This window comes from Pomacea canaliculata, linkage group LG5 (genome assembly GCF_003073045.1).
Source record: "Pomacea canaliculata isolate SZHN2017 linkage group LG5, ASM307304v1, whole genome shotgun sequence".
Taxonomy (NCBI): domain Eukaryota; kingdom Metazoa; phylum Mollusca; class Gastropoda; order Architaenioglossa; family Ampullariidae; genus Pomacea; species Pomacea canaliculata.
Genome location: NC_037594.1, coordinates 26,038,130 through 26,302,136, shown reverse-complemented (window position 1 = coordinate 26,302,136; position 264,007 = coordinate 26,038,130). Strand labels below are relative to the sequence as shown.

Below are 264,007 nucleotides of genomic sequence, written 5' to 3'. Positions count from 1 at the left end.
CCACCCTCATTCCTAGACAACAGTCCCACTCAAAATGTCCTTTTCTTAGGGTGGGTAGATCGAGTAAATAGTAAGATAAATACTACTTATTATCTTTGTTCATAATACATGTTGCCAATTAAAAAATGTCAACAGGACAGGAACTGCGGCCCTGCCCTCAGGGGAGGGATCTTCGGGGTGCCGACGTGGAAAGAGACGGGATGCTGTGCGAGTGCCCCAAGACGCTGTCAAGCATCCCAGGTGCCCCCTTCGATCGCTACACTACCGCCATCTGCACACTTCTGTAAAGACTGGTGCAGTCTACATGACCTCGTGACCCCTGTAAACCTCTTTGTCTGCCCTCCCACAAATTGAAGCGCTCAGTAGAACTGAATCGTGCCACAAAGAAACTGGCAAGTCATTCTTAGACTAGTTTGAATGGTTTGCAAAAATAGATAAATTAGTTTAAGTAAGCGGTCTCCTTAAAACTTACTACAATCGGTTACAGTTGTACTATAAGTGTGCTACAACCTGATACTGCATACAGAGAATTATAATTTTTCGATATAAAAGTTACAGACCTGAATCGTTCTTTGTCACATCATATCACTCATGGTTTGTGTTTCCTTTCTATCAAGATGAAAAATGTTCAAAAGTTTTGAAGAATGTTTCTTCCCAAATTTTCAAAACAATCATGTGGTTAATTAAAGGACACTGAAGGGTTCCTTCAGGAGAACTAATCTCAACTCCAGTGGTGCGAGGCGGCATGAGATGTGAGTGTCCTCCACAGGATTATGATCGAGCTTCTTCCCGGCATCCCCTCCCCTGAGCACACTACCGCCATCTGTTTGCCTGTCTTCATATAGTCGCCCTGCAAGGAATGGACTACAGCTTCAGACCTTGTTTAGCCTTCTTAAAAGAAAGAATTTTTAATTTATTTTATATAGCATAAAGATTTAAAAATTATAAAAGTCTGTCATAACGACTGTGAATGTCACTGATTCTTCATTCAAATTTAAAGCAACGGTTATAAAAATTCAAACGCTACCTGTAGGCCTATTACTTGACTTATCTTTGACGGTACCTAGGCTGATTGTACTACATCGGTTACGACTGTGTAAATAAAGTTACACACCTTAAATTTTCTATGTGTGTGTCTATCTTTACGTGCATGAAATGTGTGAGTTTATCTCTGTGAATTAAATTCATACTTATTCATGGTAAAAAAAATAACCCACTTCATGGAATTAATGTAAATTATATGACATTTCATCCTCTAGCCTGAGTGTTACAACAAGAGGAGATCCTGTTCTATTAAATAGCCAATGAGTTCGTGCACGCACTCTAAGTCTTTAGCCAATCCGCTCGTGCAGATGCCAAGCCCCTGACCTCTTTCGTCTCAGTTCTTATCTCCTTTTCTCACAGCCACCTGTTTGTCTCAGTCGCGCTTGTGGAACCTGACCGCACATTTAAATGCTGTTACTACAGAATTTACTTTAACTGAATGGAAAACCTACGACAAACTAACATCTGTTGACACCGAGCGGACGACATATCGCCGTCAGTAAATAAACATACCCGGGAGGAGCCAGCACGTCCATGTTCCGCCATTGAATTCTCATTCGTGTCGCGATTGCTGGGCACCGCGTTGACGCTGCATCCATCAGTTGGAGGGCAGCACAGATTACCCACACACCCACCGATCACCCAACCCTGTCCTGTTCCGTCTCACTGACACAGGGAAAGGCAAAAAGTGATGTTGGTCACAGTCTGACAGGAAGAGGTGTCGCCCACATGTGATTGTACTTACCATGGACTAAAACTGTATGTTACATGGACTGTCTACCTCCCCATGTGCGTGGACTATGTCACTAGAGACGGATGGCTGCTACACCTGTCCACCGGTGATGTTGATGAAACCTTCATCCAACACTCCATTAGAACAACAAAATTACTTATCTTACTATTTTAAAAACCAAATAGCATCACTTTTCAGCACGAAAATGCTTAGCTCTTTGCACAATAACGTGCGTAAAGACTTTTAAAATTCAACTTTACTTATAGATACGACGCAAAATGTCTTATGATTGAACAAAAGTCCTTTTTCAGCCTACGATATAGTTACATTGTTGACCATTCAATATATAATAGTTAATGGAAAGTTTCTAAATTTAATTCTAGCATGTTCCGGTTAATATATAGCACTAAGACAGAGTTAACTGAAATTGTTTATTTATATTTCAGGAGCAAAAACGTCGAATACCCTCAGAAGATAATCACGACCGTGGAACGAGAGAAATGAGGTCGAGTGTCCACACAGCTACTCCTTACCAGGTGTTCCTCTCGTCTACTCTACCGCTATTTGCACTCCCACCTCACCATCCCAGTGACAACAACAACAACCACACCAACGACGCCGTATTGGCTGTGTACTGATGATGGGACACATGCCATCTCGTCAGAGTTCACACCTTGGAGCCTGCCGCGATCTGCCGTATCGTGAGTGTGGACGGGAGGACTACATGCATTGTAACGGACTGCCTGGCTCCCATGGTGCTATTACGTCAATCCGGCTGCTGTTACAGGTTCCCAACGGTCAGTACAGACTAAATTTCTTCTCTTCACAACTCACCCAGTCCTTGTTAAAACATATGACTGATTTACGTACTAACTTGAACAGACAGACAGACTGACAGACTGACAGACTGACAGACTGACAGACAGACTGACTGACTGACTGACTGACTGACTGACAGACTGACAGACTGACTGACAGACTGACTGACTGAAAGTCACAAAGTAACTGAGTAACTTATTACATTACAGGACCAAACTGTCGACTTCCGTCAGGAGAGATAATCTCAGGTCCAGTGGAACGAGACGGCATGAGATGTGAGTGTCCTCCTCAGGACCGAGGCCTGCCCGGAGCTCCCTCAGCTTCGCACACTACCGCCATCTGTACACCCAGGACCACAATCCCTATTGTCGGATAGTCAACCTGCATGTAATAGATTAAAGTTAAGGGGTTTGTTTACCCTTATTAAAATTATATCTGGAGGGTACCGAAATTGAAACATTTAAAACCGTAAATGTTATTGATTCTTTATTTACAATTTAAACATTTATGCTTTACGAGCTTTTACTTTACCGATTTCTGTTAGAGACATGAAACAAGAATAAAGCTGCGTACTTTGGGTTGATTGTACAACAAACTGTACTCAATGATACCCATGAATAGAATTAAAATTCGCTATGATAAGGTTACAGACCTCAATGGCCCTTGTGTCCCTTTTCATTCACACATGGCTTGTGTTTGCTGCTGTCTGAATGGAAAAGTATATTTCGAACCAATCATGTGGTTAAGGACACTGTTCTTGTATAATAGTGAGCGATTGAATGAACCACACACACAAATTTTGTATTTACACACACCACACATATATATATATACACCACACATGTGTTCTGTAATCTTCATGAAATATTTTATCTGGAATGAAGGACATTCCTTATCTTTAGTATTATTTTTTATCAGCATACATGTTAGGGCCTCTGGTGAGCACTTTAACTTTCATTGCTCTACATTTACTGTCGAGTGAATAAGTCACGTGCTTTGGGAGTAGAGCCTAACACAGAAAGTAATGACCCGATGACAAGTATTATAATACACGTGTGAGATTATACAGAACAACATCATGATCAGCTGCCTGGCTTCCATGTACACGAAGTGATGACACAGCGACAATCATTATGGTATACATGTGTGATTCATACATTACAGCTTCAACATCACACAGGCGCGTGCACTGAGCGCTTGATACAAAAAACGTGTTAATGTGAAGTACATGAAAAACGATGAGATGAAAGTACAAAGACAGAGAAGACACGGAGATAACAGTCACGATGAAAAGTGAAAAAAAAAAAAAGAGAAAAGCTTACAAAAATGTCGGAATTTATAAACACATATGTAATTAAGACAAAACCCAGATAAATAAAAGCTTTCGTTTAGTGCCAGACACTTTACAGTCTATGTCTAGTGACAGACATGTTACAGTCTCTGGTGACAGACATGTTACAGTGACATCTAGTCACATTCATGTCACATACACGTTACAGTCTATGCCCGTGTCACTCTAAACTCCGCGTATTTACTAAACTGATACGATAAATCAATGACAGAAGACACTAGAAAGTAAATAAAAACAGTTTTCATTGAATTTGTCCAGTCGAATGACGACCTGGGGACGAGTGGTTCACTTTGTACACCACACATTACAGAAAGGTAGTAGCAGATGTCCTTTTGTGGTTCGAAGCAGTTCAAAGTCTGTAAAAGTGTAATAAAAGTAGTGGGTCGATTGACACCAAAATGTTCTGACAGAAATGCACCACATGTGACCAGGTGAGGGACATTACACACGGTTGTAACAATGAACACACACGGTCTTCTGTCCTTGTAGGGTTCAGCTTTCTCCTAAATGTCGAGAGTTTAACAGCAAAGTAATCATTGTGTTTCAAGCTGTTTTCTCATTCTTGTCTTCCAGACACTTTGAAGATTCAATGATCCTTCTCTTTAACTGACTTAAATTTCTCTAGAGTAGGACATTAAGAGACTGAAATATTCATAAATCACCGGAAGACTGTCTTATAAATTCCGGTCGCGCTCTGTGGGATTGTGTAGAGCACAACCCTGAGCTACAACAACAGCCACACTAGTTTCATTGCTACAAATCCAGTGGCAAGAAAAAACGACACTTTAGCTGATTTAGGACCTTCGCCATGAAACTCATTCCAGTCGTCGTTGTGCTCCTTGTGGCAGTCGTCTTACCTGTACAGCAAGACCCAGTAGCTCCCGCAAGAGACTCCACAAACGCCAGGTAATGCCAGCAAACCCACCGCCCACAATGGGGAATGCTACCCAGACAGGCGGGTGTGTCTCTCCCACAGGTGCATATGCCAGTGGGTAAGGAAATCACGCTACCTCAGCCAGGTATGTGCCACAAATGTAGATGTGAGAAGACGGGACTATTCTGCTTCAACGTTTACTGCATGGCTCCCATGTGTGTGGACTTCATCAGACCAGGCTGCTGTTACGAGTGTCCTAAAGGTCAGTATCGAAGACGTTTTTGTTTTTTTTTCACAATCCACCCAGTCCCTGACAGAAAAGTAGTGGTCATTGCTTTTTACACACACACACACACAAGCCATCTTCATAATTATGTCTAAATATTAAATAACATTATGTTATTATACTTCGATAGCAAGAAGATTGCACAAAAGTACTTTCAGTCGCAAAATACCTGAGTTCAATAGCCTTCTTACATTACAGGACAAAACTGTCAACTTCCTAGGAGAGATAATCTCATATCCGGTGGTGCGAGGCCATATGAGATGTGAGTGTCCTCAGCCGGATTACGACATTCCAGGCTATCCCGCCATCGAGGACATTACCGCCATCTGTTCGCCCCTCTACAAATAGTCGCCCTGCATGCAATGGACTAAAACTACGGACCTTGTTTAGCCTTCTTGAGATAATATTTTTCAAGTATAGAGATTTAAACATTATAAAAGTCTGTCATTTTAAATCTGTGAATTTTACTAATTCTTTGTTCAAAGCGTGAAGTAAACGTTGGTGTGCTACGAGGTCAGAAGCCAAAGGTCACACGAAGTAAGCGACTCTTCTGCGTACCTAGGCTTGATTGTACTACATCCGTTACAATTTGCTATAATAAAGTTACAGACCTGAATTGTCTTTGTGTCACATTTCATTAACGCATTGTTTGTGTTTGCTTTTGTATGGATGGAAAATTATCGATAGGCTTTTTAAGAATTATCTTCAAACATTGCGATTTATGTTTTTTTATAAGGACACTGACAGGTGTAAGATTGATATGTGCGTCTGTCACTATGGTTTGTTGTGGTCGTGTAAAAAAATTAAAAATAAATTGGACAAACACACTTCTCTCTCTCTCTCTCTCTCTCTTGTGTGCACATCCACAAATTTAGCGCTCAGTAGAACTGATCTGTGCAACAAACAACAGAGTCATTCACCAATCAGCCTCTTCGTGTTCTACACAATACTTCAAGATTTTTTCATTGTAAAGAAAAGAATAACTCTTTTTGTTAATATTTCCTTCTTTCGAAAAAAGCATCCATGTATTTGTCTGGCTTCAAATGTAACCACGGGATGAGCTCACAGATGTAGTCCGCCAGGCCAAAACAAGAGTAAAAGCATGAAGCACAAATGAGCCGTTACCATGACAACGAGCCTGCAGTAAAACTGACCACACCAACAGGTGAAACATGACTAAGGAAGACAATCCAAAACTAAGACTATCGGATAATCTGGTTTGTCTGGAGGACTCAACATGACATTTTGAAGAGAGAGCTGAGTACTTGCAGGACACACATACACAGCATTTTTATCTCACTGAATTTTTAACAACTTTTATTGATATTATTTTAGTGAACAAAGGAGAATTCGACCGCTGGCGTTTCATTTTTTTATTTTTTTTTTTTTTTTGTATGAGAATACTTTAAGTCACAAAGTAACTCAGTTAAATAGCATTGTTACATACAGGGAAAAAACTGTCGACTTCCGTCAGGAGAGATAATCTCAGCTTCCAGTGGAACGAGACGGCCATGAGATGTGAGTGTCCTCCTCAGGACCGAGGCCTGCCCGGAGCTCCATCAGCTTCGCACACTACCGCCATCTGTACACCCAGGACCACAATCCCTATTGTCGATTAGTCATAGTGACAGAGACTTACAGTCTACAGTCACAAATTGTCACATACATATTACAGTCTATGCCGTGTCATGTTAAACTCTGCGTGCTTCCTAGACTGATAACATATCAATGTCAGAAGACAGCAGAATAGGTAAATACAGTTTTCATTTATATTTGTCCAACCGCATGACGACCTGAAGACGAGTGGTTCACTTTGCTCACCTGTGGTGACAAATTTGTTCCAGTGATCAAACCTTGTCTAAGTTTCAAATATTTCACATCATAACGGGATCCACATATTACAGGAAGTTAGTAGCAGATGTGCTTTTGTAGTTCGGAGCAGTTCAAAGTCTGTAAAAGTAATAAAAGTAGTGGGGTCGATTGACACCAAATGTTCTGACAGAAATTGCACACATGTGACCAGGTGAGGGACATTACACACGGCTGTAACAATCAACACACGTGGGCTGGCCTTGTAGGGTTCAGCTTTCTCCTAAATGTCGAGGGTTTAACAGCAAAGTAATCATTGCGTCTCGAGCTGCTTTCTCATTCTTGTCTTACGGACACTTTGAAGATGCAGTGATCCTTCTCTTTAACAGACTTCATGTTGACCTCCTGTGCACAAGAGAGCAAGAGGATCAAAGACTGCCTGAAAATAGTAAACAGAAGAAAGTATATCGCTATCAATTAATAAGTTAAAACAAGTCGTTTGGCTTTTACAAATTGCTCTAGAGTAGGACATTAAGAGACTGAAATATTTATAAATCACAGGAAGACTGTCTTATAAATTCCGGTCCCGTTCTGTGTTATTGTGAAGAGCACAACCCTGGACGCTACAACAACAGCCACACTAGTTTCACTGCTACAAATCCAGTGGCAAGAAAAGACGACACTTTTTGAGAGCAAATAGGACCTTCGCCATGAAACTCCTCCCTGTCGTCGTTGTGCTCCTTTGGGCCGGATATGTAGATGTCGGCCAATGGGACTATTCTGCATGCGCACTGAGTGTCTAGTCCCCATGTGTGTGGACTTCATCAGACCAAACTGCTGTTACGAGTGTCCTAAAGGTCAGTATCGAAGACATTTCTCACACTTCACCTAGTCCCCTGACAGAAAAGTAGTGGTCATTGCTTTTACACACACACACACGCTCGCGCATTTTCATGAGTATTTCTCACTAAAAATTAAATACATTTTATACCTCAGTAACAAAAGAGATCCGACCACAGTCAGAATGAAAATACTTTAAGTCACAAAATAACTGAGTTCAATAGCCTTCTTACATTACAGGACAAAACTGTCAACTTCCGTCAGGAGAGATAATCTCATTCCGGTGGTGCGAGGCGGCATGAGATGCGAGTGTCCTCAGCCGGATTACGACATTCCCGGCATTCCCTCCCCTGATCTCACTACCGCCATCTGTACGCCTGTCTTCAATTAGTCACCCTGCATGGAATGGACTAAAACTACGGACCTTGTTTAGCCTTCTTGAGATATCATCTTCATAATATTGAGATTGAATCATTGTAAAAGTCTGTCATTTAAAACTGAATGTCGTTGATTCTCTGTTCAAAGCGTGAAGTAACCGTTCGTGTGTTACGAGGTCAGAAGCCAACGGTTACACGAAGTAGGCGACTCTTCTGCACACCTAGGCTTGATTGTACTACATCCATTACAATTTGCTATATTAAAGTTACAGACCTGAATTGTCTTTGTGTCACATTTCATTCACGCATCGTTTGTGTTTGCTTTTATCTGGATGGAAAATTATCTATAAGCTTTTTAAGAATTGTCTTCAAACATTGCGATTTTTTTAAGGACACTGAGAAGTATAAGACTTGATGTGTGCGTCTGTCACTATGGCTTGCTCTGTTAGTGTAGAAAAAAATAAAAAAATACACACACACACACTCTCACACGCAGTCTCGCTCTTTGACATTTTTAACACAAATGTTGAATATTACATGTAGTAAAACAAAGATCTTTACGACATTATTTTTTTTTTTTTTCTGATCAAATTGTTCGTCGGGAGAAGACTAATGGTCACAAAGTAAACGAGCTTAAAAAGTATTAAATTACAGGACAAAACTGCCGACCCTTGTCAAGGAAGATAATCTCAGATCCAGTGACAAGGGAGGGCATGAGATGCGAGTGCTTTCCTCCGAGTGCCGGTGTATAGAAAATTGTGAACAAATAAATGAACGCACGCGCGTCTTTATAATTTCCATGAATTATTTTAACTAGAGTGTAAAACTTTCCTTATCTTGGTTTTATTTTAACACCTGCGTGCCATTCACCCTAAGCCATCTGTTCATTTTAAAGCCTTTCACTGTAGATTTAGTGTAGTGTGAATGAGTGTCGAGCTTGGGGAGGACACCCTGGCATGGCAAGTAACGATACAGCACAACTACTACCATCAACAAACACACTTCCACCTAATTCTAGTCTAGACATGTCACAGACTGAGGTTTGCCTCGCATGGTTTACTATGCTGATACTATATCAATGACAGAAGACAGCGGATGAGAAAGACATTTTTCAACTATATTGATACACTATCATCTACGACAGATTCAAACTCCCTAAATACTAATTACTGTTCTACTGATAATGTATCAGTGACCGGAGACCCCCATTATTTTCAAAATTACACAATGTATAATAAAAGAGCCAGTGAACTTGCTAGAAACTCAGAGCTATTGATATTCTAATGACTAAGATATCAGAGCATAGGGCCGCACACACGCCGCCATCGGACAGCTGGCACATGTCTAGCCCAATTCTTGTCGCTTAGTTGTCCACCAGCCCACTTAAAATATACTCTAGGCTGGGCTCCAGGTGTTTTATAACCTCACCCGCCATGTCTCAGATCCATACAGAAGGACTGACACATTGGTGATTATAGATGCGGGATTCTTGGTGTGTACAAGTAAGCCTTCGCCTTCTGACATCGTCATCTGTAACTAAAATAAAATAATCTTGTATGTTGACTTGCAAAAGGCTGTCTTACAAGTTTGTCTGTGCTATCTCCTTCTTTTTCACACTTTTTCTCTCTTTTTTATACACCTGAATCCTCCTATCCTCGCTCAAAACAGCGCCTGTTTTTGGGGGTTTTGTTTTGTTTTTTGGTTGGCTTTCCTTACTACCATAAGACACTCGGCTGTAGTCTCACACACCTGCCAGGACAAGGTTCTTGCAAATAATCAGATAATCGGACATGGGGAAGTGCGAAAGATTCTGCAAAACATTTTGAGTTCTTTGACCGGGGCTAAGAGGTTTGTCCAATGTTGGGCTGGGTAGTGTCAAGCAAGATGTCAAGGGCTGGTCTGGTTACGTGCAATAAAGTTCGTGCACACAAAAAGTGTCTGACAGCAATAGGACCGCCTGCTACTAGATTGATACCATTGGACATAACACTCATGGTTGTGCTCTTGCATGGTTCGACCTACCCATAAATGTCGTAGATAGTAAATACGTAAATTAATAATTTGTTTAGACAGCATTTTATGTTGCCAGCTCTCTATAATACTCTGATGCAGCTCATCTATTGTATACAGCACTTAGACAGAGATAGCAGAGATGATATAACAGATGCTGACGGCGATGACAGCAACGAAGATCATTGTTTTATAGCATCAGTGGTCAGCTTGTCAAACTCTGTTACCTCCACTAAAAACATTTTGTTTAGCAAAGCAAGATAATCGTCTCAATGTTAAAGACAAACCCAAGTGCGAAAATGATCAAGCTAATCACACAGTTCAAAATCTGTCTAAACAGTCCGTTTGTTTGCGAGATACAAGGCCACGATACAGGCAACGGAGTCGGAGGGCAGATAAATCATACCACAATGGACGATTTAGCACATATAGTACAAGATACAAATATGCAGACTAAAAAAGTGTAAGGAAACATAGCTGATAATCATTGCTGGAAAAATCTATGATAATAAGTAATTGTTAACTTATGTCGGTCTTACAACATCAAGGTTTCTACCTGAGATTCGCAGTGGCTGACTGTAGCGAATAAAAGCAGCTTCTAATAAACTCAACCTGCCTACCTCATTTTCAGGTGCTCTAGGATAGGACTTTAAACAAATTAAATATCTATAAAATACTGCACAATCGTCTAATAAACTCAGGATGTCAGTCGTCTTCTCTTCTATTCCGCAGAACAGAATCTTGGAGACTACAACGGCAACCACGCTGCTGTAATTACTACGACCACAGCAGCCCAAAGAGAAGAGACAGATTTAATGTGAGTGGAGCACAAGTCAGAGCCCCGCCATGAAACACCTGTCATCCGCAATTCTTCTCCTTGTGGCAGTCTTCCTTACCTGTACTGAAGGACGATGCGGCTACAGGAACAGAATCCCCAAACGTCGCATAAACAATCAGTTAAAAGGACAAAGCGCAGAACTACGAAATGCCCAACCAAATATTACCACACCGCCAAAACCTACAGCAACGATTGTGCCAAACAGAGTGTATCTTACAGAACGGGAAACGGTTGAAGGTCGGCGAGAAGTACACCGAATCTTTTACAGGAGCTTGTGATGTCTACGAATGCAAACCTGAACGAGTGACAACAGAGACTGTGAAATGCCCACCTGCTATGTGTGTCGACTATGTCACGCTAGATGGCGCCTGTTGTCCTTCCTGTCCCACAGGTAAGTAAACATTCCAACATCCTTCTTCAAAAGGATTTTAATTGCACACTGATGATACAGCTTGTGAATGTACCTCTGCTGGCCTTTATAGGTTTTTGATACAGTCTAAAAGTCATGTACTAGCAAATTACTAGAAGTATTCATGAAGAGTAAGCCTCATCCTCCCTGCAGACACTTGCAAATATGGACACTAACACAAACAGTAGTCCTCGATCAAGTGCTTGAGGGACATTCTCCACATCTTGTACAGGGAACATAAATCCAATTACAACATTTACCATTCTCGTAGAACATTAGGAACCACTACTTCCAGAAGTCAAGCGGCTTAATTTGGTCTTGCTTGGCCGCATCACCTGACAGGACTCTCTGTCGAAGAATGTCCCTCAAGATACATTAGAAGAAGGTGGGCACCACGGTGACCAGAGGAAGAACTGACACGAACGCGAAGGGTCAGGGTTCAGCGCAGGACTTCTCATCATCGCCTATTCTTTATTCAGATCGACACTGATCTCGTTGTTTGACCTGCAGGTCAAAGTGTAACGGTTAGGCTTCCAGACGATATCTTATACTCACCTCTTGTAGCTATTGGTCGAAACAAACACGCTACGCTAACTGCCCTCCGCTGGCTTCTCGCCTTAAATACCAAGACTGATGGTTTTCATGTTAAGTGGTAAACTTTTAAATATGTCTGAACATAAGTAACTGACCAGTGACGAAACACTTCGATGAACTTCTACCGTGATCCGATAAAAGGCATTGTAGTGTCTCGTATCTCCCAAAGCCTTTATAATCTTCAGCACATCACAACACGGTCATTGGTTGGAAATCTGAAAACTGTTTTGATAATTGTTCTGGTGAGTAAGGGATGGGCTAGCAATTCAAAGCCACAATTGGCTGCTGCAGCCACTGCAACTTTACAGAATGAACGGGTGCATTATCAAGGAGCAAGAACGCCCCTGCCCTCGGGTTCCCTCTGCGTTTCAACTTGACTGCTTGATTCAGTTGTGTTAATTCTGATGCAAAGTACCGTTCATTAATAGTTTTTTCCTTTACAGGGTAGTCTATAATGATTACGCTTTCAGAATCCCCCAAAACAACAGCCATCAACTTGCCAAATGACTCTGCCTGCTTGAATTTTTTTCGGGGATGGAGAACCACGGTGTTTTCACTGTTTGCTTTGAATCTGATTTAAATTTGAAGGGATAAACCCAGGTATCATCATGAGTTACTAATCTGTGGTAGAAATTCTCAGGGTTAGCCAGGAAGCCAGTCAGAATTGTCCTGGAAATGTTAACCCTTTGCAGCTTCTGCTCTGGTGTCAGCAATCTTGGGACCCACCTTGCAGACAGCTTGCTCATCCCCAAGATTTCAGACTTAAGAGTGTGGACTGAACCTGAACTAATGCCTTTGGACTTAGACATCTGCTGAACAGCAAGATGCCTGTCATCCAAAACCATAATAGTGAAATGACATCAACTTGATCATCAGTGGTTGAGGTTTTTGGACGACCTGACCGATGGTCATCTTTTGTGCTGACCCTGCTCCGTGTCAATTTGGCAGCCCACTTCTTCACAGTTCTATAGGAAGCCAAGTCCTCAGCAAGTGTCTGTACCACATTCTCGTGGATTTCCTTGGGTGTCATACCTTTCTTTTGCATATAATTTATGACTGATCAGCCCTGTTTTTTCCGTTCTTACAATTGTGGCACTGAGCCTCACCTGCACACAAATTAAAACAGAATTCTGTGTAGGTTTTTCTAGTTTTATAATAGGTGTTAATGTGTTACCACAACTAAAATGTTCAGCTATAGCTCTACTTTCTGTGGGAGGGTTAGAAATGTTTGAACGACCTTCGTAACATATTTATTAAGGAGCGTAACTGTCACACTCATCCACCTTGCCATCGGATATTCTTTCACATAAAGATCTTAGTCAAAACCTTTCTTGTATATTAGTTACTAATTAACGATTCGTTTGTATGAAATGAATGCATTTTTTCAGGGAGTAACTGCCGACTACCGTCTGGAGAGATAATCACTCACCCTGTAGTGCAAAGTGGGATGAAATGCGAGTGCCCCACCAACCTCACGCATGCATTTGACTGGCCGTATGAGATCTACTATACTGCCATTTGTACACCGCTACATGACATGGCAAAATCAATTGGGAGAACTAAAGCAACTCCAAAGACTACTAGAACTACAACAAAAACTACAGCCCTTCAGACAACTACTACACCACCTTCAACGAATACTAAAACACCTCCAAAGACTACTAAAGCTACAACACCTCAAACTACCATTATAACTACAACAAGAACTACAACACCGCAAACGACTGTTAGAACTACATCTGCAACAACTATTAGAACAGCAACACCTCCAGCGATAATTAAATCTACAACACCTCCAACGACTAATAGAACTACAACGAAAATTACAAAACCTACAAGGGCTACTAAAACCACACCAAAATTACAAGACCTAAACTGACTACTAAAACTACAACAAAAATTACAACACCTCCAGCAACTAATAGAGCTACAATACCTCCAATGACAGCTAAATCTACAACACCTCCAGCAACTAATAGAACTACAACACCTCCAGCAACTAATAGAGCTACAATACCTCCAGCAACTAATAGAGCTACAATACCTCCAACGACAGCTAAATCTACAACACTTTCAATGACTAATGGAACTACAACAAAAACTACAATACCTCCAGCAACTAATAGAGCTACAACACCTCTAACTACAACTAAATTTACAACAACTCCAACGACTAACAGAACTACAACAAAAATTACAAAACCTACAAGGCCTACTAAAACCACTCCAAGAATTACAAGACCTGAAACGTCAACTAGAACTACAACAAAAATTACAACACCTCCAGCAACTAATAGAACTACAATATCTCCAGCAACTAATAGAGCTACAACACCTCCAGCAACTAATAGAGCTACAATACCTCCAGCAACCAATAGAGCTACAACACCTCCAGCAACCAATAGAGCTACAATACCTCCAGCAACCAATAGAGCTACAACACCTCCAGCAACTAATAGAACTACAACACCTCTAACTACAACTAAATCTACAACACCTCCAGCAACTAATAAAGCTACAATACCTCCAGCAACCAATAGAGCTACAACACCTCCAGCAACTAATAGAGCTACAATACCTCCAGCAACCAATAGAGCTACAACACCTCCAGCAACTAATAGAACTACAACACCTCTAACTACAACTAAATCTACAACACCTCCAGCAACCAATAGAGCTACAACACCTCCAGCAACTAATAGAACTACAACTAAATCTACAACACCTCCAGCAACCAATAGAGCTACAATACCTCCAGCAACCAATAGAACTGCAACATCTCTAGCAACTAATAGAGGCCTACTAAAACCACACCAAGAATTACAAGACCTGAAATGTCAACTAGAACTACAACATCTCCAGCAACTAATAGAGCTACAATACCTCCAACGACTAATAGAACTACAACACCTCCAGCAACTAATAGAACTACAACACCTCTAACTACAACTAAATCTACAACACCTCCAGCAACCAATAGAGCTACAACACCTCCAGCAACCGATAGAGCTACAACACCTCCAACAACTAATAAAACTACAACACCTCTAACTACAACTAAATCTACAACACCTCCAGCAACTAATAGAGCTACAACACCTTCAGCAACTAATAAAGCTACAATACCTCCAGCAACCAATAGAGCTACAACACCTTCAGCAACTAATAAAGCTACAATACCTCCAGCAACCAACAGAGCTACAACACCTCCAGCAACTTATAGAGCTACAATACCTCCAGCAACCAATAGAGCTACAACACCTTCAGCAACTAATAGAGCTACAACACCTCCAGCAACCAATAGAGCTACAACACCTCCAACGACTAATAGAACTGCAACACCTCTAGCAACTAATAGAACTACAACAAAAATTACAAAACCTACAAGGCCTACTAAAACCACACCAAGAATTACAAGACCTGAAATGTCAACTAGAACTACAACATCTCCAGCAACTAATAGAGCTACAATACCTCCAGCAACCAATAGAGCTACAACACCTCCAACAACTAATAAAACTACAACACCTCTAACTACAACTAAATCTACAACACCTCCAGCAACTAATAAAGCTACAATACCTCCAGCAACCAATAGAGCTACAACACCTCCAGCAACTAATAGAGCTACAATACCTCCAGCAACCAATAGAGCTACAACACCTCCAGCAACTAATAGAACTACAACACCTCTAACTACAACTAAATCTACAACACCTCCAGCAACCAATAGAACTGCAACATCTCTAGCAACTAATAGAACTACAACAAAAATTACAAAACCTACAAGGCCTACTAAAACCACACCAAGAATTACAAGACCTGAAACGTCAACTAGAACTACAACAAAAATTAGAACACCTCCAACGACTAATAGAACTACAACATCTCCAGCAACTAATAGAGCTACAACACCTCCAATGACAGCTAAATCTACAACACCTTCAATGACTAATAGAACTACAACACCTCCAGCAACTAATAGAACTACAACACCTCCAACTAAAACTAAATCTACAACACCTCCAATGACTAATAGAACTACAACATCTCCAGCAACTAATAAAGCTACAATACCTCCAGCAACCAATAGAGCTACAACACCTCCAACGACTAATAGAACTGCAACACCTCCAGCAACTAATAGAGCTACAACAAAAATTACAAAACCTACAAGGCCTACTAAAACCACACCAAGAATTACACGACCTGAAACGTCAACTAGAACTACAACAAAAATTACAACACCTCCAACGACTAATAGAACTACAACATCTCCAGCAACCAATAGAGCTACAACACCTCCAGCAACTAAGAGAGCTACAACACCTCCAGCAACCAATAGAGCTACAACACCTCCAGCAACTAATAAAACTACAACACCTCTAACTACAACTAAATCTACAACACTTCCAGCAACTAATAGAGCTACAACACCTCCAGCAACCAATAGAGCTACAACACCTCCAGCAACTAATAGAACTACAACACCTCCAGCAACCAATAGAGCTACAACACCTCCAGCAACTAATAGAACTACAACACCTCCAACTAAAACTAAATCTACAACACCTTCACTGACTATTAGAACAGCAAGACCTCAAGCAACTAATAGAACTACAACACCTCCAGCAACTAATAGAGCTACAATACCTCCAGCAACTAATAGAACTACAACACCTCCAATGACTAATAGAACTACAACATCTCCAGCAACTAATAGAGCTACAAAACCTCCAACAACTATAAGTACGACAATAAAAACTACAACTCAGACGACTAATAGAACTACAACAAAAATTACAACACCTCCAACGACTAATAGAACTACAACATCTCCAGCAACTAATAGAGCTACAACACCTCCAGCAACCAATAGAGCTACAACACCTCCAACGACTAATAAAACTACAACACCTCTAACTACAACTAAATCTACAATACCTCCAGCAACTAATAGAGCTACAACACCTTCAGCAACTAATAGAGCTACAACACCTCCAGCAACTAATAGAGCTACAATACCTCCAGCAACCAATAGAGCTACAATACCTCCAGCAACCAATAGAACTACAACACCTCCAGCAACTAATAGAGCTACAATACCTCCAGCAACCAATAGAACTACAACACCTCCAGCAACTAATAGAGCTACAATACCTAAAGCAACCAATAGAGCTACAACACCTCCAGCAACTAACAGAGCTACAATACCTCCAGCAACTAATAGAGCTACAACACCTCCAGCAAGCAATAGAGCTACAACACCTCCAACGACTAATAGAACTACAACACCTCCAGCAACTAATAGAGCTACAACAAAAATTACAAAACCTACAAGGCCTACTAAAACCACACCAAGAATTACAAGACCTGAAACGTCAACTAGAACTACAACAAAAATTACAACACCTCCAACGACTAATAGAACTACAACACCTCCAGCAACTAATAGAGCTACAACACCTCCAACGACAGCTAAATCTACAACACCTTCAATGACTATTAGAACTACAACACCTCCAGCAACTAATAGAGCTACAACAAAAATTACAACACCTCCAACAACTAATAGAGCTACAACACCTCCAACCACTACTACAACTACAACACCTGCAACGACAACTAAATCTACAGCACCTTCAATGACTAATAGAGCTACAACACCTCCAGCAACTAATAGAACTACAACACCTCCAACGACTAACAGAACTACAACAAAAATTACAAAATCTAGAACGGCTACTAAAACCACATCATTAATTACAAGACCTACAAAGACTACTAGAACTACAACAAAAACTACACCAGCTACTAGAAGCACAACACCACCAACCATTACAAAAGTTATAACACTTTCAACGACTACTAAAACTACAAAACCTACTACGACTACTTAAACTACAACACCTCCAATGACTACTAGAACTACAACACCAACAACTACTAAAACCATAACACCTAATATGACTACTAGAACTGCATGAAAAACTACAACTCCAATAACAACTAGAACTCCAACACCTACTACAACTACTAGAACTCATCAACAACAACAACAAAAAATGCTGGTCTGATGACGATGATGAAGATGACGACTAGACCCACATTACGTCCATCTACAAGAACCTCCACATGGCATTTAAGAAAGAACTGCTAGTAGTCCATCGACAAGAAGAACTACAACAACCACAACTCTACCCACAAGACCTCCCACACCTCCATTGATAACCTCTGATAAGAAGCATCCCTCTTTCCACAACAAGAACCGCCACATGTCTAGCCACAAGAACAATCAACACATGTCCAACCACAAGAACAATCAGAACCACACCTCCAGCGACAACTCCACATGAACGTTTTTAGTAATAAGAACCATCACATGTCCTCACCTGAAGAACGTCTACTAGGACAACCACAAGACCAACGTCAGTGTTTGCAACATTTAAGCAAAGCAGACAACTACTTTGACAACTACTTTATCCATCTGAAGAACTACCAGAGGTCCATGGGTGGATCCACATTTTTGAAGATTGAAGGCAACAGAACATTTTTTGCTTTTATGTTGGCTGTAAATATGAACGGGATGTCAATAAAGGGACTAAAATACTTGTTTTTTGAATCTCTTTCAATTTTCATGAAAGATTTGACAGATTAAACATCTGTAAATTGTAAATAGATAAAGAAGTAATTATTTAAATGGTAGAATAAACACAACTGAAATCATCAAATGTTTGGTTAGTACGTGTGTTATCGTTTAAAGGATGAATAAAAATGCATGACATTACCCAAAGGATAAATACTTTTGACCAGAACAGACAGAACCCAAAACATCTTCCCTGTAGGGGCTCGACGCTCGACTCTGTACAAAACCTAAGAACAAAATATCTTTAAAAGCCTTTACAAAATCGATTCTGTTCAGAGCTGTACCTCCCATTTGTGGTTCATGCTGAAACCTTGAGAACAACCACAGCCAGTATGTTCTGAAGCTTAAGAATGTATCACAGGAGATCGGTTCAAACACAAAGTAGGGAATCACTTGCCAGAGTTTTGGACTTAACAACATTTTACACGTCAAATCACTGATACTTTTCTGGTATTCTGGTTATTTGACCTGACCTTTGCTATCTGCCTCCTTTATCTATGGTACAAACTAAAACGTCTAATACTTTATAAATAATAATAATAGTATTAAAAAAATGCAAAATTTGTAAAGCGCATACTCCTAAGGAGCACATACTTAGTGCGTAAGGGCACGAACGAAACATGGACAGCATACGTGGGACAGGAAAACAAACAAATAGCATATGAGCTATAAAAGAATAACGAATCGTACTACAAATAAAATCAAACACAGAAAGCACAAAGAGGAAGTAAATAACAATAACAAGAGAGCTGAGAGTAACATGATATGGCAAAAGGAAGGATATAAAAAAAGGACTAGCATTGTGGAAAAGGTTTTTAAATAATAACAATAAGTGGGAATTTATAAAGAGCAATATCTCAGCTAAAGGCAAACTTATTGCGCTGAACAAGATAACAAAATAAGAACAAAGATGTAGAACACCTTAACAAAATTGTAACAAAGATGTAAAACAAGTTAACAAAATAATAACAAAGATGTTGAGCAAGTTAACAAAATAGTAGCAAAGATGTAGAACAAAATCACAAAATAGTAACAAATATGTAGAACTAGCTAACAAAAAATAACAAAGATGTAGAACTAGTTAACAAAAAATAACAAAGATGTAGAACTAGTTAACAAAACAATTACAAAGATGTAGAACTAGTTAACAAAACAATAACAAAGATGTAGAACAAGAAAACAAAACAATTATAAAGAGGAAGAACACTTCTCGCTGCGTGCCGACAGTAAAGGGAGATAACTGGAGATGTAACGGTAACGACTCCAGAGCAGACGGTTAGTAAAATCAGGAGAATATTGGGTAGATATTGAGTAATAGTGAAAATATGAAGAAATGTTATCATATGAAACTGCAAAAGGTTGATTATCACTTCAGCTTACTCACTGTACCTCCAGGTCGCTGTGGAAGCGAGTGAAGCGGGCGGAATGAAATCCAACCAATAGATCCAAACAGTTCGCACTTCAAAATAACATTATAGACATTATGTACATTATATACCAACCTGTTGCAAACCAGAAGAGGAAGAAAACGCAGCAGAAAGCACTTGTAAACATGAAGGTTCATCACTTTTATCCAAATCGAACCACAACAACAAAACATAAACAATATCAAGGAGAGCCGAGCCCCTCGTGCAGCCTGTTAGCCAAGGGACAGAACTCATTAATCTCAGCAATGTGCAGTTAGAGCGACGGATATTATTTTTATCCAGATATTATTACTGCCTTTCTCGACTTACAAAAGAGAGAATGAATGAGAGAAAATAAGAGAGACTGAAAGAAGAAAAATAACGCAGAAAAGGTCACCAGTTATACAAAAAGGTCAATTGGCGACACTATAAGCAAATTCAGGAACATTATTTTTATAATCAGAGAAATACCCAACTCAATGTTACATACATATTTTATTTCCCTACAAATTTAACGGATACCCTGCCTTGAAGAACAACATTAAAGTACTGTGACATAGCGAAAAGACTGTCACGGCTCAATGGGCTTTATAATTAAATTATACACATCAGCAAGTACATAACGCAAACATAGCAATATATATACATACACAAACATTATAATCAAACATGCAGTCCCTTATAGACATATGACTGTACAGCAAAACCAAAAAAATGTAATCAACTAGCAGGTGAGTGATTGCTGAAGGAGAAGTCAGATGAGAGAAGAAAGGATATGATTGTCTTGTAGAGGTCAACGACAATTGATGCCCAGTTGTCCATTCACCCTTTGTTGCTATTTACACAGCTCAGTATATCAGCACTCATCTAGTGATGGCATTACTAAATTGCATACAGATTCAGCGGACTATTTGTTTACTCCAAACCAACAGACAAGAAAAAATCATAAATAAAATTATAGTCTTTATATCAAAAGTGTAAAAGCAGCCACCACTTATACAACAAACGCAGCTCCCAAAGCAACAAGTCACACAGACACATCATAACTTGCTGTGCAAGGCAGACCAAACAAAGAAAGCAGCAAACATCAAAGGAAGCCACCCAGACAAAAGAGAACATCACATCCAGATATCCAGTTGTCTAACCATGGGCTTATGCATATGGTCATTACCCGAGATGTCACACAACAGACAAAACGTTTCACGCAAGGAAGTTTTATTTTAGGACAATCGAACCTATTTTCTTGTTAATAGGAAGAACTTTACTAACAAAATGATTACAGCAGAAATCTTACTTACCGGTCCTATGTCCACAAGGAGACATGTGACATGCGACAGGTGGCTAAGCACTGGTATGACCACAAGCTTCGTACAGACAGTTGGGATGGACATCACGTGACAGAAATGGGACCACGTGCAACCACCTCCAGGAGGTTGGATACCACAAAAGCAGGTACACTTGTCGGCTTGTGGTTCGACTTTTCTCTAAACGTCGCCGAAGGTTTGATGGTCAAGAACATTCAGCAATAAATGTTCACAAAACTCTTGATGTTGCGGTCGGCTCTCTCACTGATGTCGTACAGACACTTTGAAGACTTAATAAGTGAGTGTCACAGCCTTTTGTACAAAGGAATTAGAGGATAGCAGAGATTATACAATAGATGAAAGAAGTAAAACAACAAAATGTTCATTAACTAAGCAGATCAGTGCCTTTTAGCATCTGTGACCGGCGTGTCGAACGCAGTTACCTCCACTGAAAACATTTAAGACTTTAAGAAATACATAAAAATATTTCATTGTTAAAGACGATACTGAGTGAAAAGTTTTCAAAATAATCATAAGATACACATTCTAAATAATCTTGAAAAATAGCTTTCGCTCATGATACAAGGAAAATATACTAGTGAAATGAGGAAAAGCTATTCTTTCAATAATCGATGATACAGAAAATCGCTCTGGATTTAAAATAACAAAAACTACAAAATCATAATTACCACCAAATTGAACCTGAGTTATGTAGGATGGACATTACATCTTGGTGTGTTATCATAAAGTCAATTGAAGTGATGAACCAGCATCATGCAATAATAACTCTACTTTCAAAGAAAAGTGATTAGGTGTTGTTGCAAGCTTGCAAAAGGAAGATCTTAGATCATATGTTAAATGACATATCTGTGCACTGACATCCTGTGGACGGGGGAAGAGGATGAAAGAACATATGAATCTTGCAAACACAACCTTCTACCTTCTCATCTGAAGGTTAGAAAGTAGCTGTAGGGTCGGTCTTTAAGATTTTCAGATTTATCGTTGTATAAAATCGGCTTGTAGAACCATCGAAATCTCTTGAAGTGGGTAGAGTACAGCAGGAGGACGCTAGTGTATCTGCTACGACCACAGCAACTAGAAGCAAAGAGATTAATAGGATTTCAGACCAAGACGGGGCATCGCTATGAGACTCCTTGCAGTGACGACTGTCTTGCTGGTGGCTGTCTTTCTCACCTGCTCAGCAGACCGATGCGGCTACAGGAACAGAATCCGCAAACATAGCATCACACAAATATACATGAGGACACCTCCAACGACAACAACACTCATTACGAAGACAACGAGCACAAGCGATCTAAACATAGTACAACGACACCACCAACTAGAAAATATCACATCTCCACCAATGATAGTGCCCAAACAGAGAGTGCATCTTACAGAACGGGAAACGGTTGAAGGTCGGCGAGAAGTACACCAAATCTTTAACAGGAGCTTGTTATATCTACGAATGCAAACCTGAACGAGTGATTACTGAGACTGTGAAATGCCCACCTGCTATGTGTGTCGACTATGTCACATTAGATGGCGCCTGTTGTCCTTCCTGTCCCACAGGTAAGTAAACATTCTAACATCCTTCTACAAAGCATTTTGGTAGCACATTGATGATGCAGCTTGTGAATGTACCTCTGATGGCCTTTATGATTTTTTTTAAATACAGTCTGAAAGTCATGTACTAGCAAATTACTAGAAGTATTCATAAAGAATGGACCTCCTCCTCCCTGCAGACACATTGCTTGCAAATATGGACACTAACACAAAAAGTCCTCGATCATGTGTCTGATAGGGACTCTCCACATCTTGTACAGGGAACATAAATCCAATTACAACATTTAGCATTCTCGTAGAACATCAGGAACCACTACTTCCAGAAGTCAAGCGGCTTAATTTGGTCTTGCTTGGCCGCATCACCTAACACGACTCTCTGTCGAAGAATGTCCTTCAAGATACCTTAGATATTGAGGAATGTAACTGTCACCTTCATCGCCCTTGCCATCAAATATTCTTGACAAAAAAATCTTAGTCAAAAATTTTCTTTGCCTATTTTCTTCTTAATGACGATTTACTAGTATAAAATGAATTTTTTTTTCAGGGACTAACTGTAGACTGCCGTCAGGGAGGATAATTACCCACCCTGTAGTGTACAATGGGATGAAATGCGAGTGTCCCCCCAACCGCACGTCTGTCACTGGCTTGCCGCCTGCGATCTACTATACTGCCATCTGTACACCTCTACATCACATGACAAAAGCAACTATTACAAGTACAACAAAAACTACAACACCTCCAACGACTACTAGAACTACAACAAAATCTACAGAGTGTATCTTAAATTTTGGAGTAACGTTGAAAGTCGGCCAGAAGTACACGAAAGAATTTCCGGGAGGTTGTTATGTCTTGGAATGCACACCTGAACGAGTGATAGGTGCTATTGTTAGATGCACACCTCCTATGTGCGTCGATTATGTCAAACCAGTCGGCGCATGTTGTCCTTCCTGTCCCAGAGGTAAGTCAACATTCCAAGAATCTTGCAGCAAAAACATTTTTAGTAGCACATTGATGACACATGTACATGACACAACGTGTAGATGTTTCTTTTTCAATGGCTCTCTACAAGCCACGGTCACCACAATCGTAGGAGACCACTAACTACTACGGTGGCCAGAGGAATAACTGGTTGGACTGATTGTAACCCTCCCCCTCATCATCTTTATCATAGGATATTCTCTAACAAAAAGATCTTAGTTAAAATTTGTATCGGTGTATTTTTTGTTATTGACAATTTACTGGTAGAAAATAAATTTTTTTTTCAGGGAATAACTGCAGACTGCCGTCAGGAGAAATAATCACTCACCCTGTAGTGTACAATGGGATGAAATGCGAGTGTCCCACCAACCGCACGCTTGCCTTTGGCTTGCCGTCTGGGACCTACTATACTGCCATCTGTACACCGCTACATCACATGACAACAACAACTACTAGAAGTACAAAAATCACAACTTCAACTACAAGATCCTCAACTCCTTCAACGAGAAGAACAACACCACGTCTAACAACTGTTAGGACCACAACACGTCCCACGCCAAGAACAAGTACAATCCCCTCTACGAACACCACGCATCCATGTCCAACCACAAAACCTCCCACACCACACTGCGTCACGAAGACAGGAAAATGGCTGAACGTTGGACAGAAGTACATAAAAGCATTTCCGGGAATGTGTTACATACACGAGTGCACACCCGAGAAACTCGTGACTAAGACTGTCACGTGTCCACGTCCTATGTGCGTCAACTATATCACACCAGCTGGTGAATGTTGTCCTTCCTGTCCCAAAGGTAAGTAAAAATCCAAACTATTAGCAAAAGCACTAATTAATTAATGATCAAGAAAATTTGTAAATTTACCTTTGCGTATGGTTACTGGCGATGATAAAGATAACAACAACAACAATCATGAAGCAGGCAAAGCTGACTTGCAGTTGTGTTATCAATGACTAAAGCGTGTTTCAAATGTAACATTTTTCTATTTACTGACAGATAAAATAGCTAATGATTTATTATCAAATATATGCATATCGTTTAATATGTAATATTTGATATGTGATAGTGTGCTGAGGTCTCAAAACAAAATCTTTGAGATTGGAACGTTGCAAGTAGTGTAATGATGACAGTCAAAATGTTGTGATGCACGCGTTTTTGTGTGTGTGAGAGAGAGAGAGAGAGAGAGAGAGAGAGAGAGAGAGAGAATGTTAATAATTTACTGGGATATCATTTTTGTCTGAATGTTATCATAGCAGGCAGGAGCTGTAAGCTGCCGTCAGGTGAGATCATCAGCCACCCAGTGATACGAGACGGCAAGAAGTGCGAGTGCCCCACCAAACACAGGAAATATGGTTCACCTCCTTCAGTCCACAACAATGCCATCTGTCGACCCCTGATCTCTGGACGTTATTAAGATACCTTTACGAGACAGTCTTTTGATGTTCGGAACATAAAACCAAGTCTTTCTGCAGAAAATATATTCTTCTATGTGCAGTTCTACGATACTGATTCTCTCTAGTAAAATTCTAATATTTGTGTGGGTGTGTGGGGATTAGGGACTTTAATTTGAATTTTCATTGACATGTTTATGATTGATATGTACTTTTATTGGTCTGAAGAAACTAGTGTAGTTTGATGACGGTTATTACAACTGTAAAAGTAAAATTTTGTCTCACCAGCTCCCTCCCCTTGTGTTAGTCTTGAAAGCGGATTTATAATTTAAGATAGTCTAATTAAAGGGTGTATAAAAGAGCGCCCAGATATTTTATTTCTCTAGTTTATCGCTTACAGTCCAGAAATTTTCAAATGTTTACTCTTTAAAAAATAGTGAGCACGTGATATTCTGTTCTAGTGAAACCGTTTTGTTTGCCAAATGTTGTCACTGTGAGATATACTTCATTGATCATATCTGAAGTCAACAGAAAGCTCAAGCTTTATAGTCTGTTGTGATTTCATTTTATTGGTTCCAGTCTCAATATACTTGAGTATTTGTTAAAGCTGAAACACAATAAACAGTTTGGTCTTTGAATTATACAGTTCTTACACCTGTATGTACTTCAAGATGACAGTGGCTGTAACAGAGTTGTGTGTGTGTGTCAAGCATTACATGTGATGTGGTACAATACAGAATGCTTGATACCTTTTCAGGTGAAGAAAGACTACTTGTGTGCAAATGTGAAAGGGAGAGAGGAAAGAAAGAGTAATGTGTAATACTGAGTGCTGAGAATGTGTGTCGGCCTCGTTGCCATGACGATTTATTCTTCTCGAACAATAGTGAAGCAGACGAGTGGTGGGACTACAAAGAAGATAATTTAAAGTGAAGAGAACTAGTTGATAATAAAGTCAGTTGTTTGTACCTGTAAGAGTTACAATCGACACTTCCCACAGTGCATGCGACATCTGCCTCGTTGTCACTGACTCGTGGGTGTGACAGCTGCCCGGTCACGTCACAGCTGTGTGTTTACTACAGCTGTCTTGCCGACGATTGCCCTGACCCGACATCTTCCTCATATCGAAAGCACTTAATAAGATGTAAATAAGAAAATAACAAAAGTTGGGCTAAAATTTGATAGGTGGTGGGGACAGCGAGGAAAACGCATTCGTGTTATACAGCCATAGCAATGCTGGGCGGGAGTAAGGAAATGAAAATACGTTTATATTGCGCAAGTCACGTGATCTTTCTTGCTTAATTATTATCACAGATTTTGCATCAGTTAAAATTAGGTCCATGGGTTATAAAGTCACGTGACTAAATGTAAAATTCCGCGCAGTGAGGGTGTGGCCCATTGGTTGAATGGAGCGTCAACTACCACCACCTTCCCCTAATCAATTTGTTCCTAAACATGAAAGGAAAATTAAAAAAAATAAGAAACAAACAAATTAAAAGTAATAAAAGATAAAAAAAATAAAGAAAAAGATTTATTTCTTTAATTTTTGGTTGACTTTGCTCCTTCAAACCAATAAATTAAAAAAAATTAATTAAAAAAACAAAATTGACAATAAAAAATAAAGAAGGCACCAAAAATAAATAGTAAAATGGAAAAATAAAAAAAATGTAGTTCATGGACTGATACAAACTTTAACTTTTTATTTATTTTTCTCCTACAAATTGTGAATATTTTACGTTTCAATTACTTATGTTTGCATTCGCATGTACATATTCATAGCTCACACATTAAAACTTTAGTGTTAGCTTTCTTGTTGTGCAGTTCTTCTATAAATATATCTATCTGCAGTGGGAAACACAAGCTTTTAGAAAAACCACATGGGAGGTAATGAAGAATAAGTCGCTCAGTTCAAGATAGTGTCCCTTGTATTATAAATGCGGTCTAAACTACAAAAGTACATTCTCTCTTACTCTGTGCGTGCGTGTGTGCGCGTGTGTATGTGTGCGTGCGTGTTTGTGTGTTTTATTCCTGCCTTTTATTCTTCGTAACATTGCCCGTAAGGATCAGAAGTAGCGTCACACAAACTTTTAAAGGGAGAGAATCGTTAGAGTTTTATTATTTTTAGCAACAGGGTTATCTCCCGTCTAACTGAGTGCGCTTCTCTACATTTCGCTCCGGCTTACCCCTCCCCAAGTAATTCCCAATCCCCAGCAAGTAACCTGTTAAACAGTGAACTTACTAGACTTCATCTGACAACTGAAATTATCTTGAGTGTCCTTTAATTAATGATAGCAAACTTTAATTGTGAAATACTGACTTTAGTGTACAGATTCCAGGACAGGTGGAAATGAAAAACGAGTATAAAATTATAGCCACCCTCCCAACCCCCTACTCAACTACACATACAAGGACACCCACATATCTATATACCCCCCTCACCACACACACACACAGGTAATTAAAGCAGCTAACATGCAGTTGGGTAAGAATGGACAATATAATGAAGAACAGAATGATATGCACCATTTTGTAGAACAAATAAAAAAGTTCAAGTTTGTAAGGTGTTTGGACATCAGAGGAGTGGCTAAAAACATGTAAGTTACGATACATCTACAGTCATCGTTTTGCTGTTATTTGTTTTTATTCTCTTTCTCTCTCACCGTGTATAACAAGGTGCCCCTGATAAGCAACTGGTTTTGTTGTTGTTGAATATGTCTAGTCTTGTTTTCCTGTTTAAAAGTCAGAAAAACTTCCGTGAACACGTGGTGACAGCTGCAGAGTCTTGCACGAGTGCTGTTTCCTCCTCCCACCCTTTGTCGTGGGGGGTGGGTGTTCTAGTCCTACCCCACCACCACCACCCATAGTGCGAAATAACATTAAGGTGGATGCACTTTCCTACTAAATCAACCAACCCAACCCTTTGTCCAGTTCAGATCACCCTTGGCACGTCCGCTGGCCAGGCGGTGCCGGCTACTTGTTCACTCGCCAGAGGTCCACAGCCTCGCTTTGACGTCCAGGCTGGCCTGACCGACACCACATCTGTCAGTCTGACCTATCACACCTGTCAGACTGACCCTCTTCTCGACGTCATCGATGCCACTGCGCAGGTCTCGTGTTTGTAGAGGGAGGTAGGACTGCTGACACTAATGTACATCGCACGTTCAGCTCCCACTGAACCCACGCCAGCCTGGGTACTGGCGCCACTGTAAGCTCTCTTCTCCATCCACCCCAGCCACCCTGCCTACCCACTGCACATTGTACTCTTTCCTCCCCATGTCAGGAATTGAGCGTCTTACAAAATGGAGAGAAAGTGGAAGCAGGAAGAGATTATTAAAATCCAAAGCATCCTTCACATTTATTCGCTTGGAGTTAGGCGCTCTGATTTATTTTTGGATATTTAATACTCTGGGTGTAATTCTTCCCAGGTGATTTTTGTTTCATGCTACCCACGCTTTTAGACAGATTGACTAATGAAGGTAAGGACTACTGCAGGACGAGCAAATAGATAAAAAAAAATCATGTTGTGATTGACATTATTATCAAAGCAACGCTTTAAAATCCCTTCTTGGTGTCTTTCCACTGTTCCGCCGTTTCTGGATGTCAGTCACCAGCAGGATGCCTCACAATATTTGAGAGGTCCACTGAGACTCAGAAAGAATCTCTTCCTGTAAACAAACAACTTCTCCGATATCCAAACGCCAAAACATATAGGCTGACCATGGCAGCAGGTGCCGTTGGGAAAAGCCTGCAGGACAGTTGGTGAAGAGGTTGGCAGTCCAAACAAACCCCGTGTGGCCTCAAAACAAAGACCACCCGGCTAGGGATCTTAGCGGGGAGAGAACATCCTGTGACTCAAGCAGCTGCCTTGATCACATGACTTCCGCCTGCTACGAGATGTTGTTTTTGAACGTTTGTAATGTTTATAATTGTTTTTTCTTCTTTTTTTTTTAAGTTTGCAATGATTCTATCGGCATAGGGCTTACACAGCGGTACGTCTCCTGCTTTCTCCGGAATTGTTTTATCTATTTTTAGAAATGTTTCATATTTCGGTATTTAAAAGTATTACCAAGCAGTAATAATTAAAAAACAGCGAGGGACTGTATGCTTTGTGTCTCCTAGTCCTAGCTTCCTCTCCTGTCTCTAGACATCATTATGTAAGCTTTTCTCTCAGATGTACTTATCATGTCTTCCATCTTCCTGCCCACGGACACTCCCACCACCTCTTGACGCGGTCGACACAAAGCCAGGATTGTCTAGCTTCCACGGCTCTCATCTATGTAACTGGCTTGAGTCCTCTTGGATGCTTTGTAACCGTCGTCCTTGTAATGGACAGTGGAACGATGGCAAGATTCAGTCTGATAGCTCAACCACATGATCGACTTGACACTCTGTATCTTGAAAGGGGTGGATGCCGACGCGTACATGGGAAAGAACTGGCTGACAAGACTTGCTCACCCTCGTCCAAGACAGTGGCGGTCAGTGGTGGGACTTGTCAGATGCTAGACTCTCCCATCGAGGACCAGTGGAGCAACAAAACTATTTGTCATCTGCTACCAATCAAGGAATGAATGAATAACTGACTGCTTGAGTGACTGGATAAATAGACAAGTGCATGCTTGCACGTTAACGAAAAGGTATAAACGGATGAATTTTTGAGCCACTGCCTGCGGTGATGGAAACTCCAGACATTGCTTAATCCACAGGATTCGTCAACTGTGCTTTTTCATGTGGAAGGCAAGGTTGAACTTTAATGGCTCCAAGATAGTCTTACAGCGTTGACGACAAGATTTTGGCCCCGACAGAAGTGAAGAAAGAGTTTCAGCGCCCGAGGCCAAGTGTTGCCCTCGCGTCTAGCCGATAACGTAGCAAACGCCGAGGACGAGGCTTCACCCCTCGATGTAAAGGAGATGATGGGGTCACAGCGCTAACGTCAGGGGCACGTAATTTCACCGCACTTCATATATTCCGCCTGAAGGCGGGCGGTGAAATCGTGAGAAAATATCTTTCCCACTACAACTCGGCCTGTCACTTGCGAAACCACCCAGAACCATGTCACCCACAGGACAGGGAGTTAACTCTAGCCACTGATGCTATCGGGCGTGAAGACCTCGGTGTGTTTCGCTTGGCGGGGCGATAACTCGTCAGCGTGAGAGCAGCTGTCCGATGTGGAGAGGAGGGTGGGGAGAGGATGTGATGACAAGTTGAGGTGTATCAGGGACGAGTGTGAAGACATTCGGGTAAAGTGTTGTCTGTCAGTGTTGCCAAGCCCTGCGCCGACTGGAGACAGCGATGTCTGGCAACTCGAGCGGAAAACAAAATGGAGGATGAGATTAGGGATGTGTGTCCACAGCAGTAAATAAAGTTTTTTAAAGTTACACAACTTAATAATTGATTAATTTTGTTAAGAGGCAATTGTTTCTTTCTTCCAATCTTTCAGAAAGATAGTATAAATCATTCATAAATAATTTCTGTTCCTAATTTTTCCAGAGAAATTCGTTACAGGTGAGGTACACATGACATTATACACACAGTGGCGAGGGGACTAACGGTCATCCAGATTTGAAAATAAATCGATTTAAAAAAGATGGAAGTCGCATTGGATTGAACAGATTTGATTGCCGTGATCCCAAGATTGAACTGCAAAGGTGTCGGGGGATAAATTTGACCGAGAGCATCCCGAGTCTTGCAAGATTGGTGGAACTGTTTGTTGATGTCCTGGGCGGTGGAGTCACCGCCTCTCGTGTGCTTCCTGCCGACAAGGAGTCTGACATCTTATTTCTCTGTCATGGGTGATGAATGAGCTCGTGACTGCATTTACAGGTTTATTTGTTTTCTGTTTATATTTCTTGGAGTGGGTTTGTTTGGTAAAGCAGGTGAGATGTCTGGAAATGTATCTGCAGACATCAGCTAGAAGACTCTCGCATCAACATGTTTCAGATAAAAGCCAAGTCGTTTCAAGTGTTTAGTCTAAGTTCAACTTTCAGTTTTGATGCAAGGTTCATAGTTTAAAGTTTAAAGAGCATTCCATTCCTCTAGATTATAGTACTAAGGTAACACATCTTTAAGTTAAGGAACAGACAAACCAAGTTCTACTCATGTTTTCGTTCCAGCCTGCTGCGTCGTGTAGTTCACAGACACATAAGCAAACGGAGTTATCAGCTGTACGTATCTAAATTACATCACTCAGGGAGGAAACGACAACTGTTTTACCATGCCACCAACTGTCTCACGTCACAGTTTTCGGTTGGGTACCTGTGGGAATTTAAGCTCCTTCCGAAGACAGATTGGCCACGTTTTTGTAGGAGAGAAACCAATTATTACCTTGCAATCCTGCCTGAGTAGAAATTGAGAAACTGCCCACAACTTTCTATGTTCATCGGCCTCTGCCCCTGCCCTACCACCCTCCCTACCACCATCATCACCACCACCACCACCACCACCATCATTACCACCACCACCACCACCATACTCACTAACCTGCACCACTTGCCATACGAAGAGGGCAGCTCTGTTAGCCAAAATTCCATTTCCACAATCTTTGCTTATCTTCACTGATTTGTGACCGTTACGCTAACGAGACTGACCACTTCCACTCTTGGCACCGCTTATTACGTCATTTCCTGTCCTGGTCAGCGAGACTACCCCACGTGACTCATGGTAAGGGGACCGCAGTCCGCCTCTCAGACTCAGGTATCGGGCTACTGCACTCCAGAATAACATCAGACAGACTAATCAGCCACCGCAGACTTACCTGTTGCATCCTTTCGACGACTACCAGTCAAACAACAGGAGCTAACATTTGTTGCAGATGACTGGGCAGAGCAAACTATGCGATATTACATGTATTTGCCGAAAAGCTGGTTGACAAAAATCTGAATTTTCGAAATAAAGGTCTACAACTATCATCATGCACAGAAAGAGTTTTCCAAAAATTGTTTAAATTCATTTGACGTCAGAGACACTCAGGTATACACTACTGTAAACTCTGTGTCCAATGGGAGCGCTGGAAGTATGTCAATTAGGCCTCACCATGGACAGGTGGATTGCCGTCTGTCTGCCAAGACCAACGCTTAGCGAAGTTCTCCGCTGTTAGTCTCGGCGAGCCTAAACAAAGAATGTGAACAAACCGGAAGCTTTGTAGTCTCATGCCTCGTTTTAGTAGTTAACTAGAAAAAAAATCATGCGCCAGCAATGCAATAATACAAGTTCGTGGCCTAACAGTAACCCTCGTGACGTCACTAGGTTGAATTTTATTTTTGTACACGGAGACCTTTGCTGTGTTTTTCTCTCGAGAAGACGAGAGCAAAAAAAAAAAAGAATTCTACTTGATTTGAAAACAGTTTGACCTTTAAATGGACTAAGCCAACACCCAGGGGGCGATAGGGATGAGGACATAAACAAGGAGCTATGAGGTAGTTCCCAGACGACACCGGTCTCAAACATAAAACATTTTGTGAAGCAGACTGACGTCACGCTTGTACGATTACAACCCGCAAAACACGTGCATTGTTCTGTTAATTGACCACAAAGCTTTTTCCTAACCCCATACATAACACTTTTTTTTCTAATTGTATAACATTGTAAACCCTCCATCTTCCTGTGAGCTGAGGTTGGCGGTGAGGGAGGTAACAGACTGTTAAACGACTCACGAACAATGTGTCAAGAGTAATAAAACATTTGTAAGCAAGCCTCGTTGCGACACACAAAGATCTTTTGTGCTTTTCACCGTAACCTGAAGCGAACATCCGTTTCTTCAACATTTTATTCTCATTTTCATCGCGGAGTCGGCTGTAAACGAGAAAAAACGCGAGTAGCTGGATGGGGGCGCTGCGATCGTAATCTCGAAGATGGAAACGCTGTCTCTCATATACAAAGCTGTGAAACGGGTTTTTCCTCCCGACAAGTTAATTATCAGCCCTGACAGAGTGAGCTGTGAAGGAGGACTCTAGCCGGGGGATGGAGGCAGCGGCAGGGAAGGAGTGAGTGAGGGACAAGTGTCAGAAACATTCGCTGGAAACAAAGAAGGAGAGATAAAATGAGTGGAGAGAGAAAAGAAGAAGAAGTTCTGTACCTACACGAGTCAATGTTTGCGTTTTTTCTGTACCCACGTACATCTAAACGAACTTGTATTCATGGAATGAAGGGAGAGGAAGGGGAGATAAGTAATATAGAGAAAGTGCTCATCGGTCATACTAATGTGATCGCCATGACAGGAGAGTCGGCGGTGGAGAGCATTATTGGCAACCGTCGTGTTTACACGCCAGGTCTTGGAGCACAACGAATTCCACCCGGAGACCCACACCGGGGACTCGGTGAAGCAACCCTTTTGATTTCTGCCTTCCCTCTCTCCAGTCAACTCCCCTTCATTCTGGCTGCCGACATTTCTCACAGCCCTCCAGCATCTCCTCCGCTTAATTTTACTCTCACATCCTCCGTCGAAGAGGGAGACTAGTTGTTTGTTAATAAGCCGATGAGAGTGTGGTACTGAGGGTGAAGTGAGTGGTAAGGGTGGGGTTGAGAGGGTACAGATGGGGGTGGGACTGGGGAAGTATGTGTGAGAGAGAGAGTAGGGGTGGGAGGAGAAAGATGCGATCGGTTGTTGGACAGCGTGGATATAACCGTCCACACTAACAACACCTTAATGAGGGGAGGTGTGAACTCGGCTCATGCACACAAACACATCATTTGCCTCCGTGTGTGTGAGAGAGAGAGAAAGTGTGAGAAGGAGAGAGTGAGAGAAGGAGAGAGTGTATCAGTGAAGGTCCTGGTGCCGTGGAAAGTATACGAGCTGTGGTGCGGGTGCTGTCTGGTGTGTAACTTAACAATCATAAAGAAAGAAATGATGAGCAAGCATGCGTGTGAAAATTCCTGCTCTGATTACCGCCTCGCGTGACTGGCGACAGCCGAGATTGCGGACTGTGAGACTTCACCATCCATCCACCCCTACACACACCCTCCAGTCCCCACCCTGCGGACTGTAAGACTTCACCATCCATCCACCCCTACACACACCCTCCAATCCCCACCCTGCGGACTATCAGCTCCCCTCCACCCAGTCAGTTCCCTTCCACCCTGCGGACTTTGTTCCTCGCAGACCTGCCAGAGGTGCAAGCACACAGCTCCTGGTGAGGCTGGACCTACCCTACAAGCTCCGCAAACTTTTACAAACTTAACACAGGCCGCCAGCGTTTACTTATAGTATTTCTAGTATTTCACAGTTGATCTAAAATGTCATCCCCAACCCCAGTTCTCTGACACTACAGAGATGTCGCCCATCAATATTATTAACTCAAACAAACTTAAAATATTCACACTTCGGTTCATGCATGTAAAGGCACACGCGCGCACACAAACACACAAACAAATACACTAACAAACATTTCAGTCCTCTCTCACACCATGAGTCTTAATTAGTGAACTAATTAGTGTACATTTAGTTTGTTTTCTTCAGTCGATGTTAACCCAACCGCCGACAGGAAGTGACGACTAGCAAAGTCAGTTGCGGTCTTTCCTTCACATCGACTAGTGAGATGTTCTTGTCATTTCAAGTCGCGAGGTTCTCGAAATTTTACATTGTCATAACCCACCTAAGTATTGCTGTGTTTTGTTGTTGTTGTTTTGTTTTTTGTTTTTTGTTGTTGCTGTTTTTTTCTTTTTTTGGGTTTTTTGTTTGTTTGTTTTTTTGTTTTTTTTGGTTGCTGTTTGTTTCCTTTTTTTTTGTTTTTGTTTTTTTTGTTGTTGTTGTTTTTTGGTTGTTGTTTTGGCTGGTTTTTATTTATTTATTTTTGTTGTTGTAGGAAATGTCTTGTACAACTTGTCCTTTACTCAATAAGTAACACAAGTGTACCTGGCTCCGCAGATTAGTTCGTTATGGTGACAAGACTGCTGTGAGTATACCTGTGGGTACACGTGTAAGTTTGGTAAGTACAGGTGCTTTGTGTGTATTGCATCGCTGTGATGTATTATTTTTAGACTTATTGACATGATGTTTGTAAACACACACACACATCTATCCATCCACCCACTTACACACACTCAGGCTCACGTGCGCACATGAATACACACAAATAAGATTCAGTTTATGTATTGTTTCGCTCATCATATTATTATTTGTAGGTGAGCGGAAGTGGAATTGCTGTATTCCAACTTTTGATATATGTATTGTGACACCTTATGAAGTGCGATTGTTCTACCTGTTCTGTCTTCTCAGTCTTTCCTGCTTGCCTGCCAGTCTCTCTTCTTTGTTTGGTGTTGTTTTGTTTTTGTTTTTTGTTTTGTTTTTGTTTTTGTTGTTTTTTTTTTTGTCTTCTTCTTGATCACTTGACATGAGCGCTGTGTGAGCATCCTGGTGCGCGCGCATGCTGCCTTTTTCAGTCTCCGTCACCAAGCCAGTCTCCACCCACTTACACCGGCGTGTTTGTAAACACGGAAGTACGCCCGTGTCACGTGATCGCCGCACAGACCAATAGAAAATAAACACCGCCCGCGCATCAAAGCCGCGTCACCGGAAGTCCCCGACTGCCGCGACATCTCGACAAGGGGGCGTGCGAGGGGGGTTGGGGGGCTGGGGGGCTGAGCTGCTCGTGCTCCGCAAGATGGAAGCAATTGCGTGTGGGATTTTAGCGGCTGCCATCGAGGGCCGGCAAATCTAAACATTATTTTCTTAACATTTCAGCCACTGCACACCGCGCCGCGCTGAAGGTGAGGTCGGAGGAGGCGCGTGAAATGGTTGTCAGGTGCAAACTGTAAAGTTCACACCAGCCCTGCCCTACCTGGTGAGGATGCTGGTAAGGGAAGTTGGGGGGGCAGGGACTCTGCTGCGAGAACTCGAGTCTTGCTGATGCTTTTGGAAAGAAAACTTCATGGCTGACCCGCTGTCAGGTGGTTGAGGTGATTCTTTGTGGAACATTACAACCACCAGCAACCACTAGCATCAGTACAGCTTCAGCCATTTCGTTTATAAATAGCTACAGCGTGTGTGCGCGCGCATCTCTGCCGTGTATACATTATGCGTGTGATACTGAATATGCGTGTGCGTGCGTTTAACGCAAATGTCTGGCTATCCTTTCATGGGAGTCAAGATTCAAAATTCTTTATTCTGTCTCCCTCGAATGGGTATTGAGATATTTAAAATATATCCATACATGTTCATGCACATTCTTATTTTTTTAATAAATATTTATTATTAATATAAAGTAATTCACATACATTCACTGATTGCTTTATAACAGCTAATAAAAACAAACAACAAAAATAAAAGGGAAAAAATGGAAACAAACTATTTCTTTTCATCATTCACTCATTATCTGTTTGCTTATATTTATTCGCTGGTAAATGATTATTCAACGCTCTAAGTTTTATTAAAGGGAGACAATTTTTTGAGTTTTGTCAACCGAGCAACAGTGACGGACAACACTCTTCTCTTTTCTCTGATCACGGATTTTATTCCTCCAGTCACGGAATTCAACTTTGGTTTGAGTTTTGTCCCTTGTGTTGTAGCGGGAGAGAACTGAACGGATGCAGCAACTGGTTGTCCACACTGACCTTTGGTGAGCAGTGTCTAGAAGGTGCCTGGGTGTATTTTTGTTGGGCCTGGAAACCACTTAAAGGCCGGACAAGCCGCTGAGTGCAATAACCAACGATTCCTGTTGGTAGCTCCGAAAAATACCAGCAAAGTACCGCTGCTCTCCCTTGCTTTTAATGGCGGCTTGCTAGAAATGTCGGTAAGATGTGAATTATGAAAGACTTGTGTAGCTGATACGTGCCAACAAATCTGATGTTCGTGATCATTATCATCTTAAAAAAAAAACACTTGTCCCATTCACCACACACTAATCCTGTTCTCAGTCCATTCATCCCATTCCACACACAGAAAGTCCAATGTGCACGGACCTACCCCTAAAATCCCTAACAAATAATAAAATAAACATTTGGGGTTTTTTTTTCCTAATCTCATAACTAGTGGTAATGAAACTTTCATCTAATATAAACTCCTTTTTCTGTTGCTGATTATAGGGTCCATTGTTCGGGAATATATTCCCACAGTGAGACTGTCGGGCACTTGGGACTTTGTCCTGTTCAGGACAGTCTTTACAATCACGTGCGTGTGTGTGTGTTGGTGCACGCGCTCATACACATTCACACAGAGTTTCCAAGGGCCACATCGACTCCCCAGTCATCGCCTCGTTCTCCCTCGTGCCACTCACGGGTCACAGCACGCGCGGCGCGTGAGCCACGTCGGTGCAAAGGGCGGCGGCGGTGCATTGTGCAGGCGGGCAACACAATGAGGCAGCGCAGGGGGGTGGAGACAGACCGGGAGGGGGAGGAGAAGAGGAAAGAGCAAGGAGGCAGAGCGGAAGGGTGAATGAATGGGAAGACGAGAGAAGGAGAAAGAAAGAAAGTCGTAGACGCGGCAGACGACTGGCGTGGCTCGAGTTCCGTCACGGCAACACTCGCGTGCAGGCTGGCAAACTCTACCCGAGTATGTTAGTCTACCTCGCGGTTGGTGGTCCCTGTCACGTGATAGCGCACCTGTCACGACGACAAACCTTCGTAACATGGTATATGTAGAATTAAATACACTGACATTATACTAGTCTTGATTCTGTATAATTTCCTCTCTCTGTGTTATTCACTCAGCGCCAGCAGGACACCACCACCACTACAACAACAACAGCAACACACAACAGCCGCTGTATAAACCAGTGGTTCTCAAAGTTTTTCGGGCCGCGGACCACTTTACTTAAGTAAAAGCTATGGCGGACCACCAAGGCCTAAGTAAAAAATATGGCGGACCACCAAGGCCTAAACATTAGTCTGTACTATGAATTTCAAATATAAATTGTCGCATTTGTTTCATTTTAATTCAAAACTAAATGTTCTTCTGTGACAGTAGTATAGTAATAAGTTGACATAAAACTACATATACCTCGTTCTTTGTAATTAAAATGTTAATGCGAGGAATGCATCACTTTAAACATCACTTTGCTGACATATGACGACTGTCAGCCGCGGACCACCTGACCTATGCCTGCGGACCATTAGTGGTCCGCGGACCACACTTTGAGAACCACTGGTATAAACCATTAAGTCTACCGACAAACTGAACATAAGTGAAGACAAAACTGAGATCATTCGAAAATATACTAAATTTGTGCCATCCTCTGCCTCTGGAGTAGACATCTATCTTGTCCACATCGTCAGGAATGTCGGCGTTATGATCGATGATATCTAATTCACATCAATGTAGTCTGTTGTCTACAATCACATGTTCTGTGAGCTTCGCACGAACAGCCACACCCTGACTTATTCTATTGGTCTTCTCTATCGAAATACTCATGTCTACATTGGTGTTGACATGTGGGATTAGCGGAACTACACGTGGATGTCTGTAATACTCTACTGGACAAGTTTTAAAGGATTCAGAATCATTCTGCTCGTATTATCCTCCGTAATCAAAACCCGACCATACTACACCCCTTCTCCCCGAGCTTCGCTGGCTGTCAGTCCGAGATCACATTAATTGTTTTTATGGTTACCTGTCAGTTCATCGAACTCGCCTCAACACTGGGAAATAAATTATATGACTACCACCACTACACAACTGAGTATTTACTGATAAAACAACTCAATATTAGCTACAACTCAGTATGTCTCTGTATGACAGGTGCCTGTGGGTTTTCTCTCCATGATCACCCTACAGGTTCCCAGATTATCTATCTTGTCTTTTCCATAAGTGTCAGGTCATCGTTTCGTTGTTGCCTGCGAACGAACCTGATTTTCACCTGCAGATAATAGCAGAGGTCAGTAAGGTGAGATGGATTTCTCATCTTTCGTTTTCTGATCACAGGGGAAACGGGAGCGTGGTTTCTCATAAAGGCCATTTCGCAGAACCTGAAAAAAGACCTTCATAACCCTTTTTTGAAGAAGTTTTATGATTTGTGTGCAGTTATCTTTCCCAGCGTTCAAGCTTAGGGTGTTGTCCCAAGTGTTGGCCTTACTATTGCCTTTGAGGTCGTCCTCTTTGGCGTCTTCGTCCACGATGTCGTTGGCGGAACTTGTTTCTTTCTACTACTGTCAACACATCTACCATCTTTCTCAAAAAACTCTCAGAATTTGTGTATTTCTACGATTAAACAAAGTAGCCAGCATTGTCTGTTGTTTTTATAGATCACCAAAGAATAGCCACTGTAAAGTTTCTTCTGAAGGAAGTAGTCTCCGTCAGGACTTTCTCCAGAAAGGCCAAGGGACAGCCACCATCTTGTCTGTGTCCTTCTCCATTCTGTCCTCATTCATCTCAGGAGACAAAAACCGGAAGTTGTCTCGGAGGCTGCGCGACGTTTTGCTCAGTGAAACAAAGGCGACGATGAAAACATTTGCACGAGCGGTCAACTTTGACTTTTCTGTCGGCTTTGATGTTTTGGTCCGGGTACCCTTCTTGTATTTGCTTCTAGGGAAGCGTCGAGAAGGAGGACTAGGGATAAATATTTGTGGCTGTGGGTAAATTCCACAAACATTCTGTGAGATGACTGATGTGGCGATTAGGCGAGAACAGTGAGATGCTGCCGCTGCAGAGGCGGTCGTTGGCTCTGTTTTTACTGGAGAGGAAGCGAACCCTCGGTGCAAACTCATCGCTCTGCGTCCGCCCTCTCTTTGTCTGTGCATGTGCTTGTGTATGTATATTACTGTCGGCCTGTACCCTTCTCTGTCTCTTCTCTCTCTCTTTGTATTTATGTATCTTTGCCTGCCTCTCCCTTCGTTCTGTGTGTGTGTGTGCGGATGGGTGATCGCACCAAAGTGTCTTTGTTCTTTTATTCTCTCTCTCTCTCTGGTGACATTCCCAGAATTGAGAAAAAACTGCGACACGACTTTTTGCTGTTGTTTTGTTTGTTTGTTTTTGTAGAAGGAGACTACCACAATAGAGTCCAATGTGAGAGATGTTGCTTCTCACTGCATTCGATGATGTATGCGGTGTTCAGAAATTGGAGGGTAGTCGACCTGCCGTGGCCAGAGAAAACTGAGTGAAGAACACCAAGGACTGGATGGTCGTCCTGTTCAAAACCTGCTCACCATCGCTCAAGACCTTGTCACGTGACGCGTCTGTCCGGTGCTCCACCCACGACAGGTGCAGGTCAATGGACGGCTGACTGAATTCATCTAAATACTGTATCGGTCTTTTAATCAAAAGAAGTGTCAGGTAGCAAAGATTTTTGCTATCTTACCTGTGACAAAAAGTTACTTTGTTCAGGATGATCCGCTCCACGTCTTCCGTGAAAAGATCTCTGTGACGAATGGTGAGTGGTGTGCAGCTGTGGATGTATGGTTCATGCTTACACACCTGACCTTTGACACCGTGTGCATGAACAAACTTACAGACTGTCTTGTCCAAGCTAGTTGGAATGTGAAGGTGTTCAAATATTAATGAACAGAGATAACAAACAGCGACGACAGGAGAAATGAGAAACGGTTGCACAAGGCATCTGCACTCAAGTGTCAGACTGAACTCCGGGTGTCTTGCAATCTTGTCTACAGTCTATGCATTGTGTATATGTACAGTCTATATGTTGTGCACAGTGTGCTCTGTGTATAATGTATTGTATTGTGTATATTTGTTCTCGGGTACAATGTTGTGTCTCCAGTGTTCCGCGTGTGTATCGCATGTCCTGTCTACATATCGTGTGAACACCGCATTGTGTCTCGGCCAGTATCTTGTATATATAAACACATTAAACATTATTTTCTTTTATGCTGGGTGTTTATTACCCGCAAAGGCATTCTAGTCAGCTGTGTCATGTCCTTTGGCAACATAAATGATCGAGCGAGTGCGAGTGATAGGATCAGGCGGGGAAATTTCGCCATGCAAAATATGTTCTTCAGATCGGCGAGGCGAGATAGGCTCCACAGGTCATAAATGTAATTCCATTGGGTTCGCCTGCTCTGCCAGGTCGCCACCAAACTGTGTAATTAAATCTTCCTTTTATCGCCTTTCTCTGCTTTCAGAAAAGGTCAAAAGGCTCAAGAAACAATTTTTTTTCTGGCGGGCGAACTATTAACCTCGGAGGACTTCTCGCGGCTATCATGATCAACATTCACTCTCATCGGCGGGATCAGCTGAGGATTGTGTTTCTCCGTCTCAGCGACACAGTGGAGGAAAAAAACATGGAGACTAAACAGTTGAGTTGTAGCTTTGTCCTCTTTGCCGGTGGAATGTTGGAACAAATGTCCTGCCACATGGAGGCCAAGTCAACGAGCGACCATGCAGAACAACAAAATGAGGGTGTTAATTATCAGATGCGAATATTCTCGTGTTTGACTGAAAGGAAAACCAAATGTTCAGTTTGTTTCGCTGATATGTTCACAAGGTTTGTTCGGGAGGGATTGTCTGTTGAGCAAAATGGCTGCCAGGTCACGTGAGTAGTAAAGTTGCCCCCCACAGTGACACAGAGTAACACCAGGGACATTAGGGACATCAGAAACAAAACCATTCCAGAAAAATGATATGAAGGGAAACAATGGGCCTACTGAAGGGGTAAAAAAGTTCTGTCTCAAATTCATTGTAGGAACCAGAATTCAGTTCAGAAACTGTCGCCATTAGGTTCAACACCATGTGAACATGACGAAGAGTGATCTTTACACGTTGATAACAGGAATTGCATCCTTTGTAAATAAATACAACACTTCATACCCACCCGTAACTTAAAAATGTTAGGGTGTTCTTTTTTTTCTCGTAGTAAATATTAACGAGGGATGGGGAGGAGAAGGGGAAAGAGATCATTTGACCAGCAAAACATTTCATTGCACATGCGTGTCAAGAAGAAAATATTTCAGCTGTGTCATCAGCGGCTTCGCTTAATACTTTTAAAAATGTCTTCACTTGAAGAGAAAATTACGATAATAATAACAATAGCAAGACCACCTAGGAAGATGATCATCCCATCGACACCCAAGATCGTAAGAGAGCTTTAACTTTTGCGAAACACTGGTTGTAGAAATGCATTTTCTTGGCAATACAACTAGTTCTACACCCAGTTCTGATTTCATTCCTACGTGGGTTACTGGAAAGTTCTACCTTCGAAGTATATATTTCGCAGCATAGAGTAAATAGGGATGAAGTTAGGCGAGGAAACCCTCCGTTGAGAGACAATCAAGTAAGCCCCGAAACGGGATGTGAACCGAGGACTTCACGATCCTCACTAAAATAATCCGAGTGTTTTCTCTACCGGACCGCCAGGGTAACTTCTCCCTGTTACCCCGGGGGCATTTGTCATGGTGTGAGTGTGAGGCTGGGCTGTAACTAGCTCAACAGGCGTGCGAGACACGTGGTGCGAGAGTTAATGTGCTGCCAGACAGCTGTGCGGACAGCTGCCATCAGCAGACTCTTTACCACAAGTATATTCAACAACCTTTGCATTGTTCTCCCTTCGCTGGCATTCGGGCCTGAGTGTAACAGACTGTACAAATTACTAACTGGCTTAGGTTCATGACTAAGACGTACAGCCAGTCAGCCAACCAGCAGGAAAAACAAGCAAACAACAACAAGACGACTAGCGCAGTGGTAAAACATCAGTGTGGAGTGAGGCCCTTCGTCTTGGTTCGCATTTCGTCTCGGAGCACAGGAGTTCAAGAACTTTTTCTGGATCGGGGAGGAAGACGGCTTTGCTGGGACAGACTTTACTTAGCAATAAAAAAAATAATCTTCTTACAAAATCTTTGGTAAGCTAGGAGATAAGAAAGATCAGTTCATATTTCTTTTCAGTTTTCCCGACATTAAGTCATTTTAATGATGTTAGATATTTAAATACGAAAAGTCGAGTAAAAAACTCAAAATAAATATTATTTCAGATAAATAAACTGTTTGCTCGTGAGACTCGGTTTCACAAGAACACGGAGGTCGACGGCGAAAAGCGGTTGCGAAGAAAATGATGAAGTTGCGCAGGGGCAGAAGGTCAGGGGTCGTGGCCTGTGAGGCAAACAGAAACCTTTGGCGCGGAGGTCTGTTGGCGAGTGAGGCCGCCCAGATGCATGACGGGACTCTTGACACGTTACAGGAGACAGATAATCTGGTGGTGGTAGTTTAATCTTTACAACTAGGCTCTGTAACTTGAGTTTGACATGTAATATATTCATTTCTTTTTCACAGTTTCTAGGGTTACAAGTCGGATGTATAATTCAGAAAGAGAAAGAAGAAAGATGACGGTAGGAAGGTTGGAGGGGATGAAGATGGAGGAACTGAGAATGGCTGAGAAAAATTTTGTTTTACAATGAGAAAGGTAACGAAAGAGAATAAGTGATTCACCAGTAAATAAGGTTAATCACGGCGATGCAGTCCACCCTGCAAGCAGGTTCAACATAAAAGGTGCCGACACAAGACATGAACTCGGGACACCAAATCTTCGATGTATTAGTAACAATTGATAAGAGATGAAGATATATATAGAGAGAGAGAAGGAGAACAGGAAAGGATTGAAAGACATCTTTAGGAAATAAGGCACGACACGATGTAGATATGAAAGTTAATTAGAACTCACACAAATTACAATTATAAAAGTTCCACTGAAAACATCAGAACACAGACTGCAAACAATATTCAGAGACACAGCGCACGTGCATCTCACGACCACGGAGTTTCCCCAGGTAAATGTTTTATCTAATGAAAAAATTAGACTGTATATTATGGTACTACACATGCTTAAAATTGAATAATCACACATACACACAGAGAACACTGAGTGTCCAGAAAAGGCTGGAAGGGGATTATAGTCTAACCAGCTGCTCGCAGACCTACAACACAAAGAAACTTACAAAAGAAGAAGCAGAAATTGTGTTAATTTATTTTTCATATGCAAATTACTTTGTCCTGCAATCGCCGAGAAAGAGTAGGATGTGAAACATGATTGATGTTACATTGCAATCCCACAGTTATTAAGATGCGAGATAGTTGATAGTTACAGCTTCCTGTTGCTTGACAGTTTATTAGTCTACAAACGAGTAAATGAGAAATTATCTTTCATCCTCATTTACAAACATCATGATGTTTGATTTTACAGAATGGCCACAAATGAGAACCACAACAATCGTGGCTGATTATTTAAAGACGAGGTTCACTGCCATTACTAGAACCTGCATCAGACCTACTGACTGACAGACATGATGTTAGTCACCTGAAGCAGCAGCTATGGATGCTTTCTCGTCCCGAGTACTACCCCGTTATTTTTTTCAAGCAACAGCTTTTCTTAAAATTTCTTTTCAAAAGCTTTGACTGCTTGCAGAGACCTTCCATTCAATAAACAACCATTACTAGCAATGAAAATGTACACGACCCTAAGTACTTATTCACTAGTCAACAATCCCTGTGAGATTAGACAACAACCCTCATCTTTAGTAAATATTCTAATTTTTTTCTCTTTTATGCATTTGTTTTACAGCTAAGTAATGTTTCAGGTTTTTTTTTTTACCTCAGATGAATGTCTAGATGTAAAAAAAAATAACTTTGTTTCCTCTGTTACCCTCGTAAATAAAGATTTGTCATTTGTCATTCTTCTAGAAATCAGTTTAGTTAGATATTGATAATAGTTTCCGGAGAAATTATGACAACCGCTGGGGAACTGTAGAATGTGTACTGAGAGGTTTGCATACATCAGTATCCTGCTCCACTGCTTGGTGATTTGATTAAGAAATATTTAGTGAGTTCTATCTACTGATAGATAATAAACCTCCCGTTCCATACTGCACACAGGTGTGAGTAACTGTGGTGAGAGTGGTACACACCTACAGTGGTGACAGGTAGTTGATAATTCACTAACTGCCACTCAAAGAATAATATTCTGTAACAAAAATAATGACACTTCTAAAAATAACAAATACACGTATGTGTCAGACAATAAACTAGAAATATTAAGATTAAAATTGTTCCAGTTCCGCTATTTCTTGACCTCCAATTAACTTTTCCCACGACCATAATATTTATATTTTGGATGTAAAAATGTAGGAAGTATATCTTCAAGCTACACCGATTTATTACCTGTGTAAACCCAGACTGATTAAAAATGCTAATTACGGATATAGATTAATTGTCTTCTTAGGTTTCGAATTTTCCCAAAATTTTTTTTCTCTTTTTATCTGTAAGTTGTATGAGGAGGGAGGTTGTTATTGTTTATTGTAGCGGTGCCTAACAACTGTGATATCAGCAAACATGTAATCAAAATCTTTGTATTTAATGTACCCCGGGTGTAATCAAGTTCCTCATACGACTAACTTAATCGTAAGGGGTGCACCGTTCTCAACCCCGGACCCTCCTCTCAGCCTTTCATTTCCCTTTCTTCATCTGCCGCCTTCTTCCTAATAATGTCTTATTTATGTACCTCTGTCGTATTCGTCAGCTTTCACGTGCAGGGAGGCTGAATGAGGGAGGAAAAGAGGCGGGAGAAGGTGGAAGACGAGGATGTCTTTTCCCAGCAGTGGTCGCTTCCACTCCAGCTTCCCTTTCCTCCAGACCTCTCCTCCACCTTTACAAAGAGAAGCAGCCTCGCCCTCCCCTGCGATAGATGCTTGATTGACAGCTGATGCCAGGGCAACGCGCCGCGTGCGGATCGCCATTTGATTGGCTGCCATTAGCGGGGAGGGAGGACTGCGGAGGTGGGGCCCAGGTGATGGAGAGTTTTACTCGTCGAGTGTACAGCCTCTGGTCATTGCCACATCGCACGTGCACGCTGACCACTAAGGGGGGAGGGTAATTATGGGGAGGAGATCGCTCACATCACGCGCGTGCAGCCAGGCGCGGCCACCAAGCAAAGGCCCGTAACTCCCCGGACTTGAACGAAGTCGGAGGAGAGTTGCGTTTCTCCATCCTCCTCATCGGTATCGTCAGCCTCGGTCCACGAGTCTTGGCAGGCTGTCAGATCGCGGCGCCCACGAAGAAGTGTGACCCGGATTGTAAGGAGAAAGTCTGTCACACGCGCTACCCCCTCCACCCCGCGACCACCACCGGCATCCACCCAGCCGTCCACCCACCTCACTCGCGGCATCGCAGCCATCAGACCAAAGGCTCAGTCGCAGAGCTCGGCGCATTGCGGTTCCCTCCCAGGCGGGTCAGTGAAATGCGACTTCTCATTCCGACCGTCACATCTCTCACACCGTCCTGCCAGTCGTTTAACGGTAAGTATTCTTTCTCAACCTTGTCATTACTGATGCCCCAGCTTTCAAAGACTAGATTATTATAAGATTATATCTTTAGTACTTTCAATCTTGATTTCTTCACATTAAAAAAAAAAATTATTGAAATCGGTTAGTTCGGGTGTCGACTGAGTTCACGAGGTGGAGCGTTTTGTCGGTTAAGTGGGATACAACCTCGGGTAATTCGAGACCAATGGGGCACACTTTTTTTTTTTGGTCGCAGTCTGGATTATCTTTCATTCCACTCGTTTGAAATGTCTGCCCTCCTCCAATTGTCATATCACTGAGATCTGACCGTGGTTAAGTGTCGCAGGTTGTGGGAATGCAAGGATTTACAGACCGTGCACATCCTTGTGGCGAGGCGGTGTCCTTATCACAGGGAGATAATTAATAGCAAATTAGCACTGGGGGGGGGGGATGCTTGGTTCTGGGGGGAGAGCTGATGTTGTCTAGTGTCTCACAAGTTATTCTCATGTCTAACATCGATTCTCGTCATTTTCATTTCATCATTGCCTTCTCTTTAACCCTCGGCTAATTTCTAAAGACTGATTATTTGTATGTGTAATACAGCTTTCGCAAAGTACTGTTATAAAGTATATATATAAAGTACTGTTATAACATGATGTATTCTACAATATCATCGACATTGTACACAGTTATTATTAGTGCTCCGATCTGATTAATATCTCGAGTAAAACAAACAAACAGAGGGTCGGGGTGAGAAACTTCTTTTGTTCTGAAGATTAGGATTAATCAACAAGATTTACTGATAGCACCAAAGGAGCGAAGAAGGATGGAGTATTCGTCTTTTTATGCCTTTCAGGGGCTTGTGAGCACGAACTGTTGTCGGCCCTGTGTCGTGAGACAGATGTCGATGTGAGTCTGTGGTGGTGTTGGTGGTGGTAGTAGTAGTGGTAGTGGTGGAGGGGTCATTAAATAGCCTCGATGTAGGGGTGCATACAATGCAGACACTCATTTGTTTGGTGCACTCTCGGTTTATTTATTTCATTGTTCGTTGAGGACTAGATATGCCTTGCCATACATTACCTCACATTTTAGGAGAATAGAATGATTTAATAAGCTTTGAAAGTAAAAATACAGCACTCAGAAAAAAAGTGTTTGTCGTATATAATCATGCACGGATGCACGCGAGCACGTGTTCTCTCTTTTTCACACATACACACAAAAACTCGATTACCACTCTGGTAGGAGATATAATTTCTGCCATACTCATGATCCGTTTCTCATAGTATGACAAAACATTTTGTGTTTCCCACTCCCACCTCAAGTAGGTAGGTGCTACTATGTACAAACTGTGTATAGTGTGAGACAAACAGACCAATGCATGGACAGACAGAAACACGTGCACGTGCGAGAAATAGTCTTTATAGAAATGTAAGAGAGAGAAAAGGAAGAGAAAAATTTATATTCGATAAAAACATCTCTTCCTGCCAGGTGGTACAACATCATTCCCACAAAATATAATTATCTGTTCTAAAGACATTTTTTTCAAACTGTTCGTCTAACATAAAATTTTTTTGGTGTTACGTGTGTGATGTTTACGAGGAACGGACGCCCTCGACTGTTAACTACCAAGTAGTCAGTGTTGTTGGCGGGTGTTGCAGTGTAGTTGTCGTCGCCACCTCATCGTCGTGACGGCACATCGTCATGGTGCCTGAGCAGCAGGGGGTGGGTAAGCTGGACACCGACAGCCTGCTGAGACACAGTCACAGACCACTGCCAACCACTCAGGTCAAGCCAGACGCCATGATGAGGGACGAGGGATCAGAGTTCAGGGGGCTGTCTTCTCATCACCTGTATCACGAGCAGCAGTCTCCATGTGGTGAGGTGAGCTCATGCCTTCATGGCGCACGTAGTTTGTATGCATGTCAATCAAATCGTCATCATCATCATCATCATCATCAATCATCATCATCATCATTGTCGTCTTCGTCATCATCATCAGTCTCTAGACAATTGCCTTCGAGACACCATACGATACGAACACTTGCCAGCTTCCTCGGTTCCCTCCCTTGTGTAGGAAGCGATGAATGACTGTTCAGCCCTCTATTGAATGTTGTCTGCTCTTTTCTTCATCTCTTCTTTTATTTCTCTGAACTGGGGAAACGAGCTTTTGACACACCTTCTCTCCTCACGTGCCCCTCCGTCCGCTTTTCGTTTGTTTTTAAAATGATCAGAAGATGGCTGCTGCATAAAATATTCTCCACAAACTTCTTTTCTGTCAGTCGGCAATCTTACCCATGTTTAATTAATCACACACTGTCGAGAATCTGTTTGTATGATTTGTTTTAGACTGAGTTTTGCTTGCATTTATTTACAAAATTACTTATTAGAGACTAACGATGACCAGCAGTCTTTCTGGTAAAAAGTCCGTTCTTTGAAAATTACCATCACACCACATCCACGAGTCCCTCCCCTTATCTGTGTGTATCAAAGGTTCCAGCAATAGGCTATGGCACCTGTTAGAAGGGGAGATCAATCTAATTACCGGCACCTGCGCAGGGCGAAAAGGGGGCGTAATTTAAACATGGCGCTGCAACTGAGCCTCGCTTGCCCCCTCCATTAAATTTAGAGGGCATCGAAGATCAAACATGATCCCCGTTCATTTTATTTCTTTTTCTTTCTTTTCGAGCGATAATTACCGATCCTAACTCTCGGAACACCGTGATGCTGTCCCCTGGATGGCGTGGAAGGGTTGTCTCTCTCGCCTCTGGCTTCTTGTTTGCCGAACTCTGACGCGTGCAAGCGCGTGTATACATGTGTATGGTTCTTGTATTCATGTATATCTACGAACAAGAATCGGAAAGTTTTCAACTGAAATGGAAATATGCGTGCTCCATGTTTCATGGGAAGGCTGTCTGGACTGTTTAAATTGTTTTGACAGATGTCTGTCACACTGGTACTGAGGAAGGGGCCGTAAACAACAGCTGAGTAATACATTATTAAAAGGAATGATGACATACAAAAATCCAGTTTCTTATTCTCTATAGCAGTGATGCCCAACCTTTTTCGGCCTGCGGGCCATATCCATTTCCGACATGCGTGTCACGGGCCGCTTCACCGCAAAAATACAAAAACGAAAAAAAAAAAAAATAGAGCAGATACCATTTTTATTAGAAACAAGTTGTACTTACCATTAATTATGTACTAATAGTGGGATATTTGAAGTTGTTTTCCCCGAACCAACTTCTGAATGTCCGGCCTCATCGTAGAGACACCAAGTCGGAGCACTGAATCGAAATGTTCGTTCATCGAAAAAAGATTGAGAGACGCCCTACGTGGGGGAAATAATTTCTTCTTCCTTTTTTTTTTTTTAAGGTCTTCTTTAATTACTAACATGCCGATTTCCTGCACTGTGGGCAGAAGTTACGCGTGCCGGATGGCACCGCGTTGCGGGCCGGATATGGCCCGCGGGCCGTAGGTTGGGCATCCCTGCTCTATAGCAAAGTTTTGGTTGTGAATAGTTTCACATCGATGTAGAGACAAAGTGCATTTCAGAAGATTTGGGGAATGCCTAGTTTTAGAAATTTCACCTTAATCGTTTCGAATCTTCCTGTGGCTTTTTTAGTATGAATAAGTATTAGTACAACCTGAGTGAGGTGGTGACTGTTAGGAAGTAAGCGGTCATGTCAATCTTGTTTGATAAACTGATGACAGAATGATGACAGATGGGGCATTGTTACTACGCTCAGGAACAAAAACAAGACCAACATTGTCAAAGAATGTCTAGCGATCGTGTGATCACGTTCACGAAAATTCTTTCTCTGACACACTCTCACACACACTCCTCTCTCACTCACACCCACACACACACACCCTCACACACACACTCCCACACACTCTCTTTCACTCCCACACACACTCCATCACACTCTCTCTCACACATCTCTCTCTCTCTGACTCTGATAAACCAACAGAGAGAAGGAAATGTCTTTTGGCGATTGAGATATCAGCAATGAAAGTCTTCTTGCATCTCTTGGCTTTAGTATGTATTTTATTATTTTTACTATTATTATTTATTTCTGTTAAGATGGTTGAATGTGTGTGTAGGAGAATGACTTACTGTCTCAGGTGTAGCGATGTGTTATCCATGTATATATATAGCTTGAGGTCTTTGTTTCCAGGGTTACCTCTCCGCCAGTACTTCCGAGGACGGCGTAGACTGCGAGAGCGGCGGAAGCGGAAGTGGCAAGGATTACGTCGCCAGTCGCAAGCGAGGTCTGAAGTCGGACGGCGCTTCCGGCGGAAGTGGCAGCAAGAAGCCCAGACGGAAGCCGCAGACGCTGGAGGACTTGCAGTCGCAGCGCGTGCAGGCCAACGTGCGCGAGCGCCAACGGACCGAGTCGCTGAACGACGCCTTCTCGCAGCTGCGCAAGATCATCCCGACCCTGCCCTCGGACAAGCTCAGCAAGATCCAGACCCTCAAGCTGGCCACGCGCTACATCGACTTCCTGTACCAGGTGCTGCGCTCCGAGGACTTCGACCTCAAGCTTCCGGGCAGCTGCTCGTACATGGCGCACGAACGCTTGTCCTACGCCTTCTCGGTGTGGCGCATGGAGGGCGCCTGGCAAATGCACGAACATTGACCGGACTGACGTCAGGACGTGACAGCAACGTGATTTACGTCACTGACTGCTATCAGAACTTTTCGTAACGTGCCTTCAATTAACACTCCAGTTGTGAACCACTCTTTATAAGAATCGGGGGTTAGGGGTAGGGAGGAGAGAAATGTTTTCTCTGATGATGTAGGTGGTGGTGGTTGTGGCGGTGGTGGCGCTGGAAACCTCACGTGACGACGCTCGCTGTTGTTGTTGTTGACCTCTGCGTGAGGTTCGCCCCTTGCCTGCTGCGTTGATTGGCGGACGTGTCGTCTGCTTGGATCTCATGGTGGTGGTGCAGGGACCGCTGGCAGCGATGAAACACAAGACGATATGACTGAGCCTCTACGTGATAACGTGGTGCAACGTGCCATTGCGTGTGTGTGGGTTGGAGAAGGGGGCGATGGGATCGCCGCCAGGGGTTCATGGCGGAGACCTTGATCCTTGAGACTGATTGGAAAAAAAAACTTTTTCTCACAAACAGTATGGAGTGCTCATACGAAGCTACTCAGATATTATACCGCATGACTATTTCTATACTTAAATACTCTGACTTATATCTATATTTGAATGCAGAATTACCGCCCTTTAAACAAATGTTCCAGTATTATTTGTACGTTACACAGAAGGGAGATCACCTTCCGGTTACTTTATCAGCAAAGTTTTCGGTTTTACTGCATCTGTTGTTATGTAAACATGACACAAGAACAAGATCAACAGCAGACATTGGACACCATTGTTGTCAACTTTAATATGACCGAGGCCTTCAGGTGTGTCAACAAGTTTTGGTGTCAATCGTTGACCCAGGTCACGATGTACCGACAGAATATCATGCTACTACACCATGGTGCTATTATTTGTCACGTGTTTGTTGAATAAGCCAATGAAATGCATTTTACAGCCGTCCAGTCTTCTTGACAAGTTGCGGGTTATTAATTGTTTGTAAGTGTTGACAGGTGCCATTATACACGCTTCAAGTGCCAACTGGGACAACACGGAAAATAAATGATATTCAAGTGTATTGTTGCTTGTATTTTATACGCGCATGTCAATGTTATTGTTAAAAAGAAATAAATCCTTTTAGTAGTTATTATTATTATTTTTGTCATTAAAGAGTTTGACAAAAACAACGAAGAAAAATAACGTGTCGGCAACGAAGATAAAAATAACGAAAAGAAGGTAAAGGTTGTCCTGTATCCTAGTCGTTGGTAGGTGTGGGTGGCTGGGGACGTGTGAGACATCGCACTTTGTCTCCAAGGCAGCTTGACAATTATAAGAAAGTGCGGTAGACATCTTCTCCTTGCTGTGGACTTGCACACCAGGGGTAGGGAAATGAACCACGAGTGTGAGGCAGCTGACCAAAGGAAGTAGCTCCTTCATCCTCCAACAAACCCTCCAGGTAAGTTGCCGGGCCCTCCGACTCCATCACCTCTGGGACATCGCAAATATAAGAAGTCATGACAGGGCGTGTGTTCTCTCACTGTGCCTGAAGAGGTCTGTCAGTGTGTGGTGGGGTGGGGAGAAGGGATGAGGCGTGAGGAGGGGTGCTGACTGCCGGGTCCTCAAGTGGAAGGACAACGAAGCGCCAGGACCCATCTTCCTGCGTCCCGAGGCGCTCTGGCAAAGGGTGTGAGTGTGAAGGATGAAGGGTGAAGGGTGCTCACGCCGCTCTTCGGCTGGTCCGTGAAACACCTGCACGGCTCGAGGAGAGGTTCTGGGTGGAAGGGGTGGCTCGGGTGCTCACAAGCCCGAAAGAAAGCGAAAGTTTTAAAGGGATTCTAAAGGCAAACTAAAACTGCTTACAATGGCGTAAAGAGTAGGATACATTTGAATCTCGTCTATTTATATGTGTGTTCATGTGGAAAACGTTGAAGGTTTGTAGTAGAACGTTGTGTTTAATAAGAGAAATTACACTGGACTCTTTTTTTGCTTCCACGAAGTCTCGTTCTCCGTCACGTGACCCTATGACGTGTGGTTTCCATAGTGACAACCATGCCTCGAGAATGTGCTGCACCCGATTGCCACGAAAAGATGGAAAAGATTCAAAATTGTCTTTTCATCAGTTTCCGACAGACAGAGCCTTACAAGCCTTACACACAGAGTGCGTCATACGAATAAAAGACGTCAAATCTTCGCAATGACCTCAGACACTTCCTGTGCGTGTGACGTCATTGGAGACTGACGTCACAAGAAGACTCGTCTGCTTGAAATTCCTGAAATAAAGACTATGAACTTCGTCTTCTTGGTTTGAAAGACTATTATTAATTATTGTAGCTAATTAAAATTAATAATTATTATTTATATAGCGCAGTTAGCGCTCTGAACGAGAGGTGTCTGTCATTATTTTCATATAAAATGAGATGATTTCTAAATAACTGTCTTTGTCATTTTTTTCCATACAGGTATCGTTGACATGCAATACTACATCTTACGAATGCGACTTTTTCTTTGCACAAAATAGTTGATGGTTTAATAAATACCAGTTGCACTTGTAATAAGATCTTACAATATTTTGTTATTGGTTTCTCAGAATCAGAAAGCACTAGACTGCTTGCAGGAATCCGGTATCGTCTTGTAGTTTGTTCCCAATTGTCTGTAAAAGATTATAGAATACATTGTAGTTAATTCTCAGTGTTCCTGTGATTTTATCTTGAGGAGTTTCAATTGCCATACACTACATAGATTACTGTCTCCCGACCACTTGGCATTTTGATGTTAAGTATTTAGAAATGTACAAAAGAAACTTTATCTTGAAGCCATCTGCACCGTCTTTACGCGCACAAATAAACAAAATTGAGTTTGAAAGATCGCCTTCCATTTTGCAAACCTTATCTTTATGGGACGCATAAAGGTCCCTGCGGCTAAAGAAGGAAACAACAAACATGGACTCCAACATATGGCGGATCTAATTAACACTAATGGTTAGGAAGAATAAAGAGTTTGATGTAAGCAACAAAGAGAAAAGGAAGAAGTACTCGAGCCAACCGTGTACATTGGAAACATTTCTTGAGAGGGATTTCAAGATATTTATTGACACACTGTTAGGATGGAGTATTTTCAATGATAGGAACTAAAGTAACAAGGCTTAATTACTGAATAAAATTACTGTAACAGTATAGAAACAACTCTGAACAAAGATGATGATCTAGTGACTAGCAAGTAACATCACCAACGTGCGGCTGAGCAAAGGTCAGCTGGTCTGTGAACCCACACATCTTGATATCTTGTTTCCGACATCTAAATAGGGGAAAATATGGCAGGTGAGATGAGAAGTGAACACTGCATGATCCACACATCAGAATAAAGGTCTACAGGTGGAAAAGAAGGCAGGTACAACAGGTAAACAGCGAATCAGACCATGGAAGTCAGGGAACACCAACATGGACACAGATCCAAAGGACAGAAGACACTTGTGCAAGGAATAGCGAGTCCTTCTGTCAGTGTTATCACCAAAGTAGTAGTATACATTAAGTACAAAGTGGACAAGAAATCATTAAAATATAGACAAATATTAAGAGTATAACAGTGCACCAAAGCACGAATTAAACAACCTTCGCTTGATTACCTTGATTACTGTATATATCATTAAAACACATGTTGGACAGACTGTATGAAAGCACACTTCAGTTGGACAGAATGGAGGACATTCATACTTGAAGTGTGTATAACCCTCCAATGTCTAAATTAATTATCCCATTCGTCATTCACATTTAATCCTTGATAATTGACAACAGGGAGAAACTTGTCTTGTTTCTTGTCCACGTCTTGTGAGAGACACGAAGTCGAAATTTCTAGATAAATCCACAGCCTGCGCGGCTTACTCACAAACATAGAAACAACAAACAAAACTCTTTCCACGAAGACATTATGCCTTTCCGAATACTTGTTTGCGAATTTTTTTTTAACCAAGCCTTTCACGGGATTTTAAGGACCAATGACAAGAAATAGTTCAGGAAAGCTGAACCAGTGGTCTTTAAAGTCTCACTTTTTTTTGGCAGGCGATAAGGAGGGCCGGGTGGCGACCCTACCCTCTCCCCCAACCCCTCCTCATCGTCTCCTGCCATTGAGTTAAGCTCAGTAAGCATTCTAAGCACTTTTTGCACAAACACTGGCGTGCTTTGTTTGAGGACACGTCGGCATATTCGTTTTGTTGTCTCGTGTTTGTAAATAGTTTGAGGGAAAACGGACCCGGGAATCAAACTTGTGTTGCGCTACACACATAAATGTCAGGCGTAGAATGTGAAGTGTCTTTGAGGGAGCACAAGAGCCCAGCAGACGTGGGGGTGAGGGAAGGTAGTAGCCAGGAGAATTTATTTTCGGTAGAAACCTATTTGGCGCCACTATTCGTTTCCACTTCTTACTCTAGCCTTCCAGGCTACCTTGAATGCCAAGTGTCTAAGTGCCTCTCGTTTTCCGTCTTAAACGGTTCCTTCTCGACTGCATTTCACCTCTAGCTCTCAGACCATCACGAGGCTGCCCAACCTTCTCACCCCCCAATACCCTATCTCGTGTGTCCTACAGAGCGCGGCACACTGCAGTCTTTTTTTTTTTTTTTTTTTGCAATTTTTCTTGAGCGTGACATTTTGTTCCAGAAGCTGCTACTTTAATACAGGACTACACATCTATATATCAATAGATATAACACAAAGACACCCAGAAACACACACACACGTACAAACACTCAGATGCACAGGAATACAAACACTCAAGACGATACAATTTAGTGAGACAAAGGAATAGTGATGTCAGATTATTCTATTAAACTATTCTTATTTCAATATTTATTTAAAGACACCCAGAAACACACACACACGTACAAACACTCAGATGCACAGGAATACAAACACTCAAGACGATACAATTTAGTGAGACAAAGGAATAGTGATGTCAGATTATTCTATTAAACTATTCTTATTTCAATATTTATTTAAATCGCTTTTTATGTATGGCGATTATTGTCTGCATGGATCTTTAAAACGAAAGGCTGTTTTTTTAATCCAGACTTGATTAATTTTTTTTTTTCGATACACTGAGCCTTGTCATTAAAATATTTTTTACACTAATGTAGACTTTAAAAGAGTTAAGAATGTTTGTGTAACATCAAGGATCCTTGCTGGGTTTTTTTCAGGGTTCGAGCAGGTTTGTAACGGACTGTGGGCATAATGTCCATAATAATTTACACTTCACATGTAAAGTGAAACTTCAACTTTAAATCTCTGGAGGCTGGTGAGCTGTCAACCTGTAGACACACTGCCCATGCGCAGTGCTTGTGCGTGGAGGAGATGAAAGCGGAAGTAGATCATGCACCGCTGAAAATGTTCCGGCAAGTGTGATTTAGGTTTATTAATCAGTTAGAGGGACTCGTTAGTTTTGCCATGCAAGCGTTTCCTCTTTACATCCACTCAGTATGTTGCAAGAAACTGTTCTGGAAATCGACAAATATTTTTTTTTTTTTTAACTCTGAAGGAAAGAAGGATGCTTTTCAAAGATATTGTCAATACCGAGGGAAGTCTTCACTGCGAAGTGTCGTTATGTTCGTCGGCTCTTCAGACCCTTACCTTGCCTGAGCATCACTTGAGACACACAGAGAGACAGACAGGCAGGCAGACAAACAGACAGATGACGAGGAAGAGGATTTTGATGATGATGAGACGCCATCCAATTTCGTGAGCTCTTTCTTTTTTGTCTCTGTCTCTCGCTCTCGCCCCACTTCCCTCACTCGGTGGATTTAGAGACTTCAGCGCCATCTTATTGTTAGAGGCTACAGTTGTAAACAGTAAACCATAAATACAGCACAAAACAATCTAGACACAATGGCAGTAAATATTCATTAAAAAGATAGAAGAAACTCGAGGTTCATTACTTTAATGTCTTCAACTGGAACATAGAAGGGTTAGTGTCAATGGAAAAATACGTTGGTCTTATCTTTTATGTCTAAATGTGATTATTATGTATCTAAAAGAAACGTCCATAAATTTTTGTTCAAAGGATTTTTTTCCACACAAAACTTTAACAAACCAGATGTTAAATTACTGGAGTATAGAAGACTAACGGGATGAATAACCTCTGATTATAAATGAATTAGTACTTCGCGTATAACATGTTAAAAATTAGTTTTGATAAAATAAGTTGCTGTTAGAAAAGAGTTGTTGCGAACATAGAAGATGTTTTAGATATGTTTTCTACATATGTACATATGTGTCCCCCTAAAGGATCAGTCCTCTACATCGTTAGATAGCTATAAAGGTATTCCGTTACTTCAAGAATGTACAACTAATTATAATTACAAAAAGTTTATGAAGATGTACAAGTTCTGATTTCAGGACAATTAAAATCAAGAAGTGGGATATAGAATAGTCTATAGAATACCTTACATGATGTCTATTTATCAACTGATTTAGATGAAAAGAAGTATCTAGTTGAGAACTTTACTGACTTTTGACTACTTTTCAGGGAGCAGATATAGTAACACATCTTATTCTGTTGTCTTTAGTGAACTATTTTGTGTGAAGCCATCTGATTTTAACCCCTTTACAGAGGATTTTGTACCGCAAGGGACACTATGAGCAAACCATATCACCAACTTCTGCAAGTGAATCGTGAAAAATCTGTTGCTTGATTGAATAATTTCTTCATCCTGCAAAATTCTGAGAGCTTCCTTGACATGAGTTGTCACAAAATTGCTGTAAACTTTAGCTTCTCGCAGTCTTTTCCAGAGCTTGGGCTCGACTTGTCCCTCTCGTCCACGATGGCGGCCTCATCTCTCTCATCACATGACACTCGCAAAATGTATGTCGCCCTATACTTGGCTTGTTATGAATTAAACCTTCATTATGTATCCGTGTTTATCAGATTATTTAATTATTATAATTATAGGTTAGAGTATAAGTATAAGGTCTTCACAAAAATATTGAAAGGAAATTAAAAAATAGAACACAATCTGAGAGTGGGTTCACTTGCCATTAACATGATGCTATTCTGGAAGGTTATGCTTCCCATGTCTGAAAAAGTTGTAGTATGGTAAACCTATTACCGGTAAATTACTGATGTAAACATAAAATAAAAAGTTATCATTGAATCTTTGTTTTTATATTTAGATATACAGAAAAAAGAACGAATAATATTCGACGCTAAAATATGTTTTTGATCTCCTTTGCACTGAGTAATAATACACTTATCCTGTATCATGTTTACACCAATTGTTTTCAGTAAGCTCAAAGGCCAACCAAATAAACATTTCGTTCATTCTCTCACTCTCTGTGTTGGTTTCCAGCGCGTGCGTGCTGGCGGTGTATCCCTCCGCGTGGTGACAAAACAGATGTCAGGTTCACGGGACGTAAACCACAGTCGGCTATCAGCCGCTCGTTTGCTTCCAGACCTTCTCAGCAGGAAAAGGTATTAAGGCATTTTCATACTACTAACTTGCCCAGACCCCTGCCTCTGGGGAAAACATTTCCCTGCATCAATGGCATTACCACAGCCATCGGCAGCGCCTCCGTAACATGGAGGGACAAAAAGGTTTTTGTTTGCCGGCCTGTCCTCGCTGTGCTTGCTTGCAGTTGGTAGTAACTAAAGCCGGCGACTTCATTATTTCAGCTGTCGGCGCTGTTGCTTTTTATTAATAACTAAAGATGCTGAGCTTAGGCGTCTGCACACACTAGACTGGCATACAGAGAGAAAATACATGCACAAACACGCGCACACACACTTATAAATTTGAATCTCGACTATTTATATGTGTGTTCATGTGGAAAACGTTGAAGGTTTTTAGTAGAATGTTGTGTTTAATAAGAGAAATTACACGGGACTCTTTTTTTGCTTCCACGAAGTCTCGTCTCCGTCACGTGACCCTATGACGTGTGGTTTCATAGTGACAAACCATGCCCGAGAATGTGCTGCACCCGATTGCCACGAAAGATGAAAATATTCAAAATTTCTTTTCATCAGTTTACGACAGACAGAGCTTACAAGCCTTACACACAGAGTGCGTCATACGATAAAATGACGTCAAATCTTCACAATGACCTCAGACACTTCCTGTGTGTGTGACGTCACAAGGAGACTGATGTCACAAGGAGACTGACGTCACAACAAGACTCCTCTGCTTCACCATCTCGGGAAGCTATCGTGGTTACTCGGCGGAAGGACACAAAGGTCGATTTCACTGGATTTTTTCAATGTTTATAAACATCGGCAACCGACATGGTGCTAATAAGTGGTAATTAAGGGAGAAATGAATCCTTTATTTCTTCTATATTGTACTCGTACCCTGTAATTGTAACTAAATATAGTTTTGAAACGTTTGAACGTCGCCAGAGCCTTATCACAAGCCTTGAGTATCTCTTTAATTGTCTATTTATTGCGTACATAGGTACACCAACACTTATGTCTGTGTACATTGAGTGTTTATGTGTCTGGCTGTGGGTGTCAATCATCCTGAGTATGGAGAAAGGATTACTTGGGTAATCATCATAATCGAGGTCTGGTTTGACATCGCTGGCTGTTCTCCGGTACCTTGGGCATCTTTCGGACATTGTTGCAAGAGCTCCGTGGTATCTGAAGACTGAAGACAATGAGGTACCCTGCCAATCATCACTACCTACCCAACTCACAGGTGAGCAGTTGACGACTCCCTTTGCTATAGTCATTCATCGGAGGAAAAACAAAAGTGGGAGATGACCGACATCTATAGGCCATGGTTACCTTGATTTTGTCGCCCTGATGTGCATTTTGTGCCCTCCATGCTTGTGTGAGTTCTTGCTTCGGGATCTATGTCCATTGCTCAAATGATTATAGTTTCTTCAAATAATGGGATGTATCGAGGAAAAGGAGGAAATAAATATTCACACCCCTCACCCAACTATATTTGTCCCAACAACTCTCAAGTATAAAGCATACAACTGTTATCTGATTCTCACTTCACCGACCTTCGCCTCCCCCACAGCCTCATCTAGTCCTGATTTGTAAGAAAGTCACCCCAGTGCGAAGCAGGCTCCGCTAGTAGCCGACCTTTGACCTGCAAGTCGTTACCCGGGAGCGGCTTTTTGTGGAGTTTGTATTTGGCGGCGTGAAATGTAAGCTGGCGGGCCGTTTGAGAGAAAGCGGCCGACAAACTGGAGGAAAATGGGGAGCCACGGGGGCCGAACCCTTCACGCGGCACCTTCTATCGCCTCGGTGCGAACCCGAGTTGTCGTCCTCCCCTCGGGGATGAGGTAATCGCCCGCGGCGAGGTAAATGCAGCCCTGATCACAAAATTAAGTCCTCGCACTTTTGCCGCAGCACTTCATTTAGAGTTCTCTGACCTCGCTGCTGCGGAACTCTCCTGTCGGAGAAAGCAGATTTAGCATCGCGGGGCCCCCCGCCATGTTGCGGTCGCCAGGGGGCGCAGCCTCGGTCTTCCAACGGCTGATCCAAGTTTCAAAAAAGATGTTTGTTGATAAACCTGACGGAATTAAGCGATATCGTTTGATTTCCTGACAACAGCAGCCTTCATACTTTGTTTACTTGTTGAATCTGGGAATAGAGAAAAGCCGAGAATAGAATGACGGGGGTGTAAACAGGGTGAGTGCCTTGTCACAACAAGATATCAGCTGAAAGTCAATGTTGAACTGTCTCGGATTGCAGAAACTTCATTTACAAAGAAAGTTGAAGGATAAAACTTGTCACTTGTCGTCAACGTAGTTGTCAATCTTGACACAGGAGGGTCACCTCTTGGGATGCTGAAAAATAAGCATACAGACGGAAAGAGGGAGAGAGAATGAACATTTTCTTCATTCATGCTCAGAGTCTGTGGGTAAGACTAAACTCGACAAATCCAATTAGGTGGTAAATTGATATGAAACACAAAGCAGACGTTGTAATGCCGGTGAAGCACTGTAATCACGGCGAGACTTAAACAGATTTCACTGGGAATGAGGTGAGTAACCCCCTCGCCAACCCCCGGACTTTGACACCAGCTCCCACCCGCGGCCTCCTCAGTTCTTTTCCCCCCTTCTTTCCCCGAGATTCCATGTAACCTCTGGGATCACCTACCCTCTACCCTTTCCAAATGTTCACATTCTTTTGTGTGTGTGTTGACTTTAGTCACGCAACCAGCTCACGCACTGAGGTGGAACTTACTACAAGAACACGTGACACTTTGTTACGACCGTTAAAAACAAATATTACGAGATGTTCAATGCCGAAGAGGCAACCGTTTTATTTTTAAAATCATTCTGATCATGAAACAGTTACACGTAGTAAAACACCTTAAGTTTGTAGTCAGGTTGCCAAAAGTTGTCTGCCTCCGACACGTGATGTAAACAAGACTAGCCTACCATCAGACACTACACACCAGGTGTAAACAAGACTAGCCTCATGTCAGACACTATACACGTGATGTAAACAAGACTAGCCTCATGTCAGACACTAAACATGCGATGTAAACAAGACTACTCTCATGTCAGAAGCCAACAGTTGTCTGTCCCCCTGCTCAGTGCCGGAAGTGAGACCGGAAGTGTGGTGTAGCCATTGTGGTTGCACTGTGATTGCATTGTGCATATAGAGAAGGTGCTCGCGCCTCAACTGGGTTCGGAAAGCCAACACGTGTATATCTTCTCTATTTCTTTTCTGCGACGAAATGTAAACACCAGTTTCCGGTCTAGAGACAAGCTTGGGTCGCCGGAGGACAAATTAATGAAAAGAACTCACTTCTCAGCCCCTCTTTTCTGGAGAGCTGGATCCTAAGGGAATGGCGTCATTTCCTGGACCACTTACACCAGTCTAAAAATATATGTGTGTGTGCGTGCGTGTGTGTGTGTGATTTTCTGCTCACTCCTGAGTCTCGTTCAAAAAGCCGAGCATCTTCCTACACCACAACCCCGGCTACCCCTTTGCCGAAGAAATGCTTCGTGGGACTGTGGGGACGAAGATGATGACAACGACGACTTCCCTGTCACTTACCCATTAATCAAGAAATAAGATTTCTGGGTACAGGTGAGACTCGAACCGGCGACCTGCTGCCAAGTCCACAGTAGCTCCCTTCCCTGTCAAGGCGCTCTCATTGCATCCATGCATGTACAGTGACTCGGTCTAGGTGCACCGTGACTGACCCACCTGAAAATCATGTCCTTAAGAACCCTGTCAGGAAGTGGAGGGGCACTCCTCTCTGTCATATCATTACCTCTTTCATCCTCTACCCGGCCCATTCCTAATGCGATGGGCGGGGGATGGAGGCGGCGGCAGACGAGCAGTAATGAGACACAAAAGGTCGCGCGTGGGGGTCAAGCGAGCGAGAAGAATGCCAAGGCAGACATGGCTTGATCAGAAAATCATGTTAGACACACGAGGGGGATGTTTGTTTCTTTGGATTTACACCCGAGAGGAAAAATGATCTTGAGTCAGGTGATGGAGGAGGAGGAACAGCCCTTGGAGATGGACCGTGATCGTCAGTTTTTCTTTCATGAGCTGATGATGCTGACAGAACTCTGGGAAGGGTGGTCAAAGAAACTATAAAGACTATATCGCATCTATCCTCGAAATCTTCGGCAGGTCGCTCGAGACGGGGATTTCGGGGGTGTAATTCCCCATCAACTTCCCCTCCCCCCACCGAGCTTTTCAATTTGTCCATGTCCACCTGCTTTTCCTCCATGCCATCGCTGTCTTCCATCTCCAAGGGCTGTTCCTCCCGTCGGATTGCACAATTGTTGCTACCCGCTACCCACCCTCGGCCGGGTGCCACTTGAATGTCACGCACGGCACGTGCGGCGATGTGTTCAATGTTTGCTCAGAGCGCACGTGCGAAGAGCGGCGATGAGGGTTAGTTGGGGGAGCACGGGGTGGGGGAGAGCTTCCGCGGCAAAGTCAAGACCATGAGAGCCCTCAGCAAGCTTTTAAAGCTTAGGTGGCCTGTAGCTGATACTCCAGCCGCGACGGAAATACATCGCCAGCCAGGAGGCCAGCCAGCAGGCCAGCAGCGAGGGAAGCCAACGCTCAGCCTGTGGCGGTTGAAAGCTTTTAAAAGGCTTTCAATGAAATCCAGAAACGTAGGGTTTATGGCCTTCTTCTCTTTTTAAGATCCTCCACCTTCTGCTGACCTCATTCTATTTTTAGGAAACAAGGGCGTGGTCCCCGTGTTCTTCTGATAGGATGTCATCTCATTATTATTGTTCTTGTTGCTGGTGTTGTCATCGTGGATAAAGGATGTTCTCGGGGACTGGGCATCTGCCTGCAATAATTCTATGATTGCGAGCAGCAGTGGCAGGAGCATATGTAGAGAAGTACCAGGGTCAGCTAAAAGCTCAGATATAATAAAGGTCTGTGACAAAACACACTGGGTGACCGGGTGTACGGCTGAAGGGAGGTCGATACGTGGTTGAGAAGAGGTCGTGATGCTTCTCTTCTGTCATTAGCGAGGGCGATGTAATGTCAGTGCCAGTAGAGAGTTGTCTGAAGTCATGAGCAGCACCCATTTAAATTCTAATTATTTCTGATACAACAAAAAGTGATTTACCTTTTTTTTTGTCCGTATGCACCTTTCTCGTGATTCATCTATTTTCTGCCTTCATTGTTGTGGCAGAAGATTTTTCGTGAGATTTTCACGGTGACATACTTGAACAGTTTTCTTCAGTATTTCCAAAGGGACATGGCCGACTCTGAGCCACACGGTGAGAAAAGCTCGCCGCCATTTTTGATTCCCTGTTGAAGCAGATGGTCGTGGTTGGCCCTCGGGCCTTTCCGTCACCGTCCGGTAAAGTTCATTGCCTGTGAATGAGGGGAGAGGTAAGTCTAGCCGAGCCCCACTTCAACAAGCCGGATTTGGCCCCGAGGAAGCGGAACTACGAAGAAACCTGTATGTCTGTAAAAGTAAACTAAAGCTTTGCTGGAGTGACCCACTTGACTATACACTACGGAGGATGGAGAAGAAAGAGAAGAAGAAGGACCAGCCAGAGGAGGAAGACGATAGACTTCTGTTTTATTTTGGTTTGTTTTTATTTTTACCTGGATGAGTAGCTGATGCTGTCAAGATTTCTCACCTAAAGTTTAATGACTAATTTTTTTCTTTTATCGGGAAACTTAGGAATGGTCCTGTCTCCACGTTTGCTGTAGAGAAGCAATGGATCCCTCCCTCCAACAAAGCGACAGCGATGGTGAGGATGAGGCGAGAGGTAGAAGGAAGGAAAGGATGTTCAGAAACTGACAGGACTGGAAGGATGGGAGGCAGTCAGCATGCACCATCACTCTCTGGAAGCGGACCACTTGCGCATGCAGCACGTCAGCGCCATCTTTACATCTCTACATCTCGATATTCCCTCGGCGCAACGCCTCGCGCGCCCTCTGTCTCATTCTCTCTCTCCCTCCCCACCTCAGATGTGAAGGTAATCTAGATGCATTCTTTTATTTCTGCCAGTCTGTCACAGGGTGAAACAGAAAACCAGAAATGAAAGCTTATCTGCAATGCTATACAGACCATTCCTGTAGAGAAGACTGTGAGGCCTTGTGTTGCGTGCGAAACTAAAGATGACTATCTCAGTCCGATCTTCGCGACTGCGAAGCTTTCTAGATAAAAATTTTAAAAGAAAACGAGATAAAAATGAATGAAAACAAGAAAGAGGAAAACGAAAAAGATAGACAAAAGATAGCTGTTTTCTTTTTATCCATCCTAAGCTGCTTTCCAAACAAGCCGCATGCGTGGAGAAGAGGTTCAAGAGTCGTTAGTCGGGTCATGGCATCATAATTAAGTGTTTGTCAAGAACAGCTTACGATAAGGCAGAGGGTGTAAAACATTCCCAGAGACCCTTGCACTGATACCCGTCTGTTTGCGCTCGTCTTTTCTGACTGCTCGACCTTTTTCATGTCCTTGTCCCTGGCCTTTGACCTCGCGTGGCAGCGATGTTTACATATCATGTGAACACCATTACAGGGCCATGCTCAAGTTGGGACTTTCAAATATGCGTCGAAACGAATCTCTGATGTATGTGAGATTAGACATTTTATTTTCAGCTCCCGATGACAGAAAAATCGTTGTTCTCCGTTCTAAGAGGACGGCACCTGTCCTGTCGCAAAATGTTCCACGTGACATCTTAACTTCAATGGTCTGTAGAACCTTGAACTCATTATTCTCTTAACATCTAAGACAAATGTCAGCATACTCTACTCTGCAGAGACAATAGAACAACAAAGCAAAGAAATATAGAGAAAATATTGGCCTTTGTGCATATTTCACACATACCATGTGATATTTAACCTAACAGCAGAGAAGGATGCGAAAATCAGATGTCAGCAAATTTAATTGAAACTGCTTTTTTTTTGTTTTGTTGACGGAAAATCAAAGTAAACATTTTTTTTTTCTTTCACCAAACGTTTCTACTCACGATAATTTGAAGTTTGGATTATTTGCCCCTGACTTGAACTTTTTAAACTTTTAAACATCTCGTTAGAGTTTTCACGTCCCGCGTCTGGTTGCCCAGACCTCAAAGCTGCAATACAATAATTACAATGATGGTTAAAATAACAGTAACATTATGCATCCTCATGAAATATATCAATGCAACTAACTGCAAGACTCATGGTATAGATAAGTCACCAAATATATACACGCCTTATCATATATACTAGAGGGTGGGAAAAAATCATCATCATCATCATCTTCGTAGTCTTTATTATCATTATTTTCTTGTTTCTCTCTTTTACCACACGCAAAGTCGTCTTGGTTGGTTCCTGCCGCCATCTCTTCCAGTAGTGGTTATACTGACAAACTGATCTTTTGATTTATCTCTTCATATTATTTAAACTTATTCATTGACGATGCCAGTCTCGCGAAACATTGAATCCCTTTTGTGATCCTTCCCTATCTCGACAGGTTAACAGCTCATGTTTGGCAAGGGGGCGACCTTTTAGTGAAAGGGGAGATAAAACTTGCAGTGATGCCAGTCTAAGCCTCTCTGTATTTTATTACAGCCCGGGTGCACTGACTTGTTCCAATGAATTAATACCCGTTGTATTCTCGAGTATCAGGTCAACCGACACCAATAATTAAAGTCCTTGAAGGAACTACAAGAATAGTCCTGGCAAAATTAATAAGATTGAAATTTGCTTTGGTTTCAGCTTCCACAAGCCAACAATACGAACACACACATCGCCACACTCTATAAATTCATAAATTTTATCAACCCCGAATAAATTTATACGACGATCTTGTGGCGATTTTGGCAATGGTCTTCTGAAAGAAAGGTTAGACGGCAGTCACCTGAGCAGCATCACGATCCAGCAGGATCCTGTCTCCCTGGGTGGCTCAAGGCCCTCTGGCGGTTGACAGGAAAAGCAAAATGTCATGCAAACAATGTCGCGCCATGTTACTGAATCAACACAATCGCCGATCGCTTCCGTCCGGAGCCTCAACCGCTCGTCTGCAACCTCCGACCGCAAGGACCACAAGCAGGTAGAGAGAGGCCGGGAGGAACGAGGGGTGGTCAAGGGGAGAGCACTGGGAAAAGGTGGTCGCTCTTTGAAGCGAAAAGTCGGTTTATTTAGCCTCGTGCTGGCGGAGTTGCCACGTGACTTGTCGGTTGCGACTGCAGTAGATTGCGTCTGCCAACTCGGAGGTGGTGATTTAGAGGAGCGGGAGGAAAGGGAAGCGAGGAGATGCGAGTTTTAATTTCATCCAGCGGAATAATAGGATGGGACGTTTATTTTCGCTGGGTCGCAGACCGCGCTAATAACTGACAGCCGCCGCACATCAAAGGAGTAGCATCCCCTGTGGGAAAGGGCGTTGCTGGTCGCCGTTAGGGGGCGCCAGCGCGGCCGGACCTGGAGGTTGGGCAATTAATTTATCTTTCGGCAGTCACAAGTCATAACCATCCGCTGCCAGGGTGTTTGGCCTGCTGTGGCGTCTGTTGTACCTGGGGGGAGTGATGAAGGTGACGTCAGCTGACAGACACGGGTAACTGCATCGCCACGGTCAGGTGCGCCAGGTGCCAGCATGAGCCTGCACAAGGTCCACGGAGCAAACTGAGCAGTCTAGGGCTTGGTAGAAGCCATGTATGGTGTCTCCAGCAGTGTCTTCAAATTATCTCTGGATCGTGTTTTTAACAGCATTGCCATGGCAACAAGGCACTTGATGATCGAGATCTCAGTAGTGAGCAGCACAAAGATGTTGCGCCATTGAGAAATTGTGATCTCATCCAGATGGATTAAACTCTATTACAGACATTTCATTATCATCTCACGAAATAATTACCGAAAGCATAAAATATTCAATGATTGAGTTCAAAGCTGAGTCTAATCAAGGGTGATAAAGAGTTTCAGGTAAAGGAGTCTTCCGGTCACATGACAGTGCTGGGTTGTACATCACCTGCGAGCATGCTATGATGGTTGCTGTTGAAATCAGGGACTAGGGATAAACCTTTGATTCATTCCCGCTAAAAATGCCAGAGAAACAAAACTTCTCCACGGCTTGTGAGCGAAGACAGCGCCTATCATATACTCCTCGTATTTATGCCGAGGAAGGAATTGTAAAACAATTATGTAGCACTGATTGTCACGTGATCTGGGGATGACAATTATTTCTAGCAACAAATTAATACTGCAATGATTTAATTATCTTGCGGTTCTTCTTTAGAATTTTTTCCATTGAAAATGTGACAATAATGCTGGGGATGCAGTATAAAGATCATATTCTAGATATTTATTCACATAGCCTCTGTTTGGAGTTGGAAGAGAGTTTTCATACAAGAATCTCATTAGTTTCCTAGAGAGTATGAAAATGATATTTTGTCACAGCATATTATACTGGACTTTTTCCCCATAATATTTACTAATATATTATTTGCTGAAGTCACAATGGACTATTTCTCAGTCGTTAAGAAACCAGAGAAAGACAGTTAACAGTGTTGTGGTGTGAAAATCTCACTAGTAAGGAAGTTTGCATGGAGACAACCAGTTACATCGACAAAGAAGAGAGTGAGTGACGGAAAGAAAAAGAGAGGTGAAAGGTGACTTTGAGTCCCACCCCTTCATTTTTTTTTTTCGAGCAGTATAGCATTGCACGTGCACCCCGACTCCGCTTGCCCCGATTGTGAAGAGTAAAAAGCTGGCAGCCGGCGCCCTGTTTACCCACATGGTCATAGCGCAGGGCAGATAATGCGGCCCAGCCCCCGCCAATCGTCGCTCTCGGCCAAGTCTCACCCAAGTCTCGTATTGTTTGCGAGGCCCTCTTTCTCCACCCCCTACCCCCGGTCCCAGCGGGCATCGGTGACCAGAAACAAATGTTTCGATAGCGAGCAATATTGTTACTAATGTCTAGCATGTTTTGCTGCCTTCCGGCCGAGGTCCCTGCGAATACCTGTGTGGCAGTGTCAGCGTGGTTTGTGTAAACAGACGACAGGGGATAACCGTTGTGAATGATTCAAAGACTTCCAGCAAGATGAGGTCTGACGTAGATGCTGCAGCAAAACCGGATCGAGACTGACTGGGGTGGGAGGAGGTGGGGTCGACAAGTAGAGGCCATCACCAAGGGCTGACTGGCACATTGCTGTCGTCTGCTTGTCTTCCAGTCTCACCCTTGCTATCTGAGTCCTTGCCCTCGGTTGTTATCACTTACAGAATTTACTTTTTGTAACTCCATATTTTTCTTAGGATATGTTCTACGTATGCTGTGATTTAAGCCCTTGATGCTTGGGAATTTCACGCCTTGGTCTTCGTTGTACATCCACATCTATCTCAATTTTTTTTTTTTTTCTGTCGAATCAAGATGCTCAGATAAGGTCTCTTTACAATTTTCATTTGGGAAAAAAAATCGCTTTGTGGTCTAGGGCTGGGAAACCTCTTCTCGCCCACAAAACAGTTACTTCTCAGTAGTGGCCACCTGATTTATCAAGGGAGGTAATGGCCACCTGATTTATCAAGGAGGTAATGGCTAACTGATTTATCAAGGGAGGTAATGGCTACCTGATTTATCAAGGGAGGTAATGGCTACCTGATTTATCAAGGGAGGTAATGGCTACCTGATTTATCAAGGGAGGTAATGGCTACCTGATTTATCAAGGGAGGTAATGGCTACCTGATTTATCAAGGGAGGTAATGGCTAGCTGAATTATAAAGGGAGGTAATGGTGGTCAAGTCCCGCCTTTCACAAGTTGTGCTGCAGTCATCGTGAGTTACTTTCATTGCGCGGAGTGAATTTTACTGTGTGAATCTAGCTCTATGTCGGACGAAATACAGAGAGAGAGAGAGCACAGAAGTAAAAGAAAACAAAATACAAAGCTACAGATAAAAGGTTAGAAATGCAGCAAGGAATACAGACGTACTGGACTAGCCCTCGTACACTTTAATGAAGCTTCATGTGACGTACGTGAAATAAAGTACAAGTAACTGCCGAGTCTCTAGTTGCTCGCCATTGTGTGTCTGTGTCTGTGTGTGTTTGTGTGTCTGTGTGTGTGTGTGTGAGAGAGAGAGAGGAATAGAGATGGATGTGTATGTGTGTGTGAGCAATCTAGCTCAGGATGAGAAGCGCATGTGTGCGTTTGGGGGGAGGGCAATATAGATGGCTGTGTGTGTCGGACAAAAAGAAAATATGTATGACTGCGTGCATACGTTCATGTGTGTGTTTATTTGTGTGTTTTGCAATAAACCTTCTGGACCACCGGCTAGAAACAGCTGGGAACCTCCCATACTTTTATCCCGGTGTGTTCGAAACCAAATAAGGTGAGACTTGCACTGACTCACCAGGGGCTCCATCAGGACTGGTCAGTCGGTGGAAGGAACACCAACCCTGCGCATGCCAAAATGTACCCGGACATTAAAAATAAAATTTAAAAAAAGCACGAGCGCCCAGCTACACCTTGCACAGCTAAGGAAGCAACTACAGTTAGCGTTGCTAGGAGCACAGGTAAGCATCCTCCTCCCCTACCCCTCCCTGCCCACTCCTCCCTCCATCACTGTTTTCTCTTGTTGTCTAGACAATGGCTTACCTCGAGTTCACCGCACCAGCGCCACGGAAGCTATGCCTCCTCATGTAGGGACAACTCTCTCAGCTATGCGGCGCTGCGCGGAATCCCGTGTCACGGAACGTCACTGCTTCTCGCATCGGCACGTCACTCTTTTCCGCGCGGAACGTCACACCTCGTGCACGAGCGCATTCCCGCCCAGCTGACATTTTGAGGGTCTCGGGGCCGGGTGGGCGGCCATGATTGAGCCCAGGCTGCGCACAGGCAGGAATTAGTGGACCCGACCAAGGGCCGGCAGCCCCTGGCAATCCCACGCTCGGGTCCTCGTCACGGGCTGTTTTCTCAGGTGCGAGAAGGGGGTCAGAGTTCAGCGCCAGGTAGAGGCGCGAGGAAGGAAGAGAGCGTTATCCTTCGATTCCCTCGACTTTGTAAATACCTACAGGACCGTTAGCACCTCGGGGTTGTCGCGACATGTCTGCAACACCTGTAGGACTAATCGTGAATACCTGCATAGTATGTAAGAGTTGTCGATCTGGAAGGACCTCGGCTATACCTGGGAAATTTCTGCACTATCCTCGGCTTTAACTCATCAACACCTGCAGGACTTTGTTTTATTCTATTTGATTGCATCATAATATCAACACCCATGGTCCTATACCGTGTAAAAGTTTGCATTTGTTTCTATCAAAGTGTTTCCCCTCTCTGTCCCCTCCTTTCTCTCTTTCTCGCCCTCTCTCGCATCTCTCTCTTTTCCTTCAGCTGCCTTCACTTGAGAAAGGTGGATTTCTCACACCACTAACATGCAACAGTTCAAGACCAAGTGCATTTTAATTCGCACTGCACGGCGACTGATTCATGTTGCCCCCCATGCTCAGTGTACCTCCTCATCGCACGCAGCGGCTTTCTCAGGACCTCTCTGTGTCCGTGTCCCCCTCTGCACGCACGGGAGATAACCTATACAATTACCTCTCTTGATTCCCTGCTTCCTATGGCGAAGGCAGTCATGGAGATTGTGAGATTTTATTAGCAGGGTGAATGATGAGGACACAACAGCAACACACTCTTCTTCTCCTGCCTCCCCATCCTCCACCTCCACTCACTTCTCGTTCTCCGAGATGCAGGCGCAGTTGGAGAGACTGAAAGTATCAGTGAATGCCTCGCTGCTCACATTGCCAACAGCAAGAAGCATCTTTCAGTACCCGGCACGCTTCCTCATCTCCCTCCCTCATCTCCCACCACCATCCCTTCACAGGGGATCTTCGTGGTAAAGGAGACACCGACCAGAGGCGAGTGGCTTCCAACGGTTCTTTTGTAACCAGGAATCTGTTGCCATTCCGGTCGTGGCTCACGGAACATCTATAATCCAATCAGATGTTTTCATGTCTCCACCTTCCCTGTCCCCCTTCTCCCCTCGTTTTTTTTTTTTTATTTTTTTTTCCTCTCTCTCTCTCCTCGGTTGTCGTTTCTTCTTCTGGAACTCGACCGTGTCGTGTTACCGCAGGAAAGAGTTCTCTACCTTGAGGAGGGACTGGCAGGCCAAGGGGAAGGAGGGAAGAAAGGAGGGTCCGTTCTCACGTTCATGTTTTCGCAAGGGGTCGCGCACAGCTCTCTATCAAATCAGCAAAAACCGTTATGGTGTGTGTCATTCGTGTGCCTGTGATCCAGACAACTGTCTCGCTGACCTCCCTTGTCACCTCTCGGTGTAGGGGAGAGAACTTTCCCACGCTGGAGCGGGTTACCTGTGTAATGTGTAGCGTAACCGACACTTGTAATGTTGAGTGACCCCGTGATAGGCACATGCCTCCTCTCTGTCTCTCTCTCACTCTCTCTCACACACTCACGCACACACACACTCGCACGCGCATGCGCCAGCAATCACGACTGTCACAGCCAAGACTAAAGTTCTCCGAGACCGTGAGACTTCATTTCTCCTTTCGCCTCTCTTTCCTTCTCTTTTTCTGTCTCTCCGTCCCTCTGTGTGCTTGTAAGTGGGGTGAGGGATTTTATTTGTTTAGTTTAAACAAGTTAGTCTGTAGCAGAACATTTTTATGATGTGTTAGGTTCACTTTTTAAATCCCAGAATGATTTGCTCTGTTTCTCACTCATTAATTGTTCTCGGTCGGTGCACAAAGTGCGGTCTGTGCAAAAAGTAAACATTGGCACTAGTTGGCCTGCTTTGTTTTGGTTTGGCTTTTTTATTTATTTATTTTTTTACAACGGATGGTCTGACTGGATTTCTTGAGGTTGTTCACAGAGCACTCAGCAAAGGGAGGTGGTTGAAAAAAAATGATTTCTTTCCTTTCTTTACATTAAAATGCCAAAATAATGTTGAAAGTGCTTCACTACCTCCTGCCAATACACGACAGAGCTGGAACAGACATGAACACCGCTGGAATCTCGAACTGAAAGTCTGTCATGCGTGACCTGCTGACGTCAGTTATGCTCGTGCAAACTTGTCCAGTGACGTAAGCAAATGGCAGCTTGCACTGACTGGACAACAGGGAGGATACATTTCAAACTGGACTATGGAGTGTGGAGGAGACTTCCGGGTGAAGGGTCATGGCCTTTCTCGCGCCTGGAAAGTTCCACAACTGGTTCCCATCCTGATGCCACAGGCAACGTCCACTTCAAAGGTGCCGCTCCTTTTGGACTCTAGAGGGTCAAGTGGCAAAAGAAAGTAGTTTGCGGAGGTCAAGGACAAGGCTGAGGTCACATGAAATGTTACCGTTACACCGTGAAATACCGAACCTTTAGACAGACCTTGTTTGATGTGATATTACAGTTGTGCATATTAATTTCTTCATGTTCTTTATAGTCATCTCTGACCACCTTAAAACAAGAGCGTTGTGAGAAAATAAATGTTGATAATGTAACATGGTCGAGGTTAGAACAAAGGTCGTGTAGTAGAAAGTTAGTCATGTAGTAGTTCTGTTAGGGGAAAAAACTGCATTCAAAAATGGCGGAACGCTTGGCTGACTTTCTCCAAGACCGTCAGCCGGTGCCACAATAAACCCATGTCGCCCTTTCTGCCCTCACCATCTATGACAGCCGTTGCAGATCCGATAACGGTTTCCTCCAAAACTTTGCCCGACTGACTGCACCCTGTGGATGCTCGGCAACTAACATTTGTGAACAGTCGCCGCCAACATCAAACTTTGTGACCTTGTCCCCGCTCCTCACCATCCACCCCAAGACGAGAAGAATGGAAGGAAATATTATAATAAGAGATTTCAGGAGACGGGGTCAGTGAGGTCGCCGTGCACGTCTCGTTGGAGATAAGTGAGAGTGTCAGGAGTATGTGTCCAATGCCACAGGAATGATGCCAGACTCGTCTTGCACGCGCAGGCCTATCGCACGTCCAGCATGGCGCCCAGACCCACAGTCCGGAATCTCCCTTTCACTCACTCTTGTCAGTTTTTATCCTCGTTTTCCACTCTCACCCTTTGCCTCAAAATACGAAGGGAGATCATTTATTTACTGACAGTCTCTTTGACGTTTGAAGAAAACGATGTTTACAAGACTTGAGATCGATGTGCACCTTGGTCAGGAGGGGCAGAAGACCTCTTTTCTTTTGACAGAAAAGTCTCCCTCTCTCTCTCTCTCCTTTATCTTTCGAGCGATTTTTACTCATGTTGCGGTGTGCGCAGTATGTAGGTGTAGACAGACAGGTACATCTGCCTGGAGATAAAGACTTGACAGTTGTGAATGCAAGGAGCAAATCCGCGCAATTTGTGACTGAAGGGAGTGATAGTGCGAACAGAAGAGAACAGAAAAAGAATAGAAGAGACTGAGCAGCGGGAATGGACGAACAAGAATGATGCCAACAGCTCATCCAGAGCCTCCAGAACGAACACTGAGCACTGAGCAGTGACGAGACCAGCTGAGATGAGTGAGCTTCAAGTCTTCTCATCCCCGTCACACACCAGCAGCAACGCACTGGCGTGGAACCATCACCAAAAAAAAAAAACCAAATTAATCGAAGGGGAGGTAAGCAGCTACATCTGCGTAACGAAGCGTGAATGAGATATTCAAAGTGGCTGAATGTAATAAATGAAAATGTCAAAAACACTTGCAACAACAAGACATTAACAAACTGTGACACGTGTTGCACCGCTTCCACAGTTCACGAAATATCAGACAGTCTGCGAAATAATATCAGGCAGTTGCCGAAATGTGTTTATTTGTTGATTAGAAGTTTAGCTCCCGCCATCTCACATTCTGTATCCAGTAACCCTGGCAACGACTGGCGACCTTCCGCCTGAGCTCGCTCCGACGAGGGTTGGCTAACAGAGGGCGCAGTGAACATCGAGAAGTGGTGCATCGTGCAAGTCAGGGTACGGTATCAACATCAGCACGATGTACATCAGCACAGCATCAACATCTACACTGGCATCTAGAGAAAGAAATAGTGGAACAGCACATCCACACACACACATCTCACATGCACGAACACGAACGCACGCGTACGCATGCGCACACATACACACGTGCGTGATATTGCCAGGATGTAAAAGTCAACATGGCGGCCGTGGCCCTGTCGATACACCTCTGACGGGAAACACCTGAGTGGCACAGGGACGATCGCTCTCGCCGAGCGGTGGTGGCAGGGAGGCCACGGACCCGGGGTTTGGCGAAAATGTCAAGAAAACAGCTCGGAGTTGCCGAACCTTTCCGCGCTCCGACCGTCACCCTCCGAGACTCGACAGTGGCGCCACTGTGTCCAGAGCGCCGTGGTTTCCTCCCTCCCCCAGCTTCATCTCCCTCCTTTTTCTTTCTCCCTTCTCTCTCCACCTCTCTATCTCTCTTCCTTCTCTCTCTCCCATCTCTTTCTTTCTTCTCTCATTCTACCTTTTTTTTTCTTCCTTCTCTCTCTCAACCTTCTCTCTCACCTCGCTGAAGCGGAGACATTCTCGATGCTGTCGGTGTTGCTCATGATGGTTACAGACACAGGTAGGCCAGCAGACAAGTCACTAGTATTACCTACACCTTCAGGGTTCAAAATGTTGTTGATTCATGTTGTCAAAAGAACGCACGGAAATGATAATAAATAATAGTAGCGATTGACAATTTATAATTAAAAGCGCAAAAAATGTAAATAACATAAAAATAAATTCAAACCTACAATACTATATACATCTTGAAAAAAAATTCTCCAACTCCAGTCGTCTTAGTCATCCCAGCCATTTGACACTGTTGACCACTTTCACGACTTTCAACTGAAGACCTGCTGATGCTGTCGGTTGTCTCGTGCTCTCGCCATCTTTACTTCTTTCTTTCTCTCTCTCTCTACCTTCCTTGATCTTCTTGGCTGCAAATTGTGCGACTGGATTTGTTTTTCATCCTGCTCTAGTGCTCAAGCGTGCTGCTGATGATGACGATGATGACAATGATCATGATGAGGAGGAGGAAGAGGAGGAGGATTGAATGTTAGTTATTTTTGCGAGCTCTTCACACTGAGGGAACTGAGAATCGAAAACGCCAAACAAACAACCCTGGAAATGTACGATACAAAATATTATGTGTTGCAAAGTGACTTTTGAGAAATCCGACACATTCTAGAAATTTATTCACACGCATGCATATTATACATGAATATATCCACATATATACGAATAATACGACGATGTTGCTCTCATGGGCTCGTAATTTGATTCTAGTCCCCCACAGTTTGACAAACTGGAATAAAAATAAAGATAGGCAAAAACTAGCTTCTCCTGCGCCATTCCAAGTCTGAGTTTAAAAATTAACAACAAAATAACCGCCACGGCCTGATTCCACTCTTTATTTCTATGCTCCTTGGTGATATGTCTAATGTCTACATATAATACATCTAACATTGGCTAGTCTAACCTAGCGAAGATTATTATGAATATATATATAAAACATTTATAACAGCTAAATCAAATGTATTACAGGAGCATCTAATATTGTAGCTTCAACATACGAGAGATATTTCTAATAGTTATAGCTACCTTCATGATATCATGATAGACATGTTCACGGTAGAAACCGAAGTTATTTTATACAGCTACAGCTTATAATATAAACCCAACATGTTAGATACGGTTATCATGTACATCTTCATAATCTCGATCCCTTCCTCCTGTCGTCGTGTGTTCTTTCTCTTCTTTCATGTATTTAGTATTCAGCTGATGAAGAGCCCCGCATGCAATGATTTATCTAAATTATCTGATACTTTGTTGGATCACACACACATACAAGCAGTATACACTGTAAGACAAGGAGTTTAGAGGAGAGGTCCCACCACCACAACCACCACCACAACCACCCAGCCACACCAACAGGCGCGTGGTGTAAGCACGTGTACAGATGGATATAAAGAAAGGGAGAGTAGCAGTGTGTGAGGAGGAGGGAGTGGGAAGGAGACTTGTATACAGGCCATCAACACGTCCGTACTTTTGTTGGTTTATGTTTCTGTGCTATCACAAATCTCGCCCATTGTTTTACAAAATATCCCTATTTTTCCCACGCACGTGGCGCGAGAGCTCGGGGGTGGGCGAGGGGAGGGTAGGAGCAAGACAAGCTGTAGAGGGCTGGCGAAAACTCGGTGTTGTAGATTGTAATCTGTTTGTTAGTAAACCCCATTGTCCCATATCCAATCTCACTTTAAAGCTCACAGCATTGTTTCGCTGTCAGACTGAGTAAGTAATTACTGTTTAGCGGACCCTTTCCCCACCCCCCTTTTCTCTCTCTCTTTGTCGGGTGTGCGTGTAATGTCGAAAAGAATGTTAAACCATTGTAGGTGGCGTTCGTGATGCTGATGTGTGGATGATAATGGCGATGTGGTCTGAAAAAGCTGACATCATTGTGGGGTTGGTTTGGTTTTTTTTTGTCTTTGGTCACGTGATACTGTCGGCCCTGAACGACGACTTGGATGACTGTGGAGCGCACTGTGTCACGTGGTCACCATCAAGAGGCTGCTGGTACATGGGTACACTGTGGTGGTGATGCTGGTACTCTGTGATGTTCCAGAGGGTTTGCTGGTAAACATTTGGTGATGATCAATGTTTACAAGCAGACTGTTTGTGTTAATGTTGTGAGAAATTCTGGGTGAACATTTTAAACTAAAAAAAAATTAATCATGTCTTCATTACAGACCACCTATGTTATTCTTTAACACTTCTACCTACAGGATGTATGGGTCTCGAGGTATAGTTTTAATAGTTCATGAGTCACTCTAACAGAAAGAAAGTAGATTGGAGGAATGAACTCCTTCCTCCCTTTTCTTTCCATTTCTTCCTCCTTCCATCCCACCCCTCTTTCCGAGTCTCCGGAAAAAAATACAGAAAGGAGAGACACAGAGAGCACAGGCCCCTCCAGGCACTCTGTGAAGGACTCAAAAATTGCAAGTGGCAGAAAATGAAATCGGAATATTGCGAGCAACAATCAGAAGGTGCAGACAAGTCCAACTTCTTGAGCCAGGCACCCGAGCCAAGTGGCAGCTTCACCTCGTTGTCCCTCCTGCCTTCTGTGCTTCCTTTGAACTGACGAGGACTATCTTCACTTTGAAATCATGTACGCGTGTTTATTTGTCATTGACGGCGATGGAGTCACGTGGTCGCTAGGGGGAACGAGCAATTGTTTACAGCTCCGCCACACACGCACAAAGGGAGGTAACAAAAGGGCTGCTGCCCCTGCGGTGGCATCCAATGCACCAGACAATCACCAGAGACTGTTTTCCGGAGACAGGAAAAGGAAATGCATTGAAACTGCACCTCGTGACCTGGACTGAGGGGAGGCCGGTGCAGGGGAAACGCAGGTTTACAAGTATCAATCATTCGCAGTTGTGCACACATACACCAGGGGGCGCCACCGAGTGGAAGCTGGACTGGGCAGACAACCCGCGAAAGGTCGAGAAGGGGGCGGCGTGAAAGACCCACCTGAGCAGGTTGTATTTTTGTAAGATATAGATAGATATTAGAGACGAGACTTGACAGATATCAGCGAAAGATAAGTAGTCTGTAAATTAATTGTAGAGAATTATTGTGAGTAATGTAACTACAGAGTGAATAATTGTAGATAATTGTTGTAGCGAGTGTTTATATAGAATAAAAATATATTGTGACAATAATATGAAAGGCGCTGACAATATTGTTTTTTTTTATTGTTTAAAGTGCATTTTTAGTCATTTATCTAAAAGCTTGTTATGGAGCAATCCACTGTTAATGAGACACACAAAGAAACAGCAGTAAGACAAACATTATTTAGAGGTGACACAGGACCGTCAGACATACACGAAGACAGTCACATGACCGTCATGACGACATCAGTCAGCGCTGGCCAGGTTCTCATGAGGAGCCAGTGCTCGGCGATTGACCTTTAACCTTTGAAGTATGGTCTCAAAGACTCGCTGACAAGATTAAAGGAATCGAAGTCAGTCTCTCATCAACACAGAAAAAAACGATTCCGATCGCACTACCTGTCCTGTCTATCTGTATGTGAGTGTGTACAGAGTGCCCATACATAATCGGAAAGCTAGATAGAATATGTTCGTCGTTCCAGTGATGCAGCATGTACAGAATACTTTGTAGTTTGTGTCTTATGAAATGGGGTTGGTTAGCTGTCTTTCGGTAGTTTTTCATTTCTTTTCCATAGAAATAGTGTGCTTCCTCCCCTTCCTCCTCCTCCTCCTCACCCCCACACCCTAGACGCAGACTCGCAGGTGGAGGGATGTTTACTTCTTTTTTTAATATGGAGCACCTTGGCAGTGCTGTGTAATTATGTCGGCTTCTCTCTTTGCTGCTGTTTAGAAGGAACGGAAACATCAGCAACTTTTGCCAAACACACATACACACTCACACACTCACACACACACACACCTTTTCATGCAAGCAATTATGCAAGTAGTCATTTATGAAATTCCAAAAGATAGATAGGGAAAGCTGTACATCAAAGAAGAGATTCACTGTCAGACAAACAAACCAACACACATGCACAGTGAACATTGCCAGGAACAGGAAAGAATGTGGAGAAGAGAAGATGAAGAAGTAACAGTTGTGAGTTATTCTGAGCTGCAATCACACACAATCACACACACACAATCACACACACACACACCTCTTCTACCCAGAACAACACCCCTCTACCCTTTGTCCAGAAACTGACTGTTTTCAACTCAAAAGAAAAAAGTCAACCAAAAGGTTTGTTAGTGCACAGTGGATCCACTTAGCAGCTGCTAAATGGACTGGAACTGAGAATCGGCAGCAACCTATTTCAGTTATTTATCTATTTATTTATTTTGATGAATGCATTAGTGTGATTTAATAAATACTGCCATAGCCTTAAGACCAGATGTACATTTGACTACCAGTCAGATCCGTTTCCAACTGCAACACACTCAAGGAGACTTTTGTTTTTAAAATTTCTGAATTTTCTTTCCTTTTAACCAGATCATAGGTGGAACCTATTGACCATACTTTCGGTATTATAAGTATTTAGTCACAATCCAGTTTTATAGACGAGTCCACTGAACATAGTCAAAATATGTCACTGACATCTCTCTTATAATTCTGATGACTGTAGTCATCACAATGTCAACATTAAATACTGTATCACCCTGTTCAGTATTTGAACCAACCTGTTTTGAAAATCACTCAATGATATCTCGATAAATGTTTGTCTTTTATATATATACACAACAACCAACTTAATCAACACTTCATCAGCACTAAATGTAGCAGAAGAAGAAAATGTAGTTTCGATTTCCCAAAATACTTTTAGAAAGTCCAAAAAAATGCTAAATCTGACAACAGTCAGCACTAACGAGGGTAAACCTGACAGCAGTCAGTCAAGCAACACAAAGTCACTCACCCATTGTGGTAGTTCCGCCATGATTTTTCTGCCTCACTTTTAAGAGAGGTCGGTCGATTTTTCTGTTGAATTACTAGAACGAATTTGAGGGTTGAGAGTAACTAACCTCAGTATAACACGAATTTGATTCCACAGAGGTTCTACTGCCCTGCAAAGAAATTAATACAGACCTTCCATCATACTTATCCTACTTCACAAGTCTACTTCTCTACTGCACGCAAATTAACACAAATCAACTTTCCACGTGCATGTTACACACGGACTCCGCCTGATCGCAACTGTAAACAGGAAATGTCTATTTGACTTTCTCCAGTTTTTTTAGTTTTTTTAACAGATGGTGAAATGCGAGGAAATAAGTGAGATAGAGAGAAGAGGAGAGAGACGGAGAAGGTGGGAAGGGAGAGAAAGAAAATCTTGATGTGAAGACAATGAGAGGGAGGGAATTAGCCTCCTCCTGTCTGCTGGCTGTCTTTGTGGCTGTTTGCAGTGATGCCGTCATGCTGGGGGCTGGGAGGCCGGCCAAGCAAAATTAGCAAGTCTCGCCTGATGCAAGGCGATTTGGTTTCTGCCCACAGCTGCCGCAGCCGAGTGTTGAGAAGCTTCGTAAAAAAAAAAAAAATTAATAGACAAATGTGTTTGTGTGTGTGCACGCGCGTGTGTGTGTATGAGAAAGTATTTTTTAGCCTTTATGATAGATATTTGTGCGTGTGTGCGTGCGTTCAGTGGAGTGGAATGGTGCGGTGCTCGCTTCTATGCTCTGACTGCCAACGAAATGTAAGAAGAAAAAAAAAAAAAAAACCTGGGTTGCCCTCGAACACACTCCTCAGCACTCGATCATCTCCGTGGATGTTTGCCTGAGCACTTTTCATCTCTAACCTCCAAACCTTTCGTTTCTAGTCTGACAGTTGTGCCACGTCAACAGGACGAGCACTTATCATCTCATTTCTGTTCCTGAATTAATTTCCATTTTCTGACATCTGAGTCACTATGGTCATGTCTTTGTCCGTCAGGGGCAAGAGATTCTGTAAAACTCGAGATCGAAACCCAGAGGAGACTATCTGAATTTTTTTTTTTTTTTTTTTTTTTTTGCTTGTTTGATGTTATACAGAAAAGTTCAGAGAGGCATGCCATGGGCTGGCACTGGCTCATGTCAGTAAGAAATCCAGTGTGTAACCTCAGATTGCAAGAGTCAGAAGACAGCGCAGCAAATACAAATATTTTGCTGTAAGAAAATAAGCCATATTAAGAGGCCGCCATACAGGGGAAGGCAGGAAAAGGCGGTGAACATGAAGGCAGAGGAAGGTGAGTAACCTGATCATTGGGTGAGCAAACTGGCCTCAAAGACAAAGTTAGGATAACAGGATACTTAGTAGAAAGTGGCAGCAAGAAGTCGAGCACAAGCCAAGACCGGGTAGAATGAGGTTAGTAAAACAGCAAGATCCAGATGGCGCTGAAGAAAGTTCTAAACTTATGTCAGATTATAACAGCAGATGTTATGGGACAAAAGCACAAAGAATATTATTAAGAAATAATACACCAGAGAGGGTGAAAAGGTTGTACCTAAAAAAAAAATATTTAAAAGTTTATGGGATGAAAAGGAGAAAAAAGTAATTCTGAGCAGGACTTTCTCTAACACCAGGCAATGAGTTGAAAGAAAATTTAACAACACAGTGAGAGCAACGTATAAATAACAGACATGTTAGAAAATGTGAAAACAATAACAAACTGTAATAATTTACCGGCAACATTTAACAACCTGGAACGTTCCAAGTTCTTTAACGAGTGTAAATAAAAATTAAAAAAAAAAACAACGAAAAAAACGAAAAAGAATGCAAAACACAGAGAGAGGGAGAGAAGAGAGTGTGAGATTCAGTGTCCTATAAAGAACGATAAAAGTTTATTTAAAGTCGAGGAGACCTAAAGAGTGCACTGATCCCATGAAAGCAAAGTATTAAGATGAAAGCGGAAGTGGTTTTCGTCAGAGTAATGTGAGCAATAAACTGAGCTGATGTCACAGTTTATGCTCAGTTCAAAGGTCGGTGCCGCCGTTTATGAGACTTACGATGGTGGGGTGGGTGAGCAAGTAGGAGGTGAGGCACAGTCATCGGCACTCGTTTTCTTTCACCTCATAGTCTGTCTGACTGTCTGTCTATCTGTCCGTCCGTCCGTCCGTTTGTCTAAGGATGGAGAGTCATCATCTTTCTCTGACAAACTTTCATCTATAAATACATGCCATGTATGTTCTTTGTGTCATTGCAACCTTCTGGTTCATTATTTTGTCTCCTCGCTCATCTTTATCTGGTGAACTTGTCTCATCACTCATTGTCAGCTGGTTTATCTCATCGTTTATATTTGGTTAGCTAATCACTCATATTGTTACTTAGTTTGTCTCCTAGCGTATATGTGATTAGCTAGTCTTACTCGTGCACATAAGTATTCGTATTAATGTGTTTATTTTTCTCGCACGTTCGAAGGTTGATCTGTCGAGTTTGTTCTCTTATTCAAGTGAAGACAACTACAACTATCACACCTTTGCTTAGGAAGACCATCGTTACCTGAGCAAACTCATTTTGTTTTTGTACTTGACTAAGAATTTAATGAAAACAAAATAATCCTACAATTATGACATCCACCCCTATCAGGGAATTTGTTTTATAATAGAATCCGATTCTAATTAAAGGGATACTCAAGGCTTGTGATAAGGCTGTGGCGACGGTCAAACGTTTCAAAACTATATTTAGTTACAATTACAGAGCACGAGAGCAATACAGGAGAAATAAAGGATTCGTTTCTCACTTAATTACCACTTATTAGCACTATTTCGGTTGCCGATGTTTATAAAAATTGAAAAAATCCAGTGAAATCGACCTTTGTGTCCTTCCGCCGAGTAACCACGATAGCTTCCAGAGATGGTCAAGCAGACGAGTCTTATTGTGACGTCAGTCTTATTGTGACGTCAGTCTCCTTATGACGTCACACGCACAGGAAGTGTCTGTCGTCATTGCGAAGATTTGACGTCATTTTATCGTATGACGCACACTGTGTGTCAGGCTTGTAAGGCTCTGTCTGTCGGAAACTGATGAAAAGACAATTTTGAATCTTTTCCATCTTTTCGTGGCAGTCGGGTGCAGCACATTCTCGAGGCATGGTTGTCACCATGGAAACCACACGTCATAGGGTCACGTGACGGAGAAATGAACAAAAATATCGGGAAAAGAAAAAGAAAGCAGAAACGAGACAACTGGAATGGGAAGAAAACAACGATGATAACATTGATAAAGCCAATGAAACTGCCGGACAGGATGAGGTAGCTTCAATAGTAGACATAGACGAAAATAGATAAAAGGGATAAAAGCAAGTGCCAACTGTATTGCTTGACTGCTAAATAGCTTCTTGTTCTTGAATTTTGACTAAGGGAGGCTACTTCGTGACAACAGCTCATCGCCCGAAACTGTTGCCGCAGGTGACAAGGGGGAGATGCAGCGGCGGATGTCGGTTGTGCCGGTGTCTTGATTTCACAGGTGGAGAGGTGTTTTGAAGTATGAGGTGCCTGCTGACAGACCTGTTTTCTCTGGAAACTCAGACCCAAACATCGGAACTCCACGGCAGTGGTCTCGGTTAGACACGAGGGAAGCCGCCCTGCGAGGATTGACGAAGACGCTGCAGCCTCGTCACAGATCGTCCTGAAGGACTTGAAGAATAAGCTGCGGCAAGGGACAAGAAACCATGGCAAAATTTACTTGCATTTTAGAGATTTTTCTTTTAACCTTTGGTGTTCTCAAACTGTACCAATTTTCCACTATTGTAATAATGATAATACATTAATTAGGTAACTAATTTGTAGTGGATTATCTAATAGTCTTTACTCGGAAGCGGGTTTGTTTGTATCCATTTTGTAAAGTATTTCTTAATCAGTTATGCATGTTAATTGAAAATTCAAAGCTAAGAAAGACTGAGGTGGTAGTGAAAATTATTGCATGCCTTCATACAAAAATAATCAACCGAGGCTCAATAGTATTGGTTGTAAGCAAACGTGGATGTTAATAACACAAATTCATCTCTTCAATGTGAACTATATTGTATGATGACAGTTCGGGAAAAAAGTTCGGAAATGTAATCTAAATATGTTTTGGTCAAGGAGATGAGCAGCTGACAGCAGGTCAACTTCAGGCTCCTGGAGGATGGAGACAAGATAAACAAACACACACAGCACTCCCCATGATACCCACAGCAGGACATCCTCCCCTCACCACGCGCCAGGACCTTCTCAGACCTCCCACACTCTTGCTCCTCCACTAAAGCGAGCTGACAACAAGGGGGAGCTTACTGTTCTCGCTAAAACCCTCGACATATAAATTACTGCAGTTGTCCTCCTTTACACCATCGATATATGATATAAGATATATGACAAAATATAACAATTTGTATGTAGGAGGAACAAGAGACGGATGTAGGAGACACAAGATAAGATGGAGAAGAAGATAAAGAGATATCATTGACCTCTGGTTGTTGCCGATGAGTATGTAGATGAAGACATTAATTTCCAGAACCATCGTCAGCTACGCAGGACTCACTGGATCTCCCAAACCTAAAATCAGAACACATGATTGTCTAGCCTAAATCCAGTCTTGTTCAAGTGCGCAGATGAATAAATAAGCACATGCAGGGTCGTCCCCACGCCAGCTTGTAACGAGGGCTTAAAAGGTCTGCGCTTGTGAATCCGGCTGAGAGACTACCCGACATTTTTTTTTTTTTATTTTCAGCCCATCTCGTGCCTCCCTCACTCACTCTTTCTTCTTCCTCAGGTTGTTCGGTGCCTTCGGGGGGATCGTAGGCGTGAGAAATGGCGTGAAGGGACTGGGAAATCGTTTTCGTATCGTTTTCTTGTAAACAAACATCGCTAGCATTCACAATGTACTGTGATGGGGCGTGCAGGCTGTGACGTCACCTACCCCACGTGACATGGTGGTGTACAGACCTTGTCGATGGCTGGACCTTCGTGCAACAGATGCAAGAGTTCAGGTACACTTGTATCCCAGCAGGCCTTGCCTCCCCCTCCCCACCTTTGCACGAGTGCGCATGCTCGCTGACAGAAATCTCGATCAAAGCTGTCACTGTACTTCCGGCCAATAATCTTCGCTCACACAGACACACAGAGAGAGAGGAGATCCGGCAGAAAGTTAATGTTTCATCCTTGAAGTTTTTGCAGGTGTCGAGGAGTAAGTATGTCTATCCACAGTTTCTCGGCAACTACATTATTCACAGGTTGGGGAGGGGGAGCAGAGGAGTAGGTGAGGGAGAGAGGTGAAGACAGTGAACAATGATCAAGTACAAAAGAGGGAAGGTGGGGAGAGAGAAGGAGGGTTCACTAGCCATGACAACCTCTCAGAGACCAATGGGAAGGGGATAGGGGGAGAAACAGGGGAGAGAAATGAGGTAAGAGCGCTTAGGTGTGCTTTCCAATCCACCCTCACCCCACCTCCAACGTCTGAGGCTGTGTTTACTTCCACCCAAAGAGTCGGTGAGAGACGACTGTTCACAGGAAATTAGCGCCCACGCCCATCGTTGGGGTCACCTGACCTCGTGAGTCGATGGCAGTCCCCTTGCTCAACCCTTGATGATTTGTCAGTTGTACATGCGCGTGGGTGCGTGATGCTGTAGGTGTGTCTTCAAGATTGTAAGATTGTATTTGTTTACTATGACACATCACTCGGCTTATCCTTATATGTAGCTAGCTCTTGTTTTCTCTGTTTATAACTTGTGTAACACACTTTGTGAGTTATAACTGCTCACTGAGATCAATAAAGTCGCTCATTTGTCAAAGTTTGAAGCGCGAGAAAAACCGGAAGAAAGGATAAAATCAATTATCCTATCCACCGATCGGTCAACCAGTCAATAAAAATATCCAGAAAATACCCTAACCTAAGATTTTTGTAATCTCGTAAATTTACGGTTGTGGTAGTGTTCGATTCCACACTGATCTTGGGACTAACTAAAGCAATTTTTTTTATTTTTAAATAAAATAAATAAAAATAAAAAATAAATAAAACTTGTTCGTTATACAATGTTAGGGAACGGAGACCATGTTAGGCCGAGGTCAGGTTTAATGAGCATCAACTCGATAATAAGACTTGTTTCCAGCAGCTCCACATGAATCAATGTGAATATTATGGTTAATAACACGGACGATAATAAACTATTTCGTTCGTTCGTTCGTTTGTTCGCTCGCTCGCTCGCTCGTTCTTTTCATTTCATCTGTGTGTGTTCGTGTGTGTGTGTGTGCACGCAGAGCACGGTTTGTGAGGGGTGAGGGCTGCAGGGAGAAGTGTTTAACTGCACGTGCTGTGATAAAACAAAAGCGAGGCCTGCAGCCTAAACAGTTAGCCGCGGATCATCCGGCTTCTCGCTGTTTCACGGGCGGAACGGGAAGACAAGAGAAGTGGGCGTGGCCAGCGAAGATGAGCGGCGGAGGATGGAGTGAGGACTGCACGTGCAGCTAAGTACAACATCCAGGAGAATGTGCGCGCGTGTATGTATGTTGGTGTGTTTGTGTGCGTGTGTCTGTGAATGTATTTTTACGGAGGTGTGAATGCTCCTATGGCTACCCGACCTCGACCCTTGCCTTGTGACCTAAACTTTATGACATGACATGTGAGAGTCGGGTCAAAGGTTGGCACAAGACTGATGAATGAATGGATGGACAAAACAAGGTTTTATGTATATTTGAAGTATACTGTGAAATGTCAAAACATAACGAAATATAACAAAGCATGTGATTTCACTATTTTTACAATTTCAGAGATTCTTGACAGGCATTAAGTCTTGTTTGAAATTATAAATAATGGGTGTTCACACCCCGGAAATAAAAATTTACATGTTGATACATATCTTTATATTTATATAATTATACAGAGAAAAAGATTTTGACAGATAGATAATTGTCTAATGACACTTCCTGTCACCATAAAGTACATTTGCAAAACGGGCGCACATACCTTTTTCCTTCCACATAAATAGGCATACAGGAATTATTTATTTATATGTATAGATAATACATACACAACTATATACGTATCTGTTTGTGCAAATGTATTCATTTATTAGTATTTTCTACATCTTGTAGAAGTATGGAAGTAGAAGAACAAGTCACTCTCTACCCATCAGACGAAAGATCTGGAGTCAGTAAGCTTACTGATGACGTGTGAATGACTAGACTGACGGATAGAGGACAGACTAGCGAACAGAAAGGTGTGGGTAATTAAGGTAGAAACTGTTAATGATGTGTAAACATGTTGATTACATGTGAACGGCCTCGTAATCTCACATCAATTACTAAGGTCCGTAGAGAAGTTTCAAAGTTCTTCTGAAAATAAACAAATGTTGTTGGCGATGGACGGAATGTATCGCTGCACTTCATTCTGTGTCAAGAGACTTCAGAACTGTGATGTTCCTGTCGACAGAGATTAATAATGAAGTCGGCCTGCAGCACTTCCGGTATGTTGCTTACAAGGCTAGGCATGCGCTGTGTGGAAGTGTTGCTGGCCAGGAGAAGACCCATCTGTCGACCATGGCTGCTTCTTGTAGCTCGGCGTGCTCGTGCTGTGAAACGAAACACTCAGCACATGCTGTTTGCCCCCAATATTTGGGAGGTACCTTCAGCATGACAGCCTCTGCAAACAGCCCTCCACAAAATATTGTGCTCACCGCCGGCCTCAGGTTGCTGCTGCTGGGGAAACAGGCGACGGCCTTCACCATGAGACATGATGAACAGGACCTTCGTCTGTCTGTCTGTCGCTGGGTTTACTTCATCCCTCCGTAACTTGTTTCCTTCTTTACAGATCGATGTCTGGATGACAACTTCATGTGTGTCCGATGTCATAAATAGATATTTAAGAAGAAGAAGGGGAATGATGGATAATTAATGAGCATTTCATGACAGTTAGCAATGGGTTGGTTGGTTGGTTGGTTGGTTGGTTGGTTGGTTGGTTGGTTGGTTGGTTCGTTTGTTTGTTTGTTTGTTGATTGCTTGGTTGGTTCGTTTGTTTGTTGGTTGGTTGGTTCTTTGGTTGGTTTGTTGGTTTGTTGGTTTGTTGGTTATTTGGTTGGTTGGTTGGTTGGTTGGTTGGTTGGTTGGTTGGTTGGTTGGTTCGTTCGTTCGTTTGTTCGTTCGTTCGTTCGTTTTTTTTGTTTGTTTGTTTGTTTGTTCGTTGATTGTTTGGTTTGTTTGTTTGTTTGTTCGTTTGTTGGTTGGTTGGTTCTTTGGTTGGTTGGTTCGTTCGTTCGTTCGTTCGTTGGTTCGTTCGTTCGTTCGTTTGTTTTTTTGTTTGTTTGTTTGTTTGTTTGTTCGTTGATTGCTTGGTTGGTTGGTTTGTTTGTTCGTTGGTTGGTTGGTTGGTTGGTCATTCGTTCGTTTGTTTGTTCGTTTGTTGGTTGGTTGGTTGGTTGGTTGGTTCGTTCGTTTGTTCGTTCGTTCGTTTGTTCGTTCGTTTAGTAGGAAAGTGTTATCGCCTTAAGATGATTTTGTTCTATGAGGGGGAAGGGAGAGAAAAAAAAAAAACCCGACACCCAGCCCTCTAAACAATTATCACATAAGGAGCGTGTCCCGAGACGAGATGTGAACCCGAGCCTCTCACTACTTTGCCAACTACTGTACATGCTTCTGTATGATGATGTCAAAAGCCGTGAAGTATTTTTACATAAGTAAAGTTATGTGAACATTCAGTCTTAGCCGTATATCTCATATGTAATAACGAAAAAGTGCGGGTAGGGGGTCTCTGCTAGTTTCTAAAGAAGAAAAAGAAAGAAAAAAAAAAACAAGCTAGAAAAGCTGGCTCATCTTCACTTCCCCACAAGTACCAACGCTCAGGGGAGACAAGCTAGAGTCGAAACACGATTGCTGCCCCTTGTCGGGCCGGACACTCCTCTCAGCCCAGTAAGCAACTGCTCGATCACCTGGGCTTTGCGCACTGGGTGTTTGTGTAAACAAGGCAGAGAGTGGAGATTATCGTGTCAATTGTCGAGGGTGTTGTAAGCTGTTTGTGATCGGTTGCCGCCGGTGCACGAGCTTCACGTGCTTTGCCCGGTCTCCTCGCATTAAAATTCTAGTCTCGCCTCCCACTGCAGACTTGGTGCTGCTGTGCCAGCCTCACTTCCCTCCTCCACAGGGAGGATCTCGCCGAGTTAAGCCCACTGAGTACAAGTTGGCAAGATCATGGTTGTGGCTAGAATAGGATCAGCGGCAAAGCTTCCGAACTACACACGGCTAAACTTAAGCTTGGTTAGAAGAAACAAACAAATAAAAGACAAAGAATGCATGGATGTGCTGCAAAGTTTCAGGACGAAAACAGAGCTAAGTCTGTGATTTTGTAAAACAATTTTCATGGCTGGACGGGCATCCTCATTCTTGCTGAACGATTTCATAACCTGCTGAAGACTGCTGTCTCTCTTCACCCTGTTCCTGATTTCTTCTTCTTTCGTTCCGTTTGTTCCTTCCTTTGTGCGTTTATTTATGTGTCATATAGTTTGTTCATTTTTTTTGTTTGGTTTACTTCATTTATGTGCATGTCATCCATTTGTTTGTTCTACCGTTTGTTTATTTGTTTGTGTGTTCTATACGTTGTTTCTTTGTTTGTTTGTTTGTTTGTTTGTTTGTTTGTTTGTTTGTTCTGTCAGGGTTAGGGTTAGGATACGTTGCTTCTTTGTTTGTTTGTTTGTTTGTTTGTTTGTTTGTTTGTTTGTTTGTTTGTTTATTCTGTCAGGGTTAGGGTTAGGATACGTTGCTTCTTTGTTTGTTTGTTTGTTTGTTTGTTTGTTTTGTCAGGGTTAGGGTACGTTGCTTCTTTGTTTGTTTGTTTGTTTGTTTGTTTGTTTGTTTGTTCTGTCAGGGTTAGGGTTAGGGTACGTTTCTTTTTGTTTGTTTGTTTGTTTGTTTGTTTGTTTGTTTGTTTGTCTGGGTGTTGCATAATTGGTCATTTCCTCTGAGATGTCCACCTCTTCTACAGTGAAACACTTTCTCTAAAATGCCGTCTCGATCCTTGAGTAACGAGCGCCCAATGAGTAGCATTTGTTTGTTTATTTGCATGAAATCATTTATCGACGGCAGAAGTCCCCTCCTCCACCCCATCCCCACCCCTAACTTGCGACAAACGGCCGTCAATCACTGGCCCTATCTCACTCCGTGTATTAACGTAACAACTGTCATCGACCCTCGCCGCGCCCTCCCGTGCCCTCCCGCTCACTTGACTCCCCAGCCTTGCGCCAATCCTACAGATTCAGCCCCCCGACTTTTTTTTTTTTTTAACCCCCGTCGGTGGTTATCTGCCCGTTATCGGCTCGATTACCGCCCATCAAAGGGACGCAGCTCCTTCTTGTCGACGGGTCTTCCGCAAGGCCTTTCGTTTCGACAGCGGGTATAGGGCTCCCCCTCCGATGGAAGAGTATTTTTCCACAAAATTTACCGTTACTGCTAGTTTCCCTGCTCCTTGTTTTCCTTGCAGCGGCGCGATAACATGGCGCGGGGTGGAGTTAATGGCGGGCTAAGTATCTCGCTACCATTGGCTTTCTGTCCTCGCCCACCCCTCGTCCGCCTCGGTCGGCGCTTGGGATGTCGTCCCTCTGTCTGTAGTCACAGCTTAGTAAGTCACAATGTATACTAGTTTGTTGTTGTCTCCGCCATCTTACCTGCAGCACGTGCAGTGTTTTGTCTCTCCGACAGGAAGGTAGACGCAGCGCTCATCAGCGGACGAGCATCTGAAACTTGAGTAAAGACTTGTACTCTCGGGTATGTGTGAAGGGGTGGGTAGGTGGATAAATGTGTGTGTGGGTGTGGGTGTGTTGATAGGTAAATATCTTTAACTTATATTCATCACATTTTATCAGACTGAATAAGCATCTTTAATCCAGCAGTGACGTGAATCATCATCATTGTCGTCGTCATCATCGTGATGCTAGATGAAGAAAAATCTACGTATACAAAGATTGAGGACTTTTTGGTGTGGGTAGACAGGTAGATAGAACTTATCTTGTGGGTAGACAGGTAGACAGAAACATGTCAGGTCGGCAATGCTTAATCAATGTCTACAGCTCTCAGAAGAGAAGACTTCATACCTCTCTGCCCTACAAAGGTGTAAAGGAAAAGTTTTTTTTCTTTGACTGAAGTGCGTCTGATGGCTGAAGTGCAGGACAGACGACAACAGTGGGAGGAGTTGAGTGACTGTGCTGACAGATAACTGAATCTCGCTTCCTCCGATGGTATTCACAGTGAAGTGTGCCTTTTGTTTGGTTGTTTGTTTTTATTTCTTCTTCTCGGTAAGTGGATGGATTCTTCTTCTTCTTCTTCTTCTTCTTCTTTCTTTCTTTCTTCTTTCTTACTTTCTTCTTTCTTCTTTTTTATTTCTTCTTTTTTCTTCTTCTTCTTCATAGTGGTGGTGGTGGTGGTGGTGGCGGTGGTGCTGGTGGTGTGGAGCTCATGAACTGTTGGCGTCTCACTCTCGATAAGCAGCTAACGGCTCATCAACCAACCATCGTTAAACTTCGCTTTGTTTGAAAGACACCCCGACACCCCATTCCCTGTTCTGCTCGATGTCTCAGCTGTAGTCAGGCAGTTCAGTTCTGCCTCAACCCCCCGCCACATCTCTCTCTTTCTCTCTCTCCCTCCTTCACCGTCAAGCTGGTGTAAGCCTGTGAGTTCCGAGTCCCTTGCCACGTGAGCGCGTGCTTTGCGCGTCCGTGTGGAGCGCTCGCCTTGTATATACGTACTCGCGTGAGCTCACGTCCACTTAGTGTATCCTCCTGCTGCTGCCACGGCCCGCCTGCAAGTCTGTGGCTGCCTCACTGCCGAGTGAGAGATGAGCGGACTTGTGGAGTGACTGCCATCAGCTGTTGGTCGTCCGTTAACCCCTCGCCTCGCGGCCCGTCCACATTCTTGGCCAGAAGCCTTCCAGTGACCAAGGAGTGGCTCGTGCTCGCGTTCTCTCGGCTTGTTGTGTGCGTGCAGCAGCAGGTCTGTGTGTCTGTGTGCATCTTGTTTACCCGGGGAGGGAGACAGAATGCTGGGCTGAAGCCGATGTTGTGGTCGTCGTGCTGGAAGGTGGAGACCTGGAGTGGCAATGGTTGTGGCTTGAAGCAGACAGGACCGTTGGACGAGGCTGTGTCGGGACTCTGGGACCCTCGACGGTTTCAGGAGGACGAGCAAGAACTGATGTAAGTGTTGTGAGCAGGTGAGACTGTCGCCGTCTACAGTGTGTATGTGGGTGTGTACGTGCGCTCGCGGGAATTAGTGCGTCTTTTGTTGTCATGTACGTCACCAGTGTGTGCTGTGACGTGGTGTTGAGATGGTGAGGATGTTGTGACATGTCTGTGAAGTAAGCTTGGAGGTCGTGACATGTCTGTTTGTGAAGTGAGTTTGGATGTCGTGAAGTGCTTTTGAAAGTAGTGAATTCCGATGCCATCCCTGTTCTTCACTATCAAACTCTTGGCAGTGCCAGGTGAGAATTTACCGTTGTTGTCAAGGGCTTACTTATCCATCACGTGACCTACCTGTGTCCATAACAGTGATGTGATTTATAGTTCCTTCAAGATGTTGCTAAACTTTAAACAATGCATGCTACGAAACTAGACTTTCTTCCAATTAACATCTGTAAAATCAGTTTATTCTGAGAGTCAAACAAAGAGCTGAACTATATTTTTCAAATGTAGGAAATAAAATTCTAGTTTATGTAGTTTACAGTGTAAATGAATAAACATTGCTGTATCACGCACAATCTTCATACGATGTATAGTAAATCCTGTTCAGACGATGATGTTTATGTTATCAACAGCTTAAATGAGGCTAAGTATTGTGTAACCATAGCAACAGCTGTTACCACGGATTTTTTAAAATGTTTACTTAAACAGTATTTATGTTGATCTTCTGTAAACATCCAATGAGGTTTATATTTGTGCGCCATGCTGGTTGTTTTAATGAACTTTTAATGAAGAGCATTGAGGTGACTGGTGTTGTGTAATACAGACAACAATCAGTGTATTCTAGATAATAACACAGGTGTTCATAGACCTTGTGCATCCTAACTCAGAAACTTTTCACAGGTAGGTACCAAACTCTCCCTCAGATGAACTTTTATTTTTGTTAACACTCACGAGTTTATTGTAGAAGAGAGAGGTGCCTTACAGAAACCCAGGACCAGTACCGATGTAGACTAGAAAAACATTCATGTACTAGAAACTGTAAACTAGTTGACTCATATCCTCCTGGGAATTTTCGTTAATGATTTTGTCACTTTTGTGGCCCTACATTTTTTTTCTAAGAAAATATGTCTACATTTATTTCTATATAATGAGCCATTCACATTTAATGTATTTTTCAAGGATAATTTAACCGTCAAACAGTTCAACGGAAAAACAACAATAGGTCACCAGGTGCACAGTCTGGGATGGTCTGTGTGTATTGTTTAACATCCACACGAGCTCACTTATGACAGGTGACTGGTTTGTAAGTAGAGATGTTTACTTCATAGAGGTCCATGACAGATTGTCGTGGTATCTACCTTTGTGCTTTATTTTTATGCGTGCAAAAAACGAAAACATTACAGCCTGCTATCAGCATGTGACAGAAAGAGATACAAACAAACAGATAGATAAAAGTAAGCTGTCTGTCAACAAAGAGGTCAGACACTGAGGTCAGTGCCAATGATCAGTCATCATGGGAATTCCCGATGGTTTCCCATTTTTCTGTTCATATAGAAGTAGAAATCGTAGATATCTTTCAGATGAGGATGGATGATGATGATGATGATTGCCAAGAAGGATTTGGCAACGACACAAAGCGCGCGCAAGCAGACCGGACGGCAGGTGATGGGTGTGTTGTGAGAAACCTGATGACGAGGAAGGCAGGTGTCTCTACCGTCAGCCAGAAAAAAAAATGACAAAGTTAACTCTGTATCTTACCTCAGTAGCTCCACGTACAGGAGGCCCTAGTCTACCTTGTACTGTTTGGCCACAAGAGTACAAAAACATTAGCAATCATGTCCAACGAACACGGATCTGTCCTACAGGTGCGAAAAGGTGGAGGTTGCGACATCCCTGTCCTACCAGACACAGTGCTTAACATATCATCTAAACTGAACACATTAATCTAATCGAGCAAACCAAAAAAAAATTATTGACAATAAAGATTTTTTTAATTAATTTACAATCATAAACTTTCCAGTACATAAGACAGGTATCGTAAATTTGAGAACTCTTTCTTGTTCAGCCTTTTTGTCATTGTGAAATAAACACTTTCTATATATGAAAATTTATTCAGAGTATATATCCTTTCTTGTCTTTCCTGCCGAAATTGCTATTTTATATGGAAGAGGGAATCTTGACATAAAGCATCAATGGAACCTTATATGTGTGCCTGCAGGATACCTATAAGAGATGCTGAAAGAAAGAGTACAACAAAAAATTTAATGAAGTAGCTTTGTTCGTCACCAGATGGAGAGGAAAAAAAAAAAAAAAAAGTTCGTCTTCAGTGACAGAGGTGATGTCAAACAATCCTGAAGGTGTGGCAGTGGGAAGAAAGGTTCTTATCGCCACTAAGTCCCGATGAGGTCAGCGTGGGCGAGCTGACGGGGCGAGTCGTTCTGTCGGTTGGACTCGGGCCCCGCCTGAGACACAAACAATCCAAAGACACTCAAGGAAACGCTGTCTGAGTTGAGCTTGTCTACTTTTCTCCAGATGTGGCATTACAGAGGTTTATGATCCTGCTACACCAGGATACACACGAAAAAAAAATGAAGCAGGGAGGAAAAAAAAACCCATAATGTCTCATTCCAACCGGAAGTCAAAACATTTTATCGCCTGCAACGAAGACCATCATCATTACCATCATCATCATCGCCGCGCAGTCCACTCTAACTCTCAAATTTTCTAACAGTGTGGTCTGTTTATTTTAAAATGACAGAAGTAAATTTATGTTTATTTCCCTGTGGAGGTTTTTTTTCCTGTGACTACCATAACAGGTGCACACTTCCAGAACGAGGCCGTAAATAAAGGGCCGGGACCCTCCTCCCCCGTGGCATCCTCCGAAGGCGCGAGTCCCGCAGTCAGTGCTGGAGCCATTTCAGTCGAACTCTTTGAGAAGTCGGGTCACTGTCTCCTGGTTTCCTCCCTCTCACCCTCCTTCTCCTCCTTCTTTCTTCCTCCCTCCGTCCTTCGCTCACTTCCGCGCGCTGTTTTAACCCCGCTTGCCCGCCGACTGCGCCAGTGCGTACAAAGTTTATGAGGGTTCGGAGGAAACACGACAGGATGTCTTGAAGGAAGAAGAAAAAAAAAACCCTCGCCCTCCACTCCTTTTAGTCCACCAAAGTGGAATGCTCGTGCACTGAGCATCGCTACACACCCGCCAGCCTCCTCGCTCGCTCCTCTCACCAGAATTTCTCATTTCCTTTCGCTGGGTTTACCTCCAGGGTAGCTTTCCTTGTATTCTTGTTGACTTTATTGTGTATTTCTGTTTTTTAATCTCTTTTTTTATATACCGCTTTGTTTTCCTTTGTTTAGTTTTATTTTCTTTGAAATGTTAAGTGCGGGTGGTTTCTGGACAATGAACACCGCTAACATTTCCTAGGAGAGAAAGGTTTTTTTTTTTTCTCTCTCCCTTCTGTCCCCTTTTTCTTCCTTGCCCACAATCCCCTCTTACCTTCTACCTTACCTTTTATCTTATCTGAAGAGGGTTTTGTGTTCTTTCAATATTCTTGTTGCCAGTGTTTACCTGTTGTCATTGGATGTTTGACTGAATAAGGAAACAGTTCCTTTGCTCATTTCCTCCATCTTTGTCTTCTGTTTATTCGCGCGTTCATCTGTATATGTGTGTGTGATCGTGTGTGTGTATGTGTGTGATGAATTGTTACTGACTTCGAATCAAGGAGAGAAAAGTGAGAAAGTTGTCAGCACCTTGTTGGTGTAGAGGCATGAGCTGTCAGGTGATGACAGTGTCGAGGACAGAACTATAAAGGTTGTCAACTTACTTCCCTCGCCGCCCTCTCTTACTCAACTGAGCCCCAGACTGATGATCTGCTCATACTACCTCATACCTGGTTGCCTGGCAACCAACTATACCACTCACTGACTACCTGATATACCTAGTTACTGTACCACTTACCAGCTTAATCTACCTGGCAACTGAATTACCTGTTACCTGATACACCTGGTAACTGAAGTACCTGTCCTGCGTCTTTACTTTGTTAGTCAACATGTTTATGCCAATGATGTCTTTTTACTACTTTATTTCTGGTAATAAATTGCCTATATTTTAACTCAAATAATTATTATTGTTGTTACTTTTTTTCCTTTTTAGTTTCTCTCTGGAAAGGTCACTAAGATTGTATTTTTCTGCCTCCTCAAAAGGAACCTTGAAGTCGTGTGAACATAAACTCACTTGGTTTTGTTTGTTTTTCTTTCTTTGTTTTGTTTGTATTTGCTAACAATCATGTAGAAGCAGCAGCCCTGTAACACTACCCTGTCGTTGTCCTCTACAGCAGACGATTCGCCTGACCTGGACCGTGTCACGTGACCATGGTACCAGAGACGCAGGGTGCACTGGGCAGTGACGGTTCTCATGCTACCACCGACACCGACAGCAACCACAGTTCAGACCACAGCGAGTCGTTTAACTTCAGCCACCACCCCCACCATCTCCATCACCACCACCATCACACAATTCAACACAGCCAGCGCTACAACCACCACCACCACCACCACCATCACCACCATCATCAAAACAGCGGTGGTAACAACAACAACAGCAACAACAACGCAGACGCCTCCCGCCTGGAGATTGATGTGAAAGTCGAGGAATCTGACAGCGAAGACGACACCCAACTGGCCGGGGCGCCAATGACAGGACAGCAGCACTCTCACCTCCACCACCACCAGCAGCACCAACACCAAGCCACGCCGCCAAGCAGCAGGAAGCGACCTCTGGCCGTCATCGGCTCCGACGACGACGACGACGAGTGCCAGGACTCCAGCAGCCAGGGCAGCTCCTGCGGCGAGGGCAGCAGCAGCGCCAACAACGGATCGTGCAGCGCGGACGGCTCCACCAACGGCAGCGGGGGGATCAAAGAAGGAGGGGCGGCGACGACAGGCAAGAAGAAGACGAAAAAGTTGCAGAGCTTCCAGGACCTGCAGAACCAGCGGGTCATGGCCAACGTCCGCGAGCGCCAGCGCACGCAGTCCCTGAACGAGGCTTTCGCGCAGCTGCGGCAGATCATCCCGACCCTGCCCTCGGACAAGCTCAGCAAGATCCAGACCCTGAAGCTGGCCACGCGCTACATCGACTTCCTGTACCAGGTGCTGCGCTCCGACCAGCCGGACGGCAAGCTGGGCAGCTCGTGCAGCTACGTGGCCAGCGAACGTCTGTCCTACGCCTTCTCCGTGTGGCGCATGGAGGGCGCCTGGACCTCCATGGCTGGACACTGACCATTCGCCCCACTCCCCCCCGTGCCATGACCTGGTGCCTCTAGCGGACTGAGGAGGACCTCTGACCCTAAGGTGAGTGCGAGTGAGACTGCGGCGAGAGGTGACATTTGGCTGCAGATATTTCTGTAAACTATTCTGGAATCGGGGATTCAATGTCCGATGTCTTGTGTAGGGGACGACATACTGCCGTATGTGTACGACATACTGATATATATTATATATATTAACGACATACTGCTATATGTTTACGACATACTGCCGTATGTTTACATTCTGCCGTATGTTTACGACATATCACCGCCAACTATACTCGCACACAGAAAAAGTTGGGCGAGGACAGTATTTTGTCCTCATTTGTTACAATTTCGCTATTAAGATTATTTTTTCGTCGGTCGTGAATATTTCTAAGTATTAAACATCATTCTTTTAATCACCTCATTGTTAATTAAATAATAAACATCACTATCATTACTACAGGGAGGCAGTATAGCATTAGGTTTCTCACACTTCTAGGAGCTTTAATGATTAGTTCGTCCTTTTCTATTCATGTTTAAAGAGGCCCATTCAAGACACCGGGATTTTATTTGTTTTTGTTGTTACTCACGAGGTCTACTTCAGGGCCTGGCACTTATTTTCTGGTTCTTGAGGCTTCAGACGTCGAAGAAGTGGTTATTTCTAGCGCCCTCTACCCTGGAGAGAGGGAAATAGGGATTGTGGGATAATTAATTGCATCCAATTAGCCACCGATTACAATCTCTACATTTCCGTTTCTAGCGATTTATGATCACATGCATTATCATTACTATTTTTACTATTCACTAATCTTGATCAACATACATGCATACGTATGAATTTTCTCAACAAATACATTTTAGGACAGACACATTGATCTTTTGAATTGCAGCGATGAGTAAACAAGTGTTTATGAAGAGGACAAACAGCAAAGGCATCCTCGTTCAAAGTCTTTAAAGAGAGAAATTTTTTTTTAACAGTTATTGCAAGTAAACCTGAAAAATTCCTGAAGGCATTAAATGTTACACACCGTCAGAACATTTCATGTACACCACTTATTATTATTATTATTATTATTATTATTATTATTATTATTATTATTATTATTATTATTATTCGTGCACTTGTATCGTGCAGCATCACGACGAAGATATGTCACACTTTCTGCACTGACCAGTAATGACAAAAATTAAACATTTAAACATTCGATGACAGACAATGGATGTGATAAGTGATAAGAGGCCTTAATTGTCACAGAAAATAATGAGACTCGCTTATTCTAGGACAGAGTATCAAATTAGACAAATTTCAGTTTGCAGAAACACACGCACGAACACCATACTGAAAGTTCGTTTTTGAAATTTTGTCGTTCAAACTCTTTTGTCTTGAAGAAATATCTCCCCGAGCAACAGCTGCTAAATGAAGTGCTTCACAACTACCTCCTACCTTCCCTCCAAACCCACCAAACTTGTATAAATCGTCTCAAATCGTTTTTTTCAGGGCGAGAAAATGTGTCTGTAGCCATTGAGCTAAACTCCTCTCCCTCCCTCTCTCCCTCTCTCCCTCTCTCCATCCCCTCCATCCCCTCCTCCCACAATCGTTGCCGAGCAGCAGACGACACTTGCCGTAAAATACGGATTTGTGGTGAAATCGCCGGTTTGGTATTTTCCATTTCCTTCCCTGCCGAGCCGCCATTTCCACGAGGCTGGAAGTGAGGGAGTGGAGGAGGAGGAGGAGAGCGGAGGATGGTTTTGCCGATGATTGATAGGCTTGTCTACCTCAGGTTCGTGTGCAACGCACGCGCGTCACGTGGTGCGGTCCGGCAGTCGCCGGTGTCGTCGTGGAATTAAAACTGCGCGCGAGGCATGATGGATGGCTTGACAGTTGTGCCCGCTGTACCACTCACTATGGCTTCTCTTGTGTCGTGGCGACCGGTCTGAGACATCCAGCTGACAGCGGGTAGCTCCTCCTGCTTCTTACTCCCACCCCAGAAAATAACACGCGTCCTACCCTCCCCTCCTTTCCACCCCTATGTGCGTGTGTGAGTGTGTGAGGTGTATGTGTGTGTGAAAGAGAGAGAGAAGGAGGGAATGTTCACAAAAGCATAGTCTGGAATTCTCATATACCTTCAGGAGGACTGACCAGGTTGCATCCTCCCAATAGGCTGACCAGTCTACCTCTAAAGGCAAAAATTTGTTTTTCTCTTCTTTTTTTTCTTTCTCTCTCTCTCTGTGCTATCTTGTGTCGACCTGAAGGCTCCATTCTGAGCATCCTACAACCAGCCGAGATGGTCTACCTATGCTCCAGAGCTCTCATCCGGAAAATCTGGGAAGCAGACTTGGTCTATTGAAGCCGGTTCCGCATGAGTGCCAAGCATTCCGATCGTAAAATGTGTTTCGGGTGGCAGTCGCCTGCCGCTTGATTTTACCTCCAACCTTCATGACCCTAACGGCCTAACCCATCATTTTATTTCTATTTCTTTAGTTTTGTTGCTGGAATACCAGCATGACTAATCGTTGGTGAATTGCTTGTGGAGTTAGTTTTCAGTTCGAACTCCTGTCGCTATGGCAACGAAACACAGATGTGGCATCCATCATCTACCATCAGCCCAGGGAGGCCGAGTGTAGAAGTAAGGGAGAGAGAGTTGTTTTATTCAGTTTTGTGAGTGATGCACTCAGTAAATGAAGGGTAATGAATGATATTCTTTTTGGTTTTAGCAGGTAGGAGTGAACAGACATAATTTTAAACAATCTGTTGATTGTACAAACATACAGGTTGGCATCAACCTAACACTCCAAGATAGTCCAAGATGGTTCAACCAGAAAGTTTTTACCATCACAAAATATTTTTAATGTCAAGATGTCTACTCTGGTGTCCATTGTGTTAAATACAAGTAAACATGCGATTAAACTATCGAAAATTTTGTTGTATATTTTAAAAAATGTTTTGTCAGAAAAGACATTCTTTCTGGTGCTTGATGAAAGGTCCTAGAACTCGAATAATGAATTTTGAAAGTTCAGGTCATGTTGTGTTTAAAGCTGAGGTCACGCTGCCCCATAGAGGTGTTGCCATGTTGTCTTTAGTGTTGTGGTCAAGCTGTGTGAAGACTTGTAGAATGCTGTAGTAAACTCCGTGTTTATCACATGTAACAGTAATAGAAGCTTGTGGAGGGAAATGTCAGATTTCTGATTATTTGTTGGCATTCGTAGCGAGAATGGGGAGATGATTGATCGGGAGAGATAAAAACAGAGCCAGACTCTGTCTTCCTAGACACGGTGAACCACTTCCAGTACGACGACAAGACTGCGAGACTCTTTACCTGTGGTCTTGGTACAAACCACCCACTGTCTTTGGCTGAAACACATTATCGTTTAGCTGTACAACAATGTAAATAGTAAATAAACATGTCACTTGCAGACAACCGACATATATAGAACAATGTAAACTGTAGATAAACAGGTTACTTGTAGACAACAGTCATCTACACAACAATGTAAGCACTAGATAAACAGGTTACTTGTAGACAATCGGCATCTACACAACAATGTAAATATTAAATAAGCATGTTACTTGTAGATAACAGGCATCTATACAACAGTGTAAATACTAGATGAACATGTTACTTGTAGACAACCGGCATCTACATGCACAGCAACTGCTCGGGAGGAGACAAGTAGACAAGGAACCTTACTAGACACTGTATATACAGCGGTAGATGAGGCAGACAGTGAGACGATGTACCAGTCACAGTGTGAAGGTGTTTTGTGAGATGAACAGTGAGATGATGTACCACTGTGAAGGTGTGTGAGATGAGCTCACCCACCCCCAGACTACACACAGCCCTGTGGTGACCGCGTAGAGGTGTGTAGAGGCGTGTAGAGGTGTGTAGAGGTGTGTAGAGGTGTGTAGAGGTGTGTAGAGGCAGGGAGCGGCCTTGTTACACCAAAGGGCCTTCAAGAGCCGCAGTGCCATCGTCAAGTAGGCAGAGGAGGGGGAGAGGCCCAGGGAAGGGGGAGAGAGCCGGGAGGGGGAGGCGCCGACTCTTTCAGGCGGATGTCGAGGAGCGCCCTCGTTTAGTTTGCCACTCGGGGTAACTCGGGGTAGAGGGGTACCGGGATGGCGGTGGAGAGAAAGACAGCGCTAAAAGAGAGTTGCAGTCTTATTTATTTATGGAAGTGTAGGATTTTTCACAAAATCTTTTCTTATTATTTTTTTTTTTTTGTTCGTCGCTAAGAGATGTGACTGTCGTCTGTGTAGGAGACAGTTCTGAGACTGTTTCTTAAACAAAATAAGCCGCGTGTCTTTTTAGAATATTCATGTGAAGTTTCTTTTTCTCACTAACAAAATTATTTAGTCCACGTTTGAAAGCAATGCAGCGCTGTTAAGACTAGGGTGGCCGTATGACAGGACATCACACCTACATTCACACATGCACAGTGAACATCGTAAAGAAAATGAAGGAAGAAAAGAGGAGAATGTAACTGTAAGGGTAGACCGAAGTGCTATTTCCAAACAAAGTATATAAGTTTAAAGTCGGAGAGCATACAATCAACTCCGTGTTCGTTAAAATACTGGTCAGTTGTGGGAGTGACCACGTGCTGATAGCACATGACTACATCCGGGGTACAATTCACTAGAAAAGCGCTGGCTAAATCTAGGATGAGGGAGTAGAGAAAGAAAGGAGAGGTGGAAGCAAGAGAGAGAGAAAAAAGCTTAAAAGTGTCGAATCGAAGAGCACAGCTAATCGTCCCATAAACCACCAAGTGCAGACAGGAAGCGCCATACAGCGAAACGCAGTACGGCGCATGCGCGAAGAATACATCATCATCAGGCCGGGTGCACGGGCCGGCCACAGGCCACGCCCACCTGCACCCCGTGGCGCGCGTTTGGCAGCAGCGTGGAGGGGGTCAGCGCCGGGGGCCCGTTGGTCCGCCGACGTCAGCCAGCGAACACTGCGACCTGCGCGCGACCCAGAAACGGGGTCACATGTCACGGGGGTCACCATAAGTCGCAGGGGTCAGTTTCTGGCAGATGACATCGTCTTGGAGAAAAGACCACTCTCTCTCTCCCACCCTGAAAACGATTAGAGACTTGGGGGTGGATCCATGAAGCACGGTTACCCAGCATGCCTTGCTATCCATCCGGGTAAGTCAGCTTCTTGTAGACAACGATCGAAAACTCTTGTTCACGTGGTAGGCCTTCGCAAAACTCTCCTCCACCCTATAATTTATTGGAGGGATCCCCCAAAACTTTACCCCTATGTAGACTATGAATGGTTTAGTTCGAAAAAAGCGACCAGAATCGTTTCCTAGCAACGCTCGTGCAAGTAGACTGACTCCACTCGTTGGGTTGGAGTTTGTCCTCCCTATCCTCTCTCTCCACCTCCGTGGCGCGCAAATTAGTTTCCTTCGCTGAAAACTGGGAGAAAGAGAATCTGACTCACCATCGGAGGTTGGTTTTTTTTCCCCCATCTTCGCAAAGGGAAGCGCGAGCGGTGACGTCAGATGCTGGACTCGGTGAAGTAAACGGATTTCGAACCACAGGAAATAGCGATGTAGGGAGGCAGGGCAACTCAGTGTCACGTGACAGCAAGGATGGAGACAGTTTGTTCTGCCTGGTGTGTCACACAAGGTAGTTCAGACAACACTCGTGGCTGTAGGAAGGGTGAAGACCCTCCCATGACACTGACGGAGATTTTTGCAGGGTTGAGAAAGAAAATAACTGCCAGAGGTGGTTTAGAAACAACTACAGTCCAATCCTGAGCGTGTCGGCAACTCCTTCCATCATCTATGTTGCCATCGTGATGTCTTGAATGGAGTGTGACTTTTGACCTCCGAGGATAGGATGTAATCTTGGCGGCCACGTTGTACTCGGGTGTGGTCAGTGTGGTGACTCCTGTACATCAAGTTTTATCTTTAATGTCATGCTAAGCACTGGATGTGACTGCTTTAACTGTTCTACAGGTAGATAATTAATGTAATACGATTTAAAAATATAAAAAAAGACCTCGCTGGAAATTTCCAGCCACTCATACCGGTGATCTGTCGATGAATCAGAAACAACTCTCGTCACCCTTTAGTCTGCTCACCCCTGCTCACCCGACTCTCCAAACACAGACCCACACATCCAATATTCATGCATACTTGTCCAGCTAACCACACATACCTAAGATCTTCAGGACAAAGTAAATAATTTAAAGTATAAATTCACCGAGGATTAAACCCAGGATGTTATCTCACAGACTATCTCTCGTTGGTTTCCTGTTGCTCTTCAGACACGCGATGTTCTAGTCAACAATTAATTTGTTTAATTGTCTAGCCACCCAAACTTAAATTATAAAAACACAGAAGCTTGTGCGTGCTCCTCTCCCACCCCACCCTCTGGTTACTGGCGGCTATTTTAGGCACAGCGGGTAGCACACTCGGGTGGAGCTGAGAGCGAGGGGAGTGGCGATAGGAGGTTGGGGTGGATGTGGGAGAATGGGGTGCTTGGCCCATCGTCAGGTGTTTGCAGTGGGCTTCAGAGACTCATTCACCCGTGGGAAAAAAAAAAGGTGGAGAAACGCGAGGCTTGTTCCTTTCTCTCGGACTGAATCCTGCAAGTCGGGGTGTGAGGCTTTGACAGATAAAGTGATTAGAAGAAAAGGAAACGGGAGGTACAGGTTAAAAGTCAGGGCGCCAATATTTTTTTTTTCTCACGACAGCTAACCACTGACGGCCAGTATTGTCGTGAGAACCCTGCCAGTGAGTCTGCAAGCGTGTGTTCGTGCGTGCGTGTGCGTGTGTAACTGCTCTTTGGTGAGCGCCACGTGTGCGTGAGTGCGTGTGTGTGGGTGAGCTCGCTCGCGGAAAAAGAAATTCTGAGATTTGGAGGTTATCTCTCCTCCCCCTCTCATCGCCAGCACGATGTCTGGCTATAAACCCGCTCACAAACCTGCCACTTCCTGTTCGCAAGTCTCGGCCCTGTCATTGGCTTGACTCGTGTTTTGATCTCACCAGCGCCTTCTGGCGGTGGCGGCAGCCCGGGCTCCGTGTTTAACCCTCAATTATCCCCCAAGTCCTCGGTTTCGCCGACACCAGCGTCTGGCTGCAGGTAACTGCGCCTCGAGTGCCTCCTGCTTCACATTGTCGGCGCTCGGGTTATTAATGTTGGTACTTGTTGATGCTGTGTCGAGCTGTTGGCCAGAAGCAACTGTGAAGAACCCTGACATCGGATGCTTTAGTTAAACACTGACTCTCTTACCTCCCTTGGATTTGAAATTACCTCCCCTACCGACAGACAGAACAAAGCAAATAACTGAAGTGGGACTGATGGTGCTGTTTCGTATTGTTTCATCTTGTTTCTTGCTTCTTGATACTGCTTCGTAGTGTTTTTATTTTGTTTTGCTGCTTCTTGATACTGCTTCATTGTGTTTTTATTTTGTTTGTTGCTTCTTGATGCTGCTTCATTGTGTTTTTATTTTGTTTGTTGCTTCTTGATACTGCTTCATTGTGTTTTTATTTTGTTTGTTGCTTCTTGATGCTGCTTCATTGTGTTTTTATTTTGTTTGCTGCTTCTTGATACTGCTTCGTAAGTGTTTTTATTTTGTTTGTTGCTTCTTGATGCTGCTTCATTGTGTTTTCATCTTGTTTGTTTTTGATGCTGCTTCGAAGTGTTTTTATTTTATTTGTTGCTTCTTGATGCTGTTTCATTGTATTTTCATATGTTCATGAATTCTGCTTGATGCTGAAGGGCTGTTTTATGCTGTCCCACAAGAATTCCTACAAAAAAGTGCTGATAAAAATTTTATAAATGATATTTCAGCTTGATCACACTTTCTTACATTTCCTCTACCACGTTTGTATTCAAGGAAACATGGAGACTTGTTGCGACCTTTTCAGAGTCGGTTTCTGAATACTTTTCAAATTCAAATAACGGTTTAACTTACTGTTTTCTTGTCTTTTGGAAATTCGCATTAACACAGAGAGAAATAATATAAAACAAGCGCGAAAATATACACACGTTCACACACAGAGATAGACGATCATCCACACCGATATATCTGTAGGTACACACCCACATGCACATAAAAATATGAATTTTTTCTGTGTATCTGTGTGTTTGTTCGTTCGTTTTGGGTGTGTTTATGATGTGATTATGCCAGAGATGGTTCGTTTGCTTAAAAGCTTTTCTTACTTGTGTTTTTATCCTTCAGTGTATCGTAAGTAACCCTAAGGGGCAGACTGAGAACACTCGCACCTCTAACCACTCGTACAACACACACACACGCCAGGTGGAGTGAGTGAGGGGAGAAGGGAGGAAATGTTTTCCGCTGTTAGTGGTCTTCAGTGCGCGTGCCACACTTAATCGCTTTCTCGCCTTTCCTTCTGACTGAGTCTGGCAGCTCAACCTCCAGCGCCGAGTGTTACCATTTTTTTATTCTTTCTATGGTTATTTTGCTTTTTTAACCAAACATAAACACAAAAGAACATACGGGTAAGCGGGCGTGTACCCGCGCCATGGTGCTGGCTGACATCTGTAACAAAGACATGGCCAGGACTTGCTGGGTCTCGAACCCAACCTACCGCAGCAACCGCTGTGTGTATCGCTTCACTGGACTTGTCAAAACTTGTCAACAACAGATCCCCCGCCATCGCCGCCTGCTTAGCCTCCCTCCCACGGCTACAACAACTGAGAGATAATCTCTCCTCGACAACCGTCTCTCTCACACGAAAAAAAAAAGGATGGCGGGAGGGAGCTGGGTCCCTGGGTGAGATGGTGAGCTGTAGTGGCAAGAAATATGATTGCATCCGGGGTAAGTAAACACAGTGGAGACGATACATTTCCTCGACATTGGCATCAAAAAGGAAACATTATTATCATAGCACGAGCTGACCTTTGTCCAACTCTGAGGTCGAGGTGTGTTCGATACGCTAGACTGACTTTTAACATACCTTGCTCTTAAGTCCTTTTTATTTTTATTTACTTACAGTAATACCTCAGTGTCAGCATGGTGTATATATATACAAATATAAAGTTCTCGGGGTCAGTGTGTGTCTAGTGTACGGGGGAATACACGAGTGGCATGGTGAGCTCTGGTTGAACTCCTGTAGACGAGTGTTTATTGTGATGTTTGTGACGATGCTGAGGGCGATGTGTTCTTGCACTGCTGTTACTGTCTGATGTTCTCGTTCTGCTCTTGTTGTCTGAACTCAGCTGTTTTCGTTCTTTTGTAATTCAATTTAGAGGGTTAGACTGTCAATAAAATGTAATGGCATTATTTTTAATGGTTTTAACTGGAGAGAAGCTAAAATATGGGAGTGAGATGAGCGGCGCAAGCTTTGGACTTTCACAGACGCAGGTGTGTGTGTGTGTTTGTGTTTGTGTTTGTGTTTGTGTTTGATTTGTGTTTGTGTTTGTGTTTGTGTTTGTGTTTGTGTTTGTGTTTGTGTTTGTGTTTGTGTTTGTGTTTGTGTTTGTGTTTGTGTTTGTGTTTGTGTTTGTGTTTGTGTTTGTGTTTGTGCTTGTGTTTGTGTTTGTGTTTGTGTTCGTGTTCTTGTGTTTGTGTTTGTGTTTGTGTCGTGTTTGTGTTTGTGTTCGTGTTCGTGTTTTGGGTTTGTGTTCGTGTTTGTGAGTGAGTGTGTGAGTGTGAGAGAGAGCTAAATGTCCAAACAAATTAAAACTGTTTTTTACTTTTCATATTTTTAAACATAGAAAACCCGATGTTCCAGTTATTAAACCGGTTTTTGTTTGTTCTTTTTATTCTTCTTTATCATCGTCGTCCTCTTCGTCTTTTATGCTTTTTGTCATTAAAAAGACAATCAAAGCTTGAAGCTTGTCACAGGGAAGCCTAGCGAAATTAGGTTACTCTTTTCTTCTTCGTGTAACAAGATATTTACAGTCTGCGACAAGATTGTTATCGCTTGTTACCACATCTTACAGACTCCGACAAGATATTTACAGTTTGTGACATGTTTGTTTGTTTTTAGTGCAAATAATCAAGACTGTTAATGTAGAACTCATTAACCAAAATTCATATTTGGTCTTGCTCGGCAGCAACACTTCACGAATGTCAGCTTTTTAATCATCGAAAAACTTTGCGAGGATGCGAACCCTACACTCTATGATGATTCGTACGAGGAGTTTCTTCTGAGCAAGTTTGTTGAGGAGCTGCGAAACCCTTCCCCATCTCCACGTGACCCCCTTGTGACCTCTTCAAGTTGCTTTCTTGTTTGCTTCCGGCAGTCAGCAACTGGGGCAGACAACTTGGCTAATTAAGTTAGGGCTGAGGGCGCTTCCGTCGACTCGTTTGTCTTCATCGTCCGTCTGTCTGAGGATGTGCTGTAAGCTTGCGAGCCACGACTGACTCATTCCTTGTTTCATCCCACATCACCATCAGGTCTGACACTAATCCTCAAATGAGGAGGCGAGTTGTCAGGTACCTCTGTACCCCGGGTGCCCCGCCAGGTATTCGTCGTCCAGTCTGTTAACCTCACGAGTAAGAAAATGTGATGTCTCTCTTGTGTGTCGCCTACTGTTAGGTATAGATAGACAGATGGGTGGAGGTATGGGGAGGGTGGCTGTGAGTAACGAGTAAGGAAGAGTTATTTTCTAACATTTCAGGACTAGAATGTCTTTGAAGCAGAAGTCTTCGGTAGAAGGGTGAGATGTCGGAAAGGAGCTCTCGTTTTTGCGGTAGTAAAACTAACGAGGGCTAAAGTTTACTCATAAATCACAGACCTGCTAATGAACCACCGCCGCCATCACATTTACCAAAAATGTTTCTTGGCTGAAGTCTGACTTAAACATCACCTCTTGACATCTCCACATCGCATGCTCTGTCCTCTTTCAGACTCGTGTTTACACTTTCTGTCTTCTGGGCTTTCACTGTACAGAAACACACACAGGGAGAGAGAGAGAGGGAAGGAATGGTCCTGGCGGGTACATAAATTCACGCACGATGAAATAGGGAAGGGAGGAAGAACATTTCGGTGTTTCTTTGATTGGAGGAGGCGAAGCATGTCTCGTGGGCTGACGGGACAGCGGTTGTGAGCTGGGTGCCGGGCGATAGCATCAGCAGCATACATAAATATGTGCCAGGCTTTTCATCATCAAATCTGACTTCATCATTCTTGCTTGACAAGCCCCATGCCGCGCAATTATTTTAACCCTCTGGCGGCCATCGCGGTTTATCTGACAAACCTCGGGGGCTACGAGAGGGGTACGCGGCACTCGGTGTATGTGTGCGCCGGGGTTTGATGTTCACGGAGGATAAGCCTGAGCAAGCGAGGAACCATAATTGTCCAGATGCCGGAGTGGAATTCTCTGCGAGCCGTCACATGTGGAGGGTGACCACCGTCCCCCAACCTCGACATCCCACAGCTACCCAGCCCTTGAGATCTCGAGATGGAGCGACCCGAAACATTTGTATCTGTTTGTGGCAGGGCAGTAGACAGTAAGGTCAAGGCCCTTCCAGATCACGTGGGCCTCTGCACGTGATCAAAGATGAAGTATGTGACGTCACTGACAGGCTCTCGATGGGATAGTTAGTGACATGTCAACTGAGCAGCTGTTCCTGTAGGTGTTGGACTCTGAGAAAATAATGTCATTGTCATCATGACCATTTCCTTCTCGCCCTCCTGACATTTCCTCACATCGTCATCGTTATTGACATCCGACCTAAACTGACATTTTTTTTCTCTCTATCACTGACCACCAGCCTCATCTGACTTTTCTTTGCTTCTCTCGTTTCACTTGCACTTTCGTCTAATCTTACTTCTGTTTAAACTTGGGGAGGAGGGTTGGTTCAGTGTGTAAAACATGGATTTTAGTCTTATTGACCTCGGCAGCAACATATTTCAGAAAGACTTGTCTAGAACCAATCTGTTGCTATTAGTGATGGACACACCGCGATTCATATTCTGCTTTGGTTAGCTCCTGGGCACTGTTACCATTTTTCTGTCTCTAGGCAACGCTTTCCTTACTCACTTTACATTACATGACCCCTACTATACCTGTACTAAGTATTATTCTGAATGTTAATAGCATGGACTAGTATCGTCTGTGTACTGTAAGTAAGGATGCTATCACAGTGTGTGTTTATCAAAGTGTTTGAAGCCCGCGAGGGAAATTTATCAAAATCACTTTGTCTTGTTACAGATGTTACCTGCCTGCTGCTGAAACGATTCCCTACACATCATCTGGCATCTACTACACATAGTGAATAAATGTGACTTTTTGTGACTTTGACTAAGTGATCAGCTCCATCATTTAAAATAATATTAACTGAGCGAGGACACAACATTGTGGATGATGGACAAAGACTGTAGCAACACAACCGTCAACACAGATGTCAACAGTCGTGTAGGTATACCAGGTGCCTTGGTGCCAACAGACCTTCTTGGATGTTATACACCAGAGAAAAGATGTTTTTGTTCTTCAATGTTTCTCAAACTTGTTGAAAGTGATTCTTGAAGATCGACTCTGCGAGACTTGTGGTGATGTGTCTACGACAGCCACAACAGCTGTACATCTGGACTGACAGACGCCAGATGTACAGTCTCAAACAAAAATTTAATTATATTTTTTTTTATTTTGGCGATATTCGAAGAAACAAGCTTTTAACTGTGTCTCCAAGATCAGGAGGGGCACGAAACATTTCATCATCCGAGTTGTGTTTGTTGTTCCCTCGTCTCCCCACGTGACCTTTGCCCCGATGTGTACCCGTGTCCGAGCCAAACACTGAGTGAGACTAGTGTTCACTCCATCGTTCATTTTGTGCAGTGATCTTCTAACGACCAGTGTGTGTGTTTTTAGTGTGGATTTTGTGTGTGCCTTGTGAGTGGAGTTGCAAACATCTACCTTCTGTTGTTTGGAGTGAAACACGGCAACAAAAGTTTCGTTTGTCTTGATTTGCGGTTCTTTAGTCAACATTTACTTTCTGTGCCTTTATTTTGTAAACATAGTTTGAATCTGTTATACAGTTTACAGGAGAGATGCTTCAATCCGTCCATACTATTTTATGTTCATCACTCAATCACATGATCCGTTCCCTCTCTCTCTCTTTCTTTCTGTGTGAAGATTGAAGTTCTCGGTATTTCTGTTATCCGGATGTTTGTATAGAATGTTCTGCATTTTTTTAAACTGGTTATGAGTGAGCAATCTGTTCTCAAGATTTTTTAAAAACCCTGAAAGGGAAAAAAGAACATATAATATTATGCTGTGTAAAATAGTCCCGATGTCAGAAAACAAGATGACAGGTGGGTGTGTGTGGTTTTATGTTTGTTAGTTTGTGTGTATGTATGCTTGGGTTTGTTTTTTTTTTTGTTTGTTTGTATTTTCTTCTCACTGTTTACAGTGACCGCTGTTTCTAGAAAATCGAAAATTTAGGGTTAAAGAAAGGATGGGCAGAAGCCGAGAATCAGATGAAAGACGAAGCTGGGGTTGAGGATGGGTTTGTTTTTGTTTTTGGTTGTTGGTTTGTTGTTTTTTTTTGTTGTTATTTTGTTTTGTTTTTTTGTTTTTTTTGTTTTTGTTTTATTTTTTTTGGAGAATGAATTTGAAAGTGAAATGCCAAACAGAGAAACTGCAATGAGGACATATCAGAATAATTTGTAATGAATGTGTGTCGTGCTTTTATCACCTTTGATTTAACCTTTGATTACATGCGATCTGAGAAATACTTTTCCGCCTGTTTCAAGAAGCTTCAGAAGTGGACATTGCAATAATTGTTGGAATTCACGCTGACAATGTTTAGCACCAAGAAAACTATATATCCTAGTAAATATTATGGTTATGTAAGGTGTCGATCTTAGAAATCGCTGGAAAAAATCATCATGCAGCGGAAACGCAAATTTTCTTTGACATGGAAAATACTGGAAAATGAACATGGAATTATTTCAAGCCCTTTTGTGTGCAGACACGTTTAGAAGTCCTGATAGTTTTCACCAGGAATGTGTATACTAGTAATAATAATAAGCCAGTCAAAAGGCTCTAAATACTCGTAACAAACCCAAGTAAAAGTGACGCTGAAAAAAAGATTTATTATTTCATATTATTATTTCAGTGCATTACAGGCATGTCAATCAATCAGGAAACCCTGAATATTTTTCAGCTAGATTATGTACCAGCAAAGCTGTATGCAGATGAATGTTCAAACCTACGACTAGGTCCCAATACTATCTTGATATGATGTCAGGTCCTTAAGGGTAGGTTTCTATTTTGAGGTAGAACCTGGTAAACTAGTCCCTCCTCTTAGTGACCAGTGGTCACTGACATACCTGTTTGGAAGTATTCTCTACAGGTGAACCAAGTGAGTTGTTAAATATTATATACATTGTATACAGGGAAGCTATTCTATAACTTAAGAGAAGAAAGGGTTCTATAAAAAATAAAATAGACAAGTCCTTGTTTTTTTCTGGAACTGTTGACGGACAAACTAACGGTTATAATGACCCCAAAAATACAACTCATATTCAAAATATTTTTCAAAAAGTTTTCAAGTTTTAAAAAATCATTACTGACAATGAAATGAATATATTAAACTCCCTTATATTCTAATTTTTTCTGTACAGGTATGAGATCCTGTAAGACATCGATTTGAAGTCAAATAATTTTCGCTTCAGATTTTTTACCGCTCTTGAATATTTATTTGTAATCATGAGTTTATTCATGGAAAAATGCAAATAAGAAAGATTTAAACTGGTAAGGGTGTACTTTGTAGGAATGTTAACTTGGATATAAGTTTTTACTCGGCATCGTCTGGGTGGAAACATTCTCGCGGTCAGTGTTGTCACAGGCAAGACTTCACACAAAAGACATTTTCGCACAAGGAAGGTTTACAACCGCGAGGGTTGAATAATTAAATGCCAGACAGACACTTCCCGTCTCCAAGGCAAACGAGTTCGAGGGAGAAAAGGGACATAAACAAAATGCATATCGGGACCACCAGAAGACATGTATAGTAAAAGCCTAGTAGGGGCTTCAAGGGCCGTAATTAACGGCGACAGTTACTTCCTCTTGGGAAGCTGCAGGATGAGGGAAGAGGGGGATGAGGGCGAAAGGGCTGCAGGAAAGTTGGGAACTGCTCGCTAGAAAAAAAAAGGATGTTAAATGAAGACAGTACAAAGGAAGATGTAAACCTTGTACAACGAAGGTCTGGAACCGTGTGCAACGGATTTCATTCACAGAAGGAAGAAAGAGTTTGATGCCACACATGATCCTTGTCTCATATTACAATCAAGCTGTGTACGGACTAACAAACTATTCAATATATAATAATATTATTATCTAAGACATTTTCAACCCTTTAGTGGCTTATTAAAAATAAATTAAGTCGTGTTTACATTTCATCAACTTATTAAAAGCATAATCAAGTATTTTTTTAACATGAGCGGCTTTTTAAATACTCACATCAAATGGTTTTCTTTTCACCGACAGAAAGTAGAGTTTGTTATACAGGACATTAAAGATGGTTTTGGGGGAAAATCGGTTTGTAGGTTCAAAAAAGTGAATTACCGACAGAAATGTTCAGATAATGACTAGGTTCATTCGTGCTTGAGATTACAAGCATGCGCATGATTCTGTGTCTGTGTGTGTGTGAGCCTGTGTGTGTGTGAGAGAGCCTGTGGGTGTGTGTGTGTGAGACTGGGTGTGACTGTGAGCCTGGGTGTGTGTGTGACTGTGCAAGCACACACCAAGGGGGGTGTGGGTGGAGAGGGTTAGACAGAAATCCCTGTCCGGAAGTGTGTCTGCATGTCAAGCCTCTTGGTGAAAGCATAATAAACATCATGTTTACTCCTGACAAACCGACGCTTCCTTGTGACAAACGTGTGTTTACGCACGACAAAAGTGTGTTTTCTTTATGACAAAAGTATGTTTACGCATGACAATCCCGTGTTTCCTCTGTAAATAAACACTCGTGTTTGGTGCAGTGAAGAGGGGAGAGTGCCTTCGTGCTGCCACATCAACAGGAGAGAGTATTTCACGGAGCATCCCTCCGCCAGTCTCCACAAACCGTTGCTGCTCGCCGTGGTGTGTGTGTGTCTGTCCTCTCACCTACTCTCTTCTGACAATCCTGTTCGCCTTACTGTTCATGCACACTGTCTGCCTTCTGTCTTGTTGTAAATATGGAAACTTGCCTTGGAGACAAGCACGGCATGCCCACACCTAACAACATGTCGCGTTTATTTTTGTATTCCATTTCTTGTACCTGGATTTCGAGATCTGAACTTGAATAAAGATTTATTTTGAAAGTAACTGGAAGATTTTGGTTTTGAGTGAGTGGAGCTAAGCATTATTACTGGTTATTCTCAATGTGGACAGGGGTTGAAACAGGGTGACGATGTTCTCTGCTCGCCTGCCTTGCATCTCTTTGTGAAACACACTCACATCTTAATTACATCTATTAATTACTTACGGCAGTTTGTAGAACATACTGAGGTAGGTCTACATTCATTTCTATAATCCCCATCAGTATGAGGCCATTTCATCTTGTTTCTCACTCCCGCAGCCATCTGCTGTCTGGCCAGCCAGGACTAATTGGTTTCAAGCAAAGATTGTGTTGGGAAAAATAGATATTGTTTGTATTTATGTGACTGCTGCAGCTCGGTTATTGAAAGCCGACAGATTGCAGCGATTGAAGTGCAGGCTGCCTCTCTACTCGGTGAGAGGAATAATCACTTTCTGTGCGGATGTAGAGGGGAGGGACATAGAGGTGGTTGGAGCAGCTGTATGTGCACTGGTTTTTTTTTTCTTTTTCCTTCTTAGGATGTCACTTCATCAAGCTATTTCTTTATTTATTTTGTTTATTTGTTTGTTTGTTTGTTTGTTTGTTTGTCCGTTCTTTTCTTTATTTTTTTCTGTCCTACTCATTTACTCAACACACCCACACTCGCTCACTTTGAATAATGTTATTTATCCGGTGATCCTGTTTAAATGATTTCAAAGGGTGATTGTGTTTAGTATTGCTTGTCAGTTAACCCTGTAAAATAGATTATAAATGTGTGTATTTTTAGTAACTTCTTTATCATTTTATCCTATTTAATTGTGTGTGAGCGTCTCCTAACATTTTATGGTCTTCTATGCCCTCACGTATTGTCATCGTCAACATCATCGAAAACGTCGTCGCTCCTACGTTGTCGTCCTTTGTACACTAAAGAAAACCTCAACACCATTGCTTGCCGCCCACCCGTGCTCACGACAGACACTCACTGCACACACTGCACCACTCACTGAATTCAGCTTTATTGACATTCTGACAGAACAGATTGAACGAAGAGTTAGGATACAACAGAGCTAACAGCGCCACCTAGCATAAGGCTTTAGAGCCATTTGTCGAGTGTATCTTGGCTCTCTGCTGGGTTGAGGTTGGGACTATCTTGGCTCTCTGCTGGGTTGAGGTTGCGTCTAGCTGGACGACTGTTGTATTAGTGTTGACCCTATCTTTTCTTGCTTGTGAAAGAAAAAAAAATGATGGTGGAAGATTGTCGGAGAAAGAAGAAAGAGTCTAAAGGCGTCTTCGACTACATCCATAAATCCTGTTCCTTGTTCAGGTCAAACATTGCATTTCTTCTGGCACCACTCTGTAGAAAGACGACAGAAGGGTTGAGTACCTTACGTACCTCAAGTATACCTCACTTTCCTCGTGTGATGATTTACAAAATGTAATCAAAATTTACAAAATGTTGACATGTTTTGGAACTGTCTCCCTCCCCCAACACACACACACACACACACATAAATATTCACGCACAATTTTATTACATAAAGATGGATATAAATACTTTCATATGCATTCCTAGATACTTATCTGCACACCCATACCTCAAGTTCAGATCACCTGTGAACAAGATGAAAGCAAAGCTCACTCACCGTTACACACACACGTAGCAGCAGTTGCCTGGCGGCCTGACGGGGGAGGAGCAGTCTGGGGGCAGGCATCGGACGCTCGCACATTCATCGGTTTCAGAAGAGAGGGACTCGGATGAACTTGATTCTTCTTCTAACATCACAAGACATGAGATAAAATGACAAAGCTAACTGAACCGCTGGGTGACAACTATTTTCACAGGTGACTGCTCACAGTGACAAAAAAACATGATCATGAAGCCTTTACTCGGTAAAATAAAAAGAACGAAGAACAACAAAAGTTTAAATGATTAACAAAGTTTTTAATGCGGTGATTTTACTTTCATATATTCAATTGGAGTGTATTTTTGTAAATACGTGAAGCTTTATCCGAACTCAGAAGGTGAAAGGTGTTATTTTTAATTATTTTTATTTATTTTGCTCTGGAGTTGTCTCCCAGGGGCATGAACCACAAAAACACATTCCTGCGATTGTCGGCACATTCCAGCATCACAGGACATTTGTTTTATAAGAGTCAAGAAAAATTTTTGGTTTTTTCTGTAATGTATCAGTGAGAAAAAAAATCAGGTAACAGCTAGTAGTTTTGTGTTTTAGTTGAAGATCAAATGGTTTACAAACATCTAGCCGTCGGGTGTTTTCCCCTTTTTTTTTCCCCCGACAGGGAGAAATCGCTTGAAGTTAGAAGCACTTTCTTACTTAACCAATCAACAAAACCATCTTCTCAATAAAACAGATTGGGGTGATCTTCTGTTTGTGTGTGAGAGGCTCTGACAAAGATTTATCCATAATTACACCGTTTCTACCAGTTTTAAGGATATGCTCCCTTCACTCGAAAGTCCATGCCACCGTCTATAAAACTATTAGAAATGAGACATCAAGAGTACATCGGATGAACAAGTACAAGGCTCGATGTATCGATACCCCGACTCACTCATGTCAGTTACGTGAATGGAACAACTTTAAACAGTGTGGCAGCTCAAAAGCTGACAATAAAGTCAGTCAAGGAAAAATCACCTCAGATGAAAAAAGCTTGACTAGTGAATGGCCGGCCAATGGAATAACACCAATCAAGTCACGTGAGACATTTATCGAAAGCTCAGAAATATTTTAATAATTTGTTTGCGAAGGCCGCTAACTTACTGTGTTTCATGCAGACTGGACAACACACTTCCGGCAGGGTCACGGAAAATTCGCAGTCCACGTCTGGGGGGCATCCTCCTCTGCACTTGTTCATGCCATGCATGTGGTGCACCTCCTCGTCCAGCTCCTCGTGCTCCTTCTCCTCGGCCTCCTCGTCGTGCTCCTGGTGATTCGCAGGCGCCGAGTCACAGCACCGAGCAGCTGCCAGCAGCAGCAACAGCATTGCAGCAACATTCATCTGCAACATGGTGCCAGACACCAGCGGCAGCAGGCAGTCACAGAGGGAAAAATCTTTCTTCAGATGTTGGGATGAGATGCTTGTCTTACTGTCCTCTTCCTGTGTGTTTGGAGTGCTGTCTCCCTGTCCCTTCAGATCGTCTGCTTTTTGAACGAGCCACGCAGTTCACTTCAGGAAATCCTTCAGAAAAATTGTAATCGCGAGTATTGTTTGCGCATGCGTACAAACAGGCTGCGTGGCAGATTGTTGACCAGACGTCGATACTTAGTTAAAGGCTTACAAAAGTGGATTTTTAAATCCATGGTTTGTGCTCATATATAAGCATACAGCCATCAGAATGCACAAAAGATTTAACCCTGAGATGTTAGGGATTGTCTTATTAGCATACGATCCCAGATTTGCCAGCTGTGACCTTTGTTTCGTCACTTCCTGTGCGAGGGGAGAGTGTTTGTTGTTAGTGATAATGTCTGTTGGTTTGTATCTCGAGAACAGAGTGAGATTATTCACTCAGATTTTTTAAAAATAATTTCACTATAGTATTCCTTTAAATTTGCCTTGTTACAAGATATTGGCTGCTTTTGCGAGTCTGTCATTGGGATGAAATTTAGTTGATGGAGAATGAGAGAAAAAATACGCAAAAGTTTAAGTGATAATTGTGTGATGCATTCAGCAACTCACAGTTTTGTACGAAAAAGAGAAAAAGAATGTATGAGAAATGGAAACATAGAGAGTACAGTCGGAAAAGCTGGACAAAAACTCTTACAAAAAAATAAAAATAAAATAAAAAAGTGGAAAGAAGGGGGCGCCATTTTGCGTAAACGGCGATAGAAGCTTTTTAATTATTTACAAATGGCGATGTGCGCTTTAGGTTCCCTTAACATGAGAAGCTGTAAACATTGCTATTCTGGCCTCGAATTCGCTTAATGCTCCTGCAAATTCTTTAGATGTCCTCTCCTTTTTATATACGAGTGCGAGTCATATGTTTTATACATCAGTCGCTTCACTTTCCTGCTGGTCACTGGGTGCGAGTTGAGATAATGTATCTACATGTTCTTTTTGTATATGTCCGTATATACCCGCACATCTGTCTGTGAATGTGTGTGGATGTGTGAGAATGACCCATCTGCTTTCAGTCGATCTCACCTCACCTCACCTCACCTCACCCACCTCATCACGTGCTTCCCAACGGGAGACAACTGCCGTGGACAAAAGGTAAGACCTGGAGTGTCGAATCTCTTTAGTCACAGGACCTAATCCATGGCAGCAACAGCAGGCATTTCAATTTGACATGGGAAAAAAACTTGGCAACGTAGAAAGTTTACAAAGGGATTTAAACGAAAATAACAAATCCTAACGGGGATCACAAGTACACGTGGAATCAATATCATGAGAGTCTGGTCACACTGACGTGTCGGTAAGATACAGACATTGGACTTTTGTCCATTTTGTCACCAACACCAACAGGTTGTAAACTTAATAAGAAGTGAAGGGCGGGTATCGAGGATTAAAAAGAACATTGTATTCACTAAGATCGGGAATTAGAAAATCTTTGCTCTAACGAGTGCTCGGAGGTCGAGGGTTGTACTTGTGAGACGTTATCGCCACAGCTTCTGAATCGCACCTCGTCAGCCCAGGTAAAAACTTTTTGTATTTTCTCTTAATTCGGATGAATGAGAATCGGGAATGGTTATCCAATAAGGTTGTGTTTGTCATCCACACCCAGACGATATCACCTTCGGTGACTACAAAGTGCCGGTCACATCTGACATCGTAACCTTTTGAACCCAGCGTGAGCCTCGCTTTTCCTTATGACGTCACAGAGGTTTCACTCTATTTTTCTGCTTTCTTAGTGGCCAGTGAGAATGCTGTTGTTTGAAGATTTAAAAAATAGTCATATTTGGGAAATTATTATTTTAAAGTCAACTTCACCCGATTATGTAGAAAGCATGTTGCACTCGTTAACCTTTTGTTAAGAAAATGTTCACACTCGGGTGGGTCTTTAACAGTTTATAGTCACGTGACACGAATACGCGACAAACAGGAGCTCTAACAACCAGTAGGCGGGTTACAAGTGCATAAAGACAAACAAATAGATGTTACTAATGTAAGACTTTACCGAAAGACCAAAACTAGTCACAGTTGTGAATATGTCAGCAGGATAGTAACAAGTAGTCATTCATTGCATCAGAGATGATGAACACAACATCTTACCAGTTACTCGTCAAAAAAGAAACTAAATTGGCCGTTACTCAAATAGCAGTTGTTCAAACATCAAAAGAGGTCTCGAGATACAAAAAAAAATTTAAAAAATATAAAAAACAAACAGCAAATACGTGGTTTAAAAAAAATAAACTGACTACATATACTGATAGGGAATCTCTAGAGACAGTTCTTAACTAATTAATTCTACGGACATCAGCCACAGCGTCTTCAGTGTCATGATGTTACACCTGCCCAGGTACCTCACACATCATCATCACAACAAGTCACAACATTTCATCGGCCTTCTTCGTCACAAAGTTCTTAAGATAATCAGCAGCAGGACATCAGCAATATTGAAACTGGTTTGTCTTTTGTACTGCTTACTACCTCTGTTGCTCGCGTGTTTGGAACCAACATCCTAATTCCCTCTCTGAAGATTTTCACTCCTAAATGACATGTTCGTGAACTCGGCCAGCTATCAAAATATAAAGTCTGCTCTCGCCAGTGTGTCAAGTCGTAGAAGAAACAGTTTACCCTAAATACTTGTCGCTCTTTCATTACCACTGTTCAGTTACCCTAATTATTCGTCAACCTTGCACCCAGGATGGAAGAAACAGTCTTCCTCCGATTATCCGTTGGCTTTGTTGACAAACTTGATGCCGACACGTGCTGCACGCACACGGCGGTGTAGTGTTGTCGCTGTCGCACGCCGTACATGTTCTTGTCGTTCTGCTGGGGACAGAAGCAGGTCTTGCCATCCTGGTCCACATTGTCCCCGGCGTACAGCACAGCCCCTGAGGGCAGCAAGCAGTTGTTTCCTGAAATGAGGACAGGTAAATATCAATTATTTATATCCTTGTGACGTCAGTCTCTTTATGACGTCACACGCACAGGAAGTGTCTGAGGTTATTGCGAAGATTTGACGTCATTTTATCGTATGACGCACTCTGTGTGTAAGGCTTGTAAGGCTCTGTCTGTCGGAAACTGATGAAAAGACAATTTTGAATCTTTTCCATCTTTTCGTGGCAATCGGGTGCAGCACGTTCTCGAGGCATGGTTGTCACTATGGAAACCACACGTCATAGGGTCACGTGACGGAGAACGAGACTACGTGGAAGCAAAAAAAGAGTCCCGTGTAATTTCTCTTATTAAACACAACATTCTACTAAAAACCTTCAACGTTTTCCACATGAACACACATATAAATAGACGAGATTCACATTTATCCTACTCTTTACGTATTTGATTTTATTCTTCCTTAGTTTTCCTCACCCCCCCAAAAGGCAGTAAATGTGTTTTTTTCTCTGACTTACCCAAGGGGCAGCTCCAGCAGCACTTGTGCCCCATGGTGACGTAGGGACCCACACACATCGGCGTGACACAGTTCTGCTTGTGACACATCAGATCCCCGGTGATGTAACAACGACACACGTCACACGGGCCTCCTGGAACGTCACTGGACACGTAGGCAGTCTCATCTGCAATATTCATACTGAATTTCTAAGTCGTTGTAACTAAAACTTTCGAGAACTATCTGTGTTTGAAACATTATTTTAATTTTGTAATCTGATATTTTAAACAGAAACGATTCGCAACGAACTGAAGCTTAATTTTCCATTTTACTTGACTTTCTCTTTTTTAAAAAAAAAAAAACGGATTAATGACACAGGTGTGTTTTAAAAGTAAGGAGGGCAACAGGTGAGTCTCTTCAACGTACGTGTCAGAACTTCATAATGTCGGAAAAAAACATGGCGAAACCACATGCGAACAAATGATTTCCTTGACTCGACAGATGATGTAACTCGTCATGACAGCGAGCGTGACTTGAAATGACAAGTGACACACGCTAACGTGACAGCTGGAGAAGGTGGCGTGACAGCGGAGTGCAACTGCTCAAGCTTTGTTCAGTTTTATACAGATAGGTTTTGTGATAAAGAAGGTTGTCTTACACTGAGCAACGGTTGGAAGGTTCTATAAACTAGTGAGTGTTAGAGATAAGTGCAAAGTAGAGTCTAACCCTCTTCCTTTGTCACCTTTGCCTTGTACCCCAGATACCCATCAATGGTGGACAAAGGAACCAACGAACATCTACTCCGAAGCTTATCTGGCACTAACTCCCAGGGTACGAGTCTTACCCTGTAGACATCTAGTCTGATTATCTTGGGCCAAAGGGTAATTTGAGAGACTGAACTGCACTCACCTGGGCTGAGACGTTTTCCATCTTTCGTGACACAATATTTGGAGGACACAGACTTGGGTGTGACTGGAGCTGTGTGCATGAGAACCAAGTATGTCATCAACAGAGACGCAGACCTGGCTCCCAGCCCTTGGTCCACGCCGGAGAGAGCGAACATTCTCAAACACACTTCTTTAGAAGAGGTTACTATGAAGATCAAACAATGACTCTTGACAAACGAGTTGTTGAGAAAGAAAAATCCAACGCGGGTTACGAACGTCTTTCCCCCAGTTCGTGCGTTCTGGCCAGGATGTTGTCTGTCCACGCTGTGGCCGTTTCTCGAATCCCTGCTACGAGACTAAAACTGCTTTCAACATATTTTGTGCTTGATTTTATGCACTGCACGTGTCAGCCCAGATGTGTCGACCCCGGCCCACCAGCCAGAAGCTGTAAACTGTAAATTAACGCCCTCTTCACGACCTCCATAATTGACCCTCGACCCTTCTGACGAGCTGACGCACTGTTAGACTCAATTTGGACTTGACCTGTCATACTTTTGCCTTTTGTTCTGCCAGTGTGATGAATTAGAGCCACGCTGCATCTGCACCCTCCGCAGCTTTCTGACATATCAAAAAAATGTCAAAATGTGTCTCACCTTTGACGCCATCCAAATGTCAGATCAGGCTTCTCTGTAACCAGCAGTTTGATCCCACGGCTAGAGCTCGTCCCTAGGGAACTCAGACATTTTGGTTGACGCCTGCTGGAGGTTGCAACATCCCCCATGCTGCTGACATGTGTGAAAATAGCAGCTTTGAAGTAGTGTTTGTATGTGTATGTTATGTATGTTACATGTGAGAGGTTTTCAGCGTCTCGTGTCTGTGAGAGAGAGAGAACGTCTTTACTATTCTATGCGCATGTGTCTGTGTGTCTGTCTGTGTGTGTGTTTGTGTGAAAGAGAAAGAACTCTCAACCATTATGTGTGTATGTTTTGTGTGTGTGTGCGCCTCTCTCACCTCCCCAATAGTAAGTACATATGTGTGTGTAAAGGAACGTATCCCCGTACATCTATTTTTGCTGTTCTTTCTGTCTTTCTTTTATCTGTGTGTGTGTTCATTCATTCCATGGAGGTCTCACCCATAACTGAATGGGAGAACCAGGTTTTCTTCTTTGTCATCGTGTTCAGTCTCGATCAAAGTTCCTGACCAGAATGTTCCAACAGTTTATTCTGTTCACCTCTTGATGTCGGACATCCGAGTTTTGTGAGTTTGCATTCAAACTATTGTTCGCTTCGTCGTACATCGTGTGGTGTAAAATAAGCATATTTTGATGAATTAGGCCATAAAACTGTAGCTGAATAAATGTTTAAATATTAGGAGCAATTCTTCTGTGCTGGTTACTTTTATTTTCTTCTCACAATGGAGCTCCGGATCTCACTGGCCATCTGATGTCTGTGGAGAGCTCCACGTCTGACGGCGGAGCCTTGAACGAGGACATAATTATTTATTTCTTAATTCTGATTTTGTTGGTGTTTTATGTCGTCTGAAATCAGCTGTGGAACAGGCGTGTGATAATGTGTCTTGAAGCGACCTAAACCCGATGAACTTCAATTAAAACAATACTCAGTTGTTAGAAGGGAGTCACAGGTGATAATCCGGTTCATTCACGATTAATCGAAATTTATTCCTTTTAAGGACAGTCTTAGTTAATCCGGGTACCAGACATCTAAAGGTTTTGGCCCTGAAAGAAATCATCGAGGAGGCAACTGTCGTCATGGCGAGAGGGTCAACACACTCACACACACACATGTAAACATTTTGAGACAACAATCAAACATTTCAGTTGCTTTCATTTAATCTCAACAGCCCTCAGACCCTGATGCACAAATATATTTATGTTTAGAAACTTCATCTGAAGGCAAAATACTAATCTCTCTTGCCCAACAGGCCCCAACAAAATTCAAGCCCAGTCTTCTGTTTGGCTATTCAACATTTTAGAGAATGTACATATTTTATATTATCTAAAATAATAAAGTCGCTCCAATGAAGCTTTAATTATGCATACTTATCAATTATATATATATGTAATTATATTTGTCTCACAATCTCCAATGCACTAAATATTTAAATATATTGCTCATGCTAAATACAACTCTCAAGTGCATCAAGTTTTTATTGTCTAGAGATCCAATGTAGTAAACTCCAGGGTAAGCAACTTCCAGCTAACTCCAGTACCCCAAGTGTCTAAGTCTCCATCGTTGTGAACCTCCGGTGTCTAAACCTCCACTAACTCATGGTCCTCCTCATTTACCTCTAGAATATTGTAAGATAATAAGCGGCTGTAACAAAAACAATTTTACTGTCTGTTGTATGAGTTGTACATTCGATTTCTATTTTATTTACCAATACTTTCGGGAGATCAGTAGAGGGTTCTCTACCGTTCGTGGGGGAGGTCAGGGGAGTGCTGAGTCTTTGGGTCTGGGACTAGACTGCGGGTGTGGATGTGTCTGCAGGTGTCCAGGATTCCAAGGAAGTTGAGTCAGTTCCGTCTGTGGATGTCCAGGGCTCCGAGGGAGAGGGGGATTCATCCTCTGGTGGCGGAGAAGTAGTTGTGGTCTCAGGTGTAGTTGTGGTCTCAGGTGTAGTTGTGGTCTCAGGCGTAGTTGTGGTCTCAGGTGTAGTTGTGGTCTCAGGCGTAGTGTCGGAGGGAACACAAATGGCCGTGTAATGCTCTGGTGAAGGGTAACCAATATTATAGTCCTGCTCCGGACACCAGCAACGCCCACCGTCTCGTTCCACTGGATCCGTTATGATCTCCCCTGTCTGCTCAATGCGGCAGTTTTGACCTGCAACGACCAAACGAGGTTCATCATGTCTGCTTACCTCCCCTGCTTACCTCCCTTGGCTAACAACGCCTGTCTTACCTCCCCTGGTTTAACAAGCCTGGATTACCTCCCCTGGCACAAAAAACTCCTTGCCTTACCTCTCCTGACTCACAAAGCCTGCCTTACCTCCCCTGCTTACCTCCCATATCTAACAACCCCTGCCTTACCTCCCCTGGCTCACAACGCCGAAATCCTAGCTGCTCTTGACGTGGCAAAACTCAAAACTCAAAACTGACAGAGTACATGCATGCTTAGCCTTATATTCATGCAAATAGACAGACATTGTGAGCTGAAACGACTAGTAAATATCAAAATATGTTTCTAATGCTTGAGTAGAAGTCAGTGCACGATACTGTTTCCCCAAATCTGAATTATCCCCAATGCTGTTCTGGAGATGCACACCTGTAAACATATCCGTGCAAATCAGGCTTCCAGACAGCTTCTTGATTCGTTTGTGTTGTCATTGCCTCAGCCAATGGGAAAACGGAGAAAATATGTTCATTGGACGGCATGATGTTTACCTTTGCGTGGAAACGTTTGTAGGCGTATATCTGAAGACCGGTAAAATTATGTTCACCCAGTTTTGGGGTCTAGTATTTGACACTGAGCTTTACCCACTTAGCGAAAAGTTGTTTACAGTACTAGCCCTTTATAAGCAAATCACTGACCGTTCGGACATTGGGGACAACAACTGCCATTCGGCGTGAAGAAGTCGACGCACATAGGTGGCAGGCAGTCGCCATAGACACACTGTAAACCCTCCCTTGGGTCGCACTCACAATACTTGCAGGATCCCCAGCCTGAGTACATGACCTGTTGACCGGGCTCCAGCACCTCGCCATTGTCACCGACACACGGCGGTGGTGGCGTGGGTGGTGTTGTGGGTGGTGGAGGTGGAGACGTAGTGAGCGGTTCGCATACAGCGATTGGACCCTCGTCGGAGAAAAAGTCGAAAAAGTACTCCCACGGGTTTGGGCACCAACACATCCGGCCGTCAACCTCCACTGACTCTGAGATGATCTGGCCTGTCTCCTGGATACGGCAATTTTCACCTGTCACGAGAGAAACTGAGGAACCTGACCTTTTCTGTGTTTCATCAAACTAATTTTTATTGGGGGAGAGGGTCAAACCTTCAGTTTCTGTACCGCGGACCGCAACGCACGCGCCTGTCATAAACTTGACAGTCAGTCGACCCTCGGTGTAACATGTCCAAGGGGGAGTACATGTTACAGAACTCATGAGAGGTACCTAGGTGACAGGCCTGTTAGCAGGCTACAGAATCTAGCACATGTTGCTGTAGCAAAAGCCTCATTGAAAAATACAACTCATGATTTCTTTTACTACTTTAAACAGCTCATTCCTCATAACGGACAACACTGGGCATATCATGACATTCAACATATCAAAGAATGTGTCAAACATTATCGTGATATAACATCCACAAACTATTTGTGTATCTTCGCCTATCTTTCAGCCCCACGATCCTTCGTTTGTAAGTCCCTATCGTATTGATACTGATGTAATGTAGAATATATATATATGCTGTGTAATGAAAGGACTGACCGTTGGGACAGGTTCCACAGCAGGTGTTGTTGGGCTTGACGTAGTCGACGCACATGCGGATCATACAGTCAATGTAATAACATTGAGCACCATCAGGGAAGCAAGTGCATACCCTGCACCCACCCGCATATTTGACCTCTTGTCCCACTTGCAGCTGCTCACCATTGTCACCCACACACAGAGGGGTAGTGGTCTCGGGGGTAGTGGTCTCGGGGGTCGTGGTCTCGGGGGTCGTGGTGATGGTGGTGGATGGTGTTGAGGAGGGGAGTGCTTTTTTCCGCGATGGTTTGGGTGTCGGAATTATGCGTTTCCTGTGTTTTTCCGGGTTCCGGGTACCCGACTGTTTCCGGGTAGGGTGTCTGGGTCTGCTGGTGACGGTCTGAAGCAAGACCAGCAAGAGAAGGACAGCAGCAAGGTTAAGAGTGGCGACTTCATCCTGGTTCACTGCAATGTCGATCTTCTGAAACATTTGAGAAGCGAAACATTTTGTCGGAGTTGATGAGTTTGTTGTCTGTCCTAATTCTTGCTATGGTGGGACAGGCTCACTAACACTGATGGTTTTCCTGAGGCTGGTCATGGTCGTCATTGTTTGTGTGAAGTTCACATGACCGTTAAATTACTGTAAAAACTTTCAATATCATATGTACAATTGATAGTGGTGGACATTTCTTTGTCTCGTGGGTGGATGTCAGTGTGTGAGAATTTTCTGGATTGTCAAAGAGATGATTCATTTATACATTCTTCAGTCTGTGTTCCTACGTGTGTAATGTTGATGTGTTTGGTCTCCGGTAGTATGGTCCGTGTAGTCGTGTGATACTTGCAACACCTTTCTTTCAATAAGAATATTGAGCTTGAACAGATGTTGTTTTAAAAGTAAAAAAAAATGGCGGTAGCTTATCATAAATCCTTGAAAGCCCATCGACAGATCTTTTGCTTTCTTGTTTATGAACATGTGACGTGCATGTCGCAAGCTCACCGTCTGTTGCTCGAAGAAACTTCTTCCTGGATGACAGTCGTCAAGACCAGACTGGCTGTTAGTCGTTTTCTTTGCTTTTCTCGTTGTTTCTGTATGCCATTATCGTTGTCATTGTCGCCGTCGACAAATTCTCTTTTCGTCGTCATCATCATCATCATCAATCATCATCACCACCACCACCATCACCATCATTACCATCAACGCACGTTTATAACATTTCAACATTTCAGGAGAGCCGCATTCAGAATACTGTTAGCACAAAATTTCAATTCACTCTTAAGACTTTGAAAGTAGGAAAAATAATCATGTTCCATCAAACCTCTTTCAAAAACCCTAAAAGTGCCAATAAGTCCCTTTCCAGAACTTGTGGTCTATACTGAAGCAATAAATTAACATCCAGCAAAGAAAGAAAGCAGTTGACAGTACTTACCCTTTCCTTCTCTCCGACTCTCACCTTACTCACCTCGCTTCGCTTTAATAGACCACTTAAAGGCTTACCCGAATGCAAATTCTTTTTTTTTTTCAAAGTAGTGGTAAAGTTCTTTACTAGGCTTTAATATACTAATAAGAATAAGCGAGAGACAGACCTTTAAACACCACAAAATCTCCTTCTTGTGACGTCACTAAAGTACACAGCACCTAACATGGCGGTCTGAGATTCAACTTCCAAGCTTGTATGCGGGGCCTTCATTCACGATTATGCCAGTCAGTCCACGATATGTTTATTTTTTCAAACAAAATTTTAAAAATTTAAAAAAAATCCATAAATAGTTTTGTGACTAAATAGTGTTGGCGGCAGATTCACAGCTGACAACAACCTCGAGCTTTATGTTTGACCCTGGTGGGCCTTTAACACCTGATGCGTGTGAAAGTCAATACAGCAACAACAGGTAAAGAAAAGTGTGTCGTCAGCTCAATATTGCGACTCGATTTCAATTGATTTGATTTCTATAAGTTGTGTACACACGTGGTCAACCAGTCGCTCGTGAGTGAACCCGGGATGGGTGGGAATGATCCGGTGTCCAAATCCTCCAAGGGTGGCGCTGCACCTGACTCTGGGTTTTCTGTCCGGGTTTGGAAGCTGGTCCGTGAAGATCAGCACAGACATTCCCTTCTCTTAACTAGGAAGAATCGGATGCTTCAAAGTCCAGAACACAATCACATCAGGGTGGAAAAAAACTCTTGTCAGGTGTATGAAATGCGGAGGTGGATCGCTTCACCGGCGGCTGAGAGGCGAAAAAAAGTTTGATTGATTTTAAGTAAGAACAAACTTGTGACTGAACCACGCTCAGATTTGGAAGGAAAGCTTAATATAGGATATAAGTAAGATAAGTTAAGGTAGGCTTAAGCAAGCTCTGGCTGGTATTAGTAATACCAGACTGGCATGACTAATATCTAACTGAAATGAGAAATACCAGACTGGTATGAGTAATGAATGACTCGTGTGAGTAATGTCTTACTGGTATGAGTAAGGTCAGACTGGTACGATAAATTGCTGACTATGATGAGTAATATCGTGTATAATATTGTGAGTAATATTGTGAGTGTGTGTAATATTGTCTGTAAGCTATATCTGGCGTTGTATCATGCTTTAACAGACAACCATTTCCAAAGATCTAATCTCGTCTATTTATATGTGTGTTCATTTGGAAAACGTTGAAGGTTTTTAGTAGAATGTTGTGTTTAATAAGAGAAATGACACGGGACTCTTTTTTTGCTTCCACGAAGTCTCGTTCTCCGTCACGTGACCCTATGACGTGTGGTTTCCATGGTGACAACCATGCCTCGAGAATGTGCTGCACCCGATTGCCACGAAAAGATGGAAAAGATTCAAAATTGTCTTTTCATCAGTTTCCGACAGACAGAGCCTTACAAGCCTGACACACAGAGTGCGTCATACAATAAAATGACGTCAAATCTTCGCAATGACCTCACATTTCCTGTGCGTGTGACGTCATAAGGAGACTGACGTCACAATAAGACTCGTCTGCTTGATCACTAAATATATTAAATATGGCTTGTAATGGACTTCACACTGTAGTCTTGGTATGGTAGTGTTTCCGTTTTCTGGCTGTAGTGGTTTTGGTGGGTTAGCATCATTACAGTCTTAGTGTTGTGGACACAAAGACATTATTAGTGTTCTTGGCAATTAAAGCTCTTACAACTATCCCACTGTAAAATTGTATACAAATGGTGTCAATACAAACACCTTAGAAGACAGTTGTCACACACTTTGAGAAATATTAACCCCCGAGAAAAAAATAATCTTACGCACTAGTTTAAAATAGAATGGTCTTACTGCAACTTTAAAGGCGAAGTAGATCATTGTCAATAAAAGTATGTAAACAACATGGCACCCCTAATATCAGGTGAATAGGAAATCAATTTTAGTTAGGAGTGTTTTCTCTTACTTCTGTTACAGAGACCATAAAGGTGTCGACATTCTTGTGAACCACCGTGGAGGTATCAGATGTTGAGCTCATCAAAACCTACACTGACGACAGCGGCAACATATTGCGGTGTAGTCATTAACTCAAAGCAACTGTTACTTTATTTCTATTGATGGGTGGATGCAATTACCTGCCCACACACACCCACGCAGAGGTATGGTCGTACAGACTCCTTTCTTCATACAAGCAGTTACCTACTAGTCTCTCCCTCTCTCCCTCTCTCCCTCTCTCCCTCTCTCCCTCTCTCCTTTCTATATTTTTCTCCCTCCAGGCGTAGGTGTATGTCAAAGCAATCTTTAACCACATCAGCAGTTATAAAAACCATTGTATGTTGGTGTCACACTACTTGATTTCATCAATAATATTTTTAGAAAACCGAAACAAAAGCAGTTTGGGAAGTCCAGAAACTGGAGTAGCCAGGCCGTCTGAGAAATGATTTTTATAGTTTGAGTAATCATGATTACAATTTGTGACATGAATATTCATGCGAGAGTCGATCATGGGGACGACTGTCCAGATTTTCTGCGTGTTTTATTTTAATGTTTGAGGAAGCAGCTGAGAAGAAATGGAGATATTTGATCGTTGAATGCTAGCTTAGCCATGACATCTCTCTCACTGGCGAACCATGAAGTTAACTGAACAGTTTTCTGAATGCTATATGTTATTTATTTATTTTTATATTTGAATGTGAAGCCTTTTGATGACGTATGCAAGAGGCAAGTGAGCTGATCACGTTGATGCCACGTATGCTGGTCACGTTCACATCACGTTGGGTGTAACGCTGGTCGTCACGTGGGACATCAAGACGGGGTGATCCTGAAGGTTGTTTCTGGGGTCGTGTCAGAGGTCGTCGATGTAGTTGTGTTGGGTAATGGCGTGCAGATAGCTACTGGACCTCCTTCTAACAGTAAGTCAGGCAGAGGATCGTTGTCCGCGGGACACACGCACTGCGACCCGTTCCACATCACTGATGATGAGATTATCTGCCCCGTTTGCTTGATGCGGCAGTTCCTGCCTACAGAAGGAAAAAACAATTAGTGAGAAAAATATTTTGAGACGTTTAACGTTCTCTCAACGTTTAGAGCAATGGAAAATAATTTTTTGTTAAGAAATACAGATTTCTGAGCGTAACTACCTTCTTCTAGCAACCTTCATCCCTACACACCCTCCCTCTCATGAGATAGGAGACAGGCAGGTAAGACATGGTCCTTCTGACAGCAAAGGTGTGATCTGATTATCATGAAACTTTAAGTGTACACAACATTGTCTGGTTTATGGACATTGACCATTGACCGCTAGTATTGATGCAGACATACAAAGACAAGTGTCAGATCCACCCACTGACCGTTCGGACAGATGTAGCAGCCTCCCGGTGCAGTGGAATAGTCGACACACCTGGGGGCCTCACAGCGCAGGCGGGTATAACTAAGAGAGTCCTGTATGATGCACGGGCACTCGTCGGGGTTGACTGTCATACAGCCCTCTCTCTGGAAACCTTTATGCATCACATTTTCTTTAGTTGAGATGATCTTCCCTGTTTCCTCAATAATACAGTTATTGCCTGCAATATGACAGTTAGTGCTTTAATATGACAGTGGGCCCTGCAATAGGACAGTTAGTGACTATGATTACCAGACTAAATGATCGTAAATGATGAACTCGCATCGGATGTACACATTTCAAGTTCTTTTCAGGGAAGATTATTTTTAGATGTTTATATATTTACGTTTTATGTAATATTCAATTGTGTACCGTTTGCTGACACAACAATGTCCTGTGCAGAATAAACAAAGATGTTGTGTATGTGTGTATACTAGTTGCTCGTTTTGTCCAAGACACTGACCGTTAGGACACAAGAGACAACATCCGTCCTGTCCCCTGACGGAGTCCACGCACATGGGTGTCGGGCAGTGGACCTGATCGCAGACGAGGCCGGAGGGTGTAGTGGATGAGTCTTGGGTCGACTCAGTTGTTGTGGATGAGTCTAGAGGTGTTTGGGGTGAAGAGGCTGTCTTTACAGTTGTATCATGCTCGGTCTGTTGTTTATTGGTATTAGGGTTTGGCAGGGAATGGTCTTGGTGTTGTCCTTGGAAACTCGAGGAGTCTGGACGTTTGTCCGAAGTGTCAGTAGGCATGCTGGTGACAGTGCCAAGACAGACCAGCAAGAGCCCAGCGGTCAATGTCAACAATGACCAGATCATCTTCAAGTCTCGGTGTTCTGAAACATTTCCAGAGAAAATTGGTTAATCTGGGTTCGTGAATTCGTACGTCCTCTAATTGCATAGTGGATTGTTTTGTTTGTTTGTTTGTTTGTTTGTTTGTTTGTTTGTTTGTTTGTTTGTTTGTTTGTTTGTTTGTTTGTTTGTTTGTTTGTTTGTGTTTTTTGTTTGTTTGTTTGTTTGTTTGGTTGTTTGTTTGGTTGTTTGTTTGTTTGGGTTTTTTCTTTGTTTGTGTGTGTGTGTATAATGTCAATGCCCCCATACCTTTCAAGCGGTGAATGAATAACTTTAATGGCTAATGACTATTCTCTAAATAACTGACTTATGGTTTCCACAGTTGTAGTATCGCTTCGCCAAAACTAAAGTGATTGGTATATGTTCATAAATCTTGTAATTTAGTTATGGCTGAAAATATTTTTATTCTCTTCTCTAATTTGAACATCAAAACCAGTCTTGAGGTTTTCTTTTGCTTCAAAAGAAAATTTTCTTGTATTAAGGGCTGTTGCTGTGTGCTGGCCTTTATCATGTCAAAATATAAAGTTATGGAGTAAAACTGTTCTCCAGTGTTTTACAATATAAAGGTAACTTTTTTTAATTAGGACAGAAACCAGAAATAGCACTTTGTTCAATGTGATTTAAATCAAACAACTAATAATACTACATCTTCCACCTTTTTTACAGAAACAGCATGTCAAGCACTAAAAACTCTGGGTGAAGCAACATACCTTCGCCTTTTCCAGAACCTTTAGGGCGAGTGGATCCGGGGTGTCCTGTAGGTGAGTATCTGAAGGGGAGTACCCGCTAGAACAAACAGATCGACCAACAACTCCTCAATGTCTCGTCTTTGTGGGTGCCAGTATTTATTTCAAATGATCAAGGTCGTCAGGGTGTTCAGCCAATGAGGGCGCGCATTAAGAGATTTAGAGATTGTGCGAATTATTTTTCTGAGTGAGGTGAGGATCGATCCCGGAACGCTTCCACACCTAACAGCAACTTACCTGTCCTTTCAACTCTCTGCACTGAGAATTGTTTATGCTTGGGTTTTGTTTGTTTATTTGTTTTGACTTGTTTGTTTTGTTTCTGGACAAATATTCTCACAAAGTGTCTTGGATGTCAATGAGCACTGCATGTGTTTGGAGAAGAATAAAGCCATTAAGAATATGAATGGAAAAAAAAAGACATGAGTGACTGACCGCACAACCATCATGTTGACATTGTCGCCAGAGTTCCTTAACATTGTCAACTGTCTGGTTTTTCACTTATTGGATACTGCAGTCATCATAGTACAATAATCTTGACATTGTTGTTAGTGTAGTCTAGTTACTTGTGGTATACTCACTACTCAGCCGGCTGTTGACACAGACCTATTCTTGACAACTGTTGCCTTTGGCTTGGGACAAGGGGGAAAGTCCCAAATTTATTTTACAATCAATTAAGTCAGGAGAGATTTTATTTTCCAAGTGAATACCACCCAACACGACTAGTTACAAGCTGTGACACTTCGTTAGAATCACGACAATACTCACAAGGCTCACAGACAATTATGTGACGAAAACGAGCGAACGAACGCACACACACACACACAAACAAACAAACACACACACACACACAGATACACACACTCACACACACCACTCCCCGTCCTTCTTTACTCTCGTTTTCTTTCATTCCTTTCATGTCTTTCTTCTCTTTCTTTATGAGTCCTTTGTGACAGAAAATTTACAACAAAAGCATATTCTTTTATAAAATACTAAGATGTCCCCTACAGTCTGTTCGCTATTTACCACAAACAATACACGAATGTCCCTCAAACTAAACATACATTCAAAGAACTGACCGAGTTCAACACACATTCAAAGAACTGACCGACTTCACTCCAGCCTGAAACAAGGAGCGTGCTGTGGCCTCCCTGCTTATCTCCGACAGTCGAACTTTCTGATAAAGATTTGTCATTTTACAGTATGGTTTTTTTTATTTGGATGGAAAAGGTAAAATAAACTGGGTAACAAAGTGATTGTCTCTCGGGTTTGGCTTTATATGAATGAATCAGATGGTACAAAATGTCAGTTTATTTACAGGCAAATTAAAAGAACGACAAGTTTGGTGTGTATATCAGGAATGGGACGATCCCATTAATAATAATGAGAGGTTTTCTTTTTATTCTACATACGGGATCTCAGGAACTGATAACAAATATTTGTAATGAATTTAGAGTTTATTTGCTGACAGTTTTGGCGAAATTTAGAGTAGGTGTTTCCAATATTGCAGTTCACGTGACCTGCTCTGTCCATTTTGTAGAATAAATGAGGAAGATGAAGCTCACTTTGTTCTCGGTTGTGAAGCCCTATATTTCAGAGTACGATACATACAAATAGAACGGTACATAAAACCAAACAGTTTTTAACTGAGTTTATTATTGGCTTCAACAAATGAAAAATTGTTAAGAATTTGGAATTATGTCTCTTTATGCTTTTCAATTAAGAAAGTGTACAGTGGAAGATTAATCTATGTTTCTAAGTGGTGTTGTTGTTGTTGTTGTTGTTGTTGTTGTTGTTGTTGTTGTTGTTGTTGTTGTTGTTGTTGTTGTTGTTGTTGTTGTTGTTGTTGTTGAGGAGGAACCATGAATAGCTTGCGCCGGACTTCAGTTAGCACTCTCTTAACTTTCTGATGCTCGCACACATACCCAGGGACAAAGCAGGGTACCCTGCAGATGTTTCTTCTAATTCAGGGCCTGGGGGATAATTTAAGCGAAATATCGCGAGATAACCTCCACGCGAGACTTTTACAAGGGGCAGACAACTCAACGCTTCAAGTGAGCAGAATTAATGGAGGATCCCCAGGATGGGAGGAAGGAAGGGGAAATCATCTGTTATGCCTATTTAGATAAGACACTGCAGCACGATCTATCAGGCTTCTCGCAAACTGTGCTTTCCACCTACAAGCTCCAGTTCATAGGAAGTCGCCTGCTGTTTGTCTGCGTGTCCATGCGTGCATGCAGACATACGCACAGACATCCATGCATGCATATATACAAACAAGTGATAAGGAAAAGTGCGTTGATAAGCCACTCTCTTGTAACACTAACCAGGTTGTGAGTGCTCACCATTATGTAAATATTAATGCAGACAGACAGACAGACAGACAGACAGACAGACAGACAGACAGACAGACAGACAGACAGACAGACAGCCGTCCTGTTTTAATGTCGGCAGCTGTTGTTGTTTTCCTCACTGTTTACTGTTCCATATTGACAGTGGCTGTTGCTGTAACAACCATTATCACTCGTTTAACATGTCGGGTGACAGCTGGAGCCGGGAAAATACAAATCGAAGTGAAGGAGAGAAGCTGTTACACTGGTTACTGAGCTGGGCGTGGACTTGCGAGTGAGGGGCGGAGGATGTTATTGTTGTTGTTTACTCCATGGAAGGTTGAAAAGTGTGAGGCACACCTACTTAATCAGTGTAAAATGTTATAAAGAGGCTGTACACATCATCAGAAAACAAGAAGACAAGATCTTGTTTGTTCTCAATGTTGACTATCGTTGTTAATTCTTGAGCTCTTGTTCTGAATTTTTTTTTTTTTTTTTTTTTTTTGCTGTTGTTGTTCTTGTTTTTAATTATGGAGGTTCATTACATATTTTATTATGAACATAGATGAAAAATCATTTTAATTTACGTATAATTCGATAAGTATTAAGACTGGTACAAAACAAAACAGTATAAAAAGAAGAGTTTAGAAAAGTTCTGATCAAAAAGCCTCTTTGTTTGCTTGTTTATCTTTCCATCAAGAACCGACGCCTGTCCTGGAGGCTGTGAATGCGGACTGAGGTATACAGCTGTTTGCTTGTTGACATCAGATCAGATGTCGTCCATTCGTGGCCGGATGACTTGTAAACAGTTCAGGTAGCAGATGACATTGGTGATACAGTTGTGAGACATCAGACGATGGACAGATAAACTGATGGACAGATAATGCTCCAGTCGATGTCCACGTAGATGATGGCTGCTGCTCTACCGTCGGACCGTCACGAGGACGTGTCAACGTGCCGACCACGAGGTTAGAGAACTTAATTGTCTGTTTACAAACTTCTTATACGTTGTGTAGTTATGTTGTTGGTTTTTTTTTGTTTTGTTTTGTTTTTTTTTTTTTTTTTGTTTTTTTTTTGTGTTTTTTTTTTTTGTTGGTTTTTTTTTTTTTTGGAGAAAAAAAGGACAAAATACAAAATTACTAGTGTCATGTGATTAAATTATATCTTTGGCTGGATGAGACCTTCCACCCTGATTCATGTTTCAGATATTTGTTAATGCACGGACAAAATCAGTCTGTGGTTTGTATGTAACTCCAATGGTTGTCACATGACTATATTACAAGAGAGACAAACAAATTATTGTTTCACGAGAACCATTGTCGGGCCTCGATGGTTCACTACAGGTGTGTTTTATTTCTTTTTGTCCTCACTTCGTCGGTCAAATAAGCAGTAACGGGTGACATGTCAAAGGACAGTCGATGTCAGCTGTGCCCCGGTGTTATGCAGTCCACCATGTTTATTATCTTTTCTACCTGAGTTCGCCATTTTTCACTGTTTCCAATGATTTAAAAGCCATAGACACTTTTAGTCAAAAACAAGGCGGTGTAGCCATTTATTTTCGCCACGTGCTGACTTTATTGTTAAATCTCTTGCTCCGCTAACTTTTTATGGCAATACATTGGTTATGCTGCACTTTAATCGGTCTCGCTGGTTCAAAACCCACTGTGGCAAAAACAACACCTGTTCCTATCACTACCATGGACAGCAGACTAAATTACAATACAAAAAGCAAAACATTTCTTTAAAACATCAAACAAATATCACTTTGAAACCTTCCGAGCGAGAGGCATCGTAAAGTCTTCTCACCAAACAGTCAAGATCGGATGCACCGGTTCGTATCCCGCTTTGATCATTGAAGAGACGGTTAAGTTATCCGGTCAGAGGCAAAAAAACTTGTTCTTGTTTATGATAGTTCATAGGTCAGGGTTAGTGCTTTATGCTTTGAAAACTTACTTCTCAAACATTTTTTCTGTCATATCTCGTGACTGTTACATAAAGCAACAAAAATGTTCGTCCCAACCACGTAAGAGTCACGAGATTTAAAAAATAAAATTACCGTTGAACCTTTTCTAAATCTTTTGCCACGTCAGTGAAATGCCCCGCCTCCTCCTCATCCTCATCCTCATCCTCCTCCCTTAGTCAACCGATCGTGACACTCCCCCCAAGCAGCAGCTTGAAGGAGCCACTTGGTCCTCTGCCGGTCGCCATGACAGTTGCTGGAGGAGAAGCGCCCTCCCTGCGCAGTGACACCTCGGGGGACTGCGTCTGCTGCGCCGGAAGTTGGACTAACGAGGGATGATGCATTGCTGAGTGCCCTGAGAACAACAACTTCCTGGTTCCTGGGCAGGAGACAGGCAAGAAACGACTCACAGGCGAGGGCAGAAATTTATTGTTGCGATTAGACCATCTCTGCTGGCGCTCAGCATCCAGAAGCGGGTCTGGCCGCGGGTTTAATGATGTATTTTCTCTCGGATGTTTGCACACGACACTCCAGTGGCTAGACTTCCTCTGGAGATCGACAGGAAAAAGCGGGGAATAATTTTATAACCCTAAGATATCGCCAACATAGCATTTCATGTTTATGATATACAGTGAATGTAAAATGAAAAAATGTCTCGCGGCGAAAAATATTCTCAGGGGCAGAGAAAGGAAGTGTCTGGGGAGGGGCGTGTGCAAGGACCGGGGGATGGAGGAGAAAATAAACTTTGTTTGGTGGTGTGACTGAGCTTCTGGCTCATTCTATTTCTTGTTTATAATCTGAAAGACTCGTCTTCCTATTCCACAAGTATCCATATGTCTTCCTATTTAAAGCAGTCACGTGACAGCGTTTTCACAGACCTTACTGAGCTACAAGAAGTGGAATATTTACCGACTCATGAAGACATTCAGCCTTTTTTGCTCATTCCTTGACCTCCGCCATTGCCTTTCGGAGAGGGGAGAGGCTGAATGGACAAGTTGCAAACAAAACCAAATAAGCACGAGGAGCATTGTGATGGCAGATGTCATTGTCTTTAACGAGGGCGTGCCGCGAGAATTTATTTGCGGTTTGTTCCCGCAGCCTGCTGGTTAGCATCGTCTCCTGCACTTCCGGTTGCTGGGGTACACAGTCGCTCACAAGCGAGACAAGCGCCGACTCCTGGCGATGGAGTCCCCCAGCAGGGGCAGGACAGGAGACGTACAAACAGGTTAACTGAGATGGTGGTTTGAAGGGTGCAAACAGGTTAACTGAACTAACGACTTGTGAGAGAGAGAAAGTGGAGGCAAGGATTTTTATCTCCATGCTGGAACGGTGTTTTTTTGTTTGTTTGTTTTTTGTTGTTGTTGTTGTTGTTTTGTTGTTGTTGTTGTTGTTGTTGTTGTTTTGGGGTTTTTTGTTTGTTTGTTTTTTTTGTTTGTTTGTTTTTTTTCTGGTGAGCTGCGTTCAGGCACACAGCTGTACACGTGACTACCTCTTACATCTATGAAGTTTCCAACAATTTTTTTTTTTTTTTTGTCACCGAGAAATCTCGTCAGTTCTTTCGTCTGCGAGACGATCTGTCATGGCTGCTTGCAGCAGACTGTTTTCATTGCGAAGTGATTCTCCCACTCGCTAACTGCTTGCACTACTTCTTGTTGCCGCGGAGCAATTACAACAAACCAGGTTTTGTCGCCCACGGACTACCGCGGTGGTGAGCCTAGAAGAAGGATCTGCCACGAGGGTTGTAATTCCTTTTTCCCGTGTCTAGCTTGAGCAGATGTAATCCCGGGACACTGTATTACGGGCTGAACGGCTTGCCTGCCCCACTGCAAATGAACGCGCAGAATGTTGATTGGCGCGTGCTAATGAGAAGCCGGGATTAAAGGTTGGTGGAGGAGGGGGAGAGGGCGTTTGTGGCTTGGTGGCTGGCAGTTGCTTGCTGGTACTTTGCGAGATGGAGAGTGGGGTAGCCCTGAGTTTTTCTAACCATCCAGGTGCTGAGAAAGCTTGGAAGAGAAAGAACATCTCGTGGCTTTTATGTGGGTCATAGGTCGCAACCTTGTTACTTCAAACCAGAAGCCAACAGGTCACCAACACATTGTTTGACTTTGCGAATGTAATCACTAGTTTTATTTATATTTCGACAAGCTTTGTGTGAACGTCGCACGTGTGGGTGGTGTAGACAAGAGAATGAAAAGAAGGCGGGAAAGAATGAGGGGAAAAACAATGCTGACAAGAAAGGGTGAGGAGAAATAATGAGGGAAATAATGGTGGTGAGAAGACGAGGGGAGCAGTCTACACAAGTGTGACGGTCATGCTGCTCCTCTTGTTCTTTAGGGTGAGTGAAAAGTTTGTTGGGGTTTTTTTGTTTGTTTGTTTTTGGTTTTGTTTTCCTGTTTTGTTTTTGGTTTCTTTTTTTTGGTTTGGTTTTTTTGTTATTTTGTTTTTTTTTTTTTTTTTTTTTGTTTTTTTTTTTTTTTTTTTGCTGTGCCATCAACTAAGGCCCCCTCAAGGCGAGACCACTCTGTACAAAATGTACAAAATTTAAAGTAAGAACACTATGCCCGAGACTAGATATGAACCCGAGACACCCAGCCTCACTGCACTAGTGCCAAGCGTCTCAACCATTGCGATACGACTGACATAAAATGAAGTTTTCCAAGGAGGAGAGACTGTTGTATCGGATCTGTGGATCAAGTAGATGGCGCTGTTGACAAGTTTCCGTTTGCCCTTTACGCATGCGCATATGTCCCATCCAATAGCTACGCGTTGGCTGGCGAGTGAGCTGAGATCGGCACCGGTGTGACTTTGATCTTCTGGCTGCAAGCACGTAACGGTTGGTTTCCCGCACACGCCAAATGTCAGATTCATCATTTTCACGTGACATCGTCTTGCCGGATGTACCTTGCCTACGTGACTGACCCGGGAGTTCGTGCCCTCCCTATGACGTCAGAGGCAACGAGGGTTTTTACCCACCCACAATCTGACGCACAACTATGGACTTGTATATGTAAGAGGAGTTGATAATGCAGTTGATAACAACAAATGACATTTGGACACTTGTCAGACGAGAGCTTACATCAAGAAAAATGCGTTAACTGAGCGAGGGTTTCGAGGACACACATCCCCAAAATCCCGAAATCAGTTGTGTGACGTATCTCACACTGATCCAAAAGGGGGAGAGGACGGGGGAGGATTTAAGACCAACGACGGTGCCAACAGTCACTGTCTTCAACATTCCCGAGGTCAGTGGAAGCATCTCCAAGATGGCGATCAGTGACAACATGAAATCCTCTTGGACAGGAGCAACCTTTTTAGTCGCCCTGCAAAAGGTGACCTGGCGCAGCCTGCGTGTAAAATAATTTACCTGCGCTTTTAAACGGTGGAAAAACCCAGAAGGTAAGGTGGAAGCGAGCCGTGGGCTTGCACGCACCATTTGTGAAAAAAAAAATGAAGAAAGTGGAGTGCAACTACCGACTCCTTTTTAAAATGGCGACTGGCATATTCCCTTTCAAATTCTGCCATCTTGTGCAAGTGTTATTGCGTCTCAACCGAACTCGATGCTGGTAACGTAGAGAATTATTGTTGCCATGTAGTTGAGCTTTGAATTATTCAGTAACATGTGAGGTGAACAAGTGAACGCACTTATAGGCCATCTCCCTTTTCAGTTGTGGGCGGAAGCATGATTGTAGCGACTTTTAAAAACATTGTCTCTTCCCCTCTTCCCGCCCTTTAGCCCCCTCCTCCAGCAAACGACACTGCAAGCCTCCACCACTCCACCCCCAGGCGCCACGAATTTCGTTCAATTCCCCCCAACTCCCTCAGGACGGGGATGGCTCTCGCCATTCATGCGGCTCAGCTGCCCGACATTCCCAAAGCTCATTTTCCTTTTTCTCTCTCTCTTTCTCTCATTCCCATCGTTCTCCGACACGAGACCTACCCCCACCTTCGCCCTCGGTCTAGCTGCCGAGATCCAGGTGGCTGTCTGGTCGGGAGCCTCGAAAATTGTTGTCGTTCCTCACCCCCACCCCGCGACCTATCAACGTGCCGCACGTGGCGGGGATGACGACGCCGCTGATGACGTGGAGGCATTGCTGACGTCATGCTGCTCACGTAAATGGCTGAACGTTTTGTAACCAGAAGTCAGTCGCCATGAGATGCCAGCAGCCGGCATTCCCCTGAGGTCATAACAGGAAGTGTGCGCAGGGAGGAGAGGGAGGAGAGGGGATGGGACTGGTGGTGGCTAAATTAAGACACCAGTGACGTCGCCCTCGAAGACACCAGTGACGTCACCCTCGAAGACACCAGTGACGTCGCCCTCGAAGACACCAGTGAACTATTTTTTTAGAACTAGCAAACCTCTGATGTCACCCTTCAGCTCACTAACTCCCAGGCTACAGAGTTTTCCCTCGTGATCGAAGATTCCAGAGAAAAAAAGTGATTTTCGGTGCCGGTCAAGGGGAGACAATCGTCTCGTTGCATGCATGGTTGAGTCCCCGCCGTCGACTTGCAAGACAGGAGGAAAATTAAAATGTCATATTTCATGAGGAGAAGCTTTCAAAAGATGGTTTTAACAGGTGTGTAACTCTAGTCGACTCCTTCCCACCCACCTCGAAACCTTAACCACACAAAAAGCGAGGAATTTCAAAAACTTCTTTCAACGTTTGGGGGTTGGGGGTTGGGGTCAAAAGATATGTCAACAGAGTTTATTGCCCGCACACCAGTGGGTATGGGTATCCATGACATGAGTGAGTGAAGGTCCTCTAGTAATCAGCACATTTTTCACACTCACAATTTCAATACGTCACTGACATAGGAGTAAGGGAGCATGATGTTTGTGGGGTCACGAGGGGTCACAACGTAAGCTAGCACGTGAAAGAATGCCCTCCTCGTCTCATGGTGATCACGTGACGGGAGGTTTTCAGCCTGGAGTAAACTCGCTTCATGCTGTCCCCGGAGAAGTTTGTTGTCTACCAAGGCGCATGTGCTACACGGGTAACGGGGTGGGGTAGGGGCGGGGTAGGTATGGGGTAATTACGTGCCCTTATCCATCTGTGTGTTCTCGCCTTCAATGGCAGAGGTTCGGGTTTCGAGCCTCTGTAGTAAACTGACTGGCCTTGTATCAGATGAACGATACTTTGAAGACAAAGAGCGAAAGATCCCGAAATAGATGAGTGTCGAGTTTTGTTTGGTTTTTTAAAATTTAATTCGGTGTTCTCGTGCAGCCATATCTGTAATAGTCAGTAGTTATCAGATTGGTTTTATCACTTTGTCTATATTAAGCTGTCATTTTGCACGAGGCCGTCTACATCTGTATCTTTACCTGTCTTCCAGAGAATAGATAATCTAGTGGTGAAGAAAATCTTAATTTTGTCATTTCTGCGTGATGGTGTCAAGCTGGAGACACGGCTGATGAACACAGATATCTGTTCTCTCTAGGGACAGATTTAGCTTCATCTTTGAAATTAATCTTTGAATTTTCTGTGCAACTTTTAGAAGGGTGGTGTCTTGGGGAAACTGCTTCAAAAGTTGACTGGCAAATAAATGTTTAATATTTACACTTTGTGACAACGAGCACAGTGAATGTCCAGAAAAAAATTATGTTTTCTTATATGCATAGATGAGAATTTTTTATCCTAGAACAAATGTTAAAACCATTTCCTAAGAAGAGAATTAATCACAGAAAAAGTTGAAGCAAATGTGACTCTGCAATTAATTCACCACAATGACAGGTATATCTGCAGAATCTTCAAAGACTATGACACCGGTCACACCACCCGCACGAGACACACGGAAGGCTGACACAGACCGATGACTGATGACCGATAAGAAGAAAGCCAACTGGCAACATGATCTTGAAGCACTGTGACGAGTAGGTTCTTATCACCGGATATATATCTCTCTGGTAATCAAAGGGGTTGAATACTGCACCTTAACAAGTTATGCGGTGTTTCTTGCTAATCTTCATCTGTCTGCAACCTAGCATCATGGAATTTCTGACTCTTGATAAATTATTCTACATGCATGAGTTCCTGTGGGACAGCGTATGTAGTTAATATAACAAGATTTTAGTAATTCCTTCTCCCTAAAAAAAAAAAAAAAATCCAGAAAGCAGATCTTAGTCGCGAGCACTTTTTCTTTGAAAAAACTTGTTAAATCGATGACCACACAAGCAAATAATTGATATTCACTTGTACATTCTTCAACAAACTTCAGCCCTGTGAAGATGTCAAAGTCTCGTTTAACTGAGAAGAAACTGCAGCCTTGTGAACTAGGTATGTCAAAGGTATGATGGGGAGGTGGCATTACGTTTACCCTCCCCTCCACCGTTCACGGATTAGTTGCGCACGTGTGCCCGCGTGCAAATCATGCCCAAAGCAGAACATTGGCACCTGATCATCAAAAGCGCGGTAATTAGTGTAGGGGTTCATTAGTGCCGCGAGCGCTGTAAGCACGTGCATCATCAGTATTCTTTGATTGTGGTAACGGCGCGGCCTTGCCTCGCACCCGCACAGACAGTAGCGGCGGCGTCCTGCCCATCCTCCCTACTTCCTCCAGTTCTTCCTTCTCGCCAGAACACACAGGAGTGCGCGTGTTGTTCCTCCCGCCTCAACAGTCGTGTCCCTTCACTGGAGTCTAGGTGGCGCTGTTGTCCGCGGTTACTATTGAGGTTCAATTAACTTTTAGCGCTTGTGGCACGTGCCTCGAGTCTGTTTATGTGCGCGAGAGTACGTATGCATTTGTCTGTTTGTAAAAATGCAAGCGGGTGTACTTGGTGGACTGGGTGGACTTAGATGCCAACATATATCAATTCAGATTCCAAACTGACTCTTACAGTACGTGGGCGAATCGTTTGTTCGCATTCTGTTATCGAGGAGATTGTCTGTCAATTTATTTCACTAGCCCCTCACTCATCAAAATAATTAGAGTAGGAGTTCATGAGTGTTGCGTGTGTACTTCAGCATCATGACAAATAAATGTTCACATATACTTCAAATTTATTATACGATTTTTGGGCTGTTTGTCCACATGTCCAGGGAAAGATTAGACTTTCTTTCTCACAGTTCTCTAATCTTCCTTTCATTCCATTGTGAATCCCGATTCTCTAATCTTGATTCAGATTTACAGGAAGAAGAGATAAAAGTTTAATTTTTAAAAAGCGTGGTCATGTCCGCTTAGTTTTGGGAAATTTCCCTCCGTGTGGCCCATGCATAGTTTGGAAGACCTCTCCGGGCGGAAGACAGAGCAGCCAGTGCAGACGACCTCATACCGGTGCGGAAAGGGCAGGCGATTGTAACCTGGCTGTAAGCCCGCAGAAGGCAGGTGAATTACGGGCCAGCTTAATAAGCGCGCTAATCATCACCAGCATTTCGAATAAAGACTTTAATCACACACCTGCGCCAGTCAGAAAGCAGGTGATAGCGCCTCCACCCTAACACCTGTCAGACCTGCCTGTATGACTGCCGAGCGTTCCTCACACATCGCAGACAGCGAGCTGGTCCGGCACCTGGTCTCTCAACTCACCAGCTCTTTGTTGTACAAGCGCTCTATTTTTTTTCCTCTCTCTCTCTCTCTTTTTCTCTCACGTGTATTTGTATTTTCACTGTTACTATGCAATTGTTACCATTTCATTTCTTCGTTCGCTTGCTTAAAAACAAGATGAAATTCGATGACCAATATTTATTATCGAGACACTTTGCGGAACTTGGCGATAAAAAAGCCGATAGTGTCAGAATTACAGTCTCTGGTGGCAATTCGAGATAAGCGGCTTGGGTCAAACCGTTGCACCAGGCGACAGTTTGCAGCTGACAATGACGAGTGGGCGAGGCCGCATCCTCCCAAGTGAGGGGTCTGACATCAGAAAGCAAACATAAAGAAGAAACCGGAGACAAATCAAACGATAAAGCAACATGCTTCATCTTAAATTATTCCTACACAAAAACCGACAATTCTACGAGAAAATACTGTCATAGTTTTAAGAGTTACTGACCACACACACACACATGGGAGTGAGAGAAATAGAAAATGATGTCTGTATGATTAAAAGTCGTTACCTGCTCTTCAAGGACAAGTGCTGGAAAATTGTCCAGTACCCAAGCTACCTGATCTTCATTCTCTTCCACAGGTAACGAACAAGTGCTGTACACAAGAGTTCCACCCTCACGCACTAGATGCACCGCCTGCAATACATGCTTATTGTACTCACAGGCGGTCTTGAACTTTGATAAAGTTTAAACTGATACAGAACTGTTTTTCAGTGCATAAAGAAATAAAACTGCTGCCCTATACCAAAATCCTAGACTCCAGCAGATATGTTTATCGTACGTTAAGAATATTTAACTTGTAAAATGTTAACCTCATCTTGTTAAATATGACCTGATGCTGTTCAACATGTTAATAGTATCGTGTTTGTTACCTGTTTTTATGATACAAGCTGTCTTTTATGAAATACATTCACCAATGGTTGCTATACTTGCATATTAGAAATCATGTCAGACACCTCAGCACGGTAGGAATCATAATACTCGCTGGGTGGGGGGACGGATTTGTGCGAGGGGGTGAAGTCAAGACGCTGGTCTTCATTTTAGGAATGTTTTCATATTTTAGAACGTATTCATATTCACGAACGTATGTAAACACGTGAGCGTAGACATGCAATGTACAAGAGCGAACTCACCGCGCGCGTGCACGGACTTACCGCGGTCAGCAGCATGCGTTGTAGTTTGGGGAAGGAGGCCATACAGCCGGCTGTCATCTTGTTACGGACTGCGGGGCGCTGACCCAACGCACTGCACGGACCGTCCAGCAGCACGCGGTCAAACGTGGCCGGCGGGTAGGGCGGCTCTCCAACCTCATCTGCAATATTACACATGTAGCAGGTGTAGAGCCCTTCTTGGCGAGCAGTCCAAGAAAGGCAACCGCGCAAACAACAAACCACCTTAGTTGTCTCCCCTTTAAATTATGTCGACTCTCGCCCCAAACCCTTTCCCACGTCCTCTGCAAAATATTTAAGTTTCGTTGACGTTTGTCTTCTTTCTCATTTTCTTCTTCGTGTTTAGCGACATCTTAATCATTCACACACTATCTCTCTCACACACACACACTGTCTCTCCTCTCTACAGGGTTAGAGTGGAAAACTTCATATTTAAAATATTCGATAACTTTATTTATAATTGATTGTAGTGGAACGTTTTAACCCACGTTTGGACCCACAGTCTGGAATTCCCTGCCAATGCACTCACATACACAGACACATGGAACTTTCAAAAAATTCCTAAAGTACATTATTTTTCCATAAAGTACTTCAAAGATTGACTCCTTTGTGTGCGCGTGCGTGTGTGCGTATGTGAGTGAGGGAGGGTGTCTATACGCAGTAAGAAGTTTCTAGAGAGAATCAGGTTCAATATCAGAATCATTATTTTTAAGAAATAAAGTTGGGTGATGATTTTTTTTTCTGCCTTATTTGTGGTGATTTCGGAAATTATAGCAAAATCACATAGACTTCACCATGTCATGGACACGGTGGAACAAGAGAGTTGGGCTGAATACATGCTGTCTCCTGGACTGAAACCGCTGTACACTTTCGAATCACAGAGCTACATCCCTCTGCTCATTCTAGAAGGCACTGTGAGATGATTATCTTCAGGGTGCACCGAGAATATACAGACACCCGATGTTGGTCAGAAAGTAGAGAAAGTAGAAGCTACTGCTTGCACTCAATGTCAGCTACATCAGGAACAATACAGAAGAGAGGAACGAAGTCACTGCATGCAGCAATTTAATGTTCTTTCAGCTTTATTTTATTTCTTCCTGCGTTAATAAGGGCTCAGTTTGGCAAGCCCCTTGCACTTATGTCAAGTGCACTTTCTCCCCTTGGGTAGGTGGCGCTGAGTGTTTTCCATGGTCTATGTAAGGAATTCTTTCCATCCCACTTTACACCTCTTTTCTATCTAGATTGAAGATCTCTGTTGTAGCAAAACGTATTAAGATTGTCTCTTGATGTTTTAAGAAAGTTTCTTCTGGTGCTAAAGCAAGTGAACGAAGTGACGATTACATCTGATGTGTCAAATGTCATGCAAGGAAGGACGAACAGCCATCAGAACTTCAATCTTAATTAAGAAAAATGTGGGAAAGCAGATACAGCACTAAAGCCAAAGGCAAGTTATGGTGGTTACCCCTTTGGAAGTCTTTTTCACAATACGGTCCATATTTTGTAACAACTTAAAACAAGCTGATCCGATAATGTACTAACACAAAAACACTTTCTGAACTCAGTTTAACTGCGTGTATCTTAATATACTCATGCCAAACTTAATGTCTATGCCTACCGGTCACTTATGCAAAGCTTCTAGTACAGAAGTCAAGGTACCAACGATTAGGCTTATGTTGTTTGTCTTTAACTACTCTGGAGATTAACTGTAATTTTTAATTATCCAGCAGGTTATCATGAGTTTCCTTTTTTTTTAGGGATCTACCTTGATTCAGGAACAAGTGAGGAAAGAGAGACCTTGAACTTGAAGAAAAGGAAGGAGTCACACAAACTTGTGAAATAACAAATCACACACAAAACACACATGCATGCACCAACCTGAGTCCTTGCTGCAAGCTTTCCTTGCATCAAACACGTATGATTCTACACATGTGAGGCAAAAGTTTTCCAGGTTACTTCTGATTTTGGCAACTTTGTCTGCTGTCTTGTCCAATGCCACTACTCTGCCCTTACAAAAATAAACTGTATATAATAATACTATTCTTTCAATGATCAATGAATTTTTATTTCATCTTTTGCTTTTAAAGATGGCATATATTTTTAACAGAGTATGTTGTAATAACATAAATTATTTAGGTAATATTAAATACTTTCCAACTATAACTTTATAAAGGTATAACACTTAGCTCCCTATGTGGTTTGCATTTTTATGAAATCAGCATTTTATAACTGCTTTCTTAATAAAAGTTTTGACAAGTGTAAAACCCATTTGATATATTATTTTTCTTTTGTGGCACCTAGAGAGTTTCTGTTGTAAAGCTGACTTTCTGATGGTGAAATAAAACTGCATGATCATTTTCAAACAGAAGACAATGACATCTTCTCCTCCTGACCTACTGGATGGAAGTGTGTCTGCCTTGTCTTTATACAAGTTTCTTATAGAGTCCATTAAAAGGAAAATATCATCTAAATATCATTTTAAAATGTTACTTTGTCACAAATTGCAGTAAGTATATAATGGATACACTTTCAAAATGAAATTGAAGTGACTTACCTCGTTGTTCATAAGTGCAGCTATATGACTTGTTTTTCCACCTTCAGAACAAAAACAAAAATCATGCTATGTACACATGATCACATATTCATTGCACACACATATATATATATACACACATATATACATGCACACAATAATTACCTGGTGCTGCACACATATCCAGGATGGTTTCACCAGGCCTAGGCCCCAAAACATGGCCACAGATGATAGATGGAAGATTTTGTGGAAATACAATCTTTGGTAGAAAATCTGATAAAGATGGTGAATGGTACAAGGCTTCTGACATCTGTACACCAACACCTCTATGAATGGTAAAAGTTTTATGTCTTTAAATAACTCATCATCTCATTCTCTTGGAGGTTATGTCTACATCCACACACACATGCTCTCTCTGTGTCTTTCTTTCTCTCTTAAACACAGAGAGAGAAATACATACATATACAAAAAAAAAAAAAAAACCACACACACACTGCTGGTTTTTTCTTATTTTTTGTCTAAATGTAAGGAACTTATTCAAGCACATGCAATTAAAAAAAAACAAACACTGGTTTAAGATTGCTAATTAGATTTTGCCTGATCCACTGTTGTATTTTCCTTCCGCGTTTCATACTTTAATACTAGAACAAAAAAAACAACCTATGTTTATTACATCCATAACAATGACAAAGTCTTTTAGTCTGCTAACAAGGATAGCCTTTAAGTATGCATGGGTGGGGTGGATGACTAGTCCAGCTGGTCAGCTGGCTTAAAGGGTGCTGACACTACTGATGGTACCTGTTTATTTTTAAAGAAACAAATTCAAGCTTTTTAAGGCACACAGGCCACAGTTATCTTGCTAATACAACCTTGACACTGCTGACGTGCAGAAGAGCTCATCTCTGTCTACCAGAGCCACACCTGTCCCCACATACATTTTGCTCCCCTGGTACACGCGGCTGAAACCTCGAAGACATCTTGCATCTAAGTCAGCCATAACTCTCACCCTTTCACCACATTTCATTGCTGAATATTTACATGTATGTGTGCATGCACACATAAACACACACACATGGACCCACATATGCACACGCAAGCATCCACACACACACAAAGCATAAGTGTACTATGCACATGTGAATCAAATCCAAAGTCATTAGAATAGCTGTTAACCAGATATAATCTCTTTAGAAGATTGTGGACTGCCTCTGGAAGTAATTTACCTTGTGATATTTTATGATCAACTGATAAAAATGTGAAATAAAAATACCAAATGAAGGAATCCTTACTCCCTCACACCTTAACCCCACCCCATCCCCCAAAAAAATTAATTAAAAACTACTAAATTTGCAATCATGTACAAGAAATCTCTGAAATAACTGAAACCAAACTGTGTCAACAAAGCTCCATAAAAGTAAGAGGTAAAAGAAGAGAAAGAACTATATTTTCATAAAAGTATAAGATTTTATTTTAAATTATAAAAAGTTCCCCCACTCACATGAATGTGTTTCAGCCATGAGACAACCCATATAAAAACAGATTGGAAATAAATTTACTGAGTAGCTAAGACATCTGCATCTACTTTCTGTACAAACATTTGATACAAACGTTCTACACAATCAGTGACCATGAACTTGATCAACTAAATGGAAGACGGGGCGTTTTATGTATAGAAAACTGAAATAATTACATATGTAATGCAGACCTTGTACATGCATTTGATTCTGCTTTATTATAAGTATTACTCACACAAAGGAGCTCCAACAATGCCTTGTTTGAAGACATCTGCACCTCGAAGAACTGCCATGCCACAGGCATGATCAACAATCACCTCCTTCTCTGCCTTAAACATGAATTTAAAAAAGCCACAATGAAAGTTTCCAAAGCTGCTATCATCCCTCATATATTAAAAATGCCTTCAAATGTCCTATTGCTAGCCACAAATTTTTTAGCACAAACTATGTTGATTTTCAGAAACTTAACCCTTATAGCACGATGAGCCATGATTGTGGCTTTGCCAGGGAAGCACGGGGAAGGCAATTTTCCTTACTTTTATTGCAAAGTTCAAGCTTTCTCCTTTCCAAAAAATGTACAGGAGTCTTGGTCTAATGCTTACCTGAGAGCAGTAATAATAAAAACAAACTTCAACCACTGTCATCTTCACAGTCTTCAGTTATTAGCAATTGTCTTTGTAATACTTATATATGCAGTGCTATAAACAATCCATCATACATGCATAACATGCAAAACAATGAATAACTGTCACTAGAATTTTTGTGCATTTATGCATGTGTATTTTTATATGTATTTGCATGATCGTGCACACATCATCATCATCATACAGCATAATTACATAGTACAATGTCATTAAACATGCTAAAGGCACTTTACAATGATAAAATGAGCATGATGTCAAACACAACCAAACAGCATTCAAAAACCCTTACCCTAACCCTTACATATGAAACATAGTAACAGCCCACTTAAAATCAACAAATCTCATACACTGTAGCTATCACACAGCACACCAACAACACACACACAAGTTATCAACACAATAAGGTTCCACAGACAATTAATTCTTATCAAAAATCTTCCAGAACTGATGACTTTTCTAAGCTGAATGAAAAAGCACACTGACCAGACTATTCCTAATGATAACAACAATGTAGCGAAGGACACAGGGCCATTAAATCTGGAACTGATAAACTATTAGTAATCAAGAATAAGCATGTCAAGAATGTATGTTAATATGTGTCCTTATGGCAAAATGACAAAGCAACATAGTTGTCTTTGTTTTGTTACACACAATGATGACAATGTGATCGCAGCAACAATCGTGCTCATGATAAATGAATGTTTCACCACTACACTGCCAGACCACTCGTGTTTTATACCAAGCCAACAACTAACGTTTTATGAGCGCAAAGTACAGAGAATGTGCAACAAGTCCAAGAAGAGACCTATGCCCAAGATGCCTAATCCTCCTTTACTGGTGACAAGCACCTTTGCACCAACCAGCTGCCTACATAAATTACAGGTACAGCATGGTTTATTGGGTAATTGGTTTGACAAAAAAACAGTATTTCCTCCTCTTTGGGTTTTAAAAAATAGAGGAAGGAGTGATGAAAGGAAAGGAAAAAAAATCATTTGATGGACAGGTGTCACATATGCCTAGACTCAAAATATGAACACAGCACCTTAAGATGCTGGCTATAGTGGTAAGTGGATGTTTTACCACTATTCTAAAAAATTGTCCTACATAAGAGGAGAACCTTAGCAGTACATTTCAATCAGAGTACAACACTGTTACAAAGTGGAGGCAAAGCGAAAAAACAACAAAGTCTGACATACCTGTTGCTGAGGAAGGTGTGGACCAGTATTGTGTACAAGTAGACAGTCAAAGAGAGTTGGGTGTATTTCCACTCTCAATTCAGGTTTTCCTTGCAAATTACATGTCTTAAAAAATGGAAAAAAGAAGACACAATGACTAAACAAAATAAAAATAGGATATGAAACTGCATGGCCATGTCTATAAATGTGATCCCCAGTAACCACATAACCATGAAATTGTTTCTCTAACCGTAAAATAGTTATACCAAAACAATATCAATGTGTTTCCTCTAGGTATTCCTCCACTCTGTGTTCTGCATTGTGTGTGTGTTTTTATGTAATGATCTTTGAGCCTGGTTTCAGGGATATGGTACTTAGACAATGCATCAGTTTCTGTATGTTATTATTTGTGTGTATTTTACTCTCCAATCTTCCACACCATTCATAACTTTACAAAGCATCACCTGCTTAGCATTTTCAGATGATGTAGTTTCTAAAGGCATACTGGTAAATAAGTCTAAAAGACCTCAGCAGCACCCAGTGAAATAACTTGTCACTGGACTCCATACAGACTTCCTCTTTCAAACAAAGACTGACACAGTCATGCTTATTAGATTGAGAAAATGGCTAGAGGATGCAATGACACCTATCCCTCAATAAAATGTATATAAACTGCAGAATTTTTCTCTTGAAATGTGTTGCAATATGTGTGCTCCTCTACCTCTTTAAGTTGCTTCACAACTTGCATCAAAGCTTCACTACTGGATACAACAAAAGTATTGACTCGCAGAGTGCTGAATGCTGGAGGCACTGCTAACCATTCCAGGAGGTCTTTAAGACTGCCTGATGCACATTCTGAACTTTTGCCATCAGATACCTGATGAAATCAAAATGAGGAAGATATGAAAACCCTTCAGATTTAAATAGATAATACTTTTATTAAATTTCTGTTGTGTCATTATTTACAGAATGAATGAGAATACAAATGCATGCGTATTGTTACCTACCAAAAGAAGTTGGGTGGGGGAAGAGAGAGAGATTGCCGTTTTACCCAGAGCCGTTATAACTATCATCGCAACACTATCAAAAGAACAAAAATCAGAAGTCAATTAGCCCCTAAACAATGTGGACATGATTCAAATTGATCTACAAATACAATGTAATCTACTCCGCTTGTTCTTTTAATGCAATTTTTAAAAGAGGGTATACTCATTGACGTTAGTGAACGAAAGGTTTGTCTAGTGAAGCACGTATTGTAGCGTCGTGAAAATAACACTTCATGCGGAGGAAAAAAAAGACAATTTCATGTTACATTGAGCGCTGAGCATTTACTTCTGGCCACTTAAGTCTGTAAACTTGAAGTTAGTATCCCGATTGTAAAACATCAATTAAAGATTATTTGTCCATTCTTTGAATCAGGCCAAGAACATAAATCTTACCTCTTCAGGATATGATTTACTTAATTTTGTCAATACTGCAGAATCTAAAGTTAAAGAAAGATTCGCCATTTCACACAGGGATAAGAAAAACAGATCTTATAATTTAAAAATTTCTGTATATCCATCAACTGACGTTCACAACATTCACAAGAGCAGACGCATGCCTTTGCAAGGGAGGCTACTCTCTTTTCTTTATGAGAGTAGCTTTCTCTTTACTTGATGTTGACGGATGTGATGGTGTTGTGTTTCAAAACATATTTTTTCAATGGGGCGCGTCATTTTATTGACTTCCCTTGCAGTTTGTATTCTCTCTCTAGCATTTAAATTGAATTTGTTAACACCGTTTTATTACAAACTTGGACAGTTTGTTCCTGACTGCATGAAAGATGCCGTGTCACGAATGCCCGTTTTTTCTGGATGGTTTCCGCATCCATCTCGATCCGAACGTCTGATGACACAAGAGGAACTTTCAAAATATACCGGAGAAGATGGAACGGATGTGTATTTGTCCATTTTAGGACATATTTATGATGTAACTAGGGGGCGAAAACATTACGGACCAGGTGGAGGCTATAGTTTTTTTGCCGGCCGAGATGCCTCCCGTGCTTTCGTTTCTGGAGATTTCGAAAATGGTTTGACAGACGATCTCAGTGAATTGACCAATGATAACATCCTGTCTCTTGAGGATTGGAAAAAGTTTTACGACAAAGACTACATTTACATTGGGAAGCTGATTGGCACATTTTATACTGCGGAGGGAAAAGCAACTAAAGTGATAGAGGAGTACCAGAACAGTTTACTGCGGGCATTGGACGACAAAAAACGCCAAGAAGATATTGACAGGCAATTTCCACCTTGTAACTCAGAATGGAGTCAAGGTGGACATACCCGTGTTTGGTGCTCAAACCTTAGTGGTGGTATACAGAGATCCTGGGTTGGTGTACCAAGGCAGTTTAACCAGCCAGGGATGCCGAACAGCAGACCCCGATGTGTTTGTGTTAGAAACATTGGTCCACCATCCAATGAGATGAACAGCATGCTTCATACCAACAATGGTGACCTAGACAACCCCAATCTGAAACCTTATCCATTATGTGATACTCAGGCAGACTCTTGTGTTATCATTAATACCTGATCAATAGATAAAAGTTTATAAACTTTGTATAGTTCAAATTACTAAGTTTTCACCTTTCATTTTTTTTTCCTAGGATCATTTATTTTGGTTTTGATGCAAATATTTATTAATTTTAAAGGTGATGACCTATATTCCCTCAAAACATGTACAGTTATACACATCCATAGTTTTACTGTGAGCATCAGTCATGGACATAGCATTTCTAAGCGAAAAGAAGTTCCAAATGGACAAAATCCCATATTCAGCTACATGGTGTTGGCGAAGTGACAGCTATTTTACATGGAGAACAGCAGATAGCGTGAAACAGCAAAACCAAAATAGCAATCAAACCTGTACAAGACAGCCACTTACAGCAAGTGTTGGTTGCTTACATCAGCCAGGAAATGTTCCTGCTAAAATGCTAATTTAAGTTCCTGCATCCATAAAACAGATTTTTTTTTACCATGTTTATATATAGAGTTGTCTTCCAATGTTACTTTTGAATGTGTTGCAGGGTGAGTAAATTGTATTTATTAGTTTTTCCCAGAGCTAAGATACTAAGAATCCATTCTCTTGAGCCTTCATTTCTGATCAAAGAGTGAGAGTATTTTTCGTGTCCTTGAAGGGGAATGCACAGTGTGCACAAAACAGCACCTTGTTTGTTCTATTAATAGGATAAGTGTTTCTGGACATCAAAAGTTGGGGTGCCCCATCTGCATCGAACAGAATTCAGAGCGTAAACAGGAGGACCTATCTTGAACACTAGGAATGTGACTTTGCTTCACCACATCTCTGTGAAACAATTCCGTATATGCAAGAAAAAGACGGACACATTTCTGGTGAGGGAGTGAGGAAGCAAGTGTGTAATGATTAGTTTTATTGGTGAGTGGGTGCTTGTGGGAAGTTTTTTAATTATTTTTTGTTATTAAATGCTGACAGGGCCTGTAAAGGCAAAGCTGTCTTGTATTTTGTGGAAGAGCCTATAGATACCAGCACATGCACGAGAGTGAACATCAGATGCACGACTTGTCTAGTGTATTATCGACAGTAAAAACCATCATATTTCCAAATGCTTCATTATCTAGTGATTCTATCATCTATAGTCAGACTGATATTAACATCAGAGACAATGAAAAAGGCAATTTTCCACTCACATAATAAATAGTAGTAAATTTTATTGTAAAGGTTTGTTTCCATACATCCATATACATGTAAATGCTTTCTACCTTTCCCCAAAATTTAAAGGAATGGTCAGGAATACAAATTGAATATCTTATGCACCACAGTTAAATCTTTTTTTTTAAGGATAACATGAATATATTAATAGACTTGCATTAATTACATGACTGCAATACCTCTAATGCAAGAAGCTTTGACAAGACCCAATTGTCCCACTATTTATTGCCGTTATAGTAGACAACAGCACAAATAACAACACATGTATCAACTAAAATTTCTTGTGGTATCTAGGAAAAATAAATCTCCCTAGATGAACAATAGGTATGAGCACCAAAGCACACAGTTGATTTCATACTGTTGAACACTTTTAAAAGCTTGTCAGGAAGATATTGCAGCAGACACAGTGGTAGTAAGCACTAGAATAGCGCTTGTCTGGATATATCAAAAATATAAAGGAAAATTTTGATTTTAATACCATATAAAAATGAATATTGAAAGCTTATGAATATTTTTTAAAAAAACACACCTTACCATAATGTAAATAATGAACACAATCATATATTAGCAATTATTATGACACTTGTGAAATGTAAACATGATTTAAAACCTTCATAACTGTCTGGTGCAAATTCTTAAGATTATTATTGTGTATTTAGGATGTCAGTAAACTGTTTCCAGGTCTAGAGCTGATGACATATCAGTAGTCACGGAACACTGCCACAGTCATTGTAGACCCAGAAGCAGTTTTGCACAAAGCATAAACTGTCATGGTGTTGGGATTTTCCTAACTGCAGTGTTACAATCTGCAAATGGAATCTAGTGCCCTTGTGAAAAACTTGTATATAATCCACTGGTCAAAGTGATTGTACAGTGTCACCGGTAGGATATAGCATTTTGGAATCATGGCATAATGCAGCAAAACAAGCCTTTTTTCAGATTTCCCCCCATTCAATAGCAAGTCCATACATGTGAAAAGTGTTTGCCAATATAAAAAAATCTAATTCAATAACTGTATATAAATATGTGTAAGTAAAATATTTTTAATTATGTAAAGCTTTACTACAACTTTAATAAAAGCTGTTACTGACTAGAAAGTAAAATGCTTCAATGACTTAAACCAGTCTGCTTGTCAAAACTGTTTCTTCAAACAGTTTTGCATCCACAATGCCCTTAAATTATGACTACATTAATGTATACATACACTGCTCCCTTCCTTCCACATGGAGGAACAAGCACATGAATACACTCAACAACATTTTCTGATGGATCATGGCTTCTGAAAAATGTCACGTTTTAGAACCCATCACTAAAATCTGGTCTCAGTTTTGATTATGATGTAATTTTCATAAATCTTTAACCCAGTTTCTGAACATTTTCATCTGCATAAAAATGGAAAGTCTAGGAAGACTGCCTCTTTGTGATATTTATAAACTGAGCTTACTTGCATGATAACATACCATCTCAAAATGCATTTTGCTACAAAGTCTAAACATAAGGAATGTCTTTGCACTGAAAAAAGTTTTGGCATTCTCTTCTTTCATCTTTGGCAGTTACTTGCATGAAGATATACAATAAGTCTTCAAGTTGGAAGTTGTTCAGCTATTAAATTATTTGTATAAGCAACAAACTGATACACATCAATTTCACCCAGTTTTACTGGTCCAGCTTCATACATTACCAAGCACAAAAAAGAAAATAAGCAAAATCTTGCTGCCTGTTTATATACAGTGAAAGCCAAAGCACCTTTTTTTTCTCCAGTCTTCCAAACCTAAAATGCATATCGTTTTTATATTACGTTGTCAGTATGGTACTGATGGTGGAGGAAATTAGGTGACCAGCTTGAGTAAAGTTTTCAGTCGCACTTTGACTTGCATTGCATGAGGTTTGATGATCCCATGGGGGCTCTACAACCAGCAACCCTATAGGAAAAAAAGAAAATGATCAAGACTAGTGACTGCATCCATTCTTTGCATTCATAAAGTCTTATGCACAGAGCAGCGAGGGCTTTGATTGTTTCATCCCCACTAGATCTTTAAAGTTTGATTACAATCCTTTACAAGATTTTCATCTCTTAAATCTCAAGACTATGCGTAACCTTTTAAATGCTTGTTTTGAGCTAAAACACTTTGTTATCAAAGCAAAATGTGTCCTTACCAGCAATGGAGGCCGTAATCAAGCAGACAACAACTCCCCCACAAAGGGCTCTGAATACAATCTGTGCCATGTCCTTCACCCTGTCTGGTGCCATTGGTCCAAGACCCCCCAGCATGATGCCAATGGAACTCAGGTTGGCAAATCCACACAATGCATAAGTAGCTATGGTCACTGATCGTTGCTGTATAAAAATATTGTTTGAGAAGGTTTTGATGTCTGGATAATAATTCTTTCAAACATTTCATACTGCATACAAGGGTGGTTTAAAAGGTTCTAAGCCTCACCCAAAAGGAGTAGCAGAAACAAGACATTTACACAATTTTTCTATGTAATCCCCCTTGACATTAATGTACTTAGTCTAATGGTGCTTAAATATTGCAATCCCATCACTGAGGATGGTAGTGTCTTGGTCCATGAAAAACTCCTCCATATGACTTCATCATTATTTCCAAAATGGCAACCACATACATGGGATTTGAGTTTAGGAAACAGGTAGAAGTCTGGTGAGTAAAAGGGCTGGGGTATTAACTGGAACCCTCAGGGGAAGAGGAGAGTTGGGAGACCAAAGTAGACTTGGAAAGGAACAGCAGAGAGCGAGGCAAAGGACATCGAAACCACATGGGCCCAACTGAAGGGGGCTGCCCAAAACCAGGTCCGCTGGCGAGGTGTTGTTACGGCCCTATGATCCTCAAAGGAGCAACAAGGAATAAAATACTAAAGCGGCTGGGGTAGCAATTCAAAGCCACAGTTGGCTGTTTCAGCAGCTGCAATCTGAGCAGAGTGAACAGGCGCTTTATTCTGGAGCTGCCCTCTGTATTTTGAATTAATTGCTTCCTTCAGTGGTGTTAATTCTAAGGCATAGTACTATCCATTGATAGCTTTTCCCTTTTCCATGTAGTCTATCATGATTACGCCTTCTGTCATGAACCACGCTGGTTCAAGGCCAGAATAACAGGGCAGAGGCCAGGTAGGTAATTATAGGTGGGCAGCGGAACATCAATAACATCTATTTGCTTAGTTTATCTTATAATCTTTTCCTTCCACTATCCAAATAACAAGCAAATCACCAATACTTAATTACTAAATTCCATACTGCACCCACTCTCATGCATTGACTTGCACTCAAACTCTAACCCTTGCACCATGTGTCTCTTGTGATACAGAGGGCCTTCTGATGCTTTTATAATAAAGTCATCAAAGTGGGCAGATCGGTCCCTGGACCTTTAAGGTATAACTTGTCAGAGCTACTTGGCATCTGTAAAAATACCTTACCAACTCTGAGGTTATTTAAAGCTCAGCTTTTTGAGGATCAAAGTTTTATGCAAACACATTAATCTTAATGCAGTAAAATCAACAGCTAAACCATGTCATCCGCTACACTATTGGCTAAAAAGCATGCAGAAAGCACTCACAGAGAGAAAGGGTTGGTCAGGAATGCACTCTTTTTTAGCCTTGATGAGCTCAGCCAGCTTCTTATATGCAACAAACTCATTCAGAAACGTTTTGAGGCCAACCATCTCAGCCACCTCTCCAGCATCTTCCCACCGAACACCCATCAGATAAACAACGGGCATCAGCAGATAGCGGCATATTTTCTGAAACAGGAATTGCATTAACATCACTCAAGGATAATGACAGATAAAGGAGACAAGAACCAGAAATATCAATTCAGATTTCAGTGGAACTCACCTGAAAAGACAAGTCAGGATAACAGATAAATGCACCAAACCATCCCATGGCAGCATTAACAAATGCCAGCAGAGCAATGAATGCAATGAGGTTGGCTGCAACATTTGCCACCAAGGCTATGGACAGTGAAGCACCTGCAGCAGCAGCTTCTAACAGGTTCCTGTACTCTCTGCAGAGAACATGTTAAAACAAGCTCTTCTTAAGTTCCTGACATCATGATCTTGCTCACATAGGTCAGACTAAAGAAGTACAAATCTTTATATTTCTATACAATAAATGGCAAAGTATTTTATGAAAATTTGTATATTCACTATAAAAGTAATCCCAACACAGTGCAAATTTATATTCTACAAGAATGTGTCCAACTATCATGACAAGAAGCATTCCCAACACATGCAAATGAACTCTTTATTTTTCCCTTTTTTCCCTTGATTTTTACCTTTGAGCTTGAAGATTCTAAACATGAATAAATGTAGATGAACTGAAAAGATAAAATATTACCTCTTAGTTTGTACTATAACATTCACTTGTGAGATTTTACTCTTCTTTGTTTCTGGATACAACAGCTTGGAAACAGCCAGGGCGCAGGGTGCATTCATGACCGAGGCACATAACAGATGTTCTGGTGGAATCTTAAGAATTAAACATATCTTATTTAACTCTATGGTGCAGAAAGTGAAAGAGTTAAAGGTGATCATAAAAGATTTGTATTCTATATGACCTGAAAAATACTTAATACTACATTTTCCAATTATTATCATAACTTTAAAAGTTCATGGCATTTCTTGTTAGCCAGCATCATACAGATTTTATGCTACTCCTCCTAAAAAAATGGCCACAATAATCAAGATAGATGCTGATTACCTAGTGCACACCAAGTTAATATATTTGTATACACTATCCATAAGCCATGTTAAGTAAATATACTTTTGAATGCAATGTTGCATCTAATTAATATGTGCAATCTACAAGTTACAAAGACCTGTGCAAAAACAAATGGCCATCTACAATGAAAGAGCAGAGTGGAAATAGGAACTGGTACCTAACCTTTTAAATGTTCCCTCACAATTATCATATTTTAGTGTTTTATAATTGCATTTCAAGACAGTTTCAATAAACAACATAAAACTGCTCTTACAATTTTAGGCCAAGCACAAGAATATAATGAAAAATGTCTCACAAAAAATCCAGCTGACAAAGTTTATAAAGACTATTTTTATTAGCCAAGCTACATTAAGTGATCAATATGCATCAAATTGTATTACATACATATATATATATACACCCAATTTTTTTTTTCTTTCATAAGGAAAACATGAATAGCTTAATTATTGGCTGGTAAAGTCAAGTGATAATGGTCCAATTTTCAGAAAGGCTTACAAGTCTCAACCGCAGAAGTTTAGAAAACTCACTCCAAACTGGATATATGCTGCCAGAACACCCCCTGCAATGGTGGCAAACCCTCCAACCATGACAGTATGGAGTTCAGACTTGGTCATTAGTGGCAAGAAGGGTCTGATCATGATAGGTGCTTCTGTCTGGAATCAAACATTAACATTAAGTAACATTAATGTTTCCAAATCGTTATATGGAAGACGTAAAAAATATAAGCTGTTTGTGGTAACATTTAACATGAACTGCAACTCATTTCTGTGAAATATCAAAATTTCTGTGTTTAGCCTCTACAAACTGGGACTTCACGATTCCCTCCTCCATGTTAATTCACCTACATCCCACAAATATCCTAAGTTAGAATCTTACTAATATGGCCTGCTAAGTTTTTTAAAAGAAAAAGGTATTAACTCTTAATATCCTGGTGATATGTGAGATGAATAGAGTACAACATTAAGAAACCAAAGCCCAAATGTCTACTTCCTTTATCCCTGCTAATTGATCTTTGGACCACAGAAGTTTTCCAGCCATTGGTCTAAGAGTGATTTGAACTCATGACCTGCTTTGAGATCAAGACCACTAACCATGCAACTATAATTTGTGACACTAAAAGTAGTCAAACTTACAAATGTCTATAACTTATTAGGTTAGTTGCTGCACCAAGTTCATTAAACTTACTGTACAGTGAACTGAAATTTAAATATTATTTCTGGGTGAAAAGGTATTTTTACCAGACCAACAAAAATGTTGGCAGCTGCGCAAAGAGACTCCGCTGCTGTTGTGCCCAGTGTGAAATGCATGACAAATGCCATTTTGCTGATGATGGCTTGCATGATGCCCAAGTGATACAATATTGTAGTGACACAGCTGAAGAACACCATAACAGGCAACACCTGCCAAAAGACAAATGAAACCTTTGCAAGAACCTTCAGTGACTAAAAATAGAAGAGATTGTGGTGTGTGTTGCTTCCATTTAATTGTTCGAACACAATCATGATCGATGCTTTGGAAGTCCAAGAAGAGTGTATAATATTTACCAATATTCTGTAGCTTTGCTTACAGAAATTTTGAAACTTTTTACTCTAATCGATCATTTAAGAAACTCTTGCATTCACATGCAGAATCTATTGTCTATGGAGCCAGAGTTCCTTTAGTCTCTGAATTTTGTTCCTTAAAATATTTTACTAGCTGTGAAGGGAGTAGGGGAGAACAGGCAAGCTGTGTTATTTCATACAGTTCTCAGTCAAAATGAGGCTAAAATTCTTCACTGGACTAAAGACTGATGATAAAATAGATACATCATGATAGCATGAAAACAACAGTCAATCTGTCACCTAAAATGCAATAATTAGCATGAAACCAATATGTAAATGGCAATGTGTTTAGTTGTATGTTCATATAAGAAGTATGGGATGCCTATATCTGAAGTAATGTGTTGGTTTACACTTCCCCTGAACAATACAACATCATATACTGTGAATTAGATATAATTAAAAATGAAATAAACTATTGATCTGAAGCAGGAGCAAGCCTTTTCTGCCTTAAAAATGTCTAGAGGACAAACAAAAATCTCTGTGGTTAAACTGCTGGCAACCAAGGCATGCGCACTGACTGGTTTAAAAATTATATGTGGCACAGTGTAATAACACTGAGACAAGTGTAGTCTCAAATAACTTACTCTCAAAAAGCTTACAGATTACATGTTACACAAAGATTACAGGACTACTTTTTTTACAAAAATATTTCTTGCAACATAAGTGAAAACAGTCAAACCTGCATTACAAAGAAGTGATCACGATATTTTTCCCCAAAGACAAAAACTGATCCGCTATCTGTGTATGACAGAAACTTCTGTGCTCCTTCACCAATGGTTTTGAACACCTTGTAGCCCACATCCCACTTGAGAATCAGAGTAGCAAAGTAGAACTGCAGAATGAAGCCACCGATCACTGGCCGCCAGTTCACCTAAAAGCATGTAATAGAAGCATGACCATATTAACTGTTTTTGCACTCTCTCTTCTCCCTCAGGGGTTTCTCACACAAAAATTTTCAGTAATTCTTGTACATATACTCCTTCTTCTTGTTTTATTGTGCCTTTTTTTCTAGTCACATTGAGATTTTGGTTTCTTTTTTGCATGGGGTTCGAGGGCTAGATGTAAAAAAGCATATTTGTTTATTCTATTACCCTCTGCAATAAAGTCTTACTTATTCTCTTTCACTGTTTTAAAACAAGATATAAAAACGACAAGCAAAATTTTTTCGCTCCTGTAAATAGTATTACATAGCTGGAAAAAATGCAAAGGGAAAAAGTCAAAAGCTGATTAAACAGGTTGCGAAAGTTAAGAAATATTTAAACACTTTGAACAATCTCACCTTGCTTGGAAAGGCAGAAGATATGAGAAGCAAAGAAATGAAAATGGCTAGACCAGCTAAGGACAGGAGGTTCTCTGGGTTCTTGTACACGGTGCTAATGATGATGACAACAATACCTGCTACAGGCAGCAGGACTGCAACCCTTAAAGGGATTGTAAAGGCAAAAAATAAAACTGCTTAGAATCTCGTAAAGAGTAGGATCAGCTTGAATCTTGTCTATTTTCATGTCTGTTTATGTAGAAAAAGTTGAATGTTTTACATGATGTTGTGTTTAATATGATAAATTACACAGAACTTTCATTTGTTGCAACAAGTCTCGTCCTCCAATGACGTCAACTTGATCCCAGTGTGAGCTGATGAAATGATATGGTTGAACATTGTTCACAGCGATCTTGATTGGTATCATGCACTAATCCAGCTAACAGTACACCACCGATCACTTGAGTTTAAATCCTAACAATGACCGACACTTCCTCTCCCTTGCTGACATTACATTAGTACAACCTCTTTCACTCATTCTCCCATCAGTTGTCTCACCTGGTCATCCACCACAGGTTCAGCTAAAAGCTGCTAACTTCTTGTTTAAAGATCCACCTATATGCAACATTTTTCAACTGAATTTGCTTAGATGATTTTTTTTAATTTTAATTTAAAAAGCATAAAAGTCCATAGCGTAGTGGCTATTTAGTAGCAAACTAAAAGAGCCAGTCAAATGAAACATAAAGGATGCTGGGCTCATATTTGAGATATTGAGAATGTTATTTAGGATTATCTATGTTGAATGTGTCTTTGAAGTCTGTGCATGTATTTGCATATATGGAAGGAGTCATTTTTGGGGAGTAAATATAATAGTGCGAGTAGTGGGTGGGCGTGTGTGGTTGACATCTGCCAAGCAGGTATATAGCAGCCATCATCAAGACATGTTCCTTGTGCAATGTTACTTAGGAAATAAATGAATTCTTTTTCTTCGTAATCATTCTAACAACAAAGGTACATCTTAAACAAGTTACATATGATTACAACTTACCACCGCAGAATTTCCCAGTGATTGTTGACAGCTTGGTGAATGGGTTTCACCACTTTTGATAAAAATTTGTTGCCGAAGTGGGTCCACATGAATGACACTGACACCAAAAAAAGAGCTGCACATGTTAATGCAACTAGCGGTGTCAAATTAGGCCTCTGAAGACAATGATAAATTTGGTGAAACACAATAGCAGTGATGAAGTATGCTGCATATATTCCCACCACCATACCTAGAAACACCTGAAAATAAACGTCATAACATTTAATTAAAAGATATAGCAAACAGGATATTCTGTATTACTTGAACTATTTCAATATTGTACTTTAAAAAAATCAGTAGTATAGAAATTATGTCAAACCAAACTCATCAACTTGTGTCTGTTGTAATATTTACATGTCTGCATTATCTCTTCCACTCAGCATAAGGAACAAGTCTTTGAATAAGGATGTCTCGGATATGTTGTTTATCTCTCTTTTGAGCTCAGTTAGAAGTGTCTTGAAAATGAGTGTTTCTATCAAAGAGTCTGATTTCCTTTGCTCTCTACACAGATATTCCTGTCTTAGTCAAAAGTGCTTTCTGCAAAATAGCTTAAAGTTTGTGGTTAGTGCCTCTTACACATCACATGGGAGACTGTGGTCTCTTTTTGCACTTATCTGCAAAGTAATCTCATATAGCTGCACTTTCAAGTTTCCTATTCATGTCAAGTTCATTCTAGGATGGGTATTCTCAAAATCCACTGATGGTCAGTGAACATTATCAGTTATTACTACCACTTACAGATTTTGCACTCCATATTAAATTACAATGCTGGATAAATCTAAGCTTTTAGGTAATACTAGGCATATTTAATTCTTTTGCTAGATATTAACATATCCATGATATTCTGACAGTTTTTAATTCCAGTTAAAGCCATGAATGTCACCAAGCAATTTTCCTTCAGTAATATTTACAAAAGATTACAATTTTTATAGTCTTCATTGAATTGGTGATAAAGTTCAGCTTCCTAGGTTGGTATGACGGTCCATGTCAGAAACAACTAGGTGCTCAGTAAGCTGGTTAATGTGTGTAGAAAGGCAATCAACATTCAGGAAAAAGTTTCTTTCCATTTAATGGCAAGGAGTTACCCGCTCCTTACATCAGGTTGTAGACTGTCAAGTGGCAGGGAAAAAAAGAAAAGTTCATTTCTTCACATGTGTGTGTGCATCCATGATGATGTATGTGAGAGATTGAGTGTGTCTAGATGTACAAAGGTTAAGTATGAATTTATAATTATGATTAATGTTGATACATTTTAATTTTAATGTTATATGTTATAACCAGTTCTTCTATCCACATATAGTGAACAAAAAATGAACACTGGAAATTATATTTCATTTTTCCATGGTTATCATTTTTTGCCTTTTTTTTTACTTGTACATGTTCTGTAGCAAAATACATGTGTATTCTTCTCACTAAACATGTATTTTGTGTGAGACAGAGTGTGCATATATATGTATGTGGTATATGCATGTGTGAATATGGGAGAGAGTGTTCATCTCCATGCAAACATACTACTATGAAAAGCAAACCTCACCATCTTTAAGATCGATGAATTTTTTGAGACAAAGTCAGTAACAGCAGAGTGAATGGAATCGATACAGGAGTTGGAACTTGTCCTTCCTGCATCTTCATCATCTGATTCTGATTCCCCTAACAAAAACAAACTGCTTTCAATGAGTCTGGCATATCCTGAAATTTTTGGGTAAAATGTAATACATCTTATATTTTCTCTCTAAACACCTTTCCTTTCAGAGCCAGTGCTATGGGGGTTGGGGAGCAATGGTAACTGACCAAGGCCCCACACTTGATGGGGGCCCTGCACTAAGTGCACCGTCGGGATGAGAGTCCGTAATTTTGTATTGCCCTGCTACGTATGTTGTGCTGGCTTCCAAAGGCCCCACAATTTTATTTGCTCAAGGCCTTGCTACCCCTTAGCACCAGTTCTGTTTCCTTTCATAATACAGACTTGTTTCTTTTTGATCCCTCTCTTCTGCTCTTACAAGCTTTGTATTTATGTAGATTTTAATTATTTCTGAATTTTTTTCATGGATTGTGCTGGACTGGCAGCTTCCATCGAATGTAAAAAACAATCTTATCCCAGGCAAAACTTTCACAAGTATATCTCTATTTAGGTCTCACAGCTAAGCAAAAAACACACACACACACAAAAGTAAGGAGCAAAGGGTGTAGGTTAATGAAAAAACAGGTATGTCCAAGTGTTTTAACAAAAATGTCTCATATTAAATCTACCACTAATTACATTAAAACTTCTCAAAATACAAAGACTCTAATAAATGTCACTCACCTCCTAATATAATTCTAACATGATTGATTTCACCATCAGGGGTGTCTCCATTTTTTGATTCCAACAAGTTCTCACTCTCTGGCTTCACCTTATCAAGTTCTATATTGGCTACAGGATCTTCAGGAGCGACAGACCCTAGGGCTGGCGTTCTTCGTGTCAGCGACATCATTTAATCTAAAGAGACAGATAGCACAAGTGAAAAAAAAATTAAATAGTGTAAATGCTTAAATGGAGAGCATGTGATACAACAGAAATGACAGTTTAAACATAAAAAAAAGAAACTGACAACCTTCTGATTCTCTCTCCTTCCAAGAAAGAACACTTTGTAGTGTAAGATATGCCTTGTGATATGACATGCCTTAAGATAAGACAAAAACTGTATACAGCTCACAACTGCTCAATAAATGTACACCCCCTTATCTCCATCCCCCTTCCCATCATCCATGCATAAGAACTCTGTGGCAGAACATCAATTTAAATAGGTCAAGATAATCTCTGATGACTAACCTCTTACCCCTTAAAATAAAATTTCCAAATACCTTTTCATAATGCAGACAGATATAGTAGAAGGCTGCCTTTTTAAAACGTGAAGTGATTAACTACACTTCTTTAAAACAGCAGTAAACTCTGTAAAGTGACTCTGGCCTGGCAAAGAGCTAAGAAACTGACTTTTGGATACATCAATACCCTCAAGAAGGTGAAAGGCCTTCTTTTTATGCTTACTTATATCTATTGCTTATACCTTCATGTTTACACTTTCATAGCAAATTCACAATATGAAATCATATATTAAACTTTATGACATGTTTACTAGTATCTGCACTAGTTATTTTGATACCTTAGCATTTCCTCGTGAATTTGAATTTATGGTGGGACAAAAATAATTGAGACAAGAAGTGCTATTACACTAATCTCTGTAGTTATGTGCAGTTTTGCACTTGTATTCTTCCTAAGCATGCACGCCTTGCCGTATACAAAATAATGGCGTCCAAGATCACTTCTTTAGTTTTAATGTCAATCTGTGCGTCTGTATGTGAGCTATGATTGTGTGTGTGTGTGTACATGCAAGTGTGTCTATTTTCTGAATATTTCTGCACGTGCTGTCCGTGATCAGGACAAGAATAAATTAAATGACCAAAGGCCGGGCCATCAGACAGATGCATTATCTGCAACTGCAACTGCATCCAACACCTTGAGATTGGTACATCACGAACTTACACGTCCATGGTTACATTTTATCCTGCAGGGAATCTTGTTATCTTCTATTGGCACTGTGCATTATGCGTGTTGATGCTGTCGCAATCTCGCATTCACAAAGATAACAAAGCAGGCTAATAATACAATTACCTTTTTTTGTATTATGAGAACCAGTTCTGAAATTAAGTACCAGTCTGATCAGAGCTGAATGAGTTTGTCTGCACCCACGTGTTACCCACGTGAGGTAACAGCTTGACAAGCATGTTGCATTAGAGGTCAGCATCCCAACCTACTTGCGTCTACATGCAGCACCCTCACTTCTTCCCCTATGGTTGTTTGGATCACGTGGTAACCCCGCTCATACGTAAAATCGTCCTACATGTTTTGCTACATCTGGGTCGCAAAAGAAAGTGTATTTTATCAACAGCATACAGCTATAAATGTCCTCTGCCTGCAATGCCCCATCATATAGTATACGGTTTCTAATTAAAAAGCTTGAAAATCTGTTACAGTGCGTGTTGCAGTTAAATGTCGGATTTCCACAGGTCATAGTGACACCAATGTGACCGACTCAGCCAATCAGAAGCCAGGTTGAAGTGCATCTGTCACATGACTGGGAAATATGATCGAGGGCTTGAGATAATTAATGTAGATGATTTTGATGAGCATCAAACTTCATTGTTCATTAGGATAAAGAAAACATTGATAATTTTTACTACCATCACAGTATAGGTACCAATCGAGGGATTATGTATACACTAGGTATGTAGAAGTTACAGAAAGAGAGAAAGGAGGGAAGCAATGTCAGCAACAGACCTACAGAGAGTGAAAGGAAAAGAGGGAGAAGTAAACCTACAAAAAATATTGAAGGGGAAATGGCAAAGCAAGTGAGATAACTGCACCGTGAATGAAACCAGAGATATTTTATCGCCCTCTTCACTCAAAACTTCGCCTGAAGAGCATCAAGATCAATCTGAGCAAACACAGCAACCCCAATAAATGCATTTTAAATATTAGAATCCACCACAAACGAATACATTCCTTTATTATAACATGTAGTCTTATAGCACCATATATGCAGACAAGTTGTTGGTTTTATTTACAAATAAAAGTTCTGATTGATTGGATAATAGTACGTGTCACGTCACGCGCACCAGCACTCTCACGCACGCGCTGACGTCTACGTGCTCTTTTCACTCCACAAAATAAACGACAGTCCTGTCAACATTAAATAACAAGATACACCAGTAAAACTTAAACTAACACTGCACGCTCTCTTTCGTGCTACCTCACGAGCAACTGTGTCCGTCTTGTCCGATGTTAAACTTTGACTACTGTGCGGCTTGAAATACCGTGATGCTCTTCAATCATGACTAGACGGCTTGTTCAGCTTTATTGCTGGCCTTCCCTTTGTAGGAACATGTATGTCTTGTGTGTCAAAGGCTTTGCCTGCTGGAGAAGTATGTTCTACTTCTGTGCATTGCATACCCTTGGCAACCTTTAGGGCATCATTTAAACGCTCAGAAACAAAGTGGATGATTTCAAGGTCCGATGCAGTGTTTAGAAGACCAACCAACTCCTCTATTTTTGCCAAGGCAGCTGTACGCATTTTTTCAATATCACTGTTCTCTGTGGCTCTAGAGGTGCCCTGACAGTTAAGAGATGAAAAGAAATTTGGGTCATCTGTCTCATTCTGGTCTGGATCTGCATCTGAATAAAGATCAGACAAACCTACAAGCATGTGCACTGCATGAATATGCTTACATGGGACAGTGCGCATAAGATAATCTGGACATGTGCATGTATACATATGAATACAGACATTACATGAACTGCACAGTAATTTACACTGACAATCACTGACTTTTTTCACACTGTACTGATGCCCACTTATGATCTGACAAGGTATACACCATTCTCCACCAATAACAGTACTATCCACTATTCCAGTCAAATTTTTAGCATCTTTGTGCTGGTTTCTGATTTCTGTTAAGAAATTATTCACACTTCCCCTTTCTAAATTTACCAGCTTTTCCACCTCTTTGTCTCGAGCCAGTTTTAGAAGCACAATAAGTAAATGATCAACCCGTCTGTTCTGCTTTTTGTTGAAGTTGATGTCCCTTAAGACATGCCAAAACGCATCCCTAAACGTGTTAGCATTTGCACAAGAATTAGTCTGAAAACACCCAGCCCACAGAGAAATTCTGTCATCAAGCCCATAATTTGAGGAGAAGTATTCTAAATACTCTGGAGCTTTTTCTGTCAGGTATTTCAAAAAGTCCTGGACCATTTTCTGAAATATTGACTTTTTTGTTTCCTTCTGCATGATCTTTAAAAAGGCATATATTTCTAACATAATTTCCTTAGAAGGAATAACCTCATATAGTTTCCTTCGCCATCTCTTGTCAATAAGCCAAGAGCAACAAAGTCTTTTCTGTGGTTTTGAGAACACTTCACACCAGGCACTGTACAAGTTACTTTCTAAGTCACTCAAAAAAACATCAGTTGGAAAATCTTGGTCACAGGATGCTTTTAATGCAGTCAAAAAGACTTGAATTATTTCTGTATCCTTACGATTTGATATAGCCCACGCTACTGGTACAGCCTCCTCAGCACTATCAAGAACAAAAACTGTAGTGAGAAGGAGTTCGTCTTCTGCACTGCTGTAGGTGCAATCCATGAAAATGATTTTTGTACTAAATTTTTTCATTGTCTCTTTTTGGAAAGGAGTCTGCAGACAAAGGAGGAAATCACTGTCATGTAGGATGCCATGGGAAGCACCCTGTGCTTTATAAAATATCACAGGATTATTAGAGCTTTCCTTCAATTTGTGCACCCATAACTCCACACTCTGGCTGTCGTTTGCATGTTGCTGTGTATATAAAATGTTATACTGACTACTGATGTTATTAATGTCTCTTCCTGTCACCAAAGTGTCTTGGTCCTCATTTGAGATGCTGGTGCTAATATCATCTAGAATGTTATCTATCTTGTCTCCCTGAGTAAGCTTAGCAGCTATCATATTTCTCAAGTCATCTGGTATCTTTAAATACCCAAGCTGTACTCTGTGAGGTACATGGTCAAGGCAGTACTCAACATCAACTTTTCCATTACGTAGTCTTCTGCGAACTACCAGATATGAAGTGCACCTTCCACCAATTTTGCTTGAACCCTGGGCCTTTGTGGCTCGTTTTCGATTAGTAACAGCTCTATAAACACCTGAGCGACTGCAGTAGTAGTATGTAACTGTACATTTTATTTGTTTCTTATGTCCTGTCCCTTGGACATACTTTACTGAGTATGATCTTTCAGTTTCTTTTTTCCATTCATCAAAATCCTTCTCTGTTTTGAAAGTTCTGTATAACACTCTTTTCTCTTCATGATGAAATGACCGACAGTGCATAATCAGCTCTCGAACTTTTGTGTATTTAAAGTTTGGACACCTATCGCAATGGAATAAGTGAGAAGTTTCTGCTTTGTATCCTGGATGGCGAGTCTGCTTGTGCTGGTATAAGGACTGTCTGCAAGACAACTGTTTATGACAGCATGGACAGATATAACTTTTGGCTGGTTTTGGTTTTTTTGATTCAAATTCTGAATTCAGCTCACTCAAGCCTGGCAGTTGCTGGTCTGATGAGTTTATCTCTGGCTCACTGCATTTTCTTTTATTGGTATATGATGATGGCAATGCGTACATATGGTCAAAATCCTGTGAGCTTGTACCATGACTATTGTAAGTGGTTGATACTGGTTCTGGCTCTGGAGGAATGTGGGAATCAAGCAGGAGACTGGAGAGAACTTCAACTGGACGAGGAAAGTCATCTGGAAACCATCCTCTTTCATCGTCATATTCTTCTGAGTTCTGTGGTCTATTGGCAGGAGGATCCTCTGCAATAGAAAGATAAGAAGATGCAGACAGGCATGGCATAGCCTATAACGCTAACCATTTACATCCACTGCCTCTATGTCTCCAAAACACTCTACCTTATTTACTTTAATATACCTAAACATCAGTTGCTGAAGATGTAGATGAAACCAAGGACACATACCTCTGGACTGTCTGCAGATGAGTTTTTTTGTTTGTTTTTTTTTCATTAACTTCTATGCCGATTTCCCCATTTAACTATCTACATGAAGAGCAGCTTTGTAGTGTGTTAAGCTAATTGTTTATCTCCTCTAAATCGTGAGAAGTGGTGGCGACTGAACTTTACCAAAAATGAAAAAAAAGTTATCGAACACATACTGTGACTGTGATGTCACAAACATATATTGTCTTTAAAATAAATTAATATTTTTGCAAGTCAATGGTAAGTTAATATAATATTTTATATCATATGATATCACACCCTAGTACTACTACAACTATACACGATGTATTTTCTCTTATTCGAATTTCTTTTACTTTCTTCGATTGTTCAGAATACCTGCTCGGGGTATTTTGCTTCAAAAGACCAAAGAATGGGGTATCATCACCTCCCCGCCCATCATTTCTGGGATTCTTTTATTTAAAACAAAAATTAATTGCAATCAAATTCAATTCTGAAATAAAAGTTCTGCTTCGCTGCACTTCATTTGTGTGTGTGTAAGTCTCATGCAGTTATATTCTAGCGACTTGGAAAAAAACTATAAGACGCAGAAGTCCTATAGCATCGCTAGAACAAATGCATAAGAACCAACTCAATAAAGAAATGATATGTGTAATGCACAAATGACTGGAATAGGACAATTCAAACAAAGATAAGACAGACTGAAAAAAACTCACCTGAAGGTTGATTCATCACCAAGTAAAGATTAGTAAACCGAGTGGAATAAGGTGAAGCTATGTAGCGAAAACAACGTTACGTGCAGACCAGTCATCGAAAGCGCATACTAGGAACAGAGCTTGTACTTCCGTTTCCGTTTTGTATGCGCGCGCACACATATTATTCTGCTTACTTCAACTGTCGTCTGCTCGTGGTATCTCACTGCTACGCTAACTAAAGACCTTTGACAAAAAGATATCATTGAAATCAATGTTACAAACCGTCATTTTACATAAAAAAGGGTAAAGGTCATCCCATAACCTCTCCAGGTCTTCTAACCCTTTCTCGTGGCCAGCTTTACGTGAGGGTGGTGCCCTTCTCTCCCTTGCTGTCTTACCTTTACCAACCCTTGTACATAAGGTAAGATGAAAAGGTGGAGATTGTGCCACCAATCAACAGTTTTAAGAAAAGATTAGTTAATATTCATCAATTTGTTTTAGCTCGCGTTCTTAGAGTTCAGCGCGTGGGAACATTCGACTTCTTATTGAGGACAACGCACGACATTGATGTACGATTGTGTTTAACAATTAAGTTACCGAGATCGAAGTAGTACTGTTGCACAGCAATTTAGATTGCTACCAAGTGTTCCGAATGTTGTTGTCAATCAAGGCAGAAGTTGTGTGTCTTGACCTCTCTCCTTTTCCTATCATTTTTAAATTTGTCACAATTATCCCTTTTGTTCAACAAGAATTAATTTTGTTTCACTGCATGTGGAGGTGATCGAGTCAACAATTAATGTTAAAACAAATTCACATTGTCACTTTTGAACGCAGTACGAATGGAATAAAATGCCCCATTTTGCCACCAGAGTTTGCAAAGAAGATCAAACGAGCTTGACACAAAACTACTTTTAAAACAAGGCAAGTGAACACTAGCAGACGACGTATATTATGCGTTCCTTTATATATATATATGTTGCCAGGTCACCAGGCCGTCTTCCAAAGTCAATTCTGATCGAATTCTTTCTGTAACCATGGTTTCTTTTTTCCTTCCTGCCTTCCTTTCTTTTCCTTTCTTTCGTCTCGTGGAATATAATTATACATATATATAGAGAGAGTGTATAATTATAACATAACAAAACGTTTAATACAGTTCTTACCTTTGTAGATATATTTAAAAATAAGTACTTTTGAAATCGCTATAGCAGTCCCATCCAGTCTAACCCTGCGGATGTTAGTGAAGTGTGTCTATGTCACGCTGACCAGTAAAGGCTAGTACACAAGGACTGCAGTATATTGTCTAGCTGGACACTTTGACTGGTCCCTCCTCCCCCTTCTCTTTCCCAGCAATATAACGACAATTCATCACAGTGTATATCTTTAGCCTGACACTGGCGAGGAAAATGACATTAAAAGGAACATGCACAAATGTACTCACGTGACTCTGAAGTACCAATATCAATGTTTTCTTGGCGGTGGAAAAGGTCCTTAAATGCATATGATGGAGCCTCGTTTTTGCTCGATGTGAGTGCCACATCTGGCTCCAGTGACGTCATTGTCTAGCTCGGTATATGATTCAACAAGGGGTCATTGTACTTTCCTCTTTTTTTTTTTTTTTATCCAATCAGAGGAATTAAGCACTCTCAGCACTCTCAAGAGAGTGTGTGTGTGGAGCTGGAGGGAGGGGAGAGGAGAGTAGAATCACATTGGTGCGCATCCTGTTCACAATTTGGGACAAAAGACACGCACCACACAGTTATTAAACTTGCAGTCACTTTCACACTTAGAGTGTCATAGACGAGTGTGCGGCACATAGTAAAATTAATAACTAACAATTAACTAACAGTTATAACTTTTCCAGTTTTCTACATGTGAGAAAGTCAGTTGTCAACAATGGGAGCTGTGAGGGTTTTTTGGTTGTTGTTGTTTTTGTTGTTTTTTTTGCGTGTGTAATATTTTTCTTTGCATACTTTCACGAGACGTAAGTGCGGTGGTTTAAAGCACGAACTAAGTCATGATTTCATACACCAACATCTGGTTTGGAGGAGGCAATTACTGGTATATCCCATGGCCTTAGTAGGGGGTAAGGGAATTTTGTGGAAAATTATTGATATTATTATATAATTATTTTATAATATATAATAATCTAAATAATTTTCCACAAAAACTTCCTTATCCCTACTTTTGATTTCAACAAATTAAAAAATTAACAGCAGTTATTAGATTAGTCCTTGATAGTCACATTTGGTTTCTACAAAATGGTGGATAGGGGGTGGGGTGGACTTGGTAAGCGCATTTACCGGTGAACGGCATTACAGCAGCGAAAATAAATCCTTTCGCTGCAAATAGTCTGATGATGTTATTTTTAATGTGATTTGAATAGTGCTGACAAAACATCGCACTGGCTTACTTGTCGTCGTGTAACATTGCTGATGCAAGTTCTTCCTGTCGTGTTGCGAGGACAAAGACAACATTGAAACATATTTATGCAAATTCAAACGGTTTGCGAGGATGCTGAATTCAGGTCCCAGCCAGTCGGTGGTAAGGCTCTCTGTGTCACCGAAACAACAGCATATGGTCAACAGCTTTATAGCTACTGTGAAGTAAAATGGTGTGGCTGTCTCCCCTTCCATATCCGCCATTTACCTAGTATCAAATCTTTTAAACATATAATAAAAATACATCTCTTCTACCAGCACTACTTTCTCTCACTTCTAATGACTTCTCTGCCTCCCCCTCTCCCTCTGCAGATGAATGTAGCTCACTCTGTCGTTACTGCATTGTTTGCTACCCAATTCTTTGTCTTCTATGTTTGTCCTTTAGTCCTTAGTACTGTTGTTCATCCTAAATATCCCGTTGATGTTTTTGTCTCATGTGTTTTACCATGATCACGTGCTCTATAAATACGTTTAGTATTATTATTATTAGTGGTAATAGTGTAACAGGGCCGCCCTGTTCAGATATAGCGGGAGCTACGTCATGATAGGATTGACAGATGAGAGTAGAAAGAAGGGAGAGATGAAAGAAAAAGGAGCAACAGAAGGAAAATAGAGACATATATCTCACGAGTAATATCCAAAATACTTTAATAAATATCGATACTTAACATATAGAATCCCACCTAGCTATGCCAATAACAAGCACGTATAAAACCCCAACAAACCTGACAAGTTCCCTGTTTCTCCCTCTCTCTCTGCCCACCGACTAAAATCTTCTAGAACTTTGTTTGTCTGTTATTGTAAATATTTTTGTCACTCATGTTTTAAGTTATAATTTAAGTTATAATTAGGACGTCTGAGCATTTAAATGAAGTCTTTGAGTGGCTGATAATCACAGCAAAATATTTCATTAAGGTTTTCCCACAAAAAATACTTCTTTATTGTTTTTCATATCAGCAGTTACACTTGTTTGGCAAATGACACTAATTCAACATTTGAGCGCTGCCTATTTCACATAAACCTCAGTTTCTCTTAAATTAGGCCGTGATATATATTAGCTTAGGGAGAAAAGTGGTTCACGGTATGTTTCTAGGAAACTGGCCTTCGGCTTCAGGAACTGAACTCTCATTTCCGCCAACGGAAGTGGGCGTACAGATAAAATGGTGTAATCTAAGTACTGTTCTCAAATATGAAATATTGTTGTTGTTGTTGGATGGAAAGGGTTTCGCGCAAAGATTTGTGACACCTCGATCTCCACTCACACATTCCTCTTCCTCTCCCGTCTGCTGAGGTAGCGTCGTAGCGGTCATCAAAATATAACTCGTCTTGACCTGCCCGTGACCTCAGTATATTAGTCTGCGTTTACGTGACTCGGTCACAGATTTAAGAATTGCATGTTTACCTGTCGTCTGACCCATCATGTCCAGAAGTGTCGAGGTCTGGCAGATCTGAAAGTCACTGAAACAGCAAGCAGCGGCCCTTTGATTTTTATATTTCTACTGACATGGAATAGCTGCACTTGTTATGCTCCTTCTCAAACTGGTTGAGGTGGACAGCTCATCTTTCTCTCGTCAATAACGCGCACCTTAATTTAGTGATTATATATATACTATTTTGTCTATTTATGGCACAATCTAGGGAAATAACCCACAATAGAACCCTGCACACACCACAAAAAAAAACAAACAAAACAAAACTTGCATTCACACGCCCCAACACTGCAATATTGTAATATTGCCAGTTTGATGTTCATCGGATAACGGGCAACGTGCATACCATGCTTCGAGCGAAGGGGAGATACACATTGTGGTGATGTACAGGGTGATACCCGTGACTCTGTGCGCCCGCGGACAGGTGGAGGGGTACAGATAGATATTGCGGAGGTGCTTGCTCCCTCCAAGGACATGCATCTTTGATATATAGGTATGTGCTCCCCCTTCCCTATTTTGGAAAATCTTAAATTACATCATTGTTAAAATTTCCTCTAAGGTAGTAGATTATATTCATTTGTATCTACTGGTAACATATTATAGTGGGTAAAACGAACACTGAAATAAACATATATACCAATCAAATAAGTTTATAATCTTTTTTTTTCCTTAGAGGAAAAGGAGTACTGCAAAGTGTGAGTTGGACAGATCAAACTAATGGCTGTGCATATAATTACAGAGACACACTCGCGCTACTGAATGCTAGTCAGCTAAACTTTTTTTCTTTTAATTTTAGATTGCTACAAGACGTTAGCAGTAATGTAACAGATTGACACCCAAGGACAAGTCATCACGATGTGCTCGTGCACTCTGCTCGATTTGTATTTTATAAGATGTGATATCGACATCAACCCCAGCGTAGTCACGGAATTCAAATTATTTCTCTCAGCCATTACTAACCCCGTCACTCTAATACTTTAGCATACTCCAGCCTCTAGCTGCCCTTCCCGCCATGCTGCATCTGTTATCACACCCGAAACCACTTATAGTGTCTAGACTGGCACACTCTTCACTCACAGCTTATAATTCATCGAAACAAGTTTATAAGGGCGGTAAAGTAATGGCACTGGATCCGCTAAAGGCAAGAGGCTAAAACCCCGAGCCAAGTGTATTAATATCTACTAAATACTGTTACGATCAGGTTTCACTTCACCCAAGCACAAATTAATTAATACACGAACAAGCGCCTCTCTGTAACTGTACTAACAAAAGCTTGAGATGGAAGCAGAACCACACAGCGCATGTTGATCTTTGCTGTAAGTGTCCGTCAGTCCTTGCAGTGGTTGTCGCTGTCGTCTTACTCGTCGGTGTATTCCCCCCTCCCATCCTCCATTGCTTCCGGTGGTGTTGACATTACTACAGCAGCAGAGATATTTCACATGGATGCAAACAAATGTTTCTGACCTATCGCTTTGGTCCCCATTCTTAGTACAGTCATATCTTTGACACAGGGTTCATGGCTTCTTCCCCAGATGTAACAATTTTTTTTTTTTGGTTTTATTTTAACAAATGAGAACAGTGGGCAGTGTCAGTTTCTACACATTTCCGTTACAAGGCCATGGTGACACCAGATTACGTAGTTACGAAACTACATTTTCCTTCTAAGCAACATTATTGACAAATAAATACACAAAAAATCAGCACAAAAAGTAATGAAAATTAATATGTACTTAAATTCAAGATCAGAAGTACTGTTCAGGGTTCTTAACAATTTTTCATCTTAAAGACTATAACCATGATAAAAACCAAATGATTATTATAGAAAGAAATATCAATCTGTCATAAAGCTGTAAATTCAATCTAGAAACCTCTGGACAGTCAAAGATAAGTTTATAAGCCAATGGACACACATCCAATAGGAACAAAAAAACAAACAGAAAACAGCAGCAGTAAGAAACAGCCTCTTTTTAGGACAATAAGTAAATGCTGTCTAATAAAGTCAGCAAGCAAACAAAAAAATAAAATAAAACCAGCAAAATAATCAAATGGCACACAAATGCGGTGTACTTTGAAGAATAAGACACCATAAAATACTCAAAAGAAACAATAGGGTGTGTACTAAACTTAAAATCCATTGATGGTCTTCATGTTTAATTTAGGGAACAATAATGTATTGATAAATAAAACATGCAATATTGCTATCTCGCCACTTCTCCAGCCCCTAAAGAAATCCAACTGCTGTCATAAAATGCTTAAATAGCAGAAGCAGCACAAATTTATTTCTACTTACAAATCCAAAACAAGAATAAATAAAATTTTTAATTTATAAATAGAAATCCCTCACTAAGCTAAGGGCATATGATAAAATATATTATTGATTTTGAATATTACACGGTGTTGGCACCTATTGTTTCAGTTATTGGTACTTTGCCCTGGTACACATGACCTATAACTTCCTGTGCATCCTCAGTATATGTGGAATGTTCATTGCAAGCACATTCTTTTTTTCAGTCTTGGATATGTTAATGGGTAGAATATGTGTTAAAATTTGACCAAACTGCCATTACAACTACACCTTCTACCTTCAAGCAAAGAAACCAATATTGCATTTTTTCATATGGCTGTGCTGAGGTTGTAAAATGTTAGTACATAATGCTGCCATTGAGACCATTGAGGAGCTGTATATTTTAGGCTCCCCATGCAATTTTGTGGATTCTATTATTGACAAGATAAATAACCATCTGCAGGTTCAAACATTGCACATAAAGTATATTACCTTTGGTATATTATGAGCACATATGGTGGGATACCTTCACAAAAGTAGCAAGTTAATTCTTTATGTTAAACTAACTTGCACCATGTAGACTGATATTTCTTTGCACATCTACATTTTATATTATGCATGCAAGTCAGCACAAAACACAATGAGCCTGTCTAAAGAGTTGAACAGTTTTGTCCCTGTTCTCTACACCGGGTAAAAGTGAGAAACTATGGAAGCCATTAATTTACAGGTTTACCATCAGATAAAGACACAAACATTTAGTACATTCTTTAAAGGTCAGTTCAAGTGAAAATTATCTTCAAATACCAGACCAGGGCTCACCTCAAAATACTATTTCCCCAAATCTGAGCAAATAACTTGTGAGATACAAGTCTTTGAACACTGTTATTCATCTTCCCTTTGAACAGTAGGTCAAAACTTTAATTCTCAAGATGTCACAATAGTAGGTTTGCTGTATGGCACATCTTCAAAAGCAGGTGCTCTAAGCTCTTGTAGAGGCTGAAATTTTAAGTGACGTCAAAAGAATTTAGGTTGATTTATGTGTACCTTTATTAAAAATTATTTTCAATGCCTTGTTGTCAAAGTAACATTCAGACCAGGACCTATTACATCGCCAACAAGTCTGGGCTTACTCTTTCAACTGGTTACTTGGAAAACATGGAATTTCTTATGAATGACACCTTTTTTTTAATTGCAGATTTTAATTACCCAACTTGACCTTGTCTCATTTAGAAATGAATGTTTCACACAATTTATAGGAAATGCATCACCAACAAAAAGTTGGAACTTCTGGTGCATGGCAGTGGTAAAACTGAGTTTAGTGAAAATCTGAGCATTCATTCTGTGAAACACCTCTCTGTGGCTCAATAAATTTGAACAGTGGTTCATTTTAACATCCCATAAATAATGCCAGAATGTGAAAATAGCACCAGCAATTCAACTGCTAACCTAGTGATATGTGTTGCAACCAATGTCACTCCCTTGTTTAAAAAAAAAAAATCACATACAAACAATGTCAGTGATACAGAAAACATGCATCCTTTTCTGGCATAACTCTCCTTATTTCCTACATTTCATGCTGCTTTTGCCTCTTTTTCATGCAAAAGCCCCAATATTGATTGTAGTAAGCCCCAGTGTAACATCAGTGACATTGTCTTGAAAGACTTGACTTGTTAGGGTTTCATTTCTCATAGCAGACATACAAGCCTCAAGATCTAATGATGCCTCGGGGACCAGCAACCCTGTAACAAAAATCAGAAGATATCTGAATAGTTTATTCTACAAAAATGTTAGAGTCACCAGATCAGCAACTGTTTTAAATAAAATCTTCCAGATTTGAAATAATAAAAACAAGAAACTTAAATATGAGATTATTCAGGGAAAAGAAAAGGCCAGCACACTTCTAAAGTACAAGCAGCTGATTGTATTTTACCTGAAGTGCATGCTGTGATTAAGCAAACAATGACTCCACCAAAGAGCGCCCTCACAACAACATGTGCCATGTCCCTAGTTCGGTCAGGTGCCATGGGTCCGAGACCACCCAGCATTATTCCAATGGAACTCAGGTTGGAAAAGCCGCACAAGGCATATGTGGCAATGGTCACTGATCGTGGCTGTATACACACACACACACACAAAATTTGTTTCTATGCAAATCTAGTATGCTTATTACATAAGTTATATAAATGTTTTGATACAAACATCTGATAAATCATAGTTTTACTAGAAACTTAAATACAGCTTGTCGTCAATCATTTATGTATTTGTGTCTAAAAGCATAACACCTTCTGTCAAGGAGTTTTCAACTCATTCTGGCCCATGCAAGTTTCACTTGTAAATCAGGTGCACTAACCACAAAGCAACAAAGTTTCCACTGTGAATTAAATGCAGTAATTGTCTTTGCTGACCACCAAACTGGTAACGTTAAAGGTCATGTGCCACTCCTCAATCTTAGTTTTTGATTTGTTGTCTTTCTTAGTACAATACCACACACTTTATGGATCACTGTCACATGCAGTATCAGAAAAATATCTTGCAGCTGCTCCTGTTCTTTCTCTAACCTCCAGGGTCCCAGATGAAATAACTCTTATGCTTTACATACTGACCACACAAAACCAGCTACTGCTCTTTTTTTCATTATTTAAAACAGTGCTACTTATCTGTTTCTCAGGCTGCTCTTTTGTTCAAGTACATTGAACTCTCTATTAAAAAATGTTATTGTGATTATTGTTACTGAAAGTGCCTAATCTTCTTTTTAGACACATTAATGCACTGGTTCCAAGAACATTGATAATTCTATTAGTTCACGACACTTACTGACAAAATGTGGTAGTCAAGGTTGCACTCATTCCTTGCCTTGATGAACACAGACAACTTCTCATATGCAACAAATTCGTTAAGGAATGTCTTCACGGCAATTAGCTCTGCCACCTGACCAGCATCCTCCCACCGGACACCCATCAGGTAGACCAAGGGCATTAACAGGTAGTGACAGATTTTCTGAAAAGATAAAACTTCATGATTTTATGGCATACATTTACAGGTGAAATCACACTTTGCATGTGTGAAATTTAACACAGCATAGATGCATCAGTTTGTTGAAGATTGTGATGTGCCTGGATGCAGCTGATGCACCCAACAAATGTTAAATGTTATTCTTTTCATTTTAATTGTTCTTCTTTTCATTGAATACTAAGGGAAATTTATATAGCGCATTTCCAGATTTAATAGACGCCTCAATGCCCTTTACATGAGAAAGGGTAAAAAATGTTCAAAACACACACATATGGACACAGTCTAATATATGTCAGCAAATAACAACAAAATAAAAACTCAAAGGAAAGACTATAATTTAGCTGTGCTGTTGCTGACGTCAAAAATATTTGTGAGCGGTTAAAGCTATAAAGAAGTAAAAAAAGTTGCATTGGAAAACTGAATTTTTTTCTCTACTTAATATTTCAATCAGCTTATATTTGTCTTTTTCAAATTTATTCTTTTGTGGTGAATGAAACAGCTCAACATAATGGCAATGGTAAAGCAGATATCTGCATGAACAGTGTACAGCTCCAATAAGTAAGCAGCTTTAAGTATTATGTTGCCACCCTTTCCAAAGGAAGGCAAAGGAGTGAGGTGGTGATTCCGTGCAGGACCTGTTCCCCAGGCCCAGTCAAGGTATAAATGAGTCATAATTGAATGAATATGTTTTCTGACAGTGAGGTACAGCAAAGTCAGAATTAATATGTACCTTGTAATTGCCTCATTCTGCATTATCTTGATTCACAAAGATAATTTTAGTTATCAAGTGATGAAATTAATAACAAGTTTTATTGGGTTTTTTTTAGTCTTTTTTCTTTATTTATATTACATATGTACCAAGCACCAACTGTCGCTCTTTTTTGAATAGTTTTAAGTATGCTGATATGTATAAATTTTTTGCAAAAATAAAACTTTTTATGAATTCAATGTCTACTTATTCTAATAATGAAAACACATTTGAAATTATAATTTTGATGAAAAGTCATTAATATAACTCTTCCATTATCCTTTATAGTCAGGTTATAAAAGATATCTGATGACAGAAAATACTGACCATTCCTGTGAGATTAAAAAATAAAGCTAAATTCAGTATGAAGAAACTATAGTTTGTATGTGATTATGGGTACATCAGACATTTCTTTTCAAGAGTTTTCAATTTTCTTGTGGAGAGCTGAGAAAAAAAATGCTGCAAGCAAAGAGAATCAAATCACTGGTTTTCAAGTTTGTGAGAACATTCGCTCCCAAACGTCTGGCAGAAATGAACAGTCTTTAAATTTACCTAATATCATGACATATTTGCTTAAAAATTAAAATGATGCGGACAGTCTAATAGCAGACTAGATGCACTCAAGTAATATAATTTGATTTATAAAGTTTACCCAATACCCCAGGATAAACTTGTTTGAAGACAGTGGCCAGCATGGGATACAAATGGACATGCAAAAATAAAAGTGCTCACCTCAAAGGAAAGGTCAGGGAGGCAGACAAACCCACCAAGCCATGCAATGACAGCATTGGCAAATGCCAACAAAGCAATGAATGCAATTAGGTTGGCTGCAATGTTCGCCACCAATGCTATGGACTGTGATGCGCCTGCTGCCGCTGCCTCCAGCAAGTTTGAGTACTTCCTGCTTCGACATAAACAAGCAGATGTGACATGCTGAAATGAAATGCAGTAAACTGCATTTTTAATTTTTGGTTGTTTGTAATGTAACTGATAACAGCTGCCTACAAATAATATAAAATTTCTACTTTGCATTTCAAGAAAATAAATTGTTTGCATTCTTCTGTAAGGTATCAATGGCCTATATGAACAAGGTCATACCCTTTTGTCTTCACCACAGCATTCACATTTGAGATCTTGCTCTTTTCTGTCTCTGGATATAATAGTTTTGACACAGCCAGGGAACAGGGTGCATTCATGACAGATGCACATAGCAGATGCTCTGCAGGAATCTTTAAGAACAAAATCCAAATAAAACTACTTGTAGAAAATAGATGACTGAATTATCTACTAAATAACCTAGAGAACTGAATCTTTTGCATGTCACCTTAAGTAAAACAATAAGCTGAAGGATAAATGACGGAAAATATGTTTTCAAAAATTGATATGACTGATTATATGACTGGAAATACAGAACACAAATCATCAAATCTTTCAGAATATCGTCATATCTTTATGAAATTATTTATAAACAATATCCCAAATAAATAACTGGAAAATTCTACACAGTTGCAACAATTCACCAAGATTTGGAGCTTTTTTTACTTTTCTCTTTACTGCTTGATAGCACATTAAAATGAGGTAAGTAAATAGCTCATGACAACTTTATAAAATATGTCACAGCAGTTAACTTACTCCAAACTTAATATATGCTGCCAGAACACCCCCTGCAATGGTGGCAAATCCACCAACCATAACAGCATGGAGCTCAGACTTGGTCATCAGTGACAAGAAGGGTCTGATCATGATAGGTGCTTCCGTCTGCAGCAATATCATAAGCGGAGATGGATGAGAATAAAACAATAACAAACTTTCCAAAGCTTAATGAGTTTTGTAAGTTTAATAAGGCAAGAAAATAAATTTTGACTCTGAAATTAATTATTTCCAAGTTAACAAATGATGACACAAAAACATTGTAATAATCTAGATCTTACTGGCATTGATACTTTCTAACCTAACCTAACCCACATGAAGCAAAAAAATAATCACTGAGTTTTATCGGACAGAAATATTGCACAAAAAACATAAGAGGGCTCAAGATCTCAAGAAAATTGCCACTGAGGTCTGAAAATGTTTAAGAGTTAAGATGGAAGTGTCATTGAATACGACATTTAGAATTAATAAAAAGACATGAATGCTAATGTTATGACATTGTTATCAAATGTCAATGACACATTATTTGATGCAGAAAACATGACACTAATAATTCAAGCAATTTTCTGGTTACAGAAATCTAGATCATGATAATATTGACACATGCACATTGTTATGTACTCTCTTCAGTGACAAGCCAATAAGACTTCTAATTTATTTTTATCAGATCTAAACCAATCCAATCATTATAAGTGGGTGTCTCTAAAAATCCCTTCATTTTATGATTAACACTAAGACAGATTTCTATAACTAATGCACAGATATTATCTAGGACTGGCAAACTTCACTAACACAAGAGCTTATCCTAACCTGGCCGACAAAAATGTTGCCTGCTGCACAGAGTGATTCTGCTGCGGTGGTACCCAGTGTACAGCGCATGACTAGTGCAATCTTGCCGATGATGGCCTGCATGATGCCTAGGTGATACAACATTGTAATAACACAGCTGAAAAACATGACGACAGGCAACACCTGCAATAGAAGCAACAGCTTTTGATTCACAGGGTGATGGACAGGAAAGAAAAAAGTGAAGAAGGTAAGAAGGAAAAAATGAAGGGACATTAGTCATTGAAATACTGACTAGTCACCAAATCTCTATTTCTTTAAATTAAAATATGTGTATATTGCTCTCCCTACAGTTGAACTTTCATATTTTAAAAAAAAGTGGATGCAGAGGTGTGCAAAAATGTAAAATGACATAAAAAGGGTGCAAAAAACAAAACACAGCAACCCAAAATTATATACACTTTCCACACACAAAAATCATTCATACATGCAATACAGAAGATTTGTAGTGGACGTATTATCTGCCAACATACTTGCATCACGAAGATGTGGTCTGTGAATTTATCACCAAAGACAAATCTGGATCCAATATCAGTGAATGCAAGAAATTTACGAGCTTCCTCTCCCATGAAACGGAACATATTGTAGCCCATTTCCCACTTGAGAATCAGAGCAGCGAAGTAAAACTGCAGAATGAAGCCACCAATCACAGGACGCCAGTTCACCTGAAAGCCACCAAACCCATTAAACTGATTTACACATTCTACCAATTTCTCACTCACTCTCCATCTCACACACAGGTGCCATTCAAATTGTTTATAGAAAAGTACTTCAAAAAGAAGAGCAGGATAGGAGAAATAAAAACAAAAATCAAGGGATTTACATTTATGGAGGGTGAGATGTAAAGGGAGCTAATTTTAGGAAGAAAAGCAAGATTAATACATGGCTATCAATTTCATAGTGGGAGGATTCCAGTCAGGATTGGTAAAGCCACCTCTATGCTACAACAAACATAGGTTAATCACACTTACTACTGATAGGCTAATCCAACTTTAACTTACTCTTGTTGGATGTGCAGAGAAGATGAAGAGTAAAAGAAAGAAGGTGGCCAAGCCTGCGAGAGACAGGAGGTTCCTTGGATGGTTGTAGACAGTGCCAATGATAATGGCAACAATGCCTGCCAGAGGCACAACCACCACCACCCTGAAACAGAACATGCACCTAATTAAATTTCTTGTCACTGGCTTTTAAAAACCTTTTGCTCAATGATTGCCATGCAAAAAGGTATACTATACGGCTTTAATACTTTCAATGACTGAATGATTGTGGAAGCTGCTGCATCTTCCTTTAGCACACTCTACTACTTTCCACATATGGTCTTATAATAAGCTAATCAGCTTATGAACCCAACTGTTTCCCCCTTAACCCTTTGTGCCAAAGCTAGTTCCTTGCTCTATCACTCAAGCAGTCTTTCTTATTCTCACCATTTCAGAAAATTCCAATGACGTCTGATGACCGTATGTACAGGCACCAGCACTTTCTGCTGAATGTCATGACCAAAGTGGGAAGACATGAATGTCATGACACCCAAAAACAGACCCACACAGGTCACAGCAACAAGAGGTGTTATGTCACGACGCTCTGGGCAGAAGTCAATGATGTGGAACACAATGGATGCAGCAAAGTAAGCGAAGCACAAAGCAACCACTACAGCTACAAACACCTGGCAAAAATAATAAAACCAAAACTTTCATAGTCAGATTTGATATTTTTTAATAATCTTGTCAAATTGCATCACAGGCATGGATTCGATAGTTTTCAGTAACAGATCTATGGAGAAAAAAAAAAAAAAATGCCTCTCTTTTTCTCACACACCAACAATTACAGACACACTAGCAAATATAGTCTTCATTTCCAAATTGATAGGTACAAAAGAATATTTCACTGACTAAATTTAAAAAAAAAAAAAAAAACCCTCACCTTTTTTAGCATAGAAGACTTGTCTAAAAAGAAGCTTGAAATAGAGGAGTGGATGGAAATTAACCATGATGCAGTGCTGGTGATATCTGATTCTTCTGTCTCTGCTGAGAAGAAATGATCAATTCACAAAATAAAACTAAACAAAAATGAATTTAAAAAAAAAAAAAAAAAAAAAAAAAAGAAGCGTACAAAAAGATTACCGAGGACAATGTTTGAAGTCATGAAGACATTTTAAATTAACTATGTGCCAGAATAGGTGGCAAGAATATAATACTACTCTCTCTTGAAACATAAGTAAGGCAGGTTGGTTGTGATTCTTACTTATTATGGTGTTGCTGTTATCATTATCTAACATTTTTTCACACTCTGCTGCTGTCTCATTAAGCTCAATGATGACTCCAGAATCATCTGGCACCATAGGCCTTTTGACTTGTGAGCTTGTGAATTCTGTAAGTAATAAATTTTTTTAAAAACACACACACAAAATATAAGAATCACTTTAAAAAATACAAGCAATAAAATCAACAAAACTGATAATTTTCTGAGACAGTATGTTCATAAACATTAATATGGAGAGTATATAAACATAAACCCGTGCAAGGACCTCACCATCATCAAGAGTGATGCTGGTTGTTTGAGTGCAGTTGTCACCACCTTCAGCACTCAGCATATTCTCATGCTCTGCTGTTTCATCAAGCTCGATGCTGACTCTAGAGTCATCAGAAGTTCCATGCTTTTTGGCTGGTGTGCTTGTGGCAAATGGCATCCTTGACAAAAATTATTGCCCTGTTTCACAAAAAAAAAATGAGTTGTGATCAAATCACTTTTCAGTTTGTTGTCTTTCACAAAAAATCTATTGCATGGATAGGAGTATCCTGGCAGGGCAGGAATTTCATACCAGCAAATTCTGTTTCCACTTGCTCTCTTTTGTCATCTTTATCATTATCATCAGTATTATGTCACCCATCAGGCAGGTGTGAAAAAAATACTATGTACAAACCTGTCTGGGGCTTGGAAATGGAGACAAAGGGCTTTATAATCTCTATATAGTTGTGATCAAGATGCTGCTAACAACAACAAAATTGTTGTTAAGTCTGTTGATGTTTCTAAAGTAAGCGCAATTGTTAAAGTTATTTAATGCTCTAGATAAAGTATAGCAACAATTTACACTACCCCACACAGACACAACATGGATTTTAAAAAATGGCTATTCCAATAATGACATCTTTATTTTACTGCTGTCGTTGCTGCTAAAGGTTTTAACTGATCGTTCTATGTCCTGCTATTTTCTTTAAAATGCTGTCAGAAAATAATTCTTTTAGTCTGTGATGACTAATTTGCCTAAGACTGTGCTTCGCGATGTTGAACGCTACAGCGAGCACGCCAATCGGCTCAAAGCATTCGAGTGTCTGGCAGCTGAAAATCTGCGATCTCACAAAACGACAAAATCACGGCTTTATCTATCAAACACCACAGGTCACTCATCAAAATACCCCATCACCATTTTATGCTGTTTCCCCAACAAATCCATTGAAAAACTGCCACACCATAACTCACCTTTCAAATCAGATCGAACCTTTTTAGTCTTTTAGAACCGACAATATCGTTTCCTCTCAACTGATGTCGACTTGCCTGCTAAGCAGGCTAAAAGGGAAATGAAAGGTAGATGAATTTTAAAACAAATCTCAGCCGATCTTAGAATGCACCGGCTTATAAAGCCCTCGAGTTGCTTGCCTGACATGTGCGCCAGACTGATGACGCAAGGCTGCGGAGCGGGGGTGGCAGAATCGGGGTTGAAAGAGAAAAAAAAAAAACAACAACCCACCCGGCACAGCAGCCATCACCCTATTATAGCCTCCGAAGATTTTGTACCGTACGTTTATAAAGCTTACATTTAATTAATCAACAACTGTCTCCTGGGACTAATAATTTTTACTTTCGTTAGGACCGATTCTCGAAATGAGCAAGAAAATCGAAGTGTGAAAGCACGGATCGAGTTCCGAGGTGAAAGGGTGCGGCAGTCGGCATGCACGTGTCGACACAAGCGCGCGTGTACACGCTGGATTGCTGTACACAAAATCATTACAAGAAAGCGTTGCTCACGGAAAGTTTCAAAATACATTTAACTCTTTCAAATCATTGTAATTATTTTCTCACTGGCAATCATGCAAGTGTGTCATGTCATGATCTTATTTTTTAGTTTAAATACAGAATGGCACTAAATATACAACTGCCTCAACCCACCTATGTCAATGACAAAGACAATTCTTTATTTACGAGAGGTAAAATAATAATTTTTTTTTTTATTTAGCCCTCATCCTTTAAAGGGAAGAAAATTAACTACCTAAATGAAGTCATTAAGAATTGTAGAATAAATTGTAGTAAACATAAAGGAAGGTGGATATGTACAAAAGTGGTGGTTAAGAAAAAAAAAATGTATAAATTTAAAAGGTTTCCTGGAGTTCTGAGGAATCTCTAGAAGCCTCATCTACATGTCTTGAAAGTATTTAGAAAGCAGTTCAGGGAGGTCGATTTGGAGAGGAATTATAAGGCTGTTCCATAGCACGCTTCCTGAGTATTTCAGACTTGATTTTAAAAGGTCTAGTCTAGGAATGGGAATATTCAGTTTTCGAGAGGTTCTAGAGTTACTGGAGGAAAATAGTAGATATCGAGTCTTTGCGATAGTTTTTACCCGTCAGTATTTTATGCATGAAATATCTACCCTCTCTGATATAACTACCTATACAGAAGTTTTTTCAAAATCTAGAATAAAACAACACATATATGGTACAAAGGCCAATTATATATACAGTTCACCGCTACGGCGGACTTGACAGCTTTCTAAGCAGTAATAGCAAGCGGTGGCAGCAGGAAAAGAGGGCACCAGCATAGTATACCACGAACTCAAGCTTGGACGGCCTCACAGATTAAAACTTTGAGAAACTGTTCACCACCAAAACTTGACAAACTTCCTAAACACCAACAACAAATGAGAGCACAAACAAGCCTAGACAACACCACAAAACTGCGAAGATCACTCAACGGTATCGCCGATTGTGTTGCCTGCATACATTACTTTCGTAACAAAATTATGTTTATCTTGCTGTACAATTCAAACAAATAAAGTCAACATTCACCAAAAGCAGCAGCACGCTTTAAGTCGCTGTAATGGTGAGAACGGAACAGTGCAATTCAATCATAATGAACTGTATGTCGATCGAGGAAACATTAAAAGCCAATCGAGATGGAAATCTCTTTACCTGTAGTATATGTTTAGGTATAAAAGTGAACGGAAATCAATTTATATGACAGCAGCATAATCAAAATTACATTCATCGGTCACAATTAGTGTAAACCGCCAAAAAGATACCTAACTCGACGCGGTGGTCAATACTCTTTTCGTTTCTCTTGATCGTCGTGGTTACACTAAATAAGCTTTAGTACGCTCCAAAAAACAAATATCCCTATCTTTCGTCATATTTTAGGTGCCACATGCACCGTATCAAAATAATTATTTTAGAATAACGGTAAAAATGTACTTACAATTTAATTATAACCAAATTAAGAGTGTTTGATCAAGTCCTGCTGCTTTACGCGCTCAAATACACGCGCCTTTTTTCTGTAAGCCTCGGTTTCGTAACACTACGCACTTGTGTTACACAGCCTCTACACATCCATGGTAACGCTATAAATAGTACTCGGCACTCATGGTGCATAGCGTGCACCAGTTATTAAGACAAATAATCAAAATACACCTGTTCTGGGGCAGCTTTCTATAGGCTGATCTAAGACCGCATGTAGACTTAAATACAAATATTTTTAAAGTTGTTTGGGTGAGGTTTTTTTTTCCTAATGAAAGAGGATCGAGGGTTTTTTGTGTACATTATTGTTAGGATAACCCTGTCCACAATTAAGCATAGAACCTTGTAGATTTAGGAGTAGATTTAATTTATTTGTTGTTGGGATGAGACATGATATGTGAGTAAAATAAAAAAATTAAATTCATTTTTAAAACTATGGCACCTAACGCTGCACAAATTATTATAATGGGAATACTTTTTTAAAATTTTTTCACCAGTATTCTGGTAAGTCGAACTTAAGTGAAAGTGTGTTTTAAGCTACTGCGTAAAGATTGGGAGTGAGGAGGACTGATGCATGTGAGGTACAAGAGAATTCCAAATTTTAGGTGCCTTATACTGAAAGGACATTATGCCAAAGATTTGACAAATATATATACTGAAAGGACATTATGCCAAAGATTTGACAAATACAAGGAACAATGACAGCCTTTTCCAAACTTGACATCAAACTTCTAGGAAAATCACAGGCTGTACAAGAGTGACAAGTACAAAAGAAGGCTAGCTTGAAAATGACAAAATACAAACATCGCTAGTTTTTACTTAATCCTTTGCTTAACAATTAACCAGTGCAGCTGTTTTATTGGTGATAACATATAAGCCATTTCTTCTTAGAGCACACCAGGTGGCAACCTTCTCAGTCACAAATGTCCAGATAATGATAAGTTATTCAGTTCCAGACAAGGTGTCTGACAGAGGTGGGAAATAAGCTAGTTTAATGGAAAGTTTGAAATCTCTGATGGAGGAGATTTAAATGATACTAAGGTGTGAGATTTTCATGAAAGTTCAGGAAATTAGCAAGAAATAATGGTGAAAATATACTAAATAAAACTAAAACTCTATTATCATACATTGCTTTAACAGCTCTCATTAATTTACCCTTTACTCTATTTTTTAACAAAATAGCCAACGACAAATTCCTTTTAATTGAATCAAAAACCATTTTATAGTCAATGAATGCCCAATACATTTACAGTTCATTGCAAATTGCTTTTGTATACATACCAACAGTGTAAACATGTGATCAACAGTTGAATACCTCCTTTAAATCCTGCTTGACATTTTCCAATATTATTTTCTTCTACCCACTGTTTTAACTACTATTTAATACATATATATCCACACACCTTACTACCAAATTCACACAGTTGAATTTCTCTATAATTACTAGGGTTGCTTCTGTCACCTTTTTTTTTTTTTTTTTGTTAAGTGGTAGAATAATTGATTCAATCCATTTTTCAGGACATGCATCTTTATCCCATCTGGTCCAGTAGCTTTTTTATTCTTTAATTTTCTAAAATCTAGTGCAATTTATTATTTTGAAATTGGGCGGTTAAAAGCTTTCTCCCTATCATCTACCACACTTCTTCATATAGTTATCTACCTCCTTGTCAAACACCTTAGTCAAGTGCTGGAACCAAATATCAACTGAAATATCATTTTTATAAGTATTTAACTTTGAAGAGATTTTCTTCAAATTATCCAAGAAAGTATACTGATCATGAATAGATGCTGTCAATTTATGGATAATACCATCATTAAAATTCTTTCTTCTTTGTTCTGAGAAGTTTTTTTCTATTCATTGCTGGGCTTACAGTATGTCTGTCTCCAACATGTGATCTCCAAACATGATTTATCAAACTATTGGAGGGCCTATAAAACCAAGGACGTGTCTAGGATATTAGTTCGTGATAAAACAAACCTCCAACCATTTAGCAGTACTTTTGATTCACTCACAGAGTATTCAGCAACTTTGATTCAAGTAGATGGCAGTGAAAAACTGAAAATATCGAAAATTTGATCCTTTCCTTTAAATTTTATTGATTGAAAGCATTTTATGAGAAAACCCGAATAGACAAATGGTTTGAAAGACGAACACAATGCCTTTCTTCTGCAACGCAGCAAGGATCTTTATATAATCTGACCGTACGATGGTCAAGCAGGAATTAAGAACAAAAACCCGAGGAGTTCATCGCAAGCTTTCAGACGTGTGCTCGCCTTCAAGGGAGGTAGTAATGCAATGCTGTCCATCTTCTCGCTATGAAACCAGGAAAGTCAACTTCCGTGGCGCTCGCGCGAGGGGAAACAGTTTTCCATGATATCTTAACGACAATTTTTTCCCCAATGTTGAAATCATTTTCAAACAGGATACGCTCTCTCTGGCATAATCAACCTCATGAAGAGCAGCAGAGTTCAGAAAGAAAGCGGAAAAGATCGGCAGACAATCCGTGAGTATGAAAACAGTTTTAGAGTGAGAACATGTCACGGATACTTTTCGAAAAAAAAGGGACCTTGTTATGCACGCTGAACTATTTACGATTTTATATATGTATATTGCACTAGTCCCTGGGCAGTTATCTGTCAGCAAGTTACGTTTGTGTGCATGCTGAAATCTTAAGTTTGAGAATTTTTGCGTATGCTTATCACAAAACATTGGCCAGTCACAACACATTCAACCGAAGATGGACACGATTTGTGAGATATTTAAAAAGTGCCGAAAATTGTAAGTAAAATATTTGGCCCATTCTAGTTGCATTGTTTGCTGCGTATCTCTTTTGTATTTCTTTGAAACACAAAATGAAACAACAAACGCCAATCAAGCTATTCACACTTAATTCATTTTCTTACCACACAGACTAGTAAATCGACGTCATCTCACAATTTATTTCGTTCCATTTCATCTATCTTATTCAGAAACAAAATATTTATTATTTGAATGTAACATGTGTCATTTTTTATTTTAAACAGTTATTTGTCCAGATTTGTTTTGTGTATGCGTGAAACAATAATATATTATTTACTGATTACTTTCTTATCTTTGTTTCTATCCAGCTCCAAAGTGCTTTAGGCAAAACAAACTTATTAATCTTAGACAAGCATCAGCTAAGTAGCTATCTACCTGTAATAAATAAATACAAGACATTGTACCTCACAGTGATAACGTAAATAAACACAGATTAAAAAACATATATGCATTGCTGTACTTTGGCTTAAACCCCATGCAATAAGGTTTATTCAAAAAAATAGTTTCACCTTGTTTCAGGTTCTTTATTTCTGGCATAAGTCAGTCATTTTAGAATCTTGATTTTGTGTGATAACTGAAAATCAACAGTATTCTGCATCAGAGAAAAGGTGAATAATAGCAACAGTTGAATTAAGGTGAATTTCCCCTGTGGAAGCAAAAGGCGGTCCAGTGGCCAAACAGTTAATGCCTGTCACTAATATAGTGAAGGCTGGCTGTCCTGGGTTCAGCTCTCATCTTGGGCACGTCATTCTTTCTCTGCAAGTGGAATCTGTTTACAGGGCTGGCTGCCTTGCTGTGATATAGCCTTCGTTGCTGGCTTGGCGCTAAACACCAACCCCCCCCCCCCTCCCAACCCTCTGTGGAAGCAAGCTTATAATATTATGCTCACAAGATGACAAATGAAATGGCAGTTGCACATACAATACAAAAAAGTGATGAAGCACAGTGGACAAATAACACAAACATTGGCAAACACTGACGGTGTGTGGATCAATATTTGAATTGAGGAGTGAGCAAAAGACTGAGTGGATTTTAAAAGACGTTTATAAAAAGGTGGGTTTTGAGACCAGACCTGAAGACTTTCAAATTAGTTTGAAGAAAAAGGGGCAGAGAATTACAAACCTAGGGGGCAGAGAATTACAAACTTTGGGGCTGGAGAAGAAACAGTTGGGGAATCGGTTTATGAAAAAGGACTGATTTGTGATCATCAACTGATTAAGCTCTGCAAAGTACATTTTTTGTACAAACAAAGCACAGATATTTGATGTATTTTTTTGGTGTTGTTTGTTTCATAGTGATGACGACGACTCTGATGTGGAAATAATATCAGTAAAGAGACCTAAAGAAGATATAAGCTCCTCTCAAAGCTGTGAGTCTACTTTTGTGCATGAATACTTTCTTTTTCTTTTCTTTTTTTTTGCAGCTTTTTTCAAGTACAGGGTTATTTCAACCTATTTAGCCATCTATTAAATATATTATGGTTTCATTTGTTTTAAAGTGCAGCCTAAAGTCTTCTTTAAAGTTTGTGCCATAAATAAAGGACTCAAACTTTGCTGAACAGTTCTTAGAGTGGTCATTATGATGGTGGAACTTTTCTAGATAATGATTGGTAAAATATAATTTATAATTATATGCATTATTGTATCATGTAAAAGTACTATGTTTAATGACTTACTATTTTATTACTGATAGTTGCTAATGTACTTCATGAAATGCTTAAGGCCTTTACTGTCTTAAGAATGTGTTGAGAGCAGATTTAATTTTTGATTTTTAGCTAATGTGACTGTACTTTCTAGTTTGTGAATTGTTTGGTTTCTTCTTTTTTTTCATATGCACTCAAGCAGTTTTCTCCTTCATCACTCTTCCAATGAGTAAGATGTCAGAATGGGTACGGAAGAAAACAATGCCTCAAGATAATTACTACTCACATCCCATACAGCAGCACAGTCGATGGAGCAGAGGTGGCCAACACTCTTCAAGTCAGTGGGATCGAGAGAGGGAGAAGCAGAGACTCGTTGGCCAAAGTAGCAGTACTACCAGCACTGCTACAAATGGAAACTCTCCACATTCACACTCAAGAGTATGTTTGAAAATTTGCCTGCTCTTAGTTGCTGAATGTTCATGTTGTGGTCAACCAGTAGAAACAATGTGGTTATCTGACTAGAGTCCTAAATAGAAGTTTAGTAATGTTGTTTTAGGTGTAACACAAAAGCCATAGCCCTAAACAAACAGCCCTAAAATGTAGTAGCTGCTTTATTGGATGATGGTGGCTGAAAGTGTGTGGTTATGTAAGAGACTGCTCATTAGACAACTATACAGTTATCTTTTAGAAATGGTTTTAATTATGCAGTGAAAAATTATGGCGTAGAAGTGTTTTTAATTATGATGGATTGCATTAGGAAATTATCTGGTATTCGGTACTTCTGCAATCATGATTTACATTAAGGCTGGATGCATTGTGATCCTGTAATTATTGCATGCAGATTGAAAATGTTGATTTAAGGACGTGACATTTTGTTAGTAAAAATGTTTCAATTTGCTACTGTAAATTTTACTTGTTCAATTTGCAGAATCTGGACCGTTTGGGAAGGACACCTATCTGTAGTCAGAATGGAGCTGGTAAGTTGTTGAGTCGTTTTAATATGTTTGACATTAGTGAATTAATGACAAAAGTTTGTTTTCATTCTTCTTCACAACCATATTGACATTTGGGAGTGATGGTGCATTCCAAGTGTAGTGTAAAATATAAAATGAAGTTCCTAGTGAATATAATTTTGCTAGACATGGATATTAGTTTTTAAAACAAAAAAAAAAAAAACCAAGCAAGAGGGAATGTATTTTTAGAAAGAAAGCGTGCTTTATTATTTCTATGTTATGACATGTCCACACACTTATGAAAATTGTGCATTCTTTCAATAAATCACAAAGATTGCCTTGGACTATACAGGTCTTATTATATTCTGGAGTTGGGTTTTTTGTTTTTTTTCTTAACACGTTCAGACAACAAATTAGGTAATAGGGTAATTCCAAATTATAACTTCACCTTACATTAAGCATCAACCACATCCAAACATGAATACTATTTTCCACATAGCATCTTTACTGTAAATTAAATATCATAAATTTATTAAATTAGTCCAACATTGAAACCCAAACGGCATTACAGGCAATTCAGCAAGTCACTGCGCTGCAGAAGGTCAGGTTCAAACCTGAGTGTCCTTCATCACTGCTAGAATGACTGTAATATTGCTCACAATGCTGTAGTTAGATGTCTAGGCTATGTCAGGTTATGGAGTATCATAGGACAAGCAAGTCATAGTTTGCTCAGACTTTTTTTTTTTTGTCTGGTGCTGTTGACAAACAGACGATCTTGTGTAGTCAGTAAGGCTTTGTCAAACTCTATGGGGCCACCACAGCAAGTTTCCCTAGGCTGCTGCCATGTACCTGGGGAGATCCAGCAGCCACCTTGGCAGGAGACCATCACAGGTCTGCAGCTTTACTGTAGGGATGAGCAAGTCAGCCCTCTTCTCTGTAAAGCTTGAAAAATGTACCACCTGGGTCTTGTAAGAACAGCCTTTACATAAACCTGCCAAGTGGAAGAACCTGCTTCTCTTGTACTTTTGTGGGCTGTACATTAAGGTTGCATCAATGCAGAAATATTAAGGTTCGTTGGTTTATTGTGGTAAGCACTAAACCATTGGAAATAGGTACATAAGCAAACATTTGGTAGTTTTATACTTTTTACCATTTATCACCATAACACATAAATTTACATATCATAAACTGCTTTCACTTCTAGTTGTCATTCATCCTTTTAAATAATTTTTAAAAAAATACAAAGTGCTACCTCAGTTTAATGACATTTGGGTATAATCCCGGGACTGTGGCAATAAACACATCTTATTTGTACGCCGCTTGATTCCCCACAACCCCCAATGCTCAGCAATACCACAGCCCTTTCTCACATTTTAGTGGATACCTAATCACCCACTTGATCTAGAATGTTCCTCAAACTTCTGGTATATGTGATCATCCTTATGTGCAAGGATCTCCCTTTCATACACACTAAGGCTTTGATGCATCCGTGACAAACTGCCAGGCATGAATGATGCTAGCAACACCATATGCCCATTTTAAATGCTATACTGAATGTTTTGCTTTTTAATAATAATGTAATAATTATAAATGTGTGATTTATATAGCACATAATCACACTCAAGAGGTGAGCATGATCTCTGTACTTAAGTAGGAGACAGAATCCAAAGGATGAAAGGAAAAACAGCTATACAGGCAAGTAATAAAAGACAAACATAGAAGACACAAAGAGGAATCAGGAAACAGACAATAAGGATAGAGAGTGCCATAAATCTGCAGAGAAAGATTAGCAGCACAGACTAGTCAGTTGACTATAATCACAACTATTGACAACTATGTTGATTGGTATAAGGAGCGATGCTCATGGGGCAGATGTTTTTTGCAGATATTAATCAATGTTAGCATTATGTAGATATATATTCTGTGTTCTGCAGTCATTTATGAAATGTCTGTTTTCAAAGTCTATATTTTGTACCTGTAATCAATGCTAGGTGGAAACTCCAACATGCAAAAGCATGCCATGTCCCTATAGTGTTATGGCAGCTGCTGTGGCCTATAATAAGATTCCAGCAGACAATTTTTGCTTTTTGTCCTCCACAGTATAGTAATCGAAAATATTTCTGAAATATGGTTTGAGAAACTGCAGCTTCTCAGTGAGCAGATGACAGAACAGACTAGTCGACTCACCAACTACAGAGGGATTTTGCTTTTAGTCAAGTGCTGTGGGAGATTGTATCTGATTAGATGTTGAAACAAAGCTAAGTAGTTTTTTCAGGAGTTAACATATTAGGTCACATAAATTGTTTTTCAAGCTGTATATATTACATATCGCTTTTATGTCTGTAAAGCTGCATCCAGCATTAAAATCTAATGTGTCTTTGGACCTTGAGTTTGCACTTCTGCTATGATTTTATTTTGTTGAACCTAATAATAATATATATTAACAGTGCATTTATTGAACATTCTTATTGCACTTCACAATACTAAAACAGGTATTAACATAGTACCAGGTACATCACATGGCTATCTAAGACATACAAGCCTTAAGAATGTAACAGACATATAGCTTCAGCCCACACAATTAGCATGTCATAAATTACAACCATACAAACAGCATACACACATGCTTTCTCTCTTTCATTCTCTCTCATACACACACCCCAAACGTAAGATTTTTCAGGAACAATCCTGATTGAAAAAAACATCTAGGAAAGATTTTTATTGTGATTCTGTAATGACATATTTCTTTCAACTAGACATGAACGGCGACCTGTACATAGTAGAGAGACCCAGCATTACAGACAGTTCAGCACAGTCATCACGACGATCATCCTTTTCATCCTCTAGAGCTGGGCATTCTGGCAAGAAGACTACTGTTGAACAAGTAAGCTTATGAAAATGGAATACCACTCTTCAATCAGTTTTCTGTATATGTGTGCATGTATTTATGAGAAAGATTTCCAAATACAACTTTAACGTTCCTTCTTTTTGTATTAACACCTTAAGCATTCTGGGCTTTCACCTTCTGACAGTTTTAAATATGCAGAAAAGGTGTCATGCATGTGTAAAGGTCACTTGTCTGTATTGTAATGTGTGCTTGCTGATCCTCAAGTATGAAGATGCATATTATGACCGGGAAGGGGTGAGGTTTCATTCCCTCAGTGCTGGAAATAACTACTTTGATCTGGTTTCCAGTGTTTCAAGCTGAAGGAGCGTGAACAGTATCTTAAGTTACTACAGCAGCACACCACAGTCGACTTGGGTTATCACAATAACCACAGTGTGATTTCCCCCAGTCATCTGGTGTCAGTTAACAATGAACATCAGGCGCACAGGTAATCAAAAGCATTTTCATCATCCTAGCAATCAATGCTAATAATTCTCAAAATTTCAGAGCATTTAACAAAGTATTTTAAGATAATGAATTATTAGAAGATTCTTGTTCTGTCATGTTTTTACTATATACAAATGTGTTTTTAACAAAAATAGATATTGTCTATAAAATGACTGTGAGTTCCTTTATGATTCTATCAACTGCTGTAATTTGTTACTATTATTGTTAAATGTTTGACATCAGTCTCTTGATTTAATACAAAAATTTCTATTTCAGAACTCTTGAGACACTGCAGCCAGAAACTCCCAAAGGTCATTCTAATGTGTTGAGTGTTGTAAAGTCCGATAAAACACAGACATCACGGTATCGTGCTGCACCTAGCAGAGTGCTGCAAGCAACATCTGTTCTTGAAACTGTAGATGATTCAGCATTGTCTTCTAAGTCAAGGAGCATGCATGACATTTTTATAGTGCCAAGAGTACCAGGGAAAACAATGCCAATCCATTCAACTCCTCTGCCCCGCAAAGGACAGCAGTATCAGAATTGCCCACAAGGTATTAACATCACATTGTCAGTAGTAACATTGTTTTAACATCGTAGATATAGGAATGAACAAGCTTTACTTAAAAGGGGGTTCTATGCCAAGGTAATTTATACTTTAATATTCACTTGTATTTACTAAATAATGCTTAATTAGTATATTTCTTTTGCTACTATTATAATACTATTACAACTAACTAAAGCAAACATACTATTGACTTCTTAAAAATGCTATAGAAGAAACATTGTTGTCAAAGTAGAAGACAGTACATGGATGATATTTTTAAACGCTCTAGAATCTAGATAATATTATCATATAACTATTCACATCATCATCTGTAGAATCTGTTTCAAGACAATTGATGCTTTTAGATTTTAAATTATTAAAGTTGCTTTCTATCAAATCTATATCATCTCCAAAGTGTAGGTTGCAAATAATCTTTCCACTAATAATGAACATTCATGTAGTGCTTTTCCAACAACTTTCTGAAAGTGTTTGGCAGAAATGATATAAGACTGGGATAAAAGTTCGACTCCTAAAATGGGTCAAGGGGGGTGGTTTCTGACTATATTTGTTGAAACTATGTGTCATGAAAATAAATGTGCATCTGGTTCTTATGCAATTACATTTTTAGTGTGGTGTCCGATGGGAGCTTAGTGCCAGGTGACTTTCCTCCCTTTAGACTGCATACCACTCTTTCAATCTTTTTCCATAGGATTGGTAGGTCTGCAGGTTCCCAGGTTCTAGTCTGGTTGTTTTTATGTTAATGTCTGTATTTAGCTGGAAGTTGTACAGGTTTTTTTCTTTACTCAAATATTCTGTTCATTGGTTGAGTACAGAAGTTCATTGCTCGCTTCAGTGACTGAGGTCTTGGGTGGGTCTTTAGTAGGTCACCTGTCACGACACCGCTAGTGTCTCTAGTTTATACTCTTTCCAGCACACCAGCAGGTCCGACAATAACGCGCTCTTTCACTCTAATAAAAAAAAAATGATTCTTTCTTTAATGCCCTAGCACTTCCTTGACTGTTGACAGTAGCACCTGTTTGATGTTTCCAGTAAGGGTGTCTACATCACAGTCCACCAACAGAACAGCTTATTTACCTCCCACTTTGCTCTTGAAGATTTCTGCAAGGTTTAGGTCGCAGAATTTCCAATGAAAGCCAATTTGGGGGATGTTTGAGTGGCATTTCATCCTTGACTTCACCTTAAGTCATAAGACATTATCATGGTCGCTGGTCATGTCAAAACCTGGGTATGGCTTTGTTGCTGGATTTGAAGCACTAGGCAGTGGGATGTCAGTTCTGCTGTGGCCCATTCCTTCTGGTGAGTGCCAGGTTGCCATCCTCCTTTTTTTTTGGGGGGAGATGTAGGGTATTGGCTGAGTTGATGGCTCTGTGCAAACTCTAGAAGTCTGAGGTAGTTTTGCCATGGCCAAATTTACCTACTGTTCCTGCCAATTGCTGGTAGGTGTTTTAGCTGACTTTGGTGTTCTAATCAGTAAGTAGAACAAAGATCTTTTTTGGTACTGCCTTTATTGCCTTCATGCACGGAGGCTGGAACATATACTTTAACAATGAGACCTGTGAATGGAGATCAGCATGCCGGCTATGATATACAGCTGGTGATAGCTCTGACTACTCCCCTTTGTACAGGGAAACCAATGTCATGCTTGTTTCTAGTGTACTTCCCACAGTACCAAAGTTTATGGCTCTTGTCGGTTGGTATCTCCTCAAATCCTAGCCACTCTTACGATGTCCCACTGCTATCATTCTAGCAGATCGGTTGAGTTGTTTCACTTTGCTGCACTAGTGTAATGTGCAAACATTCCACTTAACAGTGGATGTTCCTTCTCTCATCTTTATATCTGTTTTGGTTCTAGTATCATTTTTTTTTTTTTTTTTTTTTTTGCTATCCCCACCCTGGAGGCTGCCAATAGGATGTACAGTCATCATTGATCCAGGCCTCAACCAATCTGGCTCCCTTACCATGATATAGCCTTAGTTGCTGGCTCCGTGTAAAACACTAGTCCCCAACCCACCCCCATCTCTTGACATACATTTATCTATTTCCATAGTCCTGCCTCTGGGCTTATGCACTTAGTGGTGCCCATCTTCCTCTCCAAGTGATCCACAGCTGATAGGTTAGCCTCATTGCAAACACATAGGCACTGAGCCATGACCAGTACATTTCTGTTTCATAGATTTGGTTTTATTTCTAAGCTTATGATTTTTTTATTACATAAATAGGAGAATAGTCATTACTCCTTACCACTTTACCACACCTTAACCAAGAGAGAATGGTCCCACTACCTTATGAGCAATCTTCAGAAAAATATAGGCTTGGAGTATGCCCCCGCTGAAAATCATGTTGAACGCATTTGAATCTTGTGTAAAAGCTAGAAACTATGGCTGCTTTTATTTTCTTTTACACTAAATTTTTTTAATATGCTGTACGTATTGTATAAATATATAAGTATAAATATACTTTGAGCATTCTCGCTTGTATTATCAATCATTCTTAGGCAATAGAATTTGAAATCATGTCATCAGTATAGTTTCATTATGTCAAACTGTTGACATCCATAATCATTTGCTTAAACTGCTTTTTTTTCTGTTAATTTTATTGTTTGCTGGGAGTTTTAGTACATTGATTTTAGAGACAGCATATTTGAACTCGGGTGTGATAAAATCTGTTTGCAGCTATTTCAAAGGAAAAGGCCATACAAAGACCTGAAAGTGACAGACCCTTGAATAAATCAAATACTGGGTTTGTTTACATCTTTTGTATTTAAAGCATTTAAAGTATTTAAGTGCTCATGACGAGTGCTTTATTGACATCTGCATACATCTTTGTAACTCCAGGGAAGAAAAGTAGATAGCAGCATTTGTGATAGGTAGTCTGTATTTTTATCTTGAATTTTGTTGCCAGATTGTTACCATGAAACTACTTTTAAAATAAAATATTTACAGAAGGGGAACAGAATATTTACAGCAGGGTAACAGGATGGCTTATTCTTTGATCTTCCCATTTACTGTGTATAAAGTAAAGCACACTCGTTGGCTATACACTGAAGGATCTATACATTTCAGATTTCATTGTACAACAAGCAGATCTTGAGAACAAAAATCTCTTTCAGCTCTGGCCTAATTATCCAAAGTTAATTACAAACTTACTAGCGGTTTGAACAGAGAAAGTGTGGGAACTTTACAGTTCAAGGTTAGTTAAGCGTTGCAAGCTAAGCAACTCGATCTGAAGGGCTGTGGTCAAAGAATGATCAAAGAAAAAAGTCTGCTTGTGATTACAGCAAGCATTGTATCGCAAGGTACTATTTGTGATCATGAAATCTGTTAAATCCTGTCTAAAATTTAAACATCACTAAAATAGTTTAAGTGTATGGGGGTGGGGTGGGGTAGGGTAGCTAATGTATTTGCCTTAGTTTTTCTTGCAATATTTTGATAAATTAGATTAACAGTTGATGAAATAAGATAGCTTGTTGCAAGTCATAAAAATTACAGCTGCGCAATATATATTTGTAACTGCATAGTTTTCATGTCATTTTGTGCAGACAAACATCCAGACCACCCGTCTCCCTTGATTTTAAGTCCTCAGAATATTTGAATGGTGACTGGCTTTCTAAAATGTAAGTATACAAGCTTATTGAAATTTCTTGACAAGTCAGATTTTTACGGGGTTTTCTTGGGCATAGAAAACCTGATGTTGATCACAAGATGAGATAAAAAAAAAAAAAACCAGATAAGACTGAAGACCATGGTGTGATGAAACGAGGCGGCTGCAGAGGGATGGTGTTACCACCCGAGGGAAATGGGGTCTCTTTAGCTGGCTCGCTCCGCCCACTTTCACCCTCACACTCAGTCACCCGCCTGTTCACACATCCGCACGCGTTTGTTTGTTTGTTTTTTTGGTGTTTTATGCCATGCCAGCAACTAAGGCTATATCATGGCAAGTCCGCACGCGTGATGACTAACAGCCACTCTCACCCATGTGCGCAAACACAACTGACAAGACAGTTGTACAGATTATATCATTATAATTAAACAAAATAAAAGCAAATTAGGTTGACGTGAAAACAGTTACAGAATAATGGATTTAGGAGATAATTTGGTCTTACGTCAGTATCTGCACATATGTCCGGACACGCGGTCCGCCTCTGACCCACAGTTCACAGTCTTAGAATATAGTAGGTCCTCCTCGAACACGAACTGTCCTGTTCGTTGGCACTGATAGTACCGCTCAGCTACCTCGCCCTTTGTTTCTTGAAGATGAGTGCAGCTTTATGCACCTTGTCTTCTAGATGATTTCTTGCCACTGCTCCACCACAGTTGCCCCAGGCAATGGGATGCAGTGATGATGCTCGTAGTAGAGATGACTTGTATGCTGTTCTGTAGATGACCACAACTAGACCGGTGGCACGGTGGGGGTCTACCAGCCGCGGCCTCGCACGTCTTGCTGCCGGACACAGTTAACTCCCTCGCTTGTCGTTTCGGAGAATCAGCCTCTTGGTTACAGCACACACCCTCCTCTCTTCTACAACCAGATCACAAGTGCCAGCAGGTAGTGATACTTTCTAAACGGAACGGGCTTCCCTGTCTCGGACCTGCTGCCTGCGACTGAATATCACTCAGAGAGCGACGTCTCTGCTGAAACACAAGGGAAAAAGCCCCGACTTTGTTGTTGTTGTTGTTATTGTTCTTGAAAGGGAGAGTGCTTCCACCTCAAGGCGATTTCGCACTATGTGGGGGGGCCCAGGGATTTTCAGGAAAGGGGAAGGCTTTGGAGAGGGTAGGTGACGGTGGTAAGGAGGGGAAGGGAGCAAACCCCGACTACACATCTACACTTGACTATATACTAAGAGGGCACGTGACTACTTGCCCACCAATCTGCCTGGTTCTGACGCTATCGCTCTAATACTAAGGCAGCTGGTGACCACTGCGCTATTCCACTACTACTCCATCTTGGCAACTGCTGACCACTGCGCTATTCCACTACTACTCCATCTTACACCCCTTACTCTTGGCCTCCATCGCCTCCATCAGTCTAGTTCTCACCCCGGGGCCGTGACCGTCCGTCAATCAAACCGGCCTGTCGTCCGTTTTCCCCCGATCGGCGCACCCTCGTCGCTCACCTGTTGTTTCGACTTAATTGTCCTGGCTTGAACCAAGCGGGTTCATGACACATGGTTTTGGCTGTGATGGCAGTTCTTAATTTAGCTGACATCATTTTGTGGTGGGAGCTTTTCCTTGCCTGTGAGGCTTTCAAAATTAGTGAGTTTTTGCTGCATGTATGCTAAACATGATTCCCTTATAAATTAATGCACATTGTATACACTGCAGGGAGTTGATCTGTTGTATGGTTTGGTGCTAAGTAGATTGATATGTGGGTGGATGTATGTTGAGAAAATCAGGATTTATACCCAAGGTTTAAAGTCATGTACTTAAGTGTCTATGAAATGTGTGTTGTATTTAAAGCCTGCTTGCACCAGTGATTGAAAAACCTTAACCACTCAGCAAATGATTTTATGTCAGAAGCTTAAACAGAATGTGTGCGGTCCTTATAAATATATTGGTGGATAAAATAAGGCCTTAAAAGTGCTTATTTTTAGCAACAAGGACCTTATAAGTTGCAGTCAGGTCTTTATTTTTTTTTAAAAAGAAGCTGCGTATTAGTGCTTATTTGTGTAAAGTGTGTTTACATTATTCAAGTGACCTTAAAAACTTGTCACAGTTAGAAGCTAGGAGACGTACTTATTGCTGTTTTTAAAGACCAGATTTGTACCGTCTTGCATAAAAGAGTGGTTCCAGGGGAGTTACTATTTAGGTAACTGGTTCCGCGTGTGTGAAAAAACAGGAGAAACTGGACGGTAAGATTGATGAACTACAGGAAGACACTTTCAACAATCGTAGTAGCGCAAGCGGCAACTGTTTGGTCTCACCATCCAGAACAGGAATGTCATGAAGTTAGGGCTATAAAATTCTTTGAAGTTCTGCCTATTGATCTCCAGTGTTTCGGGAGGCTCACTTTTGACCGGAAGGGGAGATCAAAAGCTCGCACCGACCGCTGGAGGGCTGAGAGGGTTGAGATTTTTTGCTATATTTTAGCTAAAAAACTTGAGAACATTTTTCAGTGCAACTGGCAAGAAAGTGAACAAAGTCATCTTGCCTGGAAAGTTGAAATCTGCAGTTTCTAACATGGTTAAAAGAAAAAGTTTGCAAAGACTGGATATTGTAGTAAAAGGCAACAAAAAGCAAAGCACTGTGTGTATTTTGCAATGTATCTTGAATATTGCTTCCATGACTGAAGCTGGTTCAAAAGCACACCTGAAAACACAAAGACACAGGAAGAATGAGAAGCACCTTAGAGCTGAAACTTATCTCTTCCGCCCTGATAAGAAAATGACTAATACAGTAGTACCCCAGGTTATAGCTTCTTTTTTTATAAATCTAATGAAATTTGAGTGACAGATGGTCTGTAGTTAGTTATGTTTGCGCATTATGAAGACATCCTTGAATGGTTTTTATAATGTCCTTATTTTCAGTGTAGTCAGACCTGTGTGAACCCTGTTACACTTTTTAAAGTTTTAATGCTGACTTTGTTGACAGGAGTAGTAAATATGAAGAAGCAGAAAGGGAAAGAAAACGGCTAATCAAAGAAGCAGAAGCAAAGAAAAAACTCCTCGAAGAAAGGGTAATAAACAGATTATTGCTTTTATGAGAGAAGGAGGATTGAAGGAATGGATATTAAGCATATTGCTTTCATGAGAGAAAGGAGTTAAAGTATACATGAGACCTAGGTAATGGGTTATGTTGGATGGAATGACCATTGCTTTAACATTTTAAAGTACACATAGATATTAATGCTCACACAATTTACAGATGATTGCTCTGAAGTGCCAGGTCAAAACGAGCAATAGTCTCCACCATTAGGCATGAAGAAACATAGGGTGTGGTTGCTTTGAATGACACTCAACAACCATCTTGTAATATTTCTTAAAAAATATTAATAATGTAATAATATACATTTGTTTCAGAGAGAAAGCAGACTTGGTAATCTGGACAAAAAGGTATGATTTTCCACCATGATCTTTCAAGTTAATATATTTTTATTCGTTCTTTCTGTTGACTGCAGGCAATGTTGTGAATGGTGTACCAACATGACGTAGTACACTGTTAACAACGCTTTATGATGGCAGGTGCAAATCGTAGTGGATAATTAATGGATAGGTTTCGAGAGCTGAAATTAGGGTAGGTTTATATCACCTATATCTACCGATTTATGCAAAAAATGCAAACTGTTCAGGTTGGTCTTTAAGTTAGCTCTGTTGATGTTGCAAGCATTGTCAGCATAGTCTCACAGAGGTCTTTAGAGTGCTGTATCAGTTGTACGCTTGTCTACGAGCTGAAGATGTTCTTTGACATTTTTGCTGAAACTGTTAATAGAATTTACTTAATAGTTAAAGGGTTTTTTCCAGCTACGAGAACAAATGCGCCTCTTTGACGAGGAACAAGAAGTCATTGAAGAAACACCTTTGCCAAAACTTGAGGAAGAAACAAAGTTACCAGGCAAGTTATTGCCTTGGTTTTTATCAGCGAGGAGACAATATGGTGTAACATGCTTTGAACCAGATGTGCTTGATTAGCTTTTTTTGTTGCTGAAGAGTTTATAATGTTTAAACAAGACTCCAACCAAAAATGCTTTAACTGTTATAATAATAATAAATGCAAAATTTATAAAGTGCATACTCACACTCCTAAGAAGTATGCTTTTAGTGCTTAAGAACAAGAATGAAACATGGGTAGCATACGAGGGACAGGAAAACAAACAAATAACATATGAACTATAAAGGAATAAACAACAGTACTAACGAAGAATAAAATCAAATCCAGAAAACATAAAGAGGAACCAATTAACAAGAACAAGAGCTGAGAGTAACGTGATATTGCAAAAGGAAGGTTGTGAAAAAGGGCTAATATTATGGGGAAGATTGTAATAATAATGATTTATATAGCACCTTTCCAAAGATTTGCTCATAGCACTTTACATAAATCATACATAGACTAAATCATCAACAAAGTTATTAAAGGTATATGCCAACAAGATTCTAAAAATTAAATGTTTGATAAATTTGCATATTTAATAATGGTCTGTTTAACTGTATAAAATTAGTTAAAATATTTTAATGTTTATACCCTTCATAACAAATCATTAGCATGTGAGGAACAGCATCTAATTAACAGAAAAGCTCAAAATTTAGTTCCCTGTAAGACCTGTGCCTTACAAGTTGTAATATTTCAGAACTTACAGAAGAAATGGAACGAGTGATTAATAAAGCCTTTGATGGAGGCCCACCAACACAGATTCTCTCGGAGGCATTCCGTCTTCAAATCAGACGATCTGATATCGCTACACTCCATGGTCTTAATTGGCTTAATGATGAAGTAAGTAAATGTACTCTATGTAAAGCACATAAAATATCTCTGGGCAGTGAGATGCTGTTCCATCAATTTCAAGCAGCTTTCCAGAGATGAAGTTAAATATTTTGTAAAGTATGTTTCTGTAGTAGCTGCTTGAGAGCTTTGAAAGATTTACCAATGAAAATTCATGTTTGTATGCACAAGAGCAAGTTTGTGAATATTCTCAAAAGTGCTTATAAAATTTGTTTTCATTTTCTCCTGGTCATTATCATTGCCACTGTCGCTCAAGTAGTGACAAGTGCTGATTGTAGGTGAAGAGTGTGAAGCAGCTGCTGATGTAAAATTTACAGTTACCATATGGCTGTAAAATGCTGAACTGTTTTGTTGACTGTTTTCACTAGGTCATTAACTTCTACATGAATCTGTTAATGGAACGAGGCCAGCAGCAAGGCTTCCCCAAGGTGTATGCCTTTAACACCTTCTTCTACCCCAAGCTTACAAGTGGTGGTCATGCAGCTGTCAAGAGATGGACTCGCAGAATAGACATTTTTTCTCATCACTACTTGATAATGCCAGTCCACCTGGGAGTCCACTGGTGCCTCTGTGTAAGCAGCTTCAGTAATATTCCCGACCCTTTTCTCTCAGTCCTCCTTTTTCCACTGTGCGTGTTTTGCATCTATTGTCTACGACTGTATCAGACATAATAATGCTTCTGCTTTAGGTGACTTGAGTTTTTGTTATTGACTGTTATCACCACCTTTTCTGTAAGTGCCTGATTCAATCATCGTCTCAAGAGAAATGACCAAAGAACACATTATTGACTGTAATTGTTTACAGTCGTAAGTTTTGGAAGAAGAGGCAGGAAATATAGCTTGGGTGTGAGAAATTCAGTCTTTTTTATAGTGTGTTGTGTTGTACTATATTTAGTAAGTGATAGTTGTGAGTGTTTTCATATTTTGACCTCTTTTAAGAGGAGTGAACATACATACAGTTTAAAATTACATGGTTTGATCCTCCTTTAAACCTGCTCAAAGTCCTGGTTTTCACTGGACAAATAAGTCTAAGTCACTGTTCTTTGCAATCCAGATTTGTGTCGATTGCAGAATGACATCTTGCATATTATGTTGTATAAAACTTATACACATCATATAATATTATATACAACCTAAACCAATTTAACACATTCCATCTAGGGCATTTACTTTGTAATATTGACAGCTTTTGCATCAACAAACAAAAAGCAAAGGTCACACATCCATTGTAGTCATTAACTGGAACAAGCATGATCCTCAAGTTTTAATCATGAGATGAAGAAAGTTATAGATCCATAGGCTTTTGCCAGTGCTGTAAACAGAGATTATTACACATAAATAATCTGCCCGCTCTCTCTTCCAGAAAAATGTAAATTTTCTCTTTAAGAATGTTTGTAACATTGGAATTTGTTCTTTGCATGAATTTTGAAAATACTTTAGATTATAAATTATTGCCTGCCATGTGTCATCAACCATTTTGTTTCCAGGTTGTGTTCATGAAAGATAAAAAAATTTGCTACTATGACTCCATGGGGGGCAACAACGATCAGTGCCTAAATGCTGTTAGGTAAGTACTTTTATTCCTTATTAGTGCTAGATGCTGTTCGATGAGAGGTGTTTACTAATCACAACATTCATTCATAGGAAAAGAGTGTGCAAAAGCAGCTGTGTTGAGAATAGGAATTGCTATGGTGTAGTGGGGCCATAGATGCTTTCATTATTTTAACCTGATAAATAGCTTTGACCATAAAAAATGTTTTTTGTAAATATAATTATTCTACATCTGAATGTTTATGCCTTAATTTGCTGCAGGCAATATTTATATGATGAGAGCAAGGAAAAGAGAAATGTGGAGCTTGACCTTTCTGAGTGGACGACAGAAATCATAAAGGTTTGCTTGTGGCTCTCTTGATTGACTGAAGATTTTAAAAACTATTTTACTAACATTGGTTTGAACTTAAGAAAGATAAGTGCTAACTACAGCTTTGTTATATGAAAGGACTTGTAGGAGGACTTTTTGCTTTATGTAAATTGAGTGTAAAGAGATTATATTATGTTCAGAACATTGTAGAACAAATAAATGGAAGTGACTAGTATCTTTGCATGTATCATGAGAGTATAATGAGATTATATTTTTCACAGGACATTCCACAGCAAATGAATGGAAGTGACTGTGGCATGTTCTCATGTATGTATGCTGAATGCATCACTCGAGGTGCCAAAATCACTTTCTCTCAGGTAAGGGTCAGAGAACAGCAATTCTGGTTTAAAAGAATACCACTTTAACAGTAAGCTACTGTTATTGTCTGTTTGGGGTTTTTTGGTACAGATTTGCACCTGTCACCTGACAACACAACCCTGACATTCATACAGGCACATAACAAAGCATCAATCATTTTTTTTTAAAAATCAATAGACTGGAAATGATGCAAAAACATCTTTAGACCTCTAGAATTCAGAATATACAGAAATTGCCTGTTCTTACCTTAATTCACCACTTGAATTTTGAAAAAGTGTTTTCCCTGCCAAGAACCTCTTTATAAACAAATTGTTTCGTTCAGTCCTTTCCCATCAGAGTTTTCACTCATTTAGGGGCTTATTGTTTTAAGTCTTCAAAGCTGTGAAGGTATACATTAATTGTTGATACATGTCACCATTGTTTTCTAAAAGATAAGGATATCCAAAGAAAAGTGATATCTTCAAATGAACTTATTTCTGTTCCCAGAAGAGATTCAACTTTACTAAGAAGTGATTTATGTAATAAAATGTCATTTCATCCTTTTTTGCTTGTATATAAATGAATTTATGTAAATTATTCTCATATATTCATATTTATGAATTTAATGCTCATTTCCATGCCACGGTTTATTGTTGAAAAGAGTGCACATCTATGCAACACAATGAGTTTTGTTTTTTTGTTTTTTTTTTTTTTTTTTTGCCATTTGCTGTCTCATTGTAAATTTACTTGATCACCTTTTTAAGTCAAGTCATCGTCTTTAATTCAAAACCTTTTCACTATGTTGCCATAAAATGGCTGACATCATATATCTGTAACTGATTTGAAGTACTAACTGACTATTGCAGAAAGACATGCCCTATTTTCGGAGACGAATGGTGTATGAGATCTTGAAAAAGAGACTACTTTGATAGCAGCCACCCATCTGTAGCTAGGGTGCAAGGAAGATGTGGCCAAGTGTCCTGGAAGTTGTTTGGAGAATGTGTTACAGTACGGTGATGACTGCAGTATATTGTGTGCTTGAGAATCCTGAATGTGTTTGACTTTTCTGCAACCAGTTCTGCAAGATCTACCGATCCTTGTGGTGCTGGTGGTTGTGTTGGTGGCAGCATCTTTGTGCATATGGAAGTTTTGTCATCTGTTTGTCACTGAGAACATTTTTAAGAAGGGAAATCATGATTGTCTACATATATGCTTTTCAGAGATCTATATAATCCCTGTGGCAGCAGTGTCTTTCTGGATCTAGGAGCTTGGCTATTTATTCATTATTTCAAAAATTACTTTTGTATAAAAAATCCCAGAAAACATCAGCAAAACTGTCACAACCTGAATTATTTTTGGGGTGGAAGAGAAAAGAAATATATAATTTCTACGGGTTACAGATGAAGAATGATGACTTCATGTGGATAGTGAGTGAGCTCTGATTAAACCAGCATAAGTTCGCCCACAGTGACTGTTGTGGAGTCGCTTCAGTTGTGCATTGATTTCAGTTGACTTTAGAGACTTGCAGCATTGCTTTCTCTCCTGCACACCAGTTTTTTTCATTGATCCTTGTGGATGATACACTAATGATGGCCTTCTTGGGACTAAAAAAAACCCAAAACTTTTCTTCTTTAGGCCATCTGTATGTTGTTAGTATGGAACCATAGGTTGTGCCGGATTTCTGTCATGGCTCACTATTTGCTTGGATTTTTTTTTTATAAAACATTTAGGATTACTGAAAAGAAAGAGCCAGTATTGATTTATTTATCATCATCCTAATGTGTGCCTTTAGAATGCAGTTTCGAGCACTTGCCACTGCATCATTATCGGTTCTGGAGAGTAACTTTCATCTACAAGCCTCAATTTGCTATATCTGTAAAGGCCTATCTTCATATCTTTGGTAACTGTCAGCTTTTTTTTTCCAAAAGAACTTTCAAAAAAACTTGTTGAAGCTATATAAATAGGACTTGGATAACTGCATAAGCATAATTCCAATGACAAAAATTAATCAGGAAATTTTTTTCCGCTTCCTCACTCTTCTTCAGCAGCTGTTCTATTAAACACAATTTTAATACTGCAAAAAGTTTTTTTGCACAAAATGAAAATATAAAATCCACAATTCAGCCAGCTAACTGAAATGTGCAATACGAAAATAAATTATAGTAAGCAAAAGTATATGCACTGTAAGTCCTTTGTAAATTTTTTTGCCTGAGTGAAGACAGTTTGAAGTGTTTTCAACATTTTGTTTTTTTAGCATAACCAATGGTCAAAAGGTGTACACCTTGACTACCATACCACTTGACTATCAGGAAGGTGGGAAGAAGACCCCCATATGAAGAGACAGCTTAATGAATCTTCTGTGCAATATTGCAACATATACCAGGTTCAGTCACATCAACACAGTCTTGTATGAACTGTGTATGATAACTTTTTTAAAATTTTTTATTTTTGATCAATTAGTGGATGCTATAGCTTAGTTAAAAGATTTACCACTAATTTTTTTTATATTTAAAACTAAGGCTAAACTTTGAGATTATGTCATATTTTATGGCAGCAAGAGATGATCTGAAGGATGATTAACATAGTTTGATTCGATGTGATTCTTGATCATCCAAACAAAATTAAAGCCCTGTTATATTCTACATCTCCATGTTTGATGTGCACTGCACTTGAGCAAGTCTTGTAACAGGTCACTTTAGGTTCCATTTACTTCAAGACATTTTTTACTATTCTGATTGCCTGTACTTGATTGGAATGGCTTTTGTAATTTGCATAAATTTGATGGGTAAAGAACTAGATGCTAAAATGACTAATTTCCCCTCACAAAGACAATAATTTCATGTAGGTGGCATGAGCAATAGATGCCTTCAATTAACTTAAAAATAATCGTACAAGAATCCTTGAACATTGCAAAAGAGCTAGTGGTTTCTCATGCAAATTCTTTAGAAATGAGCAATTTAATTTGCTTTAAAGCAGCTTTCAAGGTCTTCAGTTTGAAAATAAACTAAAACCATTGGTGCCATTAGGAAGGAGTTAAAGCTTTTTCTTGATTTTTACGAAAAGAAAACATTGCTTTAATCCATTTCTTTCCTATTAAAATGGTAATGATCTTTTGACCGATGGGAGAAATCTGGGGACTTTGTCAATTGTATTTGGCATTTAAAAATTAATCCAGTTCATTTATTGCCCTTGAAATACTTTTTAACATCACTGAATTTGATAATGGCTGGTAATGTCATGGTATTGGAAAGATGTAATTTTATGACAAGGGAAAGTGTATTCATTTCTTGACAAGGACCCATTCTGTCACTCAGGTAACTTGGTATTTTTTGTGCTTTGTGTTGTCATCAATGATTTGTGGCTAGGCTCTTAATTTTAAAAAAGTAGTTTTGCCACATATGGTGCTGGCATTTTAAAAGATGTGTATGAATTTTCACTGCCATTCTTTTTTTTTTTGTACAGTAAAATGTACAGTGAGACTGAACTTTGTTTTGAGAAAAAAAAATAAAAAAGTATCTCAGTGTTGGGAAAACATTAAACTTTGGCTTTCTGTCTCTTTTTCTTTTTCCTTCTCCATCTCAACTAACCTCTTCCCCACTACCCTTTAACTTTCCTTCCAGACAAATGGTTTTGCACCAACTTAATTCATTTAAGCATCTTTGATCTTAAAACTGACAAGCAGTTTGAAGAAAACATTAATGTATTGAGCATTAGGAAGGGTCTTATGACTTTGCGAAGATTTCAAGCAATTTAGAGCGTTTAGAATTTATTATAAAATTGTCTTTTAATTTCCTTCCTTCGCTAACCCCTCCCTTACTCCAATGTATAGCACCAGGTTGACATCTTCTGACAGACTTTTCACTGGCCATGCACCATTCCCTGAATGATTGAATGTAAAAATCAATGTGCTAAGTACTGTTGAGTTTTTCCCTAACTATCAAATCAGCAACATACCAGACTGCATGAGTTCAGTCTCAGCACATGCTAAACTGCTGAGTGTAACAGTGCTGACACCACCCAAACCACACATTAAACTTTGCCTGAAGTGTATACTTGACTGGCCAGTCTCCATAGCCTGGTGGTTAGTGTGCTTAGCCATCGAGAAGGCTTTTGGTTTAAGGCCTACTTGAGCTTGTGGCTGTTTAATAGCAGTGTTTGATTATATCAGGGAAGGTAAAGATGGTAGAAGGGAGGGGGGATGGATTCCACTTTTTTGTGCTGGGCCCTAAACACTGACCCACTTGCATTCGAGGCCACTAGGCCATGGGACTTTGACTTCTAACTACTTAGTTCAATTTAAAATATCATTGTCGGTTAAAAGTTGGGTAAATTTAGTGAAAGAGGAGAAACTGCTTGTCTGTGAGAAGAAGACAACATCAGGATATCTTTTTGATTAAGCTGTATTTCAGGATTAAGAACACTGAAGCTACATACTTGTGCACACTCCAGAGATTGAACACTGAAAATATATCATTTCTACCGTAAATGGGGCATTCAACAGTGAAAACTTGTTTAATTTATTGCAAACTCCTGATGCATTATTTACAGGGCTGGCTGACTTGCCGTGATATAGCCTTAGTAGCTGGCTCAGTGTAAAACACCATTTCCCACTCCCTGATGCATTATTTTGATGTCTTTACATCTTTCTGACAATTTTTTTCTTTCCTTAGTTTAAAGAGGAATTTTGTGCATTTTTTTGGCTGGATAGGAATTTAGTTTTACTTAGTTTGTACCATCACCACTGGGTGATTTGGTTGAATGTTATTTGTGACATGTTAATAGTGGATTGAACAGATATAAATCTGGACTGAGTGAATGGAGAAACAATTTATTGGCTTGTGGTTCAGAATGATGACCAATACAACGCTGCATGTTTTGGGGTCCCTTCCTTAGTGTACATAAAATAATGAAAGGGCCATGTAATGTACAAAGTGTTATATATTCAGCTGTAATGAAGCTTCATTTGGTATGTTTCCAGTGTACAGTAAACCACTGGCTTGACTTTGACTGGGACAGTAAAAGAATGACCCAGCGTTGAACCTGTGTTTGTTTTCTTTCATTAAACCTTTATAACCTGCCTTGAACAAAATTTGTTGTTGACATTTTCCATTAGTTATAAGTTGGCTGACAAAAAAACGTTTCCTGGCTTACGCTATTAGACAAAATAGTAGTCACCGATCAAATAATCTTCAATGTCATAATTTTTTTTAATATTCTTCCTAGCTTGAAGATTTGTATAGCGCATTTCCCAGCAAAGAGGCGAGCTCGATACACTTCACAAGGGGCAATGAAGTGTGACGAGATGGAGCTGAACACACATTCACATATACAGTTACACACAGTTAACATACACTCATGTACAGTTAACATAACTTAGAAATACAGTTAAAATAGTATTTTATTTATCCGAAAGGGCAATGCTCGAGTTAACGGCAGGAGCACAAACACCATCAACATAGTATCCTCTCCTACCTTTTCGGCCCTGTCAACCCACCCGCTCTCACATTCAGTACAAACTGTCCGCAGGCCTGACGAGAGGAAGGGTTTACTTGGGCACGCGGATCCATAGTTTCTACGCATGAGCATACCTTGCTTCAACGTCGAGTCCCGCTACACCGACAGGGTGATGAGGACGCAGGGTGGACGGGCGGAAAGATAAATACGTTGATTGAGACGGAGATCGATCGAAGTATATATAAGACGAAGGAAACAGAAGGGAAACAAGAATACGCCGAGCGGCTTGGGATGAGACGATCGGTCGATCACGTCCGGCACTGCCTAAGGTGACACGTGCCGATGATGATGATGATGGTGTCGTCACCGTCAAAGAACGCCGAAAAAAGTGGGGGCCGGGGTGCTGTGGGGGGCCTTTCCTCTGACTTTGCCGGATGCGAATCAGCGAACGGTGTTGAGATTTTTAAAGACAACCGGGACATTTCATGGACTTGCCAGAAAGCGGGACAGTGGGCGTCCCGCCCGATGAGCCTAAAGCGGGACGTCTGTTCAGTAAGCCCGGTGGGTACCAAATCTTGTGGAGTATGGACAGGTTCACCATATTTTCGCCCAAATCACGTCGTCTGGCCGTCCTCACTGGGCGTAACTGTAGTTCGCACGTGCATTGGTCACCTCCCCCAGCGAGCCTCTCTTTTGATTGGCTGCCTGGCCAAAAGGTGTATGCTAATGAATGAGCCCGAGATGTGAGCGGTTGATGAAGTCAAAACATGATGCCTTGTCCGCCCTTGGGGAGGAGGCGCTAGTTGCCTGCCTGACCAGTCCTCGCTTTGTCCTCAGCCAGGCATCGTCCACATTTACTCGCGGTACCTCCGGGTCTGGCGGCAAACAACTGCCAACTTCTGTCTGACCGACCAACAACTGAACAACTGTCGTTAATTTGATTTTTTTTTTCTCAAGAATCGGGAAGGAACTGCTGCGGTAGGATAAAGTAGGATAAGCTGATAGTTACTTACCTTCTTATATGTTGTCACCAGTTAAGACATCTACCGATGTAAACGGAACATCATTAAAAATGTCCATTTGATATTACAGTTTTTGGTTGGTTGGTTGGTTGTTGTTGTTGTTGTTGTTGTTGTTGTTGTTGTTGTTGTTGTTGTTGTTGTTGTTGTTGATAACGCGGTATTGTAAGCATTATCTGTTATTATTTTTCGTCGTCGTTTTTTACCACGACTGTCGTTGCCACCATCTCGACCTCATATAAGCGTACATTCTTTTTTCAGAATGATGGCTCAGTCATCGGCCTGTAGGCTTCTGCTTCTCTTCTTCACCGTCGTCTCGGCTGTCTCCTGCATCGTCAGCGCGCGCAGCATCGACTTCAAGTGAGTTTGTCCCTGTATTTGCCTTAACATACATTTGTCGGATGGTGTGCGGCGCACCCGTCTCGTGCATTTATCTCATATGAGGCGGACTTGTCAATTGTTTCGCATCATAAACAACCCGCTACATGTTTGACAATTGCTTGACAACCTCTGACAAATGTGCTAAACCTTCAAGATGAGGAGTAATGAGTAATGCCCTCGGAATACTTGCTGCACAACGACATCATTATTTTCACAGATTGAGTTTAGATGTCTAATCTTTTTCGCATTGATTTTTGGTAAGGGGAATATGCCGGGGTAGATGCAGACATTCTCTTGGGGGATGCAAAGGAAGAATAAAAATAAAGTACTTTTGTATAGTTATAAAGTAGGCTGAATTATTAACACAATGCATATCAAATGCTATCAACTAATTTACATGTAAGTAGATCATATTTAGAAAAACGTCGCGACATGTACACTCCACTGAAGCAAATCTTTTCGCGAACATGAAGTTAGAAGAAAATGTTAGAAAAAAAAACCACACACACACAAGGGGGAGAGGAGTGCATGAATATCAATGATAAACAACTTCCGAGATGTATACAGTAGTGAGATGTATAAGCTCATTGTAGACTGGCAGTGTAGATGTTGAACACTTCTTTCTCTTTCTCTCAGCCCCCTAATGCACCCAGATGCTGGTCTCGACGAGGAACCCGACAAGCTTCTGCGACTGGCAAAGGACCTGCCCCACGCCGTGCCTGACCAGTCATCTGCCTCTGAGGTACGCCACTGTCAGGAGTGTGTCTCCTTTAGGGTCTCAGGGATGCCTTTAGATATGCTGTAGATATGCTCACTAGACCTTCAAAGTTAGCTCCTTCTACTGTTCTGCAGACGGTATGAATAATGTATTATAACACTCAGTGGGTTGCATGTATAATGTATTATCTTACATTGGTTTGTAGATAGGATCGATAATGTTTTACTCCCTGTCGGGAAAATTTATACCAATGCCTTGTACTTTTTATGGTTAAGATAATATAGTACATAATCCCATGTCAATCACATGGATAATAATTTAGAATATCTGGTTTTATTGAAGGACATTGGCTGTGTATTTTGTAGATATTGATGACGGTATCCAGTCTTTGCAATGAACTTTCGTTCGTCCCAGACTCAATGTTTATTGTTTTTTTTTTATTGTTTATTGTTAACATATTTTATCATCTCCTCATCCACTCCTGTGGTTCTCACATGGCTCTGTTTATTATGACGCTGTCATTTCGACAATACTCTTCTTTCTTCTATTTCAATGATGAGCTTGCTAATGAAATAATTTTATCATATTCAAGTCCGGTTTGCACAGTCGACAAAATGTCTTTATCTGGAAAAATCAAGTACACCCATTCTACTCTAAATTTTTCTGTTATTAATTTTCAGACAAGAGGAGAGCTGCTGGAAAGGCTTCTGCGCTCCTACAACATCCCCGAGTACCGTGGGCATGAGAGTCACCTCAGCAGCGAGTTCGCCGACCAGAGTTGTATTCCCATCTGTCCGCCCAGCTCCCTGCACTAGGACGACAGCCTTGAATGAAGCAGACGTCGCTTTTTCAGAGTGAAGACTAGCATGTTCCACGGACTAATCACATCAGGAGAACATTCCTGCACCACACAAGAGATACCAAAGACAGACTGCTAAAGAAAATAACACCAAACCAAATAGATGTTCAGACGATAAATATCTAAAAATCTACAACTATGTACATCTGTAATTTTGGAACGATGCTGCTGTGTCACAGTACTAGCTCCCATTATAATCTAATTTATACGGAACTCGTGGAACCTAAGTGAAACATTCAATCTCTGCTGATATTTTATTACGAGTAAATTAAGCGTCTTGTGGTCAATGTTCGGGAGCGGTCTGTGTGAAAACTGCCGATGTCTGCAAAGAAATTCGAGCAAGCTGTAAAATAGCGATCGAAATGAAAATAATTTGTTTCAACAAAGATCTGTTGTGGAGGTTTTGTGTTGGTCAGCGTGTGCGTGTGCTCGTTGGTGTGTTAGAGTGCTTGCGCACGTGCGCATTAAACATGTTGGTTGCACCGACTCGACCCTCAAACATTACGTCGTGCGCATGTCAGTTGACCCTCAAAGCGATGCGAGCTCATTGCGTATACATCGTTGTCCATGGGGAGTTCCTTATTCTCCCCTCCCTCTACCCCCTGCACGCGCAGTTTTGGCGCGAAACCACGTTCTTGTGGTGGTGGTGTGGGCGTGGCTAGTGGGTTCCAGCCCCTGGCAGACATTGTAGGGAACCGCACAGAGCTGGCGCTTCTTTTTCCTTTTCCCCGTTAGCTTTTTAAAATTATCTTTTACCTGGGGGTGGGGACGGTTCTTTGCATTTCTTTTGTGGGTGTGTATATACAGTTTTTTTTTTTCTTTTAATTTCTGCATGTGAATAAATTTGCTTTTGTATCGTTCATTTTGTCTTTGGGTCGTCTGAGTGCACACGAACAATAACTCTTGACAACTTGAGACAACTCCACTCCAATACGAACGGTAAGTTCTGCGTAATATCGCAACGAGTTATAAGGACTGTACACACAAACGAGAAAGTTATATTTAAAATTTAGCCTGGGCATAGCAATGACATGCCATGCATTTGTTTTCCATAATCAACACTTTTTTTTTAATAATAGCGGCATGGTTTCAACTTCAAGCAGGGTTGCAGACGAAGTTCGCTTAAAGCAGAAAATACCACACGCAGAGGTGCCCAGCATACGGCCTGCAGCGCCCGCTCGTTTTAACCAGACACAACATAATTTCACTTTTAACATCGTCATGATTCTGGCAAAACCGCCGTGTTCTGGCCCGTGAAATTTTATATCATGTCCAGTGCGGCCCTCGGGCGAGAAAAGGTTGGGCACCACTGATCGAGCTAACGCATGCCACAATTATTTGAACATTTAAAAATAGACTTCGCTTTGTGATTGAGACCTAGAATCACAGAGCAGAGCTGTCAGCTGGTGCTGCTGCTGCGACATAGTACGAAAGCTGTAACGTATGCTGGCAACTGGATGCTGCTGCTGCTGCTGTGATGACAAAGTGTTTGTGACTGGCAGTGCGTTACATATAGTCACATTATATATATATGTGCGAACACTTGCTTGGCTGCCGAGATATGTAAGTGTAAAGATGTCTGATTTAACTTTGCCCAGATAGACAAGTGAAATGGCCTTTTACTTTTATTTTGCAGTTGCTCGATCTATATAAGCACCATGGAGGACCAAGGAGAGAAAATCAAGGATGACTTTCTAACATGTCCCCTTTGCCTGGAGCTGTACACAGAGCCAAAAGTTCTTAACTGTCAGCACACTTTCTGCCTGCAATGTTTACGGCAATACATGCAATGCCAAAGCGCAGCTCAAAAAAATTGCTGTTGCCCCCTTTGCAAGGAGTTAACTGTCATACCTTCTAATGATGTTCAGAATCTGAAGAACAATTTTTTGGTGATTGGTTTGCTGCAATGTTTTAACAGTCAGAGTGGACCTAAAGGAAGGTGTTTTGGTCTTCCCAGTAAAGGACCAGGAGAAAGCTGTCCAGCATGTGAAGTAAGTTGTTTACATCTGCTTGTGACAGGGTCAAACTCTAGAAAGTACATTAGAATACCAGCTTAATATATATTTTGTTACAAATGATAATTTAAACATAAAGCTACTGAAGCCAACTAAAGGCTGCATATGAAGACAAATGGTCATTAGTTTTATACAGTATTTCATACAGATTTGTCAACAAAATGCAGTTTATTGATGCTTTCATATTTTTTTGTAAGGAAGTGTTTGAAGAAAATTGTTTGATACTATGTTTAGGAGAGGAGAGAATGCAACAGTTATTGTGATGAGTGCCAGATGTGGCTCTGTGGGACATGTGTCCGCAGTCACACAAAGCTACCTTCAACTAAGAGTCATCATCTGCTTTCTCTTAATGAGATTAAGGACCACAGTTTGGACAGACTCCAGCAGGTGTGTGAGAGCAGAAAAATTTGCCATTCAGCTTCTTTAGAATTGTCCATTATCCAAAAAGTCTACATCATAAGCAGTGTCTTATTTTGGCAATCCTTCCTGATTTAAATCAGGTCTAGGCAGTCAAAAGCTTTTAAATTTTAAGTCACAAACTGGTTAAGGTAATTGAGGATCAATGTTTTTTTTTAAAAGTCACCCAAACCTGTAGCCAATCCAGTTGAACATAGTTGTTGTCAGAATAATGACGTAGGTGACTTCATACCAGCCTCTTTTCATACGTTAATGGTTAAAAATAGAAACAAAGGAATCAACAGCATCCTCTGCAGAAGTGAGAATAGAGCTTACCAAATAGAAATTGCATTATCTGTATGTTGGTCTACATATGTGCAATATTGATCTTACTTTAGATTGACATTTAGCACATACATGATTAGCTCATTACATACTAAGCAACTCTGCTGTCACTTTTTTCTACTTTTACGTAGTACCATTGCATTTTTTAAATGCTGCCACTTATATTTATATACAGTGGAACCTCGGTTAGCGAACGCCTCGGATAGCGAATATTTCGGTTAACGAACAAAAATTTCGTTAAAAGTTTGTCTCGGATAACGAACAAAATTTCGGATAACGAACAGCCACGTGAACCACACGTGACCGACCAGCATGTCATCATTCGCGCTCGAGACACAGTCACGATCAGTCGTTCCTTTTCTATGCGCATCCTTCTTATTTAGTGATTTTTGTGCTTTATTTTAATAAGATAATCCTCAATCATGGCTCCAAAGAAAAGTCTGTAGAAAAGTCTTTCCCTAACAGTGCGATATATATATATAGGCAATAGGAGCCTAAACATGTTCAATGATATGTGATGTAGTATTACCCAAGAGTGTTACAAAAAAGGCAGAAGGAACAGACACTGGACAAGTTTTTTCCTTCAACCTCAAAGCGACAGAAAAAGGAAGTTACCCCCCCCCCCCCCCCGTTTTTACAATGTCACGTGTGCTCATGGAAGGGTAATCAAAGCAGTAATTCCATCCCTTCCTCCCCACACCTCCATCCACCCACGCCGTCAAAACGACAAGTGTTCTTATGTTTAAATGCTTTCGTTAATGTTTGTATGTTTATTTAACTCCATTTATGTTGTATTATAACTGTTCTCACACACACACACACGCACTACATAAACCATTGTGTGCACGTACCACATATACACTGCATTCATGTATGCACGACAACTATGACTATACACGTGCAACACATATTCCATCTTTAAGTACAGCAAATCAGTACTACCATGTATGTGCCCTAATGTACTACTGTATATGGATTATTTACCATGTGTGTACTAATGTACTACAATATATTTATTAATTATTATGTATGGGTACTAATAGACTATTATATATACACACACTAGTGTACTGCTGTGTATATGTAGTACACATACTTCTATGCATGTGTATACACCTTGTGTTTTACGGTATATACTGCTGTACTACTGTATGAAGTTCATGTACTATTTTGTATATGCATGTATCTGGGATAGCTGGATTTTGAGCAAGAGTTCGGACAGCCAACAGCAAGAAAAATAAGAAAGTAATACAGATAGAACCCTGCTTACGAAGTCTATCTCAGTAAACTTTATGGGACCCTTGAATTTTCGGGAGAAGGAACAATCGAGAAGTGACCTCCTCTACATGATGAGGAGGAGGGGGATACGTTTCGTGCACCCAGCAACATATTCTGACCGCCTGTTGCCTTCCAAGTGATGATAAGCATGGAGGGTTTCTTTGTGTGTGAGATAGCCGAGACCAGTAACACCTGTCGTTATGGAGCAGAATTTACGTTCTGTCAAATTCTACTTGAGGGATTTTATTTTCGTTTTAAAAGGAGTCACAAAGCTTTCTTGCTGCATAGAAAACTCTGTGGCATTTAATGATGTTGATATAGAGGAGTGTGTGGAATTTAATGATTTCAGTATAGTTGTTGGCATTGCAGGTTCAGTTTATGTCTCTTGCACGTTGAGAAATATTTCATAGCCGGAGCGCTGTTTAACGTTTGAATGACTGTACGGGTCTTTCATACAGATTTCACGTTAAAGTATATCATGGCGACGCAAATAACATTAACAGTAAAAATATTCACAGACAGAAGAAAATAAACACAGAGGCTACCGGAGTCGGAAAGTCTTACCCGGTAAAAGACTTTATCTTTTAAGATTTAGAAAACATCCTCACGAAGATCTTCTGTAAATTCTTCAGTTATTTGTTTGTACGTTAACTTTGGAAAGATTTACATGCAAGTAAAAAACTAATGATGGAATAATGTCTAATGATACCACATAATGATACGTTCAAGATAAGACTTGCCGAATTCAAAGTAATCCACCCTTTCCATTCTCAAGATACACACCCACAAACATCAGCATGTACCGGTCAAGGCCACTCGCACAGACGTCAGAGTTGTACATAGCGAGTCAACAGGGGCTGGGAACCAATTAAATCTATTTCCTTTATTTCTTATGTGAAAAACTGTTTCGGATAACGAACATTTCGGATAACGAACAGCTTTACAGAACGGATTATGTTCGTTAACCGAGGTTCCACTGTACTTTGTTTCATTTGACATGAGAGGCAATCAACTGCAAGGATCAATGAGCAGATGAAAGGTTCCCATAACATGTAGAAATTGTTTTTCCCCCTGAAATCTCCTTTAGTCTCCTTTAGTTATTGCCAGCAAGATAATAACAGAGACAAAACTGTAACATCCTGATAGTTCGTTCTGCCCATGCAGGTTTTTCCCACTGTCCCATGTATTAGACTGGAGAGATTCAGCCATTTCCCATTCTCTTTCTCTGGTGCCAATATTTGAGATGCCCTGCCTCTCTCTGGCCACAGTATTTGGGATGCCCTGTCCCTGTCTGTGTACAGTGGGAGTTCTACATGCTTTCTGGTCTTTCAGAAATACTGTTTTCTGTGCGTATATGTGTATGTATGATTCGTGTATGAACACAGTCCTCATTGAGATATGGCATCATGACCTTGTTTCTTGTAAAGTACGTTGAGCTTGCCACCATGTGGGGAAATGTGCTATATAATTCCTATTATTATTAATTATTATTACTATTAATTATTATCATTTCTATTGCCTAGAAGAATATATATATTTTGGTAATCATATGAAACTACCTATGTGAATAATATTTTCCCACATGAAGTCATTACTCATAGCCTTGGCATTTCTTGTTTAAGAAATGTAAATCAACTGTAGGAACTAGACCATGATGACACCAGGAAGCATACTTTGTTGCCTTCTGTTCAAGCCGTGATTAGGCAGGGAGGCACGCGACAAAATATGTTTTCCTTAGTGGAGAGTTATTACTAATACATTTCTTTAAATCAGATACATAGCTGCATTAATTAATTTGATGTTTGAATTTTACTGCAGGTAGATGAAGTTTTACAAAAGCTTTTTGAGGAGACTGATGCCCACTTGTCAGATATCACACTTAAGCGTCAGAATTTGGCAGAACAGGGTGCTTTGGCTAGTGTTACAGTCAATGCTAGTGGCAGAGAGCTACGGAACATAATTGAAGAAAAATGCTCAAAGATAACATCAGAAATATGCTGCCAAGTGTCATACGTAGATGATAAGATCCACAAGGTAAGAGTACAATAACTGAATTTGAAGAGTGTTTCTCCACGTTAAGCTAAGCTCAATGTGCTGGGCATGACTGACAGATCTTGACAAATACATGTACAGTACAGAAAGATCTTAAAAAATGATTCTTATTACAATGTCCACTTGTCAGCATAAAACTCTATTTTAGTTTTAATTAATTAACATGCTTCTGTTTGCTTATTATCTGTGATCCATTTGATAAAATTCAAGATTATGTATTACTGCACTTCTTTCTTTCATATTCTCTCTCTCCTCGTTCTTGTGTTCAGTGAAAAGAACCTTTTTCCTTTTTTTCTCCCTTGTATTATTGGCTCTAATTCATCTGTAAAAGAGCTACATAAATCATAAGTTAGAACTGCTTAAGATCTTAATAAAAGTGAAAGATTTTACATTTCGTGGTGGTCTGTTTTGCATACCAACTTTTTTTAGATCCAATCAGAAATGGAGCTTAGAAAGGGACAACTGGAAAATGCTAGAAAAATGGTTAGCGAAGCCAGGTCCTCACAGTTGGAATGCATGCATTTGGTGCCAGAGATTGAGCAGCTGATGCGCAGTTTGATTCCACTTTCTGAGGTTTCTTCTGAAATCAAATCTGCAACAGCCCTGCAGTTTCGCCAGTCACTGATCGTTGCATCTGTGAGTTGTGCTGCACCTGGTACATGACAGGCAGACCTATATCTCTGAGTACATTGTAGCTCAGTGAACTGTGACTGTATGAGCTTTAAAAAAAAACTACCTTGATGTGTGTATGTGTAGTGTGTGGTACAGATGAGATGTGTGGGTGGTGGTGGTGGTGGTGTATGCATGCATGTGTGAGGACATCAAGTAAAAAAGAACTGATGTCTGCATTTAAATAGATTACTGGAAGGCAGTAAACCCCTGTCTTTGTTACTGAGAAAACATTAATTTTTCAATGATGGAAAAGTCCAGTTATAAATAATACAATTTTATCATTATCTTGGTCATCTTAAACATCATTGTCAGTTTTCATTATGAGCAGCCTTACATTTATCATTATCAGTATCATTGTTTCTCGTCATTACCATTGCTTTGGATTGATATGCATTTTGTACTGCAGATGCTGAAGTCTGAAGCTTTGGGGTATCTTGAGAAAGTGCAGCATTGTGGAGTTCAGGATATTCAGGAAATCTTTCCAGATCAAGCATTGGCAGCACAGCTTCTGTCACATACAGACATGGGGTTTGTTTCAAGCATTGCCCTCACTGACTCTTCCATATTTGTGGCTGCTGGGTGTGGGCATCTCCAGATCTTGTCCAAGAATCCTTGCAAGAGTCAAGCTGATACTGTTCCAAAGCCGTATAGGGTAAGAGTTATAAGCTACATGCAGACAGCATGTGACAGCACATATTCCTGTGTTCTTTCTTTCTGCAAAACACAAAGATCTACCTGTGAACTTTTTGTGACATGATGCTCAGCCCAATATTAAATGTAAACATTTTTTCTTGGCTTCTTTTTTGCTTCTTCTGGTGAAGTAAATGTGAAATAACTAGTTGACTAAACAACAAGCTGAGTACAACAGAATATCAATAAACTAGAGGTTTCACTAAAGGGTTGTAAAACCTGTACACAGCATATATATATAGATATAGAAATCACTTATCCATGATCAAATAAAGTCTGTGTTTCATGGAAACCTACAAAATACCAAACACCATTAAAGTCTGACCAATATTTTCGGAGATGTCAAATGTGAAATGTAGCAAACATGATACTGCTGGCACTGCAAAGGAAGCAAAATGCAGCTAAAAAGCACATTCTTATATTATCATGGTAAAGAAAAGGTCAAGCTAGGGAAAGATGGGAAGGCTTGATTGTCAGGTAGGTAGCATACTTTAGAAGGTAATATTCAGGCCTTTGGAAAACTTTGTGATAAAAGATTTTTTTTCATGTGTATAACTGAGCCCAAGACATGCAGAAAACAGCTTTTTGTCTTTTAGGCTCTAATTTTTCAGAAACTTTTGAAGAATCACTTTCATTCAGTAAATTTTGTCAGCGTCTTTTCTTTTTGTCTTTAGATGTGGAAAAAACCATGGGGTATTGCAACAACTCCGTTCCAGACAGTACTAGTAACTGATGCTGGAGCTAATCCTGGAGATGGGTTTGTCGCTGTTTTGAAGAACAATGGTCATTTTATGCACTGCATTGCTAACGGAATGTCTCTTCCCCGTGGCGTGGCGATGCATGCTGACAACGTCTACGTGTGTGACCAGGAAGATCGGTGTGTCTACGTGTTTGACTATAAGCAGTCACGTCTCATCAAGGTACAATGAATTGACTGAAACAGCAGTAATAAACAGCTTCTTCTTAATCAAAGTAGCTTCACAACTACATTTTGTAGACAGGATGCATGCATGTCATCTTTTGGTTAGACTTCAGCAGCTACATTCTCCTCTGCCTCTTTGCTACATCATACTGTGCTTGTATGACCCCCCATCAGATAGTGTCTTCAAGTTGTGACACTGTCAAAAATTTCTGCCATTGCAAAAGCTGATAATCTGTGCATATATCTAGTTATACATATTTGATACCAACTAGTTTTATTCTTTCTCTTTTCTTCTCACGCATGCATGCACACAAGCACACAGGGTTCTGCCTATAGCAGCCAAAATTAAATTTCCTTGTAAAATATAGACAGCATTCTAATTAAGAAGAGTTCCTGTACAGGTTCTGAAGAAGGATGCTGTTGGGAATTTCCATTTCATCTCTCCTCTTCACATCGCAGTCACCCCAAGTGGCAACGTCATTGTCTCTGATGCTGGTCGATTTGTGAAGATATTCTCCTCAGACTTTCAGCTCAAGGGATGCTATAGCTCATCCTTTTGTGACTCTGAGCTGTGGGGGGTGTGTAGCACAGGAGTTGAAGAGAACATCTATGTAGCTGACTGGAAGCATGGTGTACATGTGTTGTCTTCGAATGGAAACTTTAAGGGAATCTTGAAGACTCCTGCTGACACCAGCAAGATCATGGAGCCCACTGCCTTGGCTTATTGTACAACAACAGAAAGGCTCTATGTTGGCACCTCTAGCACACAGGTTTACGTCTTGACGCCTGTCTAGAATATGTTGAAATGCAGGATGGAGTGGAACATTTATAGGATTTCTTTTGGTTTTTTTTGTGGAAAAATTCGCTTTTTGCCAACAGCTGTTTAAATTGTGGATTTTGTTTTGGAAAGAGTAGAATTGGTAGGGAAAACAGGCTTAAGAAATGTGTACATTATAAATTGGAGACTGCAGGTGTTTGTTGCAGAACTATAAGACACAATTATGAAAACACACAGGCAAATATGCCCATAGATGTATAAAAATGACTTTAAAATAAGTCAAGTTTTTCAATTTTATTTTGCAGGAATGAATGTGTAAATATTATGAAATTTTTTATTTCTTTCATTCAAATGCTCAAGTGCACTTCCTGGTTCTTCCAAGATTCTACTCTGTGTATGTGTGTGAGATACATGTGCAAAAGTTCTAGATAATATAAACATTGTGTCCTAGACTTTAGAGACTGTTTCAGTTCTCTATTATTTAGTTGAATTTTCTTAGACACTTATCATTTTATCTCACTGCATCTTCTCCTATTTCTGCCTGTCATTGTTTTATGTATGTGTATAGGGAATCTTTTTATACTAATAGTTTAAATTAACCTGATATGACTGGAGCATTATAGGTGGGTGTTGTGTTTTCTATCTGCAATGAAAACCAAGAATAACTTCGGAATTGTTATTGTGTCAGAAACAAACTAAAACATAAACATTGTCTATAATAACTTCTTCACTTTTAAATATAAAACAAATCTAAATTAATGAATATGTGTTTGTCATTTGTGAACAGCAAACTTTTATTCATCTTCATTATGTTGAGATCTATAGCTCCATTGTTGTCTTATTGGGGTGAGAATGACTTGATTAACCCTTGTTGCCCTGAAATTCTGCAGATAATGTCCTGATTGCTGCTGTAATTAAATTTATAGCTGGCCCTGTGCAGGATCACAGTTTATTCTGTCTTTCATGTCTCCAAATATAAACCTTCAAGAACTTATACCGAGTTCTAGAAATAAGTTAATGCCAAAGAAAACATGCAAAGGCCTTTCAAAATGAGACAAGTATCTGCCAACCACTTCGATGGCAACGATGGAGATACTGTTTTATTGCTACTTTAAAAGGTTGGTTCCATCTCGCTCATTTTTCACTTGACGTAACGGCGTCATTGAGGGGTTCCACCAGCATAACCTGTGAAGATTAGGGCTGAGAAGGAAACTGCATGATTTTTGCTGCTGTCTTGTGTCATTGACCAGGAGGGAAACGTGACAGTTTTCCTGAGTATACTGTGTTATGAAGTCCTGACCAGACTAATAGAATGTATTTTTCTGTCCAGAACGTTTTACTCATGTCATCTGTGTTCTTTATATACTGGTGTGCCGGATCTCGCTGAACCCTTTAATAGGGGCGGCAACGGGGAAAAGACTGTTGATGTTCTTTCATGTTGGAGCCCGATCCTGACGGCGGAGGCTTCAAAGTGAGTTGCAATGAAAGATTTTTATCGTAAAGGGGGATGCTGTTGAATGTGGCTTTGTGTATGTCTGTGTAACAGGTTAATCATTTTGTTTGTTGAATATTTTTCTGCTATTTCTTACATTCAGATTAGCTATCTCTTGGTGTTTTCTATGTCGTCCGAAAGTAACTGCAGAGTTGTATGCAATAACATATTTTATGTTTGTGGTAGTGTCACCCTCTTGAAGAACAATACCTATTCCCGGGTGTCATACCTAGATAAATCTTAAGCTACCATAAAATTTAATTTTGTTCAGTCTTTTGATAATGAGGTGTAAGCATTGGAAAACTTGAATAACCTAGGACAGTACATAAACTATATATGACAACCGTGTGCTTTAGACAAAATCGAATGAAGTGAGTCGAGCAGTTTATTTACACAACAACACCAAAGTGAAATACAATTCTCACCTGGACGTCTCGGACAAGAACAATATGTCAACTGGAGCCAGGTGCAGACCAAACGCCTGAAACGGGAAACCTCTTGTTGGGACTTTAAAGCTTACAGTTACAACAAAAACAGAAACCATCCAGCAGCAGCAATAACATAAGACGGTTTCAAAAAACGTAGCTATGGAGGAAGTCCAAGAACCTAAAGACTTCCGAGGAGAAGGGGAAAGAAGACGCAGCTCACTGGCAAGAAGTTTTCAGTTTACAAAGGACGACCTTCGTCTAATGGAGGAGGCTGTCAGCCATTGGCAGGCAGATCACAGGCACAGTTACGATAACTTATTCCAAGAAGGAAATTACAGGGAATATGATCATCAGGTTAAAATTCTTAACTAATCTCTTCTATGTTTTACAGAATTCCGCATTCGGGTAGAAAAACTGACGCCCTGAAAGATAGATCTAAGTATAGAGATCTATGTAAACACATATATCTGATTGAATTATTTCTTGGGCGCCCTAATTTAAAAATTTACAGGAAATCCAGTTTTGAAGAATTAGCAGGTTTGTATCAATATTCTCTGAATTGCATGTCATCCAGGCTACTCGATCCGCTTTTCGTCTGATGACCGTACATTCTCTATCCCTGTCATCAGAGCAACCACGTATGAGCAGCGGATTTTCAGTTACTGTGCTGCAAAACAGTGGAACTCTCTTCCCTTCCATATCCGCCACTTTAAACATGCGTTGAGAACACATTTGTTCCACGAGCATTACTCTACAGTTTACACCAATCGATAACATAGTCGGCAATACTAGTGATTATAGTCACTTGACTAGTCCGCCTGCGCGTCTTTCTTACTGTTTGTTCCCTGTTTCTGCTTTGCATCTTCTGTCTTTTGTCTTTTATTACTTGTCTGCATAGTTGTTTCTCTTTTCATCCTTCGGATTCTGTCCATGTCTTCAACTTGTCTTAAGCGCTGAGAGCATATGTTCCTTCATGTGTGTGATTATGTGCTCTATAAATCACACATTTATTATTATTATATAAAAACTCTGCACATTCAATAAGTTTCAAATATGTAGATTTTAAGAGAACTGAAGTGCCCGTCCCCCTTACATAGTGTGATGTCTTCCTACTCTCGCCTACACCTCCCACACTCAAATCAACACACATTTCTGATGCATTTCCTTTGATTCAGGTAAAAGTCGAAATGAAGGCCACATTTATGAAGGTGATGGACATCGACACACTCAGTCAACAGTTCGAAGCAGAGGCGTTCATCCAAGCCAAGTGGGAGGAACCCATTTTCTCTGGAATGAGCCAACAGGTTTAATCCTCATTACTGAAAGGCTGTGCTAAAGCGATGTCCTTACAAAATTTTATTTTCACCCTGTGCCAACACATCTGTTCATTTGTGTGTGCTTATTATGGTATTATAACTACAGTGCAGAATAGAATTTTATGTGTGGGTAGATGTGCTGATATTGGTATATTGACTGATCATACTTGTATGTTGGCATGTTTAAATTTCACATGAATTAAAAGATAATAACCAGGGAGGTAATTTTGTTTGCCAAAAAAATTGTTCTTTTGGCTTCATTTGTTTATTATATATTGTTTATATTTTGGTCTATTTATATGTGATGAGTCACAATATGCATATGCATACTCTTTGCCATCATTGGTGTAGGAGCTGAATCAGTTGTTGCCCACTGATTTCTGGAACCCTCAACTGAAGGTCATGAACTTAGCTGGGGATTATGACCAAGAGAGACGTTCCTACTTAGTTCGCTATGAAGTTGGCTGTACATCACCTGTTGTGTTACACCGATGGAGGTTTAAAGGTGTCTTTCGAGAAAGTCTTGAGCTCAAGCATTTCCCATTTGATGTTCAGGTATTCCAGGTGAAATACAGATAGAAATAAAATACGTTTCTCATTTTATGTTTGCTTAAGAAATTTGTACTAGCCAGGCAGAGAGAAATAATGATGGATACTAATAAATTTTTTTTGAAAATGCATACACTTACAGTTATTAATTTAAAAGATGTTACCTTTTTTTCCCCCAGGACTTGAGTTTGCAGATTTCTTCTGAGCGGTCAGTGGATGAGATTAAGATGGTGCATGATCCCTGGCATCTGAGTTCAGTGAACACCAAGGCATTTCAGGATTCGCAGGAATGGTCCATCTATAGGCAAGGCTGACTTTTATATCTCAGACAGCTTAATGAGTGCTCTTGGCAAGCATGTCAACATAGACATGCTCCTCGAGAATAATACTCAGGGATTTGTTCCTTAATAGTAACAATACTTCATTATTAGTTAGAAGAAACGAATGTAGCAATAAAAATTTTCCTTTTGCAGCAGGCATTAGAGCAAATATTATTCATGGGACAAACAACAACAAATCTAAAATCAGGTAGTGGGTGTAGGGGTGTACCTCAAACTTCTGTCATGTCACCCTTCACAGAAAATGGACACCCATCCGTGGTAAAATCCATTAAAACAATAAGAGTACATTGCAGCAGCAAAAGTACAGAACAGCTATGCAACTAAATCTTCAGGCAGCAGCCAGACTGAAACAGCTCTACTGTATATGGTGTAGCAGACCATGGTTTTCATGCAGGGTTAGTCTGCAGGTCATCGTGAGGATGTCATGAACGAACACGTTTCTCAACTCACTCAACACCATTGTGCATTCTTAGATAGAACACAACAAGTGTCTTTGGCTGCCCAGGTTGTGTGTATTGGCTGTCTGGTCAACAGACCCTCACAAGACAACTAACCCCACTAGCTATAAGAAAATGCTATTTATGGACAAGATACACCTTACTGTAATGTGGATAAATACAATTAAACTGTTTACTCAACAACATTTACATGTATGCATTATCAAAGTTATCCAAACAAATTTACCTATAGTAGTATGTTGTTACAACCTCATAATAATTATCAAAAGGTTATACATGCATGAAAAGGCTTTAACTCAACTCGATTTGGAGTTTGTGCTGCAACTATCCTCATTTGACGATCGGTGCTCCGAATAATGTTACAATTTTCACACTCTCTTGGTTGAACAGTACTAACTTCCTCTAGCACATTCTTTAACCCTTAGAATATCATCATTCATGGTGCATTCGCTCCCCTGTGAAGGAAATAGCATATAAAACATTAAGCTAAGCTAGGGCACAGGTCGATCTGACAGGATCAGAATGTGCTGTACTCATCTATATTCATACTTTATAGACATGGTAAACCATATGCATTCCCGCCCCCAACAGGCTACAGCTACTATGTCTCTTCTACATTTCCTTTAATCATATAAGCCTAAATGCACCCCTCAGTTTACACAGTTCAAGCGATTGTGAAGCTGTTAATGTAAGAAATTACAAGCATAACTTCCCATCAATAAATGTACATGGGAGAGGTTTTTGTGGGAATGTAATCAGTTTTACTCTGTGATGATCTTCATTCACTAGGATGAGGTGTATGCATTAGTAAAGGCATAAAGCACCTGTTATTTTTTTGAATGGCTGATTCTTCAACACCTGCAGGCATGTGGAATGTATTTTCAAGCGCACATCTATGGAGTATGCATCATCTGCCATCCACCCCATTCTCTACTTCACTGTGCGGGTGAAGCGGAATGTGGGGTACTTTCTTTGGAATGTCGTCTTTATTGTGGTGAGTGTCACATGACAGTCAGTTCAGCAGTGATTATGGAAGGTATATAATATTAGATGCTAGTTATGAGTATGACATGGCAGTCAGTTTAGTCATGAGGTTTGTTACCTACAGTTCAAAACAGTGACCAGAAAATGACAAAAATTTGCTGTTTCTAAAATGTGTGCTACATTTTCTTTCATTTAATTCTTTGTTTGGCTTCTTCTTTCTGTTTCTTATTATCAACTTATCTTTGGTTTAATTTACAAACACTGTCTGACATGGTCATCGTGTTTCTTGCAGAAGAGGAGTGTAGCATAGTTTGTTTTTTGCCTATGGAATTAATTATTATTTAAAGAGGACAGCCTATACCTATTCAGCTTTGAACTAGGTCTCAGGGATAAAGACATCAGCAGATATTGACAACATGCGCATTGGATTCAAGAATAAATTCAGGTTGTCTATCTTCCCTTGCATGCTCCATAAATAATAACAATGTTGCCAGTGGAGTGATTTCCTTCCCCTCCCCCACTGCCTTTTGCTTATCATTAGTGGTGCCAATCAACTTGCATGGTGACTATATTTCCTCCTTGGCGATGACAAATAATTTGTTTATATCTTGCCTACAGTTTCTGATTCTGTTGCTGACGTTCACCACAGCATCAATTGATCCGACCTCTTCTGACAGACTGGTCAGCACCATCACTCTCTTCCTGACCCTTGTGGCCTTCAAGATGGTGGTCAAGCAGAGCTTGCCAACTATTTCCTATCTGACATATCTTGTAAGTTGCCATAACTTACCCAGCCCACCTGTGTGGTGTCTGTAAGCATTGACCCCTCTTGTTAATGTATCTCATAATTTTTTTGCAGTAATTTGTCTGTGGTGCATAATTAAAAGCCCAACCCTCTCCTTTATCTTCATCAATAAATCAGATATCTATTTTTTGAAGGACAGCGTGGAAATAGATTTTCAGTCATAGGCTCAAGCAAGGTTGTCCGATGAGCTTCTGCTCCACCACCAAGCACACTAACCATCAGGCTATGGAACCTCTGATGAGCTTCTGCTCCACCACCAAGCACACTATAACTATGGAACCTTCCCAAATCATGTCAATAATCAACATATGCTATCAGCTTTCATATTGGCTGTATATCCATTTATAGTCATGACCTACCTACCTCTGCATGGTGATATATTTCTCACAGGAATGGAAGGTGGTTATTCATTGTGAAGTTGAGAAATTGCATTTTCCTAGGATGCATTTTGAAATTTCATGTTTATTGACTACTGCATGATGTACATTTGATATGTTTATTAACTGCTGCATATATATAATTTTATGTTTAGGATTATTATATACACTTTAGCTTCAATGCTGATTGAGATTTGAGGTGTTTATTGACTACTGCAGGATATGTACATTTTAGCATCATTGCTGTTTCTGGCGGTGTACTCTATTGAAAATGCCTTCATTGCTGGCCACAAGACCACTGTGAATAATGACCTGCTCAAACAGTATGATGAACTGGCCATTCTTGGTTTGGGCATTCTCCTTATTATTTATCACCTCCTTTTTATCATTCACATCCAGGTCACGGTATGTTGGACGTTTTTGTTCTTTATTGGTTATCATTCAGGCACACTCAGATGTGCATTTATGCATATAATAATGTGTACTCGTATTGCGCAGCATCACAACCAAGATAGGTTGCACTCTTTGCCTTGATCAGTAATGATAAATGAACATTAGGTAACAGACAGTGGATGGTGAGATACGTGTAAGCTCAAAGAACAACATAAAGTACAAGAGTAGAATATAATGCAATGGATAAAAGGCATGAGGGGTTATCAGTGCTACAAACAGTGTAGAGATGGAGTCTTACATAATGGTTCACATGACAGACAGTACTATCAGGGAGTTAAGGATAGTAATTCAGGGATATACATATATAAGATGATCTCTACACTTTTACTAAGGGGAAGGCAAGTCTGGTGCATATAATCCAACAAAACTTTGATGCAATTACCATGTTGTTATGCTTTGTGTTTTGCAAGGCTCTTAAGCGAAGGAGGCAAATGGCTGACCTTGACAAGAAATATGCTGTAAGTTGAATCTGAGGCATGAAGAGGCAATGGAGGTAGTCAGAGGGTAGGGTTGGGGCTCACACTATGTTGTTGACTGTAAACTGGATATCTAGCTAATACCTGCCAGTTAGCCAAGATTATAAAACCTGACAAGTTCCACTAACTACTAGGCATTAGTCATCCAACTAGCAGGTGATGGTGGACTTTGCTGTCAGTCCTAGGATGCTTAGCACTTTTGTTAAATAGGAAATGCTTAAATATACTTGTATAATGCACCTCAAGGGATGTCATTGATGTATCTATAGTCTGAGGTTAACACATGATGAAAAAATTAAAAATAAAAAGAAAGTTCTTTTTGTGTACCCCCATGCCAAGGTGGAGGGTTGGGTCGGGAGAAGGTGAATGTTCTTGCGAGAAACCTCAGCGAGTCTTACTCTTAAAATATTAAAATACTACTTAATGTGGTAACTGTTGCAATCGTTCTTGAAAGTTCTGTTGCAGTAAGCACACCTTTTGTTTCAGATACAAGCCCAGGAGCTATATGCTAAGCGCCGAGAGTTTCTTTCTTCTGCCAAGCCTTCACCCCAGCCAGAAAAGCTAATAAAGCCGCGTAGTATCTCGTAATTTCAGGAACCTGAGTGGAGTGTGCAGCTATAGAAAGGTCTGATGGTAAAACTCACTTGCAATGAATATGTAGGACTTTGTACAGCCATTAGACAAATTATGATGGGTCCATTGCAGTCATATTTTGGTTTATTGGAAAACCTGTTGGACATATCACTTCTTTTTAAGCTAGAGATGCAAGAAGACTTTGGGATTCAGAGCACCTCTATTGATTGGTTTTCAGTCTGTTGGATTCGTCACAGCCAAAGATTCATGAAACGAGCGAACCACTACACATGGACTCTCTTGTCTAGGCATAGTCTTTATAGACACATACTAGACTGCGTTATATCTTTTTTATTATCATGACAATTAAATAATAAAATGCACATTTTTATCTCAAATAAAAAAAGTAACATTGACAAAATAAATAATACACTGAACACTGCTATAAACAGACTCAAGTAATCTTTGCAATTTTAAAAAATACCGATGATTAGCTCCACCAAAATTATTCATACCATTCAGCATATTAGCAAGAAAAATAAAAGGTATGCAGTTTCACTTGGGGACCCTGACATTAATACAAGTAAATTGTATTTTATTTCCTGTGCCCTGTACTGTTCTTGACATAGTCCTGTTGCCCCTGTACCTGTATTGCCACTGTTATAGTACACTGCAAATAATAGTTTGATAAAAATTGCACAGCTGTGCCATTCACGCACATGAGTATAGACCAGATGAAATGATAAGGCAAAATTTTTAATACTTGTTTTACAGACATATTTAACACACTTGTTATATTCGTTATTATTTATGACTTTCAAAGTCCACCAATAAATTCATTTTAATATTATTTATTGTTTTATTCATTTTAAGTCCAATAAGTGTTGGCTTATATATTTATAAATATTTGTGAGGGGAGGTCCAAATGTTTGAAGAATTTCTACTTTAGAATTTTTGTTAGATTTTTTTTTCCATGTTGAACCTTGATATCTCAAAAGAAAATGGTCAACTTCCTGATCTGGCATTAACATCATTAAGGCTGTAATTTTTGCTTTTTTCCAAAAATCAGATGGCCACTTTGTCTTTCTGGGTCATGATGATGTCATCAAAACAGTCAAAGATGAAATGAGTATCGCCTTCACATATCTTTTTTCATTTCTTATCTCCATTTCTGTTTTTCTATTTTTGGGGAATAAAATACAGAGAATGTCTTAAAGGTTCAATACAAAAACTCCATTTATACAATAACTCTGAGGTAGAAATTCTTCTAAGTTTTGGACTCCTGCTTCTAACTCCTATTAGTAGAATTTTGTTTCAATCTCTTTTGTTGTGGGTTTATGACTTTATGTTTATGTGCACATGCCCACCAATTTACATATATATGCATGCACACACACACTCCCGATTTTCTTCCCATGTCATAACCCAGTGTCATCACAACTTCCGTGACCCTGGCTCCAGAAGAACATCCCATGCTGTAAAACTGGGCAGGAAACATCATCATCTATAAAACTATTTTACACACAGAAAAAAATAAATAACAATCACACAAAACGAAAATAAAATGGTGAAATGAATCATTATACATCCACAAAAATTGGATTCCCTTATGTTCGGGGCATAAAACAATATATAACAGCTGATCTGTGCCCTGTCAACAAGTTGTGCTAAATGTAATCAACAAGAAATGTCAAAAAAGAAAAATGGCTGGAGGTGAGTGATAGACTGAATATACAACCAGTCTTAAGAGGCAAATACTTGTTCACTGAGCCTCACAGAGCTGTCTTGTGGGACTTGAGGATGCTCTGTCAACAGTACTTAAGCACCTATTACTGGAAGTTTTGAAGCTATGATAGAGAAGACACATCAGTAACAAATAAATGTCACTAGTTCATGAAATATAAACTTAATTGTAGCTGTTGCCTCACTCACGTACTCCTTCAAATCAATCAACTGTCGTGATATCTTTTTAAAATTATCACAATTAAATAATAAAATGTACATTTTTTTTCTCAAAAGAAAAGAGGATAACATGGACAAAATAAATAATAGACTGAACACTGCTATAAATCTATGATGATTAAAAGAAGTAATGTTTATTTTATAATATCTACTTAATATAACAATTTACCATTAAACTAATAATGTCTATGCCAAGATTAATAAATTTTCTTTCATGAAAATAGCTTTCAGCAAACATAATTAGCAAGAACATTAAATTATAATTTACTAATATAAATGTGAAACTTCAAAAGCTGCACAAAAAGTAAAATTCAAAAACCTTTATAAACATTACTGATTGCAAATATTTGTATGCAATGTAAGAGCAATTTATATAGAAAAGACCTTATTTTATACTTCATTCTGCTTCTGTTTCTCTTAAGTAATATTTTTAAAACCTTACAACAAAAACAATCCATTATGTACACATCTCTGTACAAGTTTAAGAAAAGGGATGCTATAAAAACATATGTATCCTGATTTATCGGCAGGATGACACACAGCAAGCACATACATGACTGTTTTTAGTCAATATTTTTATAGCCAATTAATGTGCTTACAGGTCATATCTCTAGATTTATACTTGTCTTCCTGTCCGCTCCCTATGGAATCTCACCTATTACTCTTGACTTAGCAGTTTAACATACAGTATACACTCGCTCTTTTAGTTCACAGCTAGAATTGTTTGCCATTACATCTGTTACATTCATGTTTACATCCTCTGCTTGCATGCATCTGTTACACTCACCCTTTTCATCACATCTGTTACATCTTGCTTCATATCTATAACTTACAGGTGAAACATATTTAGCACTCAGGCCTTATTTTGTATCACAGATTGCTGTATTGGGGAGATTGCTATATCACAAACTATTAATCACCGAAATCTTCCTGATTTCTCATTGTGCAAAAAATAACTTACTCCGCTGTTATCAACAGTCTCTTTGCAAACCTAACAAATCTCCCGAAAAATAATTGGCATGAGGAGGCAGTAATATGCTATTTCTCTAGGATGACAATAAATAGTCTGCAAGCTTAGTTGTCAAGATAACTAACACTCTGCAAGCTTAGTAGCTGCAGGGACAAACAGTGTACCAGATAAAAGTACAGAATGATAAATTTTATGGACAACAGTGTGCAGCTATTCTGAAAATGACTCACATTATCAAAGTGATGTCAATAGTAAACATCACCCTTCTTCTCCATGAAGTTTCCCCTCACAGTACCATATGTCAGTCGGTACTGTGGTCAGAAAGTTGTCACAGAACTGTACATTTGATGTTATCTGTGGTAAAATGTTTTTGGAGTTGTTCCAGTGTTGACAGCGGCAGCTCCATCAAGAAGCTGTGTGCTGCACCATCCACATTTCTCCGGCTGTAGACTATCAGGAGAATGAAAAGGGTTGAAATCTTCAAGCTGTAGCATTTTTCTGCCAAGCGGATGGTTTCTGGTGAATTTTTCATTCTCAGGATGGATTTGCTCATCCCAAAGACTCCCCATGACGGACTCTCAGAAGAAGCCTGAGGAGGGTTGGAACCCACAGAAGAAACTGGTATGAAGTAAAATCTTTGAGGACTGTTTTCAAAAATGTTTGTGGTGTCTTGTAAATAATACATAGATGACATGGATGAGGAACTGAATCGATCACTGTTAGCCTCTCCATTTTCTTGGAGCTGTCTGCGTAGCTGCTCAATTAAGATGGGTGTTGGAACATTCGGGGTTGGCTCAAACAGACCAGACTGCTCCATGCCATTTGTGACAGGGTCAGTTTTATAAACACAGTTGTGCATGGAGGCATTCTCTGTAACTTCACTGAAACTATCAGAACTTGCCAAACTCTTCTCTGTTTGGCTTTCTTGCTCTTCAGAAGGGACAGGTCTACCTTCAGTGGATGACCTCCGTGATTCCCCTGTATCTCTAGGTGCTGCGCAGGTACTGGGCTCTGTAAACAGGAATGAAATAATACACGTTAGCACTAGGAGCAAGCAACAATCTTACCACCATCTAGCAAGAGAGATAACTCCTGATGCTTACCATGAACGGCCTCACCCTCCTTCTGGTCACCTTCCTGTGATTTTCTGGGTGTGGGTGTGACCTCAAGGTCCCTATTTGCCTGGTTCTCCCACTGGCGCTGAGTATAAAGGCTCACCTCTGGATATTGTGGCATGTTGCTGCTTGTTTCACTTTGTGCTGAAAGACAAGTATGGGATGATGATGGAAATGTCTTCACTGTTCAACAGAACACAATAGCTGGGAGGATACAGCTGGCCTTACTGTGTAAGAGAGGATGTGATGAAGATAACAAATGAATTGCTATGGTGATGCTTCTTGGCCTAATGGATATGAGAAGGAGAAAAATACATCACTGGCCTCAATCTGATAATGAGTCAGTACACTAGAACAAAAGAAAGAAAAGTATAACTTTTGTCTAGCAATTTAGAAAAGAAAAGTGAAATAAAAATAAAGCATTCTGAGCATAGAATTTTTTTTAATTTTGGTGGATGGGGATTCATCATGATTGATATTTATTATTGCTTTTTAGTTTTAGATGCAAGTTTGATCAGATATGAGTACTTGGAGTCACCATCTCCAAGGACAGCAGTTCTTTGACACATTTCCACATCAGAATCACAACAGCAACAGCAGCACTAGCTAGACTGTACAGGATCTAGCACAGCCATAACATCAGGTTCAGTTACTAATCCTGCTTCACAGATGTGAAACACGGACCCTGCTTACCAATGGAGAGGAGAACCTAGGCATCTGAGAACAAGTGCCTGAGAAGGGTGCTCCAGATCTTATACAGAAAATGCAAAACCAATGACTTTGTACGAAGCACAGTTGACACACTTGTAAGAAACTAGTAAAGCAGCTTAAGCTGGTCTAGCCTGACCATGTGATCTGGTATGACACTTTGTCGAAGACGGTCCTTCAAGGTACGTTAAGAACTTGCTTATGAACATGAAGGAGTGGACTGGTTGTCCTGTGCAGAACCTGCTCACTATCATACAAGACCAGCTTAGGTGGCAGGCCTTGTCAGCTGCCGGGTATATCTATATGCTCCCCACAACAACCAGTTTTAGTCAAGGAGGGAATGAATGACAAATGAATGAAATAAGTTTAAAAATCATTTTATGTCAACAAAGCAATGAAAAGGATCCATTTTAGTTTTTCCACTGCTAATGAAAAATGTTGAGAGATGTTAAGTTCCTCCCAAATCACTAGGGCCACTTGATTCAAATGTATCTTTGGCCAGCAGTCACAGTGTCAACTGCATTAAAACATGCTGCCTGACCTGACATAATGGTAAAAGGTGTGGGATGGTCGAGACCTCACATCTTGAGGCCAGCAGAAGTAAGCTGCATCAGACTGATATCAAAACCAGGTGCTGCGTGCACCTTTGGGTCTGGAAGACATTGCACTAACCACCATGTTATCCCATTTCCATACGTTATAACTTGTATACTTACTAAAATTGTCTGTGTCGATGTCAAGAATGATGTGTTGGTCAAGCATTTGCTGGGCAATGATCAGTGCCTTCTGCACAGTCATCTCCACTTCCCCTTCACAAAGAAAAAGTTCCTCCTCTGTCAAGAACAGGTCAGAATGCCGTAAGATCCAGTGGGTCAGCTGAGCACCACTGAAGCACTTGGAAAGGGACTGAAGTTCCTGATGTAGTTTGTGAATGGCCTGAAGGGGTATGTGCTCAGTAGGGCTGGCTTCCAGATGTAGATCAGGGTCTGAAGTAAGCTTCACAGAATAAATTGGTTGCGAAGCATTAAAACAGTAGTCTGACATTACACAGCATACGGAATAAAACATATCATCAGCTACTGATTTTGACTTTCTGTATACGCTGGAACACTAGAACATAACAGGTATCTATAGCGATGCTCTTCAAATATCACTAAATGTCATGCCTCTAGAACCATGACTGAAAGGACTGCGCAATATGTGTACATGACTGCTGAGGCAAGGTGCATGCTTTACCATGTCGCTCAAGCAATGGTGCAGAGCAATAAGATGCAGTGTAGACAGCGTGTAGAGCTGAAGTCTCATCATCACGCTCTCCTGCAAACCAAACAAAAATCCACAAAGATGCATGGATAAACGTGTTGACAATAACAGCAACATCCATAGGTACAGAAACTGGTACAGCTATATGAGATAAATAGTCCACTGGTTAAGGGACGATTTGTGACCCAGTCCATGGAGATAGATGTGTAAATACACCACATGCACATACAAAACACACACAGATACACCCTACTAGCCAGCACAGCAAGTGCTTAAATGTGATGACTTACAGCTTGTGAAAGAAGCTGCTGCTTTGTAATACCCTTTCCATGGTTGTTCATTAACCTCATCAGATGCTGAAAGAAAGAACAAATGACCCCGTGACCTTTGTCAGCAGTTAATGACATATTTGCAGCAACAGCATCACATAAGTAGATAAAGGTATGGCCCAAGAAACATTATAAAAAAATAAGTTCATCACTGAAAAGTATTTTTAATTAGAACTAAATGAGAGAAGTGGTAGTAAAGGTGTGAAAGAAAAGAAAAACACCCCACCCCACAAAAAAAAAGAAGACAAAATGAGAGAAAACAGTAAAAAGTCACTAACTGTGAGGGCCTGTAGTAGACTGTGTGCAGTGATATTCTCTGTCTTGTTCAGTGGCAGCTTCCTCGCCTCATCCTCTATGTCCTGCACATGCATATGTTCACATAAACATAAAATGAACTCACCCACCCACACACATGTAAATACAGTCGGACCTCTATAAGTCAAACTCAAAAGGACCTGAAAAAAATTTGACATGGATTTTTCGAGTTAGGGAAAATGGCGTAATAGGCACAGGTATTAGGCCAGGAACTAACAATTAATTCGATATAGGGAGGTTTTCGACTTGGGGAAGGTCGACTTATCGAGGTCCGACTGTACAATAAACTCAAAATACTTTTTTCTTTAAGAGAGAGTACCATTCCATATTGCAGAGTCATGTAAAGAAGCTGAAGTACAACTGAAGTCTCTGACTAATGCTTTATCATTGCTTTGATGCCAGAGTTATTTTTTCTTGTGATACAACAACAGTTTAATTTTCACATTTTGGGGGTTTCTTGCAAAGAAGACTTGAACAATAAACTGAGCTTAAAGTTGACAATCAAACTTGTTTTTTTCCTTCACAACAGTAGAAGCAAACATTTTAAAGTATAAATTTAAAGAATACCTGTACAATATAGATCCAAAGAAATTCTATCACACGCTGAAAACTCTGATGGTACAGCCATGAAGACAAGGAATTCAGATGGTCTTTCAGAAAGTTAGTTACTGGCGTCAAACACGATTTCATGGAAACATGTTTTGGTTTTGAGCTTAGCAGCAAGGACATGCCATCCCGAAGAAATAAATTCATCTGATGGAAAATAAAAATGATACTGGAATCTACAAACCTGGCATAAAATATATTTCATTTGCAAACCAAGTGTTATTAAATTAAAACAATATTTTCTTCTCCCAAATTCCCACACAGCCTGTCCCAAACTTCCACCTTGCCTGAACATTTAATTTCCATGATAAATGGCCACAGTGGGAAAATAACTTTCCACGGTGTGCAAATGTCTGCAGGCCACCTGACGCATCAATGTCGTTTAAAGAAAAAGGGAGAAGGATAGAGTATGAGAAAGAGAGAGAGAGTGAGAGCTACATTATTTTCTCCTGGTACTAATATTTATAATTTCTATCTATAAGCCACACAACAGAAACGTACCCGAAAAGCCAACAGTCGGCAGAGAGCTGTCCAGATGGATTTGAGGTGAGTGTCAGCCAGGTAAAGTAGCTGACCGCGAGAGGTGTAGTTGACAGGTGATGGATCTTGAGTGGTACTCCCTGACGATGCAAGATCACTGAGTATGGAACCTGAGGTTTCACCTACTTCCAGATCTACCAACAGTCAAAATGATGACTAAACAATAGATAAAATCAATTTAAACAATTTCTTTTTCAATTCCTCCTTCATTTTATCCATTTGTCATCACCTAATCTCTTTCTTTTCTCTAGTCTTACATTCCAATGCATATACGCATGCACTGTGTTTGTGAGTGCTTAAAATTAGTTTAATAGTGAGATTACATCAAAGGAAACCTCAACATTCATTATTTTACAAATATTTTAATAGATTTTACTTTAATTCATATGCCAAAAGTAATGTCCTCAGAAAGTTTTGTCTTGAAACAGATAATGAAATATGCACGAAGCAATAGTAGCTATGCCAATGTGGATTACTCACTAGCATACGCAGGGCCTCTAATGATTCTGGTCTTAAAAACAAATCATTAAGATGTGCTACTTGCTATCAGCAAACAAATCATTATAATGTGTTACTTGCCATCGTTAAAGCCTGTCTGGGAATGCTTGTCACACCAGCTAAGGATATGCATGCAGGCTGCGACATTGTTTATCCGTGCACACATCTAAGGAGGAAAAACTAAATTACCTCAATGTCATAAGTGTTTCTGATAACAGAGTTATAGAAATGTGCCCTTGCTGCAGCCTGATATAGTTGTAGGCTGTGAAATACAGTTTCTGATAACATGTTCATGATTTGACAGGGCAGTAAGTCTATAAATGGCCAATATTTTAGAGTTCAGTTTCTATTGATTCTCTAATCCATCATTTTTTCCTGCCTTACTGCCACCCCTCCCCTTATCTAATATTTTTAAAGACTGACACTGTGAAACTGCTATAACTAGTGACACAGCATTCCAAAGCAACCAAACGAAATTCTTATCAATAAAAAGAGTAAAATGATTATATTTAACTTGGAAAATAGATTTGTGAGGCCTGTTCTACAAATGCAACAATGGTCACTCACACACTGTGACAAAGGCATAACGCAAACAGTGTGAGCAGGTTATAGATTCCAAAGCACACAACTCCCCAAACATAAACCCACACAGTCCCTCTCTTGTCAACTGTTAGCATTACTGTCAAACATGATGCCATATAGTATTGATCTTGAGAAGCTGATTATTAACCTGTTGTGAGATGGGTTCATAACGATCACAAAGATATAATGCTTGGCGATTGTGAAAGCCAGAGCACGAAGTCAAGCCATCCAGCTGGTGTCGGCATCCCCAGATGTGACCAGCTTGCTGCTGCCTCACAACATGGGTAACAAGCTGTTTTTTGAAAACAAAAACTGATGACTGTGAATGATAAAGCAATTAAATAATTGAAAATGTTAAGACATATGAATACTTCCAAATAGTCAACAGATTATGAACTACATTCAGTACAATATTAGTAAACATTTTGCAGATGAAAAAGTTACATACCAAAAAAAAAAAAAAATCTTTTCTGACCTTACCAGATGACATGACTATAGGAAGTAAAAGACGATTTTTCTTCTATAGCCATTGGACGTTGACTCCACAGCCATGAGACTGCCAATCACCAGTATTTTTTAATGCCACATTCTTTGCTACACCGTTCTCGATGCTGCACCCCTGGCCTATCTGTCCTCTGTACTCAGTCCTTGTGTTCTAGCCCACAAGTCACTAAGTGCTTTGCATTGTAAATGCATAGACTAGTGTTGCCCATCTTTGACAGACTTGTCACTTAAAGGACAGGAGGAAGAGACTTTTAACTAGCTGGTGATTTTGTTTGTTCTCAATATTGCACTCTTTTCTCAAGAATTTATTATGTTTTCAAAAGGACCCACAATGAATATTCCAGCTGTGGCGCTGTCAACAACTGATGTATTGACTTTGCTTTGGCCTTTATAGGTGCCTGAGGACTTTTGCTCACCTGACCTGCCACATGCTTACAGTCAACTTTCAATGGTTTGAAAGCAAATGTAGCCTTTTATCTCCTATGGTGATGTCATTTGGCAAATCTCAAAGAGAGAAAATGTGTCATAAAGTCTTTTACAGATATCCCTACCTTTTTAACACAGTAGTTTCTTGACATTAAAAAGATACCCCTCTACCCCACCCTACCGCCCAAAAAATTCCTAAAAATGCCTTTACAGGTCTCACTGAGCTAATGCACCCAAACATGTCTGTCTTTTTTTTTTTAACAAGTAAACTGTAGGACTGCAAAGAAGCCAAGGTTACTTTAGATCCGATGACACGTATGGCAATGTTTCCAGGTACTGCACACAAGTCCATACACAGCATGTTGTCAGCATAGGTACTCAGTCCCCTGCAGAACCCCTTTCAGGAAAAAATATCAATTCACAAAAGTAAGTTTATAGGCTAGATCAGCATAATTCCAATAATTCCTCCTACATCACCTCAGCTATGGATGGGGGTCAAATGTCTAGGCTCTAGAAATTGTCAGGTCACATATGTGCACTTGATTATTCAGGTGGAGAAAAGACATTTTATGATGCACAAAAGATATTCAAATGTTGGTACAAGTCACAACATATGACTAAAAGATGCCAGGTGAAGAAAGTAATGTGCTGCTTGCTGAATAAGTTGCTGTAGATAGCATAAAGTAGTTAATGGAAATATTACTGACAGCTGAGATACAATAAGCAATAATTCATTCATGATGTGATGATTTTTGTATCAACACAATGCTAGACATGGTACACGCAACAGGTTTGCACCTACCTCAATTACATTCATATATGCGTTGACTTTGTATGTTCTTAAAGTGTTGTGTAGCACAACAGTGTTGTTAGCCATGTCGTGGGTTGCCTGGGACAAGCTCCTAACATGTGTTGGGTAGACAGTGTGGCACAGCTTCTGACCAAAAGAAAGACTGCGGTGCAGGAGAACAATCAAATCGATGAGAGACCCTGACACAGGTATAATAGATTCCTGGCTTGATGGGAATGGAAATGACACAACTGACTGAGTTGATTGTTGCTCTCGATCTGACAAGGGCATGCCAGCCTTTAATGATGGCTTTTTGTCTGCCTCTTCATTCCCATTGTGCTCTTGTCTGGCATTTAACCACTTTGATTTTTCATTCCATTGTTTTGGGCCACATGGTAAAGCTTTAAAGGCTGAGTGCTGCTCATTGTCAAGCTGATCCTCAATCTGAGAGGTCTCCTTCAAAGATTCTGCTATGTCCAGACTAGTCACATCCTGGATAGGAGGGAATAAGAACTCATTATCTGAGCTATCAGAAGAATTGCCATGGTCTTCAGCAGAATCTCTACTAGAATTCCCACCACTGGAATCTCTTGCTTCTCCTTTCATGAAAGAGGAGTCCTCTATGTCAGACTTCCCTGTTCTGTTCTCGGCCCTGTTTATCTCAGATCCTGATTGTTTATATCTGATGATTCTGGCAGAAGACAGAGTACGGAGGTCTTCCATAGATTCTGCTTCATGCAAGGATACCATTGGTCCTTTTTGGATGTACTTTCTGACACCAGAAATAGCACGAACAATTGCTGGGTGATCAACTGTGACAGGAACAGATGCGCAAGTTCGACGGATATCAGCAAATCTCAGGAAGTCATTATTTGAGCTGGTGTGTTCTGTGAGAGAGTGGGTGTCAAATGGCTTTGAGATGACTTCTTGTTCACTGTTGTTTCCATCGATATCCTCCATGCTCAACATATCCGTGCTCCTCCTCTGTTGCATCAGTCTGCTGCCAACAGATGACCCCTGAGAAGAAAAGCATCATAAGCAAAGCTATTGCTTGACAAAACAAGCTTATACATAAGCTAATAACATTTCACAGTCTTCATAACCCTTCCCCCCAGCTTCCTTCACAGCTGTAATATTCAAACGGATTCTGCATACATGCCAGCACTCCAGATCTTATAAACAGTTAACAATTTTCCCATCCATTTGACCACAGCAATTTTTGTTTGTGTGTTTTCCCTTTGGTGCTCTCCTGATAAGTAATCTCCAAACACCACCCCTTCATCACACTGGCTACACTACCCTGATAATCCCTTACCCACATCACTGACCTCTCGTGGTGTGGAGACAACGCTGTTGAAGGCACTGTTCACAGATGGAGTTAATGAGAATGAGAGAGACCGCAGTCCAACAGATGGACTGGAGGAAAAGCTCCCAGAGTTTACTATCTGCACCGTCTGCATCTCAAACTGTCAACAAAGTTATCAGCTTCCCCAGGTCATAAACACGCATGCTAATCACTACTTAACGCATCTCATTCTTAGGACTATGACCACAAGGAAGGAGCTATTAGAGTTGCTACTGACATATATACAGTTAATACAGTGCTATTATTAAATTATTATCAACTATATACAGTTACACTATTTTTACATTTTAAGTTACATCAGAATGTTACTGACATCTATATAATGTTTAGACAGTGCTATGATTACATTATTATAACTGAGATATGTATACAATTACACTATTCTTACACTTTAAATTACATCAGCGTTCCTACTGACATGCATGCAGTTACAGTTACTATTCTTACATTATTGTATAAATAATGGTATGTAAAATCCAAGTTTTTCATGAGCCTTTTGAAGGTCTTTAAGAGTTTTGATAAAGCTTTTTAGGGATTTATCTGCTGTACCCCAAAGAATCAATACAAAGGTTTAAGTGACAATGACAAACATGATGCTGGTAGTGCCTAGTAATATAATGGTAGTAAAGGACAATGCCGATACTGCTGTTCATTAATATTTTGGGTATTAAAAATATGTAATTTTCATGATGACACAGTGCTGAATAAAGACAGCAACAAATCAAACAGCAGGAGGGTTTATTATAAGTGTCTTTGTTTAAAGCAGATCATGTTATGCAAATATTCAGGACACCATACAGATGGTTATGATGCTTTAATAAATGTCTAAAAGAGACAACTACTGAAGTTTGTTATGATGCTTTAAGAAACATCTAAAAAGATAAATATTAAGATTGTTATGATGCTTGTTGAAAAAGCCTAAAAAACATAAATATTGAGATCTTGTTTTGTGGGGACCAGAGCTTATGGAGAGAAATAACAGGCAAAGCTTTTGGGTTGTGGATGAGGTTTGTGATGGAGAAATATTTATTAAGAAGAACTCACAGCATCACCACCAATGGTTTCCAAGATCAGGTCCTGCATATGCAGCTGGAGTACATGACCCCACTGATCTAGGTGTGGCTGAAACATCTGCCGCCATTGCTGGTCTCTGTGCACCATGCATGCACACACACAAACACATGCATGAAACAGTTCCGTCAGGCAAGTGTAAGAAACAGTATGACTTGGAGGGTCAGCAAATATAAAACAGCTGGGTAGACATAAATAAATGAAAAAGCACACAACACAAATTTAAAATAAGCATAAATAATCTTTAGAATTGTTTAAAGATATTTTGCCTTTCTTATAAGTGGTTCTTATTATCTCTTACCGCATGTATGCTACTTCAGTTTCCTTTAAAAATTCATGCCAGACCTTAATTTTAAGAGTGACTATTATTTAATATCTGTCAAGGGACTCTAAATGGTTACTTGCACTCAGCAGCACTCACTGAGGTAAAATGTATGCACACCAGTCGTTGTCCAGTTGGTTTAATCGATAAACAAGTGCCAACATTCGCAGGTCAATAGCTGCATCTCTCTGTTAAAAAAATTGTCCTTCTGTTATTATAACTACCTATTTAATAATTTACCCATATGTATGACAAAACTGTAGTTAAATCACTGTTTAGGAAACATTGATATTATAGACTGCCATGCTATAACTGCAGTACAACTTCAACGCTAGACATAGACATTATTTACCAGGGTCTCCAGCTGGCATAAACTCCCAACATCACGCATGAGCATGGAGTAAAAGGCCCTGGCTGCTAGTGCAGTGAGGTCGAAGTACCTGCACATATCGGTTCCAACATATAGAAACAGTTCTACTTGCTTTACCAGTCTAATGATGGCATATTTGCCCCTATTATCTCCCATTGACAACAACATACCTTTAGAAACTCATTATACTGCCAACAAAAAAAAAAAAAGACATTCACCGAATGTATAAAAAGCCAATGATATGACATTTTTACAAAAATCTTCCTTAAAATATATTAACTAGCATTATTTCCCAGATGATAAATAATCCATGTAGTTTATTTGCTGCACAGTTACTGACATGACAGTTATTTTCTTTGTCACACATGCTTGTTTACACTTACTGGATGAAGACAGATTCGTAGTTTGTTTTGTAGTCTTGCACTTCACTTCTTACTTCCATCATCAAAGCATTCAGCTGCATTAAAAATACATTTTGACAGGCATGGTTGTAATAGCATATAAATGTTATGTTCTCATTTGTGTGATATTACACTTTAAGTAGCCTGCAGCAATAAACATTTTGACAACAGTTATGTGTTCTCATGTTTATCTTGGCCATAACAACACCAGCTCAAGGTAATGGGCGTGACAAGAAGGAAGGGTACATGGAATATAAATCTCACTGACCAATCGTGGAGAGATGATCACATCCCTTGTCTGCTTAATTTCTGTCCTTAGCAAAGTCTTGCACTTCTCATATATTTGGAAGAATGAAACCTTTAAGCAAAAATAAAAAACATCAAAAGGTGAAGTGTATAAGAATGTACATATGGTAAAAGGTAAGCCGAAACAAGCTATACTATTATTACATGTGCTACTTTTAAATATTTCTAAAAATAGTTTTGAAAAGGAGATGGAGGGTGGGGAGGCAAGAATGTAAACAGAAAGAAAGCAGGTAATAAAAAGAAAAGCAGGAGAAGCAGGAAGCAGCCATGCTGAAAAGAGCACTCTTCACACCTGTGCAATGTCTCGCAAGATGATTCGGAGAAGTGGTGGATCAGAACGGGAAGCAGTCAGGTATGCTCTGGTCTCCATGACCTTTTGCAGAAGTGTGATCAACAATTCTGAAAAAATAATAGTTGATTATAAATACACCTGACCTTAGAGCTGGTGACATTACATAATAAATAAACCTTACAGCTAGTGAGATTTTTCACACAAGCAAGCTGTAAAGATCTCTCCTTCAGAAACAGGCATTTAACACATAATCACAAAAAGACAACAAAATCAAGCTTTCATTCAACCACAAAGCATTATTCATACAGCACACTTAACTTAAATAATAAAACAATAACAGAAAACTTGATACTCTGACCATATTGGAGTATATTACATGATCAGGAGTGGACGTAGGAAGATGGCATAAAGATAAAACAGAATGGCAATGCATAACCCTAGGTTTTCTTGTCTGTCCACAACTGACCTACTCCTCCTCTGGGCTTGTTGCCAGGAAAAAGTCCTTTCATCTGCTCCAAGGATTTAGTAACTTGTCCTGAGAGCAATACTAGACTGGTCTGTAAGATCTCAAGCTGAAATAGTCCATAAAATGTCTAAAAGTTTCTAAAAACATATTAACATAGTGCTCACAGGCAATCTTTCATTGAGGAGGGAATTAGCCTTCAAATACATACATATACACGCACACACATATACGTATATGACAACTAACAAGTTCTTGTTTACTATTCTTGCTTTGTGTCTAGCAAATGATTGAAAGGTTAAAAGTTGCCATAATCTTTCAAAATAAAACCGAAATGTTACCCTTTACAAGACTAAAATATCTAAAAGTAATGAAGCCTTTATTGTTATAAGGTATTTGATAAGTAAAAGCTGACAAACAATGAGCCCACATCCTAAGGAACTGAAAGGATTATTCTGAAACACTGATTATGGGTTGACTGACAGACCTCCCTCTTGACAATAAGCAGTTTGTTTCTGTTCACAGGAAACATGTCTGTGATGCTCTTCAACAAGGACAGAAGCTGCCTCAGATACCCCAGGGATGGCAAAAAATCTTTTACAGCTACTTCAAAGTGACAAATCCTCCGATACATTTCTCCCTATGATGAAAGACAAAAAAATATATATAGAGATCTAATTAGCCTTTAGCACAAAAAATATCCAACTGCTCAAAACACAAGAACAAGATTATGAAATGTATCATGTATGCTTTGTGTGAGCTAGTGTGTACATTTGCACTTATGGTGTGTATAATTTAAGCAGATATGCATGAGAAAGCAAAATAGATTAAGGATGTAAACAAATAAGGTAATGTGAGGCACAAAGAGAAAGGCATCAGATTAACATATTCTCATTCTCCAAATCAAGCCTGAGGCTTTTAAGTGTTTGGTCCTATATGTTTAAATACAACTATTTCAGATATTCTTGCAAAAGGAAAGGTTTTTATAATTTAAAAAAGACACGAAAAGTATAAAGTAAAAATCTTTTTTCCTGAATACTTAAACCAGTGTCTTCAAAAATACACATTCTAAATTTTAAACTTGCAAACTAATCCCTAAAACAGAAACAGGAAAACTCTTGAGATATTCAGCATACCACTCCATATCTGAGACCAAATTCTCTGAGAAGACGAACAGAAGCAGAAGACAGAAATACCAGCCCATCTTCTCCATGTTCTTCTGCCTGACGATGGAACTGGTGTTCATAACTGAGAAACAAAGTATTGTGGTGGAAGTAAGTTGGCATTACACTGATGGATACCCAAGTTAAACATTGCTAATTTACGTGTTCTAATGAGTGGTATATATAGATTCAGATTCTTGTAAAACCATGTACACATTGCTGCAAAGACAACAGTGAACTTTCTTCCCAAACTCACGCCATCAGCTTGCCCAGCACAATGCTGTAGTCTTCGTGGATACTATGAAGCTCAGCAATAAGATCCTGCGCCTTGCGAGGGAAGGGAAGAGAGTGCTGCCAGAACTTTCCCAGGAGCTCAATAATATGATCCTCTTCCATCTTACGCCAGAGTTTGTACCCACTTGGTGTCTGCAAGTAAATAATAATATCATGCTAGAGTTCAAATAAAGACTGGTTCTGCTTGTAAATCATATGATTCTGAGAATGATTGCAGGAAAACCCAAACAAACAAAAAAAAAAAACTATTAAAAAAGTGACACCTCTTGTCAAAGTCAGCAGCATTTAGCATAGTTTTGTGGTCAGTCTGACAGATAAATAATTAAAAAGAACCAACCATGAACTCTTGAGGCTTGTAAAATGGGTGACAGTTGTTTTCTAGGACTGCTAGACGCCCAGCAAGTTCTTCTGCTAGCAGCTGCACACAGACAAATACAGAAATCTGAGGAATTTAAATTTCCTGCATAATTAAGATGTCCATGAAAACACGCATATACACATAAGTGTAACTTTACTGTGTACTGCCAAGGTTCTGACCTGCTCCCTGAAGTGGCTTAAAACTGGACACTGGACTTGACAGCATCCTTTACCTCTGACTGAAGGTCAGCCACCTCTTCTTCCCTTTGCCTAACTCTAGCCCTTAGTGATCGACACCTACCCCTTGCTAGCCCAGCTCCATACCCAAATGAACTGCTCTCCACTGACATATATTCGTGAACTTGAATGCACGCACATTCCCATCTCACACCTACAATATCTGCATATAAAAATAAGCTCACCCCCTCCCTTAGTTTTATATAACCTACAAAATAAATCCAGGAAACAAAGATATCCTATAAAGCAAACCAAAATGCTAATAAAATCAAAATAAAATAGAAAGATGGACTGAAAATGTTTAGACTTAACAAGTAAACTCATAGAAAACAAGATAGTGAGATAAATTGTTGTTTGTCTGCTTCAGGAAAAAAACCCCATGATGTACAAAATAATGAGACACTTCCAATCAACCACCACAAATTGTTATGCGAAAAGGCTTGGTTCCAAATCAAAAAGCTGTTATCCAACTTCATACAGAAGCATTTTCAAAATGTGGAGTAAAACTTTTACTAATATGTAAAAAGAAAAAAAAGAACAGAATCCAAAATAAATGTAATCAAAAGCAAAATGGTAAAACACTTTCATTTCTCAAAGCCACAAACAGCAACTAAAGGGGGAAAAAGTTCTCTTTCTTAGCTGTTGACTGTATCTACAAAGCTGACGGTGCATGGTATATAACAAACAACAAAACCGAGTGGAATAAAAATGAAGAAACCGTCAAATTTTGAAAAGATGCATGGATTAAAATAAACTATATTTTTACATGACCTGTAATTTATATTGCATAAAGAATTATCTATAGTACTGCTGATCAATTACAGAAGTAATTCTAGAATGATATGTGTCCATGATACTGTACATTCAAGAGAAAAATGTTTATCACACAATGAGAAAAATGTCACTAGATGAAGAAGAAAATTTAAATCCTTCACCTCTGTATCTAAGTGCAGCTGACTGCTTGTCTCACAAGTAAAGTTGTGCGTATTTTCATTAAGCACACAATGACAGTAAAGCAGAAGACACACATCTTCAAGCAGTGAAAAGTTTCTGAATATTTAACTCCCTTTCTTACAGCCTGAGGGGAGAGGGAATAACTTACCTCAGCATGACAATCTTCTTCCTAAAAGGGGCGAGATAAGAGCTGGCAAATTGGTAAGGAAAGAGATAAAGTGAAGGAAAATCATACCACTAAATCAGACTGCAAATATGCATGGTATATCTTAAAGTTTCTGCAAATAACTATGGTGTAGCATAAATGCAGTTTTAAAAGAACAAAATAACTCTCCTTTCTTCTATATATACAATTTTGTGTTCCAACAGCAGCATTCTCTCCTGAGCATTGAAAAAGGTAAAACTTTGGGACATGATGTTAGAATTGGCTGCAACTTGTATAATGTATAGCATAATGTATAGACGTTTCTAAATAACACCCAGGATTGGACTTCTCTGTTTCTATACAGATTTTTTGCAGCCATGTCTTACAAACAGAAGGGTTATTTGTGTGCATATGTTTGAAGTTTATATCTTATAAAAAGAAGTAGGATATCTGATCATATCCTGAGAATTATTATCTTGTAATGAATGCAGTGATTTCAAGACACTTTTCACCCAAATGTGTCTATAAAACTGTAAACTCTCAATCAAAACCTGAAACTCTCGGCTCTCTAACCTTTTGTGCTGACTTCTTCACATAAGTTTTGTTGATGAGGTTGCGATAATCACGGAACTTTTCCTCTGTTAGATGAAAAGCCTGCTGAAGATGAGCACAGATTGATTCTGCTGGTATGACTGCCAGGTCATCAGATTCCTCCAGCCCACTGTCGTGAAGTGAGTAAGGTGTCATGTCTCGACTAACAGGGGCATCAGCTGTTTGCTGAACCATGGATAGCTCCGTCACAGGTTCAATGAGGGAGGGAGTGTAGCAAGGGGGTGGCTCTGGTGCTGCCAATACTGGATATGCCGCACAAAGGTAGGCATGTTTAAAGGCTCGCAGGTCCTAAAACAAAAAAACATATCCTCAAAATAAATGATGGTGCTTTCATTTTCATGGGAAAAAACCACAGATATCTAACTAAACTAAATTTTGGGGCCTTGAACACACCGATACCTATTTTTTCTTCTTCCGCATTTGACTGGCTGCAGCCTATAATCTCTCTTCTGTGCAGGCAGCAAACTCTGCTGTCTGATGTAGTTTGGTGGCTGATTGCAAAAGCTTGACATATAGGGAGGTGTTTGTGGGCCAGATTTTCTATCATTTTTGAAGACTCTCTGCTCTCTTTTCATGGGTGCTGCCCTAGACACTTCTCCAACACACTAGACACTTCACATAACCATTTGGCAGAAACTGACATCTGTGAAAGACAATGTTTTTTAACCAACCTTGTCATCCAAGCGTGACACAAAGGGCTCTCTCACAGACTGCTGCTTAAATATACCTGCAAAGACACAATACAAATACAAAAGGCACTGTAACTCAGGCCTGTTACTAGCATGTGACATGAAACATGGCATGAGAAATACAAAATTATACATGACAGCTCACAAATGTCTAAAGCTTCATGCACAGGCACATTCATAAATACACAATCTCTTTCTCATGTATACAGGTGCCTGAAGGCATGTGCACACACACATGAATGCAGATATATGCATACAATCTACTGATACACATTCATGCAGTCTACTGACACATATTCACACACTACACAAGTTTGTCTATACCCCTCAACAATGTACAGAGTGTTAAATGTTAGTTAAGTCACTGTATGTGTGTAAGAGCGTTAGTAAGGTTGGCGTTAGTAAATTCTAACTGGGTATATGCAAAGCATGTTTACGCGTCCATTTTAGAACATTTCTGATCATTTGTCTCGTCTAGAAAAGAGCGGGAATCATAGTGTGGGAACCTTCTATTGGTCTTGTCCTACCCATTGCTTGAAAGATGAATGAAATTAAAATTTTTGGTAAATTTGGGGGGATGTGTCAGGCCTTAAGATATTTTTCATAAAAAGTTGCTATGTGAATGACAGTAAAAAAGGAGATGAACAGAAAATGGCAAATGACTAGTGGGAATCCAGACCTTCCAATAAGTTGGCATGTGATGGATGAACCTGCAAAAGATAGAATGAATAAAGGAAAGAGAGAGAAAAAAACAAACATCATTACTACATTTACACTTGATACTATAGAATTCTTTAGTTCTAATAAACATTAGTACTAGATGTATACTGAATACTTTAAGAATCTGTAATAATAATAAACATCAGTACTATGTGTACATGAAATAATATAGGAATCTTTAATGATAAACATCAGTACTAGGTATACACTAAATAGTGTATGAATCTTTAATGATAATAAATATCAGAACTAGATGCTTAATAGTTCTATAGAAATCTTTAATGATAATATAACAACTGAAGCTCAAGACTTAGTACAATCATAAGAAACTTTAAGTCAAGAAATTACGGAAATCTAAACCAAATAAGCATGCATAAACTAGGAGTAAACAGTGAATGTTTTTATCACATTTACTTATTGTGAAAACAGTTGAGTGAAGCCATGGCAATCACTATGAATTAGAAATATAATCATTATAAATAGAAAAGAATTTGCAATAGGAAAACAAATTACCACTCTCATTTGCTGGGAAGCTGCTGTACGGCCCGCAAGATGCATGCAGCATTTAATTGATCTGACAAGAAGAAAAACCATACATTTGGTATTGACAATAATGGGGACGCCCAAATGAATAGTATGCACGCACAACAAGTACAAAGTCTACTACAGATACACTTCTTGTGCTGTTAACTAAAACAATGGCACACAATTGTCAGGCAGAAAAAAGACTCTATTAAGACAAAAAATGGCATGACACTCTTATTCAAAGTTATTTAAGGATGCAAAGTGGGATGATGCTGACAGATGGAGTAGGAAAAAGTGTCACTGACATGTTCTCGCTGCTCCTGTTAACTAGAAACTAAGTGATCCATGACTCCACCTAATGGTCAAGGGAAACTCGCCAAGAAGTCTTCTAGCTAGGAGAATGGATGGTGTTGAAAGCCAATGAGAAAAAAATTGAGTAAGTTCAAAAAACATTTTCTTACTCTAGCTGGGTGAAGTAGCTGTGTATTTTCCGAACAGTTGGTCCATGTCTGTAAAAAATAAAGTTGGAAAGAATGATAGCACCTTTAGCAGGTTGAGAACACAGCACAACATACTAAGAAATGAATGTCAGAAGAAAAAGCACTAAAAGAATTTGTAATATTGTGCTTGGCATGAAAACACATGATCAATATACCTATATTATAAGCAGTTGGACTTGTTGCTTTAACTGAACAAGTCAGTTTTTAAATCAGTAAATTTTTGCTTGGTTTTGAAATCATTCAGATTGCAAAACTCTGCAATCTACCACTGACTATATGAATTCCCTGTATGAACTATATAAGACTGTGACAGTCCTTCATTCAGCATAAACCCAAGCCTAATTCAGTCAAAGAAAAAAAAATGTATTCACAACTGATGAAGATGACATTGAGTGGTAAATACAAAAAACCAAAAGGTTGTTGACTGACCTCAACAGCAGCTGGCCGGGGTCACTAAGATCAGGGGATGGTGAGGTGAGGATGGAGGGTGGAGTGCCAGCACTGCTAGTTGGGGGGTCCGACTCCAGGTGTGCTGTGCTCCACTGAGTGTCCTCTGCTTCCAAAACATGCTGCAAGATGTACTCTGGCTTAAGGTGATGCACAGCGCTTGTCACCGAAAACATTCCCTGCAACATAATACATTCTGCAACATGCACTTTGGTCCTAGATGATGGAATTCCTTTCTTGCTAAAAACATAACATACAAAACAATACACTTTGGTCTTAGATGACGTAATTCACTTCTTGCTAAAAACATACAAAACAATGCATTAGGGGCAAGAGCTGTATGACCTCCCTGCTGTTAACTTGAAAAGCAAAAACAAAAAAGTAATAGGAACCAATATTAAAAATTTACTTGATTGAAACTGAAAGTGAAATTAGTTTCCAATTTCATTCATACCTCAACTTGCTGGGAAAACCCATTCTTTCTTAATTCGTCATCTGAACAAGTCAAAGCACCAACAATATTTGAAGGCAAGCATAAGTGTATGCAATGAAACAAATGCTCATTTTATGCTTATTCAATAGGACCTGTCAGTCTTGTAAGTAGAAGCAGTTAAGGTGAAAATTATAGCTCACCTCAGAGTTTGTGAATGACCCAGTTCTCTCACAATGAACACATTTAACATAACTCCTTGACTGCAAAAAATTCTTAATGGCAGTTGTCAGATGTTCTGAAGCCCACAAGCAACCTTTCTCAACTGATTGCTTCTTGACTAGTGAAGAGGAAAACACAAGATCGTTTTTCTCTGACATGTGTCTCAATAAAGTCTCAACACAACTTAGCCAGAAGCATCATCCATAATTTCACAGTTCAAAATGTCTTCATATTCCACAATCTTATTAGAAATTAGGCCTAATTCATGACCGCTTCTGGGCAACTTTGATGAAAAAGCTGGCTACAATCCTTTCACATATCTGGAAGGCAATCATCTACACTTGAAAAGCAGCAGCAGCAGACAAGATGATTCTTGTACCTCAGGCAATGACTGGTGTAACACACTATAGTGTTAACATAGCTACTGCACCCTCATATCTTTCAATTAGTAAACATGCAAATTCAAAAATTCAAAAGGCTTCAGGAAGCATAAGCTGATGATTCTCTTCTGAAATCTGAATAACATGAACAAATCAAGGCCATACAGATGCGCAAATGGTTTATCGTGAAGAAAACATATATAAAAGTACTCTGAGAAGGCCTTTGGACAAACATCCGCTTGATGGGTGTATCTAATGAAGTTTGTGGCTGATAACTTGTGCACTGTGTTATCATCATGTTGATTAGAATGTAAGCTCTGTGTGTGTGCATGCATGTGCTTGAGAGACTACATGCTTGTTTGATTTAAAAGAGCTGTCTAACTCTGCAAAACTGATAGAGAGGTAAGTGCTACACATTGCACTACATCACACAACGCCCATAAATACCACCCCCTCTCCCAACAATTGTAAAAGTTTAGTGGGGTGTCAAATTTTTTTCTAATGACGGAATAAAGCTCTGTAAAGATATTAATAAAATAATTCAGTGAACACCTCTTCCATGCTGGATACAAGCCTACAAATATCACCATGCATAAACATCATGACCTCTAGATTTTACACAAATGCATAATTAACACTGGACTCAGATCTGCCATTGGCTGAGGTCTTCGAAATTTAAACACATCCATGTACAACCCTGACATACACTGCTGACCTCTTTCTGTGGATGGCTTGTAGATGCATGTTTTGGAAGCAGAAAGGGAGAGTATTAATCCACATTTTGGGAAACAGTATCTGACACTGAGCTTTACTAAGTTATTAGAACAAATGTGTGCCTGGCTAGCTGTTTGTATCCAACATATTTAAACATTACATTTTTCAGGGATGATTTTCTCTGAAAAATGAGAGGAAGAGAGACTTACAAAGCTGGTGTATATATATATACACACACATACTGTGGATTAGGTCACCTCCGAAGTTTTACAAGTAAAATAGTCTGTTGTTATAAACTAATGACATAAGAACCATGCAATTAACAAGTGATAACAAAAAAATCCACTAACAAACAGCACTACCCTCCAAGTACATATAAGCTAGAGATATAAAAATGCTGCAACTAACGAGCAATAATGAAAAGATTGACTAAAAACAATATCCTCCGAGGTATGTAATCTAGTTGAACAAAACATTTAATACCCATTCCTTGAACAACAAAGCAGTGATCGACAATTAAGGTGTCAACATTTTCATCTGTATGTATTTGCAATCTGTACCCTGGATGATACTAATAATCTGTAGCTGATAGAATAGTTTACTTAATGGTCTTTGAATACTTATCAGTTTACATAGTGCAATCTACCTTATGACCAAGTCAGCACCCAGGCATAGTAAGACTGTAATGATATTAAGCATAAAACTACTCTTGGTTTATCTTCTTGTAACAGGTACAGAACAGTGATAAGAAGATAAACCAAGAGTTTTCTTGCTTTGGTTTGATTGAAATAGATTATTTCAAAGCTTGTTTGATATAACCAGAAAGCAAATAAAATAAAATATTGCATGCTGTCATCACCTAAGCATTTAAGTTATTTTTTAAAAATAGATTTAAATTAAAAATAGAAACATTGTTTTTCGTGGTTATATATATATCTGCAACCATTTTCAGCAACCACATAGGTGTGTGTATCTCATTCCCTCTTGTTTAAGAGGTAGGTATGATAGATTTGATACAAAAATCAAAATATGAAATTCTGTTCTCTCGACCCAATGTCCACACAGGACAACCAATACTGAATGGGACTAAAATATTAAATATCAACACAGAAAAAAGAGAACGAAGGTAAGAGAGAAGCACAAATGAGGTGAGAGAGAAAAAGTAGGAAAAACAGTCTGAGGGAAACAAAATGTGGTCAATGGAAACAAGAAAATGCACACATGCACATACAAATGCACATGCATGCATGCACACACAGAGAGAAAGAAGGAAAGCAAGCAAGGGCATGCATGATCTCTCTAGGACAGATTTAAAGGCCACTTTGTATAAGACATGCGCCCAATAACTGAAGACATTACTGTATAGCATCAGCTTAACTGATCAAATAGAATGACTATTTAAAATGTGAACATATGAACATCATTCAACACAACTAAAATGATTCTCCACTTACTCAAGCACACACATGCAGACAGTGACATCAACATGAATGATAACAGACACTGTCACAATGAAAGTACTTACACTATAATCCCCAGATACACCCTCGTTATGACTACAGTCTCCATACAGGCACTGCATAGTCCTTGGACTCAGGTAATAATACATTGATTATGAAGCCCACTTAGCTTTAGACACTGCTTCATGTGAAAAGGAGAGGGATGAAGTAGTCATAATATGTTATCCTAGTAGGATGCAAGAAATAAAAGCAAAGCTTGTCCGTTATCCCAGTACAATCACATGAAAGCTGTCACAGGCTCTATTACCTAATCAGAAATTGTTTGTGAACTTGCCATGAAACTGTTTTCTGATAACTTCATCTGCCCCATGAACTGTACTGTTAGTTTTATCTTGCTTCTTTCCAAGGGACATATACACCAACAAATCCAAGTGCACCCTGTCTTTACATGAATGCTTCTTAATAACAACAATTTTACAATAGGACTGAAGAACAGGACAAAATTCAATGCATAGAAAAGGCAGTTGAAAATAAAATTTATCACAGACCACAAGTGGGGAAAAAAAAACTGAAACTTTGGCGGCATGACTCATAAGTGACACTTGAAATCTCTTGTAACTAGCTGCACAAGCTAGGGTCAATGTTTTCCCTAGTTGCATTTGCATGTATGTGAATAAAATATGTGTATGTGTAAGGAAGGGTGTGTGTGTGTGGATGAGGACATCAATGTGCAGAGGTTAGGGTTTATTTAAAAGGTTAGATTGGGTTAGGGTTAGGATTAGTGTGGAGACTCAGGTCTTAAAAATGTGTCATATGATAAATTAGAGTGAACTTGGGATGCACACTAAAGTTAGGCTTTGGTGCTCTTCTTGGTGAAAAAATTTTAGTTGAGTTTGCTGAGAGGATGCCGTAATGGGTGTATAAAAGAGGTGGAAGAAGGGAAGAGAAGAGACTGCTGTATAGCAACACAGAGAATTAACAACTGTGTTTCACTGGTTATAAGCAGCTTAATTTATTTAAAATAATTAATTCTGTGTCCTAAGGGGATTTATATCTTCTCTACTATCTTATGAGTGACAATGTTGCTTTCACAATATCTGTGAGACATACTTTACCAATAGTAAAAGGCAGTGATCAGGAAACTGAGCAATGCAATATTAATAATATTCTTTAACATGATAAATGTTGAACAGAACCTGACATAATCAGCTGCTGAAAGCAAATCTCGATGGGATAATTTTAACTGGCTGCTTATGCATCAACATACAACATGGCACACGCCACACTCCTCACTCAGTTACACACATATGCATGAACACAAAATTTTTCTCATGTTGATGTTAAAAACTGACAAACATGCACTCTTTCTCTCACACACTCTCTCACATAAAAACTCTCAAACACACACACACTCTCTCTTATTACACATACACTCTCTCACACACACTCTTTTAATTATTTAAAATAAATTAAAACAAAAATAAATTTGAAACAATAGAGGCTTATCTATCACTTTCTAATGAAGAGTTACTGATATCTTTAGCAAAATATGTAGTTAAACCAAATAATATGTGATTAAAAGAACTTAAAGTATCAATAAGTAGAGGTGAGATTAATTAATGTTTTCTGCAACAGTGGTCACCTCTATATAGATGAGAATATTTTAAATGCAACAGAGAATACATGCAAGATAAGTAGTGTGTGTATTTGTAAAGTTTGAATGCCTTATGGTCACAGACATACTATATGAAAATGTACATCTGATTGTTGTTGTATGTTGCTTTGTATTACCAGTATGCACATATCCCCCTGTGTCAAAATGACTATGGTCCATTGACATTAAACGATGTCATGTCGTGTCTTTCTCAAATGTACACACACTCGCCCTTTCTCTCACACTCTTCCCCTCTCACTCAAACACTTTCACTGTCTCCTTCTCACATTCATACACACATCCTCACAAACACACTCTCTTACATACACAATCACACCCACACTATCTCTCTTACGCTCACACAATATATTCACAAGACTGACGCACGTTCGTGCGGTCGGTTAAAGCATATACTTAACACTTTATTAAAATATTTTTACTTTATTTTATATTTTTACTTTATGTCTTTATCGACATAGTAATCAGTCCAAGGCGAGGTCACTGATCATTCATATACTTTTTTCACGCCACGACTCTTGAAATCTGGGTTCGCTTATACGAGACACATAGGTACTAATGTGATGTTTGATTTGGGTACTAACGGGATCCGAACCATACATCGAAATAGCTTTGATCTCAGATCCCCAGATGCTGCGACATTGGTTTGCGAATCAAACGACTGTAGCAATGTATATACTCACGGCCTGACAAAAGCGTACAAATCCCAGCCGTTCTCATTGCGTGCCTGTAGGCCGCTGCCTTTTGGAACTCCCGCGTTTCTTCATTGGTGCTCTGCAGATGTAGGCTGTGTGTTTACTGCACTTGAGTTTACCCCGCCATTTTGTTCGATGTCACGTGACAAAATAAAGCCTCGGGGAGCACCAAGAACACTAACTCTGTAGCTAAGGACCGGCGCTGCACTGAATAGCTTCCCTTAGACCTCGCAGTGTCTTCCGTCTGCCTTCGAGGGGACTGGTTGATGGTTCCGAAATATCACTACTTTATAGATTTCAAGAAAGGTTTTGACAGACTGTGGTGCGAGGGGCTATGGCATGTGATGCAAAAATTCAATATCATAGAGGGTCTTATGTAAGTCATCGAAGCGCTGTATAAGAGCTTAATGAGCGTAGTACTGCTGGATAACCAAATTGATCTTTTATTTAATAATATAACGGATGTCCGTCAAGGGTGCACCCACCACCTACGCCGCTCAACATCGTTTTGGAGAAAATCACTCTTTGTATATAATTCGATCTGATACCAGGCACTAACAGAGAACCTTGCCAACAAGCTCACCGACAGTATGTACGCATATGATATGGAGACCTGCACTGATAAGAATAAGATAATGCTCGTCGTCAACAGCAAACCTGATATCAACACAAAGAAGAAGTAAACAGCTTTTAACTTGCTCCAAAGACGGCCGCATCAGGACTATGACAGCAATGTCGGCAATGGCTAGACTGGACAGGGCCCGGCTAAGCCGTAACATCAGGAAGTTGCCAAACCCAGTACCGATCCATCTTTACTGATGTGAAACATGGACTCATAGCTTGCCGATAAAGAGAGGAGAATCGAGACATTTCGATAACAAGTGCCCGGTGAAGCTGCTTCGGATTTCATAAAGGGAACATATGACCGACGACTTTGTAGGAAGCATGGTGGTCAAAGTCGTAGGACACCAGGAACATCTACTTTCAACAGTGAACTGTTCTTCGAGGTATGTGGTCGACGGTGCGGTGGACAAAAGAAGAACTGTCTGACGAACGCAAAGGAGTGGACTGGTCGTCCTATTCAGGATCCACTCATTATCGTCCAAGACAGTCCTCATGGGTCTTGTCAATTGCTACATCTTATCCATATATTCTCTACAAGGACCTGTAAGGTTGAGGACTACCCCTCCATCCACTCTCTGAGTCACTTTCACGAGGACAAGGTCAGGAAGTTCCTCGTTTCTCCTATTCTCGCAGGCCTCGTCTAATCAGCGGGATTGATGACTGCAAAACAGAGCGTTATCTATCGACCGCATGCCACTGGAAGATAAGGTTCTCCGCAGCGAAATAAAGGAAAGGAAGAGATGGGTTGGGCAAAGAAAGAAATATTAGATAACTGCTAAAAAAAAGCACCAAAACAACAAAAACAAAAAACACCTGCTTCTCTACGCATTCATTACAAGCATGAATAAAATTGTAAGAAACCGGCACAGATAGCTACACCAAGAACCACATACAAATCAAATAATGTGTTGATCACGTTTTTAACAGCTTTTCTTGTGTTCTATAATTATATCCGAGTTTATTCAGTCTGTTCTTCATAAGCTGAAATCCATGCCTCTCAAGGTAGGAGAGA

General features: G+C 40.6%; 17 protein-coding genes and 1 long non-coding RNA gene across 38 annotated transcripts in view; 10 read left to right on the top strand and 8 right to left on the bottom strand.

Moving 5' to 3' along the window:
• The window catches only part of LOC112564853, a 14,216-nt gene extending 10,963 nt beyond the window's left edge, over positions 1-3,253 (top strand). Inside the window, exon 3 of the mRNA XM_025239926.1 lies at positions 2,806-3,253. Coding sequence (XP_025095711.1) covers positions 2,806-2,972 — 167 coding nt within the window. The 3' untranslated portion in view covers positions 2,973-3,253. The remainder of the gene's footprint in view (positions 1-2,805) is intronic.
• Positions 3,254-9,798: 6,545 nt separating this feature from the next.
• Positions 9,799-15,332, top strand: LOC112564785 (mucin-2-like). The gene is made up of 4 exons (XM_025239857.1): positions 9,799-11,372; positions 13,373-13,802; positions 13,892-14,648; positions 15,063-15,332. The coding sequence occupies exons 1-4, from the start codon at positions 11,129-11,131 to the stop codon at positions 15,330-15,332; spliced, it is 1,701 nt and encodes a 566-aa protein (XP_025095642.1). The 5' UTR covers positions 9,799-11,128.
• A 77-nt stretch (positions 15,333-15,409) lies between these two features.
• LOC112564784 (salivary glue protein Sgs-3-like) lies at positions 15,410-16,767 on the top strand. The gene is made up of 3 exons (XM_025239856.1): positions 15,410-16,032; positions 16,219-16,615; positions 16,708-16,767. Exons 1-3 carry the CDS (start codon positions 15,410-15,412, stop codon positions 16,765-16,767), a joined length of 1,080 nt encoding a protein of 359 aa, XP_025095641.1.
• Positions 16,768-45,630: 28,863 nt separating this feature from the next.
• LOC112565168 (twist-related protein 1-like) lies at positions 45,631-52,172 on the top strand. 2 transcript variants are annotated; one of them, XM_025240495.1, is made up of 3 exons: positions 45,631-46,442; positions 48,091-48,308; positions 50,606-52,172. In XM_025240495.1, exons 2-3 carry the CDS (start codon positions 48,129-48,131, stop codon positions 51,065-51,067), a joined length of 642 nt encoding a protein of 213 aa, XP_025096280.1. In that variant the 5' UTR covers positions 45,631-46,442; positions 48,091-48,128; the 3' UTR covers positions 51,068-52,172. The 2 variants fall into 2 exon arrangements, with proteins under 2 accessions (XP_025096280.1, XP_025096279.1); XM_025240494.1 differs by having other exon boundaries at positions 45,639-46,442; positions 48,086-48,308.
• Positions 52,173-91,272: 39,100 nt separating this feature from the next.
• On the top strand, positions 91,273-113,541 carry LOC112565023 (twist-related protein-like). 3 transcript variants are annotated; one of them, XM_025240249.1, is made up of 3 exons: positions 91,273-92,034; positions 96,354-97,365; positions 109,444-113,541. In XM_025240249.1, exon 2 carries the CDS (start codon positions 96,388-96,390, stop codon positions 97,291-97,293), a length of 906 nt encoding a protein of 301 aa, XP_025096034.1. In that variant the 5' UTR covers positions 91,273-92,034; positions 96,354-96,387; the 3' UTR covers positions 97,294-97,365; positions 109,444-113,541. The 3 variants fall into 3 exon arrangements, with proteins under 3 accessions (XP_025096034.1, XP_025096031.1, XP_025096032.1); XM_025240246.1 differs by having other exon boundaries at positions 96,351-97,365; XM_025240247.1 differs by having other exon boundaries at positions 91,273-92,051; positions 96,351-97,365.
• A 971-nt stretch (positions 113,542-114,512) lies between these two features.
• On the bottom strand, positions 114,513-116,698 carry LOC112564554. Its single transcript, XR_003099241.1, has 3 exons — positions 116,293-116,698; positions 115,156-115,285; positions 114,513-114,866 (listed from the first exon to the last, which is right to left on the bottom strand). It is a non-coding gene; the product is annotated as an uncharacterized LOC112564554 (long non-coding RNA).
• A 1,891-nt stretch (positions 116,699-118,589) lies between these two features.
• LOC112564469 lies at positions 118,590-121,553 on the bottom strand. The gene is made up of 3 exons (XM_025239314.1): positions 120,933-121,553; positions 120,046-120,210; positions 118,590-119,550 (listed from the first exon to the last, which is right to left on the bottom strand). Exons 1-3 carry the CDS (start codon positions 121,084-121,086, stop codon positions 119,309-119,311), a joined length of 561 nt encoding a protein of 186 aa, XP_025095099.1. The 5' UTR covers positions 121,087-121,553; the 3' UTR covers positions 118,590-119,308.
• A 1,188-nt stretch (positions 121,554-122,741) lies between these two features.
• On the bottom strand, positions 122,742-125,836 carry LOC112565062 (kielin/chordin-like protein). The gene is made up of 3 exons (XM_025240309.1): positions 125,353-125,836; positions 124,458-124,841; positions 122,742-123,750 (listed from the first exon to the last, which is right to left on the bottom strand). Exons 1-3 carry the CDS (start codon positions 125,819-125,821, stop codon positions 123,389-123,391), a joined length of 1,215 nt encoding a protein of 404 aa, XP_025096094.1. The 5' UTR covers positions 125,822-125,836; the 3' UTR covers positions 122,742-123,388.
• A 17,871-nt stretch (positions 125,837-143,707) lies between these two features.
• Positions 143,708-152,237, bottom strand: LOC112564686 (putative methyltransferase NSUN6). 2 transcript variants are annotated; one of them, XM_025239686.1, is made up of 12 exons: positions 152,058-152,196; positions 151,626-151,698; positions 151,340-151,495; positions 150,640-150,744; positions 149,035-149,128; positions 148,155-148,311; positions 147,451-147,611; positions 147,307-147,347; positions 146,631-146,760; positions 144,741-144,898; positions 144,097-144,222; positions 143,708-143,893 (listed from the first exon to the last, which is right to left on the bottom strand). In XM_025239686.1, exons 2-12 carry the CDS (start codon positions 151,689-151,691, stop codon positions 143,726-143,728), a joined length of 1,362 nt encoding a protein of 453 aa, XP_025095471.1. In that variant the 5' UTR covers positions 151,692-151,698; positions 152,058-152,196; the 3' UTR covers positions 143,708-143,725. The 2 variants fall into 2 exon arrangements, with proteins under 2 accessions (XP_025095471.1, XP_025095470.1); XM_025239685.1 differs by lacking the exon at positions 151,626-151,698 and having other exon boundaries at positions 152,058-152,237.
• Positions 152,238-152,249: 12 nt separating this feature from the next.
• On the top strand, positions 152,250-154,126 carry LOC112564687 (neuferricin-like). The gene has a single exon (XM_025239687.1). The coding sequence runs from the start codon at positions 152,323-152,325 to the stop codon at positions 153,190-153,192; it is 870 nt and encodes a 289-aa protein (XP_025095472.1). The 5' UTR covers positions 152,250-152,322; the 3' UTR covers positions 153,193-154,126.
• A 187-nt stretch (positions 154,127-154,313) lies between these two features.
• On the bottom strand, positions 154,314-174,457 carry LOC112564685 (solute carrier family 28 member 3-like). 4 transcript variants are annotated; one of them, XM_025239684.1, is made up of 13 exons: positions 174,431-174,457; positions 165,330-165,503; positions 164,559-164,674; positions 162,986-163,224; positions 161,959-162,100; positions 161,359-161,550; positions 160,317-160,478; positions 159,606-159,731; positions 158,695-158,825; positions 158,194-158,362; positions 157,917-158,099; positions 156,505-156,685; positions 154,314-156,269 (listed from the first exon to the last, which is right to left on the bottom strand). In XM_025239684.1, exons 2-13 carry the CDS (start codon positions 165,496-165,498, stop codon positions 156,142-156,144), a joined length of 1,938 nt encoding a protein of 645 aa, XP_025095469.1. In that variant the 5' UTR covers positions 165,499-165,503; positions 174,431-174,457; the 3' UTR covers positions 154,314-156,141. The 4 variants fall into 4 exon arrangements, with proteins under 4 accessions (XP_025095469.1, XP_025095466.1, XP_025095468.1 ...); XM_025239681.1 differs by lacking the exon at positions 174,431-174,457 and adding an exon at positions 172,706-172,951; XM_025239683.1 differs by lacking the exon at positions 174,431-174,457 and adding an exon at positions 172,428-172,563.
• Positions 167,555-171,837, bottom strand: LOC112564684. The gene is made up of 2 exons (XM_025239680.1): positions 171,289-171,837; positions 167,555-170,414 (listed from the first exon to the last, which is right to left on the bottom strand). The coding sequence occupies exons 1-2, from the start codon at positions 171,302-171,304 to the stop codon at positions 167,890-167,892; spliced, it is 2,541 nt and encodes an 846-aa protein (XP_025095465.1). The 5' UTR covers positions 171,305-171,837; the 3' UTR covers positions 167,555-167,889.
• A 2,384-nt stretch (positions 174,458-176,841) lies between the features above and the next one.
• LOC112564679 (solute carrier family 28 member 3-like) lies at positions 176,842-189,249 on the bottom strand. 4 transcript variants are annotated; one of them, XM_025239665.1, is made up of 14 exons: positions 189,139-189,249; positions 186,205-186,381; positions 185,917-186,042; positions 185,596-185,699; positions 185,100-185,338; positions 184,677-184,818; positions 184,149-184,340; positions 183,640-183,801; positions 182,812-182,937; positions 182,278-182,408; positions 181,912-182,080; positions 180,234-180,416; positions 179,350-179,530; positions 176,842-179,158 (listed from the first exon to the last, which is right to left on the bottom strand). In XM_025239665.1, exons 2-14 carry the CDS (start codon positions 186,359-186,361, stop codon positions 179,013-179,015), a joined length of 2,058 nt encoding a protein of 685 aa, XP_025095450.1. In that variant the 5' UTR covers positions 186,362-186,381; positions 189,139-189,249; the 3' UTR covers positions 176,842-179,012. The 4 variants fall into 4 exon arrangements, with proteins under 4 accessions (XP_025095450.1, XP_025095452.1, XP_025095451.1 ...); XM_025239667.1 differs by having other exon boundaries at positions 185,596-185,696; XM_025239666.1 differs by lacking the exon at positions 189,139-189,249 and adding an exon at positions 187,153-187,533.
• A 2,240-nt stretch (positions 189,250-191,489) lies between these two features.
• On the top strand, positions 191,490-214,161 carry LOC112564678 (sentrin-specific protease 1-like). Its single transcript, XM_025239663.1, has 18 exons — positions 191,490-191,680; positions 193,272-193,345; positions 193,821-194,056; positions 194,547-194,595; positions 197,328-197,455; positions 197,767-197,906; positions 198,182-198,459; positions 201,146-201,212; positions 202,012-202,086; positions 205,064-205,148; positions 205,492-205,524; positions 205,933-206,023; positions 206,757-206,899; positions 207,277-207,480; positions 208,395-208,474; positions 208,720-208,798; positions 209,050-209,145; positions 209,992-214,161. The coding sequence occupies exons 1-18, from the start codon at positions 191,493-191,495 to the stop codon at positions 210,052-210,054; spliced, it is 2,109 nt and encodes a 702-aa protein (XP_025095448.1). The 5' UTR covers positions 191,490-191,492; the 3' UTR covers positions 210,055-214,161.
• A 653-nt stretch (positions 214,162-214,814) lies between these two features.
• Positions 214,815-217,942, top strand: LOC112564683. Of its 2 annotated transcripts, none has more exons than XM_025239679.1 (4): positions 214,815-215,567; positions 215,860-215,958; positions 216,616-216,721; positions 217,378-217,942. In XM_025239679.1, exons 2-4 carry the CDS (start codon positions 215,861-215,863, stop codon positions 217,510-217,512), a joined length of 339 nt encoding a protein of 112 aa, XP_025095464.1. In that variant the 5' UTR covers positions 214,815-215,567; position 215,860; the 3' UTR covers positions 217,513-217,942. The 2 variants fall into 2 exon arrangements, with proteins under 2 accessions (XP_025095464.1, XP_025095462.1); XM_025239677.1 differs by having other exon boundaries at positions 214,969-215,557.
• Positions 217,943-218,354: 412 nt separating this feature from the next.
• LOC112564680 (tripartite motif-containing protein 5-like) lies at positions 218,355-227,467 on the top strand. Of its 4 annotated transcripts, none has more exons than XM_025239669.1 (8): positions 218,355-218,495; positions 219,193-219,547; positions 219,806-219,958; positions 223,409-223,624; positions 224,072-224,278; positions 224,721-224,966; positions 225,679-225,924; positions 226,328-227,467. In XM_025239669.1, the coding sequence occupies exons 2-8, from the start codon at positions 219,215-219,217 to the stop codon at positions 226,718-226,720; spliced, it is 1,794 nt and encodes a 597-aa protein (XP_025095454.1). In that variant the 5' UTR covers positions 218,355-218,495; positions 219,193-219,214; the 3' UTR covers positions 226,721-227,467. The 4 variants fall into 4 exon arrangements, with proteins under 4 accessions (XP_025095454.1, XP_025095457.1, XP_025095455.1 ...); XM_025239672.1 differs by lacking the exon at positions 218,355-218,495 and adding an exon at positions 218,502-218,854; XM_025239670.1 differs by lacking the exon at positions 218,355-218,495 and adding an exon at positions 218,502-219,057.
• A 1,171-nt stretch (positions 227,468-228,638) lies between these two features.
• LOC112564681 (gamma-aminobutyric acid receptor subunit beta-1-like) lies at positions 228,639-235,753 on the top strand. 4 transcript variants are annotated; one of them, XM_025239675.1, is made up of 10 exons: positions 228,639-228,978; positions 229,800-229,928; positions 230,292-230,504; positions 230,669-230,793; positions 232,153-232,282; positions 232,891-233,043; positions 233,674-233,859; positions 234,318-234,365; positions 234,870-235,008; positions 235,195-235,753. In XM_025239675.1, the coding sequence occupies exons 1-9, from the start codon at positions 228,784-228,786 to the stop codon at positions 234,969-234,971; spliced, it is 1,281 nt and encodes a 426-aa protein (XP_025095460.1). In that variant the 5' UTR covers positions 228,639-228,783; the 3' UTR covers positions 234,972-235,008; positions 235,195-235,753. The 4 variants fall into 4 exon arrangements, with proteins under 4 accessions (XP_025095460.1, XP_025095459.1, XP_025095461.1 ...); XM_025239674.1 differs by having other exon boundaries at positions 234,870-235,016; XM_025239676.1 differs by having other exon boundaries at positions 230,292-230,495; positions 234,870-235,753.
• A 156-nt stretch (positions 235,754-235,909) lies between these two features.
• LOC112564677 lies at positions 235,910-262,574 on the bottom strand. Of its 4 annotated transcripts, none has more exons than XM_025239662.1 (32): positions 262,360-262,574; positions 256,781-256,977; positions 256,313-256,360; positions 255,840-255,900; positions 255,286-255,316; positions 254,589-254,644; positions 253,879-254,205; positions 253,309-253,329; positions 251,950-252,030; positions 251,575-251,744; positions 251,292-251,403; positions 250,643-250,795; positions 250,159-250,264; positions 249,693-249,799; positions 249,363-249,452; positions 249,077-249,150; positions 248,676-248,763; positions 248,423-248,511; positions 247,975-248,080; positions 246,893-247,030; positions 245,577-246,581; positions 245,073-245,171; positions 243,993-244,136; positions 243,344-243,428; positions 242,726-242,898; positions 242,186-242,371; positions 241,582-241,662; positions 241,265-241,330; positions 240,948-241,028; positions 240,428-240,707; positions 238,992-239,147; positions 235,910-238,899 (listed from the first exon to the last, which is right to left on the bottom strand). In XM_025239662.1, the coding sequence occupies exons 2-32, from the start codon at positions 256,972-256,974 to the stop codon at positions 238,217-238,219; spliced, it is 5,091 nt and encodes a 1,696-aa protein (XP_025095447.1). In that variant the 5' UTR covers positions 256,975-256,977; positions 262,360-262,574; the 3' UTR covers positions 235,910-238,216. The 4 variants fall into 4 exon arrangements, with proteins under 4 accessions (XP_025095447.1, XP_025095446.1, XP_025095444.1 ...); XM_025239661.1 differs by lacking the exon at positions 262,360-262,574 and adding an exon at positions 260,070-261,301; XM_025239659.1 differs by lacking the exon at positions 262,360-262,574 and adding an exon at positions 257,432-259,240.
• Between the last annotated feature and the right edge of the window lie 1,433 nt (positions 262,575-264,007).

What these genes read in the sequence shown, in the direction of transcription:
- LOC112564785 (XM_025239857.1), top strand. Translation starts at nt 11,129, where the DNA reads ATGCCCAACCAAATATTACCACACCGCCAAAACCTACAGCAACGATTG. An exon ending in TTGTCCTTCCTGTCCCACAG is followed by an intron (nt 11,373 to 13,372) that starts GTAAGTAAACAT and finishes GCATTTTTTCAG; the next exon opens with GGAGTAACTGCCGACTACCG. An exon ending in CTAAATCTACAACACCTCCA is followed by an intron (nt 14,649 to 15,062) that starts GCAACCAATAGA and finishes CAACACCTCCAG; the next exon opens with CAACTAATAGAGCTACAACA.
- LOC112564784 (XM_025239856.1), top strand. Translation starts at nt 15,410, where the DNA reads ATGTCAACTAGAACTACAACATCTCCAGCAACTAATAGAGCTACAATA. An exon ending in ATGACTAATAGAACTACAAC is followed by an intron (nt 16,033 to 16,218) that starts ATCTCCAGCAAC and finishes TAGAACTACAAC; the next exon opens with AAAAATTACAACACCTCCAA. An exon ending in ATAGAACTACAACACCTCCA is followed by an intron (nt 16,616 to 16,707) that starts GCAACTAATAGA and finishes AGCAACTAATAG; the next exon opens with AGCTACAAAACCTCCAACAA.
- LOC112565168 (XM_025240495.1), top strand. Translation starts at nt 48,129, where the DNA reads ATGGTGCCTGAGCAGCAGGGGGTGGGTAAGCTGGACACCGACAGCCTG. An exon ending in AGCAGTCTCCATGTGGTGAG is followed by an intron (nt 48,309 to 50,605) that starts GTGAGCTCATGC and finishes CTTTGTTTCCAG; the next exon opens with GGTTACCTCTCCGCCAGTAC.
- LOC112565023 (XM_025240249.1), top strand. Translation starts at nt 96,388, where the DNA reads ATGGTACCAGAGACGCAGGGTGCACTGGGCAGTGACGGTTCTCATGCT.
- LOC112564469 (XM_025239314.1), bottom strand. Translation starts at nt 121,086, where the DNA reads ATGTTCGCTCTCTCCGGCGTGGACCAAGGGCTGGGAGCCAGGTCTGCG. An exon ending in TGGAAAACGTCTCAGCCCAG is followed by an intron (nt 120,211 to 120,932) that starts GTGAGTGCAGTT and finishes TGAATATTGCAG; the next exon opens with ATGAGACTGCCTACGTGTCC. An exon ending in CTGCTGGAGCTGCCCCTTGG is followed by an intron (nt 119,551 to 120,045) that starts GTAAGTCAGAGA and finishes TCCTCATTTCAG; the next exon opens with GAAACAACTGCTTGCTGCCC.
- LOC112565062 (XM_025240309.1), bottom strand. Translation starts at nt 125,821, where the DNA reads ATGTTTCAGAAGATCGACATTGCAGTGAACCAGGATGAAGTCGCCACT. An exon ending in CTGTGGAACCTGTCCCAACG is followed by an intron (nt 124,842 to 125,352) that starts GTCAGTCCTTTC and finishes CTCTCGTGACAG; the next exon opens with GTGAAAATTGCCGTATCCAG. An exon ending in TTGTCCCCAATGTCCGAACG is followed by an intron (nt 123,751 to 124,457) that starts GTCAGTGATTTG and finishes TGGTCGTTGCAG; the next exon opens with GTCAAAACTGCCGCATTGAG.
- LOC112564686 (XM_025239685.1), bottom strand. Translation starts at nt 152,126, where the DNA reads ATGGCGAATCTTTCTTTAACTTTAGATTCTGCAGTATTGACAAAATTA. An exon ending in TTGTGAAGCAACTTAAAGAG is followed by an intron (nt 150,745 to 151,339) that starts GTAGAGGAGCAC and finishes CCATTTTTTAAG; the next exon opens with ACATGTAATTTGCAAGGAAA. An exon ending in AGCTTGCAGCAAGGACTCAG is followed by an intron (nt 144,899 to 146,630) that starts GTTGGTGCATGC and finishes GTAATATTGCAG; the next exon opens with ATGAGGTTGGAGAGCCGCCC.
- LOC112564687 (XM_025239687.1), top strand. Translation starts at nt 152,323, where the DNA reads ATGGGGCGCGTCATTTTATTGACTTCCCTTGCAGTTTGTATTCTCTCT.
- LOC112564685 (XM_025239684.1), bottom strand. Translation starts at nt 165,498, where the DNA reads ATGATGTCGCTGACACGAAGAACGCCAGCCCTAGGGTCTGTCGCTCCT. An exon ending in CTTCTGCCTTTCCAAGCAAG is followed by an intron (nt 161,551 to 161,958) that starts GTGAGATTGTTC and finishes ACATGCTTTTAG; the next exon opens with GTGAACTGGCGGCCAGTGAT. An exon ending in ATCCTGACTTGTCTTTTCAG is followed by an intron (nt 158,100 to 158,193) that starts GTGAGTTCCACT and finishes TTCCTGTTTCAG; the next exon opens with AAAATATGCCGCTATCTGCT.
- LOC112564679 (XM_025239665.1), bottom strand. Translation starts at nt 186,361, where the DNA reads ATGCCATTTGCCACAAGCACACCAGCCAAAAAGCATGGAACTTCTGAT. An exon ending in GCAACATTTTTGTCGGCCAG is followed by an intron (nt 182,938 to 183,639) that starts GTTAGGATAAGC and finishes ATATTGCTGCAG; the next exon opens with ACGGAAGCACCTATCATGAT. An exon ending in CAGCATATATTAAGTTTGGA is followed by an intron (nt 182,409 to 182,811) that starts GTAAGTTAACTG and finishes TTGTTCTTAAAG; the next exon opens with ATTCCTGCAGAGCATCTGCT.
- LOC112564678 (XM_025239663.1), top strand. Translation starts at nt 191,493, where the DNA reads ATGAAACCAGGAAAGTCAACTTCCGTGGCGCTCGCGCGAGGGGAAACA. An exon ending in AAAAGATCGGCAGACAATCC is followed by an intron (nt 191,681 to 193,271) that starts GTGAGTATGAAA and finishes TTTGTTTCATAG; the next exon opens with TGATGACGACGACTCTGATG. An exon ending in GGAAGAAACAAAGTTACCAG is followed by an intron (nt 206,024 to 206,756) that starts GCAAGTTATTGC and finishes GTAATATTTCAG; the next exon opens with AACTTACAGAAGAAATGGAA.
- LOC112564683 (XM_025239679.1), top strand. Translation starts at nt 215,861, where the DNA reads ATGATGGCTCAGTCATCGGCCTGTAGGCTTCTGCTTCTCTTCTTCACC. An exon ending in GCGCGCAGCATCGACTTCAA is followed by an intron (nt 215,959 to 216,615) that starts GTGAGTTTGTCC and finishes TCTTTCTCTCAG; the next exon opens with CCCCCTAATGCACCCAGATG. An exon ending in ACCAGTCATCTGCCTCTGAG is followed by an intron (nt 216,722 to 217,377) that starts GTACGCCACTGT and finishes ATTAATTTTCAG; the next exon opens with ACAAGAGGAGAGCTGCTGGA.
- LOC112564680 (XM_025239669.1), top strand. Translation starts at nt 219,215, where the DNA reads ATGGAGGACCAAGGAGAGAAAATCAAGGATGACTTTCTAACATGTCCC. An exon ending in AAAGCTGTCCAGCATGTGAA is followed by an intron (nt 219,548 to 219,805) that starts GTAAGTTGTTTA and finishes TACTATGTTTAG; the next exon opens with GAGAGGAGAGAATGCAACAG. An exon ending in AGCAGTCACGTCTCATCAAG is followed by an intron (nt 225,925 to 226,327) that starts GTACAATGAATT and finishes GTTCCTGTACAG; the next exon opens with GTTCTGAAGAAGGATGCTGT.
- LOC112564681 (XM_025239675.1), top strand. Translation starts at nt 228,784, where the DNA reads ATGGAGGAAGTCCAAGAACCTAAAGACTTCCGAGGAGAAGGGGAAAGA. An exon ending in TTGATGTTCAGGTATTCCAG is followed by an intron (nt 230,505 to 230,668) that starts GTGAAATACAGA and finishes TTTTTCCCCCAG; the next exon opens with GACTTGAGTTTGCAGATTTC. An exon ending in CAGGAATGGTCCATCTATAG is followed by an intron (nt 230,794 to 232,152) that starts GCAAGGCTGACT and finishes CAACACCTGCAG; the next exon opens with GCATGTGGAATGTATTTTCA.
- LOC112564677 (XM_025239659.1), bottom strand. Translation starts at nt 257,608, where the DNA reads ATGTCAGAGAAAAACGATCTTGTGTTTTCCTCTTCACTAGTCAAGAAG. An exon ending in ACAAGCCTCAAGAGTTCATG is followed by an intron (nt 251,745 to 251,949) that starts GTTGGTTCTTTT and finishes ATTTACTTGCAG; the next exon opens with ACACCAAGTGGGTACAAACT. An exon ending in CATCGACACAGACAATTTTA is followed by an intron (nt 239,148 to 240,427) that starts GTAAGTATACAA and finishes CTTGTCTTTCAG; the next exon opens with CACAAAGTGAAACAAGCAGC.